Here is a 288,358-nt window from a genome sequence, read left to right as displayed (position 1 = left end):
CAGTCAAGCCTCAAAGAAATCAACCTTGAATATTCATTGGAAGAACTAATGCTCAATTAAAGTTTCAATACTTGGGCCAAAGAGCTGCCTCATTGGAAAAGACCCTGATGCTGGGAAAGACTGAAGGCAGGAAGAGAACGGGCGACAGAGGATGAGATGGTTGGATGTCATCACTGACTCGATTGACATAAGTTTGAGTAAGCTCTGGGAGTTGGTGATGGACAGAGAAGCCTGACATGCTGCAGCCCATGGGGTCACAAAGAGTTGGACATGACTGAGCAACTGAACTGAATTGAACTACTTCTTTTGCATAAAATTTATGACTCCTAGTTAGGTTATTAGTATTACTTTTTTTTTTTTTTTCATTTTTAGAGATTTCTATGTGCTGAGTCACTTCAGTCATGTAAGACTCTTTGGGACCCTATGGGCTGTAGCTCAACAAGCTCCTCTATCCATGGGATTCTTCAGGCAAATACATTGTAGTGGTTTGACAGGCCCTCTTCCAGAGGATCTTCTGGACCCAGGGATGGAACCTGCATCTCTTATGTCTCCTGCATTGGCAGGTAGATTCTTTACCATTAGCACCACCTGGTAAGGTATCTGTGATTCCCATTTAAAAAAATGGATTTTCCAAATGATACCACTCAGGCATCTGCCTACTGATATGTCTTATCCAGTGATTTCATATGGGTTGAATACAGAAGAGGAATAGCCCTGAATATAGCATTTCCTCACTTGATATGTGTGCCAGAAGTCAGCCAATTTGAACTCAAGGGATCAAAATGTGAAGATTCTCTTGCCAACTCCCCTAATGTGACCTGGGGCATTTTGAGAAGCATTTGTACATTAAGATCCAAGGCGGCTTGCATTCAACCATTTCATTTGTTTTTAAGTGACTTATCTTGAAATGGAGCTCTGAACAGAAAAAAAAAATATATATCAATGATACTCACACTCACTGCCCCTCCATTATGATGTGTGAGTCATTGACCTCATACTGCTATTTCCCTAGGCACCTCAAGTCTGTCTGTTCTTTTTTTTTTTTTTTTTCCATTGCTTTAGTCATTACAACAAGGTGTGATTTCCCCTGAAAGTTGGAAATTGCAATTCCTGCTATAACTGACACATTTGTCAGATGGATTCGGGTCTTGCACTGTCTTGATTCAGGTCAGAAAAACAATAAACTAAGCCAGTGGAATCAATATAGCAACAAATAAGCTTTGAGACTATGAAGAAGTGTCAATATTTGTTAACATGTCTCCACTCTTCAAAAATGAGTTTTATTTACATGTGACCTGTGGACACAGAATGGTACCTGCCGTTTCAGTAAACAAAGAATATTGTGACCATAAAGCCATCAGCCACAGCAGCCACCCCTTGCAATGCAGCCTGAGAGGAATACAGGATGAAGAAAAGTAGGATACTGGTCCTAAATAGTTAAGATGCATGTCAAAGGAATAAGTTCAATGAACCCAGATTGTTACATCTTCCCATGTACAGAAAAACAGTAAAATCATTAACTTAAGAGGTCTGTTTTTTGTGATTAGCAGTAATCTTTTGATGTTCAACTACATGTTTTTTTTCTGCAAGATGAAACATATATATGCATGTATACACACACACACACACACACACACACACATCTTGACTTCTCCATTACCTCTTATTTTTTTTTTAATTACAAAACTATAAAGCTTTTCTTTTTTTTTTTTTAAGTTGGAGTGTAATTGCTTTACAATGTTGTATTAGTTTCTGCCGTATACCTACATGAATCAGCTGTATGTCTACATATATCCCCTTCCTGTTGAGCCTCCCTCCCATGGCTCCCATCTTACCCCTCTAGGTCATCACAGAGCACTGAGCTGAGCTTCTTGTGCTATATAGCTTCTACTAGCTATCTATTTTTCACAGGTAAGTGCATATACGTCAGTGATATTCTCTCAATTCATTCCACTCTCTCATTCTTGTCAATGATATTCTCTCAATTCATTCCACTCTCTCATTCTTGCCCTGTGTCCATGAAACTGTTGCCTACATCTACATCTCTTTCATGTGCTGCAACTAGGTTCACCAGTACCATTTTTCTAGATTCCATATATATGCATTAATATATGATGCTTGTTTTTAACTTTTTGACTAACTTCATCCTGTATGACTGAATCTAGGTTCATCCATATCACAACAAATGACCCAATTTTTTCCCTTTTTATGACTGAGTAATATTCTATTGTATATACATATCATATTTCTTTTTTGATTCATCTGTCATCGAACATTTAAGTTGCTTCCATGTTCTGATTGTTGTAAATAATGTTGCAATAAACATTGGGGTACAAGTGTCTTTTTGAGTTATGATTTTCTCAAGGTATATGCCCAGTAGTGGGATTGCTGGGTCACTTGGTAGTTCTAGTTTTAGTTTTTTAAGGAAGCTCCATACTGTTCCCCATAGTGATTGTTTCAATTTACATTCACACCAATTAGGAAATAGGGTTCCCTTTTCTCCATACCCTCTCTAGCATTTAACGTTCGTAGATTTTTTGATGATGGCCATTCTGACCAGTGTGAGGTGATACCTTATAGATTTGATTTGCATTTCTCTAATAATGAGTGATATTGAGCATCATTTCATGTGTTTTTTGGCCATTGGTATGTCTTCTTTGGAGAAATATTGGTTTAGGTCTTCTGCCCATCTTTTGATTGAATTGCTTTTTATATTGAGCTGCATGAACATGAGCTGCTTGTATTTTTGTAGATTGATCCTTTGTCAGTTATTTCATTTGCAAATATTTTCTCCCATTATGAGAGTTATCTTTTCATCTTGTTTATGTTTTCTTTTGCAGTGCAAAAGCTTTTAAAATTAGGTCTCATTTCTTTTTTGTTTTGTTTTGTTTTTATTTTCATTACTCTTGGAGGTGGGTCACAAAAGATCTTGCTATGATTTATGTCAAAGAGTGCTCTGCCTATGAGTTTTGTAGTGTCTGGACTTACATATAGGTCTTTAATTCACTTTGAGTTTACTTTTCTGCATGGTGTTAGGAAGTGTTCTACTTTCATTCTTTAACATGCAGCTTTCCAGTTTTCCCAGCACCACTTATTGAAGAGGCTTTCTTTTCTCCATTGTATATTCTTGCATCATTTGTTAAAAATAAGGTGAGCAGAGGTGCATGGGATTATCTGTGGGCTTTCTATCCTGTTTCATTGATCTGTATTTCTGTTTTTTCTGCCAGTACCATACTGTCTCAATTAATGTAGCCCTATAGCTGTGAAAAGAAGAGAAGCGAAAAGCAAAGGAGAAAAGGAAAGTTATAAGCATCTGAATGCAGAGTTCCAAAGAAGAGCAAGAAGAGATAAGAAAGCCTTCTTCAGCGATCAATGCAAAGAAATAGAGGAAAACAATAGAATGGGAAAGACTAGAGATCTTTTCAAGAAAATTAGAGATACCAAGGGAACACTTCATGCAAAGATGGGCTCGATAAAGGACAGAAATGGTATGGACCTAACAGAAGCAGAAAGTATTAAGAAGAGGTGGCAAGAATACACAGAAGAATGGTACAAAAAAGATCTTCACGACCCAGATAATCACGATGGTGTGATCACTCACCTAGAGCCAGACATCCTGCAATGTGAAGTCAAGTGGGCCTTAGAAAGCATCACTATGAACAAAGCTATTGGAGGTGATGGAAATCCAGTTGATCTATTCCAAATCCTGAAAGATGATGCTGTGAAAGTGCTGCACTCAATATGCCAGCAAATTTGGAAAACTCAGCAGTGGCCACAGGACTGGAAAAGGTCAGTTTTCATTCCAATCCCAAAGAAAGGCAATGCCAAAGAATGCTCAAGCTATCATACAATTGCACTCATCTCACACGCTAGTAAAGTAATGCTCAAAATTCTCCAATCCAGGCTTCAGCAATACATGAACCATGAACTTCCAGATGTTCAAGCTGGATTTAGAAAAGACAGAGGAACCAGAGATCAAATTGCCAACATCCACTAGATCATCAAAAAAGCAAGAGAGTTCCAAAAAAACATCTATTTCTGCTTTATTGACTATGCCAAAGCCTTTGACTGTGTGGGTCACAATAAATGGTGGAAAATTCTTCAAGAGATGGGAATACCAGACCACCTGACCTGCCTCTTGAGAAATCTGTATGCAGGTCAGGAAGCAACAGTTAGAACTGGACATGGAACAACAGAATGGTTCCAAATAGGAAAAGAAGTACGTCAAGGCTGTATATTGTCACCCTGTTTATTTAACTTATATGCAGAGTACATCATGAGAAATGCTGGGCTGGAAGAAGCACAAGCTAGCATCAAGACTGCCGGGAAAAATATCAATAACCTCAGATATGCAGATGACACCACCCTTATGGCAGAAAGTGAAGAGGAACTAAAAAGCCTCTTAATGAAAGTGAAAGTGGAGAGTGAAAAAGTTGACTTAAAGCTCAACATTCAGAAAACCAAGATCATGGCATCAAGTCCCATCACTTCATGGGAAAAAGATGGGAAACAGTGGAAACAGTGTCAGACTTTATTTTTCTGGGCTCTAAAATCACTGCAGATGGTGATTGCAGGCATGAAATTGAAAGATGCTTACTCCTTGGAAGGAAAGTTATGACCAACCTAGATAGCATATTCAAAAGCATAGACATTACTTTGCTAACAAAGGTCCGTCTAGTCAAGGCTATGGTTTCTCCTGTGGTCATGTATGGATGTGAGAGTTGGACTGTGAAGAAAGCTGAGTGCCAAAGAATTGATGCCTTTGAACTGTGGTGTTGGAGAAGACTCTTGAGGGTCCCTTGGACGGCAAGGAGATCCAACTGGTCCATTCTGAAGGAGATCAGCCCTGGGATTTCTTTGGAAGCAATGATGCTAAAGCTGAAACTCCAGTACTTTGGCCACCTCATGCCAAAACCCTTTAATGTTTTATTGGATTCTGTTTGCTAGTATTTTGTTGAAGATTTTTGCATATTTTCATAAATGATATTGACCTGCAATTTTCCTTTTTTGTTGGGAGCCACATTAGGCATTACTGACAAAATGGAGGCACAGCCCCTAACCCCCTCTCCTCACCCCGCAGGCAAGGTCCTGGGATGAAAGAGATAGGTTTTGTGATTCTGACTTGTTCTTTCCTTTCTTCAGTTGATTTGGCTGGAAAGAATGTTAAGGTGCTTATTATTCTTGAGAGAAGCATGAGAAATCACAAAGCCTTTTGCAGTTGTGCCCAGAAAATAATCTATAAAATAACCTTTGACATTTGTTCAAGGATCTTTACAAAGAATGTCCCAGGATGAGCACGTAGGCTGAAGCTTAAAGCCATGGGAAGGATTGTTATCTGAGACCTGTTTGTGAGGGAAATATTTATGGCCAAAGAAGTTTGCTGAGTTTAGGAATAATTAAGAATAGCTAGAAGACTTTTTAGGAGATAGTGATCTTAAGATGCTAGGGGCAAACAGGATTTAGAAAGATAATAAATAAACTGAGGAATGTAGCATGAGTTACAATGTAATCACAAGTTAAGTATAGGACACATAAGAAAAAGTAGATAATAGATAGTAAAGCCGATTCTAAGAGAATCACTGAAGCAGTTACTCTGTTTGAAGGAAAACAATGATTTCTGGAGACAACAAATCTGGGAGGGGAAAACTAAAAATGTCAAACCTCTGACCTAATGCTTTTGTCAAAGTATAAAAGAGAACCTGAAACTTGAAATAAACATGTAGTTCCGTACTATGAGTCAGAGGCTACATCATCATCTGCCAACACCCCTCACCCCTTCAGGCTGATTCCCTGGCTGCCCGAGCTGGACTCTGGCACTTTTTTTTTGAAAATTTTTGTCTGCTTTTTGTATCAGACAAATCCGCTTTTTGTATCAGGCCTTGTAGATTGTGTTTTGGAAGGTTTTCTCCCAATTCAGTTTTTGGAAAGAGTTTGAGAAGGCTAAGTGTTATTTCTTCTGTGACTGTTTAAAGCATTCGCCTGTGAAGCTATCTGGCCCTGGGCTTTTTGTTGTTGGAGGTTTTCTAATCACAGTTTCAATGTCAGTGCTTATGATTGGTCTGTTCATATTTTCTGTTTCTTCCTTGTTCAGTCTTGAAAGGTTGTATCAATACTTTTCTCAGAATTTGTCCATTTCTTCCAGGTTGTGCATTTTATTGGCATATATTTGCTTGCAGTAGTGTTTTATGATCCTTTATATTCCTGTGGTATACACTGTAACTTCTGTTTTTCCATTTCTAATTTTGTTGATATGAATTCTACCCCCTTTTTTTTGTGATGAGTCATGCTAATGGTTTATCTATTTTATCTTCTCAAAGAACCAGCTTTTAGTTTTATTGATCTTTGCTATTGTTTTATTTTTGCTTTGATCTTTATGGTTTCTTTCCTTCTACTAGCTTTGGGTTTTTTTTTGTTGTTGTTGTTCTTGTTTTTCTAATTGCTTTAGGTGAAAGGTTACTTTGTTATTTGAGATCTTTCTTGTTTTTGAGGTAAGATTTTATTGCTGCTAGCTTCCCCATGAAGCTACTTATGTTAAATCCCATAGGTTTTGTGCTTTTGTTATCATCTGTTTCTAGGTATTTTTTTAATTTCCTCTTTGAGTTCTTTAGTTATCTCTTGGTTATGTAGCAGCATACTGTTTAAACTCCATGTGTTTGTTCTTTACAGTTGTTTTTCTTGTAATTGATATCTAGTCTCATGGTGTTGTTGTTGGAAAAGATGCCTGATATGATTTCAACTTTTAAAAAATTACTGAGACTTGATTTTCAACCCAAAATTGATCTCTTCTGAAGAATGTTTTATGTGTACTTGAAAAGAAAGTGTATTCTGCTACTTTTGGATGGAATGTCCTGTATGTATCAACTAATTCCATCTGTGCTAACATGTTGTTTAAGGATCATGTTTCTTTATAAATTTTCTGTCTGGATTATCTGTCCATTGGTGTAAATGGGATGTTAAATTCTCCACTATTATGGTGTTACTGTCGATTTCCCATGTTACGGTTATTAGCATTTACCTTATGTATTGTGGGCTTCCCTGGTGGCTCAGCTGGTAAAGAATCCACCTGCAATGCAGGAGACCTGGGTTCAAAACCTGAGTTGGGAAGTTCCCCTGGAGAAGGGAAAGGTTACCTATTCCAGTATTCTGGCCTGGAGAACTCCATGGACTGTATAGTGCATTGGGTTGCAAAGAGTTGGACACAACTGAGTGACTTCCACTTTCACTTTCACTTTATGTATTGAGGTGCTCCATAAAATATTTAAAATTGTTATGTCTTTTTCTTGGAATAATCCCTTGGGTATTATGTAGTGTCCTTCTTGTTTCTTGTAATATATTATTTATTATAAAGTCTACTTTGCCTGACGTGAGTATTGATACTCTGGCTTTCTTTTGATTTCCATTTGTGTGGAATAGCTCTTTTCATCCCCTCACTTTCATTCTTAAGTGTCCTTAGGTCTGATGTGAGCCTCTTGTAGATATCATATATACATATCTTGTCTTTGTATCCATTCATCCAGTCTGTGTCTTTTGATTGGACCATTTAATCCATATACATTTAAATAATTATTTATATGCATAATCCTATTACCATTTTCATAATTGTTTTAGGATTTTTTTTTTTGCACTACTGATTCCAGTTAAATTAAAAAAAGCACTTGCACTTTAAATGGATGAGGTAGGATTTCCACCTTCTTAAAAATACTACTAGAGCTACTAAAAAAATTTGCATTCACAAAATAATTGATAAAAATATTCCTCTGGATTGTACGAAAAGGTAGACAGGGACCCCCTGATAGACTTGGGTGTGATATTAATCACACATAACTTCTTTCTTTCCTGCTCCATCAGAGGCTGGGCTCTTCTTGTTTTCATTCTCTCCATTTGATGCAAGTAAATCTTCAGTCTCTTGGTTGGCCACTTCCACCTGTTTTCCCATTGCTCCCTTTTCCCCTTTTGTTTGCACTTTTCTATCTGAAGATTTATCCTTTCCTGCCACCTTCTTTGGCTTTGTTTCCATTTTGACAGGAGTAGATTTAGTTGACAACCTCCCAGCTTTCCTCTTGGGCACCTCCCCAACTCCCGATGCAGAGCTGACCTTCCTCTGGGGCACCCTGGCAGTAGAGTTGGCACGTGCTGGGAGTGTGGAGAGGAGTCTGGAAGCTGGTCTGCCTGACTATGGCTGCTCTTTCCCTTGCCTAAGCATCTGAACCCCTCATGGGACCTATTCTTGCTTCTTACTGTTTTATTCTCTTTCCTTTCTGCTATTCCGATTGAGTGACTTTTACTACCCTTGTCCCCAGATCACCAGTTTGTTTTTTTGCATTCTCTGACCTCCTGCTGGTTTCCACTAGTGTATTTTTTGTTTCAGTAAATGAACTCAAAAATTATAAATCTTTCTTTTTTGTAGTTTCTAGCCCTTTGCTGAAGGAGGCTTACAATTCACCTAGACTTTCATTGATTCTCTCATCGAATTCATCCAGTTTTCTATTGAGTCTGATTCTGATGAACACCTTTACGAGTGTTACTCTGAATTCTTTATCTGATAAATCTCTTATCTCCTCTTCATTTAGTTATTTTTCTGATATCTCCTCGTGTTTGAAAGATATTCTGTAGTTTCTTCATTTTGCCTAACTCGTTTGTTTCTACATATATCAGCTTCATTTGTCACCCCGCCTTAAAAGAATGGACTTATGTAGGAGGTGTCCTATAGGGTCCAGTGGCACAATATCCCCTGGTTAACAAAGCCAGGCATCCCAGGGGTATCCCCTCTGTGGGCTGCATGTGCCCTCCTGTGATGGGTGGACAGCAGTTGTTGCAGGTGTTCTGCAGGGTGAGGTTGGTCCCCAGGCAGACTTAGATGTGGCCACTGCAGGTGGCCTTAGTAGGTTGAGCTGGCTCCAGGTCCAAATGTCTACAGGATCTGGCTGAAACTGCTGCAGGGAGGGGGTGTTGGTGCATAGGCCTGGCCTCTTGAGTTCTCAGGGGAAAGCAGGGGCAGGGCAATATCAATATTATTTAGGCTGATGGAAACTCATATAAATGGTGCTCACCAGCACCAGGCCAACTACGTGGAAAGAAAGTAAAAACAAATGATGTCTGCCAGTACTTCCATCTGGAAAGTTCCACTGGACCCCTGCCCCTCTGTTGCAAGCCCTGAAATTACTCAATGACTCTCCTTCTTGTATGGCTCAGGTGCTTTTCAAGCTGCTCCCTATGTAATGGGCTTTGGAGTGAGTGAGTTTCTACATGAGTCTTTTAAGAGTGGAGTCTTTTGCCTTTCCCACAGCCCCTAGGCTCCCCCAGAAGTCCTGCTGGTTTTCAAAGCTAGCTCTTATGGAGGCTCAGCTTCCCAGTGCAGGTCCCCCAGTCTGATATGGGAGTTGAACCCCTGCTCCTCAGGGGGTACCTCTGCAGTTGTGATATCTCTCCTCTTTGTGGGTTGCCCCACAGGAATGTATGTGGGGGAGGGGACGGTTCTCACCAGACCAGGACTCTGTACCTCCTACTTTTCTCAGTGTGGCCTTTCCCTTATACCCTTAGTTGTATAAAATCTGTTGTGCTAGTCTTTGGGTCAGTTCTCAGAGACAGTGGTTCTATATGTGGTTGTAGTTTTGTTATGTCCCTGAGAGAAAGTGAGTGCAGGATCTTCCTACTCCACCGACTTGATCTGAAATTTGTACAAGGCACAAACCTAAGCACTTGACTGAAACTAAGTTCAACCTAAATGAGGGCTAGAAGATGACTCTGGATCCGGCTCTGCTGCCCCTTGAGCAGTCACTTGCACCATCACTCAGTTTCAGTGTCTCCAATTCCTGGATATCTAGACCTGCCCTCAAGAGATCTCAAGGGAGTAGCAGAAAGAAGTACCTTTACTCCATCAGAACCTCTCAGATGCCAGACCCAGAAAAACGAGACCAAGAGTGATTCTATCACCTTTCAAAGCCGGCCATCTTCAGATCCTGTTTTTTTTTTTTTTTTTTTTTTTTTAAAGCATTTCCTTCTCTGGTATTTCCTGCCTAGAGAAGTTCTTTTAGCATTTTTTGTAAAGCTGGTTTGGTGGTACTGAATTCTCTTAACTTTTGCTTCTCTGTAAGGTTAGTGATTTCTTCATTGAAACTAAATGAGATCCTTGCTGAGTATTCTTGGTTGTAGATTTTCCCCTTCCATTACCTTAAATATATTCTGCCTCTCCCTTGTGGCCTGCAGAGCTTCTGCTGAAAGACGAGCCCTTAACTTTGTGGGAGCTCTCTTGTATGTTATTTGTTGCTTTTCCCTTGTTGCTTTTAATATTTTTCTCTGTGTTTAATTTTTGTTAATTTGATTAATATGTGTTTTGGCATGTTTTTTTTGTGTATCCTGTATGGTACTCTCTTCACTTCCTAGACTTGGGTGACTAATATCTTCAAATATTTTCTTAGATTCTTTCTCTTCTTTTGTGACTCCTACATTTCAGATGTTGGTGTGTTAAGTGTGTCCCAGAGGTCTCTGAGTCTGTCCTCAATTCTTTGCATTCTTTTTCTCTATTCTGCTCTTCAACAGTTATTACCACCATTTTATCTTCCAGCTCACTTCTCCATTCTTCTCTCTATTAGGCTGCTATTGATTCCTTCTCTGCTGTGCTGTGCTTAGTTGCTCAGTCATACCTGACTCTTCATGACCCCATGGACTGTAGCCCACCAGGCTCCTCTGTGCATGCGGATTCTCCAGGCAAGAATATTGGAGTGGGTGGCATGCCCTCCTCTAGGGGACCTTCCCAACCCAGGGATTGAACTCAGGTCTCCCGCATTGCAGGTGGATTTTTTACCAGCTGAACTACCAAGGAAGCCCTTGATTCTTTCCAGTGTATTTTAAATTTCTGTTATTGTGTTGTTCATCACAGTTTGTTATTTAGTTCTTCTAGGTCCTTGTTAATCATTTCTTATATATTATCCATTCTATTGTCAATATTTTGAATCATTTTTACTATCATTACTCTGAATTTTTTTTTTTTCCAGATAGATTGCATGTTTCCTCTTCGTTTATTTGGTCTTGTATATTTTTACTTTTCTACTTTGTCTGCAAGATATTTTTCTGTTTTCTCATTTTGTCTATCTTACAGTGTTTATCTGATCTCTGCCCTGGTGGGTAAGGTTACTCCAGAAGCCTGTGTAGGCTTCATGGTGGGAAGGACTGATACCTGCATTCTGGGTGGTGGAACAGAGTCTTTTCCCTGTGATGGGAGGATCATTTCAGGTGGTGTGTTTTGGGATATCTCTGGGCTTAGTACTCTTTTAAGCAGCCTGTCTGCTGATGGGTAGGTTTGTGTTCCTGTCTTACTTGTTTTTTGGCATGTGACATCCAGTGGTGGGTGCTACAGCCAATTGGGTGGAGTCAGATCTTGGATTTGGATGGAGGTTTCCCTGAGATCTCTTGTTGACTAATATTCTCTGGGGCCAGGAATTCTTTGGTAGTCCAGCATCCTGGACTTTGTGCTCCCACCCCTGAGGCACAGACCTGACTTCTGTTTGGGGAACAAAGACCTTGTAAGCCACTCCTCTTGGCAAAAAAAGGGGATTTTTTTTAAAAAGTGACAAATGAACCCCCAGACAAATGGTAGAAGTAAAATCAAACAGAAACAAAAACAGAGAAACATACACCCTCACACAGAAAAGAATTAAAAATAGAACCAAAGAAAAAAACAAGAGAACAAGCAGACGAATGAAACCAAAATTGAAATCAAACAATTAGAAAAAAACTAACAAAACAAAACCAAAGCAGAGTCCCAAGTGATGAATAAAGCAATGATAACAAAAAAAAGAAGGAAAAATGTATTTTTTAAAAAAGAAAAAAACACACAGAACAACATAGAAGCAAAGAAAAGATATAGAAATTTTAGAAGAAAGCAATGAAAGGTCTACACGACTTTGGTCTGGTGATGAGTTTTAACACACAACACTAAAAGCCAATCCAGATTCAGTTCACTTAGAGTCCACATGTAATTTACAGGCACTGTGGAAAGGTTATATTAAGAGACAATGTCTTCTGTGTTGTGGATGACATTTTCCTCCTAGTGTCACATGTGTCATTAGGAAATTCAGCCCCAGTCAGCATGGACATGACCCCATGTTGTCCTGAATCCAAAACCCCAGTGAGTGCTAAGGAGTCTGAGCCCCTTTCCACAGAGATGCTGACCTGGGACTCCCAGCTAATCCTCTGGTGGTACCCTTTTATTATATCTTTAGAACAGTTTCTCAGAGCTAACTGAGTGACTATATACCAGGTTATAGTCCTCACTAATTCCCCAGATAAAACATATTTCTTAGCTTTTAGATTGTGTTTCTGTTTTTTTTTTTCTTCCAGTCAACAGACCCAAAAACAAAAATCAGCAATATACCTTTTCCCTCCACAAATCTATGTCTGATCTAATTTATGATGTGAAAGAAAACTTACCATTTGAAATTGAAAATCCACTTATGTTTCTTCTGATTTTAAAAACTACTAATAAGTAAGAAGAAGGAAGATCCTTTATGGTATGATTTCAGTGTACAGTGACAAAGCACCATTTTCCCCAAAACATCTTCCTCTATTAAACTTCTAATGCTCTAATACCTGTTAATTCATTCAGCAAAACACTTATAGTGTCTGCTATGTGCCAGGCAAGTTCTTAGAAACATGAAAAACGTCAAGGGCATCTTCTGCTGGCAAAAGGGGGTTATGAATAAGCACTTGGAAGCTGATTTGTAGGTAATAGAGGAGGAGAGTGAAAAAGGGTTATAGCCAAGAGAAGAAAAAGTTCAGAAAGGAGAAAGTGACAGATTTTCCTGATTTCTCAATTGTAATCCCAATGGCAACATTTATATGTCCCATTCACTGCTCCAATTAACTAGTTCAATTGGTGATCTTAACCAGCTGGTACCCTACTTGGCTGTAGGAGAAAATTATTCTGGAAAAAAGTAATATTTTACATTTCCATTTTCTTTACTTTTGGGGTTTTGAAATGATTGTTGAACAGGCAATTTGTTAGTTTAACTGATTTAAGGTAAATTAAATTTAATTCAGTAATTATTCACCAATGTTTTTAACATGTAACTGATTCAGCACACTTGTTTTGAACATGAGAGAGCAGGTAACTATTTTGGCATAGTTTACAAAAGTTTTTCTCCAAGTTTCATTTGTTTCTAATTTCTGACCACACATTAGGGTATATATGTTTTGTGAACCAACTTTGAATATATTCAAAGATCACTGGTTACACATTATTGGCATTAATAGCTTCCCACAGGACTGGCACTGGTTTTACCAGCAATTTTTACATGATTCCTGAGACCAGTAGTCAATGATACCAATATTTCTGGACCACACTAATAAATAAAAATACCCTGCAGTAGAAATCTCACAGCCTCAGATGGCAGACATTTGAAGATTAGAAATTTGCTTTCTAAATCTTTACTCTCTACTTGCTGCTGCTGCTGCTAAGTCGCTTCAGTCGTGTCCGACTCTGTGCGACCCCATAGATGGCAGCCCACTAGGCTCCTCTGTCCATGGGATTCTCCAGGCAAGAATACTGGAGTGGGTTGCATTTCCTTCTCCAATGCATGAAAGTGAAAAGGGAAAGTGAAGTCGCTCAGTCGTGCCCAACTCTTAGTGGCCCCATGGACTGGAGCCTACCAGGCTCCACCGTCCATGGGATTTTCCAGGCAAAAGTACTGGAGTGGGGTGCCATTGCCTTCTCCGACTCTCTACTTAAGTAGATAATAAACAAATTCTTCCCCTGGGACATAAACAATTCATTCCTTAGTAGATTTGATACCATAAAGATTCAAATAAATTTAAAAGTATAATCCGGGTATTGCCTGGCTCTCAATGGACAAAGGAGATTGGTGGGCTATAGTCCATGGGGTCTCAAAGAGTCAGACATGACTGACCGACCAAGCACAGCATAGTCAATGGTTAGGACTCTGCACTGTCATTCCCAATGGCCCAATTTCAATTCCTGATTAGGTTACTAAAAAGACCCCATAAGCCACATGACATGGTCAAAAAAAAATTATAATCACAATACAACATGTCTCTAGACTGTGAAATATTATCTTGGTTTATGAGTGGCGTACTATTAAACATTTTAAACATAAGATCACAATCATAGTGATAGTATATTTTATGTTATGATTTTTAGTGATGTTAAAGTTGTCAATTTACAATATACCACCCAAGAAAAATACTATTGGAACCAAATCAATTTTATAGATTAAGTTTTATTCACTTGAGAATTTTTAATCAACAGTCCTTGAAAATAATCCCCTGCTAAATTAATCTGTTTTGGAAAATTGTGATGTGCTGTAAGGGGAGAAATATATTTGCTGAACCTGAATGTAAAATATTCACATAGGAAACCAAAAGATTCTAGTTTTATTGAATGGAAGATTTTTGTTTAGACAAACTAAAAATTAACTTGAAATGATACTATTTATTGTACAATAAATATTAATTTATTGTACAATAAATTAAAAAGTCCAATATTAATCTATGGACCTTTTAATTAATTAAAAGGTCCAATATTAATCTACCGACCTTTTAAGAATTCTACCAACTTTTATTAGGAATACACTTTCTTCTCCAGGAGGATCCCACATTTCACCTAGTTGTCCTGTCTTCTGTGTCTACTCTGGTCTGTGACAGTTTCTCTGTCTTTCCATCTTTCATGACCTGGTCATGATTAGATTGAGATTGTGTATTTCTGTATGAACACCACAGAGGTGACATACCCTTTTCAATTCATCATAAAATATCGTATACAGCTCATGCTAATTTTGATCATTTGGTCTGACAGATTTCTACCCTGTATTAGTTACTAAGCCCCCCTCTTCTATCTAATATACATCTTGTGGGAGAGGATCTTTGAAATTATAGAGATTGTTTCTCATCATGATTTTGCCCAAAGAGTTTAACATCCATCTAAGATTTTTGCTTGCAACAGTTATTTACTGTGATATTTGCCTAATGGTGACTTAAAAAAATTTTTTTCCCCTCATTTCTTCTACATGTATTGATTGAAATTCTTCTCAAAGAAAGAGGTATTTCTTCTTTCTCTTTTAATTATTTATCCAATCACTTATTTACATAAGTATGGACAGAGGAATATTTTATTCAATGGGCTATAATCCAATAGTATCATTATTTATTTTGTTGGTCAGATTACTTTAGTTTTGGCCATTGGGAATCTCCTTCAGGCTGGCTGCTCTGTACCTATGACATACCCTCTTTGTTTATTGAACACTTCCTTCCTTTCTGGGACAACAAGATTCTCCACACTAATCTTTTATATTCACTGCCCTAGACCAAGAATCAGGAATTTCTCCATGTAGTCCTGGTTCCTTTCATTAGAGAATGGTAATTAGAAATCAAGGTCTGTAAACTAGGTGTACTCATTGTTACTGGGGTTCACTACTTCTAGGTGCTTCTTGGCTCACAGATCTATAGTCATTTGGGTATCTATCCTTCCCATACACATTAAACAAGATATGAGTTCATACTCATGTCTTTGGCTTTCATCTCCAATTCCAGTTCAACACAACAGGTTTCATTCTAGCCCTCTGCCTTTTCCTATTTGTAACTTCTTTCTCTGACAATGAGAAGTTTGTCTCTCATTATCCACAATCTTATATATACATAGTTTCAGTTTATTTTTGGACATATATTTTATTGTATAGTTTTTTAAAGTGCAATGATAACATAAGGATAGGAATGGTTTCTGTTACAATAGGATTCATATAAGGAAGCAAGATTGGGAAAAGCTCCCTTCTTGACTGCATGAATCACATAGACAGATGTCTCATGTTGTGGATAGTATTATCTCCTTTACGTGCAATGGGATAACTAAGTCCCATTTTCTAGGTTTACAGGAAAACAATATGGGGGGTTTCCTTGTTCTCCCACTCATCTACATGGTAATCCATCTACCAGTAAGACTGATGCTAAATTATTATAATAACAGTAACAACTAACAATGCCACACATGATTTCCTGTGCAAGGCACTATGCTAATTGTTCTACATGCATTTAACCTTTACAATAGTCCCCAGTAATGCAAGATTATAGTATTCTCTTTACAATTTGCTTACTAGAAAAGTGAGGCTAAGGAAGGTAATATACTCAAGATCACACAACAGAAATGGTCACACAGGTTATTTTGATTTCAGTATTAGCACTCATTCATAATTTTGTATTGCCTCATTATAGTAAAGCACATTGGTGAGAAACAGAAGTTCAGTAGCTATAGAAAGAATGCTACCAATGGCAAATTTTTCACAGACCAATCCTAGTGTTATCAATAGCTTAAGCTAGTGTTCATCATACTATTGTCTAAGGATTACTTGCATGAGAATCACTCAAGATGTTTGCAAACAATACAAATTCCTAGGAGAAAGCAAGAAATGGTGGAGGAATAGAAGAACATGAAATTAATCTCTCTCCACAAATGCACCAAGAATACATCTACAGATGGAGTGATTCACACAGAGCACCAGCTGAACTCTAGCAGAAGACCTCAGATACCAACTGGGTAAGATGAAAGAAAGAAGGGGAAAAGAAGAGGAAAGAAAGCAGGAGGGGACCTGCACTCCTAGGGGATGAAGCTAAAAGAGCAGAGAGGTTCTCAAATCCAGGGAAACCCCCTCACCCACAGGATACTAGTTGGGACAGAAGAAGGGCATCTGAGGCTGTCGAAGGAGAATTAAACAGGAGGAGAATGAAACAGGCAGGACAGAGTGAAACCTATACAGATGGTTTGCACCACAACCCTGCATGTCCCAACCTGGGACACATGTCCCTCGGTCGGCATGGAGGCTGGATGTTGGAACATGGTGATTGGAGAGTGAACCTGGGGAGAATACTGCTGCTGAAGGCAAGGAGACAGCCTGAGGGAGCTGGAGTGAGGAAATTTGCAACTGGAAATGCTTGTGGAGGAAATTAAGACTGCCATAGAAGCAACGTGCCATTAATCAGTAATGTGGAGAAGATGGAGCCTCCATTGCAGCCACTCTACAACCTTGCCCTCTCAGGAACTAAGAAAGGCCCCCTCTGGCCTTTGGGCTGGGCTTCTCATAACTACAGCCGATGGAAACAAGAAGAAAATACAGCTCTCAGAATGGGAGAAAATATTTGCAAACAAAGCAACTGACAAGGGATTAATCTCCAAAATATATATAAACAGCTCATGCAGCTCCATATCAAAAAAACAAACAGCCTAATAAAAAGTGGGTGGAAGACTTAAATAGACATTTCTCCAAAAAAAAAAAAAAAAAAAAAAAACATACAGATGACCATGAGGCACATAAAAAGATGATCAACATCACCAATTATTAGAGAAATACAAACAAAACTGCTATGAGGTATCACCTCACGGCAGTCAGAATGACCATCATTAAAAAAATCTACAAACAGGGGCACTCTCCATCCTCTTCTGATGTCTATGTCAGAAGCTGTCTCTGTCCCCCTTTCACTTTAATAAAACTCTGCTACACAAAAGCTCTTGAGTGATCAAGCCTGGTCCTTTGTCCTGAAGCTAAATCTTCTTTGGAGATCATGAATCCGACATTGTTCACCATAAGCTATCATCTTGGGGGCTCATCTGGGATCTTCAGAACAGGGTAAGGACAATCAGAGCTTTACCTCACCTGTTATTTTAGTCTACACATGTTTCTCCATATACTCTGCTAACTCTAAGATGTGTCTGTGATAGTTTTTGGTGCAAGATGTCAGATTCGTGATCTCCAAAGAAGATTTATCTTCAGAACCAGGGACCAGGCTTGATCACTCAAGAGCTTTTGTGTAGCAGAGTTTTATTAAAGTAAAGAAAAAGCTTCTGACATAGACATCAGAAGGGGGACAGAGAATGCCCCCCTAGCTAGTCTTATCAAGGCCTTATATATTTTTTCAGACCCACTCCCACAATATACATCTTAAATTAACAAGATTAGAATGAACAATAGAAAGACCTCACCAGACTCACTCCCATAATATACATTTTAAGATGACAGGATTAGTCAGAAGGTTCTTGTTAAGGAGAAACACGTCCTTGAGCAAGATAAATTGTTATATTGACTAAGACAAAGCAATGTAGAAAAAAACATTTATCCTTTTCTCCTTGAGAGCCCCAGACCCCTTTCTCCTCCTCAGGAACCCTGGACTTCTTATAAGCCTACCTAGGAGTTAACTCTCTCGTCCCCCCATTTCTTTTAAGAGAATTATGATGCCAAGGGAAAGGGGTGTCATTTTCATTCCATAAATACTTCCTGCTGTTGAGGGGCATTGCCCCTAAATTGTTGAGGCAACATATTCTCCTAACCTTCATGTTGAGGGTATATGATCCAGGGGCCCCAAATAATAGTTGGAGGACTCTGTGGACTCATAGGAGCCTGGACAATCATTTGTAACTTAAAAGCTTTCAAACAGTTAGAAACAGACCCTATTTTACAGTTATAGATGTAAGGCAAAAGGGTTATTAAACCAAGTTAAAACCTAATTAAAATTAAAAGTTACATTATGTCCATAGCTACATCAGTCCATCTTAGCATTGCTAGATGTCATCACAGAGTTGAAGAAAGTCCTTTCCTTGAAGCGGAGAAACCCACCATGGGAAGTCTTCAACTGATGAAGAAGGGAGTGCTCTGCAGACCCAGCAATTATGTCAATTATGGAATGAGGTGTAGGAATGAGCCCAGGACAAGAAGGCGTTGTCTTGAGGGTCAAACAGCTGACTGAGGACTTTTTGGAGTCAGCAGAGACAAGACCATATAGATTCTCAGGTTCATCTCAATTCCCGGCTCAAACAGTAGTTTGTTTGATTTAAAGGCTGGGTCAGGAGTTAACCTCCCAAAAATGTCTGTTGAAAAGCTAAAAGCTGAGTCACATAGTTAACTTTAAGGCTTCAGGATCTATGACAATATCTGTGCACAAAAACTATCTGTCATAGAGACAGTCCCTTCTTGTGTGTGTGTGTGTTGGGGGGGGGGATAGTTTCAGCCCTCATTAAAGCTATGAGTAGAACTGTAAACCAACTGTCCTGTGTTTCCTGAGTTAGCTTACATGGTTGTGTTTTAATAATGTCATTAGCCTTTTCAACTTTTTCTGAAGATCGGGGTCTCCAAGAACAGTGTGATGATATTCTATTCCTAGAAACTTTGACACCCTTTGAGTTATAGCAGCTTTAAGACAGAGCCATTGTCACTCTGAACTTTAGAATTTAAGATCACACTTGCATCATGAGAAGTCAGTACAGTAAAATTTCACCCACTAGTAAACTTATGAGCTTTAAGCATTAGCAAAACAATAGTAACAATGCTTACAATAGTAAGCAATGTGGCCATAACTTTTTTTCAATAGCAAACTAAACTCTTATCCTGTGGGCAAGCTCAAAGTTGGAGCCTGTAAGATAGCAGTTTGAAGGGCCTTAAAAGCTTTTTGAGTCTCTGGGGACCAAACCAGCTAGTCAGCTTGGGCCTACTGAGTCTCAGTTATAAATTTATATAAAAGCTGGGCAAGTTCCCCATAACCCAGAATCCAAAGGCAGCAACAGCCTGTAATGCCCAAGAATCCTCTCAATTGTCTTAAAGTCATATTTGGCTCATTTAGGAATTTCAGACAATAAAGTATAAGGATTAGACACTTATTATTAATATATCTTGAACATATCTAGATTTATCATTTGACTTTTTACACCCAAAACAGGAGTGTTGTATGGACTGTTACAGAGAATTAATAGCCCCTGCTCCTTTAAATTCTCAATGATGGATTTTAACCCTTCCTTAATACCTGAGGCTTTAATGGATACTGCTTTTGATGTGAAAATAGGTGAGGGTCTTTGAGCTTGATAAAGACAAGAACAGCATTTTGTGCTCAACCCACAGTTTTTCCATCAGCCCACATTTTAGGATTTATATTTTGTTCAATTAATGATAGAGAACCGGCAGGCTCCATATTCATGAAAACAGAGACCTGGACCTTGCTCAGTATATCCCTCCCCAGAAGGAGGGATGGAGACTCCAGTACGATCAGAAACTCGTGAGAAAACAGCACAGAGTCCCAGTTGCCGCCTAAAGGATGACACATGTAATAATGTTTGGTTCATCCAGACAGTCCCATTTTGGTAGTGAATCAGGAGGAAAGAGGGCTAAGGGCTTCAGTGAGCATAGAGAAAACTGCCCCAGGGTCCAAAATAAATAGACTGATTGACCCTCCCACATTTATTAACAGCCAGTGTTCCTCAGGTGTTAATTACACCTGAGGACTTACACCTGAGGACTGGAACTTGTATGGGGCCTCTGGGCACCTTCAGTCCAGATTGTCTTGAGAGTCTGACCCCTGAGGCCTACACCTTGGAGGGAAGTCTCTTCTCCAGTATGGTCCTTTGCAGACTTGGAGCCAGGTGTGCTTAGATGTCTGAGGGCAATCTTGCTTTAGATGCACCTCCTTTCCACAGTAATAACAAGTCCATCCCATTTCACCTGGGTCCCTCTGGGCATTTTTTCTCAGGCTGTTTCAAGCAGATCTAACAGCCATTCTTGGGGCTTCAGTCTTTTGCCTGGTTCTTTTTTGCTTCTTATTTTCCTCCTTATATTCTCTACCATAATATACCATCTGAGCCAGCTGTAACAGTTTTTCTAAAGACTGATTTGGCCCAAACCCCTGTTTTTGTAACTTACGGCAGATATCTGGAGGTGACTGAGTGAGAAATCTATCTTTTAAGATCATTCCTATTTCTGCACTTTCAAGATAAACATCAGTAAACTTGTGCAGAGCCTCCCATATATCTAGGAATTTACCTGGAGTTTCCTTCTCTCCTGTTCTATGCCAGCCAACTTAGCATAAAGTCTTAGCATGTGCTTGCTTAAGTCCTTCAAGAATACATCCGGCAAAGCGGCTCTGTTATTGGAACCATTTGGCTCCCAATAGGAAGGAGGACTATTCTGTGTTCCCTCTTTCCCCTTGTCTCACATTCAAGCCATTCATCTCCAAAAATAATAGCTTCCCCCAAAACTCAAGTTTTCGAGTCAGGGGTCAGTGTCTGTCCCAAGACATACAATTACATCTCACCAAGTAAGGTCATCAAGTAAAGTTGGTTCTGTAAAGTCTTCTATATACCTTTTGGATCCTTTAAATACTCTCGACCACAACTGGGACTGTTTGAAATTCTACCAAGACTGAGGCAACCCCTCCTAGAAGGGTGTCCTGATTCAACCCTGTTAAGTTGGGAGCCCCAGATAAAGGGGCCAAAGTAAGAGAACAGGAAGGAGCTGAAGGTTTCACATCCAAATCTGTACCTGTAGGACATAAGTCTGGCATGTCTCCCAGAGAGGTAAAGAACAACACATAAGGCACTTCTACCCATTTCCCTTATTTTCTACAGAACCGATCTAGTTGTAAAACAGTAATAATTGAGATCCTTCAATAGGTCAGCATTCCCCATCTTCTAAAGGATACTGTGGCCATTCAGTATCACAGAAGAAGATCAGGCATGTCTTTTTAAGCTCTGGGGATCAAACTTTTCCCAACACTTTTATTTATTTATTTTTATTTCAATTTTATTTTATTTTTTAACTTTACAATATTGTATTGCTTTTGCTATATAAAAAATACATTTTAAAGAAGTGGTTTTGAAACTGCTAGCTCCCATCTATAAGAGAGAAAAAAGCAGCATCCATAGCCGTGGCTTTTTTCCACTGTAAGTGTCCTTCCCTGCTTTAGATAGGGGTGTAGACAGACTCTCCACCAAAGCTTTCCTTCCCTGGTCGAACTTAGTCTGTCCCTGACTGATGCAGGCATCTCACTCGTCCCTCTTGGTTCTACCACCAAGGTGTAGTGGAGATGCACCAGGGGTAGACCTGATGGCATCCCAGACTGATTTAGTTCCATACCACCAAGACTTTTGTTTGATTTGCCCTTTTCCTCTGATGCCACTCGTGGTGGAGTAGAGTAACTTTTTGGAATGCCTCCCAAGCTAGTATTAGTAGGGGAAGCATCCATTTTTCATGTACCTATGCACATTCTTGAGTACAGTCCTGACTGCAGTAGAAGTGGTGAGTCATAAAGGGACAGACAACAACCAAGATGTCCCTTCTGAGTGTCACCACACTAGTATATGTGATAGCAAAAGAGGTTGTGGAGGGTTGGCCAGGGAGGAAAGAGTGATTTCTGTCCTCAAGCTACTAGGTCCAGTCCTTCCAGTTCATTTCCACAGCTTCCACCAAAGAAATGCCTAAGGAGTTTAGACAGAAGCCAACAGAGAGCTTTCTCTGGTCTGCTAAGAGCTAGTGCTACCAAAGGAAGCAGCCCATTGCATTTCCAATCTGACCCGATCCTAAAATTCCTGATCTGTGTCCTCAAAAACCTCATAGTCACCAACAGTTCTTCTATCCACATAGATAGGAGACACAGCCATGACAAAGACTCACTTTTAGGCCACTGGTCCCTGAGGCAGGCAGCCAAGAGGGTGACCTATAGCCTGAGAGACATTTCTGGAGCTAGAGTTCCACGTCACTCCAAAATGCGCTTTTAGTAGCTTTCTAGCAAGGCTAAGTGCTTCCATATATGGTGTCTAAATAAAAGTACACAATAACAGCATGGATCACAAGTCCATTGAAAGTCTATGATACTACAGATTAGGTTAGTAGTTTTATATTCCAATGCAATTATGAAATTTTCTTAGGAAGAGACTAGGAAAAGCTAACTGAGAAAGGAAAGTTCGGTCCACACAGTTTGCCCATTTCTTGTCGCTCTCCTTGCAGGAACCTTGGGTGTCTCTTGGCATTGGCAAGTTGATATAAACCCTCGAAAAGGCTCCCCCTTTGGGGCTGCCTTCAGTTATTACGAGGCACTGCAAAACCACAGAGCAGGGCTTATCACTTGCTTCATGCAGGATGTGTCATTCATTCACACAAGCACACCATAGAGTTAGTAAAGTAAAGCAGAAAATGGCAATACTGAGAAAGAAGAGAGGCTAGAGCTCTGAGTGTTCTTACCTGGTTTGTGGCCAAGGTTTCTTGACCACAAACCAGCCCCCAAGATGATAGTTTATGGTAAACAAGGTTGGATTCATGATCTCCAAAAAAGATTTAGCTTCAGGACCAGGGACCAGGCTTGATCACTCAAGAGCTTTTGTGTAGCAGAGTTTTATTAAAGTAAAGAAAAAGCTTCTGACACAGACATCAGAAAGGGGACAGAGAATGCCCCCCTAGCTAGTCTTATCAAGGCCTTATATATTTTTTTTCAGACCCACTCCCACAACATATATCTTAAATTAACAAGATTAGAATGAACAATAGAAAGATCTTACCAGACCCACTTCCATAATATATATTTTAAGATGACAGGATTAGTCAGAAGGTTCTTGTTAAGGAGAAACATGTCCTTGAGCAGGATACATTATTACATTGACTAAGACAAAGCAATGTAGAAAAGAACATTTGTCCTTTTCTCCTTGAGAGGCCCAGACACATTTCTCCTTCTCGAGGGCTTCAGACCCTTTCTTCTCTTCAGGAACCCTAGACTTCTTATCAACCTACCTGCCTCTAGAGAAATCTGGATGCAGGTCAGGAAGCAACAGTTAGAACTGGACATGGAACAACAGACTGGTTCCAAATAGGAAAAGGAGTACGTCAAGGCTGTATATGGTCACCCTTCTTATTTAACTTATATGCAGAGTACATCATGAGAAACGCTGGGCTGGAGGAAGCACAAGCTGAAATCAAGATTGCCGGGAGAAATATCAATAACCTCAGATATGCCGATGACACCACCCTTATGGAAGAAAGTGAAGAACAAAAGAGCCTCTTGATGAAACCAAGGAGAGTGAAAAAGTTGGCTTAAAACTCAACATTCAGAAAACGAAGATCATGGCATCCAGTCCCATCATTTCATGGCAAATAGATGGGAAAACAGTGGAAACAGTGGCTTACTTTACTTTTCTGGGCTCCAAAATCACTGCAGATGGTGATGTCAGCCATGAAATTAAAAGGCACTTAGTCCTTGGAAGGAAAATTATGACCAACGTAGACAGCATATTAAAAAACAGGGACATTACTTTGCCAACAAAGGTCCGTCTAGTAAAGGCTATGGTTTTTCCAGTGGTCATGTATGGATGTGAGAGTTGGACTATAAAGAAAGCTGAGTGCAGAAGAATTGATGCTTTTGAACTGTGGTGTTGAAGAAGACTCTTGAGAGTCCCTTGGACTGCCAGGAGATCCAACCAGTCCATCCTAAAAGAGACCAATCCTGGGTGTTCATTGGAAGGACTGAGGCTGAAGCTGAAACTCCAATACTTTGGCCACCTGATGAGAAGGGCTGACTTATTGGAAAAGACCCTGATGCTGGGAGGGATTTAGGACAGGAGGAGAAGGGAAAAACAGAGGATGAGATGGTTGGATGGCATCACCAACTCAATGGATGTGGGTTTGGGTGGACTCCGGGAGTTGGTGATGGACAGGGAGGCCTGGCGTGCAGCGGTTCATGTGGTCGCAAAGAGTCGGACACAACTGAGTGACTGAACTGAACTGAACCTAGGAATTGACTCTTCTTACTTGTCTGTGTGAATATAGAATGAAAGAGACATAGAGAAATTAATATGAAGCTCGTGATGAGCCTCACAATGACTGAAAACAAACCCCAAAAGGGGAGCCGTGTTGGGGGTTTATACAGACCTTCCAATGTCAAGAGGCACCCGATGTCCCTATGAGGGGAGCGGCCAGAAATGGGCAAAACATTTGGACCAAACTTTCCTTCCTTGGTCACCTTTTCCTGGTCTCTTTGACCATTTCATATCTGGGAATTCATGCGTTGGGAATTAATACTACTAATGTAATCTGTCAGATCATAGAGTTTCATTGGATTTGTGATCCATGCCATTACTGTATACTTTTATTTAGGCCCCAGCCCTGGTAGTCATGGGGAACATAGACTTGCTAGGAAGCTGTTTGGGAATGAAGTGGAACTCTAGCTCCAGCAGCGCCTCTCTCTTGGCTGTTTCCATATGGGGCCAGAGTCCCAAAAGTGAGTCCTTGTCGCACCTGTGCCTCCAAACTATATGGATGGAAGTGCTGCTAGAGAGTATGAGGTTTCCGAGAACATAGGTCAGGAATCCCAGATTGGAAGTACAGTGGACTTCTTCATTTGATAATGTAACTATTAGCAGACTAGATAAAGCTCTCCGGTTGCTTACTGGTGTGGTGATGACTCACTGATTCTACTGTGGTCAGGACTGTACCTAGGAATGTGCACAGGCACACGTAAGATGGATGCTTCCCCTAGTAGTTCTAGCTTCAGAAACATTCCAGGAAAGGTACTGTACTCCACCCCAGGTAGTATCAAAGGAAAAGGACAAATCAAACAAAAGTCTTGGTGGTAAGGAACTAGAAATCAATTTGGGATGCTGTCATGTCTACCCCTGGTGCATCTCCACACCACCTTGATGGTAGAATGAGTGGGCTGAAGGGAACCAGTAAAGCACCTGTGTTGGTAAGGAACGGACCAAGTCTCACCAGGGAAGGAAAGCTTCGTGGAAAGTGTGTCTTCACTCTCATCTAAAGCAGGGAGGGATGCCTCCAATAGAAAAAAGCCATGGCTGTAGAGGCCACTTTTTTTTTTTTTACTTTTATCTCTCGTACAGATGCTAGCTAGCAGTTTCAGACCCACTCCTTTAAAATATGTTTTAAAAAACTGGGACAAGTTTGATCCCCAGAGCTTAAAAAAGGCACTCCTGATCTTCTGTGATACTGAATGGCCACAGTAGCCTTTGGAAGACGGGGAATGCTGGACTGTTGAAGGGTCACAACTATAATACTATTTTACAGTTAGATCTGTTCTGTAGAAAACAAGAGAAATGTGTAGAAGTGACATATGTGCTGTTCTTTCTCTCTCAGTGAAACATGCCAGACTTATGTCCTAAGGGTGTAGATTTGGTTGTGAAACCTTCAGCTCCCTTCTGTCCTCTTACTTTGCACCTGTATCTGGGACTCCCAACAAAACAGGCTGAGGATAAGGGCACCCTTCCAGGAGGGGTTGCCTCAGTCTCGGTAGAAATTCAAACAGTACCAATTGTGGTCAAAACTATTTAGAGGATTCAAAAAGTACATAGAAACCTTTATGGGACTAACTTTACTTTATGAGCTTACTTGGAGAGATGTAATGTATATCTTGAGACAGATGCTGACTCCTGACTTGAGAGCTCGAGTTTTGGGGGAACCTATTACTTTTGGAGATGAATGGCTTGAAGGCAAGGGGAAAGAGGGAACACAAAATAGCCCTCCCCGCTACTGGGAAACAAGCAGTTCCTATAACAGAGTCATTTTGTTGGATGTATTTTTGAAGGTCTCAAATGAGCACATGCTGACTTTAGACTATGCTAAGTTGGCTAACATAGAACAGGAAGAGAAGGAAATTCCTAGTAAGTTCCTAGATAGACTATAGGAGGCTCTCCACAAGCTTACTGATGTTGATCCCGAAAGTACAGAAGCAGGAGTAATTTTAAAAGATGGATTTCTCACTCAGTTAGCTTCAGATATCTGCTGTAAGTGACAAAAACAGATATTTGGACTAAATTAGTCTTTAGAAAAACGGTAGCAGCTGGCTCAGACAGTATACCATGACATGGAGGAGGAGGAAAATAGGAGACAAAAAAAAGAATCAGGCAAAAGACTGAAGCCCCAACATTGGCTGTTAGATCTGCTCTTAAACAGCCTGAGGAAAGTTCCCAGAGGGACCCAGGCAAAAAGGGGTGGGCTTGCTATTACTGTGGAAAGGAGGGGCATCTCAAATGTGATTGCCCTCACGTGTCTAAGCTGCCCTTGGCTCCAAGTCCGGTCTGCAAGAGACCATACTGAAGAAGAGACTGCCCTCTGAGGTGTAGGCCCCAGGGGTTGGACTCTTAAGGCAATTGGGACTGAAGCTGCCCAGGAGTCCCCACACAAGCTCCTGTCCTAATTATACCTGAGGAGCCCCGAGTAATAATAACTGTTGACGGCCAATCAGTTGATTTCCTTTTAGACAATGGTACAACTTTCTTCCTCCCTGAAACGCCTGGCCTGCTTTCCTCCCAGTTCACTGCCATTATGGGGTTGTCTGGATGAGCCAAACACTATTACTTCAGTCATCTGTTAAGCTGCAATTGGGACCCTGTTCTGTTTTTCACGTGAGTTTCTCATCATGCCGAAGTCTCCCTCACCCTTTCTGGGGAGGGATATACTGAGCAAGGTCCAGTCCTCTGTTTTCATGAATTTGGAACCCTCTTTTTAACTGAACAAAATGTAAATTATAGAGTGTGGGTGATAGAAAAACTGTGGGTCTAGTATAAAATGCTGTTCCTGTCCTTATCACACTCAAAGACCCTCACATATTTCCACATCAAAAGCAGTGTCCAAAAAAAAAAAAAAAAAAAAAAGCAGTGTCCATTAAAGTCCAAGGTTAAGGAAGGGTTAAAACCCATCATTGAAAATTTAAAGGAACAAGGGTTATTCATTCCCTGTAACAGTCCATGCAACACACCTATTTTGGGTGTAAAATAGTCAAATGATAAATGGAGACTTGTTCAAGATATATGAATAATGAGTGCCTAAACCTTATACTTTATTGTCTGAAATTCCTGAACATGCCAAATATTTTTCAGTCATTGATTTGAAGGTTGCTTTCTGGAGTTAAACCTATTAAATCATCCTCTGCCTATGACTTTATGACAGTTAAGAGGATTTGGGGGCATTACAGGCTACTGCTGCATTTGGATTCTGGGTTATGGGGAACTTGCCTGGCCTTAATATAAACTTATGGCTGAGACTCAGCAGGCCCAAACCAACAAGCTGGTTTGATCTCCAGATACTCAGATACTTAAAAGCTTTTAAGGCTCTTCAAGGTGCTCACTTGCAGGCTCCCTCTTTGAGCTTTCCCAAAGGATAAGAGGTTAGTTTGTTACTGAAAAAAAAAAAAAAAAAAAAAAAAGGCGGGGGGGGCAGCTATGGCCACATTGCTTAAGGGTAATTGCTGCAATTGTTTTGCTAATGCCTAAATCTCTTAAGTTTACTAATGAGCAAAATCTTGCTGTACTGACCTCTCATGATGTAAGTGGGATCTTAAACTCTAAAGTTCAGAGCAACAATGCTCTGTCTTTGAAGCTGCTGTAACTCAAGGAGTGTCAAAAGCTCTAGCAATAGAATATTACTTACACTGTTGCTGGAGACCCCAATCTTCAGAAAAAGTTGAAAAGGCTAATGATATTATTAAGAGACATCTGCATAAGCTCATTCAGAGGGCTCGAACTGCCCCTAAGAAGAAGGGACTGTCTCTACGACAGACCGTTTTTGTGCATAGATACTGTCATAGATCCTGAAGCCTCAGAATTAACTATGTGACTCAGCTTTTAGCTTTTCAACAAACACTATGAAAATTCTGGGAGTTAACTCCTGACCCAGCCTCTGACTCAGAGAAGCCACTGTTTGAACCAAGAACTGAGGTTCTGATAAAAACATTGGGATCTGGGGGACAACACATTGAGCCCCTCTGGGAAGGCTCTTACTATATGGGCTTGCTGCTACTGACTCCTAAAAGTCCTGAGCCTGCCATTTGACCCTCAAGACAATGCCTTCCTGTCCTGGCTCATTCCTACACTGCATTACACAATAGACCTAATTGCTTGGTCTGCGAAGCGCTCCCCCTCCTCATCAATTGAAGGCTTCCCATGGTGAGTTTCTCCACTTCAAGGAAAGGACGTTCCTCAACTCTGCAATGACATATCTAACAGTCCTAAGATGGACTTGTATTGGCTAGGACTGGTATGGGCTCCCCTGATAGCTCAGTTGGGAAAAAATCTGCCCAAAATGCAGGAGACCCCAGGTTGATTCCTGGGTCAAAAAGATCCACTGGAGAAAGGATAGGCTACCCACTCCAGTATTCTAGGGCTTCCCTGTGGCTCAGCTGGTAAAGAAACCGACTGCAATGCTGGAACCCTGGGTTCGATCACTGGGTTGGGAAGAGCCCCTGGAGAAGGGAAAGGCTACCCACTTCAGTATTCTGGCCTAGAGAATTCAATGGACTGTATAGTTCATGGGGTCACAAAGAGTCAGACATGATTGAGCGACTTTCACATGGTGGGTTTCTCCACTTCAAGGAAAGGACTTTTCTCAACTCTGCGATGACATCTAATAATCCTAAGGTGGACTGGTATAGCATATTGTACCTTAACTATGGTCATAATGTGACTTTTAATTTTGATTATGTTTTAACTTTGTTTAATGACTGTTTTGCTGCACATAAGAAAGTAAATGGGTCTATACCTGGTGGTTTTCTACCTAATGTTTATCAATTATGGGATGAGGTCATATGGCTAACTCATGAAAAGGGTCGGCTATTATCTAATGCTCCTATGTGATGGGAACAAATAAAATCATCCCCAGAAGTTAGCTAACAACTTAATTATAATGAGTTGGAAACTAATTGGAAACAATTGGGATTTTTGCCTCAAGAAACATGCAATGTAATCATTTCCATGCTTTCCAATCCCAGTTCAGGTCCTTCTTTTGCCTGGCCAGGCACTGATTGGGACTTGATCCCTCAATCATGCTGGCTTGCTCTAAATGTAACCTACTGGGTATGTGGCTCTTACCTATGGGTGTGGTTTTCCCCTGGCTGGATAGGGCGATGCACCCTAGGTCTAACTTTTACTCATTGCTTCATATTTTCAGAACTTCCAGAGAAGCCTGATAATTTGCCACACCTGAAAACTCTTTGGACAATGTCTGTATTTCACTGGAATGACTGTCTGCCTGAAATATTCTTTCCATCTCTGGGAACTACAGATGTTATGCTATGAACTGATGCTCTGACTAACTTTACTCAATGGGCTTTACAAGATTCTCAAAAAGCTATTTAAGGCCTTAATGCTAAACAAATACAAATTAGAAAAGTAGTTTTACAAAAACAGATTTGCCTTAGGTATTCTAATGGCTGCACAAGGAGGAACTTGTGCCATTATTCATACCCAATGTTGTACATATATACCAGATATGAGCACTAATGCTATTCACTTTACTAAACACATGAACAAGATGATTCAGGCTACGGGTGCTCCTAAAGCCTCAGTCACCTCACTTTGGGAAACCTTAACTAGCTTCCCATGGTGGAAAACTATCTTAATCATAATAATTCTAACTGTTCTGTTTTTACTGTTTGCTCCCTGCATCTGTGACAGTGTAAATGGATTTGTTTCTAAGCATCTGAAAGCTTTTAAGTTACAAATGGTTGTCCAAGCTCCTACCAGTGCCATAGCCACCAACAACTGTTACTTGGGGCCCCTGGATCAAAGAACCTCAATATGAGAGTTAGAAGAATATGTTGCCTCAACAATTATGAAAAGGCAAAATGATAAGATTCTGAAAGAAATTCCCCAGGTCAGTAGGTGCCCAATATGCTACTGGAAATCAGTGGAGAAATAACTCCAGAAAGAATGAAGGGATGGAGCCAAAGCAAAAAGAATACCCATCTGTGAATGTGACTGGTGATAGAAGCAAGGTCTGATGCTGTAAAGAGGAATATTGCATAGGAACCTGGAATGTCAGTTCCATGAATCAAGGCAAATTGGAAGTGGTCAAACAAGAGATGGCAAGAGTGAATGTCGACATTCTAGGAATCAGCGAACTGAAATGGACTGGAATGGGTGAATTTAACTCAGATGACCATTATATCTACTACTGCGGGCAGGAATCCCTCAGAAGAAATGGAGTAGCCATCATGGTCAACAAAAGAGACCAAAATGCAGTACTTGGATGCAATCTCAAAAATGACAGAATGATCTTTCTTCGTTTCCAAGGCAAACCATTCAATATCAAAGGTCTATGCCCCAACCAGTAATGCTGAAGAAGCTGAAGTTGAATGGTTCTATGAAGACCTACAAGACCTTTTAGAACTAACACCCCAAAAAGATGTCCTTTTCATTATAGGGGACTGGAATGCAAAAGTAGGAAGTCAAGAAACACCTGGAGTAACAGGCAAATTGGGCCTTGGAGTATGGAATGAAGCAGGAAAAGAAAAATAGAGTTTTGCCAAGAAAATGCACTGATCATACCAAACACCCTCTTCCAACAACACAAGAGAAGACTCTATACATGGACATCACCAGATGGTCAACACCAAAATCAGATTGATTATATTCTTTGCAGCCAAAGATGGAAAGGCTCTATACAGTCAGCAAAAACAAGACCAGGAGCTGACTGTGGCTTAGACCATGAACTCCTTATTGCCAAATTCAGACTTAAAATGAAGAAAGTAGGGAAAACCACTAGACCATTCAGGTATGACCTAAATCAAATCCCTTATGATTCTACAGTGGAAGTGAGAAATAGATTTAAGGGCCTAGATCTGATAGATAGAGTGCCTGAAGAACTATGGACAGAGGTTGGTGACACTGTACAGGAGACAGGGGTCAAGACCATCCCCATGGAAAATAAATGTAAAAAAGCAAAATGGCTGTCTGGGGAGGCCTTACAAATTAGCTGTGAAAAGAAGAGAAGTGAAAAGCAAAGGAGAAAAGGAAAGATATAAACGTCTGCATGCAGAGTTCCAAGGAATAGCAAGAAGAGATAAGAAAGCCTTTCTGAGCGATCAATGTAAAGAAATAGAGGAAAACAACAGAGTGGGAAAGACTAGAGATCTTTTCAAGAAAGTCAGAGATACCAAAGGAACATTTCATGCAAAGATGAGCTCGATAAAGGACAGAAATGGTATGGACCTAAGAGAAGCAGAAGATATTAAGAAGAGATGGCAAGAATACACAGAAGAACTGTATAAAAAATATCTTTGTGACCCAGATAATCACGATGGTGTGATCACTGACCTAGAGCCAGACATCCTGGAATGTGAAGTCAAGTGGGCCTTAGAAAGCATCACTACAAACAAAGCTAGTGGAGGTGATGGAATTCCAGTTGAGCTATTCCAAATCCTGCTGCACTCAATATGCCAGCAAATTTGGAAAACTCAGCAGTGGCCACAGGACTGGAAAAGGTCAGTTTTCATTCCAATCCCAAAGAAAGGCAATGACAAAGAATGTTCAAACTACCCACAATTGCACTCATCTCACATGCTAGTAAAGTAATGCTCAAAATTCTCCAAGCCAGGCTTCAGCAATATGTGATCTGTGAACTTCCTGATGTTCAAGCTGATTTTAGAAAAAGTAGAGGGACCAGAGATCAAATTGCCATCATCCGCTGAATCAAGGAAAAGGCAAGAGAGTTTCAGAAAAAAACATCTATTTCTGCTTTATTGACTATGCCAAAGCATTTGACTGTGTGGATCACAATAAACTGGGGAAAATTCTGAAAGAGATGGGAATACCAGACCACCTGATCTGCCTCTTGAGAAATTTGTATGCAGGTCAGGAAGCAACAGTTAGAACTGGACATGGAACAACAGACTGGTTCCAAATAGGAAAAGGAGTTCGTCAAGGCTGTATATTGTCACCCTGTTTATTTAACTTATATGCAGAGTACATCATGAGAAACGCTGGGCTGGAAAAAACACAAGCTGGAATCAAGATTGCCGGGAGAAATATCAATAACCTCAGATATGCAGATGACACCACCCTTATGGCAGAAAGTGAAGAGGAACTAAAAAGCCTCTTGATGAAAGTGAAAGTGGAGAGTGAAAAAGTTGGCTTAAAGCTCCGGTCTCATCACTTCATGGGAAATAGATGGGGAAACAGTGGAAACAGTGTCAGACTTTATTTTTCTGGGCTCCAAAATCATTGCAGATGGTGACTGCAGCCATAAAATTAAAAGACGCTCACTCCTTGGAAGGAAAGTTATGACCAACCTAGATAGCATATTCAAAAGCAGAGACATTACTTAGCCAACAAAGTTTCGTCTAGTCAAGGCTATGGTTTTTCCTGTGGTCATGTATGGATGTGAGAGTTGGACTGTGAAGAAGGCTGTGAGCCAAAGAATTGATGCTTTTGAACTGTGGTGTTGGAGAAGACTCTTGAGAGTCCCTTGGACTGCAAGGACATCCAACTAGTCCATTCTGAAGGAGACCAGCCCTGGAATTTCTTTGGAAGGAATGATGCTAAAGCTGAAACTCCAGTACTTTGGCCACCTCATGCGAAGAGTTGACTCATTGGAAAAGACTCTAATGCTGGGAGGGATTGGGGCAAGAGGAGAAGGGAACGAAAGAGGATGAGATGGCTGGATGGCATCACTGACTCAATGGACGTGAGTCTGAGTGAACTCCGGGAGTTGGTGATGGACAGGGAGGCCTGGCGTGCTGTGATTCATGGTGTCACAAAGAGTCAGACACAACTGAGTGACTGATCTGATCTGATCTGATCTGCCCCTCAAAAGCAGGATGTCGTTTTGGAATGACAACGATGCCCCTTTCCCTTGGCAACATAATTCTCGTAAAAGAAAAGTGAGGGATGAGATAGTCAATTCTTAGGTAGGTTGATAAGAATTCCAGGGTCCCCATTGAGGAGAAGGGCATCTGGGGCTCTCAATAAAGAGAAAAGAACAAGCTTTTTTCCTACATTCCTTCATCTTAATCATATAAAATATTTTTTTTGTTTAAGCTCAAGGCTGATGATTACAAAACAGCAACAACCAAAAACTCATCTTAAACTCTGTACTCAGGATTCTATAACAACTATGTATCCTGCTTGAAGACATGTTTCTCCTTAAGACTCTTCTGACTAATCCTGTTATCTTAAAATATATCTTGTTGGGGGAGGGTTATGAAGGTGAAGGAATAGGATGGGGAGACCTTTTTCTCCCACAAAAATTCATCCAAAGATCATTTGAATGCTAAGCAACTTCCACAAAACAATCTGAATGCTGGCAGAAGACACCAGGCACCCAAAAAGGCAGCTAATTCTCTTCGAACGGAGGTAGGACAAAACATAAAAGACAAAAAGAGAGACAAAAGAGTTAGGGATGGAGACCCATCCTGGGGAGGAACTTGTGAAGGAGGAGAAGTTTCTGAACACCAGGAAACCCTCTCACTGGCTTGTCTGTGGGGAGTTTTGGAATCTCAATGGGTAACATAACTGGGAGTAAAAAAAAGAAAAAACAACCCACAGAATACGTGTCTAATCACAACTCCCAGCAGAGAAGTAGCCCAGACGCTTGCGTCCACCATGAGTTATCAGGGGCTGAAGAGGGAGGTGTGGGTTGCATGCTGAGGGTAAGGACTTGACCTGAAAGCCCTGCGGACAATCTGAGGGAGCTAATGTGAAATAGTAACCCAAACTGTAGGACAGCCAGAGAGAGAAAAATAAAAAAGAGAGAGAGAGGGAAATTTCCCGTGAAAAGCTCTAACTTAAGGCATACCCTGGCCAATTCACAGAACAAAGGATTGAGCGAATATCAGAGAACAGCTAGCTGGCTGCAGACTGGGCCATACCCCTGCTGAAGGGAGAGAGGCAGGTGGGCGACAGCCAGAGCTGGAAGGGGAGGGAAAATCTTGGCCCCAAAGATGGCATCCTCCACCAAATTGTGAGCAGGCTCCCAGGTGCTAACCAAGTCTTCCTGGGATCCTGGATGGTTAACATCTGCCAGAAGGGTCACAGCCTGAGATCAGCTCCCCAGAGGAGACACACGGCACACCTGAGATGGCTCTTGTGGCACGCCCAGGAAACTGAGCGGCTGGGAATGGGAAGGTGATAAGATGCACCGCACATCTGAGACAGTGAGCTCACCAAGCACCTTGTTGCCTGAGCTGCTCGGAACTGAGAAGGGCACAAAACGCAGGCCGAACTTAATCTGGGCCTTTGTGGAATACCCGAGAACCTGAACCTGAGAAACTCAGGCCTGGGAAGTGCACGCAACCCAGGGCCTGCCTTGGAGAGTTCCCCTGAAGAGCAACCTGGAGCCTGAGCAGTGTAGACCAGGAAAGCACACACCACCTTGAGCTGGGGCAAATCCAGTGTGGTCCAGACACTGCGAGCACTCCCCACACATGCCAGTGATATTTGTTTGCAGTGTTCCTCCCTCCACACAACACAACTGAACAAGTGAGCCTAAATAAGTGACCAACTTTGTCCTCTTCTCTCAGGGCAGAAATTAGACACTGAAGAGACTTACAAACAGAGGAAGCCAAAATAAACAAAGAAGAGGGAACTACTTTGGAAGTGACAAATGCAACAGATTAAAACCCTGTAGTTAGCATTGACTACATTGGAAGGGGCCAATAGACCTTGAGAAGTATAAGCTGGAACAAGGAACTATCTGGAACTGAACGGACCCCAAACTGCCCTTAACAGCTCCAGAGTAATTCCTAGATATATTTTACTATTATCATTTTTATTTTTTTATTTTAAGTTCTTTATTACTCCTTTAATTTTCATTTTTATAACCTGCTATTAACTTGCAAAAAAGACCTTATTTTTAAAGCAAATTTCATATATATATATATATATATATATATATTAATTTGGAGGATTTTGTTTTTTTTAACATTGTATTTTTGAGAGTCTAACCTTTACTCTAGATTTTTAATGTCTGCTTTTTGTATTTGTTATCAAATTTTTACCTTTAACGATCTAATCTTCAGTACCCATTTTTACTTATGAGTGTGATTACTAGATTGATTGCTATCTCCCCTTTTGACTCTCCTTTTTCTCCCCCAGGTCACCTCTATATCCTCCCTCCCCCTTCTCTTCTCTACTTAATTCTGTGAATCTCTTTGGGTGTTCCAGGCTGTGGAGAACACTTAAGGAAGTGACTATTGGCTAGATTTCTCTCTGCCCCTTTTATTCCCCCTCTTCTCCTCCTGGTTACCTCTATCTCCATCCTCCCTCTTCTCTTCTCCATGTAACTTTGTGAACCTCGCTGGGTGTCCCTCACTGTGGAGAATCTTTTTGCCATTAACCCAGATGTTTTATCATCAGTGCTGTATGGATGGACAAGTCTTGAAGCTACTGTAAGAATAATACTGAAAGCCAGAGGCTAGAGGCTTAAATCCAAAGCTTGAGAATACCAGAAAACTCCTGACACCAGGAAATTAATCGACAAGAGCTCCTCCAAAAGCCTCCATACCTATACTGAAACCAAGCTCCACCTAAAAGCCAACAAGTTTCAGAGCAAGACATAACAAACTAATTCTCCAACAACACAGGAACATAACCCTGAGCCTTAAAATACAGGCAGCCATAAGTCAAACCAAACTCATAGACACCTCAAAACTCATTACTGGAAACTCCATCACACTCCAGAGAGAAGCGATCAAGCTCCACCCAACAGAACACCAACACAAGCTTCCCTAACCAGGAAACCTTGACAAGCCACTCATCGAAACCCACCCACAGGGAGGAACATCCATAATAGAGAGGAACCACAAACTTCTAGAATACAGAAAGGCCACCCCAAACACAACAATCTAAACAAGATGAAGACAGAGAAATATTCAGCAGGTAAAGGAACATGATAAATGCCCACCAAAACAAACGCAAAAGAAGGAGATAGAGAGTCTACCTGAAAAAGAATTCAATATAATGATAGTAAAAATGATCCAAAATCTTGAAAACAAAATGGAGTTACAGATAAATATTCTGGAAACAAGGATTGAGAAGATGCAAGAAATGATTAACAAGGAACTAGAAGAAATAAAAGAGAGTCAATCAATAATGAATAATGCAATAACTGAGATCAAAAGCAATCAGGAGGGAACCCACAGTAGAATAACTGAGGCAGAAGATAGGATAAGTGAGGTGAAAGAGAATGATAAAAACAAATGAAGCAGAGGAAAAAAAGAGAAAAGAAATAAAAGAAATGAGGACAACCACAGAGACCTCTGGGACAATGTCAAACTCCCCAACATTTGAATCATAGGAGTCCCAGAAGAAGACAAAAAGAAAGACCATGAGAAAATACTTGAGGAGATAATAGTTGAAAACTTCCCAAACATGGGGAAGGAAATAGCCACCCAAGTCCAAGAAACACAGAGTTCCAAACAGGATAAACCCAAGGTGAAACCCTCCCTAGAAACATATTAATCAAATTAGCAAAGATCAAACACAAAGAGTGAATATTAAAATGAGCAAGGGAAAAGCAATAAATAACACACAAGGGGATTCACATAAAGATAACAGCTGATCTTTCAATAGAAACTCTTCAGGACAGAAGGGAATGGCAGGGCATATGTAAAGTGATGAAAGAGAAAAACCTACAACACAGATTACTGTACCCAGCAAGGAACTCATTCAAATATGAAAGAGAAACCGAAAGCTTTACAGACAAGCAAAAGTTAAGAGAATTCAGCACCCCCAAACCAGTTCTTCAACAAATACTAAAGGATCTTCTCTAGACAGGAAACACAGAAAAGGTTTATAAACTTGAACCCAAAACAAAAAAGTAAATGGCAACAGGATCATACTTATCAATAATTACCTTTAAAAAATGAGCATAAATGAAAAAAAAAAAAAATAAATGGGTTGAATGTCCCAACCAAAAGACAAAGGATGGCTGAATGGATACAAAAACAAGACCCCTATATATGTTGTCCACAAGAGACCCACCTCAAAACAAGGGACACATACAGACTAAAAGTGAAGGGCGGGAAAAAGATATTTCACACAAATGGAGACCAAAAGAAAGCAGGAGTAGCAATACTCATATAAGATAAATAGAATTTAAAATAAAGGCCATGAAGAGACAAATAAGGACACTACATAATGATCAAAGGATCAATTCAAGAAGAAGATATAACAGTTATAAATATATATGTGCCCAACATAGGAGTACCACAATATGTTATACTAAGCAAATGATAACAAGTATGAAAGGGGAAATTAACAATAATACAATAATAGTGGGAGGCTTTAATACTCCACTCATACCTATGGATAAATCAACTAAACAGAAAATTAGCAAGGAAACACAAACTTTAAATGATACAATGGACCAGTAGAACTAATTGATATCTATAGGACATTTCAGCCCAAAACAATGAATTTCACCTTTTTTCTCAAGTGCACACGAAACCTCCAGGATAGATCACATCTCGGGCCATAAATCTAGCCTTGGTAAATTTAAAAAAAAAATTGAAATCATTTCAATCACCTTTTCTGATCACAATGCAATATGTTAGATGTCAACTACAGAAAACAAACAAACAAACGATCAGAAGTTGATGTGGCTCAGATCATGAACTCCTTATTGCCAAATTCAAATTCAAATTGAAGAAAGTGGGGGAAACCACAGGACCATTCAGGTATGACCTAATTCAAATCCCTTCTGATTATACAGTGGAAGTGAGAAATTGATTTAAGGGACTAGATCTGATAGACAGAGTGCCTTATGAACTATGAACAGAGGTTTGTGAAAGTGTAGAGGAGAAATGGGGTAAGACCATCTCAAGAAAAAGATGCAAAAAATAAAAATAAAAATGGCTGTTTGAGGAGGCCTTACAAATAGCTGTGAAAAGAAGGGAAGTGAAAAGCAAAGGAAAAAAGGAAAGATATACCCATTTGAATGCAGAGTTCCAAAGAATAGCAAGGAGAGACAAGAAAACCTTCCTCAATGATCAGTGAAAAGAAATAGAGCAAAATAATAGAATGGGAATGACTACAGATCTCTTCAGGAAAATTAGACACACCAAGGGAACATTTCATGCAAAGATGGGCTCAAGAAAGGACAGAAATGGTATGGACCTAAATGAAGAAGAAGCTATTAAGAAGAAGTGGCTAGAATACACAGAAAAACTGTACAAGAGAGATCTTCAAGACCCAGATAATCACAATGGTGTGATCACTCACCTAGAGTCAGACATCCTGGAATGTGAAGTCAGGTGGGCCTTAGGAAGCATCACTACCAGCAAAGCTAGTGGAGGTGATGGAATTGTAGTTGAGCTATTTCAAATCCTAAAAGATGATGCTGTGATAGTGCTGCACTCAATATGTCAATGAATTTGGAAAACTAGGCAGTGGCCAAGGGACTCATAAAGGTCAGTTTTCATTCCAATCCCAAAGAAAGACAATACCAAAGAGTGCTCAAACTACTGCACAGTTGCACTAATTTCACAGGTTAGCAAAGTAATGCTCAAAATTTTCCAAGTCAGACTTCAGCAATACGTGAACCGTGAACCTCCAGATAGTCAAGCTCGTTTTAGAAAAGGCAGAGGAACCAAAGTTCAAATTGCCAACATCCGCTGGGTCATTGAAAAAGCAAGAGAGTTCCAGAAAAACACCTATTTCTGCTTTATTGACTATGCCAAAGCCTTTGACTGTGTGGATCACAATAAACTGTGGAAAATTCTGAAAGAGTTGGGAATACCAGATCACCTGACCTGCCTCTTGAGAAACCTGTATGCAGATCAGGAAGCAACAGTTAGAATTGGATATGTAACAACAGATTGGCTTCAAATAGGAAAATGAGTACATCAAGGCTGTATATTATCACCATGCTTATTTAATTTATATGCAGAGTACATCATGAGAGACACTGAGCTGGATGAAGCTGAAGCTGAAATCAAGATTGTGGGGAGAAATATCAATAATCTCAGATATGCAGATGATACCGTCCTTATGGCAGAAAGTGAAGAATTATAGAACCTCTTGATGAAAGTGAAAGAGGAGAGTGAAAATGTTGGCTTAAACCTCAACATCCAGATAAGTAAGATCATGGCATCCAGTCCCATCACTTCATGGCAAATAGTTGGGGAAACAGTGGCTGACTTTGCTTTTTGGGCTCCAAGATTACTGCAGGTGGTGATCGCAGCCATGAAATTAAAAGACGCTTGCTCCTTGGAAGGAAAGTTATGACCCACATAGTTCAGTTCAGTTCAGTTCAGTTCAGTTCAGTCGCTCAATCGTGTCTGACTGTGCGACCCCATGAATCGCAGCATGCCAGGCTTCCCTGTCCATCACCAACTCCTGGAGTTTCCCCAAACTCATGTCAATCAAGCCATTGATGCCATCCAGCCATCTCACTCTCTCTCATCCCCTTCTCCTCCTGCCCCCAATCCCTCCCAGGATCAGGGTCTTTTCCAGTGAGTCAACTCTTCACATGAGGGGGCCAAAGTATTGGAGCTTCAGCTTTAACATCAGTCCTTCCAATGAATAGCCAGGACTGATCTCCTTTAGGATGGACTGGTTGGATCTCCTTGCAGTCCAAGGGACTCTCTAGGTTGGTAATAACTTCCTTCCAAGGAGTAAGAGTCTTTTAATTTCATGGCTGCAGTCACCATCTGCAGTGATTTTGGAGCCCAGAAAAATAAAGTTTGACATTGTTTGCACTGTTTCCCCACCTATTTACCATGACATACATAGGCAGCATATTAAAAAGCAGAGATATTACTTTGTCAACAAAGGTCTGTCTAGTCAAGTCTATGGTTTTTTCCAGTAGTCATGTGTGGATGTGAGAATTTGGCTTTAAAGAAAGCTGAGCCCCAAATTATTGATGCTTTTGAACTGTGGTGTTGGAGAAGACTCTTGAGAGTCCCTTGGACTACAAGGAGATCCAACCTGTCCATCCTAAAGGAAATCAGTCCTGGATTTTCATTGGAAGGACTAATGTTGAAACTGAAACTCCAATACTTTGGCCACATGATGTGAAGAGAGGAGTCCTTTGAAAAGACCCTGATACTAGGAATGTTTGATGGCAGAAGCAGGAGGGGATGACAAATGATGAGATGGTTGGATGGCATCATTGACTCAATGGACATAAGTTTGAGTAAAGGATGGGAGTTAGTGATATCCAGGGAGGCCTGGTGTGCTGCAGTCCTTGGGGTAGCAAAAAGTGAGACACGATTGAATGAATGAACTGAACTGAACTGAATTGAACAGGAAAAAAAACTATTAAAGATACAAACAAATGGATGCTAAACAACATGCATCTGAATAACCAACAGTAAAAGCAGTGCTAAAGGGATGGTTCATAGCAATACAAGCATACCTCAGAAACAAGAGAAAAATAAAAAAAAACCATACCCTTACTCTACACCTAAAGCAACAAGAAAAAGAAGAAATGAACACTAGGGTTAGTAGAAGTAAATAAATCATAAAAATTAGGACAGAAATAAATGAAAAAGAAACAAAGGAGACCATAGCAAAAATCAACAAAGCCAGAAGATGGTTCTTTGAGAAGGTAAGATCATTAGCCAGACTCATCAAGAAAAAAAGGAAGAAGAATCAAATCAACAAAATTAGAAATGGAAATGGAGAGATCACAACAGACAACACAGAAACACAAAGGATCATAAGAGACTAGTATCAACAACTATATGCCAGTAAAATGGACAATTTGGAAGAAATGGACAAATTCTTAGAAAAGTATAATTTTCCAAATCTGAACCAGGAAGAAATAGAAAAATCTTAACAGACCCATCACAAGCAAGGAAATCGAAACTGTAATAAAAAGTCTTCCAACAAACAAAACTCAGGCCCAGATGGCTTCAAAGGTGAATTCTACCAAAATTTTAGAGAACAGCTAACACCTATCCAACTCAAACTCTTCCAGAAAATATCAGAGGAAGGTAAACTTCCAAACTCATTCTATCAAGCTACCATCACCCTAATACTAAAACCAAAGATGCCTAAAAAAAGAAAACTACAGTCCAGTATCACTGATGAACATAGATGCAAAAATCCTTAACAAAATTCTAGCAATCAGAATCCAGAAACACATTAAAAAGATCATACACCATGACCAAGTGGGCTTTATCTCAGGGATGCAAGGATTCTTCAATATTTGCAAATCAATCAAAGTGATACACCACATTAACAAATAGAAAGATAAGAACCATATGATTATCTCAATAGATTCAGAGAAAGCCTTTGACAAAATTCAACATCTATTTATGATAAAAATTCTCCAGAAAGCAGGCATAGGAGGAGCATATTTCAACATAATAAAAGGCATATATGATAACCCACAGCAAACATTATCCTCAATAGTGAAAAATTGAAAGCATTTCCCCCAAAGTCAGGAACAAGACAAGGGTGCCCACTCTCACCACTACTATTCAACATAGTTTTGGAAGTTTTAGCCACAGCAATCAGAGAAGAAAAAGAAATGAAAGGAATCCAGATTGGACAAAAGTAAAACTCTCACTGTTTGCAGATGACATGATCCTTTACATAGAAAACCCTAAAGACTCCACCTGAAAATTACTAGAGCCAAGCAATTAACATAGGAATATTGCAGGATATAAAATTAACACACAGAAATCCCTTGCATTCCTATACACTAACAATGAGAAAACAGAAAGAGAAATTAAGGAAACAATTCCATTCACCATTGCAACTAAAAGAACAAAATACTCAGGAATAAATCTACCTAAAAAAACAAAAGACCTGTATAAAGAAAGCTATAAAACTCTGCTGAAAGAGATCAAAGATGACACAAATAAATGGAGAAATATACAATGTTCATGGATCAGAAGAATCAATATAGTGAAAGTGAGTATACTAACCAACGTAATCTATAGATTTAATGCAATCCCTATCAAGCTACCAACAATATTTTTCAGAGAACTAGAACAAATAATTTCATAATTTGTATGGAAATACAAAAAACCTCGAATAGTCAAAGCAATCTTGAGAAAGAAAAATGGAACTTGAGGAATAAACCTGCCTGACTTCAGGCTCTGCTACAAAGCTACAGTCATCAAAACAGTATGGTACTGGCAGAAAGACAGAAATATAGATCAATGGAACAAAATAGAAAGCCCAGAGATAAATTCATGTACCTATGGACACCTTATCTTTGACAAAGGAGGCAAGAATATACAATGAAGAAAAGACAATCTCTTTAACAAGTGGTGCTGGGAAAACTGGTCAATCACTTGTAAAAGACTGAAACTAGAACACTTTCTAACATCATACACAAAAATAAACTCAAAATGGATTAAAAATCTAAATGTAAGACCAGAAACTATAAAACTCCTAGAGGTAAACATAGGCAAAACACTCTCAGACATAAATCACAGCAGGATCCTGTATGACCCACCTCCTAGAGTAATAGAAATAAAAGTAAAAGTAAGCAAATGGGACCTAATTAAACTTAAGAGCTTCTGCAAAATGATGGAAACTATAAGCAAGGTGAAAAGACAGCCTTCAGAATGGGAGAAAATGATAGCAAACTAAGCAAATGGCAAAGAATTAATCTCAAAAATATACAAGCAACTCCCGCAGCTCAATTCCTGCAAAATAAGTGACCCAATAAAACAATGGACCAAAAAACTAAACAAACATTTCTCCAAAGAAGACATACAGATGGATAACAAACACATCAAAAGATGCTCAATGTCACTCATTGTCAGACAAATGCATGTCAAAACCACAGTGAGGTACCATCTCATACCAGTCAGAATGGCTGCTATCTAAAAACAATAAATGTTGGAGAGGGTGAGGAGAAAAGGGAACCCTCTTACACTGTTGGTGGGAATGCAAGCTAGTACAGCCACTATGGATAACAGTGTGGAGATTCCTTAAAAAACTGGAAATAGAAGTGCCGTACGAGCCAGCAATCCCATTGCTGGGCATACACACCAAGGAAACCAGAATTGAAAGAGACACCTGTACCCCAATGTTCATCGCAGCACTGTTTACAATAACTAGGACATGGAAGCAACCTAGATGTCCATCAGCAGATGAATGGATAAGAAATCTGTGGTATATATACACAATAGAATATTACTCAGATATTAAAAAGAATGCATTTGTATCGGCTCTAATGAGGTGGATTCAACTGGAGCCTATTACAGAGTGAAGTAAGTCTGAAGGAAAAACACCAATACAGTATATTAATGCATATATATGAAATTTAGAAAGATGATAATGATGACCTTATATGTAAGACAGCAAAAGAGACACAGATGTAAAGAACAGACTGTGAATTGACTCAGCCACTATGTAGTACAGTATGGAGGTTCCAAAAACAGTATAAATAGAACTACCATATGACACAGCAATTCCACTTCTGGGCATGTATCTGGAGCAAACCATAATTCAAACATATATATGCATTGTAAAGCAATTATCCTTCAATTGAAATAAATACATTAAAATATATAAATTAATATCAATATATATATACATGCACCCCAATATTCTTTGCTGCAGTATTTACAATAGGCAGAGCATGGAAATAATTTAAATATTCATCAACACATGAATGGATAAAGAAAACGTTGTACACATATACAATGGATTATTGTTGTTGTAGTTTGGTTGCTAAGTCATGTCCAACTCTTTGTGACCCCATGGACTGTGGCCCACTCAGCCATAAAAAAAGAATGAAATCATGCCATTTGCAGAGATGTGGATAGACCCAGAGACTGTCATACAGAGTGAAGTAAGTCAAAAAGAGAAAAGCAAATATCACTTATATGTGGAATCTAGAAAAATGGTACAGATGAACTTATTTGCAAAGCAAAAATAGAGACACAGATATAGAGAACAAACTATGGATACCAAAGGGGGAAGTGGGGTGGGATAAATTGACAGTTTGGGATTACATATATACATTTTTTTATAAATAGATAACTAATGACAACCTATTGTAAAGCACAGGGAACTCTATTCAACGCTAGGTGGTGACCTAAATGGGAAGGAAATTTTAAAAAGTGGGGATATATGTATACCTATAACTTATTTACTTTCCAGTACAGCAGAAACTTTCACCACATTGCAAAGCAACTATACTCCAATAGAAATTAAAAAAAAAAAATCCTTAGCCACACTCCAGACCTCCCACACCAGAATGTGAGCAATGGTGCCTATAAATTAGTAGTTTACACAAGCATTCCAAGTAGTTCCTCATTTTGAGAACCACTGCTATAAACTACAGGCTACTTCAATAGCAGTTATTTTTGAGTAACACAAAACCTCAGGATTATGAAGACAGAGAGAGATCATTTAGGTAGGATTAAGATTCAAAAATTGAGATGCAGTCCTTTCTTGTTAAATCTTCATGTAGCAAATATCATAAACTCACAAACCACAAAGAGTTATATTTTCATTGCACTTTTAAACATTTTTAACATGTTACAGTTGTAACATTTTTAACCTTAAAAATTTGTTTTGCTTTTTTCCATAAGATGTTATGGAAAAACCCAAATGAACTGTTTTGGCCAACCCAATATAATCCATCCATATCATTGACTTATTTACCTTTCACCCCTCCACCACTCTTTGACTACAGGAAATCTACCAAATCATTGCTTTGGGGCAGTGACTTCCACAGAGTAGTCTACTTTTAGAGAAGCCATCCAGTAATCCTACAGTTTCAACAGAAGCAATATAATTTTCTTTGTGGCATCTCTAAATCTGATTATAACTATGACAATTAAGCCTATAGACTTGTAGCAGGCAAGGAAAGTTATCGGAGCCTCATATCAGGTTTTTCCTGTAGTCCGTTCTATGGATCCACCCAGATGCAGATTTACTGTGAAGCTAATGGAGTTGAAGCTTCAGGGGCCCTCACTTGAATAAATACTTTCCAAGACTCTGAGAGGTATGTTAGCAATATGTTCACATGCTGACATGCTTGTATAACATTTGCAAGTAAATGGCATGCATTTTTTTCCCTCACATGAGGAATGCCATGCTATATACATTTCAAGCCCCACAAAACTAGATCCATTCTGGGTCTATGGTATCACAAGCATATTCTAGTTCCCATTAATTAGAACCCTATGGACTGAGTTCCAAATAGATACAGATTTTTTTAACCATATTTTGCTTAGAGTGAATAATGTTACTTACCTGAAATGTCTCTCTAATTTGTAACTCTGAGGTCTGTTAGAATTCACAGGAAAGAGAGTATCTTCTTTTTTCATTTAATGAGTTGTTTTCTTCACTTGACTGCTTTGAAGGCAACTGTGGGTTATTTTCTGCCCTTTGGAATTACAGGGAGAACTGTTTCATGCAAATAACTCTCTATTTCACCATTTGACCTATTTCTAAAGTCCTTACCTACCAGGGTCATTACCTTAGCCCAAGCTCCGTTTTCTCTTCTGTCCAATTTATCAGTGTTTAATCAAGATCTGCACTGAAATGAACACATTTAGTGGCCTTCATACAGGGTTAAATTTAGCACAGTAACACATGCCAGTATTCCAATGTCATCTTGAAGCAATGCCAACATTATTTACCTCCTAGTTCTGTGAGCAGTGCCTCTAGACAATTTTTAGATGCAAAAAAAACTTGCTTCAATACTCAACATCTACAATGATGAACAGAATAGTGGTTGAATATATGGCCCAAAGTAAAATTATTCATAATGAACAGAAGTTTCAGCTTTCATTCTGCCAAGGCTTCAGAAATACCTGCTTCAGTAACAAAACAAAACAAAACAAAACAAAAAAACACAACCCACTTTTTGAATATTCACTGAGTGCATGATATTGTACTAAGTGCTCCCATGATTTGATACTGTTTAAGGGGAAAAAATGGGCCTCCTATTCTTTGGGTAGCCCTAATCAAGAGTTTGACCTTCATACGCTACTCTTAGGTCAGAAGAGAGAACAGGATAAAATCATAACTGAAAATTTTTCTTTAAAAGTTGGCTCAACCAAAATAAAGAACAAGGGTGTTGGATTATTATTCATTGTATATATAAAATAAGAATCCATGGGTCCATGCTGATATAAAGATTATTTTATAAGTAAACAAATGGGAGAGAAGAGAAAGCTCATATCTGCTACTAGGATTTCAGCTAGTAAATGTAAAAAAAAAATGAGAGAAATAGAAAATCACTACTTGACAAACACTACAATAATAACATAGTCTCAAAGCATTCCCCTACAGGAAAATTATTAATTGTTGAAAGAAAAAAATAATAAATTTAGAGTGGATGCCCTCAACCAAATGATTAAAGTTAATAACATCACTGGTAATGGGACAAATGGATATATGATTCCTGATATGACCCACCAAGTATCATGCATTACTTCTGTGGTATTTCTACCAAAATACATAATCTGATCACAAACCTAATTTGAGGAACATTCTACAAAAAAAAAAAAAAATGCCAATATTTGTTTAATGGTTTCAAGGATCAAAGACAGACTAAAACTTTGTTCCTGCTTAAAATAGATTTAGGAGACATGAAAACTGTAAATGTAACATGTGATCTTCGATTAAATGCTGGATCACAAAAAGCACATTCATGGGACCATTGGTGAAATTTAAATAAAGTCTGTAGATTAGATACTGCCATTGGATCATTGTTAATTTCCTGATTTTCATAGTTGTATTATGGTTATGTATGATGAATTTGATGAAGGGTATTTGGGAATTCTTTGTACAACTTCCACAACTACTTTTTTGAGTCTGAAGTTATTGTACAATTCAAAGTTAAGATAAAATTTAAGTTGGTTCACATTTCTGAGCACAACAGATACTTATTATTTTTTTTATTAATTTGCAATCACATTTCAGAGAGACAAAATGCATCTTAATATTGGCTTGGAAAGATTTACTATATCATGGATTGAACAATTCCCATGTGATAGATACAGGGAAATGTGGAAGACACTGAAATGAGTAAGACCTAGTCCCAGGTCTCAGTGTGAGGAAAAAAAGATATACTCAATCAAGATGAAGACCTGTGATTACTGCTGTATGAGAAAGCTAGATTATGTGTCTAGGCACTGAGAAGGAGAGTTTATTTCTTGTTTTAGAGTATCAGGGAAAATGCAATTGTAAAAATAATCTTTGGGATAGGCTTCAAAGAAGAGCATGATTTCAACAGGCAAAATTTGGGGATATTGTGGTGAAATATATATATGGCTAATAGAATTGCATGAATACATTTCAGAGGTAGAAATAAAATGCAAAGAAAATTCAATGCGCCCAACACAACACATTTGTGCATTTTGCCTTGGTCCACCTTAATGGGATATTATTTGATTACTCATGAAAACTGCAGGCTCATACCCACAAAACACTAGATTTGGAAGCTACTTTAGGTGCTTTCTTATCCAGCTACCTCATTTTAGTGCTGGAGAAAAGGAAGAGTCTGTTTCTTCTCAGGCTTCATGCAGTAACAGCAGTAGAACTAAGAATTAGAGCTCCTATTTTCAAATTCAGTACTCTATCTACTTTAACATTGTGAAACTTCTAAGTAAGTACTGTGATATCAGTCAGACACATTACTATTCAGATACAGGAATATTCACACAGGCTTCTCCAAATTCCTATCACCCCTAGAATCTAGTCACACTGCAATTCTATCCTCTTTTTCCTATGCCTCTCCTACTTTCCTTACAAGGTTTTATACTGAACATTGGGCAGAGAGGCTCACTTTCATGGTACTCTGTGACAGCCAACTATTAAGTAACTTTGATAGGGCTGAAGTTCCATTCTCATGAAAGGTCACTCATGTGTTCATTCCTTTTGGCTATAGTTGATTGATGAATCATTCCTTAATCTGAAACAAAACAATCAACAGAAAGCCAAGTTATTCTGTCATTTTTATTTCTTCAGGTAAAGCCTTCATAACCATCCTACACATCCTTCCCTCAGACTCATGTGCTTTTCTTTTTTGAAGAGATGACATGAATTCTAAAAATGCATTTACTAAAACAATAATACTTTCAGAAAGCAAGAAGCGAAGCCAGAGCACCAGAGAGGAAGAGTGAGGGGATTAGGTCAGAGGCGGCTGGGAATTAGTACTTTCTACTCTTTATGCATGAAATTGTCTGTGTCTGCTCTGAAGACTCATCTGACAGTTTGTTCCTCACTGTAAAAACTTTCCTGTTATCCTCACTCTCTTATTTACATGGGTGTAGGTAAGATTTAAGCACATAGCATGGACGATTGCAAGAAGGTGGCAATGGAAATTTAGAGATCTTCTCACCTCACTGCTCACTAAGCCTGAAGGGTCATAGGGAGGCCTAGAGACCCCTTTGGAATTCTAAGCAGTTTGCTGGTAAATTTTAAGATTTAGATTTTAGTAGAACCAGCATCAGTTATGCATAAAGGTTAAGGTTAAATCCATTTAAGTTTGATTGCAAGTAGCCAAGCTGATCATGAATAACAATCAAAAAAGCTAACAAAGATAATGGTGATCGAAGCAGAGTTTGTGGCTGCTCAGCAGAAGAAACATTAAGGTTTCCATTGTTAATGGGTTATTAAAGAAGAAGGAAAAAGCAGCTATCTCTGTAACTCTTTGTTATGATCAGAATCATAGCCAGAGCATCAGGAAGTCCTGACTTCTAGCCTGATGTGCATGTATCCCTCAAATTAGTATGTCCAAGTAGGTAAGATGAGGACAGATGTAGCGAAGGAAGTCAAGACTAAAGTCGTATATTACCATTCTTGTTTTGGGGATATCTCTAAACTTTCCATGCCCTCTATATCAGTTCTTTCCCACTGATAGAAATGCTTGTGGAAAAAAATATATTCATTTCCAATTTTCTCTTCCTACTTACCACCACTCAGTTCATTCCCCTCCACTCATCAACATTTGCCTGTCCTCTGTTCCATTTTCTCAGAATCCTGCTCAAGGAAAAACTAGTTGTGATAGTTGAGACTGATGATTCTGTAATATGTTCCCCATTTCAGGTAATATTTATATTCTAACAAGGGTGTTTAATCCTTTATTGAAAGAAGTGACAAGCTAAGGAAAAGGTGACACTTTGGAGATGGGATGCCTCTTACTGCTCTTCATATCATTGCATGGAGATGGCCATCTATTTCAGTCTATAGGTAGCCTATTCAGTATAGTAGAGAGAGCCATCTGGATAGTGCTAATGGCAGGACCCTACAGCCAGTTTCCCATTCTATATTCCATGGATATAGCCTTAATGAGTTAATAATGCAGAGTAAAAACATATTGAGCTGAGTTTTTAACATGTGGCTAGATTCAGTGAGGAAAAGAGTTACTACTTTGAGTTTTTCTTGAATTGTTCCTGCCTTCCCCATACATATATCTCTTTGCAATCTCCCCTAGAACTGCTAGAATAATTTCCAATCCAATATTAATTATTTCATCTTTTCAAACCCACCCATTCTTGTTACTGCTCTTTAGTTGACTTTGTTGATGGGCACCATCCAAAAAATATATGAGAACAGCCATGAGGTATGGGACATTTTATCTCATATAGCTGCTTTGTAGTTGGTTCTAGCCATTTTATGTCAATAAAAGTATTTATAATTCAGATGCTATCATAAAAATAAGATTTTTTGCTTTATATATTGGCTACAAATCAATTTTTGAGATGGCAAATCAGAAACTGGAAGCTACTTTAAACAAATTAAACAGCACCATAGTCAGTGTTACCCATTTCTTTCCACTGTTCCTGTTATAGGTACAAAGTAACAGAGTTGGGCTTCTCAGGCCTGGGGATGCTAATTGTCTCCAGGAGAAACATGACATTTTCTAAAAGGAAATTATGGTTAATACTTAACTGAAATAAATAAATATAATCCAGACAAACATTGTTTTTTAGAAAGCAGGTGGGGTCATGAGTGTAGTAAAATCAAACAGATGACAAGGTGTCCTTACTTTCCCCCAAATCAGAAATAAATGTAAGAGTGTCTATGTGAAGCATGCATGTGGTGAGAAAGCAGAGAACAAAGTACTTGCAACTAAGCATTTCAATACACCAGATTCAAGGAAAAGCTCTACTAATAATAGGTGTCTTTCCCCTGAAGGTCAGAACCTGAACCGGAGTTCTTTTACAACAGGAAATCCCCAAAACACAAAAGCTGTTTTGACTCAAGGAGGTATATTTTCTGGTTGACAACATGATTACAAATAGCCACTGTGCAGCTATGTGTGTTAAGGGAGGATCAAAGAATGAAAGATCCTTTTTTCTCCTATAGGGAGATGACAGGTGACTAAGAATCCAAAGGCTTCTATGCTATATAGAACATGGATTTAAATTAAATGTTATAAGAGAGAGGTTTCCTGGGGCTTCCCTGGTGGTTCAGACCATAAAGAATTCACCTGAAATGTGAGAGACCTGGGTTAGATCCCTGGGTTGGGAAGATCCCTTGAAGGAGACCATGGCAACCCACTCCAGTATTCTTGCCTGGAGAATCCCCACAGACAGAGGAGCCTGGCGAGCTACAGTCCATGGAGTTGCAAAGAGTCAGATGTGACTGAGCAACTAAGCAAAACACAAGAGGCAGGAAGGAACAAGCATCTCAGAGTTGTGTGGTAGGGAAAAGGCAAATGCTAACATTTTCAGCATGTTCACTAACAAAACTGTAAAGTTCCTTTGCAAGGCAACTTAAGTTACCAGGAAAAAAGGCCTCTACTATTGTTTAGTTATCAGTTCTTAAGCAATTTTTGTCTTCTTTTGGGCTCCAATTTCTTTAATTTTTAAATAATTTTTATATTTTCTCTTTTTATTTTTCAGATTTAGTAAAAAGGTAAAATGTAAATATGGGCTTGCTTAACTTGGTGGTGAGCATATCATTTGGCATGTGGGATCTTAGTTCTCCAACCAGGGATAAAACCCACACCCCCCTATTTTGGGAATGCAGCATCTTAACCACTGGACTGCCAGAGAAGCCCTATGGGGTTGATTAATTTTTATTTTATCAAAAAAGATATTTAAAAAACCCAGTCCTGGCATAAGTCCTTTAGAAGGAGGTTGCCTCAGGCCAAAAAACAGGGCAGGAATGCAATCCCACCCATCAACAGAAAATTGGATTAAAGATTTACTGAGCATGGTCCCCGAAGACTCTTGAGAGTCCCTTGGACTGCAAGGAGATTCAACCAGTCCATTCTAAAGGAAATCAGCCCTGAATATTCATTGGAAGGATTGCTGCTGCGGCTGAAACTCCAGTACTTTGGCCACATGATGCGTAGAACTGACTCACTGAAAAAGACCCTGATGCTGGGAAAGACTGAAGGCAGGAGGAGAAGGGGACAACAGAGGATGAGATGGTAGGATGGCATCACTGACTCAGTGGACATGAGTTTGAGTAAACTCTAGGAGTTGGTGTTGGACAGGGAAGCCTGGTGTGCTGCAGTCCATGGGGTCTCAAAGAGTTGGACATGAACTGAACTGAACTAAGCATGGTTCCACCCATCAGAGCAAGACCCAGATTCCCACACAGCAAGTCCCTCCCATCAAGAAGCTTCCATAAACCTCTTATCCTTATCCATCAGAGGGCAGACAGAATGGAAATCACAGTTACAGAAAACTTACCAAATTGATAATGGATCACAGCCTTGTCTAACTCAATGAAACTATGAGCCATGCCCTGTAGGGGCACTCAAGACAGATGGGTCACAGTGGAGAGTTCTGACAAAATGTGGTCCACTGGAGAAGGAATGGCAAACCACTTCAGCATTCTTGCCTTGAGAACCCCATGAACAGTATGAAAAGGCAAAAAGATAGGACACAGAAAGATGAACTCCCCACATCAGTAGGTGCCCAATATTCTACTGGAGATTAGTGGAGAAATAACTCCAGAAAGAATGAAGAGATAGAGCCAAAGTGAAAACAATGCCCAGTTGTGGATGTGACTGGTGATAAAGTAAAGTCCAATGTTGTAAAGAGCATTATTGCATAGGAACCTGGAATGTTCTATGTCCGTCAATCAAGGTAAATTGGAAGTGGTCAAACAGGAGATGGTAAGAGTGAACATAGACATTTTAGGAATCAGTGAACTAAAATGTATTGGAATGGGCGAATTTAATTCAGATAACCACTGTATCTACTGTGGGCAGGAATCACTTAGAAGAAATGGAATAGCCCTCATAGTTAACAAGAGAGTCCAAAGTGCAGTACTTGGGTGCAGTCTCAAAAATGACAGAATGATCTCTGTTCATTTCCAAGGCAAGCCATTCAATATCACAGTAGTCCGAGACTAGGCCTACCCACTAATGCCAAAGAAGCTGAAGTTGAGCAATTCTATGATGACCTACAAGACCTTCTAGACCTAACACACACACACACACACACACACACACACACACACACAAATGTCCTTTTCCTCACAGGGCAATGGAATGCAAAAGTTTAAATTCAAAAGATATCTGGAGTAACCGACAAGTTTGGCCTTGGAATACAAAATAAAGCAGGACAAAGGCTAACAGAATGAACAGAGAAAAGGCTTACAGGCTAACAGTGAAAAACCATAGCTTTGACTAGACGGACCTTTGTCGGCAAAATAATGTCTCTGCTTTTGAATATGCTATCTAGGTTGGTAATAGCTTTTCTTTCAAGGAGCAAGCGTCTTTTAATTTTGTGGCTTCAGGCACCATCTGCATTGATTTTGGAGACCAAGAAAATAAAGTCTGTCACTGTTTCCTTTGTTTCACCATATATTTGCCATGAAGTGATGGGACCAGATGCCAACATCTTAGTTTTTTGAATATTGAGTTTTAAGCCAGCTTTTTCATTCTCCTCTTTCACTTTCATCAAGAGGCTTTTTCTGCCATAAGGGTGGTGTCATCTGCGTATCTGAGGCTATTGATATTTCTTCTGGCAATCTTGATTCCAACTTGTGTTTCGCCCAGCCCGGCATTTTTCATGATGTACTCTGCATATAAGTTAAATAAGTAGGGTGACACTATGGAGCTTTGATGTCCTCCTTTCCCAATTTGGAACCAGTCTGTTGTGCTAAGTCTGGTTCTAACTGTTGCTTCTTGGCATGTATACAGATATCCAGGAGGCAAGTCAGGTGATCTGATATTCCCATCACTTGAAGAATTTTCCACAGTTTGTTGTGATCTATACAGTCACTACGAACAAAGCTAGTGGAGGTGATGGAATTCAGTTGAGCTATTCCAAATCCTGAAAGATGATGCTGTGAAAGTGCTGCAATCAATATGCCAGCAAATTTGGAAAACTCAGCAGTGGCCACAGGACTGGAAAAGTCAGTTTTCATTCCAATCCCAAAGGAAGGCAATGCCAAAGAATGCTCAAACTATCGCACAATTGCACTCATCTCACATGCTAGTAAAGTAGTGCTCAAAATTCTCCAAGCCAGGCTTCAGCAATATGTGAACCGTGAACTTTCTGATGTTCAAGCTGGTTTTAGAAAAGGCAGAGGAACCAGAGATCAAATTGCCAACATCCACTGGATCATGGAAAAAGCAAGAGAGTTCCAGAAAAGCATCTATTTCTGCTTTATTGACTATGCCAAAGCCTTTGACTGTGTGGATCACAATAAACTGTGGGAAATTCTGAAAGAGATGGGAATACCAGACCACCTGACCTGCCTCTTGAGAAATTTGTATGCAGGTCAGGAAGCAACAGTTAGAACTGAACATGGAACAGCAGACTGGTTCCAAATAGCAAAAAGAGTACGTCAAGGCTGTATATTGTCACCCTGTTTATTTAATTTCTATGCAGAGTACATCATGAGAAACGCTGGATGGGAGAAACACAAGTTGGAATCAAGATTGCCTGGAGAAATATCAATAACCTCAGATATGCAGATGACACCACCCTTATGGCAGAAAGTGAAGAGGAACTCAAAAGCCTCTTGATGAAAGTAAAAGTGGAGAGTGAAAAAGTTGGCTTAAAGCTCAACATTCAGAAAAGGAAGATCATGGCATCCAGTCCCACCACTTCATGGGAAATAGATGGGGAAACAGTGGAAACAGTGTCAGACTTTATTTTTCTGGGCTCCAAAATCACTACAGATGGTGATTGCAACCATGAAATTAAGACGCTTACTCCTTGGAAGGAAAGTTATGACCAACCTAGATAGCATATTCAAAAGCAGAGACATTACTTTGCCAACAAAGGTTTGTCTAGTCAAGGCTATGGTTTTTCCTGTGGTCATGTATGGATGTGAGGGTTGGACTGTGAAGAAGGCTGAGCACCGGAATTGATGCTTTTGAACTGTGGTGTTGGAGAAGACTCTTGAGAGTCCCTTGGACTGCAAGGAGATCCAACCAGTCCATTCTGAAGGAGATCCGCCCTGGGATTTGTTTGGAAGGAATGATGCTAAAGCTGAAACTCCAGTACTTTGGCCACCTGATGCAAAGAGTTGACTCATTGGAAAAGACTCTGATGCTGGGAAGGATTGGGGGCAGGAGGAGAAGGGGACGACAGAGGATGAGATGGCTGGATGGCATCACTGACTCGATGGATGTGAGTCTGAGTGAACTCCAGGAGTTGGTGATGAACAGGGAGGCCTGGCGTGCTGTGATTCATGGGGTCGCAAAGAGTCGGACACGACCGAGCAACTGATCTGATCTGATCTGATACAGTCAAAGGCTTTAACATAATCAATAAAGCAGAAATAGATATTTTTCTGGAATTCTCTTGCTTTTTCTTTTCTTTTTTTTTTTTTTTAATTTTATTTTATTTTTAAACTTTACATAACTGTATTAGTTTTGCCAAATATCAAAATGAATCCTCCACAGGTATACATGTGTTCCCCATCCTGAACCCTCCTCCCTCCTCCCTCCCCATTCCATCCCTCTGGGTCGTCCCAGTGCACCAGCCCCAAGCATCCAGTATCGTGCATCGAACCTGGACTGGCAACTCATTTCATACATGATGGAATTCTCTTGCTTTTTCTATGATCCAATGGATGCTGGCTATTTGATTTCTGGTTCCTCTGCTTTTTCTAAATCCAACTTGAACATCTTGAATTTCACAGTTCATGTACTGTTTAAACCTGGCTTGGAGAATTTTGATCATTAATTTGCTAGCATGTGAGATAAGTGCAATTTTTCAGTACTTTGAACATTATTTGGCAGAGTACATCATAGGGGACTGAAATGCAAAAGTGGGAAGTCAAGAAGTACCTAGAGTAACAGGCAAGTTTGGCCTTGGAATACAAAATGAAGCAGCACAGAGAACATGATGGTGGAGGAATAGGTGGATGTGGAGTACATCTCTCTTTATGGATACATCAGGAATACACCTTCAGACGCAGAAGTGCATGCAGAACACCAGTTGAAAGCAGACAGGAGGACCTGACCAGTGTAAAAGAATATGCTGCTGCTACTGCTAAGTCGCTTCAGTCGTGTCCGACTCTGTGCGACCCCATAGACGGCAGCCCACCAGGCTCCTCCGTTCCTGGGATTCTCCAGGCAAGAACACTCAAGTGGGTTGCCTTTTCCTTCTCCAATGCATGAAAGTGAGAAGTGAAAGTGAAGTCGCTCAGTCGTGTCCGACTCTTAGCGACTCCATGGACTGCAGCCTACCAGGCTCCTGTGTCCATGGAATTTTCCAAGCATGAGTACTGGAGTCGGGTGCCATCGCCTTCTCAGAACCATGTAAAACTCGGTAAGACAAAGGAACTGGAGGCGGGGGAGACAGGAGTATTTGTAGGACTGGACCTACCCTTGTTGGGTGGGGGAACTGGAGCAGGGGTCCAATCCCCACAGCGGAGCAATTGTCTGAGTCAGAGGAGAAATATTTAAGGCTGAGAGTGAAACAGCTGATCTGTGGCAGCCTGAATGGAATGAGAATCAAACAGTCCTTGCCACAGCCATACATATGCTGGGCAGGAACACGAGTCTCCTGGAAGGGGCAGTGGCTGGGAGCTGGAGTTTAGGGACTGTGGAGCAATCCTGTTGCAAGGGCTGCTGTTGACTGAGGGGATGTGAAGTAGGATATTGTAGTGTGAAATGCCTGTGGAGGAAAGCCAGGCAGCCTCGGAGGAAAGCCAGGCAGCCTCGGAGGAAAGCCAGTACTGCTGAGTCACGTGTAGGAGTTGGAGCCATCACCACAGTCTCTCCCTCTCCACACACCAGCATTGACAGCTCAGCAATGGCCCATCAAACACCTGACGCATTGAACTACAGAGTAGGACCACACCCAGGGTGTCCTTTTAAGTGCCCTATGTGCCAATCTACAGAGTAGGACCCCAGTCACAGGAGGCCTCTCTATGTATTTGACATGCCAAACAACAGAAGGACCCCAGGCAAGGGATTCCTCTAAGTGCCTGAATGGGCAGAGCTATGGAGAAAGACTGGCCAAAGAGGCTTTCTGATGGCCAGCTACAAGAGGCTTGAAAACAGACTCTGATAGGGCCATAACTCCTGCCACAGAAGCAGTTTGTGTCCCTAAACACTTGGCGCCCCCAGGGTCCCTGCAAGCCAAACAGCTGCACAACCTTCACACTCAACTCTTACTGGGTCAGAGCTGCCACAGCCAAAAAAAGAAATCTTGTGTTTATGCGTGCAGGGTCACTTCGGTTCTGTCCAACACTTTGTGACCCTGTAGACTGTGGCCTGCCAGACTTCTCTGTCAGAGAGGGGGTTCTCCAGGCAGGAATACTGGAGCTTATTGGGCAATACTGGTTGCCATGCACTATATTTCCTGCTGCCCTAGCTGCCACCCACCCTGAGTACCTGGTGCTGCCAGAACCCCTGCAACCCAAGCAGTTGCACCCCTTCCACACCTGGCCCTCACAGGGGCAAACCCAAGCCCTCCAGAACAGTCTCAAGAGCTAAACCCCAGTGGATGACCTACATGTAGGGGGGGAAATAAAACCACAATTGAAACCCAGGGGCAGTGTGGCTAAGGAAGAAGACCCCAAACCCTCCCACCAGCTGCACAAGCTTCAGATTAAATTCACATGATCAACTAAGCAGATTCTGTGTCTATGGAATATATGAAAGGCCATTGGAAGCTTCCACAAAAGATAATGCACTAGCTTTGATAGCTGTGGACACTGGAGGCAAGAACACACAGGAGCAGGAACAGATTAGAATCTGAGCAGCCCCCACAGCAGGTCCAGAGATCAGTACAGTGTTGGAGGCCATCCTAGGGAGGTAAGGTGAACTATGATTCCCAGAGTGGGAAAAGACTCTGACAGCAGTAACTCAAGAAAAACCTTTATTATTATTTTTTGACCTGTTCTGTAGATACTTGTGGATATTTTTTCCTTTTCCCCCTCTGTTGTAGTTGTCGATTTTATTGGAACTAAGAAATCCAATTAAGCTTTTGAGCTTTTCTTTTCTCTTTTTTTTCTCACTCACACTTTTTATTATTGTCATAAACCTCTGCCTCTATGCTGGGCTTTTGCAGTTCCAGGGAGTTTTCCTCTTTCTTTTTCTTTTCTTTTTTTAATTTTTAACTTTTTAAAGCTATTATGATTTTTTCTAAATTTATTCCCTTGTTTGCTTTTCCTACTGTTATTTCCCCTTGCAGTTAACCTTTAACATATATAAATCTTCTTTATCTACCTATATTTAACTTGGCACATCTATTCTTTCTTTCTTTTCTTTCTTTCCTTTCCTCCCAACATACTTGTTAGTTTTGTTTTCATTGCTTTATTCCTCACTTGGCACCTTGCTTTAGTTTTATTTTCCAGTTTGTGCTTAAGTTAGTTTTTTTCTTAACTGATAAATATAATTTTTCATTTCCCTTGTTTGCTAGATCAGTGTACTGTGCTTTATTTTTGTTTAAATGTTTTCATTTTGCTCATGGGTGTATATGTATATGTTTTTATTCCATTATTTTAATTATTATTTGCCTGATTTTGTAACTGCCATTTGTCTGGGGTTCATCTTTGGTTTCTTGTATGTTTTTTTTTTTTTAAGTTTCTTTTATTTATTTATTTATTATTATTATCATTTTTAATTACTTTACAATATTGTATTGGTTTTGCCATACATCAACATGCATTTGTTTTACTTTCCCTTACTGCCATAACAAACTACTTCTGGAATCTTTGTTCCTGACCAGAGATCAGCCTGAGCTTTTGGAGTGGGAGAACTGACTCCAAGACCCTGGACTGCCAAAGAACTAACCCTAGGGAGTATCAAATAGTGAGAACTCACACAAAGGAAACCACTTGGATACAAGACCTGGCTTCACACAACCACCAGTAGCACCCTGTGCAGGACGCCTCATCTAAACAACAAACAAAACAAAAATACAAACCTAATCATCAGCAGACAGGAGTACCACCTCATTCATCCTTGCCCATCAGAGGAAAAACAAACAAAAAAGCAAAAACTCAGCACAAATCAGACCCTATACAAAGTTCACACAAACCATTGGACTGATGTTAGGATGGCAGAAACCAAAAAGAAGAAAGAATTCAACCTTCTTCAAGGAAAGAATTCAACTTTACATGAAGCATGGGAAAAGGAGACCTCAAACACAATAACTTAAAAAAAAAGAAAAAAGAAAAGGCAGAGAAATACTACACAAATGAAGGAACAAACTAGAAACAAAGAAGTCCAAATAAATGAAGAGGAAATAGGAAAGTTACCTGAAAAAGTATTCAGAATAATGATAGTAAAGATGATGAAAAACCTTCTAAACAAAATGAAGAAAATGAAAATATCAATTAACAAAAACCTAGACTATTTAAAGAATAAGCATACAGAGACAAACAACACAATTACTGAAATTAAAAATACTCTAGAAGTAATCAATAGCAGAATATATGAAGCAGAAGAACAAATCAGTGAGCTGGAAGATAAAATGATAGAAATAACGTATGCAAAGCAGAATAAAGTAAAAAGAATGAAAAGAGCTGAGGACAGCCTCAGAGACTTCTGGGACCATATCAAATGCACCAACATTCAAATTATAGGGGTCCCAGAAGAAGAATGGAGAAGGAAATGGCAATCCAATCCAGTACTCTTGCCTGGAAAATCCCATGGGCGGAGGAGCCTGGTAGGCTGAAGTCCATGGGGTCGCTATGAGTCGGACATGACTGAGCAACTTCACTTTCACTTTTCACTTTCATCATTGGAGAAGGAAAAGGTAACCCACTCCAGTGTTCTTGCCTGGAGAATCCCATGGATGGAGGAGCCTGGTGGGCTGCCATCTATGGGGTCGCACAGAGTCAGACAAAACTGAAGCGACTTAGCAGCAGCAGCAGAAGAAGAAGAATAGAAAAAGAAAGGGTATGAGAAAACTTTTGAAGATATTATAGTTGAAAATTTCCCCAACATGGGAAAAGAAATAGCCAGTCAAGTTCAAGAGGCACAAAGAGTCCCATACAGGATAAACCCAAGAGGAAACATGCCAAGACACATACTAATCAAACTAACAAAGACTAAACACAAAGAATATTAAAAGCAGCAAGGGAGAAGCAACAAGTAACATACAAGGGAAACCCCATAGCTTAACAGCTGATCTTTTAGCAAAAAACTCTGCAGGCCATAAGGGAATGGCATGATATATTTAAAGTACTGAAAGGGAAAAAAAAAATCTATAACCAAGATTATTGTACCCAGCAAGAATCTCTTTCAAAATTAATGGAGAAATAAAAAGCTTTCAGACAAGCAACAGTTAAGAGAATTCAGTACCACCAAACCAGCTTTACAATAAATGTTAAACAGACTTATATACTCAAGAAATACAAGAGAAGGAAAAAGATCTACAAAATCAATCCCAAACAATTAGAAAATGGCAATAGGAACATATATATCAATAATTACTTTAAATGTAAATGGATTAAATGCTCCAACCAAAAGACACAAACTGGCTGAATGGATACAAAAACAAGACCCATATATATGCTGTTTACAAGAAACCCACTTCACACCAATGGACAGATCATCAAAACAGAAAATTAATAAGGAAACAAGTCTTCAGTGATACATTAGATGAGATGGATCTCATTGATGTCTTCAGGACATTCCATCCAAACACAGAAGAATACAATTTCTTCTCAAATGTACAGGAACATTCTCCATGATAGACCACATCTTAGGTCGCTAATCAAATTTAAGAAAATTGAAATCATATCAATCATCTTCTCTGACTACAATGCTATGAGACTAGATATCAAATACAAAAAAAAACAGTAATAAAAACATACACATGGAGATTAAACAAAAATTAAAAAAAATTCTAGAAACAAATGACAATGAAAACATGACAACTCAAAACCCATGGGATGCAACAAAAGCAGTTCTAAGAGGGAAAAAGAAGAAGGAAAAAACCCCAAAATTAGTAGAAGGGAAGTAATCATAAAAATCCAAGTAGAAATAAATGAAGAAGAGATGAAAGAAACAATAGTAAAGATTAATAAAACTAAAAGCTGGTTCTTTGAGAAGATAAACAAAATTGACAAACCCTTAGCCAGACTTATCAAGAAAAACAGAAAGAGTCAAATTAAGAAGTTTAGAAATGAAAAAGGACAGGTTACAACAGACAATGCAGAAATACAAAGGATTATAAGAGACTATTATGAACAAATATATGGCAATAAAATATATAACCTGGAAGAAATGGACAGATTCTTAGAAAAGTTCAATCTTCCAAGACTGAACCAGGAAGAAAAATAAATTATGAACAACCCAATTACAATCACTGAAATTGAAGCTGTGATCAAAAATCTCCCAAAAAACAGAGCCCAGGATCAGATGGCTTCACAGGAGAATTCTATCAAACATTTAGAGAAAAGCTAATGCCTATCCTTCTAAAACTCTTTCAAAAAATTGCAGAGGAAGGAACACTTCCAAACCTGTTCTACAAAGCCACCATCACCCTGATACCAAAACCAGACAAAGACAACACAAAAAATGAAGACTACTGGCCAATATCACTGATGAATAGGAAAAAAAAAATCCTCAAGAAAATTTTAGCAAACAAAATTCAGCAGCACATTAAAAAGCTCATATACCATGATCAAGTTGGGTTTATTCCAGGGATGCAAGGATTCTTCAATATATGGAAACAATCAATGTGATATACCATATTAACTTGAAAAATAAAAACCATATGATCATTTCAATAGATGCAGAAAAAGCCTTTAACAAAATTCCGCACCTATTTATGATTAAAACTATTCAAAAAATGGGCATAGAAGGAATGAACCTCAACATAGTAAAGGCTATGTATAATAAGCCTACAGCAAACATTATTCACAATGGTGAAAAACAGAAAGCATCCCCCCTAAGATCAGGAACAAGACAAGGGTGTCCACTATCACCACTATTATTCAACATAGTTCTGGCAGTCCTAGCTACAGTAATCAAAGAAAAAAAGAAACAAAGGAATCCAGATCAGAAAAGAAGTAAAGCTCTCAGTGTTTGCAGATGACATGATACTGTACATAGAAAGCCCTAAAGATAGTATCAGAAAATTACTAGGGCTGGTGAGTGAATTTAGCAAAGTTGTAAGATAAAAAAATCAGTACATAGAAATCACTTGCATTTCTATATACTAACAATGAAAAATCAGAAAGAGCAATTAAGTAATCAATCCCATTTACCATTGCAACAAAAATAATTAAAAATCTAGGAACAAACTTACCTAAGGAGTCAAAAGAACTGTGAACAGAAAATTATGAGACACTAATGAAAGAAATCAAAGATGACATAAACAGATGGAGAGATAATTCATGTTCCTGGGAGGAAGAATCAATATTGTGAAAATGACTATGCTACCAAATGTAATCTAAAGATTTAATGTAATCCCTATCAAATTACCAATAGTATTTTTCACAGAACTAGAACAAAAAAAAATTCACAATTCATATGGAAACACAAAAGACCCTGAATAGCCAAAGTAGTGTTGAGAGAAAAATGGAGCTGGAGGAATCAATCTTCCTGGCTTCAGGTTATACTACAAAGCTACAGTCATCAAGACAGTATGCTGCTGGCACAGAAACAGAAATGTAGACCAATGGAACAAGATAGAAAGCCCAGAAATAAATCCATGCACCTATGGGTACCTATTTTTGACAAAGGAGGCAAGAATATACAATGGGGCAAAGACAGCCTCTTCAATAAATGGTGCTGGGAAAACTGAACAGCTACATGTAAAAGAATGAAATTAGAGCACTTTCTAACACCACACACAAACATAAACTCAAAATGTATTAAAGACCTAAATGTAAGACCAGAAACTATAAAACTCTTAGAAGAAAACATAGGCAGAACACTCAATAAATAAATTGGAGCAAGATCCTCTATGACTCACCTCGTAGAGTAATGGAAATAAAACCAAAAGTAAACAAGTGTGACCTGATTAAACTTAAAAGGTTTTGCACAGCAAAGGAAACTATAAGCAAGGTGAAAAGACAGCACTCAGAATAGGAGAAAACAATAGCAAATGAAACAACTGACAAAGGATTACTTTCCAAAATATACAAGCAATTCATACAACTCAATACCATAAAAACAAAGTCAATCAAAGAGTGGGAAAAAGAGCTAGACAGACTTTTCTCCAAAGAAGACATACAGATGGCTAACAAACATGAAAAGATGCTCAAGATCGCTCATTATTCAGTTCAGTTCAGTTCAGTCAATCAGTCGTGTCTGACTCTTTGTGACCCCATGAATCTCAGCACGCCATGCCTCCCTGTCCATCACCAACTCCCGGAGTTCACTCAACTCATGTCCATCCAGTCGGTGATGCCATCCAGCCATCTCATCCTCTGTCGTCCCCTTCTCCTCCTGCCCCCAATGCCTCCCAGCATCAGGGTCTTTTCCAATGAGTCAACTCTTGGCATGAGGTGGCCAAAGTATCGGAGTTTCAGCTTCAGCATCAGTACTTCCAATGAACACCCAGGACTAATCTCCTTTAGAATGGACTGGTTGGATCTCCTTGCAATCCAAGGGACTCTCAAGAGTCTTCTCCAACACCACAGTTCAAAAGCATCAATTCTTCAGTGCTCAGCTTTCTTCACAGTCCAACTCTCACATCCATACATGACTACTGGAAAAACCATAGCCTTGACTAGACGGACCTTTGTTGGCAAAGTAATGTCTCTGCTTTTCAATATGCTATCTAGATTGGTCATAACTTTCCTTCCAAGGAGTAAGCGTCTTTTAATTTCATGGCTGTAATCACCATCTGCAGTGATTTTGAAGCCCCCCAAAATGAAGTCTTCCACTGTTTCCCCATCTATTTCCCATAAGGTAATGGGACCAGATGCCATGATCTTAGTTTTCTGAATGTTGAGCTTTAAGCCAACTTTTTCACTCTCCTCTTTCATTTTCATCAAGAGGCTTTTTAGTTCGTCTTCACTTTCTGCCATAAGGGTGGTGTCATCTGCATATCTCAAAAGTGAATTTGCTTAGTCGTGTCCAACTCTTTGTGACCCCATGGACTATAATCTATGAGGCTTCTCTGACCATGGAATTTTCCAGGCAAGAATACTGGAGTGGGTTGCTATTTCCTTCTCCAGGGGGTCTTCCCAACCCAAGGATCGAACTCAGGTCTCCTGTATTGCAGGCAGATGGTTTACCATCTGAGCCACCAGGGAAGGCTATTGATATTTCTCCTGGCAATCTTGATTCCAGCTTGTGCTTCTTCCAGCCCAGTGTTTCTTGTGATGTACTCTGCATATAAGTTAAATAAACAGGGTGACAATATACAGCCTTGATTTACTCCTTTTCCTATTTGGAACCAGTCTGTTGTTCCATGTCCAGTTCTAACTATTGTTTCCTGACCTGCATATAGGTTTCTCAAGAGGCAGGTCAGGTGGTCTAGTATTCCCATCTCTTTCAGAATTTTCCACAGTTTATTGTGATCCACAGAGTCAAAGGCTTTGGCATAGTCAATAAAGCAGAAATAGATGTTTTTCTGGAGAGAAATGCAATTCAAAACTACAATCAGATATCACATCACTCTGGTCAGAATGGGTCTCATCAAAAAATCTATACACAATGAATCCTGAAAAGGGTGTGGTGAAAAGGGAACACTCTTGCACTGTTGGTTGGAATGTAAATTGATACATGCACTATGAGAGACAGTATGGAGATTCCTTAAAAAACTTGGAATGAAACCACCATATGAACCAGCAATTTTAGACATATATCCTGAGAAAACCAAAATTGAAAGGGACACATGTATCTTATTGCAGCACTATTTATAATAGCTAGAACATGGAAGCAACCAAGATGCTCACACACAGATGAATGGATAAAGAAGTGTGGTACATATACACAATGCAATATTACTCAACCATAAAAAAGAATGCATTTTAGTCAGTTCTAATGAGGTGGATGAACCTAGAACCTATTATACAGAGTGAAGTGAGTCAGAATGAGAAAGATAAATACCTTATTCTAACACATATATACAGAATCTGGAAAAGTGGTACTGAAGAATTATTTACAGGGCAACATTGGAGAAACAGACATAGCGAATATATTTATGGACATGGGGAGAGGGGAGGAGATGGTGAGATGTATGGAAAGAGTAACATGGAAACTTACATTACCATATGTAAAATAGATAGCCATCAGGAATTTGCTGTAAGGCTCAGGAAACTCAAACAGGGACTATATACCACCCTAGAGGGGTGGGATGGGGAGGGAGATGGGAGGGAGTTTCAGAAGAGAGGGGATATTATGTATACCTATGGCTGATTCATTCCTTCCAAAGAGTCGGACACGACTGAGTGACTGACCTGATCTGATCTGATCTGATGGCTGATTCATGTTGAGGTTTTACAGAAAGCAGCAAAATTCTGTAAAGAAATTATCCTTCAATAAAAAAATTAATTAATTAAAAAAAATTAAGCATCACAAAGGCTAACAGACTTCTTCCAAGTTCATTTACTGGTTATAGCAAGCACCCTCTTTCAACAAGGGATGACTCTACGCATGGACATCACCAGATGGTCAATACCAAAATCAGATTGATTGTATTCTTAGCATCAGAAGATGTAAAAATGATATACAGTCAGTAAAAACAACACCATGAGCTGACTGTGGTTCACATTATGAACTCCTTATTGAGGTTCGTGACATTGTACAGGAGACAGGAATCAAGACCATCTCCATGGAAAAGAAATGCAAAAAAGCAAAATGGCTGTCTGAAGAGGTCTTACAAATAGCTGTGAAAGGAAGAGAAGTGAAAAGCAAAGGAGAAAAGGAAAGATATAAACATCTGAATGCAGAGTTACAAAGAATAGCAGAAAGAGATAAGAAAGCCTTCTTCAGCGATCAATGCAAAGAAATAAAGGAAAACAACAGAATGGGAAAGACTAGGGATCTCTTCAAGAAAATCAGAGATACCAAAGGAACATTGCATGCAAATATGGGCTCGATAAAGGACAGAAATGGTATGGACTTAACAGAAGCAGAAGATATTAAGAAGAGATGGCAAGATTACACAGAAGAACGGTACAAAAAAAGATCTTCACGATCCAGATAATTACGATGGTGTGATCACTGACCTAGAGCCAGACATCCTGGAATGTGAAGTCAAGTGGGCCTTAGAAAGCATCACTATGAACAAAGCTATTGGAGGTGATGGAATTCCAGTTGAGCTATTCCAAATCCTGAAAGATGATGCTGTGAAAGTGCTGCAATCAATATGCCAGCAAATTTGGAAAACTCAGCAGTGGCCACAGGACTGGAAAAGGTCAGTTTTCATTCCAATCCCAAAGAATGCTCAAACTACCGCACAATTGCACTCATCTCACATGTTAAGTAAAGTAATGCTCAAAATTCTCCAAGCCAGGCTTCAGCAATATGTGAACCGTGAACTTTCTGATGTTCAAGCTGGTTTTAGAAAAGGTAGACGAATCAGTTCAAATTGCCAACATCCGCTGGATCATGCAAAAAGAGTTCCAGAAAAGCATCTATTTCTGCTTTATTGACTATGCCAAAGCCTTTGGCTGTGTGGATCACAATAAACTGTGGAAAATTCTGAAAGAGATGGGAATACCAGACCACCTGATCTGCCTCTTGAGAAATTTGTATGCAGGTCAGGAAGCAACAGTTAGAACTGGACATGGAACAACAGACTGGTTCCAAATAGTAAAAGGAGTTCATCAAGGCTGTATATTGTCACCCTGTTTATTTAACTTATATGCAGAGTACATCATGAGAAACACTGGACTGGAAGAAACACAAGCTGGAATCAAGATTGCCAGGAGAAAGATCAATAATCTCAGGTGTGCAGATGACACCACCCTTATGGCAGAGAGTTAAGAGGAAGTAAAAAGCCTCTTGATGAAGGTGAAAGTGGAGAGTGAAAAAGTTGGCTTAAAGCTCAACATTCAGAAAACGAAGATCATGGCATCCAGTCCCATCACTTCATGGGAAATAGATGGGGAAACAGTGGAAACAGTGGAAGACTTTATTTTTCTGGGCTCCAAAATCACTACAGATGGTGAATGCAGCCATGAAATTAAAAGACGCTTACTCCTTGGAAGGAAAGTTATGACCAACCTAGATAGCATATTCAAAAGCAGAGACATTATTTTGCCAACAAAGGTTTGTCTAGTCAAGGCTATGGTTTTTCCTGTGGTCATGTATGGATGTGAGAGTTGGACTGTGAAGAAGGCTGAGTGTGGAAGAATTGATGCTTTTGAACTGTGGTGTTGGAGAAGACTCTTGAGAGTCCCTTGGACTGCAAGGAGATCCAACCAGTCCATTCTGAAGGAGATCCGCCCTGGGATTTGTTTGGAAGGAATGATGCTAAAGCTGAAACTCCAGTACTTTGGCCACCTGATGCGAAGAGTTGACTCATTGGAAAAGACTCTGATGCTGGGAGGGATTGGGAGCAGGAGGAGAAGGGGACGACAGAGGATGAGATGGCTGGATGGCATCACTGACTCGATGGACGTGAGTCTGAGTGAACTCCCGGAGTTGGTGATGGACAGGGAGGCCTGACGTGCTGCGATCCATGGGGTCGCAGAGAGTCGGACACGACTCAGCGACTGATCTGATCTGATCTGATTGTCAAATTCAGACTTAAGTTGAAGAAAGTAGGGAAAAGCACTAAACCATTTAGGTATGGTTTAAATCAAATCCCTAAATCAAATCCCTTATGATTATACAGTGGAAGTGATCCAAGGGATTAGATCTGATCGATAGAGTCCCTTTAAAACTATGAATTGAGGTTTTTGCATCATTTTACAGGAGGAAGTGACCAAAACCATATCCAAGAAAAAGATACGCAAAAAGGTAAAATGGTTGTCTGAGGAGGCCTTACAAATAGCTGAGAAAAGAAGAGAAGTGAAAGGAGAAGAACGAAAGGAAAGATATATCCATCTGAATGCAGAGTTTCAAAGAATAGCAAGTAGAGACAAGAAAGCCTAAGTGATCAGTGCAAAGAAATAAAGAAGAATAAAATGTGAAAGACTAGAGATCTCTTTAAGATAATTAGAGATACTCCAGGGAACATATTATGCAAAGATGGGCACAATAAAGGACAGAAACAATATGGACCTAACAGAAGCAGAAGATATTAAGAAGAGGTGGCAACAATACACAAAAGAACTATACAAAAAAGATCTTAATGACCTAGACAATCATGATGGTGTGATCAGTCACCTAGAGCCAGACATCCTGGAGTGCAAAGTGGGCCTTAGGAAGCATCACTATGAACAAAACTAGCATATGTAATGGAATTCCAGCTGAGCTACTTCAAATCTTAGAAGATGATGCTGTGAAACTGCTGCACTCAATATGCAAGCAAATTTGGAAAACTTAGCAATAGCCACAGGACTGGAAAGGTCAGTTTTCATTCCAATCCCAAAGAAAGGCAATGCCATATATATATATATGAAAGAAATATTAGCCATAAAAACATGAAACATTGCCATTTGAATTGACCTAGAGTTTATTATACTTAGTGAAGTAAATCAGAAAAATACAAATGTTATATGATACCACTTATATGCAGAATCTAAAAAGTAAAACAAATGAATCTGTATACAGAAGTTAAACAAACTCACAGGTATAGAAAACAAACATTACTACCAAAGAGAAAAAGGATAGGTGGATTGGTAGATTAGTGGTATGGGATTTACAGATACAAACTACTAAACATAAAATAGATAAGTACAAGTATTTACTGTGTGTCACAAGTAACTATATTCAATATTTTATAATAACCTATAATGGAAAATTATCTGAAAAAATAACTGAATTATTTTGTGTGTATCTGAAGCTATTAAAATATTGTAAATCAACCATATTTCAGTAAAAAATTGTTCACATCTTTGCATAAATTTCTAAGACACTGTATTTAAATATTCAAAACATGACTTAATTGTAATATTTTGGCTTAGTCACATGATATGTGTAAAACTATTTTAATTCTGTATATTACTGCAATCTAAGAAGGAGATGTAGCTCATTCAAATTTCTTGTATTCTTCCACTAAGAGTTATGTGGTCTCACTGTAAATGTCATTATATTGGTCCCCTGTATCTAGGAACACAGGAGGCTTATTTTATTCAGGAAGTTCTCAAGAGTCTCAATGGTCTATATCATAGCAATTCACCTGAGTTCCCTCTATCTTTTTCCTTAAGGTAATGGGATATAGAAGATTACATTACAGCCCTAGGATTCTATCACTGTGTGCCCTCTCTAATCCTTGTATATGATTCAACCACATAGGGACAACACCCTTGTCAAATAATCCTTATCTGAAAATAAGGTGTCAAATTATTATAAATTATTTAAATCGTACAGTCAAATAAGTGGTGGTTCCTCCAAAGTAATAACTCGGAGAGCTATATATTTATTCTAATGATGCCACCTTTGCTCTAAACAATGCAATAATTTCTCTTTTGGAGCTTCCAGAAAAGCCAATTTATGAAACCACATGAGGAAATCAGTCTTACCACTTTATAGTCATGACTCATGTAATATGCCAGACATAAATGGCAGAACTAGTTCTCTCAGTGGGAACTCATCTGAGATTATGTCCTCACATTATAAATGAGGGAAAATTCAGACCGAGTTTAAATGCCCAACTATTTCCTAAAGCTTTTATTTGCCTCAAAGGCAAATGCTTCCCCCTCTGAACTGCCAGAAGGCTTCATTGATACCTTTCCTAGGTTACTGAGGTCATATTATTTTTGGTTATAGTTAATTCTACCCCTTTCCCTCTTTTAATTAAGCTCCTTAGGAACATGTATTATTCAGCATTATACCTCCCTCACAAAGTAGGATGTCAACAAATATTTCTTGAATGAATAAATGAATGAAAGACCCAAAGAGAATCTTTTTTTTTTTACATTGAATAAAAAAGCTTTCTGGGCCTTATCATATCTAATCCACAAGGATGTGAAGACCAAATCAGAAAAACTGAAAAAAACACTTTGAAATACCTAAACACTAAAAAAAATATAAAGTATTGTTATTAATTCATTTTTTATTAAAATGAAGCCATTCAAGATTTAAACATATATTTATTGGCACTGTAGTGAAATAAAGCTGAATCTGATAACTTATCTGCTGTTAAGGAGTTTCCAACATTCTTTGCACTTTATTACTCCCTAAATGATATATTGATTATATTTTATCTCTTTCACTAGAATGAAAGCTTACAAAAGATAGAGATGTCTGTTATGTTCAATGCTATATCCCCAGGAAATGTTTGTTGAATTAATGATTGGCTATACCTAGGAGAAAAAGCACTACTTAAATTGGTATTCAACAAATATTTACTGAGTTCCTACTATGAGCAAGACATTAGAGGATGTAAAGGTGAAAAGAAAATGACCAGAGTGTGAACCAAAAGTTAATAGAGTTATAAACAAGTTTCTGCATGACTCTACAAGATTTCATGGAGTTGACATTTGATCTGGATCTTGAAATATGGGCAGAACTTGGGCTACTGCAGATGAGGTGAAAATATTTTAAACAAAAGTAGTGTTGTGAGCAAAGCATCAGTTCAGTTCAGTGAAGTTCAGTTGCTCAGTCGTGTCCGACTCTTTGTGACCCCATGAAGTGCAGCACGCCAGGCCTCCCTGTCCATCACCAACTCATGGAGTTCACTCAGACTCACGTCCATTGAGTCAGTGATGCCATCCAGCCATCTCATCCTCTGTCGTCCCCTTCTCCTCCTGCCCCCAATCCCTCCCAGCATCAGAGTCTTTTCCAATGAGTCAACTCTTCGCATCAGGTGGCCAAAGTACTGGAGTTTCAGCTTTAGCATCATTCCTTCCAAGCAAATCCCAGGGCTGATCTTCTTCAGAATGGACTGGTTGCATCTCCTTGCAGTCCAAGGGACTCTCAAGAGTCTTCTCCAACACCACAGTTCAAAAGCATCAATTCTTCGGCGCTCAGCCTTCTTCACAGTCCAACTCTCACATCCATACATGACCACAGGAAAAACCATAGCCTTGACTAGACGGACCTTTGTTGGCAAAGTAATGTCTCTGCTCTTGAATATGCTATCTAGGTTGATCATAACTTTTCTTCCAAGAAGTAAGCATCTTTTAATTTCATGGCTGCAGTCACCATCTGCAGTGATTTTGGAGACCCCCGAAATAAAGTCTGACACTGCTTCCACTGTTTCCCCATCTATTTCCCATGAAGTGAGCAAAGCATAAAAGGTAGGAAAGCTTATGTACACTTGGAAAGTCCAGATAGTTGAATATAACTGGAGCTTAGGATACAGAAAAAGAGAAAATGGTTGAGTCCATACTGGGGAGAACTTCGAATAGCAGAATAATTCAGCCAAACAGTATTTGTCTGAAGAAAGAGGAGTTTTGTACAACATTGTGGGGAAGCAAGGAGTTAGACTCGAGGACATAGAAGTTCAGTCTGAACCCATTATTTCCTGACCTTTTAATGCTGTTGCCATTGGTATTTTAGTTTAAAATTCAATTATAACAACAGGTAGGGTCCCAGAATTTGGTTTTATTCAAAGATCTTTTCTGATCCTGTAGAAAAGAATTTTGACATGCTTGGAGAATCTTTGTTTTTTGTTTTTGCTTTTCTTTTTTACCAGCAATGGAAAATCTCAGTTAAAACAGTTCAGTTTAGTTGCTCAGTAGTGTCTGACTCTTTGAGACCCCATGGACTGCAGCATGCCAGGCCTCCCTGTCCATCACCAACTCCCGGAGTTCACTCAGACTCATGTCCATTGAGTCGGTGATGCCATCTAACCATCTCATCCTCTATCGTCCCCTTCTCCTCCTGTCTTCAATCTTTCCCAACATTAGGGTCTTTTCAAATGAGTCAGCTCTTTGCATCAGGTGGCCAAAATATTGGAGTTTCAGCTTCAACATCAGTCCTGCCAATGAACACCCAGGACTGATTTCCTTTAGTATCCTAAAGGATACTAAAGACTGGTTGGATCTCCTTGCAGTCCAAGGGACTCTCAAGAGTCTTCTCCAACACCACTGTTCAAAAACATTAGTTTTTCTGTGCTCAGCTTTCTTTATAAAACAGGGAACAACGGAAATAAGACATTTCCTTTTGTTGTGTGACCTTCAAATCTTTGATCAGATATTCATATTTTATCATGTTTATGAAAGTGAAAGTGAAGTCGCTCAGTAGTGTCCGACTCTTCACGACTGCATGGACTGCAGCCGACCAGGGTCCTCCATCCATGGGATTTTCCAGGCAAGAGTACTGGAGTGGGTTGCCATTGCCTTCTCCAAGAGAAGAGCTAATGTCTATAATTCTGAAACTCTTAAATATGGCAGAGGAAGGAATACTTCCAAACTCATTCTACAAGGCAATCATCACCATGATACTAAAACCAGACAAAGACAACACGAAAAAGAAAATTACCGGCCAATATCACTGATGAACATAGATGCAAAAATCTTCAACAAAATTCTAGCAAAAATAATTTAACACATTAAAAAGATCATACACCATGTTAAAGCCAGGTTTAACCCAGGAATGCAAGGATTCATCAATATACACAAATCAATCAATGTGATACACCATATTAACAAATTGAAAGATAAAAACCATATGATAATCTCAACAGATGCAGAAAAAGCCTTTGACAAAATTCAGCACCCATTTATGATAAAAACTCTTCAAAAAATGGACATAGAGGGAACCTACCTCAACATAGTAAAGGCCATATATGATAAACCCACAGCAAACATTATTGTCAATGGTGAAAAACTGAAAGCATTCTCTCTAAGATCAGGAACAAGTCAAGTGTGCCAACTCTCACCACTATCATTCAACATAGTTTGGAAGTCCAGGCTACAGCAATTGGAGAAAAATAAATAAATAAATAAAAAGAATCCAGATGAGAAAAGAATAAGTAAAACTCTCACTCTTTGCAGTGATACTATACATAGAAAACCCTAAAGATACTATCAGAAAATTATTAGAGCTAATCAATGATTTTTTAAAAGTTGCAGGATATAAAATCAATACACAAAAATAAACTAAGAATGGATTAAAGATCTAAATGTAAGACCAGAAACTATAAAACTCCTAGAGGAAAACATAGGCAAAACACTCTCTGACATAAATCACAGCAAGATCCTCTATGACCCAGCTCCCAGAGTAATGGAAATAAGAGCAAAAATAAACAAATGGGACCTAATTAACCTACGAAGCTTTGGCAAAATGATGGAAACTATAAGTAAGGTGAAAAGACAGCCTTCAGAATGGAAGAGAATAATAGCAAACGAAGCAACTGACAAAGAATTAACCTCAAAAATATACAAGTAGCATATGCAACTCAATACCAGAAAAACAAACGACCAATCAAACAATAGGCCAAAGAACTAAACAGATATTTCTCCAAAGACATACAGATGGCTAAAAAACACATGAATAGATGGTTGACATCACTCATTATCAGAGAAATGCAAATCAAAAGCACAATGAGGCATCATCTCATGCCATTCAGAATGGCTGCTATCCAAAAGTCTGCAAAAAATAAGTGCTGGAGAGGGTGTGGAGAAAAGGGAACTGCCTTACATGGTTGGTAGGAATGCAAACTGGTACAGCCACTATGGAGAACATTGTGGAGATCCTTGGAAAACTGGAAATAGAAGTGCTATACGACCCAGCAATCCCACTGCTGGGCATACACACAGAAGAAACCAGAATTGAAAGAGACACGTGTACCCCAATATTCATCACAGCACTGTTTACAGTAGCTAGGACATGGAAGCAACCTAGATGTCCATCAGCAGATGGATGGATAAGAAAGCTGTGGTACATATACACAGTGGAATATTACTCAGCTATTAAAAAATGCATTTGCATCATTTCTAATGAGGTGGATGAAACTGGAGCCTATTATACAGAGTGAAGTAATTCAGAAAGAAAAACACCAATACAGTATGTTAACGCACATACATGGAACTTAGAAAGATGGTAATGACGACCATATATGTGAGACAACAAAATAGACACAGATATAAAGAACAGACTTTTGGAATCTGTGGAAGAAGGCAAGGGTGGGATGACTTGAGAGAATGGCATTGAAACATGTATATTACATGTTTCTATTTCATATGTGAAATAGATGGTCAGTCCAAATTCAATGCATGAATCAGGGCACTCAAAGCCAGTGCACTGGGACAACCCAAGGGGATGAGATGGAAAGGAAGGTGGGAGGGGGTTTGGGATGTGGGACACATGTACACCCATAGCTGATTCATGTCAATGTATGGCAAAAGCCACCACAATATTGTAAAGCAATTAGCCTCCAATAAAAATAAATAAATTAATTTTAAAAATCAATACACAGAAATCAATTGCATTCCTATATATTAACACTGAAAAATCAGAGAGGGATATTAAGGAATCAATCCCATTCACCACTGAAACAAAAATAATAAAACATTTATAAATAAACTTATCAAAGGAAACAGAAGAACTGTAGAGATAAAACTAAGACAGTAATGAAAGAAATCAAAGATGGCATAAACAGATGGAGAGATATTCCATGTTCCTGGGTGGGAAGAATCAATATTATGAAAATGACTGTACTACCAAATGCAACCTATAGATTCAGTGTGATCCCTATCAAATTACCAATGGCATTTTTCACAAAACTAGAACAAAAAATTTCACAGTTCATATGGAAACACAAAAGACCCCGAATAGCCAAAGCAATCTTGAGAAAGGAGAATGGAATTGGAGGAATCAACCTTCCTGACTTCAGACTATACTACAAAGCTAGAGTGATCAAGATAGAATGGTACTGGCACAAAAACAGAAATATAGACCAATAGAACAAGATAGAAAGCCCAGAGACAAACCTACACACCTTTGGGTATCTTATTTTTGACAAAGGAGACAAGAATATACAATGGGACAAAGATAGCCTCTTCAGTAAGTGGTGCTGGGAAAACTGTACAGCTACATGTAAAAGAATAAAATTAGAACATTTCTTAACACTATATGCTGTGTGTGCTTAGTCACTCAGTCGTGTCTGACTGTTTGTGACCTCATGGACTGTAGCCTGCCAGGTTTCTCTGTCCAGAGGGATTCTCCAGGCAAGAATATTGAAGTGCGTAGCCATTTCCTTCTCCAGGGCATCTTCCCAACCCATGGATCTAACCCAGGTCTCCCGCATTGCAGGTGGATTCTTTACCATCTGAGCCACCAGGGAAGCCCTCCTAACACCATACACAAAGGTAAATTCAAAATTGATTAAAGACCTAAATGTAAGACCAGAAACTATAAGACTCTTACAGAAAAACATAGGCAGAACACTCAATGACATAAATCAAGGCAAGATCTTCTATGACCCACCTCTTAGAATAATGGAAATAAAAATGGAAATAAACAAGTGGGACCTAATTAAACGTAAAGCTTTTGCACAGCAAAGGAAACTATAAACAAGGTGAAAACACAACTCTCAGAATGGGAGAAAACAGTAGCAAATGAAACAACTGACAAAGGATTAATTTCCAAAATATACAAGCAGCTCATACAACTCAAAATCATAAAAACAAACAACCCAATCAAAAAGTGGAAAAAAGAGATAAACAGATATTTATCCAAAGAAGACATACAGATGGTTAACAAACACATGAAGAGATGTTCAACGTCACTCATTATTAGAGAAATGCAAATCAAAACTACAATGAGATATCACCTCATGCTGGTCAGAATGGGCATCATCAAAAAGTCTGCCAACAATAAATGCTGGAAAGGGTGTGAAGAAAAGGGAACCCTCTTGCAATGTTTTTGGGAATGTACATTGATACAATCACAATGGAAGACAATATGGAGATTCCTTTGAAAAACTAGGAATAAAACCACTATACGACCTAGAAATCCCACTCCTAGTCTTATCCCCTGAGCAAATAAATTGTTGAAAAAGACACATGTAATCCCAATGTTCATTGTAGCACTATTTAAAGTAGCTAGAACATGGAAGCAACCTAGACGTCCATCAACAGATTAATGGATAAAGAAGCTCTGGCACATATATACCATGGAATATTACTCAGCCACAAAAAGGAAAGCATTTAAGTCAGTTTTAATGAGGTGGTCTAGAGCTTATCTTACAGAGTGAAGTAAGTAAAAAAGAGAAAAATAAATATCATATACTAACACATATATATGGAATCTAGAAAGATGGTACTGATGAAATTAGTTTCAGGGCAGCAATGGAGACACAGACATAGAGAACAGACTTATGCACACTTGGCAGGGGGAGGAGGGAAAGGGTGGGATGCATGGAGGGAGTTACATAGAAACTTACATTACTATATGTAAAACAAATAGTCAATGAGACTTTGCTGTATGACTCAGGGAACCCAAACCTGGGCTCTGTAACAGTTTAGAGGGGTGGGATGGGAAGAAAGGTTCAAGAGGGATGTGACATATTTATATCTATGTTTGATGCATGTTGATATTTTGCAGAAACCAACACAATTCTGTAAAGCATTTATCCTTAAATTAAAAATAACTTTAAAAAGAATAAAATCCATATGTGAATTGAAATAACTCACAGGTGGGTTCCTTTTTTGTTATTGTTCACATTATCATGATTATTATCAGCAATTATACTGTTATTTTTAATTTAAAAAAGGCTTCCAGCCCTTAAGATAAAATGTGAGAATGTTGGTTTTCTAAATATTGTGTGTTGTGATTCCATTTTGTTTCTGGTAAGTGAAAGAAATAACAAAAACCACCAGTACTACTGACTGTGGGAATAGGGAACCTCAAATAACCATTTAGCATGTGTAATTGCTTTGTACAAAGTGTTTAAGACAGTGAACACAAGACTGCTGGGTTCTATACTGGATCCTGAGTTCTTATGTAACTCTTAGACTTTGGACAACTTACTACTCTCATAAAAAAATAAGTTCAATGATATTCAATCTTTACTTAGCTGCTACTGTTAAGCTTTGGAGTGCTATGGAGACTCAACAATATCCAAACTCCACCACAACAATCGCCAGACCCTTTTCCCACCTTGAGTTCACTGAAGGAAAAATCATATGAGAAACAATAGTAAATGAGAAAGTGAAGTATGTTTGTATTATTTACTGGGTTTGTAAAAACCTAGTGCTAAGATTAGTGTAAAACTGATTAGAAAACAAGTTTAAACTGGAAACTTAACAGGTGTCTTTTTCCTGAGCCCAAATCAGTCAGATCAGCCACCAACTGGCTGCATAGTATAATATACTGAAACGATGTGCCTGAGAGGAGGTCAGCAGGTATCAGTGGACCATGCCTCTTGACACTCTTAGAGTCAAGAAAGAGGTGGTAAAAAAAATCTCCAAAGAGAGAGAGACAGAGACACCAACATTAATGATATTTTCACATAGAGTTATCCCACCTACCAGCAACAGGTGACCCAATTATTTTCCTAGAATTTGATTCATTAGTTAGTGCCACTCTAATTTGTGGATTGTTATGTGTGTGTATGTGTGTTGCCTTAGATAGACTTTTAATGTGACCTCAGAGGCCTTCCTCTTCCTTAGAACCCTAAATCTATTGTCATTAAGATGTGGTTTTAGGGTCTGCACTGGGCACCAGTTCTGTTCTAACACTGAATCATTTCTAATTTTCTGCAAACTTCAGACAGATATTGATTCATGAACAACTGACTCGGTCTATGATGAAGGAACTAAAAGATTCAAGGCTATAAGACCTCAATGTAAGAAAATAACTTAAAGTGTAGGCTTTTATATCTGCAAAGAACAAGACTGATACAGATCAATGAAATCCTTAAAGTTATGAAGATTATTAATGAGTAACAGCAAATCACAGAAAAATGAAACTATGTATGCTGCTAAGTCACTTTGGTCATGTCCAACTCTGTGTGACCCCATAGACGGCAGCCCACCAGGCTCCCCTGTCCCTGGGATTCTCCAGGCAAGGACACTGGAGTGGGTTTTATAGTCACTACTTAAAGCTTTAATATAAAGTTTTTCCAAGTGTGTAAGTACAGAAGTGTGTAAGATTGTGAAATCACGCGGGTAAATCACAAGGTTAAGAAAAAGTAAAAAAGCAATAAAACCTCAAAGCATAGTCCATGTCCTAAGTTTCTAGAACCTCTGGATATGAGGATTAAGAAATTGTATTTTAAACTCCCTCTCCAATGATTCATATATAGTTTTAAGTTTGAGAACCATTGTCTTAAAGAGGTAGTTTAGAATCAGTAAGATAAGGTACTATTCTATAATCTAGTATGATGAAAAACACAGTGATCTGGGTAGGAGAGACCTAGGATCTAATCCTGGCTTTGCCTTTTATCATCTGTGAGATCTTGGGTAAGTGATGTCATCTCTATGAGCCCAATTTTCCTTCTTTTTACAATGAGGGATTTGATCAAGAGAAACTTTAAGGTCTTTAAAGTCAGGCTTCCCTGGTAGCTCAGATGGTAAAGCATCTGCTGCAATGCAGGAGACCTGGGTTCGATCCCTGGGTCTGGAAGATCTCCTGGAGAAGGAACTGGCAACACACTCCAGTATTCTTGCCTGGAAAATCCAATGGATGGAGGAGCCTGGCAGGCTACAGTCAATGGGGTTGCAAAGAGTTGGACACAACTGAGTGACTAACAACACAACTTTAAGGTCTTCAGGCCTAACATTGTATGAATGTACACAGAGGACAATAAATTAATTACACCTGCTTCAGGAGGTCATAGAACCTAGAAACCAACACAATTCCTGGCAATAATATGGATTCAATATTAATTATGTGAATGAAGACAGAAAATATAAAAATGTTCAAGCTGGAATTGAATAAGTTCTCAAGAGACAGATATGTAATAAACTATGCCTTAAGGAAAGTTAGGAAAATATTTGGGAGCTATCTTTAAACCTATGAAGACAAATCACATTTTTTCCCCCACATAATCTTTTGGTGGCCATGAGGGATGAATTCTTGGCTGGATACAATCAACTCAAACCTACCCTTTTACGCAAAGCTTCTTTTGACAACTGCCCCTTATTTGAAAGTGAAAGTGAAAGTTGTTCAGTCATGTCTGACTCTTTGCTACCCCATGGACTATAGAGTCCATGGAATTCTCCAGGCCAGAATACTGGAGTGGGTAGCCTATCTCGTCTCCAGTGGATCTTCCCCACCCAGGAATCGAACCGGGGTCTTGTCTTGTATTGCAGGCAGATTCAACTAAGTTATCAGGGAGTTCCCTTCCTTATTTAGGTCCCCTCCAAACAACTCCTCACAAATCCCTGAGTAACTACACCATAATATTTAACACTCAATTTTATGTTGTCTTTTAACTGTTTAAGCCTAATTTTTAAAAATATGATAAGCTCCTGGAAATCAGTGAAAATACTGCTTTCCATATGCCCACTCCCAAGCTTATTACAGTGTTGAATATATAGGCAATCAGTGAGTATTAATAAATGTTGATATTTTTTCTGTATTGCTTTGTAAGTTGCAAAATGCTTTTAAAACTAGTTCATAATTCTCAAAGCCACTGTGAGAGGCAATCAGGGCAGGTATTATTCCCATTTTATTTGAGGCTTAAAGAATTTACAACTTCAAGAGCGACTGTTCAAGATGGCAGAGTAAGACATGGAGATTATCTTCTTCCCCACAAATACACAAAAAATACATCTGCATGTGCAACAGCTCTTGCAGAACACCTACTGAACGTTGGCAGAAGACCTCAGACTTCCAAAAATGTATGTTAATCTCTACATAATGGGGTAGGACAAAATATATAGGAAAAAAAGGACAGAGGAATTGAGAAGAGACCTGTGCCTCTGGAGGGAGCTGTGAAGGAGGAAAAGTTTCAACATACGTGGAAACACCCTCAAGGGCAGGGACAGGGAGAACTTCAAAACTTCAAAGTGGAGCAGAGCAACAGGTGAATGAAAGGCAAAACAGAGAGAATTCACTACAGATATCAGTAACAACCAGCACTTCCCAGCCTGAGATGCATGTTTACACACCAACTGTGGCAAGTAAGGGCTGGGTACTGAGGCTCAAGCTTCAGAGGTCAGAAGCCAGGGAGAGGACTAGGGTTGCTGCCATGAAGATACTCTTAAGGGACTAGTTTGACACAGCTGATGGAGTCCAGAGAAAAGTTTGGGCCAGTCAGAGAGGCAAGAGATCATTGCTGAGGGGACCCTCTAACTCTGGCTTGCTTGCAGATGGCAGATAGCAGACCTTAGCAAGTGCTAGAGGCAAGACAGGCCACAGCTGCAGTCTGTGATTCCAAAGGTGGGCAGGTTGGCTGCTGCCAAAGCCTGCAAGAGTGCCATAGGCAGGAGACAAGACGCTGCTATGGTCCTGACTTCAGAGGTCACAGATACCACCAAGCTGTGAGCAAGGAAACGTGACTGCTCATACTTTTCCTGGGAGCTGATGCAGTTTAGCACTGCTGAGAGATACATGACTCTGGGCCCGTTCCCCTGGAAGAGCACACTTGCTTCAGCCTGTAGCAACTTCCCCCAGGCTTCCTCCACTGCAGGCACTCTTCACACATTCCAATTATGTTTGCCATATCCCTCCCGCTTTCCTGCCCATCTGAACAAGTGAGCACTAATAAGCTGCTGCTTTCTCTCCTTTTTAATGGTTGGGTAACAGATGCCACCAGAAGGCAGTCTACAGAGGTGAGGCCAAAACCAAAGATGAGTACCAGGGGTTGTGTGACCAAGGAAGAGGAAGGGAATTCTCTCATGCAGCCACAGGAGCAGCAGATTAAATCCCCACAAGTAGCTTTAGGCTGTGGACTTTGGGGGCAATTGTGGATTTTGGAAGTAAGCATAATATAAACTGGGCTTCCCTCGTAGCTCGGGTGGTAAAGAATCCACCTACAATGCAGAAGACTGGGGTTCGATCTTTGGGTCAGGAAAATCCCCTGGAGAAGGAAATGGCTATCCACTCCAGTATTCTTGCCTAGGAAATCCCATGGACAGAGGAGCATGGTGGGCTACAGTTCATGGGGTCACAAAGAGTCTGACACGACTGAGTAACTACCACTATCACTATAATACAAGCTTGAGTAAGGCCATGTCTGAGTCTAGATTGACACCACAGTGGCGACAGCAGGTGCAGAGACCATCCTAGAAATATTGGAGGACTTCCTGAGTAGGCAGATTGGCTGCAGCTCACTGTGTGGTGAGGAAGCTAAGTGAGTGAAGCTGCTCAGTCATGTCTGACTCTTTGTGAACCCGTGGACTGTAGCCCGCCAGGCTTCTCCGTCCATGGGATTCTCCAGGCAAGAATGCTGGAGTGGGTTTCAACCACTCTATCTATATATTTTTGTCTTTTTATCTTTTTCATACTGTTCTTTTAAAATATTCTTTTATTTTTAAACTTACTTTTCTTTGTTTTAATGCTTTTATTTAAAAATTATTTTATTTTTTCCTATTTCTACAGTACTTTTTGTTGTATTGCATTTCCCTCCATGGTTTTGGTTTAGTATTTTTGCTAGTATAGTTTATAATATTCATTCCATTTATGGGTTTGATTACTGGGTTGATTGCTCTCTTTTTTTTGGTTCATTTTTATTATTTTTTCTCTTTTTCCCTCTTCTTTCCTTTTTGTGACTGAGATTCTTAGGGTATTCTTGTCTGTTTAGTGCTGCTTTTACCATTTGTCTTGGGATTTGGTCTATCCATTTTTTGTTTGTATGCTTGTTTAATTTTTTTTTCTTTCTTTCTCTTTTTCTTCTGTGCTGTGTGGCTTGTAGAGTCTTGGTGCTCCAGCAAACACTAATCAGAGAGAGAGCTCTCCCAAAGGCCTTCATCTCAACAAGACCTGGCCCCATCCAACAGCCAGCAAACTCCAGTGCCAGATGCCTCACACCAATTAACAAAATAGGAACATGACTCTACCCATTAGCAGACAGGTGACTCAAAGTCATACTTGTAGGAGACAGGAAGAATAAGAGAAAAGAAGGCCCCAGCAAGGGCCACAAGAGAAATTTATAATTATTGATAAACTGGATGCTATAAGGCATGAGACTCTTGGAACAAGTCCAGAGGGAACATTTCATAATCTTGAAAACAAGATATGATCCTGGGGTCTGAAAACCGACCCTAGACTGTTTCTCAACTGGCGTCTCAGAGTCACATGTTTTACGTATCTGGTGGAAAATCTATAGATAAGAATATTAGTCTTAGTTACTGATTTGTTATTGATTACTGTTTCCTAATTACTCAATGGTTAATGATCATTTTGTTCTTTGGCCCTGAAGGCCACATGAGTTATAGTTTAACTCCCAGCATATTCTTTCATTCACGGCTGAAAGTATAATAAAGCTGGCTTGGAGTTAGTTTTGGCACCTTCACCTTGGAGTGGTGTTGGTCCCCTGATCCTTGCTTTACTCTGAATTCTTGTGTCTCGTTTCTCATTCTCTCACCGTATCGTACTTTTGGAAACCCTGCTTGTCGAGCTGGTCTCGACAATACTAAGTTCACAGATATGCCAAAACATGCCTTTGGATGCAACACTGAGAGACAAGATCCAGCTCCACCCAACAGAACACAGACACAAATCCACCCCACCAGGAAACCTTTACAAGCCACTGATCCAAATCCACCCACTGGGGGCAGACTTCACAACTTCAGACGAACTATGATCTTCAGCCTGCACAAAGGAGACCCTAAACACAGTAAATTAAACAAAATGAATAAGAAGAGAAGCATACAACAGATAAAGAAGCCTAGTAAAAACACACCAGAACAAACAAATGTAGAGGGGATAAGCAGTTTACCTGGAAAAAAAAAAAAAAATTCAGAGTAATGACAGTAAAGATGATCCAAAATAATACAGGTACAGATAAACAGAAAGGAGGCAGAGACTGAGAAGATAAAAGAAGTGTTTAACAAGGACCTAGAAGAAATAAAAAATAGACATTCAGCAATGAACAACATAATAACTGAAATAAAAAATACAATAGAGGGAACCAGTAGCAGAATAACTGAGGCAAACGAATGGAAGATAGAATGGTGCAAATAACTGAAGCAGAGTAGAATAAAGAAAAAGCAAGAAAAAAATGAGGACAGCCTCAGAGACCTCTGGGTCACTAAGCATACCAATATTTGAATTTTAGGGGTCACAGAAGAAAAAGAGAAAAAGAAAAGGTATGAGAAAATATTTGAGAAGATTATAGTAAAAAATATCGCTAACATGGGAAAGGAAATATCCATCGAAATCCGGGAATCCCATATTCCCATACATAATAAACCAAAAGAGAAACATGACAAGACACATACTAATTGAACCAACAAAAAATAAACACAAAGAACACGTATGAAAAGAAGCAAGGAAAAAGCAACAAATAGCATGCAAGGGGATCCCTATAAGTTTAACAGTTGATCTTTCAGCTGAAACTCCATAGGCCAAGAAGGAATGGTAGGATATACTTAAAGTGATGAAAGGAAAAAAAAAACCTACAATCAAGATTACTCTACCAAACAAAGATCTCATTTAGATTCAGTGGAGAAATCAAAAGCTTTATACATAAGCAAAAGGTAAGAGAATTAAGCACCATCAAACCAGCTTTAATCTCACTTCCCTGCTGGCTCAGACAGTAAAGCATCTGCCTATAATGCGGGAGACCCGGGTTCAATCCTTGGGTTGGGAAGATCTCCTGGAGAAGGAAATGGCAACCCACTTCAGTATTCTTGCCTGGAAAATCCCATAGATGGAAGAGCGTGGTAGGCTACAGTCCATGGGGTCACAAAGAGTCTGACACGACTGAGCGACTTCACTTCACTTCATTTCACTTCTAACCAGCTTTAAAACAAATCTCAAAGAAACTTCTCTAGATAAGAATTACAAGAGAAAGAAAAGACCTATCAAAAAATCCCCCAAAATAATAAAGTAAAAGGTAAGGTGATCAGACATATCAATAATTACCTAAAATGTAAATGGTTTAAATGCTCCAACAAAAGACAGACTGGTTGAATGGATACAAAATCAAGATCCTAATATACACTATCTGAGCTTCCCTGGTGGCTCTGTGGTACAGAATTCACTTGCCAATGCAGGAAATGTGGGTTCGAGTTCTAGATTAGGAAAATCACCTGGAGAAGGAAATAGCAACCCATGCCAGTACTCTTGCCTGGGATATCCCATGGACAGAAAGCCTGGCAGGTTATAGTCCATGGGGTCACAAGGAGTCAGACATGACTTAGTGAATGAAAACAACAGCAACAAGCTATCCTATCTACAAGATACACACATGAATCCTAAGGAAAGATACAGACTAAAAGTGAGGAGCTGGGAAGAGATGTTCTATGTAAGTGGAAATCCAAAAAAAGCGGGAATAGCAATACTAATATCAGATAAAATAAACTAAAAAAAAAAAAAAAAAAGACTATTAAAAGAGATAAGAAAGCCTTCCTCAGTGATCAATGTAAAGAAATAGAGGAATACAATAGAATGGGAAAGACTAAGAGATCTCTTAAAGAAAATTAGAGATACCAAGGGAACATTCCATGCAAAGATGGGCTCAATAAAGGACCGAAACAGTATAAATCTAACAGAAGCAGAAGATATTAAGAAGAGGTGGCAAGAATACACAGAAGAACTGTACAAAAAAGATCTTCATGACCCAGATAATCACGATGGTGTGATCACTCACCTAGAGCCAGACAACCTGGAATGTGAAGTCAAGTGGGCCTTAGAAAGCATCACTACAAACAAAGCTAGCAGAGGTGATGGAATTCCAGTTGAGCTATTTCAAATTCTAAAATATGCTGCTGCTAAAGTGCTGCACTCAATATGTCAGCAAATATGGAAAACTCAGCATTAGTCACAGGACTGGAAAAGGTCAGTTTTCATTCCAATCCCAAAGAAAGGCAATGTCAAAGACTGCTCAAACTACTGCACAGTTGCACTCATCTCACACGCTAGTGAAGTAGTGCTTAAAATTCTCCAAGCCAGGCTTCAGCAATATGTGAACCGTGAACTTCCTGATGCTCAAACTGGTTTTAGAAAAGGCAGAGGAACCAGAGACCAAATTGCCAACATCCGCTGGATCATGGAAAAAGCAAGAGAGTTCCCGAAAAACATCTATTTCTGCTTTACTGACTATGCCAAAGCCTTTGACTGTGTGGATCACAATAAACTGTGGAAAGTTTTTCAAGAGATGGGAATACCAGACCACCTGACCTGCCTCCTTAGAAACCTATATGCAGGTCAGGAAGCAATAGTTAGAACTGGACACGAAACAGACTGGTTCCAAATAGGAAAAGGAGTATGTCAAGGCTGTATATTGTCACCCTGTTTTTTTTTAACTTATACGCAGAGTACATCATGAGAAACGCTGGGTTGGAAGAAGCACAAGCTGGAATCAAGATTGCTGGGAAAAATATCAATAACCTCAGATATGCAGATGACACCATCCTTATGGCAGAAAGTGAAGAAGAACTAAAGAGCCTCTTGATGAAATTGAAAGAGGAGAGTGAAAAAGTTGACTTAAAGCTCAACACTCATAAAATAAGATCATGGCATCCAGTCCCATAACTTCATGGGAAATAGATGGGGAAACAGTGGAAACAGCAGTTGACTTTATATTGGGGGGCTCCAAAATCAATGCAAACGGTGATTGCAACCATGAAATTAAAAGACTCTTACTCCTCGGCAGGAAAGTTGTTACCAACTTAGATAGCATATTAAAAAGCAGAGACATTACTTTGTCAACAAAGGTCCATCTAGTCAAGGCTATGGTTTTTCCAGTAGTCACGTATGGATGTGAGAGTTGGACTATAAAGAAAGCTGAGTGCAGAAGAATTGATGCTTTTGAACTGTGGTGTTGGAGAAGACTCTGGAGAGTCCCTTGGACTACAAGGAGATCAAACCAGTCCATCCTAAAATCAGTCCTGGGTGTTCATTGGAAGTGAGAGAGTCAATTCCTAGGTACATTGATAAGAAGTCCCGGGGTCCCCAAGGAGATAGGGGTCTGGAATTCTCAAGGAGGAGGAAAGGACAAACGTTTTTTCCCTCTATATTCTTTAGTCTTAGTCACATAAACTGTTTTTATCTTTAAACCTGGAACCAATGATTACACAAGTAACAACTCAGTTTGAACTCTGTACTAAGGATTTGTCTCCTTCCTTAGGGCCTTCTGGCTAATCCCGTTATCTTAAAATGTGTATTGTAGGAGTGCATCTATTAAGATCGTTGTAACCTCAGGACATTCTTCTGATTCATTGTAATAATTAATTGGAGAGTATATAATTCCATTGCTAACATTTCTACTCCCTTCTGATGTCTGCAGCTTTCTCTATCCCTTTTATACTTTAATAAAACTCTATTACACAAAAGTTCTGAGTGATCAAGCCTTGTCTCTGGCCCCAGATTGAATTCTTCTCCTCTGGAGGCCAAGAATCCTGGCATCTTTTGTAGTTCAGCAACAACCTTTCAGAAGGACTGACACTGAAGCTGAAATTCCAATACTTTGGCCACCTCATGCGAAGAACCAACTCATTTGAAAAGACCCTGATGCTGGGAATCATTGAGGGCAGGAGGAGAAGGGGACAACAGAAGATGAAATGGTTGGATGGCATCACCGACTCAATAGACATGAGTTTGGGTGAACTCCAAGAGTTGTTGATGGACAGGGAGACCTGGCGTGCTGCAATTCATGGGGTCACAAAGAGCCGGACACAACTGAGCGACTGAAATGAACTGATTAAAAGAGATAGGAAAGAGACTACACAATGATCAAGGAATCAATCTGAAAAGAAGATATAATAATTGTAAATATATTTGCACCCACATAAGTTCAGTTCAGTTCAGTTGCTCAGTCATGTCCAACTCTGCAACTTCATGGACTGCAGCATGACAGGCTTATCTCTCCATCACCAATTCCTGGAGCTTGCTCAAACTCATGTCAATGGAGACAGTAATGCAATCCAACCATCTCATCCTGTTGTCCCCTTCTCTTCCTGCCTTCAATCTTTCCCAGCATCAGGTTTTTTTCCAAGGAGTCAGTTCTTTGCATCAGGTGACCAAAGTATTGGAGTTTCAGCTTCAGCATCTGTCCTTTCAATGAATATTCAGGACTTTTTTCTTTTGGATTGACTGGATTGACATCCTTGAAGTCCACGGGACTCTCAAGTGTCTTCTCCAACATCACAATTCAAAAGCATGAATGCTTTAGCACTCAGCTTTCTGTATGGTTCAACTCTCACATCCATACATGACTGCTGGAAAAACTGTGGCTTTCACTAAACAGAACTTTGTTTGCAAAGTAATGTCTCTCTTCTTTTTAAAATGCTGCCTAGGTTGGTCATAACCTTTCTTCTGAGGAGCAAGTGTATTTTAATTTCATGGCAGCAGTCACAATATGCAGTGATTTTGGAGCCCAAGAAAATAAAGTCTGTCAATTTTTCCATTGTTTTCCCATGTATTTGCATGAAGTGATTGGACTGGAAGGCATGATCTTTTTTTTCTTTTTTAATATTGTGTTTTAAGCCAGCTTTTTCACTCTCTTCTTTCACTTTCATCAAGAGGCTCTTTAGTTCCTCTTTGCTTTATGCTGTAAGGGTGGTGTCATCTGCCTATCTGAGGTTATTGATATTTCTCCCTGCTATCTTGATTCCAGCTTGTCCTTCTTCCAGCCCAGCGTTTCTCATGATGTATTCTGCATATAAGTTAAATAAGCAGGGTGACAATATACAGCCTTGGCATACTCGTTTCCCAATTTTGAACCAGTCCATCATTCCATGTCAGTTTCTAACTCTTGCTTCTTGACCTGCATACAGATTTCTCAGGAGGCAGATAAGGCGGTCTGATATTCTGATCTCTTTAATAATTTTCCACAATTCATTGTGATCCACATAGTCAAAGGCTTTCATGTTGTCAATGAAGCAAAAGTAGGTTATTTCCTGGAATTCTCTTGCTTTTTATATTATCCAACAGATGTTGGCAATTTGATCTCTGGTTCCTCTGACTTTTCTATATCCAGCTTGAACGTCAGAAAATCTCGATTCATGTGCTGTTGAAGCCTAGCTTGGAGAATTTTGAGCATTACTTTGCTGGCATGTGAGATGAGTGCAGTTGTACAGTAGTTTGAACATTCTTCGGCATTGTCTAACATTGGGATTAGAATGAAAACTGACCTTTTCCAGTCCTGTGGCCACTGCTGTGTTTTCCAAATTTGCTGGCATATTGAGTTCAGCACTTTAGCAGCTGCATCTTTTAGGATCTGAAATAGCTCAACTGGAATTTCATCACCTCCACTAGCTTTGTTTGTAGCAATGCTTCTTAAGGCCCACTTGACTTCACACTCCAGGATGTCTGACTCTAGGTGAGTGATCACATCATCATGGTTATCTGGGTCATGAATATCTTTTTTTGTATAGTTCTTCTGTGTATTCTTGCCACCTCTTGTTTGTATCTTCTGCTTCTGTTAGATTTATACTGTTTCTGTCTTTTATTGTGCCCATCTTTGCATGAAATGCTCCCTTGGTATCTCTAGTTTTCTTGGAGTGTGCTGTAGTCTTTCCCATTCCATTGTTTTCCTTTATTTCTTTGCACTGATCACTTAGAAAGACTTTCTTGTCTCTCCTTGCTTTTATTTATCCCAACATAGGAGCACCTCAATACATAAGGTAAATGCTAACAATTATAATAGAGGAAATCAACAGTAACACAATAATAGTGGGGGATTGTAACACCCCACTCACATCAATGGACACATCATCCAGACAGAAAACTTATAATGAAACACAAGTCTTAAATAACTCAGCAGATCAGAAGTACTTAATTGATATTTACAGGACATTTCATCCAAAAGCAATAGAATTAACTTTTTCTCAAATCCACATGGCACATTCTCCAAGATAGATCACATGCTGGGTCACAAATCAAGCCTTAGTAAACCTGCGAAAATTGATATTGTATGAAGCGCGTTTTTATTACCACAATGCTGTAAAATCAGATATCAATCACAGGAAGAAAAAAAATGTAAAAAAACACAAGTAGTTGAAGGCAAAACAATTTGATTCTAAATAACCAAGAGGTCATGAAGAAATCAAAGAAATAATATTAATAAAATGATACCCAGAAAAATTACAATGAAAACATGACAACTTAAAGCCTATGGGATGCAGTAAAAACAGTACTAAGAGGGAAGTTTTTAACAACACAAGTCTACCCCCAAGAAATAGGAAAACAGCAAATAAACAACCTAATCTTATACCAGTTTTCATTCCAATCCCAAAGAAAGGCAATGCCAAAGAACACTCAAACTACCGCACAATAGTACTCATCTCACACTCTAGTAAAGTAATGCTCAAAATTCTCCAAGCCAGGCTTCAGCAATAGGTGAACCGTGAACTTCCTGATGTTCAAGCTGGTTTTAGAAAAGGCAGAGGAACGAGAGATCAAATTTCCAACATCTGTTGGATCATCAAAAAAGCAAGAGAGTTCCAGAAAAACATCTACTTCTGCTTTATTGACTATGCCAAATCCTTTGACTGTGTGGATCACAATAATCTATGGAAAGTTCTTCAAGGGATGACAATACCAGACCACCTGACCTGCCTCTTGAGAAATCTATATGCATGTCAGAAAGCAACAGTTAGAACTGGACATGAAACAACAGACTGGTTCCAAATAGGAGAAGGAGTACGTCAAGGCTGTTTATTGTCACCCTGCGTTTTTAATTTATATGCAGAGTACATCATGAGAAAAGCTGGGCTGGAAGAAGCACAAGCTGAAATCAAGATTGCCAGGAGAAATATCAATAACCTCAGATATGCAGATGACACCACCCTCATGGCAGAAAGTGAAGGGGAACTAAAAAGCCTCTTGATGAAAGTGATAGAGGAGAGTGAAAAAGTTGACTCAAAGCTCAACATTCAGAAAACTAAGATCATGGCATCTGGTCCCATCACTTCATGCCAAATAGATTGGGAAACATTGGAAATAGTGTAAGACTTTATTTTGGGGGGCTCCAAAATTACTTCAGATTGTGATTGTAGCCATGAAATTAAAAGACGCTTACTCCTTGGAAGGAAAGTTATGACCAACCTAGATAGCATATTCAAAAGCAGAGACATTACTTTGCGAAAAAAAGTCCATCTAGTCAAGGCTATGGTTTGTCCAGTGGTCATGTATGAATGTGAGAGTTGGACTGTGAAGAAAGCTGAGCACCAAAGAATTGATGCTTTTGAACTCTGGTGTTGGAGAAGACTCTTGAGAGTCCCTTGGTCTGCAAGGAGAACCAACCAGTCCATCCTAAAGGAGATCAGTCCTGGGTGTTCATTGGAAGGACTGATGCTGAAGCTTTAGCTCTAATACTTTGGCCACCTGATGCGAAGAGTTGACTCATTGGATAAGTCTCTGATGTTTGGAGGGATTGGGGGCAGGAGGAGAAGGGGATGACAAAGGATGAGATGGCTGGATGGCCTCACTGACACGATGGATATGAGTTTGAGTGAACTCCGGGAGTTGGTAATGGACATGGAGGCCTGGCGTGCTGCGACTCATGGGGTCACAAAGAGTCGGACACGACTGAGTGAGTGACCTGAAGTGAACCTTATATCTAAGGCAAGAGAACAAAAACTACCAAAATTAGAGAAAGAGATGAAATCATAAATATCAGAGCAGAAATACAGAAAAAAGAAATAACAGAAACAATGTTTTTGTTATTTGTCACCCGGTCATGTCGAACTCTTTGCAATTCCATGAACTGCAGCACTCCAGACCTCCCTCTCCCTCCCCATCTCCTATAGTTTGTGTAGGCTCATTGCATCGGTGATGTTAGCCAACCATCTCATCCTCTGTCGTCCCCTTCTCCTCCTGCCCCCAATCCCTCCCAGCATCAGAGTCTTTTCCAATGAGTCAGATGTTTGCATAAGGTGGCCAATGTATTGGAATTTCAGCTTCAACATCAGTCCCTCCAATGAACACCCAGGACTGATCTCCTTTAGGATGGACTGGTTGGATCTCCTTGCAGTCCAAGGGACTCTCAAGAGTCTTCTCCAACACCACAGTTCAAAAGCATCAATTCTTCAGCACTCAGCTTTCTTTATAGTCCAACTCATATCCATACATGACCACTGGAAAAACCATAGCCTTGACTAGACAGACCTTTGTTGGCAAAGTAATGTCCCTGCTTTTTAATTTTCTGTCTAAGTTAGTCATAACTTTCTTTCCAGGGAGTAAGCATCTTTTAATTTCATGGCTGCAATTACCATCTGCAGTGATTTTGGAGCCCAGAAAAATAAAGTCAGCCAGTATTTCCACTGTTTTCCCATATATTTGCCATGAAGAGAGGGACTGGATGCCATGATCTTCGTTTTCTGAATGTTGAGCTTTAGGCCAACTTTTTCACTCTCTTCTTTCACTTGAGACCACAATTACCCTGACACCAAAACCAGACAAAGACATCACACACACACAAAATTACAGGCCAATATCACTGATGTGATATTGATAGATTTAAAAATCCTTAGCAAAATTCTAGCACACAGAATTCAATAACACATTAAAAGATCATACAGCATGAACAAGTGGGGTTTATCCCAGGGATGCCAGGATTCTTCAATATATGCAAGCAATCAATGTGATACATCATATTAACAAATTGAAAAATAAAAACCATATGAATATCTCAATAGATGCAGAGAAAGCTTCAACAAAATTCAACAGCAATTTATGATAGAAAACTCTCCAGAAAAGTAGTATAGAAAGAACCTACCTCACCATAATATAGCTATATCTAGCAAGCCCACAGAAAACATTATTCTCAATGGTGAAAAACTGAAAGTATTTCTTCCAAGATCAGCAACAATACAAGGGTTCACACAATTATTCAATATACGTTTGGAAGTCATAACCACAGCAAAGAAATAAACGGAAACCAGATTGGAAAAGAAGTAAAACTCTCACTGTTTGCAGATGACATGAAACTATATATAGAAAGCCCTAAAGATGCCACCATAAAATCACTAGAATTAATCATTCAATTTAGTAAAGTCACAGAATATAAAATTAATACACAGAACTTCCTTACCTTCTTATACACTAACCGTGAAAACTCAGAAAAAGTAATTGAAAAAATCTCATTCACCATTGCAACAAAAAGAATAAAATACCTATTATAAACTTACCCAAAGAGTCAAAGACCTGTATATACAGAAAACTATAAGACATAGATGAAAGAAATCACAGATGACACAAACAGATGGAGAGATATATCATGTTATTGGATTGGAGGAATCAATATTGCAAAAATTCAATGCAATCTCTATCAAACTACCAATGGCATTTTTACAGAACTAGAACAAAAAGATTCACAATTTTTATGGGTAATCAAGGAACCCTAAATAGCCAAAGCAATCTTAAGAAGGAAAAACAGCTGCTGGAATCAACCTTCCTGACTTTAGATTATACTACAAAGCTGTAGTCATGAAGACAGTTTGATACTGTCACAAAACCAGAAATACAGACCAATGGAACAAGACAGAAAGCCCAGAAAGAAACACATGTACCCATGGATATGTTATCTTTGACAAAGGAGGCAGGAATCACAAATGACATAAACTATAAAACTCTTAGAGGACAACATAGGCAGTATACTCTTGGACATAAATCACAGAAAGTTCCTCTTTGATCCACCTCCTAGAGCAATGGAAATAAAAACAAAAACAAACAAGTGGGACCTAATTTACCTTAAAAGCTTTGTACAGCAAATGAAACAATAAATAAGATTAAAAAACAACCATCAGAATGGGAAACAATAATTGCAAGTGAAGCAACTGACAAAGGATTAATCTCCAAAATATATAAGCAACTCATACAGCTCAATATCAGAAAAACAAATACTCCAATCAAAAAAAAGACAGAAGGCCTAAATAGATATTTCTCCAAAGAAGACATACTGATGGCCAATAAGCACATGAAAAGATGCTCACTATTGCTCATTATTAGAGAAATGCAAATCAAAACTACAATGAGATATCACCTCACACCAATTGGAATGGCCATTATGAGGGGAAAAAAAAAAACACACACACACCCACAAAAAAACAAAAAAACAAAACTACAAACAATAAATACTGGAGAGGATGTGGAGAAAAGGGAACCCTCTTGCACTGTTGGTGGGAATGTAAATTCCCTTTTGTATAAACTGACTCATCTGAATGGAGATCAAACCTGTGACCTGTGTCTCAGAACTCTGAGCTATCTGATTTAAGCTAACAAGAGTAAGTACTTGATTATGATAGTCTTCATATTTGTATACATCGTATTATGTGATAAAATAGATATATAAATATTGATTATTTCACAAAAAGATCCAGAATTGGTAGCATTTTCCAAATTTCCCAAACTGGTTGAAACAGAACAATATAATAAAAAGAAACAGTCTTATTCTTTAGAGAATAATTGGAATTACAATCTAACTGACTTCAAAAAAAATTATTTCTCCAAGTACATAATGGTGTATGCAATATGAGACCTTTCATGCCTAAAATGATCTTATTTTTCAAGTTTAGAATCAGATCAGATCAGTCACTCAGTCGTGTCCGACTCTTTGTGACCCCATGAATCGCAGCACGCCAGGCCTCCCTGTCCATCACCAGCTCCTGGAGTTCACTGAGACTCATGTCCATTGAGTCAGTGATGCCATTCAGCCATCTCATCCTCTGTCGTCCCCTTCTCCTCCTACCCCCAATCCCTCCCAGCATCAGAGTCTTTTCCAATGAGTCAACTCTTCGCATCAGGTGGCCAAAGTACTGGAGTTTCAGCTTTAGCATCATTCCTTCCAAAGAAATCCCAGGGCTGATCTCCTTCAGAATGGACTGGTTGGATCCCCTTGCAGTCCAAGGGACTCTCTACAGTCTTCTCCAACACCACAGTTCAAAAGCATCAATTTTTTGGTGCTCAGCCTTCTTCACAGTCCAACTGTCACATCCATACATGACCACAGGAAAAACCATAGCCTTGACTAGACGAACCTCTGTTGGCAAAGTAATGTCTCTGCTTTTGAATATGCTATCTAGGTTGGTCATAACTTTCCTTCCAAGGAGTAAGCGTCTTTTAATTTCATGGCTGCAGTCACATTCTGCAGTCATTTTGGAGCCCAGAAAAATAAAGTCTGACACTCTTTCCACTGTTTCCCCATCTATTTCCCATGAAGTGATGGGACCGGATGCCATGATCTTCGTTTTCTGAATATTGAGCTTTAAGCCACCTTTTTCACTCTCCACTTTCACTTTCATCAAGAGGCTTTTGAGTTCCTCTTCACTTTCCGCCATAAGGGTGGTCTCATCTGCATATCTGAGGTTACTGATATTTCTCCCGGCAATCTTGATTCCAATTTGTGTTTCTTCCAGTCCAGCGTTTCTCATGATGTACTCAGCATATAAGTTAAATAAACAGGGTGACAATATACAGCCTTGACGAACTCCTTTTCCTATTTGGAACCAGTCTGTTGTTTCATGTCCAGTTCTAACTGTTGCTTCCTGACCTGCATACAAATTTCTGAAGAGGCAGATCAGGTTTAGAATAGATTACTAGTATAGATGATAAAAACATTAATTTGGTAGAAGTATTAAGGAGAAGTACCTTGTAACTTGCATCCAAAATATAGCTACTTTATTATCGTGAAAGTAAAGAAATAGTATCATTTGTTATAAATCTATGGTAAAAAAAAGTATATAATATTTATGTAAAGCAGACACTTGTTAATTCTCTAGAATAAATGCATTTTCAGTAGTAGCTGGTTTGCTTTTTCTTGTATCAATTAAAAAGCAGAAAATCCCCTGGTCACCTGGGAAAATGCTTTCAATAAATTGTTAAGAAAAAAAGCAGGACTTGTAACTGTACAATTAGTATAATTCCTGTATTGCTGGATGTATGTAATATGCAGAATAAATGACTGGAATTAGATATACTAATATGTTAACAATGCTTATTATTAAGGGGTGGAATTGCATGTGTTCTTTCTTAAAAATTAATTTATTTTAATTGGAGGATAATTACTTTACAATATTGTGATAGTTTTTGCCATGCTTTTCTTTTATCTGTATTTTATAAAATGTCTACAATGAACATGTATTATCTTTATAGTATGATATAAACAAGAAACACAAAAAAATTGTCTCAAAATGTTTGAAAACATCATTCAATTTTATAGACATACTCAACCATTGACTTGTTTTTTAAATATATTTGTAATGATTCCCATTCATTTTTATAAAATCAAAGGATTTCACCACCTTAAGCCAATGTTTTTTGCAGATATGAGAAAGACTTAGGTCATTTGAAGAGCCTTCAAGGATTCTTGAAAGTGTATCAACTGGGAAAGAAAACTGCTGATGTGCTATTTGAAGCTCATCCCTTGCCCTCCCCCATTTAACAACATGAAAAGTTTTAACTGGCATAAGACTTTAACCAAAAATGTATGGGTGTATTTCATCCAAATTAAAAGCATATTCAACCAGTGTCAAAGAGAGCTAGAAGTTCAATGAAACATTGCCACTTGAATGTTGTAAAAATAGCATTCTTTGTTTAAACTGTGGTTATTTACTTGCTGGCTTTACCATTTGAATATACTATCATGGACAAATTTATTGTCTATTAATGAATATTCATTCTATTCCACTGGTGTTGGAGTAATTCTCTGTTATGTGAAGTCAATTAAGGATGATACACATGTCAGCTAGGTAATCATCCAAATTTCCATTTGAGCACTCCATGTTCTCCTTTCTCTGCCTCCAAATACCTTATTATTCTCTTCATTTTTTAGTCTTTTTATCAGAACTTTATCTTGGGGAGGAAAAATTTATCTGTAGAAAAATAAACATTGAAAGAAAGAGATGTTTCTATTAGCTGGAAATCATTTATTGCCTCTATAAAAGTTTAAATAAAAACTCTACAAAAAGTTCACATTACTGTCTGATATGGTTTTAACATGATAGTATGTTTCAGAGGTAGTGCCAGTAAAGTGGGACACAAGATTCTAAAAGAAATTAGCAAGTTAATACAACATAAAATTTCAGTATCAAACAATATATACTCAGTACACTTTAATGGAACAATCCAAATATGTTTCCATGAAAATATCATTTTATTCTCTTTTATCCTTCCACAAATATGTTCTTATTAAAGGTTTGTTTGGGGCAATGGTATGTTGACTGTAGGCTCACAAGTTATTAGCCTCCTGCATTTTAACATCACAGAGCATAGCTTGGTGAAGAGCATGATACAGTGCTGTCTGCCAAGGATAATACCAGCTTCAAAGATAAACCTTTTTATTTGTCATTTAGACATAATGGTACTAAAAGCTCCCTTAAAAAGCTAATCTATCAGAATTTGGCATTTTGGGGATGGGAATGAAAATTTAATATTTGTAAGAAGAAAAAAAAAGCAATATTCCTTGTATACTATCACTGCAATATGGAGGAAGGAAGGAGTTTTCAGAATTCTTCTTAAATATGATCATAAGCTATCAGGCCAAGATGAAGAAACTCTTCCTTGGAAATGGGCTAATTACTTTGTCTTCCTTAAAAAGGTGCAACCAAGTCAGTCTTAGAGCCTAGAATTATTTTAAATATACCACTTATGTTTTCTCATACAAACTTACATACTGCTGACTGTGAAAGTGCCTTAAAATAAATTTTACCGTCTGGAGAAATTACCTATTGGACATCTTTTGAGGTCTTTGTAATATACAGAGCACAGGATGTGACTGGACTGTGGCCTTTTCTTCCTCAACAATAACATTTCTATCACAAGATTTCAATGGTAGTACAAAAGTCATGCTGTTGATAACTGATCTTACAACAAAATATTCCTAAATTCCATGAAAAGGCCAATTTTCTTATAATGTTTTCCTTGCATGTGCTAATTTTCCTAATCTCCAGGGTAACTGCAGTTCTCATTTTCTTGGGACTAATTTTAGCTTTGTTGAAATGAGAAAGGTTACTTTTGGTTCTTTTTTAAAAATACACACTTTGAAAAGTGCTCTTAGCTACACATTTCCTGTTTAGAAACTAATTGGCTATCCTAAGCCAGGGTTTCCCTGGTGGTTCATTGGTAAAGAACCAACCTTCTAATGCTGGAGACATGGGTTTGAAAAGATCTCCTGGGTCAGAAAGATCCACTGGAGAAAGAAATGGCAACCCACTTCAGTATTATTGTCTGGGAATTCCCATGGACAGAGGAGCCTGCTGGGCTATAGTCCATGGGGTCGCAAAAGAGTTGGACACGACTTACCAACTAAATAACAACAATCCTAATCCAACTGCAGACATCAAAGGGTAGTGAACAGAAAAAAAGAAAGTTGTCTTCTTTTTTTTTTTTTCTCCATTTTTTGCCTCTGCCTTTGTGAGAGATAGTATAGCTTCAGACAGGTTGTTCTTCATTATGGTTTCAAAGCCCTAAAGAAAGAAACACTAGTTGTTTTTGCCTCCCAGTCATGAAGATGTTCACAAAGCAGTCCATAAACATACTTTTCTGCTCTGAATTGTCTCAAAACATTCCAATCTATACATGTGAAAATACATTTCCTCATAATAGATTTTAATATTTAACATTGGAATGTTTTTCAAAATCTATGGTATATAATTTCATCCTGCCAATGTTGTTTTTCTGGATACAATCTTTTTCCTTTGGTTCCTGCTACAGAAAATGCTGAAGCACAAATGTCAATACAAAAGGATTCCTAAGTGTACTGTTATGATTTATGCTGTTTCTTTTTTAATGTAACTTTAAACAGGGACAAGTGAATCATCTACACTTCCTCTCAAAGTTGTAGACTAGGATTCCTTCCAGGAATCATATCTAGCAAAAATCTTTAAATCTATTAAAATTGAAACTTCCATAATTTTTATTTATATTCCTGAAAAAGTGAAAATAAACAATTTATTCTGAAGTTTATGGCTTGCTGAGGAGTAGAAATCCAGTGTCCCTATTGTAAGAGTTCAATGAATATTTTTTGATTTATTGACTAGTTGCTGAGGTGTGACAAGTTTAATCCATAGCATTAAAAGACGTATAAGAGAATCACCTCTTTTTACTTTGTGGCAAGAACTAAATAATAAGGGGTTTAAAATGAAGCAGGAAAAAATCAGTCTAAAGATAACCTCAACAACTAGTAAAAAGTCCTAAGAGAGACTTGAAGGCCTTGAATTTGTTCATGTTACCTTAAGAAATGTTTTCTAAGTTTGCTGTATATAGTAGGGACTTTTTATCTCATAGGGGAATTAGTGTGACTGATAAATTTAAACTTAGTATCCCAGGTTCCGTTACTCAGCCCTCTTTTCTCTGAATGGAATTTGACTTGTCAACAAGGTGTACTATACATTGTTTAAAAAGAACTATATGGCTCTCAGCTAAAAGGGAGCATACCTAACAACTGAAATATTTTTGCTAACAAAGAACCATAATAGTAGAGTAGCAGAAATACTAAATCAGACAAATAGCTGACAAAGTGAAAGATTATCAATGAACCTTATTTATTTGTGTGTGGTGGAGGGGCATTTCAAGGTCAAAGACATCCATGACTGCCTTTCTGTATTCATAAGTTGGCATCTGTGAATTCCAAGATCAAAGTTGGCTTTACTTACAAATTATGAAATATCTGACATAGAAACTTGATGGTCAAAAGCGCCATCTAGCTACTTTATTAATCTTTTAAGTATAAGTGAAAGTGAAAGTGAAGTCGCTCAGTCCTGTCTGACTCTTTGCGACCCCATGGACTGTAGCCTATTAGGCTCCTCCGTCCATGGGATTTTCCAGGCAAGAGTGCTGGAGTGGATTGCCATTTCCTTCTCCAGGGGATCGTCCAGACCCAGGAAGCTCTTTTAAGTATAGATAGCAATTTAACCATATGATACAGTTCCACACTGCCAGCTCACAAATATGTGATATTGTGTGCACAGGGAGAAACTGGCATTTTCCCTTCTATAGGTCTTGGTAATGTGATCTGGCACCCTGGAAGGGAAGGTCTGCAAAAAATTGTGTTGTGCCCTCTGGTACCCACTAATAGAACAACTGGGTAGAATGCCCATTTTAGGAGTGTACTCATAGAATAGTATTCAGGAAATTCAGAGAACTGTGATTTACAACCAAAGTGGTATAATTATTTTGGGTAGTATCCTTGGGCTGATAACTCTGTACAAGGCTCATATGGAAATGAGCTAAATTTGGTGGCAAAGCTCAGTGACTAGATTAAAAAAAAGAAAACTCAGTGGCTTAACTTGACTTCCTGTTTCATAAAATCTAAGAACTGAAAAAATATTATGATGATGGTGATAAACTTATAATACTTGTGTAACATTTCATCTAAGTTAGTTATACAAATTTAGTAGTAGAATGTGAATCTTATCAATATTTGTCACTTGCAGCAATAAAGAGTTCCCATTAAGATAAATCTTTTACAACATTTTTTCTATACATTTAACAATTTATTTGACTTCATGTTGGTTAAATTACTTTTCCATAATGCTCTTCCTCCTCCCCCCAAATATTTGGGTTAATAATGGAAGAATGTCAATATTTTGCAATTGTGTACTAGCAAGCACTTCAATTTTCAATCATTAACTTAAGTCGAAATTTCACAGAAGTTTAAAAATGAGCCCCAAGATTTATCTAGGTTAAAACGTTTTTAATGTTTTGTTTTCAATTTTCAGCCTACTTTCCTGAGTAAAAGTGTATGTGGATGACAGGAAAAGGAGAGAGGAAGAAAGATGTAATGGTTACAAAAAGAAGACTAGTCAAGCTTCAGTAACTTGATAAGCTATGTTGAAATATCTTTTTGTGTCTCTGGTCAAAGCTATTACTAAAACTAAGATTCATCTATAAAACAAACAAACAAAAAAGACCCCTCAGAAATTAGGCGTTATGCATTTCCTAGCTAAACTGCTGAAAATTAAATACATTTTCCTCCAGAGTTCCATCAGTTTGGAAAAAAACTCTCAAACAATGCTTTTAAATTTTACAAACTTTTTTTTGTACCATCTGTACCATTTTGCACCACAGCCATTATATCTGGTTCATCCTTCACAGAATACATTGCTTCAACAATATATTTTTCCAACTGAAGAATTTTGGGGCAGCACGATGCAACTATCTTGAAATGCATACCTGTTGGGTAGCCAAAAGGCTGTATCATATATCCCTCCCCCACCCCAATCACAAACTGTCTGAGGCATTTTTCTCTGATAAAGAAGACACACTGAATGAGGTATCATCAGGCTCCGGCGAGGCATGATTGAAATCCATCTCTTCTAATTCAGGAGGTAAATCTGACAGCAATGCCTAAGTCAGAAAAATCAATTGTTTTGAATTAGTATTTGGATATATCTTTCCAACTTTATAGTTGTGGTCCTTTCACATTGATTTATTCTTACAGATTTAAAGAAAGGAGCATTTCTCTCTCAGAACTTTATACAACATCTTTTCTAAGAGAAAAACTCATCATATACTATTAAGGAAGTAATAAAATATTAGATCTTGAGAGTGTGGATTATGTAGAGTGCAACCTACAAACAGGGAGTAAGGAGAGAAATGAGCAACTACTCTGAACCAAATGCTCTGAAGTGTCTGAGATAAGTGATTTTCATACCAGTTTTGATTGTTCAGTGATCACTGCTAGAGGACTTTAAAATTATATATAACTTATTAAAATACCCCTGCCCGGTTATACTGTCCATCACACTAAAACACAGCTCACAAGACTGTTTTGAACTTCAGTGGGAGAAATAATTAAGCAATTAGGGGAAAAGTTCAGCTATTCTATTTTAGATAAAATTTTAGCATTTTAAAAGTCCAAGTGATTTTTTTTTTCTTTCCTTAGGCTATGGTCAAGCATTCACAAAGGCTCTGCTGAACCAGTGAATTTGGCTGTGTAATGATGTTTCTAGAGGACTGCTCATCTCTCTTTTGGAGTAATTAGGATAAGGGAAGAGCCATGAACTAAGTTTTGTCATGGTGTAATTGTTCCATCTGGAGTTGCAGAACATGCATTCATACTAGAGAAATAAATAATCAAGTTTTATCTGGCTGGCAGTGCTGATGTGCATTTGACCATCAGAAATGGCAAACTAAATGAATGACTTGCTGCTCCCAATACTAAAAATAATGTAATGTATTTTGACAATTTTTAGACAACATTAGTTGTAGTGTTAGCTTTGGGTGCAATAGTAAAAAAAAAGACCCAGTGCAGGTTTGCTTCTACCCAAATAATGAACAGAAAGACAGGGCATGTTAGAGAACACGTTAAATCCACTGTTGAAATAAGACAGTACTCTCCTATTCTCTTTATTAAAAGAAGTGACAGTTGTAAATCCTATAGTTTTTTGTTTTAGAGAAAAGAGGTAAGATTAGAACTTTCTGTCAGGCTGCAAAAGGAAAGGCTAACTCCTGTCTGTACAAAAATTTATTTATTTTCTGCTATTAAATGGTTCATGAACTTCTTGGTGAAATTGAGAGTACTGTTTACAAAGCAGTCACCTAAAGGTGCTACATGCTTTCTAAGGTTTCTAGGTTGCAGTAATAGAGCACAGAACCATTTTCTTCTAGGTCAGTTGTTTACCACTAACCCAGTATAGTTCAACAAAGCCTTTGCTGACAATGGTTGATCATAGTTTATGAGAAATACATCACTGGATTTATTTCACTTTGCAAGTGCAAAGAAGCCATATTAAAGAGGGCAAAGTGTTCCAATGAACAAAGCCTAGCATACTGGAGAGTCATATAGGTGAGTAGACTTAACGACATTCAAATTGTAGCGGGGAGACCTTCAAATCAAAGAACACTACTATGTATTTCTTTGTCATTGCATTTAATGTAGTTGCCTGACAAAATCAGTACAGTATGAAATAGGAAAACTTTAATATCTGGGGCAGAACGAGGCACTACTAATGCATGGGGTCCATTTAAAAATATTCCTTTTCGATATCTTTCTGGATTGCAACACTGGCACCCTGAACAAATCTTCAGATTTTGTCAGTTGCTAGAACTGTCTTTTTCATAGACTAAAGTGAACACAATGAACTTGCTTCACTCCTGGTTCTCTACCAGTCAGAGTGTGACCTACTGCCATTCTTCCCAAGAGATTATAACATTTCCAAATAGAATATAATCACATAGTGAATTATCAAGGGAAAAAAGATCATAACTAATGACTTAGTACAGTGCTGACAACATTATTTTTATTTAAAAATCTCTATTGGTTTGGATAATCTAATATTCAGTCAGACATTATCATATATTTTCAAATCCTGGACTGTTTCATGGGGGCAAAATACTCTGTGGACCACTCATCTCACTCAACTTACCCAAATCAAGATTAACAGAAAAACAGATTTTTAAAATGAGAAACCAATGACACAATGATTCTCTTTTATTAGGCAGAATAAAAATCAAGTCCTTCCAGAAATAAACCTTTAAGCATTTCATAGAGTAAAGATCAGTAATTTAAGAGCTGACTTGGGTAACTTTTGTGTTGGTATCTTCTATATTTTTAGACTGTATTTGGAGATCCATTATACTCAATCTCAAGTACAAAAATCAGTATTTTGTATTTGGATGCTGATTATACAGGCTATGATTTTCAGTACAGTTTTTGTATAACTATCTCTTCCCCCTCCCCCAGCCAATGTTTTGTCCATATCTTAGTTCATCAGCCTTTTTTCAGAGGAAAAGTAGAAGAAAAAGGCAAAAGTAAAATGTACAATAGGTACTTTTCTTATTTTTTTTTGTAGTTCTGGGGGAAGGATAAAGCCAGGTTAGAATAAAAAAATAAAATGCAGCTTGTGTGCTATTGCTAGATATAAAAAGTCATAGACAACTGTGAATAAGCTGACCACACAACTCTGAAATACAAGCCATGCATGACTTTTAGGACTAGGACCACACTCCAAATTACTCCCATATTGAACCTAATTCTACTTTTCCTTTCTTTAATATTAATGTAATTAAAAATTACAGTTCTTTGGGGACCAAATTCAAGACTATCATTTTATTCATTTAAAATCTGTACTTTAGATTCCTAAAAAACAAATACATTTTCAATATGCCATGGAATATGCTTAGCTCACATAATAAACCAAAATGCTTAAATAAAACTGGCAAATATGACTGGTAACTACCATCTTGGGATGTCTGTGTGTGTACAGAATGGGGAGAGCACAATTCATGAAACTGGACACATAATGTACATGCTAGATTAAGCCTCATGAGTAAATTATAGCTTAAATTTTGTGGTTCAGTACTTTGATGAAATATATAAAGACATTTTCCTTATGAAAAGCAGGAGAATTCTGGGATGCTAAGACTAATCTTTTTCCTTGGAGATGACTGGAATAGGCTACATACGTCTTGCTTGGATATAAGGAATAAATGCTTGTACTCTAGCTGAATAGAAACCACTGAGACTGCTTCCTAATTAAGGCTTACCTGTGTAATATACTACTTACATTGAATTTCTCTGATAATCAGGAATCAACATGGTAGTCCACAACTCAGAGGCATATTTGGTATCATTTAGTATTAAATATAACATATTTAGTATTAAATATAACATTTAACATAATTCTATATTCTTTTTTTTTTTTTTAGGCTACCTGGTGGCTCAGATGGTTAAGAATGTGCCTGCAATGCAGAAGACCCGAGCTTGATCCCTGGGTTGGGAAAACCTCCTAAAGTAGGAAATGGCACCCCATTCCAATATTCTTGCCTGGGAAATCCCAAGGAGAGAGGAGCCTGGCAAGCTACAGTTTACAGGGTTGCAAAGAGTCAGACATGACTGAGTGACACTAACATATTCCTTTTTAGTAAGATTAATAAATTATTACACAAATTTTAACAGAAAAAGTGAGGCAGAAAATGTAATCTGGGAAGAATTTGCCAAAAAAAAAAATCCACAGTGACAAACAGAAGACATTTCATTTCATCTTTGGGGTAGTGGAATCAAACACTATAGTTAAATTGGGAAAAGTAAATGCTGCACTGTGGTTACAAAGAATTTCACAAAGCAATTTCAATTTTTTTAGTGATGTGCAACATATCATGAAATAGAAGGTATTCAAACACCTGTGAACTTTAGTAGGGGCTGGAAGGTAACTGAAATCCAGAAGAGAGGCAAATGCCTCACTTCTTTCATTCATAGGAAGTCCTAAAATATGTGCCTCTCCAGTTAGTGTAACCCCATCTTTACAACTGTTTTGAGAATTTCTTTAAAATTAATTAAATGAAATAATATGTACAAGATAGAGAATAGAGTCAATAATTATATTTTAAAAATGTAAAATGTTTTCCCTACTTGATACTGGCTTGGAATTAACAAAGTATGTTAATCATTTTGATTTTCCACTAAAGCAGCACACAAAATCTGAGTATTTATTCCCAAGAAAGCTATATTAACAAGTCAGGAGGTAACAAATCCTTCCTTGATGACAAGCAGGAATGAGGTATAAAAATGAAAAGAATATGAAGAACCCAAGTGTGACTTGCCACTTTTCAACATTATATGTTATAATTTACTATTCTCTTCTGTTGCTTACCTGTTGTTGTTCCTTATTGTCAGCTTTTATAGCTAGTATCAAGCTTCTTACAAATGTCTGAAGTTTAAAATTTTTTTGCTTCTGAATCTCTAACTCATTTTCAATGAATCTGACTTCTTCATTCTGAAGGAGAAAGCATCAAATAATAAATTACTCTGTGCAAACCTAGGACTACACATGTTTGATGCACAATAAAACTTTTAAAAAGCAATCAAATTATAGAGACAATAAAAAGATAAAAGTTTAGCATAAAGGATTCTAGAACACAGAAGTAAATTATCCTATTACTCAAAGGCTGCCTTTTAAGCAAATCACCAACAGAAAATAATCTGCAAGGTCAAAAATCCAATCAAATAAATTCCGGTAAGAGAAAAATCAAGAAGCAGTTCCCTTCTTGGAAAGACTCATCCTACATTAAACCTAATCAGCATTCAGATTAGGATTAAGAATAGATAGAGCCCAATTTACCTCAAGTAAAGAGCAATAGCAGATGCAGTAATGCTGGATGTATCATTCACAAAGTCAAACATTGAGAAGTAAAAAGGTTATTATTCTGTAACAAAGAGGGACTGAAATTTTTCATAAGACTATCAAATAGTTTGCTGAGCCCCCCACCCTTTTGTAAGAGTCTGTTATTCAGAAAATATCTCCAAATGTATAATGATTTGAAACTCAGTCTCTCTTCACTATTTTTCCTAGTTGTGTAGGAAAAGAAAAATAAACTAGGTTTGGGAGGATTTTAGTGCCAGACCTATTGATAATTGTGTAAACTAGGGCAGGACAATTAACCTGTGATTGTATATACTCATCAATAAAATGGATATAATACTAGTAATCATTGGCAATTCTAGATTGAGGGTTATAAGGGTCAAATAAGATAATGGCCATGAAATTGCTCTATATAGATTTACTATTTAAGCTACAGAAGTTAAGAACCTGTGATATTGGTGAAAGTGTGGACATATAGATCAATGGACATAATAGAGAGTTCAGAAATATATATTATATATTGCATTATATGTGTATATATATGTACACACACATGCAAATTTGGTTGTCTTTTGATTAAGATGCTGAGGTAATTCAATGCACAAAGAATAATCTTTCAACATTTCAAAAAAGAGTGGTTGAAAACTTGTAAATCCATACCCCCTTCAAAAAAGATTATCAAACCTTAACTCACATAATATACAAAATATAATGAGAAGTGGATAACAGACCTAAACATAAAACCAAAAACTATAAAACTTCTAGAGGAAAACTGAGGGAAAACTCTCTATGTCCTTGGGTTAGGCAAAAAATTTTCAATAAGACACAAAAATCATGAATTCATTAAAAAAAGAGAAATCCCACATCATTGCTTTTCAAAAGATACTATTAAGAAAATGAAAATACAAGCTATATATTAGGAGGAAAAATTTGTAAATCACAAATATGATAAAGGACTTGTATTCAGGATGCATAAAGAGCTCTTATAGAACAAATATAAGACCACCAACTGAATAAAAATCAGGTGAAATATTTGAACATACAATTTATCAAAGAAGATATGAGAGTGACCAATAAACACTTGAAAATGTTTCATATTGTTTGTCATAAAGGAAATGCAAATTAAAACCACAAAGAGATGCTACCACCAACATACTGTTATTGTTGATGTTCAATCACTCAGTCTTGTCTGACTCATTGTGACTCCATGGACTGCAGCATGCCAGGCTTCCCTGACCTTCATCATCTCCTGGAATTTGTTCAAAATCATGTCCTTTGAGTCAGGGATGCTATCCAACTATCTCATCCTCTGTCATCCCCTTTTCCTCCTGCCTTCAATCTTTCTGATCATGATCTCCCAGCATCAGGCCAAAGTATTGGAGCTTCAGCTTCAGCATCAGTCCTTCCAATGAATATTCAGGATTGATTTCCTTTAGGATTGACTGGTTTGATATCCTTGCTCTCCAAGGGACTCTCAAGAGTCTTCTCCAGCATCACAGTTCAACAGCATGAATTCTTCAGCATTCTTCTTTATGGTACAAATCTCACATCCATCCATGACTACTGAAAAAACTAAAGCTTTGACTAAACGGACCTTCATTGGCAAAGTGATGCCTCTGCTTTTTAATACCCTGTCTAGGATTGTTATAGCTTTTCTTCTAATGAGCAAGCATCTTTTATTTTCACGGCTTTAGTCACCATTTTAAGTAATTTTTGAGCTCAAGAAAATAAAGTCTGTCTCTGTTTCTCTTGTTTCCCAATCTATTTGCCATGAAGTGATGGGACCGGGTGCCATAATCTTAGTTTTTTGAATGTTGAGTTTTAAGCCAGCTTTTTCAGTCTCCTCTTTCAGCTTCATCAAGAGACTCTTTAGTTCCTCTTTGCTTTCTGCCTTTAGGGTGGTGTCATTTGCACATGCTATCTGCACTATTTCTCTTGGCAATCTTGATTCCAGTTGTGCTTCATTCAGCCCTGTATTTTGCATGATATAGTCTACATATAAGTTAAATAAGCAGAGTGATAATTACATCCTTGACATACTCCTTTCCTAATTTTGAACCAGTCCATTGTTCCATGTTCTGTTATATAAACTATTGCTTCTTTACATGCATACAGGTTTCTCAGGAGGCAGGTAAGGTGGTCTGGTATTCCCACCAACATACTACAATAGATTATGCTAAAGAGGCTGACAATAGCAAGTGCTGATGAGAAGAATGTGGAGCAATTAAAAGTCTCATATTTTGTTGGTGGGAGGGTAAAGCCATACAGCCACTTTGGGAAATGTCTTGCAGTTTCTTATAAAATTAAATATAGCCTTTCTTACCATTTGACTCAGCAATCCTACTCTTAAGTATTTACCCAAGGGATGTGAAAATGCATGTCTACAAAAAGACATACATGAATATTCATAGCGGCTTTATTTATAATAGCCCCAAACTAGATGTAACACAAATGTTCATCATCAGATGAATAATATATTGTGGTCATGCTTACACAGTTGTGTCCAATGTCAAAACTAAATGTATGAAAAGATGAATTTTATTATATGTAAATTATTATATCAAAAACATTATTAAAAATTATTAGCCAGCTAATAATTGAAAATAAGCTATGAGCATCCTCTGCAACTGGAGAATCTGTCTCAAAGAGAATAGCAGGAACTTTAACATCATTTGCTCAAAAAGCTGCAGAAAATATATTAAAAATTGTTAATTCCATGGGCATTCCTTTTACAATTGAGAGGATACAGTTGTATTAACCACATTCAATCTATGGACATGCTTACTGCATCAGTTATATCAATACAATTTAGAACTTATTTACCCTAATAAAACGGCTTCCTTTTCAGATCATTTAATATCAAGTGAATGATCTGCAAATGCTTCAAGCTAAATTCTTTATTTAAAGGCATTCTACAGTAATCTAAACTATAGGTAAGCATTATAATAAAATTTCACTTGTTCCTGCCATAATACATTTGACTAATTCTAAACATTTTATTTTATTAGTATTTATTGTCAGAACAACAGTATTAGCAAAGTACTGGTCAGGAAGTCTTTTTGAATACAGGAGATATCTATCTTCATTATCCCAGTGTCTCCTTTGAAAGCATAAGTCTATCTGAGCTACACTCACTGTTCACTAGAAACATTTAAAAAACAATTCACATTTGGAGAAGTCAGGAAGCGTCTTTTGTTATGCATACCTCTAATTTCTCCTCGAACTATTCCTCTTCCTTAGTATTTATGTAATGTTTTAAAACATAAATAGCTTTAAGATAATTTAATATTACAGACATTTTCTTCTTGGTGCTGTGATTTGCAAGCCTATTAAACACTTCCTATATTACAGGAAGTGATTTGTGTGGCCTTTTAAGATTTGCCTAAGTTAATGGTTTGAGAGGAAGTAGTAAGATAAACATCAGTCACTGATTTCACAAAATAAGACCTAGCTAATTTTTCTTATTAAAATCGTCCCTGTATTTCCATTAAGTATTGTCAATTATTCTCCAAGATGACTGTAGGAAGCACTCAAGGTTTCATATGGACCAGCACTTTGATCTTTCTTTGACAAAGGAGGCAAAAATATACAATGGAGAAAAGACAATCTCTTTAACAAGTGGTGTTGGGAAAACTAGACAATCACCCATAAAAAATGAAACTAGAACACTTTCTAACACCATATATAAAAATAAACGCAAAAAGGATTAAAGATCTAAATGTAAGATCAGAAACTATAAAACTCTTAGAGGAAAACATAGGCAGAACACTCTGACATAAATCGCAGCAAGATCCTCTATGATCCACCTTCCAGAATAATGGAAATAAAAACAAAAATAAACAAATGGGGCCTCAGTTCAGTTCAGTTCAGTCGCTCAGTCATGTCCGACTCTTTGCGACCCCATGAATCACAGCACGCCAGGCCTCCCTGTCCATCACCAACTCCCGGAGTTCACCCAAACTCATGTCCATTGAATCGATGATGCCACCCAGCCATCTCATCCTCTGTTGTTCCCTTCTCCTCCTGGCCCCAATCCCTCCCAGCATCAGAGTCTTTTCCAATGAGTCCACACTTCGCATGAGGTGGCCAAAGTACTGGAGTTTCAGCTGTAGCATCATTCCCTCCAAAGAAATCCCAGGGCTGGTCTCCTTCAGAATGGACTGGTTGGATCTCCTTGCAGTCCAAGGGACTCTCAAGAGTCTTCTCCAATACCACAGTTCCAAAGCATCAGTTGTTCAATGCTCAGCTTTCTTCACAGTCCTAATTAAACTTAAAAGCTTTTGCACCACTAAGGAAACTATAAGTAAGGTGAAAAGGCAGCCTTAAGAATGGGAGAAAATAATAGCAAATGAAGCAACTGACAAACAACTAATCTCAAAAATATACAAGCAACTCCTACAGCTCAATTCCAGAAAAATAAATGACCCAATCCAAAAATGGGCCAAAGAACTAAGTAGACATTTCTCCAAAGAAGACATACAGATGGCTAACAAACACATGAAAAGATGCTCAACATCACTCATTATCAGAGAAATGCAAATCAAAACCACTATGAGGTGCCATTTCACGCCAGTCAGAATGGCTGCGATCCAAAAGTCTACAAGCAATAAATTCTGGAGAGGGTGTGGAGAAAAGGGAACCCTCTTACACTGTTGGTGGGAATGCAAACTAGTACAGTCACTATGGAGAACAGGGTGGAGATTTCTTAAAAAACTGGAAATAGAACTGCCTTATGATCCAGCAATCCCACTGCTGTGCATACACATCGAGGAAACCAGAATTGAAAGAGACATGTGTACCCCAATGTTCATCGCAGCACTGTTTATAATAGCCAGGACATGGAAGCAACCTAGATGTCCATCAGCAGATGAATGGATAAGAAAGCAGTGGTATGTATACACAATGGAGTATTACTCAGCCATTAAAAAGAATGCTTTTGAATCAGTTCTAATGAGGTGGATGAAACTGGAGCCTATTATACAGAGAAGTAAGCCAAAAAGAAAAACACCAATACAGTATACTAACGCATATATATGGAATTTAAAAAGATGGTAAAAATAACCGTGTATACGAGACAGCAAAAGAGACACTGATGTATAGAACAGTCTTTTGGACTCTGTGGGAGATGGTGGGATGATTTGGGAGAATGACATTGAAACATGTATATCATATACGAAAAGAGTCACCAGTCCAGGTTCAACGCATGACACTGGATGCTTGGGGCTGGTGCACTGGGACGACCAGAGGGATGGTACGGAGAGGGAAGAGGGTTCAGGATGGGGAACACCTGTGGCAGATTCATGTTGATGTATGGCAAAACCAATACAATATTTTAAAGTTAAAAAATAAAATAAAATAAATTTAAAAAAAGAAAAAAAAAAGAATGGAAGAAAATAATAGCAAATGAAACAACTGACAAAGAATTAATCTAAAAAATATACAAGCAGCTCAATACCAGAAAAATAAACGACCCAATCAAAAAATGGGCCAAAGAACTAAACAGACATTTCACCAAAAAAGACATACAGATGGCTAACAAACACATGAAAAGATTCTCAACATCACTTATTATCAGAGAAATGCAAATCAAAACCACAATGAGAGGAGTGCAAAGATGGAGGAGGAATAGGATGGGGAGGCCACTTCCTCCCAAGAAAATTCATCAAAAGATCATTTGAACACTGAACAAATTCCACAAAGCAACTTCTGAAAGCTGGTGGAGGACATCAGGAACCCAGAAAGACAGCCCATTGTCTTCAAAAGGAGGTAAGACAAAATATAAGAGATAAAAAGAGAGACAAAAGAGTTAGGGATGGAGACCTTACCCAGGGAGGGAGTCTTAAAAGAGGAGAAGTTTCCAAACACCAGGAAACCCTCTCATGGGCAGGTCTGTGGGGAGTTTCAGAATCTCAGAGGGCAACATAACCGGGAGGAAAAAATAAATAAATAAAATCCACAGATTATGTGCCTAACCACAACTCCCAGTGAAGTAGCCCAGACACTCACATCCCCCACCAGCAAGTGGGGGCTGAACAGGGAGGTGTGGGCTGAATTGCTTAGGGTAAGGACCAGGCCTGAATGCCCTGAGGAAAGTCTGAGGGAGCTAATGTTGAGATAGCAACCCAAAATGTGGGATAGCCAGAGATGGAAAAAAAAAAGAAAGAATTTTCCCACAAAATGCTCTAACCTAAGTCACTGCTGGGCCCACTCACAGAACAAAGGATTGAGTGAATACCAGAGGAAAGCTAGCCAGCAGCGGACTGGCAGTGGACCAGCTCATCCCCCACCAGAGGCAAAGAGGCAGGCAGGTGAAGGTCAGAGCCAGAAGGCGAGGGGCAACCTTGACCCCAGAGGTGGCATCCTCTACCAAACTGTGAGCAGGCTCCCAGTTGCTAACCAAGTCTTCCTGGGATCCTTGATGCTTGACATCTGCCAGGAGGGTCGCAGCCAGAGATCAGCTCCCCAGAGGAGACACACAGCACACCTGAGATGGCGCTCCCGCTGCACATACAGGAAACTGAGCAGCTGGGATAGGGGAGGTGATAAGATTCACCGCTAAGCTGAGGAGTGTGCTCTTGCCAAGCACCTGGTCGCCTGAGCTGTTCGGACCTGGGAAGGGCACAAAAAGCAGGCCCAACCGAGTCTGTGCCCTTGTGGAGTACCGAGAACCTGAACCTGGGTGGCTTAAACCTGGGAAGTGCACACAACCCAGGGCCCACTTTAGGCAGTTCCCCTGCAGAGCAACCTGGAGCCTGAGCAGTATAGACCTGGAAAGCACACAGGTCATGAGCGGGGACAAACCCAGTGTGGCCCAGACACTGCAAGCACTCCCCACATATACCAGTGATATTTTTTTGCAGTGTTCCTCCCTCCCTGCAGCACAATTGAACAAGTGAGCCTAAATAAATGACCACTTTCGTTACCTTGTGTCAGGGTGGAAATTAGACACTGAAGAGGCGTGCAAACAGGGGAAGCCAAAATAAACAATGAAGAAGGAACTGTTTTGGAAGTGACAGGTACAACAGATTAAAACCCTGTAGTTAGCACTGACTACATTGGAAGGGGCCTATAGACCTTGAGAAGAAGTATAAGCTGGAACAAGGAACTATCTGAAACTGAACTGACCCCACACTGCCCTCAACAGCTCCAGAGAAATTCCTAGATATATTTTACTATTATCATTTTTAAATTTTTTTATTTTTAAGTTCTTTATTACACCTTTAATTTTCATTTTTATAATCTACTATTACCTTGCAAAAAAAGACCCTATTTTTAAAGCTAATTTCATATGTATATTTTTTATAATTTTTGTGAATTTTTTTTAATTTTTTTTTGAGAGTTTAAACTCTACTCTAGATTTTTAATATTTGCTTTTTGATATTTGTTATCAATTTTGTACCTTTAGGAAACCAATCTTCAATACTCATTTTTACATAGGAGTGTGATTACTGGCTTTATTTCTCTCTCCCCTTTTGATTCTCCTTTTTCTCCCCCAGGTAACCTCTATCTCCTCTGTCCCCCTTCTCTTCTCTACTTAATTCTGTGAATCTCTTTGGGTGTTCCAGGCTGTGGAGAACACTTAAGTAACTGCTCACTGGCTAAATTGGTCTTTCTCCTTTTGACTCCCCCTCCTCTCCTCCTGGTCACCTCTGTCTCCTTCCTCCCTCTTCTCTTCTCTTTGGAACTCCGTGAACCTCTCAGAGTGTTCCAGACTCCGGAGAGCAAATAGGGAATTGATTACTGGCTAGATTGCTCTCTCCCCTTTTGATTCCCCCTCTTCTCCTCCTGGTCACCTCTATCTCCCTCCTTCCACTTCTCTTCTCCATGTAACTCTTTGAACCTCTCTAGGTGTCACTTACTGTGGAGAATCGTTTCACCATTAACCTATATATTCTATCACTGGTGCTCTATGGATGGAGAAGTCTTGAGGCTACTGTAAGAACAAGACTGAAAGCAAGAGGCAGGAGAATTAAGCCCAAAACTTGAGAACATCAGAAAATGCCTGACTCCAGGGAACATTAATCAACAAGAGCTCATCCAAAAGTTTCCATACCTACACTGAAACCAAGCTCTACCCAAGAGCAAACAAATTTCAGAGCAAGACATGCCAAGCTAATTCTCCAACAACTCAGGAACATAATCCTGAGCCTTAAAACACAGGTGGCCAAAAGTCTCACCAAACCCATAGACACTTCAAAACTCACTACTGGACACTCCATTGCACTACAGAGAGAAGAGATCCAGCTCCACCCATCAGAACACTGACACAAGCTTCCCTAACCAGGAAACCTTGAAAACCACTCGTCCAACCCCATCAACAGGGAAGAACCTCTACAATAAAGAGGAATCACAAACTTCCAGGCTATAGAAAAGGGACACACAACACAGCAATCTAAACAAAATGAAAGGCAGAGACATATTCAGCAGGTAAAGGAACATGATAAATGTCCACCAAACCAAACAAAACAGCAGGAGATAGTCTATCTGAAAGAAAATTCAGAATAATGATAGTAAAAATGATCCAAAATCTTGAAAACAAAATGGAGTTACAGATAAATAATCTGGAGACAAAGATAGAGAAGATGCAAGAAAAAATTAACAAGGACCTGGAAGAAATATAAAAGAGTCAACCAATAATGAATAATTGTCAGGAGCTGCGTTAGGCATTACTGACAAAATGGAGGCACGGCCCCAACTCCCTCTCCTCATCTTGCAGGCATGGTCCCGGGATGAAGGAGTTAGGCCTTGTGATTCTGACTTATTCTTTCCTTTCTTCGGTTGAGTTGGCTCGAAAGAATGTTAAGGTGCTTTAGAGAAACATGAGAAAACACAAAGCCTTTTGCAGTTGTGCCCAGAAAATAATTTGTTCAAGGATCTTTACAAAGAATGTCCCAGGATGAGCATGTAGGCCGAAGCTTGAGGCCATGGGAAGGATTATTATCTGAGATCTGTTTGTGAAGGGAATGTTTATGGCAAAAGAAGTTTGCTGAGTTTAGGGTTAATTAAGAATAGCTAGAAGCCTTTTTAGGAGATAATGATCTTAAGATGCTAGGGGCAAACAGGATTTAGAAAGATAAGAAAGAAACTGAGGAATGTAGCATGAGTTACAATGTAATCACAAGTTAAGTACAGTAAATCAGGGTGGGGGAAACTAAAAACCTCTGACCTAATGCTTTTGTCAAAGTATAAAAGATAACCTGAAGCTTGAAATAAACATGTAGTCCCGTACTTCGAGTCAGAGGCTACATCAAGATGTAGTTCCATACTATGAGTCAGAGACTACATCATTGTCCTCTGATGTAGTACCGTACTATGAGTCAGAGGCTACATCATTGTCTGCCAACACTGTCCTTCTCTTCAGGTTGAATCCCTGGTTGCTGGAGCTGGACTCTGGCACATAATACAAAAACTGAGATCAAAAGTACTCGGGAGGGAACCAACAGTAGAGTAACAGAGGGAGAAGATAGGATAAGTGAGGTGGAAGATAGAATGGTGGAAATAAATGAAGCAGAGGGAAAAAAAAGAGAAAAAGAATTAAAAGAAATGAGGACAACCTCAGAGACCTCTGGAACAATGTTAAACGCCCCAACATTCAAATCATAGGAGTCCCAGAAGAAGAGACAAAAGGAAAGGCCATGAGAAAATACTTGAGGAGATAATAGTTGAAAACTTCCCTAAAATGGGGAAGGAAATATCCACCCAAGTCCAAGAAACCCAGAGAGCCACAAACAGGAAAATCTAAGGCAAAACACCCCAAGTTACATATTAATCAAATGAATGAAGATCAAACACAAAGAACAAATATTAAAAGCAGCAAGGGAAAAACAACAAATCACACTCAAGGGGATTCCCATATAGATAACAGCTGATCTTTCAATAGAAACTCTTCAAGGCAGAAGGGACTGGCAGGACATACTTAAAGTGTTGAAAGAGAAAAACCTACAAGCCAGATTAATGAACTCAGCAATGATCTCATTCAAATATGAAGCAGAAATCAAAAGCTTTACAGACAAGCAAAACCTGAGAGAATTCAGCACTCCCAAACTAGCTCTTCAACAAATGCTAAAGGATATTCTCTAGACAGGAAGCACAGAAAGTGTGCATAAACTTGAACCCAAAACAACAAAGTAAATGGCAACGGGATCATACTTATCAATAATTACCTTAAATGTAAGTGGGTTGAATGCCCCAACCAAAAGACAAAGACCGGTTGAATGGATACAGAAACAAGACCCCTATATATGTTGTCTACAAGAGACCCACCTCAAAACAAGGGACACATACAGACTGAAAGTGAAGGGCTGGAAAAATATATTTTACACAAATGGAGACCAAAGAAAGCAGGAGTAGCAATACTCATATCAGATATAATAGACTTTGAAATAAAGCCTGTGAAAAGAGACAAAGGACACTACATCATGATCAAAGGATCAATCCACAAAGAAGATATAACAGTTATAAATATATATGCACCCAACATAGGAGCACCACAATATGTAAGGCAAATGCTAACAAATATGAAAGGAAAAACTAACAGTAACACAATAATAATGGGAGAATTTAATACCCTACTCAAACCCATGGATAGATGAACCAAACAGAAAATTAGCAAGGAAACACAAACTTTAAATGATACAATGGACCAGATAGACCTAATTGATATCTATGGGATTTTTCACCCCAAAATAATGAATTTCACCTTTTTCTCAAGTCTACACGGAACCTTCTCCAGGATAGACCACATCCTGGGACATAAATCTACCCTTGGTAAATTAAAAAAATTGAAATCAGCTCAAGCATCTTTTCTGATCACAAAGCAGTGAGATTAGATGTCAACCACAGGGAAAAAAAAAAAACTATTAAAAATACAAACATATGGAAGCTAAAAAACATACATCTGAATAATCAACAAATCACAGAAGAAATAAAAAACAAATCAAAATATGCATAAAAATGAATGAAAATTAACACAGAACAACTTTCGGGATTCAGTAAAAGCAGTGCTAAGGGGAAGGTTCATAGCAATACAAGCCTACCTCAAGAAACAGGAGAGAAATCAAATAAATAACCTAACTGTACACCTAAAGCAACTAGAAAAAGAAGAATGAAGAACCCCAGGTTTAGTAGAAGGAAAGAAATCATAAATATTAGGGCAGAGATAAATATAAAAGAAACAAAGGAGACCATAGCAAAAATCAACAAAGCTAAAAGCTGGTTCTTTGAGAAGATAAATAAAATAGACAAACTGTTAGCCAGACTCATCAAGAAACAAAGGGAGAAGAATGTAATCAACAAAATTAGAAATGAAAATGGAGAGATCACAAAGACAACATAGAAATACAAAGGATCATAAGAGACTACTATCAGCAACTATATGCCACTAAAATGGACAACTTTGATGAAGTGGACAAATTCTTAGAAAGGATAACTTTCTAAAACTGAACCAGGAAGGAAAAGAAAATCTTAAGAGACCCATCACAAGCACAGAAATTGAAACTGTAATCAGAAATCTTCCAAAAAACAAAAGCCTAAGACCAGATTGCTTTACAGCTGAATTCTATCAAAAACTTAATTAAGAGCTAAAACCTATCCTACTCAAACTCTTCCAGAAAATTGCAGAGGAAGCTAAACTTCCAAACTCATTCTATGAGGTGACCATCACCCTAATACCAAAACCGGACAAAGATGCCACACAAAAAAGAAAACTACAGGCCAATATCACTGATGAACATAGATGCAAAAATTCTCAACAAAATTCTAGCAAACAGAATCCAACAACATATTAAGAAGATCATACATCATGACCAAGTGGGCTTTTTCCCAGGGATGCAAGGATTATTAAATATCACAAATCAATCAATGTGATACACTATATTAACAAATTAAATTATAAAAACCATATGATTATCTCATTAGATGCAGAGAAAGCCTTTGACAAAAATCAACATTCATTTATGATAAAAATCCCTTCAGATAGCAGACATAGAAAGAACATACCTCAATATAATAAAAGTCATATATGATAAACCCACAGCAAACATTATCCTCAATAGTGAAAAACTGAAAGTGTTTCCTGTAAGTCTGGAACAAGACAAGGATATCCACTCTCAGCACTACTATTCAACATAGTTTTGGAAATTTTAGCCACAGCCATCAGAGAAGAAAAAGAAGTAAATGGAATCCAGACTGCAAAAGAAATAAAACTCTGTTTGCAGTTGACATGATCCTCTACATAGAAAACCCTAAAGACTCCACCAGAAAATTACTAGAGCTAATCAATGAATATAGTAAAGTTTCAGGATATAAAATTAACACTCAAAAAACCATTGCATTCCTATACACTAACAATGAGAATACAGAAAGAGAAATTAAGGAAACAATTTCATTCAGCATTGCAACGAAAAGAATAAAATACTTAGGAATAAATCTAAAGAAATAAAAGTCTTGTATATATAAAACTATAAGAGTAATATTCCATGTTCATGGATTGGAAGAATCAATATAGTGAAAATGAGTATACCACCCAAAGCAATTTATTGATTCAATGCAATCCCTATCAAGCTACCAACAGTATGCAGATGACACCACCCTTATGGCAGAAAGTGAAGAGGAACTAAAAAGCCTCTTGATGAAAGTGAAAGTGGAGAGTGAAAAAGTTGGCTTAAAACTCAACATTCAGAAAACGAAGATCATGGCATCTGGTCTCATCACTTAATGGGAAATAGATGGGGAAACAGTGGAAACAGTGTCAGACTTTATTTGTTTGGGCTCCAAAATCACTGCAGATGGTGACTGCAGCCATGAAATTAAAAGATGCTTACTCCTTGGAAGGAAAGTTATGACCAACCTAGATAGCATATTCAAAAGCAGAGACATTACTTTGCCAACAAAGGTCCATCTAGTCAAGGCTATGGTTTTTTCTGTGGTCATGTATGGATGTGAGAGTTGGACTGTGAAGAAAGCTGAGCACTGCAGAATTGATGCTTTTGAACTGTAGTGTTGGAGAAGACTCTTGAGAGTCCCTTGGACTGCAAGGAGATCCAACCAGTCCATTCTAAAGAAGATCAGCCCTGGGATTTCTTTGGAAGGAATGATGCTAAAGCTGAAACTCCAGTACTTTGGCCACCTCATGCGAAGAGTTGACTCACTGGAAAAGACTCTGATGCTGGGAGGGATTGGGGGCAGGAGGAGAAGGGGACGACAGAGGATGAGATGGCTGGATGGCATCACTGACTCGATGGACGTGAGTCTGGGTGAACTCCATGAGTTGGTGATGGACAGGGAGGCCTGGCGTGCTGCGATTCATGGGGTCGCAAAGAGTCAGACACGACTGAGTGACTGAACTGAACTGAGAACAAATAATTTCACAATTTATATGGAAATATAAAAAACCTTGAATAGCAAAAGCAATCTTGAGAAAGAAGAGTGGAACTGGAGAATCAACCTGCAAGACTTCAGGCTGTACTGCAAAGCTACCGTCATCAAGACAGTATGGTACTGGCACAAAGACAGAAATATAGATCAATGGAACGAAATAGATAGCCCAGAGATAAATCCACACACCTATGGACACCTTATCTTTGACAAAGGAGGCAATAATATGCAATGGAGAAAAGACAATCTCTCCAACAAGTGGTGCTAGGAAAACTGGTCAACCACTTGTAAAAAATGAAACTAGAACACTTTTAACACCATACACAAAGATAAACTGAAAATGCATTAAAGATCTAAATGTAAGACCAGATCTAAACTACAAAACTCCTAGAGGTAAACATAGGCAAAACACCCTTTTACGTAAATCATAGCAGGATCCTCTATGAGCAACCTCCCAGAGTAATGGAAATGAAAGCAAAAATAAATAAATGGGACCTAATTAAACTTAAAAGTTTTTGCAAAAAGAAGGAAACTATAAGCAAGGTGAAAAGACAGCCTTCAGAATGGGAGAAAATATTATCAAATGAAGCAACTGACAAAGAATTAATCTCAAAAATATACATGCAGCTCCTGCAGCTCAATTCCAGAAAAATAAGAGACCCAATCAAAAAATTAGACCCAAAAGAACTACACAGTAGACCCAAAGAACTACACAAACATTTCTCCAGAGAAGACATACAGATGGCTAACAAACACACAAAAAGATGCTCAACATCACTCATTGTCAGATAAATGCAAATCAAAACCACAGTAAGGTACCATCTCACTCCAGTCAGAATGGCTGATATCAAAAATCTATAAACAATAAATTCTGGAGAGGTTGTGGAGAAAAAGGAACGCTCTTACACTGTTGATGGAAATGCAAACTAGTACAGCCACTATGGAGAACACTGTAGAGATTCCTTAAAAAACTGGAAATAGAAGTGCCATATGAACCATCAATCCCACTGCTGGACATACACACGGAGGAAACCAGAATTGAAAGAGACACGTGTACCCCAATGTTCATCGCAGCACTGTTTATAATAGACAGGACATGTAAGCAACCTAGATGTCCATCGGCAGATGAATGGATAAGAAAGCAGTGGTACATATACACAATGGAATATTACTCAGCTATTAAAAAGAATGCTTTTGAATCAGTTCTAATAAGGTGGATGAAACTGGAGCCTATTATACAGAGCGAAGTAAGTCAGAAAGAAAAATGGCAAAACAGTATACTAATGCATGTATATGGAATTTAGAAAGATGGTAATGATGACCCTATATGCAAGACAGCAAAAGAGACACAGATGTAAAGAACAGACTTTTGGACTCTGTGGGAGAAGGTGAGAGTGGGATGATTTGAGAGATTAGCATTGAAACATGTATATTATCATGTGAAATAGATCGCCAGTCCAGGTTCAATGCATGAGATAGGGTGCTCAGGGCTGGTGCACTGGGATGATCCTGAGTGAAGGGATGGGGAGGGAGGTGGGAGGGGTGTTCAGGATGGGGGACACATGAATACCCATGGCTGATTCATGTGAATGTATGGCAAAACCCACCACAATATTGTAAAGTAATTAGCCTACAATTAAATAAAAATTATATAAATAAACATTATAAAAACAGGAAAAAAAATACACGATGAGGTACCATCTCATTGAGAATGGCTATCATCACAAAGTCTACAAACAATAGATGCTGGAGAGGAAGGAGAAAAGGGAACCCTCTTACAATGTTGTTTGGAATGCAAACTAGTACAGCCACTATGGAGAACATTGTGGAGATTCCTTTAAAAAAAACTGGAAATAGAACTGCCATATGACCCAGCAATCCCACTGCTGGGCATACACACCAAGGAAACCAGAATTGGAAGAGACACATGTATCCCAATGTTCATTGCAGCACTGTTTAAAATAGCTAGGACATGGAAGCAACCTAGATGTCTATTGGCAGATGAATGGATAAGAAAGATGTGGTATGTATACACAATGGAATATTACTCAGCTATTAAAAAGAATGCTTTTGAATCAGTTCTAATGAGGCGGATGAAACTGGAGCCTATTATACAGAGTGAAGTAAGCCAGAAAGAGAAACACCAATACAGTATATAAACTCATATATAAGGAATTTAGAAAGATGTATTGATGACCCTATGTGAAAGACAGCAAAAAGACAAAGATGTAAAACACAGACTTTTGGACTTTGTGGGAGATGGTGAAGGTGGGACAGTATGAGAGTATAGCATTGAAACACGTGTATTACCAAATGCAAGATAGATGACCAGTGCAAGTTTGATGCATGAAGCAGGGCACTCAAAGCTGGTGCCCTTGTGCAAACCAGAGGGCTGGTGTGGGGTGGGAGGTGGGAGGAGGGTTCAGGATGGTGGGACACATGTACACCCATGACTGATTCATGTAGATGTATGGCAAAAAAACACCATGATATTGTCAAGTGATTAGCCTCCAATTAAAATAAATAAATTAATATTTTTAAAATGGCAGCTAAACCTGCGGTATTATGACATAGCTAATCATGCCTGAGAAACAGTTCATTCACTTGTCTCACAAGCATTTCAGATTAGTTAGAACTCCTAGTAATATGGATTCCTGGCAAATATCTAAATCAGAAGCTCCACTATGCCAATAATGAATATTGATGGTTGTATAGTAGTAATTTCCAAATGCAAAAATAAAACACTTGCATATTAAATGAACACTTGAGCAATAATGTTAAATATATTTCCAAAGAAAACTAATTTATTTTAGGAACTTGTTACTGGATCCTTATGACTTAGGCACTAGATCAGGTAACGTATACATGAATAAGATATGTATCTGACTTCAAGAAACTTATGGTGAATATATTCAAGAAATCAACAAAATGATTCTGAACCCTAAAGAAAGGAGGCTAGCATGTGTAAACAAAGAGAATAAAATGACGTTCTTTGAAGGAAGATCAAATTTCCAAACTTGTAAGGGTGTCTTAAATCACGTACTGAAATCAGCAAAGAGAACTGCTATATGAGGTTTCTCTTATAGTTATTTAGAATTAAAGTGACAAAATTCACTGATGAAGTGAACTGAAATATCTTGAATAATGATTATAGAGAGACATATTTTCTATATAGGTGCTAATTTTTAAGAGTTAAATAAAAGTTTGTATAGAATGATGATGTGTTTTAAAAGATATCTTAATAAGGGAGCAAAAAACCCCTTGTTTCTACAGCATTCACCAAAATGGAAAACACTGAATCTTTAAATGTCCTTTAGAATTCAATGAAAATGATAACTGATATTTCTGGACTGGATACTCTGGCTTGCTGATATCTTTAGCTTCAAACCTTTCAAGTGAGCTGGTACCCCAGCGGGAAAAGGTCCTGGAAAAAACCCTCTGAGTTCTGGGACCAGTCCTATCTGACCTGCTTGAGAGTACTGAGTAGAGTACACTTAATAGCTGTGCAACCTAGTCCTCTAATCTGTAGTTTCCATAGCCTGTGCCAAGTGATGGTTTGCAAAGCCATTTAAACCCTGAACTGGACATTTATAAATGTTATATGACCATGAAGGAGAGATAAGAATGATCTCTTGTACTTCAAAACCAACAACCTTATAATTATATTTGTTAAAATATAGTTTAAATACAGGATTATATTGTGTTTTTGGATCACTTAGAAAATAAATTTCAAAAAATCATTTCCTTCTGTGTTTACAATGTTCAATATTTTGAAGTCTGACATGTCATAAACAGTTGAAAAACAGAATCTGTTGAATTACATAGCTTTCAATTATAGTAAAACTGAAAAGGTTAATGACAGCTGCTGTCTTTCTGATTAAATGTTATCTTTTGTTAACATTTTAAGATTACTATTCTCTATGAAAAAAATGACTCTGGTCAAAATTTCAGAAGATCCCAAAGTTACCTAGTAAGATAGGACATGGATTAACAAAGGGACAACAATTAAACATCTATGAAAAACATATTGACATCTAGACTGATGGCTTACATCAAAAATTTTTAAAAAACAAAATTATGCATGGCATGCTGTCAAAGTAAGTCTTTCATTTTAATAACAAGTGACATTAAGAAAAGGTCATCTGTATTCATATTCATTCAGTATTTGCCATGGGGATTGTTTTTAAACTTCTTCTAAAACAGGTATATTATTATATTAAAAAAATCTTCAGAAATTGAAATTCAAGATAAAATTAGCAAGGAACACTAGAAAAAATATTCCCTTTATAATCATTTTAAAATGAACATGGGCTTTAAAAAAAGTATTGTCATAAATTTCACATTAACCACCACTATGCCTCATCTTGCAATGCAGCATCAGTACTTACTGCTGCTCAGCAAATTGTTCTTGAAGCCATAACCACTAAACTGACCAGCATTAATTAAAATACCCAGCACCATAATGGATATCCAGGTGCCTGAGAGAGTCAATGCAGAGCCCCAGGATGCTTAATTTACCGAATGGAAAATGGAAGTGAAAAAAGCTGGTACATAGATACTGTAAAAGTCTACCTCCTTTAATCAGTCAGTTCAGTTCAGTCGCTCAGTCATGTCTGAATCTTTCCAACCCCATGGACTGCAGCATGCCAGGCTTCCTGTCCATCACCAACCTCGTTTAATACCTTCTCTTAAAAAATTAAGGATCTGAAATTACTTTTACCTTATAATCCAAGAAAGAATTCACTTGCTCTACTTCAGAATTACTTATCATGTCACTTTCTTCATCATCAATAATTTCTATTTTCTGTAACACAAGTAGAGAAGTTTTCATAAATATATATCTTATTATCCCCATTGCACTCAATAATGTATAGAGCATATCATTCAATGTTCAGTTTTAACAATGGGGTTTTCTAGTCTAGTTTATCAAGAGTAAATTCTAACTGACTGGCTCCTCAGCTTTACACCTAGTATGTGTCTGAGCCACCTCCTTTAGTAATAGAAAATTATTGTAATATAATTTAAAATAGAAAAAACAGTTTCATAATATCCTTAAAAAAATAAGCAATCAAACTTTGATTAAATAGTGCCCTTCAGGAACAGGGAATTTGTTTTCTGTAAAGGTAGTCTAAAAATTTAATCGCCTGGCAGAACTTTCTTCTTTACACTTTCATATTTCTCTTTGCAACTTGTAATGCAAAATATCAACATATGACATGCATTGCAAAGTCAAATGTGTTTTTTTTTAATATCCACTTATTCACAGCACTCCATTAGTGAGATAATTGAAAGCAGACATTTATAATGTAATGGTGATGAGTATGGTGATTTGTTTCCTTCACTGGATAGTAAGTGAGAAGAGAGAAAGCAAGAACAAGAGAAACGCTAAACTGCCCTTCAGTTCAGTTGCTCAGTCATGTCCAACTATTTGCAACCCCGTGGACTGAAGCACACCAGGCTTCCCTGTCCATTACCAACTCCTGGAGCTTGCTCAAATTCATGTCCATCAAGTCAGTGATGCCATCCAAACATCTCCTCCTCTGTTGTACCCTTCTCATCCTGCCTTCAATCTTTCCCAGCATCAGGGTCTTTTCCAATGAGTCAATTCTTTTCATTAGGTGGCCAAAATATTGGAGAATCATCTTTAGCATCAGCCCTTCCAAAGAATATTCAGGATGGACTGATTTCCTTCAGAATTGACTGGTAAGACCTCCTTGCAGTCTAAAGGACTCTCAAGAGTCTTCTCCGACACCACAGTTCAAAGGCATCAATCCTTTGGCATTTAGCTTTCTTTATAGTCCAACTGTCACATCCATACATGACTACTGGAAAAACTATAGCTTTGACTAGACAGACCTTTGTCAGTAAAGTAATGTCTCTGATTTTTAATATACTATCTAATTTGGTCATAGCTTTTCTTCCAAGAAGTAAGTGTCTTTTAATTTCATGGCTACAGTCACCATGTGCAGTGATTTTGGAGCCCAAGAAAATAAAGTCTCTCACTGTTTCCATTATTTCCCCATCTATTTGCCATGAAGTGATGGGACCAGAAGCCAAGACCTGAGTTTTTTGAGCTTTAAGACAACTTTTTCACTCTCCACTTTCACTTTCATCAAGAAGTTCTTCTTCACTTTCTGCCATAAGAGTAGTGTTATCTGCATATCTGAGGTTATTTATATTTCTCCCAGCAATCTTGATTCCACCTTGTGCTTCATCCAGCCCAGCATTTCATATGATGTACTCTGCATATAAGCTAAATAAGCAGGGTGACAATATACAGCCTTCAAGTACTTCTTTCCCAAATTGGAACCAGTTTGTTGTTCCATCTCCCTTTCTAACTGTTGCTTCTTGACCTGCATACAGATTCCTCAGGAGGTGGGTCAGGTTGCCTAATATTCCCATCACTTGAAGAATTTTCCACAGTTTATTGTGATCCACACAGTCAAAGGCTTTGGCATAGTCAATAAAGCAGATATTTTTCTGGAACTCTCTTGCTTTTTCAATGATCCAACGGATGTTGGCAATTTGATCTCTGGTTCCTCTGCCTTTTCAAAAACCAGCTTGAATTCTGGAAGTTCATGGTTCACATACTATTGAAGCCAGGCTTGGAGAATTTTGAATATTACTTTGCTAGCATGTGAAATGAGTGCAATTGTGTGGTAGTTTGAACAATCTTCAGCATTGTCTTTCTTTAGGACTGGAATGAAAACTGACATTTTCCAGCCCTGTGACAACTGTTAAGTATTCCAAATTTGCTGGCATATTGAGTGCAGCACTTTCACAGCATCATCTTTTAGGATTTGAAATAGCTCAACTGGAATTCCATCATCTCCATTAGCTTTGTTCATAGTGATGCTTAAGGCCCACTTGACTTTGCATTCCAGGATGTCTGGCTCTTTGGTGAGTGATCACACCATTGTGGTTATCTGGGTCATGAACATTTTTTTTTTTTCTTTCTATAGTTCTTCTGTGTATTCTCGCCACCTCTTCTTAATATCTTCTGCTTCTGTTGAAGAAGAAGTGAAGAAAGAAGTCGCTCAGTCGTGTTTGACTCTTTGCGACCCCATGGACTGTAGCCTACGAGGTTCCCTGTCCATGAGATTTTTCAGGCAAGAGTACTGGAGTGGGTTGCCATTAGGTTCATACAATTTCTGTCCTTTATTGTGCCCATCTTTACATGAAATAGTCCCTTGGGTATCTGTAATTTTCTTGGAAAAATCTCTAGTCTTTCCCATTCTATTGTTTTCCCCTATTTCTTTGCATTGATCACTGAGAAAGGCTTTCTTATCTCTCCTTGTTATTCTTCAGAACTCTGCATTCACATGGATATCGTTCCTTTACTCCTTTTCCTTTAGCGTCTCTTCTTTTCTCAGCTATTTGTAAGTCTTCCTAGACAACCATTTTGCCTTTTTTACATTTCTTTTTCTTGGGGATTGTCTTGATCCCTACCTCCTGTACATTGTCATGAACCTCTGTCCATAGTGGACATTGAACTGTGGATGGAGGTTCGTGACGTTGTACAGGAGGCAGGGATCAAGTCCACCCCCAAGAAAAAGAAACTGCCCTTAGCTTCAGAACTGATGTACAGCATAGTTTATATAGTATCTTGCAAACAGTAGGTACTAATTAAATATTTGTCAAAAGAATGAACATAACAGCTTAACATCAATGGAAAGAATGGCCGATAAGCTCCAACCATAAAATCTCTAATCATAGAATTCTTTTTAAAGGAAACCAAAACCCAAAGACAAAATCTGCTTCAAATTTTTCTTTTGCATATGAATAATGCAGTTAAAAAAAAAAAAAACACTTTAAACATTTAAACCCTGCCAACCCAAAAGAAAATTTAAAAAGAGAAAAGCTAAGCTAGAGTTAGTCACTAGGCAGTCTTTTAAGAACAATCACATTAATAGCAACATGTCACAGGCAGAATTTGAAATAAAATTTCCTAGCCAGAAATTGATATGGTGATTAAAAATCACAAACGAACTTGGAATGATTATATTTGATATATTGCCTTTGGGGATATGATACCATAACAGGGTTTGTTACCAGCAGGCTTCTGAGTTAGAAAGACAGCTACAAAGGAATTGCTTTGTACTGCTGCCTGGAGATGAATCTAATGTTTTGTTTTCTATTATAATAACTAAAAACTTGGGGCTTACTCATGTTGGCTCTCACCATAACACCGATTTGATATCTTTTTTTTGATGTTGTTGTTTAGGTTTTTCTATTTGGATAGGTTTTGGGCAAAAAGAGCTAAGTAATCAAGGGAGAAGGCTTGAGGGGCCACTGTATAGATTTGTGCATATAAACAGGTCTTGTATGTCTTTGTGATTTGCCGTCCATAATTGAGGACACTCAAAGCTATAGGCAGAGGAAATCAACCTTTGAAAATTTGAAGTTTTGTCTCTGAAAATCAATTTTTTTTTTGATAAATTAGATGCTTAAGTGACTGTGAGTCATCCCATGCCAGGACTTCATTCATTGTTTTCAAATGTCTGCCACAAGGGAGATTCAATGCTGAGAAATTCAGACAGAAAATGAGCATATCTTTAGGGGAAAAAAGTTTCCAATTTATAAATAACTGGATATAATTTGTAATAGTATTACTCAAATCTAGAGCAAAGGAGATTATTAAATAGTGGAATTAAGAATATTGACACAATTAATAATTGTGGAAAACAATTATTACTAGCTATCTAATGAAAACACAACTTTGCCACAAAATAAAAGCTTATTTTCCTATATCCCCATTCAATATATTTAGGTCAACCATCAACTTAAATCAGGACTGAAATCAGTAAAATACAATCCTAAACTACACTCTGTATATGGAAAACACTGTTATATATTATTTATATATAACAAAAAAGAACAAAACTGTATTTGATGTACTCAAGTTTTATTAAAGTGATGTGACAGAACTATAATGTTAGATAAATAATGTTCGTAGTGGAAGCCAGGGTAAATTTTGAAGTTGCAGCCATTTTGTAACAGAAAAATCCATTATATGGACCAATTGTAAAGATTACAATGAAGCAAAAAACACTGATTTGAAAACAAAAACAACAGCACAATGACATTTTCCTTTATGTCTGACTTTGGGTTAATAACATCTTGATTTCTGAATTACTTGATTGAGTCAGAATATAAACAGATAATGCTAAAACAGCTACTTTGAGAGCATCTCTATATACCAATAATGTTTACATTTTTACAAAACCTAGTTTAATCCACATGTAGGCTGTGTCTGTTTGCTATTCAGTTTTTTAATACTACCTTTCCTCTATTACTACAATTTTTAAGATGACTAGCTGAGTCCAATTTAACTAAAAAGAAGAAAGATTTCCAAACACAGTGGAGACATGTATGGTCTGAACAGAGAACACAAGAATCAGGAATCCATGGATACAAGTTCCAGACCTAATAATGACTTCTTTCATGGTCTCATGCTAAACTTTTAAAGTTCTGCCATCTGTCAAATGAGAAGAAATTGGCTATTTGCTGAATATGTTGAAGCAAAATAACTTGTTATGCTTAAAATGTCACATATATAGTAGGCATTAGATTTTCATATTTGCAAAGCTATTACATAAAAAGAGGTACAGATTATATCACTTTGAATTTCATTTATTAAACCCTATAAGATATATTGTTGCATTGGTAACAGATCTGTTTTGATTTGTAAAGCAAGACTTATTTCTGACAATGCTGATATTGTCACCAACCGGAAATAAATCCTTGCAATCCATCATGTAATGAGGAAAGAATCCCAAAGTGTACGTACCACATTATCTGCAGATACTGCATGGTGGTTCTCTTCCTTATGAGCCCTTGCCTCATTTGGAACAACTTCATTTGATTCCTCTATAGAAACAAAGAAGGCCATGATTTCATTTTTCATTCCTTAAATCTTTATTGAAAACTTTCTTTCAAAATTACTTTAATAATTTCTCTATTGTAAAAAGACACAAAAGGCAATTCTACTTCTAACAGTGTATTCTAAGAAAATAAGTGTGGATGGGTTCAAATTTAAGGATGATCATCACTGTGATGTTTATAATTGAAAAATCTGAAGTGTTTATATGGTTAACAATAGAGGCTTGGATAAATCATGTGGGGCTTATCCTTACAATAAATGCTATAAAAGAACTAAAAAATGAAGTAGAAGAATAGTTGATAATAAAGAAAATATTCATACCTATTGGAAAGAGAAAAACTGAAGGTGACAAAATCTACTATGTAGGTACACTGTGATTTTAATTTTGTTTAAGAGGAAAAGCATATATTTTCATGGAAAAAAAAATACTGACACTATTTACACCAAGGCATTGCCATTATTATTTCTGAATGGAATTACAGACAATTTTATTGCTCTTCATTTTATCTAATTTACTTGCTTTGATAATTCTTATTTTCTTCCATTTGTTTATTTATATTTAAATATTTTTACAATAAACATGTAGTGCTCATTTTAACAAGAAAAAAGTGATAAAATAATGTTCAAATACATGATATAAAACTATAAAAATAGTACATTTTCAAGTTTGTAAAAAGGAATGTGTATACGAGTGTACACAGACACACATAAACAATCCTGTATATATGCAAAGAGAAAGCACTGGCATAAATACTTTCTCACCCCCATTTCAAGAATGGATATCACTAAGAGGTATGATTTTTTTTCTAAATTTTTCATTGTGTGTTCCAAAATTTTCTATAATGAATGTGTATTCCTTTTATTATCAAAATTTAGTACCCCCATACTGTATGGCCAAGATGAGCTAACCTCCTCTCATGGACATACCAAAATTACAACTACCCTTGAGAACAATATGAGGACAAGCAGAAAAGATCAACTGCTGGAAATATAATGAAGGGATCACAAGAAGAAGGGTCAGAGGGGTGAAGACACAGTATAGTGAAGACCTATACCCTTGGGGAAGACAACCCACAAACAGGAGGACAACTATAATTGCAGAGATTCTCTCCCAAGGAGAGAGGGATCTGAGCCCCACATCAGGCTCTCCAGTCTAGGAGTCTTGCACTGGGAAGATGAGCCCTCAGAATGTTTGACTTTGAAGGGCAGCAGGGCTTACATTCAAGAGTCAGAGGGCAGTGGGGAAAAGACTCCATTCATAAAGGGCACACAAAATCTCACCCTCCAAGATCCAGGGAAGAAGCAGTAATTTGAAAAGAGCTTGGGTTCTGATTTTGAAAATCCTCCTGGAGGCAGGCGGCAAATGAAACTCACCTTGGAAACATAGAAGCTAGCAGTAGCCATTAGGGGGAGTTCATTCCACCATAAGTATACTGGTGCTGGTAAGCACAATTTTGGAATCCCCCACCCCCAGTTCTGAGATGCCCCAGGCCAAACAGCTAGCCAGGTGGGGACACAGTCTCACCAACCAGCAGACTGATTGCTTTAGGAGCGGTTAAACTCCTTGTTGCTCCAGGACCTGGCCACATCTACCAGAATGCCCAGGACCTGGCCCAGATCAACAGTGCACTTGCACTAACCCTGGGACTCCTAGGGCCCTGAAGCCAGAGACTGTGGGACCCAACTCTGTTCACCAGTGAATGGCACTTTTGCCACTTTTATTCAACATAGTATTGGAAGTCCTAACCACAGCAATCAGATAACAAAAAGAAATAAAAGATATCCAAATTTGAAAGGAACAAGGAAAATTGCTACTATTTAAAGATGTTATGGCACTGTACATAGAAAATACTAAAGTGAAAGTGAAGTCACTCAGTCATGTCTGACTCTTTGTGACCCCATGGACTGCAGTACACCAGGCTCCTCCGTCCATGGGATTTTCCAGGCAAGAGTATTGGAGTGGGCTGTCCTTTCCTTCTCCGGGGGAGCTTCCCAACCCAGGGATTGAATCTGGGTCTCCTGCATTGCAGACAGATGCTTTACCATCTGAGCCACCTAACGTGAACGTGAAGTCACTCAGTCGTGCCCAACTCTCTGTGACCCCATGGACTGTAGCCTACCATGCTCCTCTGTCCATGGGATTTTCCAGGCAATAGTACTGGAGTGGATTGCCATTTCCTTCTCCAAGGGATCTTCCCAACCCAGGGATCGAACCCGGGTCTCCTGCATCATAGACAGATGCTTTACCGTCTGAGCCACCAGGGAAGTCCAAGAAGACACCATCAAAAAGTACTAGAACTCATCAATGAATTTGGTAAAGTTTCAGGACAGAAAATTAATATGCAGAGATCTGTTGTGTTTCTATACACTAATAGTGGATTAGCAGAAAGAGAACTTATGAAAACAATCCCATTCACAATCACATCAAGAAGCATAAATTACCAGGGAATACATCTAACTAAGGAAGTAAAAGATTTGTGCTCAAAAATTATAAGATACTGAAGAAAGAAATTGAAGATGACAAAACAGATGGAAAGAAATTCTGTGTTCATGGGTTGGAAGAATTAGTATTGTTAAAAGAACTATACTCTGCAAGGTAATCTAGAGATTCAACATGTTCCCTAACAAAATACCAACGACATTTTTTAAAGAACTAGAAATATGTCTAAAATTAGTGTGGAAACACAAACAACCCTGAATAGGTGAAACAATTTTAATAGAACAACAAAAAAAGAGATATCATGCTCCCTGATTTCATACTATACTACAAAGTTACAGTATTCAACAGTAAGTTTCTATCACAAACATAGATGCATAGATCAACAGAACCAAGTTGAGAACCAGAAATGAACCCACACTTATATGAGCAATTAATTTATGACAAGGGAGGCAAGAATATACAATGGAGAAAGTACAGCTTCTCCAGTAAATACTATTGAAAAAACTTGACAGCTAATTCAAAAAGAATCAAAATAGACTATTTTCTCACAGCATATACAAAAACTCAACACAAATTAAAGATGTACCTGTAATATCTGAAATCATAAAACTTCTACTAGAAAACATAGGTAATTTGCTCTTTGACATCAGTTTCAGCAATATTTTTTGGATATATATCCTCAATCAAGGAAAATACAAATAAAAATAAACAAATGAGACTACATCAAAATAAATGTTTTCACACGAGGAAACTCAATAAAATGAAAAGGTCACCTACTGAAATGGGACAAATTATTTGCAAAGGATGTATCTGATAAGGAATTAAGATCCAAAATATACAAATATCTCATAGAACTTGATATAAAAAATACAAACAACCCAATGAAAAATTGACATTTTTCAGTGAGTAGACATTTTTCCAAAGAAAATATATGGATGACCAACAGGAAAATATGGTCAATATCATTAATCGTCAGGGAAATGCAAATCAAAACAGCAGTGAGATATCACTTCACATCTGTCAGAATGTCTGTTATCAAAAAGACAAGAAATAACAACTGTCGGCCAGGATGTGGAGAAAAGGGCACCCTCCTGCACTGTTGGTGGGAATGTACATTTGGTGCTGGCAGAAACTATGAATAACAGCATGAAGACTCCTCAAAAATTAAAAAATAAAACTACCATGTAATCTTGTTGCTGTTGTTCAGTTGCTCAGTCATGTCCAACTTCTTTGGACTGCAGCATGCCAGGCCTTCCTGTCCTTCACCATCTCACAAAGCTTGCTCAAACTCATGTACATTGAGTCAGTGGTGCCATCCAACCATCTCATCCTCTATCATTTCCTTCTCTTCCTGCCTTCAATCTTTTCCAGCATCAGGGTCTTTTCTAACGAGTCAGCTCTTTGCATCAGGTGGCCAAAATTTTGGAACTTCAGCATCAGTCCTTCCAATAGATATTCAGGGTTGATTTCCTTTAGGACTGACTGGTTTGATCTCTGTGCAGTCCAAGGGACTCTCAAGAGTCTTCTTCAGCACCACAATTCAAAAGCATCAATTCTTCAGTACCCAGCCTTCTTCATGGTTCAACTCTCACATCTGTACATGACTACTGGAAAAGCTTTGACTATAGGAACCTTTGTCAGCAAAGTGATGTAACATGGCTGTGTGTTATAAATGAAAATTGTTAGGAGAGTAAATCCTAAGAGCTCCCATTGCAAGGAAAATTTGTTTTCTATTTCTTTAACACTTTTTTTCTATTTGAGGTGAGGAGCTTTTACAAAAACTTTTGTGGTTATCATTTGATGATGTATGCATTCAAACCATTATGTTGTACACCTTAAACTTATACTGTGTTGTATGTCAATTATATCTCAACAAAACTGGAAAAGGAAGTTAGCAAACTGTAAATTTGAATGAGTAGTCAATGTCTGACTGTCACATTAAATAACAATAAGACAGCAATGATTTTTTTTAAAAAAACTCAATAGTTAAAAATGAGAAAATAAAAAAAAAAGAAAATCAATTTAGAAAAATCAGTCTACTAAAAGCTTCATGCTGAGTTGGAGAAGTGGCTAATTCACAGCATAGTGTGCCTACAAGATAATTCTTTGTCTTAGATTTCCTCTACCTCTACCTCTTAGAAAAACAGCTGAGTAATGTTTCTCTCTTTTATTTCTGAACACCATATCATGAACATTATATGGATAAATTAGTGGAAGTTCTCAGCTCCTTGGTAATGAGCAATTTAATTCACCATAGAAAGCAGAACAAAATAGTTATCAGTTCTAAGATTTTTTGAGTCTATCCCTTCCCATGGAAAGAGATATGAGTCCCTGTACAAACATGGAGGATGACTAGGAGGTAATCACTGCTCGTCCAGGAACTCACATATGAGTGCATTGAGAACTAAAGATATTCAGGGAAAATTTACCAGAGTTTTAATACAAAGTCTACTATAAACTCATTTTTTTTTTTTCTAGAAAAGAGTGGTTTCTAGGCTTCCAGTTCAAGATGGCAGAGTAGAAGGACATGTGCTCATCTCCCTCCTGCAAGAGTGCAAGAGCACCAAAATTCCAACTAGTTGTTAAACAATCATCTACAGGAGGACACTGGAACCCCCCCCCCCCAAAAAAAAAGATACTTCAAGTCCAAAGACAAAGAAAAAGCCACAACAAGACAGTAGGAGGGGCACAGTTACACTAAAACCAAATCCCATACCCACCTGGTAGGTGACTCACAAACTGGAAAACAATAATACCAAAGAATGTCTCTCAATGTTGTAAAGATTCTGAGCCTCACGTCAGGCTTCCCAGCCTGGAGATCCAGCAAAGGGACTAGGAATCCCCAGGTAATATGACTTTGAAGGCCATCAGTGTTTGATTACAGACCTTCCACAGGACTGAGGGAAAAAAAGACTCCACTCTTGGAAGGCATAAACAAAATCTTGTGCTCACAAAAACCAGGGGAAAGGAGCAGTGACTCCACAGGAGACTGAACCAGACTTACCTGCCAGTGTTGGATGATCTCCTCTGGAGTGTGGGTAGGCAGTGGCTAGTTGCAGAGACAGGGGCACTGGAAGCAATAGTCCTGGAAGGTGCCTCTTGTTGTAAGTTCTCTTGGAGGTTGCCAATAGCCCTACCATAGAGCCCGTAGACCCCAGAGCTGAGTCTTTTCAGGCCAATCAACCAACAGGGAGGTAGAACAACCCCACTCATCAGCAGGTAATTAGATTAAAATTTTGTTCCACCAGAGTCTTATTCCACCAGAGCAAGACCCAGTTTTCCCAGTCCCTCCCATCAGGAACCTTACACCAGCCTGTTAGTCTTATCCACCAGAGGGCAGACAAAAGAAGCAGGAAGAACCACAGTGGCTAGAATGAAAGTCACGTTACAGAAAGTTAATGAGAATGAGAAAGTATAGAGTTATGTCCCAGTTGAAGGGCCAAAGTAAAATCCCAGAAAAACAGCTAAATGAAGTGGAGATGGGCAACTTTCCAGAAAAAGAATTCAAAATAAAGATAGTGAAGATGATCAAGATTCTTGGAAACAGAATGGAGAAGATGAAAGAAATGTTTATCAAAGGAGAACTAAAGAAAAAACAAACAGAGATGAAAAATACACTAGAAGGAATCAATAGCAGAATCACTCAGAAAGAAGAATGGATAAATGACCTGGAGGACAAAAAGGTGGAAATCACTGCTGCAGAACAAAATATAGAAAAAAGAATGAAAAACCAAATGAAGACAGCCTAAGAGACCTGTGGAACAACTTTTAACACACCAACATTTGCATTACAGGTGTCCCAGAAGGAGAAGAGAGAGAGAAAGGACCCAAAATATTTGAAGAGATGATAAAATAGTTGAAAACTTCCTTGACATCGGAGAAGAAATAGTCAACCAAGTCAAGGAAGCACAGAGTTTATCCCAGTCAGAATAAACCCAAGAAGGAACACACCAAGACACATAGTAATCAAAATTACAAAAATTAAACATAAAATATTAAAAGCACCAAGGGAAAAATGACAGATAACATACAAGGGAACTCCCATAAAGTTATCAGCTGATTTCTCAATAGAAACTCTACAAGCCAGAAGGGAATGGTGCAATATAAAGTGATGAAAAGGACAAACCTACAACCAATAATACTTTACCCAGCAAGACTCCCATTCAGATTTGATGGAGAAATCAAAAGCTTTCCATATAAGCACAAGTTAAGGAAATTCAGCACCACCAAGCAAGTTTTAACAAATGCTAAAGGAAATTCTCTAGGCAGGAAACACAAGATAAAGAAAAGACCTACACAAAATAAATCCAAACAATTAAGAAAATGCTAATAAGATCATGCTGCTGCTGCTAAGTCACTTCAGTCGTGTCCGACTCTGTGCGACCCCATAGATGGCAGTCCACCGGGCTCCGCCATTTCTGGAATTCTCCAGGCAAGAACACTGGAGTGGGTTGCCATTTCCTTCTCCAATAAGATCATACATATCAATAATTACCTTAAATATAAACAGATTAAATGCACCAATCACAAGACAGTTTGGCTGGGCAGATGAAAACATGTGCATGTATGCACTTCCACTTACCACATCACTTTACTTAACCCCCCAAATTGTATGTAATTATTTTATATTGTTAGGTTAATCATGTTTCCATTATGGCTTGCAATTATAATTATCTTTTATTTTTTGTCTGGCTATTGATTGTGAAAACTGTTGAACATCTTTTCCTATTGTGATTATGCAATTATTATTTGCTTAATACCTTGTATCATGATTGGTCAACAGAAAATAAAGGAATTCTAAGTCTACCATTTAATAGAAAGATCTAAATCACTTTTTAAAATACAGATGCATATCAGAAATATCTTGGAATTTTTTGAGAAATACAAATGCCCAGGTATTTTTCCAAGCTCCAGATGTATTTCTAATGATCAGCCATGTTTAAAAACAACTGGACTATATGATGATCTTTTACTTTTATCTAGTTTGTTTCACTTTTTCTATTGCATATTCAGTGCTCCCATTTCATTTAGTCTATGTTTCCAACTTCTCTACCTCTCTTTTTGTTGTGTTCTTTCTCAAGTCTTTATCATGTGTAGTACAAAAGCTTTGGTATACATCTGTATATAAATAACATGTATAATATAATATATATTAGAAAAATTTTGAATTTTTTCATAGCTAAAAAATTTATGACATTTTAATTCAACTTGTTTGACTTAGCATGAATAGGATGCTAGATTTCTAATTTATATTCACTCAAAACTTTGATATAAATTAATTCCATGAAAAATATATGGCATCTAGTATTGTTGCTAAAAGTCTATAAAATTTATTAACTTAGTAATTTTTTTTAAAAACCTTCTAAACCAAGTCTGAGAATATAAAGCAATACTATATTGTGAAAAACAACAGCAACAACAACAACAACAGGAAATTAATATGTGATACAGTTTTATTATTAACTAAAGTACAGATTTTGTTCAAATTTCACACACAAAAAGAGTGGTTCCTAGATAAATGAAACCTTATTCATTATTTTGACATTTCAAATCACTGCACTTCAAGTCCTATGTAATCAGCAAGTAAATTAAATACATGAAGTGAAAATTGTCATCAGATTTAGCTGCAGAGTTGGTATTAGTATTTGTGCCCTCAGAATAGGAATTATATTGCTCATCAACTGATTATTACTGGATTCATTCCTTAGAGATTTGCCTTACATTTCTGTGCTCACTTGCTCATAACTTGGTACATGGTTCTGCTTTACTAGCAACATATTCACTCATTATTTCATTATTTTGTAAGATACATATAAAACTGTTTTTAGGATTTATAAAATAAAAAGGTATGGAATTATATAGCTGAATAAGGTACATTTTCTTTTGCTTACTGATAGCTTACATATTCGGAGAAGGCAATGGCAACCAACTCCAGTACTCTTGCCTGCAAAATCCCATGGACGGAGGAGCCTGGTAGGCTGCGGTCCATGGGGTTGCTAAGAGTTGGACAAGACTGAGCGACTTCACTTTCACTTTTCACTTTCCTGCATTAGAGAAAGAAATGGCAACCCACTCCAGTACTCTTGCCAGGAGAATCCCAGGGTCGGCGGAGCCTGGTGGGCTGCCATCTATGGGATCGCACAGTCGGACACGACTGAAGTGATTTAGCAGTAGCAGCAGCTTACATATTAGTAAAAATTTGAAAGCTAAACACTGCAATGTATCTGGTTATTATTCAAAAAAAGCAGCTCTCTTAATTGGAAAATAAATAAGTAGAATTAATAAGAAGTGAAAACTCTAGAGGGCACTCTATGTGGTAGCCACATGCTCACACTAAGTAATTGTATGTAGAATTATCTTTCATGTGCACACCCACATACAAAATAGATACAGCTGAAAGAGGCCATTTATAAAAGTTAACGTTATAGATGTTAATTGTTCCTATACTTTAGACAGCTTGCCTCTCAGGATAGTATAAACTTTTTAGATTTCCTCAACCATAAAATATATTTGGTAGACATAAAACTTGAAATTAAGAAACTGAGTCATCTATTGCTTTTACTAAAGTTTGCAGTTGGGTGGGTGGGGAGGGGTGAGGGTCTTCCAAGGTGGCACAATGGTAAAAAATCCGCCTGCCAAAGCAGGAGATGATGCAAGAGATGTGGATTCAATCCCTGTGTTGGGAAGATCCTCTGGAGTAGGAAATGGCAACCTGCTCCTGTATTCTTGCCTGGAAAATTCCATGGACAGAGGATCCTGGTTAGCTACAGTCCATGAGATCACAAAGAGTCTGACATGATTGAGCAACTGAGCACAAACATAAGGGTAGGTGAATCCTGTTAATTTTTTCTTTATCAATCCCAACCACATTTCCTTTCACTTTATCTCCATACATGGAAAGACAAAGGAAATGGAAGAGGCAAAGGTGGGAAGTAGAAGGTGGAAATTAGAGGTAAGTCAGAAGCTCTGTATCAGGGAAGTGCCTACTTTCCTAGAAGCAAAATATGGACTTGAAACTCCTAAAAGATCACTAGCACTGTTTCATGACTTTGGCTAACCCTGCTTTTTACTGTGTTCTAAAAAATAACCCTTATATTTGCTTGCAGTTTTTTTCCTAGAATATTTTAAAGTGATTTTGATTGTTTTTTGAAATAAAAAAATGTAAGCCTGATTTAAAGACATTTTTTTCTTCTAAGACATTTAGAAGACTCTAAGTCTATTGACTCAAAAGCTGTGTTATAAAGGACTCTGAGTTTCAAGTTGTTAGTTTTTTGAAATATTATAGTATGTCAAGTTACTGTGCTTATCCTGTCTCTATATCTCTAAGACATAATTAATGAAGACTCAAAGCAAGCATATATTTGACTACATTTTCATAACTGGAAACAAATATGGTTAGCATATTTTAAAGTTATTATATTAGTCTAGGCTGGATAATACAATTTACTTAATTGTCACAAGAGAAGCACACAGTTAAATCAAACACATTAGTATTCTCCATCAGCAAAATGAAGACAATAACAGGAAATAACCAGTAGGAAATCTTACAGAAAAAGACCCTTCTCAGTATTTGAAAATTCTTTCATGCTTTTATTTTGCAATTTCTGATGAGAATGAAAAAATTATCATGAAGCAGTGAAAAATAAGCCACCAAGAGGAATTCTAGGCAATTTCACTTCCCATCAAGTGTTTTTTGATTCATGCATTAAATTCTCTCTCCATTTTCTCATTAAGTCTTGCTTATTATGCCAACTGTCTTTAGAACATGCTATTAAATGACAAAGGATGCCCATGTAGTAGCAGTGGTCTATTAGCAATCTTAAAATTAACTCACTTTTCTTTCCAATTAACTATTTTTTTTAAATTCCCTTTTAGATGGGTAAGTTGGAGTTGGGGAATGAAACCCCCCTTAGGGGCTTTTGTAGTTTCCTTTTATCAGAATATTTCCACATAGCATTCCCACCCACAGAGAGAAACACACAAATCTCTACTGCTCCTCTATCCCTCAAATAGCTGCCAGACATTATTCTCTAAGGATCTATTTAGAATCACTGAAAACTTTCAAGTATTCTCAGGTACATGCAATTTGTAAAGGCTAAAAGAAGTTAAAAATGGCTTCATGAACCAACTGAATTAGAATTAAGGGGTTTATAAATGATACAGTAGCTTCTTCTCTATTTTCCTTGCATCACAGTTTAGCTATACACTAAATTATGTGTTAATATCTTCATCAATATAAAATGCTGAGAGAGAGAGAGACAGAATGAACCTGAAAACTCACAAAACTTTCCAAAAACACTTGATATTAAAATACATGATCATCTCAACATTAACAGCTTTTATATCCCTTTCATTACTCAACCTACTGAATCTGCTTGCCTGCCCTCGCTATGTAACTGCTTTTTCTAAGAACCCTTGAACACCAAATTCAATGGTTTCTCATTCTTTTTTAATTTTAATTTTTAAATTTTATTGAGGTATAATGTGTACACAGAAGCTGCATATAATTAATGTATACAATTTAATGAGTTTGAATATGTATATATTTTTGTTATTATCACCAAAATCCAGGTAATAAACATATCTATCACCTCCAAAAATTTCTTTGTGTCCCTTTTTTTGTGTTACAGTTAACATGATTTACCCTCTTAATTTTTTAAGTATACCATCACTTATTATATAATTACAATACTAACTAAAGGCACTGAGTTGTTCAGCAGTTCTCTGGAAATTACTCTTCTTGTGTAACTGTAACTTTATATCCATTGAACAAAAACTCCCCATATCTCTCTCCCTCCATTTCTTATTACCACAGTTCTACCGTTCAATTATATACCTTTGACTATTTTAGATGTCTTATCTGAGAGGAACACTATGCGACCCGCTTCGGGTGGCTGGACTCACCAGCCTGGGAAATAGTGCCAAGTAGCCAGAGGTGAGGAAAGGAGGGTGTGGGGAAATTGACAAGATGGTGCTAGTCAGGCTTTCTTCCCCCACGCTCTCATGCCATCTCACTCCATGTTCTATAAACAATGGCTATGCATGTTTATGTAACAGCTGAAATCACTTATAGCACAGCACATGCATGTCACAAGGTACCCGCTTGGCCACAGGCTACTTTTGATCTGTAAGTATATATAAGCTTCGCCTGAAAAGCTCTGGCTACTGCTGTGTTGAGGCTACATTGGGGCAGCATCATGGTTACATTATGTAAGGTTATGTCATGACTATGTTATGGCTATGTTATGGTTATGTTATGGCTGCTGCATCAGCCAGGAGAGAGGCTGTATTATGGCCACTATGCCAGCCAGGGGAGAATAAAACTGCCTGCAGTTCCCATAGCTCCTCACGTCTTCTTTCAATCTCTTAGCTCAAGCCTTGCCTACTCTGAATCCAGCAAACAATGTGGGCCAGCAAGACAACTAGTATTACAAACAGGATCAGCAAGACAATTGGCATAGTTGGCAGGATACCCAGCAGGTAGAAAAGCCTGAGACTCCACTGGAAGGAGGAAGTCAGTGGCCACCATATAACATGTGGTACCATGTGGCCACGATTCTCTCATGTGGGCTCCAGTGCAGCAGACTCTCATGTGGGCTCCAGTGCAGCAGAAAGTGAAGCATGAGCAGCCTAGGGCCCAGGGGGGACATCCTCAAGGGGCCCCCCAGTGTAACTGAGTTCACAACATATTGACCATATACTCAGGTGGAGTTGGTTGACAGGTACTCAACTTCAGCAAAAGCAAGGAGAACCCTTGGCAGCATGGCTCTTGCTACTTTGGGACTCAAGGGTGGACAGTATCATACATTTTGGGTATGAAATAGAATGGATGGCATCTATAACCACTCACCCCTCATTGAGACAAAGGTTGCAGAACCCTAGGTGACTCATGCAAGGGGCACCGAACCAAAGGCACACCCTCATGGAATGGATTAACACTGCCATTTGCACCATGTGGTCAAACGTAGCAGAGCTCCTGGATACTGTGAGTAGATGGCATACCTATGCCGAGTTGACCAAAGTGGTGAGAGACCTGGGCATGAAGCAGTCAATATTTAACTCAAATACCCGAGGCCCAGATGATGAGCATCTTACTGGCAGCTTGAGACGCCAGTTTGAACAATACCTTGTCCACCAGTTTTGGATCCTTGACCGCTATTCTTGCAACCTATGTGGGGTTCCCCATCTATGTGCCTAGATTGGGAGAAATAGAATGACAATGACAGGCAAATGGAATTATAAGTGTGAAGACCTTGAAGGGGGCCAGAGTTGGTAAAGGCCCCATCTGTGTGATGAGAATGCAAATGTGGGCTGTTTTGCTGCCAGTGGGAGTTGACAGATATAAAATGGATAGATAGCCTAATGCTTTGCTTCTAGAGATATGGAGGTAACTGAGATGGGAGCAGTAGTTTATCAAGTTTGGGAAGCACCCACAGCAAAAGATCCTGATGGTTCAGTGAAAAGATTACACAGCACCCAAGGATGTTCCTTTAGATGATGATCTTTTCCACTTTGAATAGGGCTCAGATCAAGGTGCTCTCCTGAAGAGCCCAAGAAGGAACCAGAGGCACCATGTAGAACTTGCAATTCACTGGTCACCAGCTAATGTACAGAGGGTAATGGCCCTGGTTGGCACTGGTGCTGAATGAAACCTTGTTTATTGCAAGCCAGAAGCTGTGTCCTTACCTTTGGAAATTGGATGGCTCCTTATGTGGAGTTATATGGTAAAGGTTGTGTCCTATGATGTGCTACTAACCTCTGATTCTCTTGCAGATGTGGAACAATATAAAAGCATTTGGAATCATGTGGGTGGGCTGTGAACGTTGCAAAGATCCCCTCCTTGAAGGAGTGGGCATGAAGCTTATGGGAAGTTTTTCAAGTCCTTAACTAGAAACCTCGAAGGGTTGATGTTGCCCCTGTGGAGGCTCTTCTGCATTGTACTGTTGCACCTATACAACTGCAAGTGACAACAACAGACATTCTGTCAAAGGTTGGATACAGAATCCAAGATAGTATCCTGTTGCCAGATCTAACCAAGATTTCACAAGGATAGATGGTGGACTGGATTTGGCCATGGAAGATAAAGGCACACCACATGCAGTGGGTAGCCATGAGGGCAAAGATTGCAATCAAGTTGTACCCTGGGTTACAGGCACGTGTTTCCCTCATGTGCGAGTTACCTGGCTGGGACTGCAGGGAGCCACCTTGGTGCTGAAGGTGCATTTGTATGCTCCCTGTGGCATACTATTGAGAGAGTAACAGGCAGGAAGGCCAGGGGTCTCCAAACGGAGGAAATAGGCTGCAAGTGTCAGACATTTTTTATCTCTCTCTTAAACAACAGGAGGAAAGAAACTAGCGTTATATGTTTCCCCTTCTCTATACAAATTTAAAAGGAGGTTTCTCTTAAAATTCTGTGTTGCCATAATGATACCTGGTTCGACCTGAACTTAACTTTTCTCAAACCTTGAGCTAACCAATGCATTTTTCTTATGAAATGTTTGTCTTAAGCTATGTTAATGTGCTATGTATTTACCCCAGACTCTGTTTTCAGGTTGATTCCTCCTAAAGGCTCAGAACCAACTTGACAAACCGGTATGTTATACTCATACATTGTTCTCCTAATATATGTTATTGAACCTATATATTTGTATGGAAATCTGCCTTTCTTCAAGGTTCATATCAATCAATTTATGCCCCAGGATGACTCACCTGGTGCCAAGGTTATCTCAGTGCATCTTGTGGGTGAGGGGCCTGGTGCCATTCTCTGAGTTTTGAGACATTTCCTTTCTTTAATTAGCAGACTGCTAGTAGCTATATAACATCCAGCTAAAGACTAGCAGTTAACTCCAAAATTCTTGCACAGTTGGGAAAGTTCTATAAAGCAGCTTGCTTTGAAGAGTGGCCTGGCGGGGGTGGGGGGGTGTCAAGCTGAATTCCATCATTAGCCCACTAGTAACATTATGTGAAATTGTCTTAAAAAAACAACAAATGAGTCCATTTTTAAACACCTGCCTCCTTAAAAAAAAAAAAAAATACAGGGCATTGTAGTATGGTAGTTGAGAGAAAGAATTGTGGTGATCAGCATCAACAAAATGCCATCGGTAAACTCATAAGGAATTTAAACCTGACTTAAGCTGATCACCATTGGAGAAGGAAATGGCAACCCACTCCAGTATTCTTGCCTGGAGAATCCCATGGACAGAGGAACCTTGAGGGGTTCAGTCCATGGGGCCGCAAGAGTCGGACAAGACTGAATGACTTTGACTTGACTGAAAGACTAGAAGCGGGGCGCTCTTTCTGCCCCCTTCTGATGTTTATGTCAGAAGCTTCCTCTATCTCTTTTATACTTTAATAAAACTTTATTACACAAAAACTCTGAGCGATCAAGCCTTGTCTCTGGCTCCGGTTTGAATTCTTCTCTTCCAGAGGCCAAGAATCCCGGTGTCTTTTGTGGTTCAGCAACAACCTTTCACTATGAGTTCTCCTGTTATGCTTCATATAGAACCACTGGATATGAGCAGTCAGGTAAACAATGTGTGGTATACAGAGCCAGGTAAACCCCAGGTACCAGGAACTGGCAAGACACAAGCTTGCATGTGTTCTATTAGACGGAATGGAATTGCCTATGCTGGTGCATTTGACCTCTTTGTCTTTCCACCTGCAAGTGTGTCATGACTGATATGATTGTAGATTGGGCACACACCTGCAAGACAGTACAAAATATGTTGGCATGTTGGGTCTGCACTGAGCTCCCTGTTGGAGCTCCACAGGACTCCCCTTAAGCATTCAGCCTATGACTATGGCTAATTGGACCTGGAAACACAGCACTTTCTGGCGAGGGCAGAAGATGGCTGAGTGGAATGAGACAAAGCATGTGATCATACAAGATGTGCAGAAATGATGGAGCATGCCTTGCCCCCAAGGAGAACATGTATTATGGGATGGGGTTTCCAGGTTTCTGGCTGTGAGTGCTGAATTATGGGATATTGAACCTCTTTGTGTGGAAAAAAGGGATGGTACTGAGCTGGCAGGATGGACACTCCCATCTCTTTTTGCTAATGTTAGCATTGACCAGGGCTATAGAGAGGCTAATAGTGTAACCCCTGTCCCTCATGGCATCTTATGGGTATGTGAGTCATATGGGTGGCCATACTTACATGGGAATTGGACCTGACAGTACACTTGGGGCCCACCCCACCTTCCGGCCTTGATATATGTATCTCTCCCACACTGACCTGCCAATCTGGACACAGTCCATGCATGGTGCCAAGTAAAAAAGACCCTCTGGTGATACTGTTTTTGGGCGCTGTTTTTGCTCCAAGGAGTAGCTAAGATTATTGAGGCACAAGTTACTGCCCTTGCTTTGCATACTGTCCATGCTTTGAATTATATACACACCAAGCCTTAACCCCAAAATCGCATTTAAAATCAAATCCTATACCCACCAGAGACACTTGAAGGGTTCAGACAAAACCTTGTGTGCACCAGGACCCAGAGACCCCACAGAGATTGAACCAGACCTGCCTTTGGGTGTTTGAGTGTCTCCTGCAGAGGTATAGGTCAACAGTGGCTTGCTGCAGGGGCAGGGGCTTTGGGTACAGCAGACCTGTGTCACACAGCCTGTGACATAAGCCCTCTTGGAGGAAGTCTCCATTAACCCCACCATAGAGTCACCGAGCAGACAACCTACAAACTGCAGAACAATTATACCAAAGAAACTCTTGCACTGTAAAGAAAGTTCTAGGAATAGCAACAGATTTCCCAACCTGGGGATCTGGCAATGGGACTGAGAACCCCCAAGCAATCTGACTTCGGAGGCCAGTGAGATTCGATTATAGAACTTACACAGGACTGAAGAAACAGACTCCTGGAGGGCACAAGCAAAATCTTGTGTGCACCAGGACCCGGGAGAAAGGAACAGTGACCCCGCAAAAGACTGGCCCAGACTTGTCTGTGAGTGTCCAGGAGTCACCATCAGAGGTGTGGATCTGCAGTGGCCTGCTGCAGGGACTGGGACACTGAGTGCAAAGATGCATGCATGGGACCATTTGAAGGAGGTTGCCATTATCTTCATTACCTCCACCATAGTTTGGTCTCAGGTCAAACAACAAGGAGGGAACACGGCCCAGCCCATCAACAGAAAATTAGACTACAGATTTACTGAGCATGGCCCCACCCATCAGAACAAGATCCAGTTTCCCCCAGTCAGTCTCTCCAATTAGAAAGCTTCCATAAGCCTCTTATTTTTATCCATCAGAGGACAGGCAGAATGAAAACCACAATCACAGAAAACTAATCAAACTAATCACATGGACCACAGCCTTGTCTAACTCAATGAAACTATGAGCCATCCTGTGTAAGGCCACCCATGATGGACAGGTAATGGTGGAGAGTTCTGACAAAACATCGTCCACTGGAGGAGGGAATGGCAAACCACTTCAGTATTCTTGCCTTGAGAACCCCACGAACAGTATGAAAAGGCAAAAAAATAGGACACTGAAAGATGAACTCTCCAGGTCAGTAGGTCCCCAATATGCTACTGGAGAAGAGTGGAGAAATTACCCCGGAAAGAATGAAGAGATGGAGTCAAAGCAAAAAACATTGCCCAGTTGTGGATGTGACTAGTGATGGAAGTAAAGTTTTATGCTGTTAAGAACAATATTGCATAGGAACCTGGAATACTAGGTCAATGAATTAAGGAAAATTGGAAGTGGTCAAACTGAAGATGGCAAAAGTGAACACTGACATTTCAGGAATCAGTGAACTAAAATGGACTGGAATGAGCGAATTTAATTTAGATGACTATTACATCAACTACTGTGGGCAAGAGTCCCTTAGAAGAAATGGAGTAGCCCTCATAGTCAACAAAAGTCTGAAATGCAGTACTTTGGTGCAGTTTCAAAAATGACAGAATGATCTCTGTTCATTTCCAAGGCAAATCATTCAATATCATGGTAATGCAAGTCTATGCCCCAATCAATAATGCTGAAGAAGCGGAAGTTGAGTGGTTCTATGAAGACTTACACCTTCTAGAACTAACACCCAAAAAAGATGTCCTTTTCATCATGGGCTGGAATGCAAAAGTAGGAAGTCAAGAGATACCTGGAGTAACAGGCAAATTTGGCCTTGGAGTACAATATGAACAGGGCAAAGGCTAAACAGAGTTTTGCCAAGAGAACACACAAGTCATAGCAAAAACCCTCTTCCAACAGACATCACCAGATGGTCAATACCAACACAAGATTGATTATACTCTTTGCACCCAAAGATTGAGAAGTTCTATATAGTCTGAAAAACAAGACTAGGAGCTGACTATGGCTCAGATCATGAACTTCTTATTGCCAAATTCAGGCTTAAAATAAAGAAAGTAAGGAAATACACTAGACCATTCAGGTATGACCTAAGTCAAATCCCTTACGATTATATAGTGGAAGTAAGAAATAGATTCAAGGGATTAGATTTGAGAGACAGAGTGCCTGAAGAATTATGGATGGAGGTTCAGGACATTGTACAGAAGGCAGGGATCAAGACCATTCCCAAGGAAAAGAAATGCAAAAAGGCAAAATGGCTGTCTGAGAAGGCCTTACAAATAGCTGAGAAAAGAAGCAAAAGGCAAAGGAAAAAAGGAAAGATTCACTCATTTGAAAGCAGAGTTCCAAAGAATACAAGGAGAGATAAGAAAGCCTTCCTCAGTGATCAATGCAAAGAAACAGAGGAAACCAATAGAATGGGAAAGACTAGAGATCTCTTCAAGAAAATTAGAGATACCAAGGGAACTTTTCTTGCAAAGATGGGTAAAATTAAGGACAGAAATGGTGTGAACCTAACTGAAGCAGAAGATATTAAGAAAAGGTGGCGAGAATACACAAAAGAAGTATACAAAAAAGATCTTCATGATCCAGATAACTACAATAGTGTGAGGACTCACTTAAAGCCAGACATCCTGGAATGTAAAGTCAAGTGGGCCTTAGGAAGCATCACTACGATCAAAGCTAGTGGAGATGATGGAACTCCAGTTGAGCTATTTCAAATCCTGAAAGATGATGCTGTTAAAGTGCTGCACTCACGATGCCAGCAAGTTTGGAAAACTCAGCAGGGGCCACAGGACTGGAAAAGTCAGTTTTTATTCCAATTCCAAAGAAAGGCAATGCCAAAGAATGCTCTAACTAGTCACACAATTGCACTCATCTCACACACTATTAAAGTAATGCTTAAAATTCTCCAAGCCAGGCTTCAGCAGTACATGAACCATGAACTTCCAGATGTTCAAGCTGGTTTTAGAAAAGGCAGAGGAACCAGAGATCAAACTGCCAACATCTGTTGGATCATCAAAGAAACCACAGAGTTAAAAAACAAACAAACAAACAAACAAAAAAACATCTATTTCTGCTTTATTGACTATGCCAAAGCCTTTGACAGTGTGGATCACAATAAACTGTGGAAAATTCTGAAAGAGATGGGAATACCATACCACCTGACCTACCTCTTGAGAAACCTGTATGCAGGTCAGGAAGCAACAGTTAGAGGGACATGAGTTTGAGCAAACTCCAGGAGTTGGATGGATAGGAGATGGACAGGGAAGCCTGGTGTGCTGCAGTCCATGGGGTGGCAAACAACTGAACTGAACTGAAGCCTTAACCCCATTAGATGAAGTAATGCATCCCACAGGGAAAACAGTTTTGCAGAATCAAATAGTCTTTGATTTGTTGACTGCCACACAAGGTGGCACGTGTGTATTACTGATTACAGAATGTTTTGTGTATATACTAGATAATCATAAAATGTTACAGTAGCATTACAGCACATGACACAAGAAATTCATGAAGTGCAATGCCTTATGGAGACCCACTACAGGAGTACTGAGCCGGCCTGTGCAGTACATGGCATTGGGTTTTACTCTGTATTGTGTGTTTAGGTTTCAGCCTAGCAGTTTGTTTTTGCAGTCTGTTCTGTTGTTGTGGGATGTGGGTTCAAGTGGTGGCATTGTGTGCTAGGAGGATGTCGCAGAGGGCAAACCCTGCATAATCTGTGGGACAAGGGATCCTGAAGGGGTGGAGTGTGGGGAAATTAACAAGATTGTGCCAGTTAGGCCCTCTTGTATCACACTTTCATGCCCTCTCTCCCCATGTTCTGTAAACAATGACTTTGCACAGCTATGTATCAGCTGAGATCACTTATAGCACTGCACATGCATGTCATGAGGTACTTGCTTGGCCACTGGCTACTTTTGTTCTATAAGTATATATAAGCTTCACCTGAAAAGCCCTGGATGCTGCTACACTGGGGCTATATTGGAATGACATCACAGTTACATTATGTGAGGTTATGTTATGACTACGTTATGGCTGTTTAATCAGCCAGGAGAGAGGCTATATTATGCCTGCCATGCCACCCAGGAGAGAATAATCTTGTCTTCAGTCCCTACAACTCCTTGCATCTTCTTCCAATCTCTTAGCTCAAGCCTTGCCCACCCTGGGTCCAGCAAACAGTGTGTACAGCATGAACAGCAAGGTAGTTGGTGTCATAAACAAGATGAGCAAGAGAGAGTCAGAGCTCAGCCTGGCAGTGGGCCATGCAGGTGGCAGAATGGCCCTGGGGCAGCCAGCTGCAGCAGTGAAGCCGGGAGCCCTCCACTCACGGGCATCCTCCCACATCAGCTCCAGCCTTCCCTTGACTCCCTTCCCAGTGACTCCAGGAGGGCCTTTACCTGGGCTGGTGGGCAGCACATTCACTGACACCCGGTAGCAGCAGGTGAAGGATTATGTGCTCAATGAGGACAAACAGTGGGACAACAGCGAACCTAGGCATGTGTCCTCTGGCCACCTGGGGCATCTGAAGGGCATGTGCCTGCTTGTCATGGCTGAGAACGAGGTAAACAGGTGGGGAGAAGTTGGCAAACACCATTAGAAGCTTTCAAAATGCATCAGTGGTGCATAAGCTTCACAGAGTTTGAAATGTCACTCAAGGTTCAAAGACTGAGTTGTTTGATGATAAGCTTACCCTAGACTCACTCTCTTGGCATTTCCACTTCCCTGGTGGCATATCATGAATTTCCCTTACAGAAAAAAATTCACATCAGTTGCTCCAAACTGGAGAACAATAATAACAAAGGAGTTCACATATTGTTGCAAACATTCTTGGCCCCACATCAGATTTCCCAACCTTGGGATCTCACAAATGGACTTGGAATCCCAAGGGAATCTAACTTTGAAGGACAGTGGGATTTTATTACAGAACTTCCACAGGACTGAAGGAAAGAGACTCTTGGAGGGCACAAACAAAATCCAGTGTGCACCAGAACACAGGGCAAAGGAGCAGTGACCCCAAAAGAGACTGAACCAGACCTGCCTGTGAGTGTTTGAGGATCTTCTGCAGAGGTGTGGGATGGCAGTGGCTTGCCATGGGGACAGGGACACTGGCAGCAGCAGTCCTGTAGGCTGTAGCCCTACCATAGAGCCTGCAGACTCCAGGACTGAGTCGCCTCAGGCCAAACAACTAACACAGACCCATGCATCAGCAGACAACTGGATTAAAGATTTACTGAGGACAGCTCTGTCCACTAGAGCAAGGCCCAGTTTTCCTCAAAGCCAGTCCCTCCCACCAGGAAGTAAGAACTATAATCTCACAGCCTCCAGAATGAAAATCACAATCATAGAAAGCTAACCAAAATAATCAAATGGATCACAGCCTAGTGCAACTCAATAAAATGAGCCACGCTGTGCAGGGCAACACAAGACAGATGGGTCATGGTGGAGAGTTCTAACAAAATGTGGTCCACTGAGAAGGCAATGACAATTCACTTCAGTATTCTTGCCTCGAGTACCCTATGAACAGCATGAAAAGCAAAAAGAGGTGACACTGAAAGATGAGCCCGCCGGGTCTGTAGGTATACAATATGCAACTGGGGAAGAGTGGAGAAACAATTCCAGAAAGAATGAAGAGGGTGGGCCAAAGCAGAAACGTGGCTCAGCTGTGGGTGTGTCTGGTAGTGAAAATAAATTTTGCTGCTGTTAAGAACAATATTACATAGGAACCTGGAATATTAGGTCCATGAATCAAGGTAAATTGGACATGGACAAGCAGGAGTTGGCAAGAGTGAACATCAACATTTTAGGAATAAGTGAACTAAAACGGATAGGATTGAGTGAATTTAATTCAGATGAGCATTACCTCTACTACTGTGGGCAAGAATCCCTTAGAAGAAATGGAGTAGCCCTCATAATCAATAAAAGAGTCTGAAATGCAGTACTTGGGTGCAGTCTCAAAAACGACAGAATGATCTCTTCATTTCCAACACAAACCATAAAATATCACAGTAATCCAAGGTTATGTCTCAACCACTAACGCCAAAGAAGTTGAATTGACTCTATGAAGACCTAAAGATCTTCTAGAACAGCACCAAAGAAACATGTCCTTTTTAATCATAGGGTACTGGAAGGCAAAAGTAGGAAGTCAAGAGATACTTGGAATAACAGGCAAGTTTGGCTTTGGAGTTCAGAATGAAGCAGGGCAAAGGCTAACAGAGTTTTGACAAGAGAAGGCACTGGTCATAACAAACATACTCTTCTACCAACACAACAGACAATTCTGCAGATGGACATCATCAGATGGTCAATAAGAAAATCAGATTGATTACATTCTTTGCAGCTGAAAATGGAGAAGCTCTATACAATTAGTAGAAAACAAGACTGTGAGCTGACTGTTGTTTAGATTATTAGCTCCTTATTAAAAAATTCAGGCTGAAAATGAAGAAAGTAGGGAAAACCACTAAACCATTCAGGTATGACTTACATCAAATCCCTATGACTATACAGTGGAAGTGACAGATTCAAGGGATTAAATCTGACAGAGTGCCTGAAGAACTATGGATGGAGGTTCATAACATTGTACAAGAGGCATTGACCAAAATCACTCCTAGAAAGGGAAATGCAAGAAGGCAAAGTGGTTGTCTGAGGAGGCCTTACAAGTATGTGAGAAAAGAAGAGAAGTGAAAGGCAAAGGATAAGGGAAAGATATACCCAACTGAATGCAGAGTTTCAGAGAATAGCAAGAAGAGATAAGAAAGCCTTCTTAATTGAACAATGAAAAGGAATGGAGGAAAATATTAGAATTGAAAAGACTAGTGATCTCTTCAAGAAAATGAGAGATACCAAGGGAACATTTATGCAAAGATGGGCACAATAAAGGACAGAAATGGTATGGACCTAATAGAAGCAGAATATATTAAGAACAGGTGACAAGAATACACAGAATAACTATACAAAAAAATGTCTTAATGACACAGATAACCATGAGGGTATAACCACACCTAGAGTCAAACATCCTGGAGTGTGAAGTCAAATAGGCCTTAAGAAGCAGCACTATGAACTAAACTAATGGCAGTGATGGTATTCCAGCTGAGCTATTTCAAACCCTAAACATGATGCTGTGAAAGTGCTGCACTCAACATGCTAAATTTGGAAAATAAAGCAGTGGCCACAGGAATGGGAAAGGTCAGTTTTCATTCCAATCCCAAACAAAGGCAACGACAAAGAATGTTCACATTACATTAGTATTGCACTCATTACATATGCTAGCAGGATTTTGACAAAAATCCTTCAAGTTAGATTTCAGTAGTATATGAACTGAGAATGTCCAGATGTTCAAGCTAAACTTCGAAAAGCAGAGCAACCAGAGATCAAATTGCCAACATCCGTTGGATCATAGAAAATGCAAGAGAATTAATTCCAGCAAAAAACATACACTTCTGCTTCATTGACTACGTGAAAGCCTTTGACTGTGTGTGGATCACAACAAACTGTGGAAAATTCTTAAAGAGATGTAAATACTAGACCACTTTATCTGCCTCCTGAGAAGCCTGTATGCAGGACAAGAAACAACAATTAGAAGCAGACATGGAAAAAGAGACTGATTCAAAATTCGGAAAGGAGTACATCAAGGTTCTATATTGTCAACTTGTATTTTTTTTTAAACTTATATGCAGATTACATCATGTGAAATGCTGGGTTGGATGACTCACAGGGTACAATCAAGATTTCTGGGAGAAATATCAATAACCTCAGATATGCAGATGATATCACCCTAATGGCAAAACTCAAAGAAGAACTAAGGAGCCTCTTGATAAGGGTGAAAAAGGAGAGTGAAAGAGCTGGCTTGAAACTCAAATTAAAAAATCTAAGATCATGGCATCCGATCCCATCTTTTCATGGCAAATAGATGGGTAAAAAGTGGAAACAGTGACAGATTTTAATTTCTTGAAGTCCAAAATCACTGAAGACCATGACTGCAGCCATGAAATTAAAAGACATTTGCTCCTTGGAAAAAAACTATGACAAACTTAGACAGCATATTAAAAAGCAGAGACATCACTTTGCCCAGAAAGGTGAAAGTGAAAGTCACTCAGTCGTGTCCAACTCTTTGCAGCCCCATGGACTATACAGTCCATGGAATTCTCCAGGCTAGAATAGTGAAGTGGGTAGCCTTTCCCTTCTCCAGGGGATCTTCCCAAACCAGGGATCAAACCTAGGTTTCTACATTGCAAGCGGATTCTTTACCAGCTGAGCCACAAGAGAAATCCAAGAATACTGGAGTGGGTAGCCTATCTCTTCTCCAGTGGCTCTTCTTTACCCAGGAATTGAAGTGGGGTCTCCAGCATTGCAGGCCGCTTCTTTAACAACTGAGTTATGAGGGAAGCCTGTACAAAGGTCCGTACAGTCAAAGCTATACCAAGAAATGTCCATACAGTTAAAGCTATGGTTTTTTCAGTAGTCATATGAGTTGTGAGTTGGGCCATAAAGAAAGCAGAGCAGCGAAGAATTGATGCTTTTGAACTGTGGTGCTGGAGAAGACTCTTGAGAGTCCCTTGAACTGCAAACGAGATCAAACCAGTCAATTCTAGAGGAAAGCAACCTTGAATATTAATTGGAAGGACTGATGCTCAAGCTGAAGCTCCAATAGGTTGGCCACATGGTGTGAAGAGCCCATTCACTGGAAAAAAGACCCTGCTGCTTAGAAACATTGAGGACATGAGGAGAAAGGAATGACAGAGGATAAGATGGTTGGATGGCATCACTGACTCAATGTATATGAGTTTGTGAAAGCTCTGGGGGACAGTGAAGGACAGGGAAGCCTGGCATGCTACAGTCCATGGGGTCACAAGAAGTCAGACATGACTTAGTGACTGAACAACAATATAAGAGGAATTTTTTACTCACTTCTAAGAGACGGTTGAGATAAACACACCTCTTCTTTCTGAAATATTTTTTGTCCTTGGTTTTAACAATAAAGTACTATTCTGATTCTCTTATATCTGAAAGTTCTTTCAATGGTTCTCCTTTCTCCTTCAGAAATCTGGGTATTTTTCAACACACTGTCCTTGTCCATCTTCTTCCTTGTTTTTTATTTTATCACCTATTTCTATGGCTAGACTTTTTTTTGTCCTCGATGTGGGTGACTCCAATATTTTTTCTCATATTTTACCCCTTCTTCTGATCTCCAGGACCATATTATCCAAGACTCTGCTGGACAGCCCAACATGGATGTCCTGCATCATCTAAAACTCAGCACATGCAAAACTGCATTCATCTTTCTACATTATCCATTTAGTGTATTACCAACACAAATCTTAAAGGAGTTTGGGGAGGGCGATTGGGTAAAGTATGAACTAATTTTACCTAGAAGAAACAGTGTGCTACAAGAGCTAAGAATGAAAGCCTGGTAGATCTTCAGGTATTTTATAAAACTATAATTATAAACAATCATATCAATGTAACACAACAGGAAAACCAGAATTTAATTACCTCTGTATGTATATATACATGAATGTGTATTATCTATTATCTTTTTAAAAATTAATTCATTTTTTTAATGAAGGACAATTGCTTAACAGAATTTTGTTGTTTTCTGTCAAACCTCAACATGAATCAGTCATAGGTATATATATATATCCCCTTCCTTTTGAATGTCCTTTCCATCTTCCTCCCATCCTATCCCTCTAGGTTGATACAGAGCCCCTGTTTGAGTTTTCTGAACCATACAGCAAATTTCCATTGGCTATATATTTTACTTACGGTAATGTTACTCTTTCCAAACATCTCACCCTCTTCTCCCCTCTCCCCATGTCCATAAGTCTATTCTCTATGCCTGTTTCCACAAAGCTGCTCTGTAAATTAACTTTTCACTACCATTTTTCTAGATTCTGTATACATGCATTATAATATGATATTTACCTTTCTCTTTCTGACTTACTTCACTCTGTATAATAGGTTCTAGGTTCACCCACCTCATTAGAACCGACTCAAATGTGTTCCTTTTTATGGCTGAGTAATATTCCATTGTGTATATGTACCACAACTTCTTTATCCATTCATCTGTAGATGAACATCTAAGTTGCTCCCATATTCTAGCTACTGTAAATAGTGCTGCAGTGAACAATGGGATACATGTGTCCTTTTTCAATTTTTGTTTCCTCAGGATACATTCAGAAAACGAAGATAGTGGCATCTGGTCCCATCACTTCATGGGAAATAGATGGGGAAACAGTGGAAACAGTGTCAGACTTCATTTTTTGGGGCTCCAAAATCACTGCAGATGGTGACTGCAGCCATGAAATTAAAAGATGCTTACTCCTTGGAAGGAAAGTTATGACCAACCTTGATAGCATATTCAAAAGCAGAGACATTACTTTGCCAACAAAGGTTTGTCTAGTCAAGGCTACGGTTTTTCCTGTGGTCATGTATGGATGTGAGAGTTGGACTCTGAAGAAAGCTGAGTGCCGAAGAATTGATGCTTTTGAACTGTGGTGTTGGAGAAGACTCTTGAGAGTCCCTTGGACTGCAAGGTGATCCAACCAGTCCATTCTGAAGGAGATCAGCCCTGGGATTTCTTTGGAAGGAATGATGCTAAAGCTGAAACTCCAGTACTTTGGCCACCTCATGCGAAGAGTTGACTCATTGGAAAAGACTCTGATGCTGAGAGGGATTGGGGGCAGGAGGAGAAGGGGACGACAGAGGATGAGATGGCTGGATGGCATCACTGACTAGACGGACGTGAGTCTCAGTGAACTCCGTGAGTTGGTGATGGATAGGGAGGCCTGGCGTGTTGCAATTCATGAGGTTGCAAAGAGTTGGACACGACTGAGCAACTGAACTGAACTGAGATAAAAATGCAACTGATTTATGTGTATTGCTTTTGTATATATATAAAGAGCAATATATATAATATATTGCTCTTTCAACTTTGCTGAGTTCACTGATCAGCTCTAGTAATTTTCTGATACTGTCTTTAGGGTTTTCTACATACAGTGTCATGTCATCTGCCAACAGTGAAAGGTTTACTTCTTTTCCAATCTGGATTCCTTTATTTCTTTTTCTTCTCTGATTGTTGTAGCCAGAACTTCTAGAACTCCGTTGAATAATAGTGATGATAGTTGACACTCTTGTCTTGTTCCTGATCTTAGGGGGGATGCTTTCAGTTTTTCACCACTGAGATAATATTTGCTATGGGCTTATCATATATGGCCTTTACTGTGTTGAGGTAGCTTCCTTCTATGAACATTTTTTTAAGAGTTTTAATCATAAATGAATGCTGAATTTTGTCAAAGACTTTTTCTGCATCTATTGAGATTATCTGATGGTTTTTACCTTTCAATTTATTAATATGGTTCATCATATTTACCAATTCCTGTATATTGAAGAATCATTTCATCCCTGGAATAAACCCAACTTGATTATGGTGTATGAGCTTTTTGATGTGTTGCTGAATTCTGTTTGCTAAAATTTTCTTGAGGATTTTTTTCATCTATGGTCATCAGTGATACTGGCCTGTAGTTTACGTTTTTCGTGTTGTCTTTGTCTGGTTTTGGTATCAGGATGATGGTGGCCTCATAGAATGAGTTTGGAAGTTTTCTTTCCTCTGCAAGTTTTTGAAAGAGTTTTAGAACGGTAGGCACGAGCTCTTCTCTAAATGTTTGATAGAATTCTCCTGTGAAGCAATCTGATCCTGGGCTTTCATTTTTTTGGGAGATTTTTGATCACAGCTTCAATTTCAGTGCTTGTAATTGTGTTGTTCATAATTTCTCTTTCTTCCTGGTTCAGTCATGGAAGATTGAAATTTTCTAAGAATCTGTCCATTCCTTCCAGGTTATCCATTTTATTGCCATGCAGTTGTTCATAATAGTCTCTTATAATCCTTTGTGTTTCTGCATTGTCTGCTGTAACCTCTCCTTTTTCATTTCTGATTTCATTGATTTGATTCTTCTCTTTTTTCTTGATGAGTCTGGCTAAGGGTTTGTCAATTTTGTTTATCTTCTCAAAGAGCCAGCTTTTAATTTTATTAATCTTTACTACTGTTTCTTTCATTTCTTTTTCATTTATTTCTGCTCAGATCCTTATGATTTCTTTCCTTCTAATAATTTTGGAGATTTTTTGTTCTTTTTCCAGTGGTTTTAGGTGTAAAGTTATGTTGTCTATTTGATGTTTTTCTCATTACTTAAGGTAGGATTGTACTGCTATAAACTTCCCCATTAGAACTGCTTTTCCTGTATACCATAGGTTTTGAGTTGTCATGTTTTCATTGTCATTTGTTTCTAGAACATTTTTTATTTCCCTTTTAATTTCTTCAGTTACCTGTTGGTTATTTGGAAATATATTGTTTAATCTCCATGTGTTTGTTTCTTACTGTTTGTTTCTTGTAAATGACATTTAGTCTCATAGCCTTGTGGTCAGAGAAGATGCTTGATATGATTTCAATTTTCTTAAATTTACTGAGGTTTGATTTGTGACCGAGGATGTGGTCTATCCTGGAGATTGTTCCATGTGCACTTGAGAAGAAGGTGTATTCTTCTGCATTTGGATGGAATGTCCTGAAGATATCCATGAGATACATCTCATCTAATGTACAATTTAAGACTTGTGTTCCCTTATTCATTTCCTGTTTTGATGATCTGTCCATGGGTGTGAATGGGTGTTAAAGTCTCCTAATATTATTTTGTTACTGTCAACTTTTCCTTTTATTTCTGTTAGTGTTTGTCTTATGTATTGAGGTGCTTCTGTGTTGGGTGCATATATATTTACAATTGTTATGTCTTTCTCTTGGATTGATCCCTGGATAATTATGTAGTGTCCTTCCTCATCTCTTGTAATATTCTTTATTTTAAGGTCTATTTTGGCTGCCTGCAAAGATGGCGGAGTAATAGGACGGGGAGATCACTCTCTTCCCCACAAATTCATCAAAAGAACATTTAAACGCTGAGTAAATTCCACAAAACAACTTCTGAATGGGAGCAGACGACATCAGGCACCCAGAAAAGCAGCCCATTGTCTTTGAAAGGAGATGGAGAAGTCTTGAGACTACTGAAAAAATAAGACTGAAAACCAGAAGCCGGAGGCTTAAGTCCAAATCCTGAGAACACCAGAGAACTCCTGACTCCAGGGAACATTAATCAACAAGGGCTCATAAAACGCCTTCATACCTACACTGAAACCAAGCACAACCCAAGGGCCAACAAGTTCCAGAGCAAGACATACCACGCAAATTCTCCAGCAACACAGGAACACAGCCCCGACCTTCGATATACATGCTGCCCAAAGTTACTCCAAAGCCATTGACATCTCATAACTCACTACTGGACAGTTCATTGCACTCCAGAGAGGAAATCCAGCTCCACCCACCAGAGCACCGACATAAGCTTCCCTAACCAGGAAACCTTGACAAGCCACCCTTACAACCCCACCCACAGTGAGGAAACTCCACAATAAGGAGAACTCCACAAACTGCCAGAATACAGAAAGGGTACCCCAAACTCAGCAATATAAACAAGATGAAGAGACAGAGGAATACCCAGCAGGTAAAGGAACAGGATAAATGCCCACCAAACCAAACAAAAGAGGAAGAGATAGGGAATTACCTCATAAAGAATTCTGAATAATGATAGTGAAAATGATCCAAAATCTTGAAATCAAAATGGAATCACAGATAAACAGCCTGGAGACAAGGATTGAGAAGATGCAAGAAAGGTTTAACAAGGACCTAGAAGAAATAAAAAAAGAGGCAATATATAATGAATAATGCAATAAATGAGATCAAAAACACTCTGGAGGCAACAAATAGTAGAATAACAGAGGCAGAAGATAGGATTAGTGAAGTAGAAGATAGAATGGTAGAAATAAATGAATCAGAGAGGAAAAAAGAAAAACGAATTAAAAGAAATGAGGAAAATCTCAGAGAACTCCAGGACAATATTAAATGCCCCAACATTCGAATCATAGGAGTCCCAGAAGAAGACAGAAAGACCATGAGAAAATACTTGAGGAGATAATCGTTGAAAACTTCCCTAAAATGGGGAAAGAAATAATCACCCAAGTCCAAGAAACCCAGAGAGTCCCAAACAGGATAAACCCAAGGCGAAACACCCCAAGACACATATTAATCAAATTAACAAAGATCAAACACAAAGAACAAATATTAAAAGCAGCAAGGGAAAAACAACAAATAACACACAAGTGGATTCCCATTAAGGATAACAGCTGATTTTTCAATAGAAACTCTTCAGGCCAGGAGGGAATGGCAAGACATATTTAAAATGATGAAGAAAATAACCTACAGCCCAGATTACTGTACCCAGCAAGGATCTCATTCAAATATGAAGGAGAAAGCAAAAGCTTTACAGACAACAAAAGCTTAGAGAATTCAGCACCCCCAAACCAGCTCTGAAACAAATGCTAAAGGATCTTCTCTAGACAGGAAACACAAAAAGGGTGTATAAACTCAAAACCGAAACAAAAAAGTAAATGGCAACAGGATCATACTTATCAATAATTACCTTAAATGTAAATGGGTTGAATGCCCCAACCAAAAGACAAAGACTGGCTGAATGGATTAAAAAATAAGACCCTTATATATGTTGTCTACAAGAGATCCACCTCAAAAGAGAGGGCACGTACAGACTGAAAGTGAAGGGCTGGAAAAAGATATTCCACGCAAATAGAGACCAAAAGAAACCAGGAGTAGCAATACTCATATCAGATAAAATAGACTTTAAAACAAAGGCTGTGAAAAGAGACAAAGAAGGATACTACATAATGATCAAAGGATCAATCCAAGAAGATATAACAATTATAAATATATATGCACCCAACTGATGGCGGAGATGGTAAAGCATCTGCTTACAATGCAGGAGACCCAGGTTCGATCCCTGGGTCTGGAAGATCCCCTGGAGAAGGAAATGGCAACCCACTCCAGTACTCTTGCCTGAAAAATCCCATGGATGGAGGAGCATGGTAGGCTATAGTCCATGGGGTCACAAAGAGTCAGACATGACTGAGCAACTTCACATGCACCCAACATAGGAGCACCACAATATGTAAGACAAATGCTAACAAGTATGAAAGGGGAAATTAAGAATAACACAATAATAGTGAGAGACATTAATACCCCACTCACACCTATGGATAGATCAATGAAACAGAAAATTAACAAGGAAACACAAACTTTAAATGATACAATAGACCAGTTAGACCTAATTGATATCTGTAGGACATTTCACCCCCAAACAATGAATTTCACTTTTTTCTCAAGCGCACATGGAACCTTCTCCAGGACAGATCACATCCTGGGCCATAAATCTAGCCTTGGTAAATTTTAAAAAAAAATTGAAATCATTCCAAGCATCTTTTCTGACCACTATGCAGTAAGATTAGATCTCAATTACAAGAGAAAAACTATTAAAAATTCTAACATATGGAGGCTGAACAACATGCTGCTGAATAACCAACAAATCACAGAAGAAATCAAAAAATAAATCAAAATGTGCATATAAATGAATGAAAATGAAACCACAACAACCCAAAACCTGTGGGACACTGTAAAAACAGTGCTAAGGGGAAAGTTCATAGCAATACAGGCATACCTCAAGAAACAAGAAAAAAGTCAAATAAATAACCTAACTCTACACCTAAAGGAACTAGAAAAGGAAGAAATGAAGAACCCCAGGGTTAGCAGAAGGAAAGAAATCTTAAAAATTAGGGCAGAAATAAATGCAAAAGAAACAAAAGAGACCATAGAAAAAATCCACGAAGCCAAAAGCTGGTTCTTTGAAAAGATAAATAAAATTGACAAACCATTAGCCAGACTCATCAAGAAACAAAAGGAGAAAAATTAAATCAATAAAATTATAAATGAAAATGGAGAGATCACAACAGACAACACAGAAATACAGAGGATCATAAGAGACTACTATCAGCAATTATATGCCAATAAAATGGACAACTTGGAAGAAATGGACAAATTCTTACAAAAGTGCAACTTTCCAAAAGTGAACCAGGAAGAAATAGAAAATCTTAACAGACACATCACAAGCACGGAAATTGAAACTGTAATCAGAAATCTTCCAGCAAACAAAACCCCAGGTCCAGACGGCTTCAAAGCTGAATTCTACCAAAAAATTTAGAGAAGAGCTAACACCTATCCTACTCAAACTCTTCCAGAAAACTGCAGAGGAAGGTGAACTTCCAAACTCATTCTATGAGGCCATCATCACCCTAATAGCAAAACCTGACAAAGATGCCACGAAAAAAGAAAACTGGAGGCCAATATCACTGATGAACATAGATGAAAAAAATCCCTAACAAAATTCTAGCAATCAGAATCCAACAACACATTGAAATGATCATACACCACGACCAAGTGGGCTTTATCCCAGGGATACAAGGATTCTTCAATATCCACAAATCAATCAATGTAATACACCACATTAACAAATTGAAAAATAAAAGCCATATGATTATCTCAATAGATGCAAATAAAGCCTTTGACAAAATTCAACATCCATTTATGATAAAAACTCTCCAGAAAGCAGGAATAGAAGGAACATACCTCAACACAATAAAAGGTATATATGACAAACCCACAGCAAACATTATCCTCAATGGTGAAAAATTGAAAGCATTTCCCCTAAAGTCAGGAACAAGACAAGGGTGCCCACTTTCACCATTCAGTTCAGTTCAGTTCAGTTCAGTCCCTCAGTTGTGTCCGACTCTTTGGGACCCCATGAATCGCAGCATGCCAAGCCTCCATGTCCATCACCAACTCCCGGAGTTCACTCAGACTCAAGTCCATCGAGTGAGTGATGCCATCCAGCCATCTCATCCTCTGTCATCCCATTCTCTTCCTGGCCCCAATCCCTCTCAGCATCAGAGTCTTCCAATGAGTCAACACTTCGCATGAGGTGGCCAAAGTACTGGAGTTTCAACTTTAGCATCATTTATTCCAAAGACATTCCAGGGCTGATCTCCTTCAGAATGATCTGGTTGGATCTCCTTGCAGTCCAAGGGATTCTCAAGAGTCTTCTCCAACACCGCAATTCAAAAGCATCAACTCTTCAGCGCTCAGCTTTCTTCACAGTCCAAGTCTCACATCCATACATGACCACTGGAGAAACCATAGCCTAGACTAGATGGACCTTTGTTGGCAATGTCTCTGCTTTTGAATATGCTATCTAGGTTGGTCATAACTTTTCTTCGAAGGTGTAAACATCTTTTAATTTCATGGCTGCAGTCACCACCTGCAGTGACTTTGGAGCCCCCCCCAAAATAAATCTGACACTGTTTCCACTGTTTCCCCATCTATTTCCCATAAAGTGATGTGACCAAATGCCATGATCTTCGTGTTCTGAATGTTGAGCTTTAAGCCAACATTTTCACTCTCCACTTTCACTTTCATCAAGAGGCTTTTGAGTTCCTCTTACCTTTCTGCCATAAGGGTGGTGTCATCTGCATATCTGAGGTTATTGAGATTTCTCCCGGCAATCTTGATTCCAGCTTGTGCTTCTTGCAGCCCAGCGTTTCTAATGATGTACTCTGCATAGAAGTTAAATAAGCAGGGTGACAATATACAGCCTTGACGAACTCCTTTTCCTATTTGTAACCAGTCTGTTGTTCCATGTCCAGTTCTAACTGTTGCTTCCTGACCTGCATACAGGTTTCTCAAGAGGCAGATCAGGTGGTCTGGTATTCCCATCTCTTTCAGAATCTTCCACAGTTGATTTTGATCCACACAGTCAAAGGCTTTGGCATAGTCAATAAAGCAGAAATAGATGTTTTTCTGGAACTCTCTTGCTTTTTCAATGATCCAGTGGATGTTGTCAGTTTGATCTCTTGTTCCTCTGCCTTTTCTAAAACCAGCTTGAACATCTGGAACTTCACGGTTCACGTATTGCTGAAGCCTGGCTTGGAGAATTTTGAGCATTATTTACTAGCATGTGAGATGAGCGCAATTGTGCCGTAGTTTGACCATTCTTTGGCATTGCCTTTCTTTGGGATTGGAATGAAAACTGACCTTTTCCAGTCCTGTGGCCAATGCAGTTTTCCAAATTTGCTGGCATATTGAGTGCGGCGCTTTCACAGCATCATCTTTCAGGATTTGAAGTAGCTCAACTGGAATTCCATGACCTCCACTAGCTTTGTTCATAGTGATGCTTTCTAAGGCCCACTTGACTTCACATTGCAGGATGTCTGGCTTTAGGTCAGTGATCACACCATCGTGATTATCTTGGTCATGAAGATCTTTTTTGTACAGTTCTTCGGTGTATTCCTGCCACCTCTTCTTAATATCTTCTGCTTCTGTTAGGTCCTTACCATTTCTGTCCTTTATCAAGCCTATCTTTGCATGAAATGTTCCCTTGGTATCTCTAATTTTCTTGAAGAGATCTCTAGTCTTTCCCATTCTGTTGTTTTCCTCTATTTCTTTGATTGATCACTGAAGAAGGCTTTCTTATCTGTTCTTGCTATTCTTTGGAACTCTGCATTCAGATGCTTATATCTTTTGTTTTCTCCTTTGCTTTTCACTTCTCTTCTTTTCACAGCTATTTGTAAGGCCTACTCAGACAGCCATTTTGCTTTTTTGCATTTCTTATCCATGGGGAATGTCTTGATCCCTGTCTCCTGTTCAATGTTATGGCCCTCTGTCCATAATTCTTCAGGCACTCTGTCCATTAGACCCAGTCCCTTAAATCTATTTCTCACTTCCACTGTAGAATCATAAGGGATTTGATTTAGGTCATACCTGAATGGTCTAGAGGTTTTCCCTACTACTTTCTTTAATTTAAGTGTGAATTTGGCAATAAGGAGTTCATGATGGAGAAGCTCTTTACATTCAACAAAAACAAGACCAAGAGCTGACTGTGGCTCAGATCATGAACTCCTTATTGCTAAATTCAGACTTTCACCATTACTATTCAACATAGTTTTGGAAGTTTTGGCCACAGCAATCAGAGTAGAAAAATAAATTAAAGGAATCCAAATTGGAAAAGAAGAAAAACTCTCACTGTTTGCAGATGACATGATTCTCTACACAGAAAACCCTAAAGACCCCACCAAAAAATTACTAGAGCTAATCAATTAATATAGTAAAGTTGCAGAATACAAATTCAACACACAGAAATCTCTTGCATTCCTATACACTAATAATGAGAAAATAGAAACTGGAATTAAAGAAACAATTCCATCCACCATTGCAATGAAAAGAATACAATACTTAAGAATATATCTACCTAGAGAAACTAAAGACCTATACATCAGATCAGATCAGATCACATCAGTGGCTCAGTCATGTCCGACTCTTAGCGACCCCATGAATCGCAGCACGCCAGGCCTCCCTGTCCATCAACAACTCCCGGAGTTCACTGAGACTCACATCCATCGAGTCAGTGATGCCATCCAGCCATCTCATCCTCTGTTGTCCCCTTCTCCTCCTGCCCCCAATCCCTCCCAGCATCAGAATCTTTTCCAATGAGTCAACTCTTCGCATGAGGTGGCCAAAGTACTGGAGTTTCAGCTTTAGCATCAGTCCTTCCAAAGAGATCCCAGGGCTGATCTCCTTCAGAATGGACTGGTTGGATCTCCTTGCAGTCCAAGGGACTCTCAAGAGTCTTCTCCAACACCACAGTTCAAAAGCATCAATTCTTTGGCGCTCAGCCTTCTTCACAGTCCAACTCTCACATCCATACATAACCACAGGAAAAACCATAGCCTTGACTAGACAAACCTTTGTTGGCAAAGTAATGTCTCTGCTTTTGAATATGCTATCTAGGTTGGTCATAACTTTCCTTCCAAGGAGTAAACGTCTTTTAATTTCATGGCTGTAGTCACCATCTGCAATGATTTTGGAGCCCAGAAAAATGAAGTCTGACACTGTTTCCACTGTTTCCCCATCTATTTCCCATGAAGTGATGGGACCGGATGCCATGATCTTCGTTTTCTGAATGTTGAGTTTTAAGCCAACTTTTTCACTCTCCACTTTCACTTTCATCAAGAGGCTTTTGAGTTCCTCTTCACTTTCTGCCATAAGGGTGGTGTCATCTGCATATCTGAGGTTCTTGAGATTTCTCCTGGCAATCTTGATTCCAGCTTGTGTTTCTTCCAGTCCAGCGTTTCTCATGATGTACTCTGCATATAAGTTAAATAAACAGGGTGACAATATACAGCCTTGACGAACTCCTTTTCCTATTTGTAACCAGTCTGTTGTTTCATGTCCAGTTCTAACTGTTGCTTCCTGACCTGCATACAGGTTTCTCAAGAGGCAGGTCAGGCGGTCTGGTATTCACATCTCTTGAAGAATATTCCACAGTTTATTATGATCCACACAGTCAAAGGCTTTGGCATAGTCAATAAAGCAGAAATAGATGCTTTTCTGGAACTCTGTTGCTTTTTCCATGATCCAGCAGATGTTGGCAATTTGATCTCTGGTTCCTCTGCCTTTTCTAAAACCAACTTGAACATCAGGAAGTTCACGCTTCACATATTGCTGAAGCCTGGCTTGGAGAATTTTGAGCATTACTTTACTAGGGAGTGAGATGAGTGCAATTGTGCAGTAGTTTGAGCATTCTTTGGCATTGCCTTTCTTTGGTATTGGAATGAATGTGACTTTTTCCAGTCCTGTGGCCACTGCTGAGTTTTCCAAATTTGTTGGCATATTGATTGCAGCACTTTCACAGCATCATCTTTCAGGATTTGGTATAGCTCAACTGGAATTCCATCAACTCCACTAGCTTTGTTCATAGTGATGCTTTCTAAGGCCTACTTGACCTATACATAGAAAACTACAAAACACTGGTGAAAGGAATCAAGGAGGACACTAATAGATGGAGAAATATACCACATTCATGGATCATAAGAATCAATATAGTGAAAATGAATATACTACCCAAAGCAATCTATAGATTCAAAGCAATTCCTATCAAGCTACCAACGGTATTTTCACAGAGCTAGAGCAAATAATTTCACAATTTGTATGGAAATGCAAAAATCCTCGACTAGCCAAAGCAATCTTGAGAAAGAAGAATGGAACTGGAGGAATCAACCTGCCTGACTTAAGATTCTACTACAAAGCCACAGTCATCAAGATAGTATGGTACTGGCAGGAAGACAGAAGTATAGATCAGTGGAAAAAAGTAGAAAGCCCAGAGATAAATCCACACACCTATGGACACCTTATCTTTGACAAAGGAAGCAAGAATATATAATGGAGAAAAGACAATCTTTTTAACAAGTGGTGTTGGGGAAACTGGTCAACCACTTGTAAAAGAATGAAACTAGAACATTTTCTAACACTATACTGCTACTGCTACTGCTAAGTTGCTTCAGTCATGTCCGACTCTGTGCGACCCCATAGACAGAAGCCCACCAGGCTCCCCCATCCCTGGGATTCTCCAGGCAAGAACACTGGAATGGGTTGCCATTTCCTTCTCCAATGCATGAAAGTGAAAAGTGAAAGGGAAGTCACTCAGTCGTGTCCAACTCTTAGCGACCCGATGGACTACAGCCTACCAGGCTCCTCCATCCATGGGATTTTCCAGGCAAGAGTAATGGAGTGGGTGCCAGTGCCTTCTCCAGTCACAAAAATAAACTCAAAATGGATTAAAGATCTAAACATAAGACCAGAAACTATAAAACTCCTAGAGGAGAGTATAGGCAAAACAGTCTCAGACATACATCACAGCAGGATCCTCTATGAACTACCTCCCAGAATATTGGAAATTAAAGCAAAAACAAAACAAAACAAAACAAAAAAACAAATGGGACCTAATTAAAAATAAAAGCCTCTGCACAACAAAGGAAATAAGCAAGGTGAAAAGACAGCCTTCAGAATGGGAGAAAATAATAGCAAAAGAAGCAACTGACAAACAACTAATCTCAAAAATATACAAGCAACTCCTACAGCTCAATTCCAGAGAAAACGACCCAATCAAAAAATGGGACAAAGAGCTAAACAGACATTTCTCCAAAGAAGACATACAGATGGCTAATAAACACATGAAAAGATGCTCAACATCACTCATTATCAGAGAAATGCAAATGAAAACCACAATGAGGTACCATTTCACTCCAGTCAGAATGGCTGCGATCCAAAAGTCTACAAGCCATAAATGCTGGAGAGGGTGTGGAGAAAAGGGAACCCTCTTACACTGTTGGTGCGAATGCAAACTAGTACAGCCACTATGGAGAACAGGGTGGAGATTCCTTAAAAAACTGGAAATAGAACTGCCTTATCACCCAGCAATCCCACTGCTGGGCATACACACTGAGGAAACCAGAATTGAAAGAGACACGTGTAACCCAATGTTCATCGTAGCACTGTTTATAGTAGCCAGGACATGGAAGCAACCTAGATGTCGATCAGCAGATGAATGGATAGAAAAGCAATGGTACATATACACAATGGAGTATTACTCAGCCATTAAAAAGAATACATTTGAATCAGTTCTAATGAGGTGGATGAAACTGGAGCCTATTATACAGAGTGAAGTAAGCCAGAAAGAAAAACACCAATACAGTATACTAACGCATATATATGGAATTTAGAAAGATGGTAATGATAACCCTGTATGTGAGACAGCAAAAGAGACACAGATGTATAGAACAGACTTTTGTACTCTGTGGGACAGGGAGAAGGTGGGATGATTTGGGAGAATGGCATTGAAACATGTATAATATCATATAAGAAACAAATCGCCAGTCCAGGTTTGATTCAGGATTCAGGATGCTCGGGGCTGGTGCACTGGGATGACCCAGAGGAATGGTATGGGGAGGGAGGTGGGAGGGGGATCATGATGGGGAACATGTGTACACCCGTGGTGAATTCATGTGGATGTATGTCAAAACCAATACAATATTGTAAAGTAATAAGAAATAAAAAAGAAAAGAAAAAAAAAAAAAAGAAAAAAAATAAGGTCTATTTTGTCTTATATGAGAATTGCTACTCGAGCTTTCTTTTGCTTCCCATTTGCATAGAATATATTTTTCCATCCTCTCACTTTCTGTTTATATGTGTCTTAAGATCTAAAGTGGGTTTCCTTGTAGACAGCACATATATGTTTCTTGTTTTTATATACTAGCCAGTCTGTGTCTTTCAACTGGAGCATTTAAACCATTTACATTTAAAGTAATTCTTGATATATATGTTCCTATTGCCATTTTCTTAATTGTCTGGGGTTGATTTTGTAGATCTTTTTTCTTCTCTTCTATTTCTTGACTACATAAGTCCCTTTAACATTTGTTGTAAAGCTGGTTTGGTGGTACTGAATTCTCTTAACTTTTTCTTGTCAGAAAAGCTTTTTTATTTCTCCATCAGTATTGAATTAGACACTTGCTGGTACAATAATCTTGGTTGGAGATGTTCCCCTTTCAGTATTTTAAATATATCCTGCCATTCCCTTCTGGCCTGTGGAGTTTCTGTTGAAAGATCAGCTCTTAAATGTATGGGATTTCCCTTGTATGTTACTTGTTGCTTTTCCCTTACTGCTCTTAATATTCTTTGTTTGTGTTTAGTCTTTATTAGTTTGATTAATATGTGCCTTGGCGTGTTTCTCCTTGGGTTTATCCTGTATGGGACTCTTTGTGCCTCTTGGACTTGATTGGCTATTTCCTTTTCCATGTTGGGGAAATTTTCTACTATAATCTTTTCAAAAATTTTCTCATACCCTTTCTTTTTTCTTCTTCTTCTTCTGAGACCCCTATAATTCAAATGTTGGTGTGTTTGCTATTGTCCCAGAGTTCTCTGAGACTATCCTGAGTTCTTTTCATTCTTTTACTTTATTCTGCTCTTCAGTAGTTATTTCCACAATTTTATCTTCCACCTCACTGATTTGTTCTTCTGTTTCAGATATTCTGCTATTGATTCCTTTTAGAGTATTTTTAATTTTGATAATTATGTTGTTTGTTTCTGCATGTTTATTGTTTAATTCTTCTAGGTTTTTGTTAATTGATTCTTGCATTTTCTTCATTTTGTTTTCAAAGTTTTTGATCATCTTTACTATCATTATTCTGAATTCTTTTTCAGGTAATTTTCCTATTTCCTCTTCATTTATTATTAGAGCTTCCCTGGTGGCTCAGATGGTAAAGCGTCTGCCTGCAATGTGGGAGATCCAGGTTAGATCCCTGGGTTGGGAAGATCTCCTGGAGAAATAAGTGGCAACCCACTCCACTATTCTTGCCTGGAGAATCCCACGGATGGAGGAGTCTGGTAGGCTACAGTCCATGGGGTCCGCAAAGAGTCGGACATGACTGATTGACTTCACTTTCACTTTTTCTCTTCATTTATTTTGACTTCTGTGTTCCTAGCTTGTTTCTTAATTTGTGTAGTGTTTCTCTGAATTTTCTTTCTTTCTTTCTTTCTTTTTTAACTTATTGTGTTTGAGGTCTCCTTTTCCCAGGCTGCAAGGTTGAATTCTTTCTTCCTTTTGGTTTCTGCCCTCCTAAGGTTGGCCCAGTGGTCTGTGTATGCTTCTTATAGAGTAAGATTTTTGCTGAGTTTTTGTTTGTTTGTTTGTTTTTCCTCTGATGGGCAAGGCCGAGTGAGGTGGTAATCTTGTCTGCTGATTATTGGGTTTGTATTTTTGTTTTGTTTGTTGTTTAGATGAGGTGTCCAGCACAGAGTACTACTGGTGGTTGGATGATGCTGAGTCTTTTACTCAAGTGGTTTCCTTTGTGTGGATTCTCACTCTTTGATACTCCCTAGGGTTAGTTCTCTTGTAGTTTAGGGTCTTGGAGTCAGTGCTTCCACTCCAAAGGCTCAGGGCTTGATCTCTTTATTAAATGATATTCTTCTCACCTGTTATATCTTACTCTTCATTGTTAATTTCTCTTTCTTCAGTATCCTGTTTCCTGAGGGAACAGATAGCAGGATATAGTCCAAAAATGGTCAGAAACACTGTCTTCAATAAGGTAGGACTGGGTGCTGACAGAAGGAGACATTAGAAAATCTGTGTCTGAGCCGGGTCTCAGGATATCTGCTTCTCAGTTCTCATAGTCCCATCCTCTCTTCAATCTTCATATTTATTTGGTATAAATTGTACATTAAAATTATCTCTGCAATACTCCAATGATTGCTGTCAGACCATCAGGCTGTGAGGAAGTGTAACACCTGCTCAATTTGGAGACATGGGTCTTGGAGACATGGCTATCTAAGAAGCACTGTACTAGTTAGAAGAGAAATTCTTTTTCTGGAACTCTTTTGCTAGTCACTTGATTATTCAACTTTGGAATTTCCTTCAAATGGTAGGATAGAGATAGGGCACCTATCCAGCACACAGGTAAATGCATCAGTCTGCACACATAACATCTGCTTCCTTTTGACATTTATATCCTCCAAGTGGCAGGTGGCCTAAACAAGATGACTGTTGAGCTGTTTTCCTGTCATCTTTGCTTTTCAAAGCTACACAGACTCACTGGAAACATGCTGGACAATTCAACAAATATTGTAGGGGCATTTGGGTAATCATTTGGAAAATAAAATTAGGTACTTTCTTCACACATCTTAAAGCAAAACAATTTCTAGGTGGGATAAATATCAAGTAAAAATTAATCCATAAGGAAACAAGAAGGATATATGGGGTATGTTTACATAATTGTAGTACAGGAAGGATTTTTTTAATCATGACGCCAAGGTCACAAACCATATAGGAAAAAAAGCTGGTATATCTGACAACAGAAAAATTACAAGCAAAAGTTGTGACTGTTGAAACTCCATAAACAAACTTAGAAGGTAAAAATAAATTAGAAAATATAGTGTTACTATCCTGTTCAATAGAATTTAAAAAAATCCAATGCAAAATTCTCTCTATCATAGATGCAAAAAGAAAACCCACTATATATTATATAATTCCACTTATATGATATGCCCAGAAAATACAAATTTATATAGTCAGAAATCAGATCAGTTTTTACCTAGGTTTTGAGGTGGGAGTGGATATTGACTGAAAATGGTCTCAAGAATTTTTTGAACTGATGAAAACATTATATAATTGGATTTTAGTTTTTTGAAGTGGTAAAAATATTCCACAATTGGATTTTAGTGATTATTCTAAAATTCAATTTTAGAAATGGCAATGATTGTACAACTGCATATAATTAACTAAAAATCATGGAGAAGGAAATGGCAACCCACTCCAGAATTCTTGCCTGGAGAATCCCATGGAGAGAGGAGCCTGGTGGGCTACAGTCCATGGGGTCACAAAGAGTTGGACATGACTGAGACTAAATCAAACCATTGAATTCTACTTTCGAAATGGATGAATTTTATTCTATGTAAATTAAACCTTAATAAAAGTGTTCATAAAGGTGTCAGAAGAGGACTGTTTCTGTATTTGAAATCAAACAAACAATTCTTCTTATGGACAAATGATATAATTACATATTATTATTTGAATTCTTATTTAGGGAAACACTAAGAAGCATTAACCAACCAGTCCATTCTAAAGGAGATCAGTCCTGGGTGTTCACTGGAAGGACTGATACTAAATCTGAAACTCAAATACTTTGGCCACTCCATGCGAAGAGTTGACTCATTGGAAAAGATCCTGATGCTGGGAGGGATTGGGGGCAGGAGGAGAAGGGGACGACAGAGGATGAGATGGCTGGATGGGATCACTGACTCGATGGACATGAGTTTGAGTAAACTCCGGGAGTTGGTGATGGACAGGGAGGCCTGGCGTGCTGTGATTCATGGGGTTGCAAAGAGTCAGACACGACTGAGTGACTGAATTGAACTGAACTGAAGAAGTATTATAAAGATGATCTAGCCTAACTCCCTTATTTTGTGGATAAGAAAACTAAGGCCTGATGATTTAAATAGTTTGCCTGAAGTCACATAATCAGCTAGTAGAAGATCAAAGACTTGCACCCAGGTTGCCCAGCTACTAGCCTGTTGTTTATCACATTATGCCATACTGTTTTTCGTTACAATGTTCTAACTTAAACTGACTAAAATTCCAAAAATTAAAATAATCATGTACTATAATCTATGGATTGTTGTAATAGCAAATATTTTCTAAGCATGGGAGATCATTATTGTGGTAGATCAGTTTTACTTTTTGTGATGATGATGTGGGAGACTGCTTAGGTGGAAGCATTAAAAATCAAAAATATGAATGTTGGTGACAAAAGGGTTAGAGCCATTATGAAAAACAGTATGAAAGTTCCTTAAAAAATTAATAATGATTTTCTTATTTAAATTTTTAATTTAAATCCAACAATCCCTCTTCTGGGTATATATCCAAAAGAAATGAAATTAGTACCTCAAAGAGGTATCTGCATTTACATGTTTATTGCAGTATTAGTCACAGTAGCCAAGGTATGGAAGCAAGCAAGTGTCCATAGACAGATGAATGGATAAAGAAACTGTGGTATATATATACAATGGAATATTATCCAGTCTTTTAAAAATCCTGCCATTTGCAAGTGCTTGGATGAACCTAAAGGGCATTATACTAACTTAAATAAGCCAAATACAGGAAGAAAAATACTGCATGATCTCACTTATATGTGGAATCAAAAAAATCAAATATACAGAAGCAGAGTAGAATGGTAGGTACCAGGGTGAGGACATGGGGGAAATGGGGAAATTTTGGTCAAAGGGTGGAAACTTTCAATTACCTAGGATAAGTCTAGGTTACTAATATAGAGCATGATGACAAAAATTAACAATATAGTTGACCTTTGAACAACATGAGGGTTAGCGTCATGGAAGCCCCATCACAGTTAAAAATCCAAGTATAACTTTTGACTTTTCCAAAACTAAGCTACTAATAGCTTACTGTTGACTTACCAATAGCATAAACAATTGGCTAACACATATTTTGTATGGGTTATATATATTACATATATTTTATATATTCATGACATACCTTTTTCTTTTTTGATATTTCTAGGCCACATGGTTTTGCTGCAGGTTTTTCCAAATTGTTGCAAATCTCCAAAACTTTTTCCAAAGTATTATTGAAAGTGAACCAGTGCGGTTCAAACCCATGTTGTTTAAGGATCAACTGTATGGCCTATATTGTATGCTGGAAATTTGCTTTGGGAGTAGATTTCAGGTGCTCTCATTGTGAAGAGATGGATACGTTAATTAGCTTGACCATAGTAATCATTTCATTATGTATATTTATATCTAAACCTGTACACTTTAAATATATATGAATATTATTTTAAAATATAATGAAAATAAATAAAATATGTCTATTTAACCAAATGTTTTGATGACTTTAGATTTGAAGCACAATAAACTGAAAAGCAAGTAAAAATGCATCAAATACACAAAAGATATCATTAGGAGGTGCAGCATATAAAATACCTTGAGAACTTCCTTCAGACAAACAGATGGATACTTCATCATTTCTGTCATTATCCTCTCCTACTTCAGGACCAGCTTCCTCTCCTGGTGTGAGTGTAGACAAAGAACCATATTCGGGCTGCTCAGAAAAATCAGCAGGGCCTCCTCTTGGAGGTGGAACTTCAATCCCCATTAAACGATATTTCCTTCTTCGATTCCCAATCCATGTCTTTATAAGAGAAATACAAGAGGAAGTTTTGTAAAAATAGAAACCTTAGTAGTTCTACCATTAAAATAATGAATGGATGCTACATAAAATATGATTGTAAAGAATAAACAGGTACTGAGAAAAGTGCAGTTTTATTATTACTCAATAAACTGAAATATAAATGTTTCTATTTAAATTTTTTTTAAATTATCTTAATAATCAGACTTTCAAGCAACATGCAGCCCATTGCAGAATACTTTTTTGCTTTTGTTTTCTTTCTGGAGAAAATAACCCACCAAATATTTCAAAAGAAACATGAATTGATTCTTTCCCAAAAGTGACCAGGCATGCAGCTCTAAATATATTTCATATCCTAATTCCAATCTTGATCTTCCTAGGTGAAAATGTGCTTTCTACTAACTTTTTTTGGCTCCACGATGATTACCTGGGTATTTTAAGTATTATAACATTCCATTTTATTAGGTTTAGAACAAATTTTTAAAACTTGTTATATTAAAATAAGTTTGGAGTTATAGGAAGTTACAAAAATTGGTCTTCATTCAATTTTCTTCAATTTACATTTTACATAATTATAATACCATAACAGAAAATGGAAATTGATATTGTACAATATGTATTGACAATTTTATTTTCCTTTATCATACCATTCTTCTCCTCCTTTCTGCTATCTTCAACTCCTGACAACCATCAATGTATTTTCCACATCTATAATTGCGTCATCTTGAGAATGCTATATAAATAAAGTAATACAGCACGTGACTGCAAAAAAATTCAAAAAATTGGTTTTTCTCGTTCAACATAATTTCATGGAGATTTATTCAATTTACATGTAGTTATAGTCCGTTCCTTTTTATTGCTGAGAAGTCTTCCATGATACAGCTTCTTTCCTGTTCTTTGCAGTGTTTATTTAACCCTTCACTTGTTGGAGGACACTTGATTCCATTTTTTAGCTATTATATACAACCATAAAGCTCCTATGAACAGTTTTGTACAGGTTTTTGTGCTAAAGTAAGTTTTCATTTCTCTAGTATAAATGCCAAATAATGAAATTTCTAGGTCAAATGGTTATTATATGTTTAATTTTTAAAAGGAACTGCCAAATTGTTTCCATAAAAGTTGTACCATTTTACATTCTTACCAGCAATGATTGAGAGATTCAATTTCTTGGTGTTCTTGCTAGGACTTGGTATTATAAGTATTTTTTTTTTTTTTTTAGCTGTTCTCACTTGTGCATATAGTAATGATCAAGTTCTTAATTTGGTTTTCCCAATGGCTAGTAGTATTGATAGTGTTTTCACATACTTTTTGCCATCCACCTATCAGTGAACTGTCTCTTCATGTCTTTTGCCCATTTTGTGATAAAGTTGGTCTTTTAGTACTGAGTTTTGAGAGTACTTTATATATTCTAGATATGATTTTTTGTCAGACATGTGATTTTGCAAAATTTTCTTCCATTTTGTAGCAGATATGAGTTCTTTGCCAAATATGGGGCTTGCAAATATTTTCTCCTTGTCTGTAACTTGTATTTTCATCATCTTGGTCTTTTGTAGCACAAAAGTTTTTTTTTTTTTTTTTTTTTAATTTTGATAAACTTGAAGCTATCACTTTTATTCTTTTATGGATTGTGCTTTTAGTACCATTCCTAATAATTCTTCACCAAGCTGTATTAATATTTAATTTTTTTATAGTTTTATTTTTCACATTTAAATTCCTGGTCCATTATGAATTCATTCTTGTTTAAGGTGTTAGGCCTAGGTCTAAGGTAATTTACATTTTCCAATAGAAATGCAGTTGTTCCAGAACATTTCTTGAAAAGACTTCCTCCACTGAACTGCTTTTGCATCATCTTTGTCAAACTTAGCTAAGCTGGCCATGGTTGTGCAGGAATATTTCTGGATTCTCTATTCTGTTCCAATGATCTATACATCTATCATCCCGCTAATACAGTCTTGATTAGTGTACTTATATAATAAGTCTTGAAATTAGGTAAATGAATTTCTTCCACTTATTATTTTTTTCCAGAACTGTTTTGGCTATACTAGCATATTTCCTTTCCATATGAATTTTAGAGATATCTTGTCTACATCAACAAAAAATCTTGCTGGAATTTTATAGGGATTATGTTAAAACTGAATAACAATTTGAGAAGACTTGACATTTTTACTATGTTGGGTCTTCCAGTATGTGCACACAGAATGTCTCTCCATTTACTTAGAATTACTTTTATTCTTTTCATCAGTGTTTTGTAGTTTTCAGCATTTAAGTCTTATACATGTTTTGTTGGAGTTACATGTATTTGATTTTTTGAGTGATTGCAAAGCATGTATCTTAAATTTCAGTTTGATTGTGTTTGTTTTTAACTATACAGACATGCAATTGATTTTTATATGATGATCTTGTATCCAGAGACTTTGGTGAATTCAGTTATTAGGTGTAGGAGTGTTTTATTTCTTTAGGACTTTCTAAACAGACAATCTTGTATCTTTTATTTACTTTTCTTGATTTATTGTACTGGTTAGAACTTCCATTACTTCATAAAGGTGGCCAGAGTGAACATCTTGTTTCTGGTGTCAGGGGAAAGCTTCTATTTTTCACCATTAAAATATGATGTTAACAGTAGGTTTTGAGTGCTTGTAGATTTATTTTGGGGAGAGATTTTTTAATGATGAATTCAATTTTCTTAATAGTAATAGGGCAACCTAAATCTCCATCAATAGATGAATGGATAAAGAAATGTGGTATATATACATATATACAATGTAATATTACTCAGCGATAAAAAAGAATGAAATAATGCCTGGATCTGGAGATTACCATACTGAGTGAAGTAAATTAGACAAAGACAAATGTCATATGATATCACTTAAATGTGGAATCTAAAAAAATTACACAGATTAACTTATTCACAAAATAGAAATAGACTCATGGACACAGAAAACAAACTTATTACCCAACGGAATAGTGGGATGGGAGGGAGAGATAAATTTATGAGTTTAGGATTAACATGCACACACTACTATATATAAAATAAATAACCAAAAAGGACCCACTATATAGCACAGGGAATTATAGTAAGTATCTTGCAATAACGTATAATGGAAAAGAATCTGAAAAAAAATGTATGTGTGTGTGTATATATATATATACATACATATATATACATTATATATATATGTGTGTATATATATATATATATGTGTGTGTGTGTGTGTGTGTGTGTGTGATGGCCTCCCTAGTGGTACAGATAGTAAAGAAGCCTCATGCCATGCGGGAGACTTGGGTTTGATCCCTGGTTCGGGAAGATCCCCTGGAGAAGGGAGTGACGATCCATCCAGTATTTTTACCTAGTGAATCCCATGGACAGAGGAGCCTGGTGGGCTACAGTCCATGGTTGCAAAGAGTCGGACATGACTGAGCAACTAATATACACACAATACACACAAACACATACATACATATATAAAACCATATCAGTTTTCTGTACATCTGAAACTAATACAACATGGTAAATAAACTATAATTCAATTAAAAATGGTTAACAATCAATAATTGAATAGGGCTTCCATGATGGCTCAGTGGTAAAGAACCTGCCTGCCAATGCAGGAGATGCAGGTTCGATCCCTGGATCAGGAAGCTCCCCTAGAAAAGGAAATGGTAACCCACTACAGTATTCTTGTCTGAGAAATCCCACGGAAAGAAGAGCCTGGTGGTTGCAAAGAGTTGGACATGACTTAGTGACTAAACAACTAAGAAAATTATGTAGAAAATTATGTCTACCTCAACATTTTTTGAAAGCAGCAGTTTAAAACCAATTTTATACTCAAGTTTCTCATGTAATTTTCAAAAAGCTCATAACCTTTATAGTTTTGTTATGATATCCTATGAAGAATAATTGTCATGCCAATCTACAAAGTAAAAGAATTCTTAAAACCTGTGTATTTTCTTTGAGTGTAGAAAGTCACTCAATAGCATTTCATAATTTCAGGTCTAAATTTGATTATAGTACCCTTTCTTTGTGTAGCAAGTAGAATTTCTTCTATATCACAAGGTTCACATATATACAAAATAACCTTAGATGTAAGGCTCTACATTATTTATCAAATGTAAATAAAAATTATGAATAAAGTTAACTTTTACTTGGTAAGATTTTGTAAAACAAAATGCAAGTCAAAACAGAACTATTCAGTCAATCTAAGAAGATTAATTATTTATATATTTGGGTGTGCATTTTCTCTTCATATTCTAGGGACTGTAGTACCTTTGAAATATTTAGCATTCCATGTTAAATGTGAAACCTGAAACACATGGATTGCTTTGTAGGCTACCAAGTGAAAACTACCTGGTAGAAAAAAAAATCATGAATATTAATTTTGCTAGCTTTGGTAACTTCTCCCATGGAAAAAGCACTAGTTTAAAGAGTATGTAAGACAAATGCTAACAAGTATGAAAGGAGAAATTAACCATAACACAATAATAGTGGGAGACTTTAATACCCCACTCACACCTATGGATAGATCAACTAAACAGAAAATTAACAAGGAAACACAAACTTTAAATGATACAATAGACCAGTTAGACCTAATTGATATCTATAGGACATTTCATCCCAAAACAATGAATTTCACCTTCTTCTCAAGTGCACATGGAACCTTCTCCAGGATAGATCACATCCTGGGCCATAAAGCTAGCCTTGGTAAATTCAAAAAAATAGAAATCATTCCAAGCATCTTTTCTGACCACAATGCAGTAAGACTAGATTTCAATTACAGGAGAAAAACTATTTAAAAATCCAACATATGGAGGCTGAACAACACGCTGCTGAATAAACAACAAATCACAGAAGAAATCAAAAAAGAAATCAAAATTTGCATAGAAACGAATGAAAATGAAAACACAACAACCCAAAACCTGTGGGACACGGTAAAAGCAGTCCTAAGGGGAAAGTTCATAGCAATACAGGCACACCTCAAGAAACAAGAAAAAAGTCAAATAAATAACCTAACTCTACACCTAAAGCAACTAGAAAAGGAAGAAATGAAGAACCCCAGGGTTAGTAGAAGGAAAGAAATCTTAAAAATTAGAGCAGAAATAAATGCAAAAGAAACAAAAGAGATAATAGCAAAAATCAACAAAACCAAAAGCTGGTTCTTTGAAAGGATAAATAAAATCGACAAACCATTAGCCAGACTCATCAAGAAACAAAGGGAGAAAAATTAAATTAATAAAATTAGAAATGAAAATGGAGAGATCACAACAGACAACACAGAAATACAAAGGATCATAAAAGACTACTATCAACAATTATATGCCAATAAAATGGACAACGAGGAAGAAATGGACAAATTCTTAGAAAAGTACAACTTTCCAAAACTCGACCAGGAAGAAATAGAAAATCTTAACAGACCCATCACAAGCACGGAAATTGAAACTGTAATCAAAAATCTTCCAGCAAACAAAAGCCCAGGTCCAGACGGCTTCACAGCTGAATTCTACCAAAAATTTAGAGAAGAGCTAACACCTATCCTGCTCAAACTCTTCCAGAAAATTGCAGAGGATGGTAAACTTCCAAACTCATTCTATGAGGCCACCATCACCCTAATACCAAAACCTGACAAAGATCCCACAAAAAAAGAAAACTACAGGCCAATATCACTGATGAACATAGATGCAAAACTCCTTAACAAAATTCTAGCAATCAGAATCCAACAACACATTAAAAAGATCATACACCAAGACCAAGTGGGCTTTATCCCAGGGATGCAAGGATTCTTCAATATCCGCAAATCAATCAATGTAATACACCACATTAACAAATTGAAAAATAAAAACCATATGATTATCTCAGTAGATGCAGAGAAAGCCTTTGACAACATTCAACATCCATTTATGATAAAAACTCTCCAGAAAGCAGGAATAGAAGGAACATACCTCAACATAATAAAAGCTATATATGACAAACCCACAGCAAACATTATCCTCAACGGTGAAAAATTGAAAGCATTTCCTCTAAAGTCAGGAACAAGACAAGGGTGCCCACTCTCACCACTACTATTCAACATAGTTTTGGAAGCTTTGGCCACAGCAATCAGAGCAGAAAAAGAAAGAAATGGAATCCAAATTGGAAAAGAAGAAGTAAAGCTCTCACTGTTTGCAGATGACATGATCCTCTACATAGAAAACACTAAAGACTCCACCAGAAAATTAGTAGAACTAATCAATGACTATAGTAAAGTTGCAGGATATAAAATCAACACACAGAAATCCCTTGCATTCCTATACACTAATAATGAGAAAACAGAAAGAGGAATTAAGGAAACAATTCCATTCACCATTGCAACGGAAAGAATAAAATACTTAGGAATATATCTACCTAAAGAAACTAAAGACCTATATATAGAAAACTATAAAACACTGGTGAAAGAAATCAAAGAGGACACTAACAGATGGAGAAATATACTATGTTCATGGATTGGAAGAATCAATATAGTGAAAATGAGTATACTACCCAAAGCAATCTATAGATTCAATGCAATCCCTATCAAGCTACCAACAGCATTCTTCAGAGAGCTAGAAAAAATAATTTCACAATTTGTATGGAAATACAAAAAACCTCGAATAGCCAAAGCGATCTTGAGAAAGAAGAATGGAACTGGAGGAATTAACCTACCTGACTTCAGGCTCTATTACAAAGCCACAGTTATCAAGACAGTATGGTACTGGCACAAAGACAGAAATATAGACCAATGGAACAAAATAGAAAGCCCAGAGATAAATCCACGCACAAATGGACACCTTATCTTTCACAAAGGAGGCAAGAATATACAATGGATTAAAGACAATCTCTTTAACAAGTGGTGCTGGGAACTCGGGTTAACCACTTGTAAAAGAATGAAACTAGAACACTTTCTAACACCATACACAAAAATAAACTCAAAATGGATTAAAGATCTCAACGTAAGACCAGAAACTATAAAACTCCTAGAGGAGAACATAGGCAAAACACTCTCTGACATACATCACAGCAGGATCCTCTATGACCCACCTCCCAGAATATTGGAAATAAAAGCAAAAATAAACAAATGGGACCTAATTAACCTTAAAAGCTTCTGCACATCAAAGGAAACTATTAGCAAGGTGAAAAGACAGCCTTCAGAATGGGAGAAGATAATAGCAAATGAAGCAACTGACAAACAACTAATCTCAAGAATATATAAGCAACTCCTACAGCTCAACTCCAGAAACATAAATGACCCAATCAAAAAATGGGCCAAAGAACTAAACAGACATTTCTTCAAAGAAGACATACAGATGGCTAACAAACACATGAAAAGATGCTCAACATCACTCATTATCAGAGAAATGCAAATCAAAACCACTATGAGGTACCATTTCACACCAGTCAGAATGGCTGCGATCCAAAAGTCTACAAGTAATAAATGCTGGAGAGGGTGTGGAGAAAAGGGAACCCTCTTACACTGTTGGTGGGAATGCAAACTAGTACAGCCACTATGGAGAACAGGGTGGAGATTCCTTAAAAAACTGGAAATAGACCTGCCTTATGATCCAGCAATCCCACTGCTGGGCATACACACTGAGGAAACCAGAAGGGAAAGAGACACATGTACCCCAATGTTCATCGCAGCACTGTTTATAATAGCCAGGACATGGAAGCAACCTAGATGTCCATCAGCAGATGAATGGATAAGAAAGATGTGGTACATATACACAATGGAGTATTACTCAGCCATTAAAAAGAATACATTTGAATCAGTTCTAATGAGGTGGATGAAACTGGAGCCTATTATACAGAGTGAAGTAAGCCAGAAAGAAAAACACCAATACAGTATACTAACGCATATATATGGAATTTAGAAAGATGGTAACAATAACCCTGTGTACGAGACAGCAAAAGAGACACTGATGTATAGAACAGTCTTATGGACTCTGTGAGAGAGGGAGAGGGTGGGAAGATTTGGGAGAATGGCATTGAAACATGTAAAATATCATGTATGAAACGAGTTGCCAGTCCAGGTTCGATGCACGATACTGGATGCTTGGGGCTGGTGCACTGGGACGACTCAGAGGGATGGAATGGGGAGGGAGGAGGGAGGAGGATTCAGGATGGGGAACACATGTATACCTGTGGTGGATTCATTTTGATATTTGGCAAAACTAATACAGTTATGTAAAGTTTAAAAATAAAATAAAATTAAAAAAAAAATAAAGAGTATATTTCTGTTTCAATTTTCCTTCACGTGATCTCAATGAGAATAAGCTATTGGACTTCAGGAAAAGTAAAGAATTTCAACTTCTTACTAAAGCTCCATTAAACTGTCATGTATTTTCTCTATTTTCTCTCTTTGAATACTGATGCTTATCAAATTTTAAATGCAGAAGCTTCTTTTTCACAATAATCTTAGCCATAGATGCTTGGAAAAATGATGATGTGGGCAGAAGACCAATACAATTTTCTTAGGATATTTTTTGTTTCCTTTAGGTCATGAAGATTTGGGAAAAGAGGAAAAGAAAACAGAAACCAGTTTTGATTTGTTTTCAACTTTTTTTTTCAACCATCTTGGGAGAAATGAGTAATTATGGAATGCATAGAGATAAAGGTAAAATAATATTTCATGTGAACACCAGGATTATATGAGAATTTATTACATACTAGGACTCAAATAGTTCCTTTCTGGATATTTCTTAAAACTGGAAGGCACTGAGAAAATAATTTGGTGTACAAATATAATGTTAATGGTTTTATTACACTTTCAATGAATCGTAGAAGATAGAAGTAATCTTAAAAGCCAACTAGTCTAACTTTCCATTTAATGTAAAAGTTCCTTCTTTAGCAATGTAGGTGAATGGCTAGTCTTTGCATGAAAATTTCAGGAATATGAAGCATACTACTTTGCAAGATTTTCCCAGTCCATTTTTTTTTCCAAAATGTTCTTCCTTAGACTGTATCTATTGTCCTATTAATCTAAGACTTGGTTCCATTTTTTTCACTCTGGAACCACCTTATCTGAAATAGTCTTTTCTGCATTTCAACTATCAATTATGTAAAGAAGATTTATTCCTTTTGGGGGAGGGGCATGCCATGTGCCTTGCAGGATCTCAGTTCCCCAAGCAGAGATTGAACCTGGGCCATATCAACGAAATCACCAAATTCTAACCACTAGGACATCGAGGAATTTGAGTATTTATTTCTTTGTTTCATAGGGTTTTGAAATATAGAGTTTTTCAACCATTTTATGTGACTCAAGGTTAAGTTATTTTATCATTCTAGGCCTCAAATTCCTTATCTGAAGAATCTATAAATTGATATAACTGGTTTCCAAATCTATAGTCTCCTGGATAATATTTACCCCTCCACAGTTGCTCATAAGTTTATATAATAACTATATCTTTTCATTCAGAACTTCCCCTGTATTAACAGGACAAATATAATGACTATTAAAAATGAGAACTCTCAGGCCCTATAAGCTTCTAAGTACATTTCTATTAAAAATAGAAAAATAATATTCCAAAATGCTGTTAGTTTAAATGCATTTCATTATATACTGTTTTCTGTGTACTATGCAGAGAGGGCATACCTTTCTGTTAAATATGCATTTTTCCACGGAAACCCTATATTTGACCCAACAATTCATCTCTGGATACATATCAAAAAAATAAAATTAAATTAAAAACATACAAAAAACCTCGAATAGCCAAAGCAATCCTGAGAAAGAAGAATGGAACTGGAAGAATCAACCTACCTGACTTCAGGCTCTACTACAAAGCCACAGTCATCAAGACAGTATGGCACTGGCACAAAGATAGAAATATAGATCAATGGAACAAAATAGAAAGCCCAGAGATAAATCCACGCACCTATGGACCCCTTAACTTTGATAGAGGAAGCAAGAATATACAATGGAGAAAATACAGTCTCTTTAACAAGTGGTGCTGGGAAAACTGGTTAACCATTTGTAAAAGAATGAAACTAGAACACTTTCTAACACCATACACAAAAATAAACTCAAAATGGATTAAAGATCTCAACGTAAGACCAGAAACTATAAAACTCCTAGAGGAGAACATAGGCAAAGCACTCTCTGACATACATCACAGCAGGATCCTCTATGACCCACCTCCCAGAATATTGGAAATAAAAGCAAAAATAAACAAATGGGACCTAATTAAAATTAAAAGCTTCTGCACAACAAAGGAAACTATAAGCAAGGTGAAAAGACAGCCTTCAGAATGGGAGAAAATAATAGCAAATGAGGCAACTGACAAACAACTAATCTCAAAAATATACAAGCAACTCCTACAGCTCAATTCCAGAAAAAAAAAAATGACCCAATCAAAAAATGGGCCAAAGAACTAAGTAGACATTTCTCCAAAGAAGACATACAGATGGCTAACAAACACATGAAAAGATGCTCAACATCACTCATTATCAGAAAAATGCAAATCCAGACCACAATGAGGTATCATTTCACGCCAGTCAGATTGGCTGTGATCCAAAAGTCTACAAGCAGTAAACGCTGGAGAGGGTGTGGAGAAAAGGGAACCCTCTTACACTGTTGGTGGGAATGCAAACTAGTACAGCCACTATGGAGAACAGGGTGAAGATTCCTTAAAAAACTGGAAATAGAACTGCCTTATGACCCAGCAATCCCACTGCTGGGCATACACACCGAGGAAACCAGAATTGAGAGACACGTGTACCCCAATGTTCATCACAGCACTGTTTATAATAGCCAGGACATGGAAGCAACCTAGATGTCCATCAGCAGATGAATGGATAAGAAAGCAGTGGTACATATACACAATGGAGTATTATTCAGCCATTAAAAAGAATACATTTGAATCAGTTCTAATGAGGTGGATGAAACTGGAGCCTATTATACACAGTGAAGTAAGCCAGAAAGAAAAACTAACACATATATATGGAATTTATAAAGATGGTAACAATAACCCTGTATGCTACTGCTAAGTTGCTTCAGTCATGTCTGACTCTGTGCAACCCTATAGACAGCAGCCCACCAGGCTCCGCAGTCCCTGAGATTCTTCAGGCCAGAACACTGGAGTGGGTTGCCATTTCCCTTCCAATGCATGAAAGTGAAAAGTGAGAGTTAAGTCACTCAGTCATATCTGACTCTTCATGACCCCATGGACTGTAGCCCACCAGGCTCCTCTGTCCATGGGATTTTCCAGGCAAGAGTACTGGAGTGGGGTGCCATTGCCTTCTCTGATAACCCTGTATATGATACAGCAAAAGAGACACTGATGTATAGAACAGTCTTTTGGACTCTGTGGGAGAGGGACAGGGTGGGATGATTTGGGAGAATGACATTGAAACATATATAATATCATATGAAACGAGTTGCCATTCCAGGTTCGATGCACGACACTGGATGCTTGGGGCTGGTGCACTGGGACTACCCAGAGGGATGGTACGGGGAGGGAGGAGGGAGAAGGGTTCAGGATGGGGAACACGTGTATACCTGTGGCGGATTCATGTTGATAAATAGCAAAATGAATACAATATTTTATTTTATTTTTTTTTGCTGTTTAACCTGAAAATTTTTTTTATTTTATTTTACTTTTTAAACTTTACATAATTGTATTAGTTTTGCCAAATATCAAAATGAATCCGCCACAGGTATACATGTGTTCCCCATCCTGAACCCTCTGAATACAATATTTTAAAGTTAAAAAATAAAATAAAAAATAAAGTACATGCACTCCAATGTTCATAGCAGCATTCTTTACAATTGCCAAGATATGGAAGCAACCTGTGTCCATCAGCAGATGAATGGATAAAAAAGTTGTGGCATGTGTACACAAACACACACAGTAGACTACTACTCAGCCATATAAAAAGAACAAAGATCTTTCCATTTGTAGCAACATGGATTTGTAGGGCTTTATGTTAAGTGGAGTAAGTCAGACCAAGAACGACAAATATGCATGATATCACTTATGTGGAACCTAAGAATACAACAAATTAGTGAATATTACATAAAAGAAGCAGTCTCACATATATAAAGAACAAACTAGTGAGTACCAGTGGAGGGGAGGGTAAGGGCAATATAGAGATGGGGCAGTGGGAAGTACAAATTATTGGGTGTAAAATAGACTATAAGGATGTATTGTACATGAGGAATATAGCCAATGTTTTGTAATAACTGTCAATGAAGTATAACCCTTAAAATTGTATAAAAAATTCATTCTTTCATTCCACAAAGATTATTGAACATCAAGGATGTATAAACACTGTGTTAGAGCCAGAGATACAGTAGTAAACAAGTAGGCCTCATATATGCCCATTGTTGGACTTAGATGTACAATTTGGTAGATGTATAGACAATAAATAAATAGACAAGAAAAATACAAATCACAAAATTTGACCAAGTATTATGGAGGGAAAGAATCAACTAGAATATTTTGCCACAGAGTGTAGTAAAGTGAAATCCTTTCCAAAGTCATATGTCATAAGAATTATTAGGGGAAAGGAAACATTCAGATCCTAGGACCCTTCCCTGCAAGCATGATCTGGGATGGGGTGATCAGCATTTTTAAGAAGTATGCAAAGTAATTCTTATGGTAAAACATACGCTAGTGAAATGGTAATGTTGGATTGGTAATAAGGAAATCTGGCATCTAATAAACCAATTGGCTGTGTGTCCGTCAACAAGACATACCCCTATCTAACCACACTTTTCTTATATAAAATAAGAGCATGAAATTGAATCTCAAGATGCCCACCAGCTTTAATTCAACGTCCATGGTATGTGGTATACTATATATGGTATATAGTCAACCATTGGCAATTTGTTTTATATATACATTAGTGGCAGAGGGTCATATATTTAATGAAAAAAAAAGGTAAAAACAGTATAAGTGAAAAGCAGTCTTCTATTTAAAGACGTCAAATCTAGTCATAATCTTTGGAAAATAAATATAATCAAAAATTTAAAAACATACATCTATTTTCCATGAAATTTACTTGCCTTTCAAAATGCATTTAAAACATTGAAACGTACTGTTAATGCAAATACTTGACACACAAGAGTTCGTTTTGACATCTGTCCACTATAACCCTAACATAGACAGAAAGGCAAGGCATTAAACTAAATTTCAGAGAGAGAGGGCAGGGAACTAAATTTATGAAAGACATATGGTGCTTTACACTTATTATCCACATATATTATTACTATCTCAAAACAACCCCTAATTATATCATGTCCATTTACTGTGAACTGAAGCACAGAGACATTAAAAATTTGATCATGTTAATTTACAAATTCCTAAGGGGAGCTGTGTTTTTCCCATGGCATCTAGAAGAGTTTGAGAATATAATAAGTGTTTGGTTTACCTTTGGTGAGTGAGTAAGTCAGTAAATAATCGACACTAACCTGGGAAACATTCCAAATTAAAGAAATATATACACATAGTAACATTCATTGAAGTTAAAAGGAAAGTACGCCAAGTTTGCTTCCAAGAATTTTTAGAATTATAAGCTATTACAAGAAAACATGAATCCAAAATTTCCACATTATTCCACAAGTAATGGTTGACTAGACATCCTGAGGCAAAGTTTATTTTGGTGATAAATAATTTGAAGGTCTATTAGACTTAAAAACATCTACATAGTTTCTCCCAATATCTCAGGAATATATTTATCTAGCAAACATTTTCTTGTCTGCAGTTTATCTACCTAATAATAAAAAAAGAGATCTCTTAAAACACATCATCTTTTCAAAGTTTCTTTCTTCCATTAGCATGCTGCATTTTTAAAAATCCCTAAAAATAAAAGGATAGTAAGCAGTTCACTGTCTTTCCTATAATAGAAGTTTTTTTAATTAATTTATTTTTTAATTGAAGGATAATTGCTTTACAGAATTTTGTAATTTTCTGTCAAACATCAACATGAATCAGCCATAGCTGTACATATGTCCCCTCCCTCTTGATATAAGTTTTAACTAGCCACAGACAAGAAGAAAATTGTAATACTTCTTCCTTTTCCTGTATGTTAGAGTTTTCTATAGGGATAAAGGTTTCTGCACAGTCAATGGCTTTGGCCATTTTTAACATCAATTATGCCTAAAACTATTTTATATCAAATAAAATCCTAGCTAGGAATCCTGTGGTTATCCTTCATTTCAGGAGAGTATGTTTTCAGTAATATTCTGTCTCTGTGTCTCCTCTCCTGGAGTATGGGGTCTCAAGGAACTAGTCTGACAATCCAAGGAATCTGAAAGGTGCTGTCATGGTTTATGGAGTTTATTAGTATCAGTGACAGATTGAATAAGAACAAAAATAAAAAGAAAACTCAGTGGAAATTTGGAAGATAAATTTGAAGATATCTTATTGAAAGTATAACAAAACAGTGAACAGATTGAAAATGGAAATCTCAGGGTAACCGTTGTCTTCCAGGTGCAGAGTAATCAATTCAAGTTGGAGCATATCAGAAGATTCCAGGAAAATTTTTTTAAGATGATAAAATTGTTGCACTACCAAATGTGTATGAATATACTGAAAGGAGACATGTACAAGTGGGAAAGGGTATCAGGATAAATTAGTAGTCAGTACCTAGAAAATTAAGCAAGCAAATATACAAAAACCAAAAAATAAGTAAATATTAGATTTCAAGGAAACAAAATAATACTATTCAGAAAAGGACAAAAAATATATTATACTACATAAGATAAATGGTAAAGCATTTACATAGTCATAATAATGTTAACACTGAATATCAAACTAACCAAAATTATGAAATAATTATACTGTGAGAGTAAGAAGTGAAGAAATATGGATTTAGGTGAAAAGGATCAATGACGAGATCTTGAAAGAGTTAGAATATCTTGCATTTCATAGTAAAATATCAATCAGCAATGCCTAACACTGAAAAAATCAAGAAGCAGTGATATAAACAGAAGAAACTGCTAGGTGTTCTCCAATATACTTATCCCTCATCCAATATAATAGAAAGTTTAGCTGGGCACATGGATCTCCATAATATAACTACATTTGCTGTTTTCCTTGCAGTTAGATATGACTGAGCGACTTCACTTTCACTTTTCACTTTCATGCATTGGAGAAGGAAATAGCAACCCACTCCAGTGTTCTTGCCTGGAGAATCCCAGGGACGGCTGAGCTTGGGGGGCTGCCATCTATGGGGTCACACAGAGTCGGACACGACTGAAGTGACTTAGCAGCAGCAGCAGCAGCAGCAGATATGACCATGTGACTCATCTTTAGCCAATGGGATTTAAGTGAACATGTCTTGTAGCAGTTTCTGGGAATCCCTTTTAAAAGATAGCTGGTACACACTTTTGTCCCTTCTTTCTCCTCATCTCTGTCATGCTACCTGGACCATAAATGTCATGATTTTGGACCCTGAGGACAAGAGCTACATCATAGGGATGGCAGAATGGAAGATGAAAGGCATCAGAATCTCTGAGGACTTCACAGGGCAGAACTGCCATGCCAGCTCTAGATTTGTACATGGACTTGAAATATATTGTTTAAAATATTATTTTAATAATAGTTTTAAAATAAATGTCTATTTATTTTGAGTCTTTTTGCTATTCACAGCAAAACCTAATTCTAATTAACATAGAATTATTCACAGATAGAGGTAAATACCAAAGGAATCATCTAAAGGGTGGAAATAATTGATTCTGGCTGCCACAAAATGGTAGGAGGGGAGAAGTAAAGCATGTTGGTTTTGTAGCAAGTTCTACAGAACTTAACTCCTTGAACTATGTGTGTATATAATTTTGATTAAAAACAACAATGACAACAAAAACACATTCTCTGTATTTCCATAATTGTGGCATTCGCTTAGGCACCACATACCATGGTCTCACTCCAATTCCTCTTCAGGTACCTATATTCTTTTGTTGTCTCTTTTGCTAGACTTCAGGCTCCTTAGAAATAGGATGTGTCTGTGTTGGAGAAGACTCTTGAGAGTCCCTTGGACTGCAAGGAGATCCAACCAGTCCATCCTAAAGGAAATCAATCCTGAATATTCATTGGAAGGACTGATGTTGAAGCTGAAACTCCAATACTTTGGCCACCTGATGAGAAGAGCTGACTCATTTGAGAAGACCCTGATGTTGGGAGGGACTGGTGGCAGGAGGAGAAGGGGATGACAGAGTATGAGATGGTTGGATGGCATCACTGACTCGATGGATGTGAGTCTGGGTGAACTCCGGGAGTTGGTGATGGACAGGGAGGCCTGGCGTGCTGCGATTCATGGGGTTGCAGAGTCGGACATGACTGAGTGACTGAACTGAACTGAACTGAACTGTATTTCTATTTCCCAGTTCGTATGTATAACACATAGCATTCTCCGTCTATGAAATCTCAAAGAGTCGGACACAACTTAATGATTAAACAGCAGCAGCATGCTCAGTAAATACAGGATTTAGTTTGACTTCTCATCTGAACCCTAAAAAAATAAAAAGCAAAGGTCTGGTCATGACAGTATTTATTTTGAGAATATTATTTAGTTTTAGAAATATGCTCTGATTTTCCCCTATATTTCTCCCTCTTTATTCATGTATATATGTATGAGGAAATATTTTCTCCTCTGGAAGAGTTCTGTATTTTGTTTTTTCTTCTTTAATAGTAGTTACCTCTTGATTTTCTGCAATGATCCTTCTGTGTGAGCTGAAGACTACGTTTACTTGCTCACAAGAGCCATCTGTTAGCATCTCTTCTGAAATCTGCATTAAATGAGCCATGGAATCAGCCATGGCAGGAATCTTTATATCATAGAAATCAACAAATGATACAAATCAGAGTTATTTTCCTTAAAAAAATGTTGTTAAATACTTACCAGCACAGTACTGTCATTACCTAAATCTTACACAAATATTAATATCTTTCAAATGGAATGTAAGCTACAGTTTCCATGACTGATCACTATAATTTTCAATCTATCATTCATTATATAGTATGTGAAATGCACAGTAGTGTCCCACTCTCTGAGTGAGTGTCTGAAACCAGGGATAGTATTTAACTCTATATATACTATGTTTTTTCTATACACACACCTGTGATGAAGTTTAATTTATAAATTAGGTGCAGTAGGAGAAAATCTGAATTGCCAGCATCATTATTCTTAAGCTTTGGAGCAATTATTAAGTAAAATAAGGGTTACTTGAACACAAGCACCATGATACCATGACAGTTAATCTGATAACCAAGAGGACTACTAAGTGATTAATGTGTGGGTAGAATATACAGCATGAATACACCAGAGAAAGGGAAGATTCACATCCTAGGTGGGATGGAGCAGGACAGCACAAGCTCTATCATCCAGCTCCAAACAGAACACAATGTAAAACTTATGAATTGACATAAGAATTAGTAGTTTTATTTAACTTGAACAGATGTAATATTGAAACTGATAAACTACTTTTGCTTCAAATTTAAATCGTTTTTTCTTGAAACAGATTAATCAATGTTGTCAATGTAGATTAAACACTAAAAAAAATACCTTTTAATTTTTTTACTTGATGCACTTATTGGAAACATTTTAAGTATGTCTGGAACACCTTGGTTATGTAAATCTACAGTCAGACAGTAACCATAGGGGGATTGGTTCCAGGACCATCAGGGATATGAAAATCCATGGATAGTCAAGTCCCATAGTTGGCCTTCCATAGCCAGAGATTCTGCATCTCCATGTAAAAGTTTTTGAGTGGACATAGTTTTCATTTCTTCTGAGTATTACCTAAGAATGGAATTTCTGTCATATATCTCTGTGTAAACAGTTTTGAGGACCATTTTCCAAAGTGGCTAAGACATTTTACATTTTCACCAGAGGTGTATAATGGTTCAAATTTCTCCACATCCTGGTATATACTTGTTATTATTTGTTTTTTTTTTATTATTATTATAGCCATCATAGTGGGTGTTAAGAGGTATCTATCTCATTGTGGTTTTGATTTCCATAATGACAACTGATGTTGAGCATGTTTTTATGTATTTATTGGTCATTTGTAAATCTTTGGATAAATGTCTGTTCTAATCCATTGCCCATTTTAATTGCATTATTTGCCTTTTTATTATTGAGATGTAAGAGTTCTTTACATATTTTGGATATGATTCCTTATCAGATATATGATCTACACATATTTCCTCCCATTCTGTGGTTTTTTCACTTTATTGGTAGCATTGTTTAAAGCACCTCATACAATTTGCAATTAATTTTTATTGGAGTATAGTTGATTTATAATGTTCTGATAGTTTAAAATGTACAGTAAATTGAATAAATTTTATGTATATCAATTCTTTTTCAGATTCTTTTCCCATATAGGTTATTATAGAATATTGAGTAAGGTTCCCTGTGCTATACAGTAGGTCCTTGTTAGTTATCTATTTTATATATAGCAGTGTGTATATGCTAATTCCAATTTCCTAATTTATAACTTCCTCTCCATTTTCCCTTGGCAACCATAAGTTTGATTTCAAAATCTGTGAGTCTGTTTCTATTTTGTATATAAGTTCATTTGTATTATTTTTATTAGATTCCACATATAAGTAATATCATATAATATTTATCTTTGGTATGATAATCTCTAGGTCCATCCATGTTGCTGCAAATAACATTATTTCATTCTCTTTTTATGACTGAATGATATTTCGTTGTATGTATGTACTACATCTTCTTTATCCATTTCTCTGCCAATGGACACTTTAGGTTGCTTCCATGTCTTGGTTATTGTAAACAGTGATTCAAAGAACATTGCAGTGCATGTATCTTTTTGAATTATAGTCCTCCTCACATATACGTCCAGGAGCAGGGTCTCTGGGTCATATGGTAGTTCTATATTTAGTTTTTAAGGAACTTCCATACTCTTCTCCATAATGGTGGTACTAATTTGCATTCCCACCAACAGTGTAGGATCCCTGGATTGGGAACCATAACCTTTGCAGCTTTTGTATGTAGATTTTTTGATGATGGCCATTGTAATTGGTGTGAGGCATTTTTCAAAGAACTAGAACAAAACATTTTAGAATTTGTATAGAAACACAAAAGAACCCAAATAGCCAAAGTAATCTTGAAAAAGAAAAACGGAGCTGAAAGAATCAGGCTGCCTGGCTTCAAACTACACTACAAAGCTACAATAATCAAATCAGTATGGTAATAGTACAAAAACAGTACAAAATAGTACAAAATCAATGGAACAGGATAGAAAGTCCAGAGATAAACCCACACACCTATGGTCACCTAATCTATGAGAAAGGAGGCAAGAATATACAGTGGAGGAAACATAGTCTTTTCAATAAGTGGTGCTGGGAAAACTGGGCAGCTGCATGTCAAGGAATGAAATTAGAACACTGATGTAAGACTTGGACTATAAAGAAAGCTGAGCACCAAAGAATTGATGTTTTTGAACTGCGGTGTTGGAGAAGACTCTTAAGAGTCCCTTGGACTGCAAGGAGATCAAACCATCCTAAAGGAAATCAATCCTGAATATTCATTGGAAAGTCTGATGCTAAAGCTGAACCTCCAATACTTTGGCCACCTGATGCGAAGAACTGACTCACTGGAAAAGACCCTCATGCTGGGAAAGATTGAAGGCGGGAAGAGAAGTGGATGACAGAGGATAAGATGGTTGGATGGCATCACCAACTCAATGGACATGAGTTTGAGGAAACTCCAAGAGTTGGTGATGGACAGGGAGGCCTGACGTGCTGCAGTCCATGGGGATGCAAAGAGTCGGACACGACCAAGCAACAGAACTGAACTGAACGGAAATAATACCATATGGGCTTCCCTGGTGACTCAGCTGGTAAAGAATCTGCCTGCTATGTGGGAGACCTAGGTTTGATCCCTGGATTGGGAAGATCTCCTGTAGAAGGGAAAGGCCTGGAGAATTCCATGGACTGTATGGGGTTGCAAAGAGTCAGAAACCACACAAAAAAATAAATTCAATGGATTAAAGACCTAAATTTAAGGATGGATACTCTAAAACTCTTGGAAGAAAACATAAGCAGAACATCCTGACATAAATCACAGCAAGCTCTTTTTCAGTCTACCTCCTAGAGTAATGAAAATAAAAACCAAAATAAACAAATGGCACCTAATTAAACTTAAATGTTTTTGCACAACAAAGGAAACTATAAACAACATGAAAAGACAATCCTCAGAATGGGAGAAAATATTTTCAAACAAAGCACCTGACAAAGGATTCATCTCCAAAATGTACAAACCTCTCACGCATCTCAATATCCAAAAAAAAAAAAAGACCCAATCAAAAAATGGACAGATGTTCTATGTAGCTATTTCTCCAATGAAGACATACATGTAGCCAAAAAAGCACATGAAAAGATGTTCAACATTACAAATTATTAGAGAAACACAAATGATGAAATTTTTAAGGCTTTCATTTATGACACTCATCAACTACAACATGAAAATTATTGAAAATCCCTTACCCGAACTATTTCACAGTCAACACTTAATTCAGTTGCAACTGCTTCAATTTTTTCTCGACAAACAGAGCCAAGGCTGGTCATGCCATTGTCCCAGTACTTCTTAAGAGTGGCTAAGTCTTGGTCACTGAACTGAGTGCGATCTTGTAGCTGTAAAGAACATTTTTAAAAATTAGAATAATCAATAATCAAATATTAAAGGGCATCATCAGAGCAAGATGTGCTAGGTTACTTTCAATGCATAAATTGATTTCATAATTCTTATTCTGTGTTTCCCCATTCTGAAGTGGACATTTTCATGGTATTTATTTCTATGCGATGAACATGTGCTAGAATAAAATAGGTAAAAAAAGTTAACTGATAGAAATTAAGCAATGCTGATTTTAAATGGTTGTAATCACACAAATAATACAGGTAATTGTAGAAGATACAAATGCATTTTTAAAAGAAGATAATTTAAATCACTAACCATCCTGGAAATTACATTTGTTAATTATAATTATATTCTCTCAAACTTTTCTCTATAATGCATATATTCATACTCACACTGCATATATTAAAAATCACATGTCACAGTGTTGTCTTCTGATAAATTGATCTAGATTTACTATAGATAAGCTCCAATTAGTTATAATTAATTAAAATATTAAATAAGAAAAATGCAAGAAGATAATGTTCTTTTAATATCATAAAAAAAAGAACAATCACATTTATGTCTTCAGAAAGTTTCAGAATAAGCCTGTCTTTTTAATTCTTAGCTTTTTAAAAACCAAGTAACTATGGACTTTATATATTGTTTTAATTCAATGAATCCTAGGGGCATCCCCAAGAAATAAGTTAGAAGCATGATAGAATAATGACTTTTATTTGTGAATAAGAAGACATGAAAAGAAAGGACAAAGGACTTTCTTTCAACAGAGCACAGAGATATCATGGTAGTTAGAAATAGACATATATATCTGATTTTTTCTAGTAGTTTTATCCCTATGATGTCTCCAATTATTTCAAGGGGTGGTTAAAAAATCTATAAATTAACTTTAATTAAAAATATATATCCTGTAAAATCTTGTATGAGTATATGTATGTTTGTGATGAAAGAGTGAGAGTGATGAGAAAGTCGGAGAAAGCCTGTGAGAGTGAAGGAGTAGAGAATTAAAGTGGCAAATCATGGCATGAGGTATAAGGTTCTGTTGCTGCCTTCTGCCTAAGAATAAATGATCTGGTCCCGCACAGAGGTTAGACTTCAAAGCCTTCCTAGACATAAATAGTTTTGAACGTTTCTTCCTTAACTGAAATTTAAAATGAGGCTGTACACTGGGACGACCCAGAGGGATGGTACGGGGAAGGAGGAGGGAGGAGGGTTCAGGATGGGGAACACGTGTATACCTGTGGCGGATTCATGTTGATATATGGCAAAACCAATACAATATTGTAATGTTAAAAAATAAAAAAAAAATAAATACATAAAATGGAACTCTCTTCTAAATTCATTTCAGGTAACAATGAAAGGTAGTATATAAAACATGTAAACCATACTTAAAAAGAGTTATCATAGCTAATGAAAGTGAAGTTGCTTAGTCGTGTCCAACTGTCTGCGACTGCATGGACTCTCTGTCCATGGGATTTTCCAGGCAAAAGTACTGCAGTGGGTTGCCATTTCCTTCTCCAGGGTATCTTTCCCACCCAGGGATTGAACCCAGGTCTCCCACATTCCGGGCACGCTTTACCGTCTAAGCCACCAGGGAAACCCATTATCATAGCTAATACTGATATAATAATAAACAACAGGTGCAAATTTGTTTTAAAGCTACAATTTTTGAAAACAAAATTTAGCTATCAGGATGAAAAAGCAATATATGAATTCTCAGTTTACTATCAAGAAAATGAAGTTAAACTGAATGGCATTGAAACATGTAAAATATCATGTATGAAATGAGTTGCCAGTCCAGGTTCGATGCACGATACTGGATGCTTGGGGCTGGTGCACTGGGACGACCCAGAGGGATGGAATGGGGAGGGAGGAGGGAGGAGGGTTCAGGATGGGGAACATATGTAAACCTGTGGCGGATTCATTTTGATATTTGGCAAATCTAATACAGTTATGTAAAGTTTAAAAATAAAATAAAATTAAAAAAAAAAAAAAGGAAAAAAAAAAAACTGTATGGTTAACATATGTCTCTCAGTAAGACATATAATACTGCTTTTCTTTGTGTGTTAATGAATTTCAATATCGGCTAGATCTCTTCTCCCCGCTATAGTTAAAAACAAACAAACAAACCCTGATTAGTAACATCTATTACAAGTACTAGTACTAAATTACATGTTTACAATAAAAGAATCAAAGTATGTCATCCAAGTTTTTTTTTAAAATCAAGTAAAATAATGATCAAGTTATTTATAACATAAAAATTTTATGTGCCTTTCCTATATCAGAGTTTGGCAAGATGGCAGAGTAGGACGGTGCTCATCTTCTCCTGCAAGAACACCAAAATCACAACTAGCTGCTGAACAACCATTGACAGGAAGCTGTTGGGACCCACCAAAAAAAAAAAAAAAATACCCCACATCCAAGGACAAAGGAGAAGCAGCCACAACACTCTTGGAGGGGCACAGTCATGTTTAAAATCAAACTTCATACTTGCCAGAGACTCTTGGAGGGCATAAACAAAACCCTGTGGGCACTAGGACCCAGGGAAAGGAGCAGTGATCCCCCACAAGAGAGAATCAGATCTGTCTGTGAGTGTTTGAAGTCCTCCTATGGAGGCATGGGTCAGCAGTGGCCTGCTGCAGGGACAGGGGCACTGGTAACAGCAGTCCTGGGAGCCATAGTATGAGGTATAAGTTCTCTTGAAGGAGGTCACCATTAACCCCACAACAGAGCCTCTGGGTGGGTGATCCACAAACTGGAGAACAATAATACAAAAGAAGTTCTTGCACTGTTGCAAAAGTTTTAGGCTCCACAACAGACTTCTCAACCATGGGATCTGGCAAATCGACTGAGAATCCTCAGGGAATCTGACTTTGGAGGTGAGCGGGATTTGATTACAGAAGTTCCACAGGACTGGGGGAAATAGAGACTCTTGGAGGGCACAAAAAACAAGACTCAGAGATCAAATTGCCAACATCCATTGGTTCATAGAAAATGGGAGGGTAAGTTTCAAGGGAATTACAGAAAACATCTGTTTCATTGACTATGCCAAAGCCTTTCACTCTGTGGATCACAATAAACTGTGGAAAGTTCTGAAAGAGATGGGAATACCAGACCACCTTACCTGCCTCCTGAGAAAGCTTTATGCAGGTCAAGAAGCAAAAGTTACAACTGGACCTGGAACAACAGACTGGTTCCAAATTGGGAAAGGAGTACATCAAGGCTGTACATTGTCACACTGCTTACTTAACTTCTATGCAGAGTACATCATGTGAAATGCTGGGCTGGATGAAGCACAAGCTGGAATCAAGATTGCTGAGAGATATATCAATAACCTCAGATATAAGATGACAGCACCCTAATGATAGAAAATGAAGAGTAACTAAGGAGCCTCTTGATGAAGGTGAAAAAAAGAGAGGAATGCTGCTGCTGCTAAGTCACTTCAGTCGTGTCCGACTCTGTGCAACCCCAGAGATGGAAGCCCACCAGGCTCCCCCGTCCTTGGGATTCCCCAGGCAAGAACACTGGAGTGGGTTGCCATTTACTTCTCCAATGCATGAAAGTGAAAAGTAACTAAGGAGCCTCTTGATGAAGGTGAAAAAAAGAGAGTGAATAAGCTGGCTTAAAACTCAACATTCAAAAAAACTCAGATCAGGGCATCTGGTCCCACCATTTCATGGCAATAAATGGGGAAACAATGGAAACAGTGACAGATTTTATTTTCTTGGGTTCTCAAATCACTGAATATGGTGACTGAAGCCATGAAATTAACAGACACTTTCTCCTTGGAAGAATAGCTATGACCAACCTAGATAGCATATTAAAAAGCAAAGACATCACTTTTCCGACAAAGGTCCATATAGTCATGTGAGGGTTAGACAATAAAGAAGGATGAGTACTGAAGAATTCATACTTTTGAACTGTGGTACTGGAGAAGACTCTTGAGAGTCCCTTGGACTGCAAGGAGATCCAACCAGTCAATCCAGTCTTAAAGGAAATCAGTCCTGAATATTCATTGGAAGGACTGATGCTGAGGCTAAAGCCCCAATACTTTCACCACCTGATGCAAAGTGCTGACTCACTGGAAAAGACTCTGATGCTGGGAAAGATTGAGGGCAGGAGGAGAAGGGGACGACAGAAAATGAGATGGTTGGGTGGCATCATCGACACAATAGACATGAATTTGAGAAAACTCAGGGAAAAAGTAAAGGACAGGGAAGCCTGGTGTGCTGCCTTCTGTGTAGGTCACAAAGAGTCAGATGAAATTAAGCAACTGAACAACTCCTTTATTGTTTGTACAATAGTTGTGGGGTTGAAAATTTCAAAACCAGAGAGCAAAATTAATGGGAGCATTGTTCTAGGTAGATTCAAATAATTCATCATAACAGCCAGCATAAATATTCCCATATTTTTCCATTGTACCAAATTCTCCACTGCAAGCTAGCTTACATTATTGTCGAAATGGAAAGAATAATCAACAGAACAGTGAATACACTCAGCAAGTTAAGTTGTAATTCATTTAGGGGACATCCAAAGCCGATTCATCCCTTAAATTGAACTAAATAAAACTTGATTTGATTTGTTAGAAATGTGCTAGGATCTTAGCATCAGCAATACTGAAGGTGACCTATTATGACAACGCCCGTTAAGTAGAAGCTTATGGGGGAAAGGGAAATTATTTTTAAAGCTCCTAAGAGCATATTCTAACTAAGATAATAAGTAAGGTAATAAAAATCAACTAGCATTAAAACTGAATACTCATTTAAAGAAGAAAAAAATGTGTATACTTAAGGTGAATACTTCCCTGAGGAAACCTGAAGATGAAATCAGTTTTGTCTCTCTGAAGAGTTGTGAGCCATGCTCAGTCACTCAGTCACATCCGACTCTGAGGCCCTGGAGTATGTTGCCATTCTCTTATCCAGGGAATCTTCCTGACTCAGGGATTGACCCTGGGTCTTCTGAATTGCAGGTGTATTCTTTATTGTCTGAGCCACCAGGGAAGTCTCTTTGTCTCTCTATTGGACTTAAGCCACTTTCACTTTACAAGACATCCCTCAGCTTAAACTGCTGATTTAAGTGATGGAGACATATTAGTCAATTATCTTGTTGATTTTTGTGAGGAGTAACATTCCAGTAACCCTGGAAACCTAGGTTAAAGCTGAGGTTTGGCCTATGTGACCAGGTAATTATTTTGATTTCACTTGGATTATATTGTAAAACAATAGAAAAAAAAATCTTCTGACTTCTTCACCAATTTTAAGAACATTTCAAGGAATTTACTTCTTTGATTTTTCTTTTTAAATAAAACTGAGTGACAAAACTCTGATATTGGGGAGCATAGTTTCTTGTTTTAAGTATGTGTCTTATTAGAGTTAAATGTAGAAATGAATTATATATGTGTACTCAGAAGCAATCCTTTTGAAACAAGAACTATTACAAATGTTAAACTCAACTAACAGTTCCTTACTCCCTCAGTTTTCCATATGATGTGCATTATTCTGTCATATCCCAACCAGCAGTCCAAAGAGTAATGTATGCTGCTGAGATTTCAAACTAGCTTTGTGAAAGCTTATTCATTTTCCCTCTAGATAATGCTAGATAATGGGCTACTTAATAGGAGGTATCATGCATTTTTGCTTTTATTCTCATTGTAAAAATGAAAGTAATTATGTACTTGTTTAACAAATTCAAACAGAAGGATATAAAATGGGCTACAATCTCTCTTCCTTTCTTAGGTACAAACTCCAATCCTGACACTGTCAGTAGCTTCCTGAGTAAGTTTCCAGGGTAAAAATGTATATACACTTAGAAAAAACAAACCAATGATACTATAAACTTAACTTCTTTCACTTATTATATTTAGAAGATCTTTCCATATCATCATTATATCATGTGTATATCATCAGGATACCATCGATACACTTCAATCATTTTAACTGTTACACTGTATTCCATCACATGGACACTATACAATTTACTTATGCAATTGTTATTTAATATTATCTAATTATGTTATATGGGCTACTTTATATCTTAAAAGATGATGCTGTTAAAGTGCTGCACTCAATATGCCAGCAAACTTGGAAAACTCAGACGAGGCAACAGGACTGGCAAAGGTCACTTTTCATTTCAACCCTAAGAAAGCAATGTCACAGAGTGTTCAAACTACAGCACAATTATACTCATCTCACATGCTAGCAAAATAATAGTCAAAATTCTCCAAGCCAGGCTTCAACAGTACATGAACCGTCAACTTCTGGATGCTCAAGTTGGATTTAGAAAACGCAGAAGAACCAAGATCAAATTGCCAACATCGGTTGGGTCATAGAAAAAGCAAGACAGTTTCAGAAAAACATCTACTTTTGCTTCACTGATGGTGCCAAAGCCTTTGACTGTGTGGATCACAGCAAACTGTCGAAAATTCCTAAAGAGATAGGAATACCAGACCACCTTTCCTGTCTCCTGAGAAATCTGCATGCAGGTCAAGAAACAGCAGTTAGAACCAGACTTGGAACAACAGACTGGTTCCAAATTGGGAAAGGAGTACATCAAGGCTCTATATTGTCACCCTTCATATTTAACTTATGTGCAGAGTACATCATATGAAACGCTGGGCTGGATGAAGCACAAGCTGGAATCAAGATTGCCAAGAGAAATATCAATGACCTCAGATAGGCAGATGATACCACCCTTATGGCGGAAAGCAAAGAGGAACTAAAGAGCCTCCTGCTGAAAGTTGAAAGAGGAGAGTGAAAATGATGGCTTAAAACTCAGCATTCAAAAAACTAACATCATGGCATCTGGTCCCATCATTTCATGGCAAATAGATGGAGAAACAATGGAAACAGTGACAGATTTTATTTTCTTGGACTCCAAAATCACTGCAGATGGTGATTGCAGCCATGAAATTGAAAGACGTTTGTTCTTTGGAAAAAAAGCTATGACCAAACTAGACAGCATATTAAAAAGCAGAGACATTACTTTGCCAACAAAGGTCCATCTAGTCAAAGTTATGGTTTTTCCAGTCATCATGTATGGAGGTGAGAGTTGGACTATAAAGAAAGCTGAGCACCAAAGAAGTGATGCTTTTGAACTGTGCTGTTGGAGAAGACTCTTGAGAGTCCTCGGACTGCAGGGAGATCAGACCAGTCAATCGTAAAGGAAATCAGTCCTGAATATTCATTGAAACCTGAATATTCATTGATGCCTGAAGCTGAGTGACTGAACAGAACTGAAGTGAATTATGTTATCTAATTTAGCTATCTAAGGATAGACATTAGGTGATTTTCAGGTTATTGTTATTAAAATCAATGCTGAAATGGACATTCTGGTACATATCTTGCTTAATATTTGCAGTTATGTATAACGGGAAATTCCAAGCTATGTGTTTCCAGTTCTTCAAGTTGACAAGGAAAGGATTCCCAACACCAGACAGATGAAACCACCATGTATATGTGAGTCACATATACTCACAGCCTGTAAGAGGAGAACACTGTACGCCATACAGGAACATATGAGAATACTGAAAACAGAATGAACAAGCAAGGGCAGTGGTGTAACCCTGAAGCGTGGTGAAACCTCTCTTTCCCATAAGAGTATATGATCGACTTGTTTGAATCATTTTGTCGGCTAGCAGGGAACTGAAGCTTGCCATCCAGGGATAAATAGACATTGTGTCTTGTCCCTGTGCTAAGGAGAGTTGTTTGAATATGGTATTTCATCTGCAGAAACAGGATGGGAAGGAGAACTTGGGGTTGGGCCATAATTCAAGACCCTCTTGGCTTTTCCCAGTTGTCAATACACAAATAATGTGGTAACTTAATTTTAGATTTTACAGGACAAAATGGAATTGGTTGCCCAAAGAGTATGTGCATTTAAAATATTTTGTAAATATAGACAAATTGCCCTTGGATAAGGGCTGAAATATATGACAGTCCCTATTTTCCTGTATCTTTATCAATGCTAGGGATTATCCAACTTTATAATTATTGCTAGTTTAGTGAAAGATTGTATCTTGCTGTTTTGATTTGTATTTCTTTAAATAAGACCAAGGGTTTTTGTATGCTTAACGGCCTTATGAATTTATTTTTCTGAAAAATGCTTATCTAAAGTATGATGCATTTTTTACTTATTATTTTTTAAATTTGTATACTCTTAGTGACAAGAACTGTGCTAAACATATGTTAGATATCTTTTTTTTTTTGTAAATAAGGGTATTTTTAATCATATGGAATATGTTTCCTATCATTAGTAATACACTGTGTGAAGTCACATCAGTCATCTAAGGTGACTCTTTGTGACCCTATGGACAAAACTCCTCTGTTCATGGGATTCTCCAGGCAAGAATACTGGAGTGGGTCGCCATTTCCTTCTACAGGGGATCTTGCTGATCCAGGGATTGAACCTATGTCTCCTGCATTGCAGGCATATTCTTTACCATCTGAGTCACCAGGGAAGCCCCATAGTTCTTATAATTGGCTATATTTTTCCAATATTAATTTAGCAATTAATAAAATTAGGGAAAAGTTAGTTAAAAATAAATCAAAGTAGGAAGTCCACATCAAAGAGTACAAATGAACATATCTATAAAACAGAAATATAGTTGCAGATGTAGAAAACAAACTTATGGTTATCTAGGGGTAAGGAAGGGGAGGGATAAAATGGAAGATTGAGATTGTCATATACACACTACTATGGGCTTCAGTGGTAAAGAATCAGCCTGCCAATGCAGGAGATGCAGGTTTGATCCCTGTGTCACGAAGAACCACTGGAGAAGAAAATGGCAACCCCTTCCAGTATTCTTGCTTGGAGAATACCATGATCAGAGGAGCCTGGCAACTCCATGGGTTTGCAAAAGGTTGGACACAACTTAGTGATTAAACAAAACACAACTATATATGAAATAGATAACAAATAAATACCTAGTGTATAGCACAGGAAATTTGACTCACTACTCTGTAAAGGCCTATATGAGGTAAAATCTAAAAATGAATGACTGTATATATATATATATATATATATATATATATATATATATACACACACACACACACACACAAACTAATTCACTTTGTTGTACACCTGAAACTAACACGTTGGAAATCAACTATACTCCAAGGGACTAGATCTGATAGACAGAGTGTCTGATGAACTATGGATGGGGGTTCATGACATTGTACAGGAGACAGTGATCAAGACCATCCCCAAAAAAAGAAATGCAAAAAAGCAAAATGGCTGTCTGAAGAGGCCTTACAAATAGTTGTGCAAAGAAGAGAAGCAAAAAGCAAAGGAGAAAATGAAAGATATATCCATTTGAATGCAGAGTTCCAAAGAATAGCAAGGAGAGAGAAAAAAGCCTTCCTCAGTGATCAATGCAAAGAAATAGAGGAAAACAAAAAATGGAAAAGACTAAGGATCTCTTCAAGAAAATTAGAGTACCAAGGGAAGATTTCATGCAAAGATGGGCTCAATAAAGGACAGAAATGGTATGGACCTAACAGAAGCAAAAGATATTAATAAGAGGTGGCAAGAATACACAGAAGAACTATACAAAAAAAGATCTTCATGACCCAGATAATCACGATGGTGTGATCACTTGCCTAGAGCCAGACATCCTGGAATGTGAAGTCAAGTGGACCTTAGGAAGCATCACTACGAACAAAGCTAGTGGAGGTGATGGAATTCGAGTTGAGCTATTCCAAATCTTAAAAGATGCTGCTGTTAAAGTGCTACACTCACTATGCCAGCAAGTTTGGAAAACTCAGCAGTGGCCACAGGACTGGAAAAGGTCAGTTTTCATTCCAATTCCAAAGAAAGGCAATGCCAAAGAATGTTCAAACTACCACACAATTGCACTCATCTCACACACTAGTAAAGTAATGCTCAAAATTCTCCAAGCCAGGCTTCAACAATATGTGAACCATGAACTTCCAGATGTTCAAGCTGGTTTTAGAAAAGGCAGAAGAACCAGAGATCAAATTTCCAGCATCCGTTGGATCATCGAAAAAGCAAGAGATTTCCTGAAAAAACATCTATTTCTGCTTTATTGACTATGCCGAAGCCTTTGACTGTGTGTATCACCACAAACTGGAAAGTTCTGAAAGAGATGGGAATACCAGACCACCTGACCTGCCTCTTGAGAAATCTGTATGCAGATCAAGAAGCAGCAGTTAGAACTGGACATGGAACAATAGACTGGCTCCAAATTGGGAAAGGAGTATTTCAAGGCTGTATATTGTCACCCTGCTTATTTAACTTATATGCAGAGTACATCATGAGAAATGCTGGGCTGGATGAAACACAAGCTAGATTCAAGATTGCTGGGAGAAATATCAATAACCTCAGGTATGCAGATGACACCACCCTTATGGCAGAAAGCGAAGAAGAACTAAAGAGCCTCTTGATAAAAGTGAAAGAGGAGAGCGAAAAAGTTGGCTTCAAATTCAACATTTAGAAAACTAAGATCATGGCATCTGGTCCCATTACTTCATGGCAGATAGATGGGGAAACAGTGGCAGGTTTTATTATTTTTGGGCTCCAAAATGACTGCAGATGGTGACTGTAGCCATGGAATTAAAAGATGCTTACTCCTTGGAAGAAAAGTTATGACCAACCTAGATAGCATATTCAAAAGCAGAGACATTACTTTTCCAACAAATGTCCATCTAGTCCAGGTTATTGTTTTTCCAGTGGGCATGTGTGGATGTGAGAGTTGGACTGTGAAGAAAGCTGAACGCTGAAGAATTGATGCTTTTGAACTGTGGTGTTGGAGAATACTCTTGAGAGTCCCTTGGACTGCAAGGAGGTCCAACCAGTCCATCCTAAAGGAGATCAGTCCTGGGTGTTCATTGGAAGGACTGATGCTGAAGCTGAAACTCCAATATTTTGGCCACCTGATGCGAAGAAGTGACTCATCTGAAGAGACCCTGATGCTGGGAAAGATTTAAGGTGGGAGGAGAAGGGCGCGACAGGGGATGAGATGATTGGATGGCATCACCAACTCAATGGACATGAGTTTGGGTAAACTCCTGTAGTTGATGATAGACAGGGAGGCCTGGAATGCTGCAGTCCATGGGGTCACAAAGTGTCGGACATGACTGGGTGACTGAAATGAACTGAATGTAATTTGAGAGGATTCTCTTATTTTTTAAATTTAGTTTTAATTGGAGGATAATTGCTTTACAGTGTTGTGTTGATTTCTCCCATACATCAGCATGAATCAGCCAAAGGCCCCCTCCCTGTTAACCTCCCTTCCACTTCCCACTGCATCCCTTCCCTCTAGATTGTCACACAGTACCAATTTGAGCTCCCTGAATCATATATCAAATTCCCACTGGCTATCTATTTTACATATGATAATGTATATATTTCTATTAGGTATAAATTTAGACAAGTTAGACATAATCTAGGCCTGGCTCAAAAGATGCAAGCCGATCTCTAAACTCCATCCCAGATACACTCAGCAGAGCTCACAGATATGCTACAACATAACTACAAAGACTTTTCAACTCCTGCACATGTGCCTTAGGCACACAATTGATACAAAATGACCACAGGGGTTTATCCAAGTAACCTTAGACAGCCAGGAGCCCATTAAGGGCTGGTGACTATTCTACACCTAATTATAACAAATGGAATTATGGGAAGACATCTGGAAAAGCATAAACAATGCAGACTGCTGTTATACAACTTATAATTGTCAATCAGCCTTGAGCATATGCCCATTTGTATTCACTTTCATTGACTGGTGGTGGGTACAAGCCTTACTTTGAACCAGGTGTAACCAAAAGGAGGAAACTGAAAATATAAAAGCAGGAAGCCAAGGAGGACTTGACAGGAAGGATGAGGAAGACTCCTTTGGGAGTGTCAGACTAATAAAAGACCTGTCTGCTTGAGCTGAACTGAGCTGTAACTTGTCTGTTGTCCTAAAACTTTGGGTCCATTGCTCCAAATTTTTGTTGCAATGAGACAAGAACTGAGGAAGAGAAATAAACCGACCTGACATTTCCATGCTACCCTCATTGATACAATAGAATAAGCTTGTAGACATCTCAGAATGTTCAGATCCAATAAAATAGCAAGTAAAATACAGGATCACAGCATTAGACACAAAGTGGGTAAGCATAGTAGCAAATCAGGTAGTTCAACAGTGAGAAAAACTTACATAATTTTTCTTTATGTATTTTTCATAATTTTAATCCAATAAGAGAAAGTGCTATTTATTTTTCCATGTTAAGTACATTCCTGGCATCAAATATAGATACCAAGTTATGCACATCCATACTTAATATGCAAATTAAGACATACCTAATGAAAGTAATTTTGTATAACTTTAAGTGAGAAGAAAAAGTCGTGGTAAACCTTCCACTAGATGGGAAATTTTGTCAGTCAACAATATTGGCTGCCTACTGGGTGATACATAAGTATACAGCTATACTGTTTATAAGTTTACATTTGTTGTCACTAAAACTCATGTGTGGTTGAGAAAAAGTGAAGTTGCTCAGTCGTGTGTGACTCTTTGCAATTCCATGGAATGTAGCCTACCAGGCTCCTCCATCCATGGAATTTTCCAGGTAAGAATACTGGAATGGGTTGCAATTTCCTTCTCTAGGGGATCTTCTCGACCCAGGAATAGAACCCAGGTCTCTTTCATTGCAGGCAGATGCTTTAACCTCTGTGACACCAGGGAAGCCCATGTGTGGTTGAGGATTCTCTAATATAAAGCAGACTTCTGTGATTTCAATTCTTCTTTTCTTTAATTTCAATGCATTGTATAGATTCTTTTTTGTTCTTACATTCTTTCTATTTCTCTCTTGTTTTTTAACTGATCCTGCCATGACTTCATCTATTTCTCTCTTGTTTTTAACTGATCCTGCCATGACTTCATCTCTAGCAGCATCTCTACTCTGCCTTTACCACAGCAGAAACCAGCTACTTAAAGCAATGTTTGTATCTCATCACTCCCTCTTGCAGAATAGTCTATTGGTTATCAGTTAAATTGTTGATCCTTGATTTAAAACCTCTTTTTCGATGCACGATACTGGATGCTTGGGGCTGGTGCACTGGGACGACCCAGAGGGATGGTATGGGGAGGGAGGAGGGAGGAGGGTTCAGGATGGGGAACACATGTATACCTGTGGCGGATTCATTTTGATATTTGGCAAAACTAATACAATTATGTAAAGTTTAAAAATAAAATAAAATTAAAAAAAAATAAACCTCTTTATTTGTTTCCTTGGCTTCTGTAACAAAGCACCACAAACTGAGTGGCTTAAAACAAAAGAGTATATATTCTCTTAACATTGCATTCTCTATTTAAAAAATCCTTATCTTACTGAACTAATGTATAATATAGACCTAAAAATGAGAATAATTGTTGTAAAATGTAACTAGGCTCCAAAAGGTTTATCAGAAGGTAGGACTTTTAAGTCAGTGTTCTTACCTGAGAATGGGAAAGATTTTGCAATGAGTATAAAACAAATACAATCATAAAATTAGACATTTGATTTGCATCATGTGAGAAATAAGACAGCTTAATTTAATAAAATATCTATAGATCAGGAAATTATCCTGTCACTCATACTACTATCCTAAAATCCTCAGGTTAAAAAAAAAAAGTTCATAATTATTTTTATAACTGTATTTAAAATACTTATTCCCTTAAATGACGGCATTAATATAGTTAATATCATTAAGTTGAAAAAACTTAGAGCTACTTCCCTTGCATTAAAGTATGCCATACGAAAATAACTTATTCATAAAGGCTGACGTTTTGAAACAGATTAACACCAAACCAAACAAATCCATTAACATTTTCTAAAGAATAAGAACCAGTTTAGGGGAAAACCATGCCTTACCTGCCAGGATGCCCCTAACCTACTCAAGTGTGAAGGAATGAAGAACAGAGCTATTTTGAAGAGTAGCACAATAGATTAAAAATCCAAGTTCATTTGACTGGTGTACCTTTTATTGAAAACATTGTTTTTTAAAATTTATTTATTTATGTTTTACATGGAGTTGACATCAACTGATATCATGTTAAATTATATATAATCATTTAAAAAACTGAAGTATGGTTAATATGTAGTGGCATGCTAATTTCAGGTGTACAGCCAAGTAATTCAGTTATATATACATATATGCATTCCTTTTCAGATTCTTTTCCATTATAGGTTACTACTGCTGCTGCTGCTGCTAAGTTGCTTCAGTCGTGTCCGACTCTGTGTGAGCCCAGAGATGGCAGCCCACCAGGCTCTGCCGACCTTGGGATTTTCCAGGGAAGAACACTGGAGTGGGTTGCCATTTCCTTCTCCAATGCATGAAAGTGAAAAGTGAAAGTGAAGTCGCTCAGCCGTGTCTGACTCTAGCGATCCCATGGACTGCAGCCTACCAGGCTCCTCCGTCCATGGGATTTTCCAAGCAAAAGTACTGGAGTGGGGTGCCATTGCCTTCTCTATTATAAGTTACTATAATATATCAATTATAGTTCCCTGTGCTATACAGTAAGTCACTGCTATTAATCTATTTTTATTATTTTAACTTTTATTTTATATTGGAATATAGTTCATTTACAATGGTGTGTTAGTTTCAAGCATACAGCCAAGTGATTCAATTCTCTTGAGAGTCCCTTGGACAGCAAGGAGGTCCAACCAGTCCATTCTAAAGGAAATCAGTCCTGAATATTCATTGGAAGGACTGATACTGAAACTCCAATACTTTGGCCACCTGATGCAAAGAACTGACTCACTGGAAAAGATCCTGATCCTGGGAAAGATTGAAGGCAGGAGGAGAAGGGGGTGACAGAGGATGAGATGGTTGGATGGCATCACCAACTCTATAGACATGAGTTTGAGTAAACTCCAGGAGTTGGTGATGGACAGGGAAGTCTGGCATGCTGCCAGTCCATGGGGTTGCAAAGAGTCAGACATGACTAAGAGACTAAACTGATATTTAGGTTATTACAGAGAATCAAGTAGAGTTCCCTGTGCTGTACAGTAGATCCTTGTTAGTTGTCTCTTTTATATATAGTAGTGCATATGTGTTAATCCTAAACTCCTAATTTATTTCTCTCCCTGTCTTCTTCCCCCACCCTCAACATCCACTTTTGTAACTATGTGTTTGGAAAACCTTGCTTTTATATGGGCTTCAATCCATGTTTAGAAACACTGAAATCTAGTAGGAAATGCAAATAAACAAAAATATTTACTTTCTGAATCTTGAAACTTTGAATGTGATAGCTAAATAACATGTACATTAAAAATCCAAATTACAAAGTGCATTTGAATCGCTTAGAAAGCTTATCATAAAAAAGCAAAAAGTAATTCTTAAAATAGTTTTGATAACTAAATTGTGACCATTCTGAAAATATGAACAATTATATGCATTTTAAGGTGGTATGTATAAAATAGAAAGCTTATTTTTCAATTCTGGCCTTTCCTACTCTATCTGTAGAATGATGTCATCATCAATACAGGAAGAAAATCTTTTGGGAACAGAGATTTACACTAACAAATGTTTAGAATTAACAGGAATGTTTACAGATAACTGAAATTGAGTTAGCCAAAGGGAGAAGAGACTGTTCTTAGGTAATTTTATAATATCACACATGAATTTTGAAACATGATTTCATACCTGATAACAAACCACAGAGAAATCTGCACACAATCCAAATCTAAAAACAGCTTCCAAAAGAATGTACATTAGTTTATTGCATTCTGTACGTAAAACTGAAACAACAATAGCAACAACAACTCTTTTCAAGTCTCCTATGCATTCATGCGTGCTCAGTCACTTAGTCGTGTCGGACTCTTTGCAACCCTATGGACTGTATCCACCAGGCCCCTCTGCCCGTGGAATTTTCCTGGCAATAATACTAGAGTAGGTTGCCATTTCCTACTCCAGGGGGTTTTCCTGACACAGAGATTGAAAATGCATTTCTTGCACCTCCTGAATTGGTAGGTGGATTCTTTACCACTGAGCCACTTGGGAAGCTCCAAGTCTACTATAATATTACATTAATGTATATCACATGCAGTTTCACTGTTAACTTTAGGAATAAGTAGTAAAAATATTGAAAGTTATCAAGACCATAAGGCTGACTACATTTACCTGTTACTGTTGGTATTTTGTTAATTTTACATGGCGTAGCTAGAAGCAACAACAATCTCAATGTCTATTCACACATGCATCTAGTTCTAAAGCATACAGTTCTATGGACTTTGATAAGTGCAATGACAAATTTCATTTTTTCTACTAAATTGTTGTGATTTATGTTAACTAAACTTATTGTTGATATAATTTCATGCTATGAATATATCAAATCATTATGTTATATATACTGTCAATTATGTACATATTATACTTGGATAAATGCAATGTTATAAAGCTGAAAACCATGAGCCTTGTTGTGCACAGCCACCCAAGATGGATGGATCATGGTGGAGAGTTCTGACAAAACATGGTCCACTGGAGAATGGAATGGCAAACCACTTCAACATTCTTGCCTTGAGAACCCTATAAACAGTATGAAAAAGCAAAAAGATATGACACTGAAAGATGAACTCCTCCAGTTGGTAGGTGCCAAATATGCTTCTGAAGAAGAGCAAAAAAATAGCTCCAGAAGGAATGAGGATGCTCAGGCAAAGCAGAAACAACAACCAGTTGTGGATGTGACTGGTGGTGAAAGTAAAGTCCAATGCTGTAAAGAACAGTACTGCATAAGAACCAGGAATATTAGGTCCATGAATCAAGGTAAATTGGACATGGGCAAGCAGGAGTTGGCAAGAGTGAGCACAACATTTTAGGAATCAGTGAACCTAAATGGACTGCAATGGATGATTTTAAATCAAATGACCATTATATCTACTACTGTGAGCAAGAATCCCTTAGAAGAAATGGAATAGCCCTCATAATCAACAAGAGTCTGAAATGCAGTATTTGGATACAGTCTCAAAAATGACAAGATGGTCTCTACTGGTTTCCAGGGCAAACCATTCAATATCACAGTAATCCAAGTCTATGCCCCAACTAGTAATGCTGAAGAAGCTGAAGTTGAATGATTCTATGAATACATACAAGACCTTCTAGAACTAATGCCAAAAAACATGTGCTTTTCATCATAGGGGGCTAGAATGCAAAAGTAGGAAGTCAAGAGATACCTGGAGCAAGAGGCAAGTTTGGCCTTGGAGTACAAAATGAAGCGGGCCAAAAGCTAACAGAGTTTTGCGAAGAGAATATACTAGTCATAGCAAACACCCTCTTCCAACAACAGAAGAGACAACTCTACTCATTGACATCACCAGATTGTCAATACCAAAGTCAGATTGATTACATTCTCTGAAGTCAAATATGGAGAAGATCTATAGGGTCAGCAAAAAATAAATAAATAAATAAAAGACTTGGAGCTGACTGTGGCTCACATCATGAACTCTTTATTGCAAAATTCAGACTTAAATTGAAGAAAGTAGGGAAAACCACTAGGCCATCAAGGTATGACCTAAATCAAATCCATTATGATTATACAGTAGAAGTAACAAATATATTCAAGGGATTAGATCTGATAGACAAAGTGCCTGAAAAACTACAGATGGAGGTTTGTGACATAGTATGGGAGGCAGTGATCTAAATCATCCACAAGCAAAAGAAATGCACAAAGGCAAAATGGCTGTCTGAAGAGGCATTACAAATAGTTGAGAAAAGAAGAGACACGAAATGCAAAGGAGAAAAGGAAAGGTATACCCATATGAATGCAGAGTTCCAAAAAAGTAAGGAGATATAAGAAAGCCTTCCTAAGTGAACAATGCAAACAAATAGAGAAAAACAATGGAATGGGAAAGACTAGAGATCTCTTCAAGAAAATTAGAAATACCAAGGGAACATTTCATGCAAAGATGGGCTCACTAAAGGACAGAAATAGTATGGACCTAACAGAAGCAGAAGATGTTAAGAAGAGGTGGCAACAATACTCAGAAGAACTATAAGAAAAAGTTCTTCATGACCCAGATAACCATGACAGTGTGATCACTCACCTAGAGCCAGACATCCTGGAGTGTGAAGTCAAGTGGGCCTTAGGAAGCATCACAAGAACAAAGCTAGTGGAGGTGTTGGAATTCTAGCTGAACTATTTCAAATCCTAAAAGATGACACTGTTATATTGTTGCACTAAATGTCAGCAAATATGGAAAACCCAGCAGTGGCTACAGGACTGGAAAAGGTCAGTTTTCATTCCAATCCCCAAAAAAGGCAATGCCAAAGAATGTGCAAACTACCACACAATTGAATTCATTTCACATGCTATCAAATAATGCTCAAAATTCTCCAAGCCAAGCTTCAACATTATGTGAACCGAGAACTTCCATATGTTCAAGCTGGATTTAAGAAAGGCAGAGGAATTAGAGATGAAGTTGCCAACATCCACTGGATCATAGAAAAAGCAAGAGAATTCCAGAGAAAATATCTATTTCTCCTTCATTGACTATGCTAAAGTCTTTGACTGTGTGGATCACAACAAACTATGGAAAATTCTTAAAGAGATGGGAATACCAGACCATCTTACACACCTCCTGAGATATCTGTAAACAGGTCAAGAAACAACATTTAGAACAGGACATTGAACAATGGACTCATTCCAAATTGGGAAAGGAGTACGTCAAAGCTGCATATTGTCACCCTGCTTATTTAACTTATATGTAGAATACCTCATGTGAAATCCTGGCCTGCATGAAGCACAAGCTGGAATCAAAGATTTCTGGGAGAAATATCAATAACCTCATCTATGAAGATGAAACCACCCTTATGGCATAAAACGAAAAGGAACTAAAGAGCCTCTTGATGAAAGTAAAAGAGGAGAGTGAAAAAGCTGGCTTATAAAAAAAAAAAAAAAAAAAAAAAAACTCAACATTCAAAAAACAAACATCATGGTACCTCGTTCCATCATTTCACAGCAAATAGATGGGGACACAATTGAAACAGTTTCAGATTTTATATTCTTGGTTTCCAAAATCACTGCGGATGGTGATTGCAGCCATGAAATCAAAAGACGCTTGCTCCTTGGAACAAACACTGTGACAAATCTAGACATCAAATAAAAAGCAGAGACATTATTTTCCTGAAAATAGTCCGTATAGTCAAAGCTATGGTTTTTCTGGTAGTCATATATAGATGTGAGAGTTGGACCATAAAGAAGGCTGAGCACCGAAGAATTGATGCTTTTGAACTGTGGTGTTGGAGAAGACTTTCAAGAGTCCCTTGGACTGCAAGGAGATCAAGCTGTCAAACCTAAAGGAAGTCAGTCCTGAATATTCATTAGAAGGATTGATGCTGAAGCTGAAGCTCCAATACTTTGGCCACCTAATGTGAATATCTGACTCATTAGAAAAGCCCCTGATGCTGGAAAGATTGAAGGCTGGAGAAGGGCATGACAGAGGACGAGATGGTTGGATGACATCACTGACTCAATGGACATGAGTTTGAGCAAGCTTCAGGAGATGGTCAAGGACAGGGAAGCATGGTGTGCTGCAGTCCATGGGGTTGCAACGAGTCGGACACGGCTGACTGACTGAACAACAACAAAAGCTGAAAAGAATAAAACAAATGATAAATGCCATCAAGGCAATAATATCCAGTTTTACTCTGTCCTATGCTAAATAATCTTTTGCAGGAAAATTTTAAAATGTTAATTCTTGGACTTCCCTAGTGATCCACTGGTTAAGAATCTTCCTGCCAATGCAGGGGACATGTGTTTGATCCCTGATACAGGAAGATCCCACATGCCACAGTGCAACTAAGTCCATGTGCTGCAACTGCTGAGACCTGTGCTGAAAGGCCCATGCACAATAACTAGAGATTAGCCCTTACTTGCTGCAGCTAGAGAGAGCCTGCATGCAGCAACAATGACCCAACATAGCAAGAAAGAAAAAAAGTTAATTCCTATTTCCAATGTTGTAGTTAAGTAACCTTTGCTTTGCTGCACTTGTTATGGTATAAATATTTTTTATCATATTCCAAAAATTTGTTTAGCTTTTAACTAGAACCTACTAGAAGGCAGAGACTGAAAGAATTTTTTCTTTGTATAACACTTAGCATAGATTTAAGAGCAGAATTTTTTGGGGGTAGGCATGTGACTCATAGAACCGCAGAGAAAGTAGATCACTAGCAATTCCCCAGTCCAGGCTGGACAATTTCAAAATTATCCAAGATAAATATGTATAAGTACTCATGTATGGTTATCCAGAGTATAAAAGAAGGAAGGAGGATCTATTCAAGTAACCAGAAGGTTTTAAAGTGTGAAAACGTTTGCAACCCACTGTAATTAAATTATAAGTAAAATAACCGGCTTAATTATTTTTCATATAAAAATTCTTTTGCATAGGAAAATAGCTTAGAGAGTTATAAATTTTAGATAACTTTAGCATGTTTAACAATAAAGTATTCAAATGAAGACTTGTCTCATAACAAGACTAAAATCTATAATGTGGAGGTGTTACTGATTAAAGCAGGTAAATGTAGAAATTGAGAACTACTCTTCAGTCAATTTAACTTGAAAGGCTAAAATATTGTGCAATGCATTGAAGGAATTATGGGTATCTATACAGCCTTCTGAGGAATGGAAAATGGAATTATACAGTGTAAAGCCTTTTCAAACTGGCTGTTTCTCTTAGCAATATATGTTTAAGATTAATCAATGTCTTTTCATGACTTCATAGCTCATTCCCTATTACCATTGAATAGTATTCCAATTGTATTCAGTATGACAATTTGTTGATTCATTTGCTTATTGAAGGACATCTTTGTAGCTTCAAGTTTTTTATGATTATGAATAAAGCTTATGTGAACATTTTCATGCAAGATTTGGGTAGAAATAAAATTTCAAATTAGTTAGGAGTATGACCAAGAGTGTGACTGCTGGATCATGTATTCCAAAGTGGTTGTACTATTTTATATTCCCATCACCAATAAATGAAATTTCCTGTCTCTCCTCATCAAAAAATGCTATCTTAGCATTTTGGATTTAGCCATTTTAGTGGGTCTATAACGTTTTGACTTAGAATATATACAATCAAAAAATCACATGGATATACATGGCTGATTCATGTTGATGTATGGGAAACCCATCACAATAATGTAAAGTAATTACTTTCAAATTAAAAAAATAAATTAATTCTAAATTAATAAATTAATAATTAAATAAATGAATTCTTTTAAATCACATGGAATTTTCATACTAAAGACACTGGTACTTTGCAAAGTCATCTTTGTGTGAATTTTTCCCCAAATAATTTTTAAAACTATAATTTTATATTTGAACTTAAATTTGTGCTTATGCTAAAATTTATGCTTGCTTAGAAAATATTCTAAAAAGTCTGGAACTATTCACTCCAGTATGATTTTGGGAAACATCACAGTAACTAATTCATTTTATCAATCACACTAGAATAAAGTATTTGCTACCTGCATACAGAAAATCTTAGACTCTGGTCAAACTTTCCAGTAGCTTTGAAACAACAAGCAATTGTAATATAAATGAGTAAGTTAACAAGCACCATTATAAAAAATAAGGGTTAAATAGAATGTTTTTTATGCTTTATGTAACATTAAAAAATGGTAAGGGTACTTGGATGAAGGTGGTCTGGTCAAAAGGTACAAACTTCCAGATGTAAGATAAATAAGCATTTATAAGTAATGTACAACATGATGACTATGGTTAACACCACCATATAGTATATTTGAAAATTGTTAGGAGAGTAACAATTCTCTCTCGTGTCCACCTCTTTGTGGCCCCATGGACTATACAGTCCATGGAATTCTCCAGGCCAGAATACTGGAGTGGGTAGCCTTTCCCTTCTCCAGGCAATCTTCTCAACCCAGAGATCAAACCCAGGTCTCCTGCATTGCAGGCAGATTCTTTACCAGCTGAGCCACAAGGAAAGCCCAGTACTAATACTTACACACCAAATACTAAACCAGAAAAATAAAGGATAGTACATTGATTTAGGATAGAGGAAAGACAAAAAGGAAAAGACACTGTGGATTTTTAGAGTGTTTCTGAAAAAAACTGAACTGGAAATCTCATTTTAAAAAATTCCTAATTCTTATTTTTTGGTTAACCCTTTACAAAGAAAGTCTATCTTAATTGACATGTAACTTCTAATCATCTAACTCTTGATCAAAAAGAATAGATTAATCTAGATAGCTTCTTAGACCAAAAAATGTATCTGAATTTTAAAAATATTTTTATTTACCTATTTTTAAAAGCAGATGCTTTCATTTTATACCTTTTTAGATTTAGAGCATTGATGGTAATTACATGGCATTGTATAGGCCAACTGGAGAATTCACATTCCATGGTGGATGAAATCCTATGAGTAATTGATTAACAGATCTGTAGTAAACTGTGAAAATAGTATAGATTTTTGCAGCAGAATTTTTGGAGCAGAGAAATCTTAATTTTTTTTTTAATTTTTATTTTATATTGCAGTATAGCCGATTAGCAATGTTGTGATAGTTTCAGGTGAATGGAGAAGGGACTCGGCCATACAGACATGTATTCAGTTCAGTTCAGTTCAGTTCAATCGCTCAGTCGTGTGTGACTCTTTACGACTCCATGGACTGCAGCACACCAGGCTTCGCTGTCTGTCATGAACTCCTGGAGTTTGCTCAAACTTATGTCCATCAAGTTGGTGATGCCATCCAGCCATCTCATCCTCTGTCATCCCATTCTCCTCCTGCCTTCAATCTTTCCCAGTATCAGGACTTTTTCAATGAGTCAGTTCTTTACATCAGGTGGCCAAAGTATTGGAGCTTCAAATTCAGCATCAGTCCTTCCAGTGAATGTTCAGGACTGGTTTCCTTAAAGATTGACTGCTTTGATCTCCTTGCAGTCCATGGAAATTTCAAGAGTCTTCTCCAACACCACAGTTCAAAAGCATAAATTCTTTGGCACTCAGCATTCTTTATAGTCCAACTCTCACATCCATAACATGACTACCGGAAAATCCATAGCTTTCACTAGATGGACCTTTGTCAGCAAAGTAATGTCTCTGCTTTTTAATATGCTGTCTAGGTTGGTCATAGTTTTTCTTCCATGGAGCAAGTGTCTTTTAATTTTATGGCTGCAGTCACCATCTGTAGTGATTTTTGGAGCCCAAGAAAATAAATTTTGTCACTGTTTCCAGTGGTTCTCCATCTATTTGCAAACATGGAGTGATGGGACTGGATGCCATGATCTTAGTTTTTTGAATGCTGAGTTTTTTTTTAATTCTTATTTTAATTGGAGGCTCATTACATTATAATATTGTAGTGGTTTTTGCCATACGTTGACATGAATCAGCCATGGGTATACATCTGTTCCCCATCCTGAACCCTCCTCTCACCTCCCTCCACATCCCATCCCTCTGGGTCATCCCAGTGCACCAGCACTGAGCACCCTGTCTCATGCATTAAACCTGGACTGGCGATCTGTTTCACATATGAAAATATACATGTTTCAATGCTATTCTCTCAAATCATTCCACCCTTGCCTTTTCTCACAGAGTCCATAAGACTGTTCTATACATCTGAGTCTCTTTTGCTATCTTGCATATAGGGTCATCATTACCATCTTCCTAAATTCCATATATATGTTAGTATACTGTATTGGTGTTCTTCTTTCTGGCTTACTTCACTCTGTATAATAGGCTCCAGATTCATCCACCTCATTAGAACTGATTCAAATGTATTCTCTTTAGTGGTTGAGTGATATTCCATTGTGTATATGTACCACAGCTTTCTTATCCATTCATCTGCCGATGGACATCTAGGTTGCTTCCATGTCCTGGCTGTTATAAACAGTGCTGCGATGAACATTGGTGTACACATGTCTCTTTCAATTCTGGTATCCTCGGTGTGTATGCCCAGCAGTGGGATTGATGGGTCATATGGCAGTTCTATTTCCAGTTTTTTAAGGAATCTCCACACTGTTCTCCATAGTGGTTGTACTAGTTTGCTGAATGCTGAATTTTAAGCCAACTTTTTCACTCTCCTCTTTCACTTTCATCAAGAGGCTCTTTAGTTCCTCTTAACTTTCTGCCATAAGAGTGGTGTCATCTGTGTATCTGAAGTTACAGGTGTATTCCTTTTCTTCCAAACTCCTCTCTCATCCAGGCTGCCACATAACATTGAGCCAAGTTCCTGGTGCTATACAGTACGAGCTTATTGGTTATTCATTTTAAATATAGTAAAGTGCACATGTCCATCCCAAACTACCTAACTCTCCCTTCCCCACACTCCTGCTCCCTGCATTCATTTTCTAAGTCTGTGAGTTTGTTTCTGTTTTGTAAGTAAGTTCATTTGTATCATTTATGTTTAGATTTTGCATTTAAAGGATGTCATATGATATTTCTATTTCTCTCTCTGACTTACTTCACTCAGTATGACAAGGTCCATCCTTGTTGCTCAAAGGAGATACATATATTGTGTGTGTGTGTGTGTGTGTGTGTGTGTGTTTGAAATACTTCTTAAATTTATTTTTAATTGGAAGATAGTTGCTTTACAATATTGTGCTGGCTTCTGCCATAAAACAACATGAAACAGCCACAAGTATACATAAGTCCCCTCCCTCCTGAACCTCCCTCAACCCCCACCCCATCTCAACCTTCCAGGTTGTCACAGAGCACTGAGTTGAGCTCCCTGTGCTATATAGCAACTTCCCACTAGTTATCCATTTTACACATGGCGATATATATATATATATATATATATATATATATATATATCAGTGATATATTCTCAATTTGTCCCTCCCTCTCCTTCCTTCTGCTGTGTCCATAGTCTGTTCTCTGTCTGCCCTACAAATTGGATTAGCAATACCATTTTTCTAGATTCCATATATATGCATTAATATACAAAATTTGTTTTTCTCTCTCTGACTTACTTCACTCTGTGTAACAGGTTTTAGATTCATCTACCTCACTACTACTGACTCAAATGTGTTCATTTTTGTGGCTGAGCAATATTCCATTGCATATATGTACCACATCTTTATCCATTCATCTATTGATGGACATCTAGGTTGCTTCCATGTCCTGGCTATTGTAAATACTGCCGCTATGAACACTGGGGTGTGTGTGTGTGTTTCAATTATGATTTTCTCAAGGTATATGTCCAGTAGTGGGATTGCTGGGTCATATGTTAGCTTTATTTCTAGTTTTGTAAGGAATTTCCATAATGTTCTCCCTAGTAGTTGCAGCAATTTACATTCACAGCAGTGCAAGAGAGTTCCCTTTTCTTCACACCCTCTCTAGCATTTATTTTTTGTAGTGGCCATTCTGACCAGTGTGAGGTGTTATCTCATAGTAATTTTGATTTGCATTTCTTTAATAATAAGGGATGTTGAGCATCTTTCTGTGTATTTGCTGGCCATCTGTACTGTGTTTTGTGTTTTTTTTTTTTTTTTTTTTTTTGAGAAATGTCTGTTTTGGGCTTCCTCCCACTTTTTGATTGGGTTGTTTGTTTTTCTGGCATTACGAACCTTTGTATCATTAACATATACATATCTCATATTACATACAGTTTCTACTATTTTCCGAATACCACAAGTTTGTCACATCTGTAGTATATTTAAGCAGTGGTATGACTCAACAAATTTAGAAACAATCAGCAGAGTTTCTGAAATCTCATCAAATTTATTATTGTCCAGTAATTGACTGATCAATTTTAAGTCAAAACAGCAATCTAAGGTCCTCAGATGGAGAATACTGTAATATAATACATTATCAATTCATTTCAATATACTTACAAGTAAAGCCTCAGAACTTTATTAAGTATTATAGGTGATGAAAGAAAAGCTTGCTGAGAAGATTGGATAAACAAACATAAACTGAAGGCTAAATGGCATTAAAGACTGAAATGTGTGATGCAAAAAGTAAGCATTATGAAATTTCAGATGAAAGAGAGCTATGTAGGTGGTCACTGGGGAGGACTGTGAGTTGAGGTTTGAGGCACGAGTAAGATTTTATTGGGAAAGATGAGAGGAAGTGGAAATAGTAAAAGTGCAGGTGAGGATACCAGAGAATATAATAGATTTGCTCAAGTGACAAAAGGAGGCAACAACCTCCACTGAAAAATACACTTAAACAGTCAGGGTGGAACCAGAAAATAGTGAGTTCTAATGCTAGAATAAATTTTATTAGATTCCATAAGCAATGAGGAGGCACAGTGGCTGCATCAACATAAGATGGATATGAAAGAAACTATATAAATGCTAAACAGAATTACAGAAACCAAACTGGGGAAACTTTTATTTCAAATATCACAAGAAAAAGGAACATAACTATGAATTCCAAATGAAAGACTGAGATATAATTATTAAACAATGGACAAATAACTCATATATATGTAATGCACTATATTTTTTAAACCCCTAGTTTTCATAACTCTAGAGAAACTCCACAGTAGTGTTCCTGAGATTGCAAAAATAAAAAAAACCTTTTGAGTAGTGGAACAGTCAAGTATCAACATGCACACTGTAGTAAATATTCTTTCACTGCAGTTAGGCCTATTTACTACTACAGGCTGCCCCTTTCATCCCTAAACTGTTGCTATTTTTTTTCTCCATAGTACTTAATATCTTCTGAAATATAATTCATTTGCTTATTTTATTTGTTTATTATATATGTCTCTTGACTACAAAGTGAGCTCCACAAAGGAAGGGATCTTTTACTGTGTGGTTCCTATTATATGCCAAATATTCCATCAATGCCTGGAACATAGTGAGAACTTCAAATTAAAATATTTGCTAAATGAATAATTGAAAGCATGCATGAACATGGGAATTATGTTAAAATAAATTATAGTTTATTATATTATCTATTTAAAGAAACAAATTATGAAGTTATTTAAAATAGGTGAAAAGGATAAAGCAAGGGGTATTATGTAAATGTTTTTGTGTTTAACTACCATTATCTTTCAAGTTCCATGAGTAATTATTTTGATTTGAGTAAGAATTTGAAAGATGTGAGAATCTGAGGTGTGTGAAGTTAAATAAGCAGGGTGACTACATATAAGGTGGTCTGGTATTTCCATTTTTTAAGAATTTTCCATAGTTTGTTGTGATCCATACAGTTAAAGGCTTTAGCATAGTCAATGAAGCAGAAGTGGATGTTTTTCTGGAATTCTCTTGCTTTTTCTAAGATCCAAAGGATGTTGGCCTACACCTGTAAACAAAGCCTGATATCACCCAGCTGCCAACAGCATCCAGGGTAGTGCACCTCACCAAAACAATAAGTAAGACCAAAACACAAAGATGATCATCAGCAGACAGGATTCCACAGACATTGCAAAATATACCACCTCACACAGCCCTACCCATCAGAGGAAAAAGAAAAAAAACCTCACCTCCTCCCACTAGAACACAGGTACAAGGCACCCTTAATAAGAAGTCAACACAAACCACTGAACCAACATTTCCCACTGAAGGTAAAAACCAAAAGGAAAAAGCAATACAACCCTGAAGCCTGGGTAAAGGAGACCTCAAACAGAATAAGTTAGGGGGAAAAAATGAAAAGACAGAGAAATACAGCACAAATGAAGAAACAAGGTAGAAACTCACAAGACGACATAAACAAAGAAGGACTAGGTAAACTACCTAAAAAAGCATTCAGAATAATAATAGTAAAGATGTTCCAGAGCATCAAAAATAGAATGGACATAATGCAAGAAGCAATTAACACAATTAATACAATCAACAAAGACATAGAGAAAACAAAGAATAAACATATAGAGATGAATAACACAATTATGGATATTAAAAATACTCTACAAGGAACCAAAACTAGAATAACTGAAGCAGAAGAACAGGTAAGTGAGCTGGAAGAGAGAATGTTTGAAATAACTGCTCAAGAGCAGAATAAAAGAAAAAGAATGAAAAGAACTGAGGATAGACCCAGAGACCTCTGGGACAATATTAAACACACCAATATTCAAGCTAGAAGAATCCCAGAAGAAGAAGAGAAAAAGAAAAGCACTGAGAAAATTTTTGAAGAGATTATAGTTGAAAATTTGCCTAACATGGGAACAGAAATAACCAATCAAGTCCAAGAAAGGCAAAGAGGCCAATACAGGGTAAACCCAAGGAGAAACACGTTGAGAAACATATACTAATCAAGTTAACAGAAGTAAAGGAAAAGAAAGAATATTAAAAGAAGCAAGGGAAAAGCAATAAGTAACATAGAAGGGAAAACCCATAAGATTAACAGCTGATCTTTCAGCAGAAACTCTGCAGGCCAGAAGGGAATGGCAGGATATATTTAAAGTACTGAAAGAAAAAAGCTACAACCAAGATTACTCTACCCAGCAAGGATCTCATTCATATTGATGGAGAAATCAAAAGCTTTACAGACAAGCAAAACTTAAGAGAATTTAACACCACTAAAACAGCTTACAACAAATATTAAAGGAACTTATATAGAGAGTAAACACAAGTGAAAGGAAAGACCTACAAAAACAAAGACAAAACAATTAAGAAGATGCCAATAGGAACATATATTTCAATAATTACTTTAAATGTAAATGGGTTAAACACTCCATCCAAATGATACAGACTGGCTGAATGGATACAAAAACAAGACACATATATATGCTGTCTACAAGAGACCCACTTCAGAACTAGAGACACATATAGACTGAAAGTAAAAGGATGGAATAACATATTCCATGCAAATGGAAATCAAAAGAAATCTGGAGTGGCAATTCTCATTTTAGACAAAATAAACTTTAAAATAACGTATAAGAGATAAAGAAGGACACTATGTAATGATCAGAGTATAAATCCAAGAAAAAAACATAACAATTGTAAATATCTATGCACCCAACATAGGTCCACCTCAATACATAAGACAAACACTAATAGACATAAAAAGGAGTAAATGACAGTAAGGGGCTTTAACACTCAACTTGCACCAATTGACAGATCATCAAAACACAAAATCAATAAGGAAACACAAATTTTAAATTAAACATTAGACCAAATGGACCTAGTTGATATCTTCAGGACTTTCCATAAAAATAGAGAAGAATAAACTTTTTCCTCAAATGCACATGGAACATTCTTCAGGATAGACCACTTCTTGGATCACATATCACTTCAGTAAATCTCAAAATTGAAATCATATTAAGCATCTTCTCTGACCACAACGATATGAGACTAGATATCAATTAAAGAAAAAAAAAAAACACAAGCACATGGACATTAAACAATAAATTTATAAGTAACAAAGAAGTTCCTGAAGAAATAAGAAAGGAAATCAAAAGATGCCCAGAAAAAAATGGCAATGAAAACCTGACGACCCAAAACCTATGGGATTTAGCAAAAGCAGTTCTAAGAGGGAAGTTTATAGCAATACAATCCTACCTGAGTTTAAAAAAAAAAAAAAGAGAAAGAAAGAAAAAACACATCAAATAGACAACCTAATTATACACTTAAAATAGCTGGATAAAGAACAACAACAATAAAACCAACCTTAATAGAAGGAAATAAATCATAAAGATCAGAGCAGAAAGAATGAAAGAAATAATAGTGAATATTAATAAAACTAAAAGCTGGCCCTTTGAGAAGATAGACAAAATTGACAAACCATTAGCCATCAAGAAAAAAAGAGAGAAAAATCGAATCAATCAAGAAAATCAGGAATGAAAAAGGAGAGGTTACAACAGACAATGCAGAAATACAAAGGATCATAACAGACTAGTACAAGCAACTATATGCTCATAAAATGGACAACATAGAGAAAATTTAGATTCTTAGAAAAGTTGAACCTTCCAGACTGAACCAGAAAGAAATAGAAATTATGAACAAGTCAATTACAAGTACTGAAATCAAAATTGTGATTAAAAAAAAAAAAATCTGAAGAAACAAAAGCCCAGGACCAAATGGCTTCACAGGTGAATTCTATCAAAAATTTAGAGAAGACAGGTCAGAGTTTATTTTTTGGGGCTCCAAAATCACTGCAGATGGTGATTGCAGCCATGAAATTAAAAGACGCTTACTCCTTGGAAGGAAAGTTATGACCAACCTAGATAGCATATTCAAAAGCAGAGACATTACTTTGCCAACAAAGGTCCATGTAGTCAAGGCTGTGGTTTTTCCAGTGGTCATGTATGGATGTGAAAGTTGGACTGTAAAGAAAGCTGAGTGCCAAAGAATTGATGCTTTTGCACTGTGGTGTTGGAGAAGGCTCTTGAGAGTCCCTTGGACTGCAAGGAGATCCAACCAGTCCATTCTAAAGGAGATCAGTCCTGCATGTTCTTTGGAAGGACTGATGCTAAAGCTGAAACTCCAATACTTTGGCCACCTCATGCGAAGAGTTGACTCATTAGAAAAGACCCTGATGCTGCGAAGGATTGGGGGTAGGAGGAGAAGGGAACAACAGAGGATGAGATGGCTGGATGGCAACATTGATTCAATGGACATGAGTTTGGGTGAACTCCGGGAGTTGGTGATGGACAGGGAGGCCTGGTGTGCTATGGTTCATGTGGTCGCAAAGAGTCGGACATGACTGAGTGCCTGAACTGAACTGAACGCCTACCCTTCTGAAACTCTTTCAAAAATTGCAGTGGAAAGAATACTTCCAAACTAGTTCTACAAGGACACAATAACTCTGATACCAAAACCATACAAATATATCACAAAAAAGAAAACTACAGGCCAATATCGCTGATGAACATAGATGCAGAAATTCTCAACAAAATTCTAGGAAACAGAAATCAACAACACATTAAAAAGATCGTACAACATGATCAAGTCAGCTTTATCCCAGGGATGCATGGATTCTTCAACATATGTCAATCAATTAATGTGATACACCATATTAACAAATTAAAAGATAAAAGCCATATAATTTCAATAGATGTGGAGAAAGGTTGCAACAAAATTCAGCACCCATTTATCATAAAAACTATTCAAAAAAATGGGCAGAGAAGGAACTTATGTCAACATAATAAAGAACATATACAACAAACTACAGAAAACATTATTCTCAATGGTGAGAAACTGAAAGCATTCCCTCTCAGGAATAAGACAAGAATGCCCACTCTCACCACTATCATTCAACATAATTTTGGAAGGCTTAGCTATGGCAATCAAAGAAAAAGACATAAAAGGAGTCCAGATTGGAAAGGAAGAAGTAAAACTCTCACTATTTGCAGATGATATAGTATTGTACATAGAAAATCCTAAAGATACTATCAGAAAATTACTAGAACTAATCAATGAATTTAGTAAAGTCACAGGATAAAGAAATTAATCCACAGAAATCACTTGCATTCCTAATGAAAATAATAACAATGAAAATTCAGAAAGAGAATTTAAGTAATCAATTCCATTTACCACTGCAGCAAAAATAATAAAATATCTAGGAATAAACCTAACTAAGGAGACAAAAGAGCTCTATACAGAAAACTATAAGACACTGATGAAAGAAATCAAAGATGACATAAACAGTGGCAAGGAAATTCCATGTTTCAGGGTTGAAAGAATCAATATTGTGAAAATTAGTGTACTACCAAACACAATTTACAGGTTCAATGCAATCCCTATCAAATTTCCAATGGCATTTTTTTCATAGAACTAGAACAAAAAAAAATGTCACAATCCATATGGAAACATGAAAGACCCCAAATTGTCAAAGCAATCTTGAGAAAGAAGAATGGAGCTGGAGGAATCAACTTACCTGATTTTAGACAAAACTACAAAGCTACAGTCATCAATAAAGTATGTTACTGACACAAAGACAGAAGTATAGACCAATGGAACAAGATAGAAAGCCAAAGATAACCCCACACATCTATGGGTACCTTGTATTTTACAAAGGAGGCAAGAATACAATGGGAAAAAGATAGTCTCTTCAGTAAGTGGTGCTGGAAGAACCGGACAACTATCTGTAAAAGAATGATATTAGAACAGTTCTTAGTACCATACACAAAGATAAACTCAAAATGGATTAAAGACCTAGATATAAGACCAGAAACTATAAAACTCTTAGAAAAAAAGGTAGGCAGAACACTATATGGCATAAATCATAGCAAGATCCATTATGACCCACCTCCTAAAATAACAGAAATAAAAACAATCAAAAATAAGAAGTGAGATCTAATTAAACGTAAAAGTCTTTGAACAGCAAATGAATCTATAAACAAGGTAAAAAGACAAACCTCAGAATGGGAGAAAATAATAGCAAATGGATTAACTGACAAAGAATTATTTCCAAGATATACAAGCAGTTCAAATAACTCAATACCAGAAAAACAAACAACACAATAAAAAAATGGGCAAAAGAACCAAACAGACATTTCTCCAGAGAAGACATGCAGATGGCTCATACACACATGAAGAGATGCTCAACATCTCTCATTATTAGAGAAATGAAAATTAAAATTACAATGCGATATCATCTCATGCTGGTCAGAATGGTCATTATTTTTAAAATCCATAAACAACAAGTGCTGGGCAGTGTGTGCAGAAATGAGAACCCTCTTGCACTGCTGGTGGGATGTAAGTTGATACAGCCACTATGGAAGACAGTATGGAGATTCCATTAAAAACTAGGAATAAAACCACCATCAGTTCAGTTCAGTTCAGTCACTCAATCGTGTCCGACTCTTTGTAATCCCATGAATTGCAGCATGCCAGGCCTTCCTGTCCATCACCAACTCCCGGAGTTCACTCAAACTCACATTCATCGAGTCGGTGATGCCATTCAGCCATCTCATCCTCTGTCGTCCTCTTCTTGTCCTGTCCCCAATCCCTCCCAGCATCAGAGTCTTTTCCATGAGTCAACTCTTCCCATGAGGTGGCCAAAGTACTGGGGTTTCAGCTTTAGCATCATTCCTTCCAAAGAACATCCAGGACCAATCTTCTTTAGAATGGACTGGTTGGATCTCCTTGGAGCCCAAGGGACTCTCAAGAGTTTTCTCCAACACCACAGTGCAAAAGCATCAATTCTTTGGTGCTCAGCTTTCTTCACAGTCCAACTCTCACATCCACACATGACCACTGGAAAAACCATAGCCTTGACTAGACGGACCTTTGTTGGCAAATAATGTCTATGCTTTTGAATATTCTATCTAGGTTGGCCATAATTTCCCTTCCAAGGAGTAAGCATCTTTTAATTTCATGGCTGCCATCACCATCTGCAGTGATTTTGGAGCCCCCCCAAAAAAGTCTGACACCATTTCCACTGTTTCCCCATCTATTTCCCATGAAGTGAGGGGACCAGATGCCATGATCTTTGTTTTTTGAATGTTGAGCTTTAAGCCAAATTTTTCACTCTCCTCTTTCACTTTCATCAAGAGGCTTTTTAATTCCTCTTCTCTTTCTGCCATAAGGGTGGTGTCATCTGCATATCTGAGGTTATTGATATTTTTCCCGGCAATCTTGATTTCAGCTTGTGTTTCTTTCATTTCAGCGTTTCTCATGATGTACTCTGCATATAAGTTAAATAAACAGGGTGACAATATACAGCCTTGACGTACTCCTTTTCCTATTTGGAACCAGTCTGTTGTTCCATGTCCAGTTCTAACTGTTGCTTCCTGACCTGCATACAGGTTTCTCAAGAGGCAGGTCAGGCGGTCTGGTATTCCCATCTCTTTCAGAATTTTCCACAGTTTATTGACAGTTAAAGGCGTTGGCATAGTCAATAAAGCAGAAATAGATGTTTTTCTGGAACTCTTTTGCTTTTTCAAGGATCCAGCAGATGTTGGCAATTTGATCTCTGGTTCCTCTGCCTTTTCTAAAACCATCTTGAATGTCATGAAGTTCACGGTTCACATATTGCTGAAGCCTGGCTTGGAGAATTTTGAGCATTACTTTACTAGTGTGTGAGATGAGTGCAATTGTGTGGTAGTTTGAACATTCTTTGGCATTGCCTTTCTTTGGGATTGGAATGAAAACTGACCTTTTCCAGTCCTGTGGCCACTGCTGAGTTTTCCAAATTTGCTGGCATATTGAGTGCATCACTTTCACAGCATCATCTTTCAGGATTTGGAATAGCTCAACTGGAATTCTAATACCTCCACTAGCTTTGTTTGTAGTGATGCTTTCTAAGGCCCACTTGACTTCACATTGCAAGATGTCTGGCTCTAGGTCAGTGATCACACCATCATGATTATCTGGGTCGTGAAGATCTTTTTTGTACACTTCTTCTGTGTATTCTTGTCATCTCTTCTTAATATCTTCTGTTTCTGTTAGGTCCATACCATTTCTGTCCTTTATCGAGCCCATCTTTGCATGAAATGTTCCTTTGATATCTCTGATCTTACAAAGTCATAAAAAGGAGTACATTTGAGTCACTTCTAATGATGTGGATGAACCCAGAGCCTATTAATGAGGGCAAAGAAAGCCAAAGAGGGAAAAACAAATATCATATATTAATCCATATATATGGAATCTAGAAAGATGATACTGAAGAACCTATTCACAGAGCAGCAATGGAGACCCAGACATACAGAACAGACTATGGACAAGGGTGTGGGAGAAGAGGAGATGGTGAAATGAATGGAGAGAGTAGCATGGAAGCATAAACACTAATATATGTAAATAGATAGCCAACGGAAATTTGCTGTATGACTCAGGAAACTCAAACTGGGGCTTTGTAATAGCCTAGAGGGGTGGGAAAGGGCTGGACATGGAAGGGAGATTCACCTATGGTTAATTTACATTGATGTATTATTACAGAAATCAAACCAATATTGTAAAGCAATTATTAATCAATTAAAAACAAATATATAGAAAATATAGGGGAAATGAGAAGGGCATGTGAAAAAAATTAACTTTTTCATTAATTATATTAGCATTGATAGTTATTGACATCATTACTTATAATAATATTATTATTCTGCTGCTGCTAAGTCGCTTCAGTTGTGTCCGAATCTGTGCGACCCCATAGACGGCAGCCCAGCAGGCTCCCCCATCCCTGCAATTCTCCAGGAAAGAACACTGGAGTGGGTTACCATTTCCTTCTCCAATTTTGATGCTACTGTGTGCTTAATGTATGATAAAGTAAATGGGATATCCTTACAGTCCATGTGTCCTAGAAAATCAGTATTTGCTTTGTAGAAGGAAGCGTATATATAAGGATGTAACATGCAAGAAGTAAAAAAGCCCCTCTAGTCCTGAATTTTAATTAGTATCATAATTTTATGATGTTTTTAAAAATAAATTTCATGTATAAAATTTAAAAATAAGTTTCATGGAATTAATTTTCATAATATGGTTCAATTTTTGCTAGACAATGGAGTCTGATCAGTGTACCCCAACCACTAGAATCAGGACAGTGTTTAACAACCTTGGCTCATCATAAGAATAACTGGGCCATTTATTAATACTACTTCCAGGTCTTCCTCTAGAGCGTCTGATTAGGAATATACTGGGTAGTATCCAGACATTTATTTTTAACAAGCCATCACCCCCAACATACGAGCTCCAATGATTCTTATGATCAGGCAAGGCTGAGAAACACATATGACTGGATGGGTCTTCATATTACTGACTGCTTTCTCCTGGTTTTACCTTCATTGCAGGGGCTGAAGAGAATAGAGTTACCATTAGAACCCATTTGCAATGACTTACTTAAAAGGTTGTATTTCCATATATTTCGAAAATTGACTGAAAGAGATAATTAACCACATTCATCCTTCCACTTTCCTTTTAGCTCAGACTTTGTTTTGTTCCAGGCATGTTGAGACTCCAAAGAAAGAAAACTAAAAAGGTGTTCTTACTCAAAAACAAAACAAGAAACAAAAAGCTGAGGATTTCTGCTTAAAATAAACAGTAGATTTCCCCCTTTCCTGATGCTACTATGAGGCAAAATACTAAAGATAGTGGGACTACAAGTCGAAAAAGACTTGAGTTCTAATCCAAATTCAAACTTCTACTAGATATATTCATAGTCTTTTCAAGCAACTTGAAAAGAGCCCCTGGGTGGGCTAGAACCACCAACCTTTTGGTTAACAGCCGAAGGTGCTAACAGATTGGGCCACAGAGACAGCAGTCAAATAACATCCTGAATTTATTTTCATCTATAAAGTCTAAATAGAAATGCCTGTCCTATCTGCATCTGTGAATTGTGGGGAGGATCAGAACGAGATCATCAAAGTAAAATGCTTTTAAACCAACAATCCCCAATCTTTTAGGCACCAGGAACCTGTGTCATAGAAGACAACTTTTCCACAGTTTGGGAATGAAGGGGAGTGGTTTCAGTTTTGTCTGCTGCTCACCTCCTGTTATGCAGTCTGGTTTCTAAGAGGCCATGAACCAGTGGTCTGTGGCCCAGGGGATGGAGACCCCTGCTTAAAACTCTAAAATATGGTACATGTGTGTGTTAGTCACTCAGTCGAGTCTGACTCTTTGTGATCCCTTGGACTATAGCCCACCAGGCTACTCTGTCTAAAGAATTCTCCAGGCAAGAATACTGAAGTGGGTTGCTATGGGAATCTTCCCAAACAAGGGATTGAATCTGGGTCTCCTGCATTGCAGGCAGATTATTTATCATCTCAGCCATCAAGGAAGCCCTATACTATACATATGCTAGTATTATTTTTACTATTGAAGAGCCACAACCTAATATGAGTAGTATTAACATGCATAGTTTGTTATAATAAGAACAATCAGAACAGTTTGTAGTTTTCAAAAGTCAAAGAGACAGTACTGAGATTTCAAAAAGTCACTAACAACTCCATAATTTATATAGACCAACTTTCATTCCACATGTACTCCACATATACTCATACAGTTTGGTTTTACAAAAAAACTAAAGCAAACGAAAATTGCTCGTTTCTTCTGTATTGGTAATTAAGCTACATTTTCTCAGTTCCAAACACACTGTTCTATACAATGTTTTTGATGAAACTCTGCAAACCACATTTCTGCTTTACTAAATGTCTTTGAACAGATGAAATTGACTGTCTCAATGGATATGAATTTCAGCAAACTTCAGGAGATAGTGAAGGACAGGGAAGCCTCGTGTACTGCAGTCATGGAGTCACAAAGAGTTGGACATGACAGTGACTGAACAACAACAAAATGTCTTTGAATGAGATTCTGCCAATAGAGAACAGTACAAGGAGACTAGATGACTGAAGAAGGAAGATGATCCTTTCTGTTTTGCTTTCTATTCCTATCAGTATCACCCAAAGAACAACTTTCCATCCTGGCATTGGCTGTTAGTAATAGTAGCAGTCGGTTCCTCTTTTTGTGCAGTATCAGAATCAACCTCATTATAACACAAAAGGTACCACTACTAGCTGGCAGTGTACCAAACTCAGAAATCAGTCCCATATCAGCAAACCTTTTCTGTAATTTTATAGTTTCTGAAAATAGAAACTACTCTTTGTTTTCCTAGCCCAAGGGGTGATAGCTACTTCCTGAATTAACACTCTTGTTGCTTCAAAGTTTCATTTTTGCTTTTTTAAATCCTCTAAAACCTGTCTAAACAGTTTATACAATTAAATTCTTTTGGTAAGCTTTCTGTTTACCTTCTTGGACACTTATTGATAGAAACCATCCGTTTAACAATCAGGTTCACTAAGACTTTTCAAGAAGGTGTACATGGACAATAACTGTAATATGAATAGAACATCAAGCACAGTGTGCATAATGTCAAGATGTATACTAGTAAGATAGAAAAAACCATGTCATTCAAAATTGAACTGATGTTCAGCTAGACTACAACATTATATGCTAGATTGACACTCAGGGTTGGACCATTTTGTTCTCTTGTTGAACACACTGTTTAATTTCACAGACTACAATCTAAAACAAGATTACTCAGAGGCCATGGTCATTTCAGTTGCTCAGTCATGTCTGAATCTTTGCTACCCCATAGACTGCAGCACACCAGGCTTCCATGTCCATCACCAACTCCCGGAGTTTACTCATGTTATTGAGTCAGTGATGCCATCCAAACATCTCATCTTCTATTGTCCCCTTCTCCTCCTGCCTTCAATCTTTACCAGCATCAGAGTCTCTTCAAATGAGTCAGTTCTTTGCATTAGGAGCTTCAGCTTCAGCATCAGTCCTTCCAATGAATATTCAGAACTGATTTCCTTTATGATGGACTGGTTGGACCTCCTTGCAGTCCAAGGGACTCTCAAAAATCTTCTCCAACACCACAGTTCAAAAGCATCAACTTTTAAGCACTCAGCTTTCTTTATAATCTAACACTCACATCCATACATGACTACTGGAAAAACCATAGCTTTGACTAGATGGACCTTTGTTGGCAAAGTAATGTCTCTGCTTTTTAATATGCTGTCTAGTTTGGTCGTAACTGTTCTCCCAAGGAGAAAGTGTCTTTTAATTTCATGGCTGCAGTCACCATCTGTAGTGATTTTGGAGCCCAAAAAGATAAAGTCCTCCAATGGTTCCACTGTTTCCTCATCTATTTGCCATGAAATGATGGGACTAGATACCATGATCTTAGTTTTCTGAATGTTGTGTTTGAAGCCACGTTTTTCACTCTCCTCTTTCACTTTCAGCAAGAGGCTCTTTAGTTCATCTTCACTTTCTCCCATTAGGGTGGTGTCATCTGAGTATCTGATGTTATTGATATTTTTCCCAGCAATTTTGATTCCAACTTGTGCTTCATCCAGCCCAGCGTTTCTCATGATGTATTCTGCATATAAGTTAAATAAGCAGGGTGACAATATGCAGCCTTGACATACTCCTTTTCCTATTTGGAACCAGTCTGTTGTTCCATGTCCAGTTGTAGCTGTTACTTCCTGACCTGCATACAGATTTCTCAAGAGGCAGGTCAGGTTATCTGGTATTCCCATCTCTTTCAGAACTTTCCAGTTTTTGGTGATCTACACAGTCAAAGGCTTTGGCATAGTCAATAAAGCAGAAGTAGATGTTTTTCTGGAACTCTCGTCCTTTTTCAATGATCCAATGGAAGTTGGCAATTTGATCTCTGGTTCCTCTGCCTTTTGTAAATCCAGCTTGAACATCTGGAAGTTCACAGTTCATGTACTGTTGAAGCCTCCCTTGGAGAATTTTGAGCATTGCTTTACTAGTGTGTGAGATGAGTGCAATTGTGCAGTAGTTTGAGCATTCTTTGGCATTGTCTTTCCTTGGGATTGGAATGGAAACTGACCTTTTCCAGTCATGTGGCCACTGCTGAGTTTTCCAAATTTGCTGGCATAGTGAGTACAGCACTTTTACAGCATCATCTTTTAGGATTTGAAATAGCTCAACTGGAATTTCATCACCCCCACTAGCTTTGTTTGTGGTGATATTTCCTAAGGCCCACTTGACTTCTCATTCCAAGATTTCTGGCTCTAGGTGAGTGATAAAACCATAGTGGTTATCTGGGTCATGAAGATCTTTTTTGTATAGGTCTTCTGTGTATTCTTGCCACCTCTTATTAATATCTTCTGCTTCTGTTAGATCCATACCATTTCTGTCCTTTTTGAAGTGACAGAGTCAAAGCAAAAACAACACCCAATTATGGATGTGACTGGTGATAGAAGTAAAGTCTGATCTTCTAAAGAGCAATAATGCATAGGAGCCTGGAATGTTAGGTCCATGAATCAAGGTAAATTGGAAGTGGTCAAACAGGTGATGGCAAGAGTGAACGTTAACATTTTAGGAATCAGGGAACTAAAATGGACTGGAATGGGTGAATTTAACTCAGATGACCATTATATTTACTACTGTGGACAAGAATCCCTTAGAAGAAATGGAGTAGCCATCATAGTCAACGGAGACCATGATAACAGGAAATAAAACAAGGCTACTTCATAATTTTGTCTAGACAGACAAAACCAAGGCTGCAAGGCCACATTCTAAATACCCTATCATTGAATTGCCCCTCCTGGGGCTTTCCAGGTGGCAACAGTGGTAAAGAACTTGCTTGCCATTGCAGGAGATGTAAAAGACACAGGCTCGATCCCTGGGTTAAAGAACTTGCTTGCCATTGCAGGAGATGTAAGAAACACAGGCTAGATCCCTGAGTTGAGAAGATCACCTGGAGAGGAAAACGCAGCCCACTCCAGTGTTCTTGCCTGGAAAACCCCATGGGGAGAGGAGGCTGGCAGGTAATAGTCCATAGGGTCACAAAGAATCAAACACGACTGAAGAGACTTAGCACTCTCAAAACATCCAATTTAGAGCAAATGCTCTCAAAACATCCAATTTAGAGCAAATGCTCACTTCATTATATCCTCCCCTAAATTACCCAGCCAAAGTCCAAATCATCCAGTTAGGTATTTCTACCATCCTCTTACTGAGATAAATCATGGTTCTCTATGCTATGTATTCTTCTTTGCTGCAACAAGTAATAAACATAGCTTATTTCACTACTGATTTATTCTTATGATTTGACTGAGGGACACTGACAGTGGTAAATTTTCCTTGGAAGTAAGCCAAAGAATTTTCAGATGATGGTTATATTTCATTGTGTGGATAAAGTGTGCTTCCAGGAGAAGCTAGAAAGTGATCAACATGGGTGTTTGTCACAGTGGCATTTTATATTTATGTAATTATTTCATGAATACCTCTCTTCCTATTAAATCTAGATCATCAGTTCCATGCTGCTGCTGCTGCTAAGTCGCTTCAGTCATGTCCGACTCTGTGCGACCCCATAGATGGCAGCCCACCAGGCTCCCCCGTCCCTGGAATTCTCCAGGCAAGAACACTGGAGTGGGTTGTCATTTCCTTCTCCAATGCATGAAAGGGAAAAGTGAAAGTGAAGTCGCTCAGTCGTGTCTGACTCTTCGCGACCCCATGGTCTGCAGCCTACCAGGCTCCTCCGTCCATGGGATTTTCCAGGCAAGAGTACTGGAGTGGGGTGTCATTGCCTTCTCCACATCAGTTCCATAAGAGCAGTGAAAATATCTGGCTTTTCTCATCATTGTATCCCTAAGGTCAAACACAATATCTGGCACATTGTAGACTTCTGGAGTACAATAGAAATAGAATATGAGATAAATATATAGGCTTCCATTAAAAGAGTGAAAAACTCCTGGTAAAATTAATTTTAATTACATACCTTACCTCAGTATATTCAAAATTTTATAATTTAAACATGCAATTAGCATAAAATTTAGACATTTATATATTCTTTTTACAAAATCTTTGAAATCACCTATTTTATACTTGTAGCATATGTCAGCTTGAATGCTAAATTTTCATCATACAAAATTGACCTATACATAAGTTTCACAAGATTTACAATTGAAAAAGTAGATTCAAATACCCGTTTTCCAGTAACTGAATTTTTAGCCTTTTAAGTTTTGCTGAGGCATAACTAATGAAAACTAAATTAAACATGTTTAAATTGTACAATTTGATGTTCTCCTTTGTGTATATGTCAAGAAACAATCTTGTGTGAACATACCCATCATACCCTTAAGTATTTCCTAATGCTCTCTTTCAATCAATGTGCCCTACCTTTTGTCCGCTTACATGACCATGCAACCACTGACTTGCTTCCTGTCATTAGTTTGCATTTTCAATAATTTTATATAGATGGAAGCATACAGTATGTATTCTTTTTTTTAAATCTGGTTTCTTTGACTCAAGCTGATTATTTTAAGATTCAATCATGTGATGTGCATGTCAATAGTTCACTTTTTAATTGTTGATTACTATTCCCCTATATGAACAAAAATTTTTTATCCATTCACCTGTTAATGAACATTTAGCTTGTTTCTACTTTTAGGCTATTATAAATGCAGCTGCTATAAACATTCATGTAAAAGTTTTTATAAGGATAAGTGCTATCACACCTCTTGGGCAAAGACTTATCAGAATAGTTGGATAATAGGGCAGGTGTATGTTTAGCTTTTAAAAAAACTGCCAAAATGTTTTCAAAAGTTGCTGTACTATTTTACAGTCCCACAATCAATGTATGATTGTTCCTTTATCTCCATATCTTTGCCAATAATTCTTTTTCTAGAGAGTGTGAAATACCTCATTTTGGTTTTAATATGCATTTCCTGAATGATGCATAATTTTGAGCAGCTGTTCACATATTTATTGAATGTTCATGTATCAGTTTTGTTGAAATATCAGGCTCATATCTTTTGTTCATTTGTAATCAGATCATTTGTCCTTATAAGTGTTTTGTATATGCTGGATAAAAGTCCATTAATGGATAAGTGATTTGCAAATATTTCCTTCTAGGCTGTTGCTCATCTTTTCATTTTCTTCATGGTATCTTTCAAAGTGTTAAGGTTTTGAATTTTGTTGAGACCCAATTTATTCATTTTTCAATTTTATGGATTGCACTGTTGACTTAGTATCTAAGAAATCTTTACCTAACTCTTAGTCTCAAATATTTTCTCTTATTTTTTTCATAAAATGTTATTGGTATAGCTCTTCCATTTAGGTCTCTAATCTATTTTGAAGTATTTTTTTTGTGTGTATATCCAACTGTCCAAGCACCATTCATTAAACAGACATCTTTCCCTTCCACAATGAATTGTCTTAACATTTTTTATAAAATCAGTTCCCTATAAATATAACAACTATTTCTGCACTCTCAATTCTTTTCCATTATTTCAAAGCTATTTACCATGCAATAACTTGAGATATTTTTCTAAAAGTCTACTCACATTGTTGTTGTTGTTGTTGTTTTAAACTGCTGAAATCTTTTAATACTTTCCCTTCTAAGGAAAAGTTACATCAAAATCTCCTGCCTGTTAGATTTATAGGTGCTACACAGAGCAACTGAATGAGATTCTTTAGGAAAACACAATTTTAATGAAATTATGTTAGATTAGTATAATAAGAATCATAACAGTTGTAGCAGAAAGCCAGAGAACAATATTGTTAAAATATTAGTTACTCACCACTTCTAAATACTGAAATACACAAATATATGGTAATGTAATTTATTTAACTTTGATTGAGATGTTTATATGAATCATGATTCAATTCTATGATAAAATTAACTGGTCTTATTAGATGTATAAAATTATGATATTTTATGAAATATCTTTAATTTTTTAAAACTGAAAACACTGCTTAAAGTTTATACAATGTGGTTAATTACTGTCTTTTATTTAAGGTTACCTTTTTATTTTATATAAATATTATGATCTCAAAATATGTCCTTTGAGATTAGGATTAATTAACTAATTGAAGCTCAGTATTGCCAACTTTTCAAATATCATGACAATTTTCTCAATGGCATTCCTACTAATGAGATGGGGGAAACCCATTTGCTGCTTTAAATGAAAGATTACTTACTGCTCTTTTTCTAGAACACCCTGTAATCCAAGGCACAGTAAGGTTTCCTGAAATCTGTGGAAACAACAAATGGAGTCTCAGTAAGGTATGCATTGATACTATTTGGAATGCTGATCAATACCAAAGAATTCACACAAGATGTCAAGATAGGTCTGCATTCAGAGCATATCCCCTATGTGGACAAATGCTGTTACCTTATTGAAAGCAAGAGCTTTAAAAGGCCTTCCTTCATGGCAAAATTCAAAAAGTAGTGTAGTTCCTCTGAAAATTCAAGAAAATTTTGAGGACGTTTTTTAGGCCTGGAAATATGGTTTGGAAATCTATGGACAATAAAATTATTATAATAAAACTTCATTGCTCTGTGGTATAAATGAGTTACAATCATCAAATAATTATCTACAGTCATTGTACTATATTTTGCCTTTCTACATTTATTCATCTTACATAACTGCAAGGCCCTTTTTAAGTAGAAACTACTAAGGTGAATAGCTAGTAAAACCATATTACATCAGCATTGCCACATAAGGAGATAGATGCTACTCTCATAGGATTCTGGGGAGTGATTCCAGAGACCAAAGTGTTTCTGAGAGCAATGACGCTGGTTAGCCTATACTTAACCACACCTTTTCCTAAGACATACAAGGATTGGGGAGTACTCAAAACTCTCCACTTGCACTCTACTTCCCTCCCAAACATATGGCTCTCAAGAGACTGACAAATCAGCCTTTCTAAGTGGTAGTGGTGAAGGAATGTGATATTCAATAAAACATTTTTTGTTTTTGATAAATTATATTCAGCAATGGTCAATGAATCTGTATTATGCTTATTTATAAGAAGTGATGCTCAAAAGTCAAGGTAAATTGTAAAGTGATATTACTGAAATTCCAGGTAAATGATTACTGTCCCTGACTATCAGACTTGCCATTTTGACTTTAAAATACATCAATATGCTAAGAACCAGTTAAAAATTATATAAACTCCAAATAATACTTGTAAGGAAAACTTTTACTCAAGTTAAAAATCCCATTAAAGTATAATAGCAATTAACTCAAATGTTTGAGGGCATGAGAAAGTTTGAATAATTGATTTTTAATGGTTAATTGAGAATTAAAAATTTCTACAGAAAAATACTTCAAAAGTTACATCTTCCTATCCTATTACTAATACTTGGTGTAAGATACAATGTTTGCAAAGTAAATTGATTGCTAGACTCAATGAAGGGGGTAAATCTGCTAAAATAGTCATATAATATACTCTTGAAAAAAATAGAGATATCCAACTGGATATATGTATATCTAATTTTACCTATAACTGAGGATATTTTAAAACTCATTATGTTAAGTTGCTGGAGAAAATATGTTAAACCAAATGAGTTACACCTCCCTCATAAACTAGTAACCACTCAAAAGGGAGGAAAGTTATTGATAAACCTAGACAGCATATTAAAAAGCAGAGACATTACTTTGTCAACAAAGGTCCATCTAATCAAGGCTATGGTTTTTCCTGCGGTCATGTATGGATGTGAGAGTTGGACTGTGAAGAAGGCTGAGTGCCAAAGAATCGATGCTTTTGTACTATGGTGTTGGAGAAGACTGTTGAGAGTCCCTTGGACTACAAGGAGATCCAACCAGTCCACTCTAAAGGAGATCAGTCCTGGGTGTTCATTGGAAGGACTGATGTTGAAGCTGAAACTCCAATATTTTGGCCATCTGATGTGAAGAGCTGACTCATTTGAAAAGACCCTGATGTTGGGAAAGATTGAAGGCCGGAGGAAAAGGGGATGACAGAGGATGAGATGGTGGGATGGCATCACTGACTCAATGGACATGATTTTGGGTGAACTCCGGAAGTTGGTGATGGACAGGGAGGCCTGGTGTGATGCAGTTCATGGAGTCACAAAGAGTCGGACATGACTGAGCAACTGAACTGAACTGAACTCAAAAATTAATGTGAAACAAATGATATATATAATAAACAAGGTAATTGAATTTCTTGAAATATGGACCTTATTATACATTTAAGAATACAAAATGTAGATTCACTAGAGGGCAGACAGAAGAAGTAAGAACTACAGTCTCACAGCCTCCATAATGAAAATCACAATCACACAAAGTTAATCAGAATGAGAAGGCAGATGATTATATACCAGATGAAGGAACAAGATAAAATACAAGAAAAACAACTAAAGGAACTGGAAATTGGCAACCTTCCAGAAAAAGAGTTCAGAATGATGAGAGTGAAGATGATCCAGGATCTTGGAAAAATAACAGAGGAGATTCAAGAAATGGTTACCAAGACCTAGACGACCTAAAGAACAAACACACAGAAACAAATAATACACTGGAATGAATCCATAAAAGGCAGAAGAACAGATAAGTTACTTGGAAGACAGAACGGTGGAAATCACTGCTGCAAAATAGAATATAGAAGAAAAGAATGAAAATAAATGGAAACAGACTAAGAGACCTCTGGAACCACATTAAGCACACCAGCATTTGCATTTTAGGGATTCCAGAAGGAGAAAAGAGAAAGGACAAAGAAAATATTTCATGAGATAATAGCTGAAAATTTCCCTAACATGGGAAAGGATAAAATCAACCAAGTCCAGGAATTGCAGAGTCCCAGGCAGGATAAACCAAAGGAGGAACACACCAGGACATATAGTAATCAAACTGACAAAAATTAAAGACAAAGATAAAATATTAAAAGTAACAAGGGAAAAACAACAAATAATATACAAGGGACCTGCCATAAGGTTATCAGGTAATTTCTGAACAGAAACTCTATAAACCATAAGGGAATGTCATGATATATTTAAAATTTATGAAAGGGAAAAGCCTACAATCATAGCTCTTTATGATTCCATTTGTATGGAGTTCTGTAATAGGCAAAACTAATCTGTTGTGAAGAAAATCAGAACAGAGGTTTCCTCTGGAGAGATGGGGAGGGGTTGCCTGGGAAGAGGCATAACAGAATGGTTGGAATAATAGTCATTTTCTGTATCTTGTTGGCGGTTTGGGTTACATGGGTGTATACATTTGTCAAAACTCATCAAATAGCATCTTTAGGATTTATGGATTTTATGCTATGTGAATTTTACCTCTAGAAAAAAAAATAGCTTTAAACAAATGCTAAACTCTTTTAAATATGTAATAACTCTGGTTTATGATGCTTATACTGAAATATTTAGGGGGTAATGTACTCAGGAATGCATCTTACACTGAAATGTATCCAAGAATTGATTGATAAATAGAAGGATTGACAGGTAGATAGACGAAGTGATGTAACACATTAATCTTAGAATCTAAATGGTGAATTTTCTTGGTAAAATTATTCCAACTTTTCTATATATCTGACATTTTTCATAATAAAATGTTGGGAATAAAAAGCCTCATGATAATGGTAAAAAAAAAAAAATACTCTACCCAGCAAGACTCACATTCAAATATGGTGGAGAAATCAAAAGCTTTCCAGACAAGCAAAAGTTAAGAGAATTCAGCACCAGCAAATCAGTTATACAACAAATACCAAAGGAACCTGTTTAGGCAGGAAACACAAGAGAAGGCAAAAACCTACAAAAAATAAACCGAAAGCAATTAAGAAAATGGTAACATGCATTCACAATTTGTATGGAAATACAAAAAACCTCAAATAGCCAAAGCAATCTTGAGAAAGAAGAATGGAACTGGAGGAATCAACTTGCCTGACTTCAGGCTATACTACAAAGCCACAGTCATCAAGACAGTATGGTACTGGCACAAAGACAGAAATATAGATCAATGAAACAAAATAGAAAGCCCAGAGATAAATCCATGCACCTATGGACACCTTTTCTTTGACAAAGGAAGCAAGAATATACAATGGAGAAAAGACAATCTCTTTAACAAGTGGTGCTGGGAAAAATGGTGAACCACTTGTAAAAGAATGCGGAGAGTAGTGTGGATGAATATCACTAATATATGTAAATGGACAGCCAATGGGAATTTCCTGTATGACTCAGGAAACTCAAACAGGGGCTCTGTAATAACCTAGAGCAGTGGAGATGGGCGGGAGGTGTGAGGGAGATTCAAGAAGGAGGGGACATATGTTCACCTATGGTTAATTTATGTTGATGTATGACAGAAATCAAGCCAATATTGTAAGCCAATCATCAATCAATTTAAAATAAATAAATATATATTTAAAAAATAAAAATAAATAAAAAATAAAAAAAAGAATGAAACTAGAATACTTTCTAACACCATGAACAAAAATAAACTCAAAATGGATTAAAGATCTAAACATAAGACCAGAAACTATAAAACTCCTAGAGGAAAACATAGGCAAAACACTCACTGACATAAATCACAGCAGGATCCTCTATGACTCATTTCCCAGAGTAATGGAAATAGAAGCAAAAATAAACAAGTGGGACCTAATTAAACTTAAAAGCTTTTGCCCAACGAAGGAAACTATAAGCAAGGTGAAAAGACAGCCTTCAGAATGGGAGAAAATAATAGCAAAGGAAGCAACTGACAAGGAATTAATCTCAAAAATATACAAGCAACTCCTACAGCTCAATTCCAGAAAAGTAAACGACCCAATCAAAAAATGAGCCAATGAACTAAACAGACATTTCTCCAAAGAAGATATACAGATGGCTAAGAAACACATGAAGAGATGCTCAACATCGCTCATTATCAGAGAAATGCAAATCAAAACCACAATGAGGTACCATCTCATGCCGGTCAGACTGCCTGTTATTCAAAGTCTACAAACAATAAATGCTGGAGAGGGTGTGGAGAAAAGAGTACTCTCTTACACTGTTGGTGGGAATGCAAACTAGTACAGCCACTATGCAGAACAGTGTGGAGATTCCTTAAAAAACTGGAAATAGAACTGCCATACGACCCAGCAATCCCACTGCTGGGCATACACCAGGAAACCAGAATTGAAATAGACACGTGTACCCCAATGTTCATCACAGCACTGTTTATAATAGCCAAGACATGGAAGCAACCTAGATGTCCATTGACAGACAAATGGATAAGAAAGCTGTGGTACATATACACAATGCAATATTATTCAACCATTAAAAAGAATACATTTGAATCATTACTAATAAGGTGGATGAATCTGGAGCCTATTATACAGACTGAAGTGAGTCAAAAAGAAAAACACCAATACAGTATAATATTGCATATATATGGAATTTAGAAAAATGGTAATGACCTATATGTGAGACAGCAAAAGAGACATAGATGTATAGAACAGTCTTTTGGACTCTGTGGGAGAAGGCGAGGGTGGGATGATTTGAAAGAGTAGCACTGAAACAGGTATATTATCATATACGAAACAGATCACCAGTTCAGATTCGATGCATGAGACAGGGTGCTCAGGGCTGGTGAACTGGGATGACCCAGAGGGATGGGGGTCAAAGGAGTGTTCAGGATGGGGAACAGATGTACACCCATTGGTGTTTCATGTCAATGTATGGCAGAAACCACTACAATATTATAAAATAATTAGCCTTCAATTAAAATAAATAAATTAAAAACAAAAAGAAATAAACCACAAGGAAAAAACTATAAGAAACAGAAACATGTGGAGGCTAAACAACATGCTCTTACTACTAAACAACCAATGCATCACTGAAGAAATCAAAGAGGAAAGCAGTAAATACCTAGAGACAAAGGAAAACAAAAGCACAATGGTCCAAAACCTATGGGATACAGCAAAAGCAGTTCTAAGAAGGAAGTTTATAGCAGTATAGTCTTACCTCAAGAAACAAGAAAAATATCAAGTAGAAAACCTAACCTTACACCTAAAACAACTAGAGAAAGAAGAACAAAGAAAACCTAAAGTTATTAAAAGGAAAGAAATGACAAAGATCAGAGTAGAAATAATTGAAATAGAGACAAAGAAAACAATTGGAAAGATCAATGGAACCAAAAGTCAGTTCTTTTAAAAGTTAAACAAAATTGATAAACCTTTAGCTAGACTCTTCAAGAAAATAAATAATAAAGGAGAGGACTCAAGTCAGTAAAAGTAGAAATGGAAAATAATCTACAAATGAATCCACAGAAATACAGAGGATCAACTGAGACTGCTATGAGCAACTGAATGCCAAGAAATTGGACACTCTGGAAGAAACAGACAAATGTTTAAAAAGGTACAGTCTCCCAAGACCGAACCAGGAAGAAATCCATTAACTACCCTCTACTCTTATTTCATATTAATTCTTCAGTTCCTTATATTTCTGCTAGAACTCAGGAATGGCCAAGCATAGTAGCTAATTTGTAGGTTTTTTAAGAATCATAGTAATGTATAAATGTTTCTCTCAAATTTGGAAAGATTTCTTTGGTGCATTAGTGATGACAAGGTTTCTCCCTCATAAAAAGTTATAAAATACAGTATTTCAGATGAGTCAGGTAATATACTTCTCATTTAAGTGATATTGAAGTTCCAAAAACAGTTGTCAACACTCTGGCTTTGAAAATTGTAAAATGAATCCACAAGAAGACAAGACTGATTTAACAAACATATTAGAACTTACATGTCCAAATGAGTACTGTGTGTTTCAAAGTAAAAAACTTAGGAAGTTATAAAGTCATTACAATGATGCCACATTATTGAAAGCACCTTGGGATTTTTTTTTTTTTTTAGTTGTTAGTTCATGACTCATCCAGATATTCTGTCTCAGTCATATTCCTTTTGTTTAACTAAAAATATAACAGCTCAGATTGAGCATCCATATTATTCACTAAATGTGGTTCAGAATGAATTCTGTTTTCCAAAATCAAGTTTTCCCTAAAACGATGAAGGTTTGTCACCACTGAAAGCACTGAAAAGAATCCCACAGGACCTTAAAGCAATTGTAAAAGAACTTCAAAAACTTTTGACAAGTTGAACATTATTGAAATTGACATAAGTAAATATAACTTTCCAAGGTAACTAATTTGAATTCTGTTCAAATATTTATCAAGCATCTCTGTACTAGGTGCTGTTATAGGTGCTACAAGAAACAAAAAGATGGGTAAAACATAATTTCCTGGAGGGAAGAATTATGATATTAGAGGGAAAGATGAGACATGTGCATGAATGACTGTAATACAAAGAAAACTATGATAATGACACAAAGGAGGTACAATAAATGAAGTGCAGTAGGAGTTCAAGATGTGGCAAAATTGTGTCACTTGTGGATTTATATCTCAGCTGAATGTTAAAAGATGAACAAAATTTTGATAGAAATAAAAAAGCATTCCATGGGGGAAAGAATGGCATGAACACTGCCATTATAAAAGGATAGGGTTAGTTTGGCTATGATCATTTCAGGTATATCTAGAAAGGGAGTTAAGGTCACTTTGTGGAGTGTATGAATGCCAAGGTACATGTGTATCTAATTCTGTAGAAAATAAGGAGTCACTGAAAGTTTTTAAGCAGATGAATTATATGTTCAGAATTGTAGTTTTATACATAAGGTGATTAATGTGATTAAATGCATGTAATTAAGTATACTGAATTAAGTATGGAAACTTTTACAATAATTTAGGCAAGAGATAACCCAGGCTTGGAGCAAGGTTAGAAGAGGTGGGAATTGAGAAGAGAAATATAAAACATATTTCTAAAAAGATCATGTGCATGGGATACAAGAAAACTAAACAATCTGGTGATTACTGAAACAGTCTTTTAATGGTCATCATAAAACTTTCTCCACAAATGGCTGCCTGCTCAAACTAATGGAGAGTTGGAGAGTCACAGCTTTGAATGTGAATGTAAGAAAGTGCTTAATGTTGGAAATCTGCTTCTCTTGGCTAAGAGTGGATACACTAAAGTATATAACAAACTTATTTGGATGTAAAATGGAGTCACATCATATAGATAGTTAAGATTTGTGAATCCAACTATAAAACACTTATCTTTCTTTGAGCTATTTAGATCCTAAAAGATGATGCTGTTAAAGTTCTGCCCTCAATGAGTTAACAAATTAGGAAAACTTAGCAGAGGCCACAGGACTGGAAAAAGTCAGTTTTCATTCCAATTTCAAAGAAAGGTAATGCCAAAGAATGTTCAAACTACCATACGATTGCACTCAGTTTGCATGACAGTAAGATTATGCTCAAAATCCTTTAAGCTAGGCTTCAGCATAGAAGCTAAAGAAAGCTGGGTGCCAAAGAAATGATGCTTTCAAATTGTGGTGCTGGAGAAGACCCTTGAGAGTCCTTTGGACAGCAAGGAGATCAAACCAGTCAATCTTAATGGAAGAACTGATGCTGAAGCTGAAGCTTTAGTACTTTGGCCATCTGATCTGAAGAGCCAGCTCATTGGAAAAGATCCTGATGCTGAGAAAGATTGAGGGCAAGAGAAGAAGGGGATGACAAAGGATGAAATGGTTGGACAGCATCACCACCAACTCAATGGACATAAGTTTGAGCAAACTTTGGGAGATGGTGAAAGACAGGGAAGCCGGGTGTGCTGCAGACCATGAGGTTTCAAAGAGTCAGATATGACTTAGCAACTGGAACAACAAACTTTCTCATACTTAAAATAGATACCATATATCAGAATATTAGTTATAAATTATATGTATACATTAATATGCATAGTTATATGTTCACAAGAAAGCATCCACATAGTTACTTTTATGGGTGACTTAAGGAATTTTTTAAAGAATTTTCATTATATTTAATTATATACCATTTAGACCTTACAGTTGCCTCTGCTGGTGGCTCAGCTGGTAAAGAATCCAGAATTCATTGGTGTAACAAAGCTCCTATCTGAAATATACTATATTTTAGATAAGCCAGAAAATTAAGTATTTAACATGTGCTTATACAGAATTTAATTATCTGAAACATTCAGATAATAACCATACCTCTCAGTAAATTTCAGCACTAAGCAATTCACAAATTAATGTTTTAGTTTTCCATCAGTTGCTTTGGTATCAGTTGAGCATTAAAGCCTGTCAAGCATTCTGCTATAATCAGCAGGGCTTCCTAGACTTTTTTCAATTGTGAGATATAGAGCATAGAGGACACTGCTGGGCATGCAACATGCAATCAATAAATATATACTAATTGATTGATCAAATTAACTTGTTCCTTTATTGTTCACTAGCTTCACTTGCCAAAATGCAACAAAGGCCAAGAGTGGAAATATAGGGTAGGCATTTGAGAGGAAGGGAATAAGTTGCTTCTGGTTGACAATAATGTGTCCTGGAAGAAAGAAGAAAAGAAATAAAATATTTCTCTCTTTTCTCTCTACCAAGTGTAGAAAAGGAAGTAAGTAATCTTTACATTTGAAATTTTAATTATAACTTTTGGCCAAGCAACTAACATGTTTTTTAAGCATATGGGTTTTTTCTCTATTAAGTCATATGAAATTAGTGTTTAGAGAAGTTTACTAGCCTGACAAATTCTTGCAGTTGACAATCAAAATGCTATTTTTTTTTTTTAGTACGCAATTTTAGTACTTAAAAGTTCACAAACTACAAGAGAGTAAGATCAGGGAAACTTGAATTGCAAGACACTTCACCGGAATTATAAAAGTACTCACAGATGACATAACAAATCTGGTTTTATCATATTGATTTTAGAGATATTGCCTGTTAAAAATAATGGAGAGATATAGTAAAAAATATAAATTAATATGTGTTTTAATGCCAAGGAACTGGGGAATATAGAAATACATATCTCTATCCCTTGAAATTATGTCTTCTAAAATATTTTAGAATTTTATCTTAATGTTTCTTATGTAAAAAAAAATTGAGAAAATATAAGCATTCTTTACTAACTTTAGAAAATAAATTGTCAGATTTATATTTAAGTTCTCTCTATATATATACAACTGAAATTAAAAGTTTTATTACATGTATATTCAGAGATAAATTTCTTTTTAAAAAACAGCAAAAGTTTTATAGCTTTTATCAAACTACAATATTCTCTGCTTTGGACTAGCATTCTTAACATGAATCATGGTTTCCTGTCTTTGCTTTGTACATGGGTCCTTGCTGAACCAAAAGATAGGTACTTAAAAGACATCAAACACCATGGTAGTTTATTGCTGATAGTAGTTTATGTACTGATACATTTACTATGTAATTTAAAAGAAAAACAGCAAAGACAACAAGATGGATTAAGCAGATTCCCTTACCATGGAAACATTAAATTAACAGATAGAAATTGAAAAGAACAACACCATGGTAGCAATCAAACAACATTCTAACCTGACTTTGGCCTGCTTGTGAGTTTCAGCTCTTTAGCTCCTAAGTTGGAGTTCACACAGCCAAGAGTGGCATAGCTCAGATCTCAGGCTAGGGAAAGTGGCAGGAAGCAGCAGGCAAGACTCAAAAAAATAGCAATCAAACAAATAAAAAATCAAGAAAAAGCCACATAAAGAATCTGCCTGCAATTCAGAAGACACAGGAGACATGAGTTCAATCCCTGGGTTGGGAAGATCGCCTGGAGGAGGAAATGGCAGCTCACTCCAGTATTTTTGCCAGGAAAATCTCATGGACAGGGAACCCTGGTGAGCTACAGCCCATCGTGTTGCAAAGAGTCAAATACGACCGAGTATTTGCAGGAGCACACAAAAAAGTAGGAAATTTCATGGCATTTAAAAAACGTTGTACTCTCTTCCTTGTGTGGCATGACATGGATCACCGAAAGTGTTATTTGGTCACCAGTCCCCTTATGTGAACCAGAGAGAGCAGAATAAAGTGAACTTACAACATTCTAACCTGACTTTGGCCTGCTTGTGAGTTTCCTCTCTTTAGCTCCTAAGTTGGAGTTCACACAGTGAAGAGTGGCATAGCTCAGATCTCAGGCTAGGGAAAGTGGCAGGAAGCAGCAGGCAAGACTCAAAAAAATAGCAAGGAAGAGATTATTGATGCATACACTAGGCCTTCCAAGGGTCTAAGAGAAACAAAAATGAGATTCTTTGGAAAATAAAAATATTTAAATGTAGCCATGTACAAAGGGAAATCGGCAGAAAACATGCACACAGGACCAGAGGAGACACATGCCCAAGAAAAGCCTACAGAGACCTTAAGCCTTTACTCCAGTCTAATTAGTGAAAGTCTTCAGATGTGAAGACAGATGGCAAAGACTTGGGGAGGTGATTATTTGCTCAAGTGCCCAATTTAAAAAGTCACAAAATATGCAAAGAAATAGGAATACATCAGTCATTTAAAAGAATAAAATAAATGTCCAGAAAAATGTCCCTGAAGAAACGTGAACATTGGAATTACTAGGCAAAAACTTTAAAATAATTATCTTAAATATATTCAACAAACTAAAGAAAAAAATACAAAGAGATGAAATCAATCAGAGTGACAATATATGTACAAAACGAGGATATCAACAAAGAGACAGAAATTACAAAAGGAACCAAACAGAAATTTTGAAGCTGAAAATACTATAAATGAACTGAAAAATTCATTGAAAGTTTTCAAAAGAAGATAAAAGAGAAGATCACTGAACTTGAAAAGAGGTCATTTGATTTTACAAAGATTTAGGAACAAAAAAGGTAAAAGAATTCTTGAAAAGGTGAACAAGACCTGTGAGACTAATGGAACATTAACAAGCAGACAATATATACATTATAAAAGTCTTGGAAGGAAAAGATACAGACAATGAGTCAGAGAAATTATCTGAATCAAACTTTTCAAATTTGAGAAAAGTCATTGTTATACAAATCCAAGAACTTAAAAAAAAAACAAACAAACAAACAAAAACTCCAAGTAGGATAAATGTAAAGAATTCCACACAGAGACACATAATCAAACTGTCAAAAGATAAGGACAAGGAAAGATTATTGGAAACAGTGAAAGTGACTCATCACACAAAGGGGTTCTTAATAAGATTATCAGAAGATTTCATAGCAGAAAGTTTGTAGGTAAGAAGGAAGTTGGATAATATGTTTAAAGTGATAAAAAAAAATTACCAACTGACAATTATATATCTAGGAAACTGTCCTTCAATAATGGAGAAATTAAAACATTTCCGGATAAATATGAACTGAGTCAATTTATTACCACTAAATTTGCTCTGCAAGAAATGCTAAAGGAAGTCCTTCAAGTTGAGATGAAAAAACACTAGACATTAAATTGAAGCCATATGAAATTATAACTTTCTCCAGTAAAGGAAAACACATGGACAAATATAAAAACCAGTATTACTGTAATTCCATTTTTCATTTTTCTAAATGAATTTATAGATGAAGGAGTAAAATAAATATAAACCCACATTAATTGGTACTCGATATATACTCAATATATAAAAATGTAATTTGTGATGTCATTAAAGTGGTATGACAGAGATGTAATGGATTAAAATCTTTGTATGCAACTGAAGTTAAATTACTATCAATTTAAAATAGATTGCTATAATTTTAAGACATTATATATGTAACCCCCATGGTACACACAAGGAAAATATGTATAGAAAATATATATATATATAAAAGGGAATCAGGAAGGAACTAAAAAGAATTACTATTAAAAAGACAGTTAAACAAAAAAGAAGGTAGTAATTGATGAAATAAAGGACAAAAATATATAAGGCTTTTAGAAAGTAAGTAACACAAGGGACACTAGTAAGTCTTTCACTCTCAGTAATTACATGCAAATGGATTGATTTCCAAAATTATTGATAAAAGACAGGTTAAAAGAATGGATAAAAAGCAGGATTCAACTATAAGCTGTCTACAACAGACTCACTATAGATCTAAGGAACCTTATCTTACTCCATATACAATACAAGCTTAAATGGGGCAAAGGCCTAAACATAAAAGTTAAAATTATTAACATTTTAGAAGAAAATATGGCAGAATAACTTCATGATAATGAATTTAGCAATGATTTCTTAGATATGACACCAAAAAGATAAGAACAAAACAAAAACTAGATACGTTTAACTAGATTAAAATTAAAAACTTTGTTCATCAAAAAGATAATATCAGTAGAACAAAAAGGCAATCTGTGTAATGACAGAAAATAATTGTAAGTCATATATTTGATAAGAGATTAATATTGCAATTTATAAAGAACCCTTACAATCTAAACAATACACAAGCAATCTGATTAAAAATGGCTAAGGAAGATCAAACTAAAGGAAAGGAGGGAGTAGGAAGGGAATGAAAAGTATTAGAGGAGAAAAATACAATAGAGAATGGAAGAAAAACAATAGAAAAATCAATGAAAACAAATTTTTTTCAAGAGCAATACATTAAAAAAAATTAGGTAGATTGACTATAGTGTGTTTACTGATGACTGACAAAGAGATATGCCCATATCTTAACAACTGAAATCTGTGATTGTGACTTTATTTGGAATAAGGACCTTTGAAGATGTAATTAAGTTAAGGATCTTGAGATGTGATCATACCAGAATATCTAGGTGGACTCTAAATCCAAGGACTAGTATCCTTACAAAAGAAAGAAGAGAAGGCATGAAAGGAAGTCAGAGGAAGATGGAGGCATAGATTGGGGTTATGAAGTGACAAGTCAAAGAATACCTGGAGCCACAAGAAATTGAAAAAAACAAAGAAGTGTTCACTCCTTGAGCCATCAGAGGACAACCCTGAGGATACACTGACTACAGAACTGTAAGAGAATACATTTCTACTGTTTTAAGTCACTCAATTTGTGGTCATATTTTATAGAAACCCTAAGAAATTAATATACTAATGAAAGGGAAAGGAATGAGAACACATTACTAAAAGTAATAATGAAAGAAGGCACTCTCTACCAAACTTACAAACATTTAAAACATGAAAAGGGAATACTATGCAAAACCTTATACCAGCAAATATATAACTTGATCAAAATAGATATTTAGAAAGATCTAAAATCCCAAAAGTGATCCAAGAAGAAATAAAAAATCTGAATGGGCTTAAACAAGTAAAAAAATTAATAACACCAGAATTTCCAACAAAAAGTTCCAGCCAAGATAGCTTCACTGGTGAATTCTAATAAACATTTAGAGAATTAATAAAAATTATTTACAAAATAATCCAAAAAAGTAGGATAGAACACTTCACAACTCATTCTATCAGGGCAGTTTTACACTGATATCAAACCAAAGTATTATAATAAAAAAAGCTATATGATGATATCTCTTATGAATATATCCCCAGAAATCTTCAACAAAATAGTATAAAACCAAATCCAGCAACATGTAAAAGGGATTTACACCATGTTTAAGTGAGACTTATCACAGGAATGCAAGGGTAATTGAACATCTAAAAATCAGTTAACATACACACCATATTGCTAGCATAATGGGGAAAAACCACATGTTAATCTCAATGGGTACAGAAAAAAATATTTTTTAAAGATTATTCACAATGACCCAGTGTAGCTTATTCCAAGAGTTTATGGTTGGTTCAACATATAAAAGCTACTCAGGAGTGATGTCACTAAGATGGGACATAGGTCTTTCTTACTTGGCCCCTCAACACACAAGAACAAATAACAACTCTTACTGGACAAGACACCACAGAGAAGTTTAAAACACCATTATGGGGTTAAAGCAGCCCCCTGCATCACAGAGACCAATAGAGACCACATTAGAATGGTAAGAGCAGTGGCCACATGCTAACCACATTGCCCCTCCCCTAGGCTGACACAGCACTACACCAAGATGTTTCCTCTGATGCTCCAGTTCATCCAGTGAAAAGAGAGTGCTCAAAGTAGACATCCAGCACCCCCTGTATTGTGGGTCACTTCTTGGGATTCCCCACTCTTGTATATCTCACAAGAATTATGGGTAAGTTTGTAGGGTTTGACCACTATGAATCTGATTGTGATACAGAAAGGAGAGGAGGCTAGCAACAACCAAACCAAGTTCAGACCTAGAGCGCCCAAGAAGTGGTCCCAACCAGTGGTTTTGGTCATGTACAGAGCCAAGTCAGTGGCACAGTCTGACCAGGGGATTTGACGGGATGAAGGTTTGCCTGATTTGGGTCCTCAAAAGAACAGCATTCCAGTCCTGGATCCTGGTCTTCCCTTACTCAGACAGGAAAACTGAGTCATAGTCCAATCCACTGCTGAGAGTGGCTCCCAGCCCCACCTGACCAGAAAGGCTGGTAAGAAGAAGTGAAAGCTGACCAGTTCAGTCAGCAAACTATATAACTTGGACAAAATAGATATCTAGAAAGATCTAAAATCTCAAAAGTGATCCAAGAAGAAATAAAAAATCTGAATGGGCTTAAACAAGGAAAATAATAATAACACCAGAATCTCCAACAAAGTGTTGTCAGCTGACTGAACAACACTTGAGCAGACAGAACTGATGACCCACAGAGAAAACCTAGAGGCACTTTTCAGCCAGAAAGCTTTGGGAGCAGGGTCAGCTGATTCAAGATTACAAATAAATATCCTTGCCCAGCTTGGAGTCAGTTTACTTATTCTGCTCAGGCAGAGGAGCTTATTCTAGTTCCACCCATTGCTGAGTGTAGCTGCAGGTCCCACAAGACAAGACACCCTGATCCAGAATACCTGAGAAGCTTCTTGGGGCTGGTCCTCCTGTTTTGCCCAGGCAGGGGAGCTAGTTAACAAGGCTATTCACTGCTGAGTGTACCTCCCTGCCTTGCTCAACAAAAAAGGCTGACCAATACTCCCAGAGAGTCCATCAATGCTCAAGTAGAGTCCAGCAAGCAGAATTGATCATCCACATAGCAAAGCCAATGGTCCCACTTATTCAGGGAACTTGGCAGAGTGGTTTGCCTTGAGTCAAGACCAAAAACAAAGAGCTCTACCAGTTTTGAAGCTGCTTCTCCAGCTGCTCCAGGTAGGGCAACTAACTCACACTCCTGTTCATGGCTGAATATAGCTCTCAAACTGCACAGTTGAGGAACTTAACCAGAACACACAGGAAGCTGCACAACCAATTCAACAGCCCTGTGTACAGTGGCACTCAAAAAGATAGCACAACCCATGACTTCCTCCATCTGCAGAGCAAAACCATAGGCCTCATCTAACCAGAGAATTCAGTGCACACTCTAACATGATTCTGGTCCCCAGAGAATGAACTGTATAGGTCCTTGGTGTTGTCCTGCTGCACCACCAAGGCAGGGAATAAAATTCATAGCCTCACCAATTCCTGAGTATATAACCTAGACCTGAATATCTAGAAAACCTGTCTAGAGGATCCAGACAACTACAGAGCTATTATATCCTACAGCTTTGCTAGAGTAGTAAACCAAGCCAGTAGTACTATCCAACCATTCTCATGCATTCTTTGCATCCCGCCCAAAAAAAGAGCTCAGTCAGTGACCTCACCTCAAAATAGACTCTGATACCAGGACCCACCTGCCCAAGGACATAACCAACAGACATGTTCAGAAACGCAACCTGAGCTGATTGGTGAAGAACTGTCTTGGCCAGAGACAACCTGTAAAGTCTGAAAGAGAAAACTTCATCAAATGAGCAGATACAAAAGTAAAGAACTAAGGATCATAAAATATCAGGCAAACATGATATCACCAGAGAGAACTAATAATACTCCATTGACCCTAAAGAAATGGAAATTGTTAGCTTATACAAAGAATTCAAAATAAAATTTTTAGAGAAGTTTAATGAACTACAAAAATAGACATACAAATGAAATTAGGAAAATAATACAAGAACAAAATGAGTAACAGATTAAAAACCATAAGAAAACTACAACAATAAATCCTAGATATGCAAAATACAATGAAGAATTCAATACAGAGCTTCAAAAGAAGACTTGGTTGCACAAAAAGATTCAGCGACCTAGAAGACCGGATATTTGGAAATATCAGTCAGAGGAGAAAAAAAGAATTAAAAAGAGAAAAGAATTAACAAGAATGAAGAAACCCAATAAATTTATAGGACACAATAAAAATATCTATATTTTGGAAATTCCAGAAAGAGAAGAGAGAGAATGTGGAAGAAAGTGTATTTAAAGTAGTAATGGATGAAAACTTCCCAAAAATGGAGAAAGAAATGGACATCCAGATCCATGAAACATAAAGAATCCCAAATAAGTTGAAAATGAATAAGGCTACACTAAGATATATTATAACTACACTTGCACTCCATTAATTGCACTTCATTTATTGTGTTTTGCAGGTATTGTGTTTGTTACAAATAGAATGTTTGTGGCAACCTTGCATCAAATAAATTTATCAGCATTATTTGTCCAACATTTGCTCACTTCATGTTTCTGTGTCACATTTGGTAATTCGTGCAATATTTTAAACTTTTTCATATTATTGTATTTTTATGGTAATCTGTGATCTTTGATGTTACTATTGGAATTGTTTTGGGGTACCATAAGCCATGTCCATATAAGATGGCAAACAATAAATTTGAGTGCTTTGATTGCTCCACCAACCAGCCATTTCGTCATTTCTCTGCCTCTCCTCAGGCCTGCCTAGTACCTGAGGCACAACAATATAGAAAGTAGGCCAAGTGATAAGCCTACAGTGTCCTCTACATGTTCAAATATAAGGAACAGTTACTGTGGTAAAATTTATTGCTGTCTTATTTTAAGAAACTGCCACAGCACCACCCAACAGTCAGCCACCAGCATCCTAATCACTCAGCAGCCAAGAACATTGAAGCAAGACCTTTAACCAGAAAGATTATAACTTGCTGAAGGCTCAGAAAATAGTTAGCATTTTTAGTAGTAAAGCAATTTTAAATTAAGCTATATACATTGTATTTTAGACATAATGCTATTGCACATTGAACAGATTACAGTATAGTATAAACATAACTTTTGTATGCATTGGGAAACCAAAAATTTAATGTGTTTCACCTTATTGCTATCACTTTTTTAAGGTGGCCTGTAACCGAACCCAAAATAGCTGTGATGTATGCCTGTAAATAGTCAAAAGTCTAAGACATTCCAGTTTAGGATGGCAGAGTAGAAGAATGTGCATTCATCTCCTATGAAAGCACAAAAACCACAACTAGCTGTTGAGTAACCATAAACAGGAGGATGCTGGTACCCACCAAAAGAGACACCCCATACCAAAGACATGAAGAGCTGCAATGGGATGGTAGTGGGGGCAAAATACAATAAAATCAAATCCCATACCTGCCAGGTGGGTGACCAACAATCTGGAGAACAATAATACCAAAGAATTTCTCCCACTGTTGTGAAGGTTTTAAGCCCCACATCAGGTTTCCCATCATGGAGATCTGTCAAACGGACTGGGAATCCCCAGGGGATCTGACTTGGAAGATGAGCAGAATTTGATTATAGGACTTCCACAGGATGGGGGGAAACATAGATTCCATTCTTGAAAGACACAAATAAAATCTTGTGCATGCCAAGACCCAGTGGAGAGGAACAGTGATTCCATAGAAGACTGAACCAGACCCACCTGATAGTGTTGGAGGGTTTCCTGTGGGTCAGGAGTAGTTCACTGTGGGGATAAGGATAATGGCAGCAGCAGTCCTGGAAGGGGGCCTTTGGTGTAGGTCCTCTTGCAGGTCACCATTAACCCTACCATGCTGCTGCTGCTGCTGCTAAGTCTCTTCAGTTGTGTCCGACTCTGTGTGACCCCATAGATGGCAGCCCACTAGGCTCCTCTGTCCCTGGGATTCTCCAGGCAAGAATACTGGAGTGGGTTGCCATTTCCTTAACCAATGCATGAAAGTGAAAAGTGAAAGGGAAGTCCCTCAGTCGTGCTCCACTCTTAGCAACCCCATGGACTGCAGCCTACCAGGCTCCTCCACCCATGGGATTTTCCAGGCAAGAGTACGGGAGTAGGGTGCCATTGCCTTCTCCAACCATAGGGCCCACTGTTAGACCCCAAGGCTGGGTTGTCTCAGTCAAAACAACTAACAGGAAGGAAGCACAACACCACTAACCAGTAGATAATTGGATTAAAGTTTTACTGAGTACAGCCTTGCCCACAAGAACAAGACTCAGTTTTTCCCACCACCAATGCTTCCCATCATAAAGCTTATTCAAGCCTCTTAGCCTCATCCATCAGAGGACAGACAAAAGAAGCAAGAAAAACCACAATCTGACAGTGACTAGAATGAAAACCACATTACAAAAAGGTAACAAGGGTGAAAAAGCAGAGGGTTTTGTCCCAGATGAAGTGACAAAATAAAACCCCAGAAAAACAACCAAATGAAGAAGAGATAGGCAACTTTCCAGAAAAATAATTCAGAATAATGATAGCAAAGGTGATCCAGGATCTCAGAAAAAGAATGGAGGCAAAGACTGAGAAGATGCAAGAAATGCTTACCAAAGACCTAGAAGAACTAAAGAACAAACAAACAAAGATAAATAAAACACTGGAAGGAGTCAATAGCAGAATAACTCAGAAAGAAGAATGGATAAATCACCTGGAGGACAGAATGGTGGAAATCACTGCTGCAGAACAGAATATAGAAAAACAGAATGGAAAAAAAAAAAAGGAAACAGCCTAAAAGACCTCTGGAACAACATTAAGCATACCAATATTTGCATTATGGGGATCACAGAAAGAGAAGAGAGAGAGAAAAGACCAGAGAAAATACCTGAAAAATAGCTGTAAACTTCCCTAACATGGGAAAAGAAATAGTCAACCAAGTCCAGGAAACATAAAGAGTCCCAGGCAGGATGAGCCCAAGGAGGAACACACTGAGACACATACTAATCAAAATTTTAAAATTAAAGACAGATAAAATATTAAAAGCACCAAGGTAAAAACAACAAATAAACTACAAGGGAAATCCCATAAGTTTATCAGCTGATTTTTCAACAGAAACTCTACAAGCCAGAAGGGAAAGGCATGATATATTTAAATTGGTGAAAGAGAAAAACCAACAACCAAGAATATTCTAGCCAGAAAGATTCTCATTGAGACTTGATAGAGAAATCAAAAGCTTTCCAAACAAGCAAAAGTTAAGAGAACTCAGCACCACCAAACCAACATTACAACAAATACTAAAGAAACTTCCCTAGGAAGGAAACACAAGAGAAGGAAAAGACATACACAATATAAATCAATCAATTCCAAGATAATTCTGATATGCATCTGGATTTTTTTAAAGTTATTGGAGTTTTTCTATTAAATGGTAGCTTTAGTGATATAGATTCTATTATTTTCTGTGGACCAATGCTATACAATGGTATAAAATGGTATTAAGCAAAAATGGTATTAAGCAAATAATAGTTACATAATCACAATAGTAAAAGGTGTTTATCAGTTTTCACAATCAATAGCCAGACATAAAAAAAATAAAAGATAATTACAACTGCAAGCCATAATAAAAGCATAATTAACCTAACAATATAAAATTATTACATACAATTTTGGGGGTTAAGTAGAGTGATGTGGTAAGTGGAAGTGAATACATGCACAAGTTCTCATCCACCTAGCCAGTCTATAACATTTGATTGGTGCATTTAATCTATTTATATATACACACAGACTATAAATATATATATAGCATTTTTAAATAGCATATATATACATAAGCATATATATTTTTTAGTACATGTATGTATGTGTGTGTATATATATATACACATATATATACATATACATATATATACACACATATATATATACACATATATATATGTATATATATATATATATATACACACATATATATACACACATACATGCACACAGAAGTTTTTCTACTACATTTGATAAAGGACTGAGAAAGAATAACAACAACAAAGAGACAGATATTGGAAAACATAAACTAAATGAGCACTGGATATGAGATAGAAAAAGTGAAACTAGATAAAAATAAAAGATGATCATATAATCCATTTTTTAAAACATGGCTGCTCATTAGAAACAAATCTGGAGTTTTGGGGAAAAAAGCAATCCATGGTGGCTCAGTGGTTAAGAATCTGCCTTCAAATACAGGAGACCCGGGTTTGATCCCTGGGTGGGGAAGATCCCTTGGAGAAGGAAGTGGCAACCCCTCTAGTATTCTTGCCTGGGAGATCCCATGGAGAGGGGAGCCTGGTGGGAGCTGGTGGAGTAAGATATGACTGAGTGGCTAAACAACAACAATGTATAATATAATATATATATTTTTTTAATTTATGAATTTTTGCCTAGTCAAAAAATTATATTTTGGTTCCACTTGTTTAGCTTAGTATGAATAGAATACTAGATTTATGATTTATATTCGCTCAAAACTTTGATATAATTCAATGTATTTCAGCATCTAGTATTATGACTAAAAGTCTAGAAAATTTATTACCTTGGTGACTTAAAAAAATTTTTAATGAGGCTTGAAACTTCTAGAGAATATAAAGAAATACTATGTTATAAAAAAACAGGGAGTTAACAATATTACAGTATTAAAAATGAAAGCACAGATTTTATTTCAAATTTCACAAAATTTTAGCTAATGTCCATTAATATTTTCATACCTCATTGAAGACGTCAAGTTGTATTTAAATACATTGAGCAGCTTCAGCTGCAGGCAACAAAATCTGACAAATTATCTTTTCATTCTTATTCTATTACAAATATTTTGTAATTTTCCTTGTTATGACTTTCTAGATACTCTCATCATTTAATATGGACATTTAATTTCCAAATACATGAGATTTTGTTTAATGTATCTTTAATATTAATTTCTCATGTTGATACTAATTTTTCATTTAAATGCTTTCTTCTCTGCAATCACCCCCTGTGCTTTCTCCAGTCTAACTTTATTGAGGCTTTCAATGGCAAAGTCAAAGATCTCTCTCAGTAAATGTCACACTATACTTGAAAATATGTAGGCTATTTTCAAATATATCTTGATATTGATTTCTAACATAGTTCCACAGTGATAAGTAAATAGATTCTGTATAATTTCTACAACTTCAGACCATGAAAATTTTGCACCTTGTTTTATGTCCCTGGATATATTCCAATGTCTCCTATCTTATAGTCTACTGGAACTTGAATAGAATTTAATGCAGATGATGACTAAAACCATCAAATCAAAAGGCACTTGCTCCTTGGAAGAAAAGCTATGACCAACCTTCACAGCATATTAAAAAGCAGAGACATTACTTTGCTGACAAAGGTCCACATAGTCAAAGCTATGGTTTTTCCAGTAGTCATGTATGGATGGGAGAGTTGGTCTATAAAGAAAGTTGAGTGTCGAAGAATTGATGCTTTTGAATTGTGGTGTTGGAGAAGACTCTTGAGAGTCCCTTGGACTGCAAGGAGATCAAATGACTCAATCCTGAATATTTGTTGGAAGAACGGATCCTGAAGCTGAAACTCCAATACTTTGGCCACCTGATGAGAAGAACTGACTCATTTGAAAAGACCCTGAATCTGGGAAAGATTGAGGGCAGGAGGAGAAGGGGACAACAGAGGATGAGATGGTTGGATGGCATCACCAACTCGATGGACATGAGTTTGAGCAAGCTCTGGGAGTTGGTGATGGGCAGGGAGTCCTGGCATGCTGCAGTCCATGAAGTCACAAAGAGTTAGACACGACTGAGCAACTGAACTGAATAGTAAATCCTTACTTATCAATAACGAATTTAAATGCAAATTGATTAAATTTCCAGTCAAATGAACCAGAATGGCTGAAAGGATGAAAGAACAAGGTCCACTGAAAACTAGTGAGAGCCTCATTTTAACCTAATATACACATAGACTTAGAATGAAGGGATGGAAAAAAAAAAAAAATTTCAAGCAAGCGGCAACCTAAAAAAAGCAGAGTTAGCTATACTTATAATAGAAAATATAGTCTTCAAAATGAAATTGGTAAAAGGGACAATGGAAGTCATTATATAATGACAAAGGCATGAGTCCATCAAGAAGCAATAATGATTATAAACATGTATGCACCCAACATTGGAATACATAAATACATTTATTATATATATATATGTATATATATAATATTATATATATATATCATACTGAAATTCATAAAATATATAAAGCAAACACTAACACAAGTGAAAGAAGAGATAAACAACAATACAAGAATAGTTGGACTTTAATACCTCACTTTTAGAAAGGGATAGATCATTCAGGCAGAATATCAATAAAGAAGCAAAGCATTTAACTGATACTGTAGGAAAAAAATGGCTGTAACAGATATATACAGTGTATTCTATTTGACAACAGAAGTAAGACAGAGGATTCATAGTCAACTAATATTTTACAAGGGAGCCAAAAATACTCAAAGGAGAAAAGATAGTTTATTAAATGGTGCTGAAAAAATTAGATTTCATATGCAAAAAGATGATGAATCTAACACTGACAAAAATTAACTGAAAATGGTCTTAAGTGTAAAACCAGAAGCCATAAGAGCCCTTCAAGAAATAGGAAAAAAACTGACATAGATCATGGCAATAATTTTTTTATATATGATAACTAAACCATAAGAAACAGAATCAAAAATAAACAAGTGAGACTACATCAAACTAAAATATTTCCGCATAGCAAAAGAATGATCCAAAAATGATAAACTATGGAATAGGAAAAACATTTGCAAACAATGTAGCTGATAAGAGCTTTCATCCAAAACATATAAAGAACACATGCAACTTAATAGCCAAAAACTAAATAACTCGATTAAAAAAGTGTCTTAACTCTTTGTGACCCCATGGACTGTAGCCCACTAGACTCCTCTGCTCATGAGATTTTTCAGGCAAGAATACTGGAGTGGGTTGCCATCTTCCTCCTCCAGGACATCTTCCCAAACCAGGGATCGAACCTGTATCTCCTGTGTCTCTTGCATTGCAGGCAGATTCTTTCCCACTGAGCCATCGAGGAAGCCCCCCGCCACCCCCAAATGGGCAAAGGGCCTGAACAGACATTTCTCCAAAGAAAGTATACAAAAGGAAACTGAGCCATCGAAGAAGCCCCACCCCCCCGCCACCCACAAAATGAGTAAAGGACCTGAATAGACTTTTCTCCAAGAAGATATACAAAAGGCCAACAGATACATTAAAAATTGCTCACCATCACTAGTCATTCAGTTCAGTTCATTTCAGTCACTCAGTCGTGTCTGACTCTTTGTGATCCCATGAACCCCAGCACACCAGGCCTCCCTGTCCATCACCAACTCCCAGAGTTTACCCAAACTCATGTCCATTGAATCGGTGATGACATCTAACCATCTCATCCTCTGTTGTCCCCTTCTCCTACTTCCTTCAATCTTTCCCAACATCAGGGTCTTTTCAAATGAGTCAGCTCTTCGCATCAAGTGGCCAAAATTAGGGAAGTGCAAATTAAAAACACAATGAGAGATCACCACAAGCCTATTAGAATGGCCATTATCAAAAAGACAAGAGCAGCCATGAAATTAAAAGATGCTTACTCCTTGGAAGACAAGCTATGACCAACCTAGATAGCATATTGAAAAGCAGAGACATTACTTTGCCAACAAAGGTCTGTCTAGTCAAGGCTATGGTTTTTCCAGTGGTCATGTATGGATGTGAGAGTTGGACTGTGAAGAAGGCTGAGTGCTGAAGAATAGATGCTTTTGAACTGTGGTGTTGGAGAAGACTCTTGAGAGTCCCTTGGACTGCAAGCAGATCCAACCAGTCCATTCTAAAGGAGATCAGCCCTGGGATCTCTTTGGAAGGAATGATGCTAAAGCTGAAACTCCAGTACTTTGGCCACCTCATGCGAAGAGTTGACTCATTGGAAAAGGCTCTGATGCTGGGAGGGATTGGGGGCAGGAGGAGAAGGGAACAACAGAGGATGAGATGGCTGGATGGCATCATTGATTCAATGGACATGAGTTTGGGTGAACTCCAGGAGTTGGTGATGGACAGGGAGGCCTGACGTGCTGTGATTCATGGGATCACAAAGAGCTGGACAGGACTGAGTGACTGAACTGAACTGAATCAAATGCTGAAGTGGACATGAGAAAAAGGGAATCCTTGTACAGTGCTTTGTTGTTCAGTCACTAAGTCGTGTCTGACTCTTTGTGATCCTATGGATTACAGCACCCCCAGGCTCCTCTGTTCCTTACTATCTCCTGGAGTTTATTCAAACTTATGTGCATTGAGTCAATGATGCCATCCAGCCATCTCATCCTCTGTCACCTCCTTCTCTTCATAACCTCAGTCTTTCCCAGCATCAAGGTCTTTTCCAATAAGTCAGCTCTTCACATCAGGTGGGCAAATTATTGGAGCCTCTGGCGAGGTTATAAGTTAGTACAACCTGTATGGAAAATGGTAGAGTTTCCTCAAAAAGTTAAAAGTAGAACTACCATATGATCCAGCAATTCCACTTATAGGTATACATCCAAAAGAAATGAAAATACTAAAATGAAAAAAATCTGTACTCCATGTCATAGCAGTAGTATTTACAGTATGAAAATAACCTAATTGTCCATTGGTGGAGGAATGGACAAAGTAGTTGTGGCATATATGTGCAATGGAATATTATTCAGTCATTAAAAAACAAGGAAGTCATACAATTTGTGACACCATGGATGGACTTTGAAAGCATTATGCTAAGTAAAATAAGTTAGAGAATAAAATACTGTACAATATCACTTATATGTGGAATCTTAATAAATAACAAAAATCATTGAAAAAGAGATCAGACTTGTGGTTACCAAAGTTGGATATAGAGGGCATGAGAATTGGAGGAAAGTGGTCAAAATTGTACAAACTTCCCATTATAATGTAAATAAATATTAGGAATATAATGTACAATGTCATGATGATAACTAACATTGATGTATGATATAGAAGTAAGTTCTTAAAAGTTAATCCTAAGAGTTGTCATCAAAAGGAAAGTTTAAAAATTATATCTATATGAGAATATGGATGTTAGCTGAGCCCATTATGATAATCACTTCACAATATATGTTAATGAAACCTTCATGTTGTAAGCCTTATACAGTAATGTATGTCCATTAAAAAATTAAATAATTAAACTTGCTTCATTTCAAATTTTAAAAAGTTTTTATCATGAGTGGGTGTTGACTTTTGTTAAAAGTCTTTTTTCTGTGTCTATTGAGATGGTCACATGATCATTTTTCCATTTTATTAATGTGCTTTAATATATTAAAATGTCAATTAACATCATTATGTTGATGTTAAATATGTTGAATATGTTGAACATAGGATTTGTTGAAAATGTTGAACAAGGATATGTTGAAGCATCCTTGCATCTCAGGGATAATTCCCACTTGATCATGGTGAATAATACTTTAAAAATACTGCTGAATTCAGTTTTCAAGTATTTTATTGATGATTCTTGTATTTATATTCATCAGGGATATTGGCCTGCACTTTTCTACCAGTATCCTTTTCTGGTGTTAGTTTCAGGATAACACTGGCTTCTTATTTTATAAGTTTGGGAAACATCTCTACTCTGATTTTTTGAAAGAATTTGAGATATATTGGAGTTAATGCTCCTTTTAATGTGAGGTAAAATTCACTGGAGAAGCAAAATGTTCCTGGGATTTTATTCACTAAGAAATTAGTGACTACTAATTCAATCATTTTATTAGTAATTGGTCTTTTCACATTTCAAATTTTTCTTTATTCAGTCTTGGAAAATTGCATGTTAGTAAGAATTTTTCTTTTTCTTCTAGGTTGTCCAATTTGCTTGTGTATAGTTGTTCATAGTGGCCTCTGATGATCCTTTGTATTTCTGTGGTATCAGTAGTAATGTTTCCGTTTTCATTTATAATTTTGTTGACTTGGATCCTCTCTCTTTCATCCTTGTATAGTCTAGCTAAAGTTCTTTTTTTTTTTTTTCAAATTTGTTTGCATCTTCGAAGAAGAATCTCTTAATTATTTTAATCTTTCCTATGTTTTCATTTTCTTATTTCTGATCTTATCTTCAATATTGCCTTCCAAAACTTTTGGCTCAGTTTGTTTTTCTTTTTCTAGTCCTTTGAGGCACAGAGTTAGATTATTTTACTTGCAGTCTTTCTTGCTTCTTAATATATAGGCATTTATTGCTATAAAATTACCTCTTAGAATTGCTTTTGCTGACTCCCACAAGTGCTAGTATATTGTGTTTTCATTTTAGTTTGTCTTGAGAAACTTTTTCCCTTTTAATTACTTCTCTGATTTTTTGGCTGTTTCGGAGAGTGTTAATTTCACTTTGCTCTTAAATTTTTCAGCTTTCCTCATTTATTTCTATTTTCATGCCACTGTGGTCAGAGAAGATACTTGATATATTTAAATCTTCTTGAATGTGCTAAGACTTGTTTTGTGTTCTAACATGCAGTCTATCCTAGAAAATGTTTTATGTGTGCTTGAGAAGAGTATGTATTCTGCTGTTATTAGAATGTTCTATATATGTCTGCTATGTTTATTTGGTATAGCATTGTTTATGCACACTGTTTTCTTATTGTTTCTTTCTCTGAATGCTATCTCCATTGTTGAGAGTGGATTACAAAGTCCCTATTATTTTATTACTGTTTATCTCTTTGTTAGCTCTGTTAGTTTTGCTTTATATATTTAGATGCTCTAACATTGGCTACATACATATTTACAACTGTTATATCTTCTTAATGAATTGCCCCCATTTTCATTATAAGAACTTTTCTATCTCCTTTTACCATTTTCATTTTAAAGTCTCTTTTCTTTTCTGATATTGTTACCCATGCTTTCTTTTGGTTACCATTTGCCTGAAATGTCTTTCTCCATTCCTTTGCTGTCAATCTATGTGGGTCTTTAAGGCTAAAGTGAGTCTCTTATAGGCAGCATATCATTGGATCTTGCTCTGTCATTCATTCATTCAACCATACTGTGTCTTTTATTTGAATAATTTATCCTATTTATTAATAAGTAAGTACTTAATATTGTCATTTTCAAGGCTGTTTTATGAATATTTTGTAGATCCATTGTTCCTTTTTTTTTTAACCTACTCTCCTCTTTTGAGATCAGCATTCTTTGAATTCTTTATCATGTTCATTTATGTAACTGCTACAGGATTTTCCCTTCTGTTGAACATGAAGTTTACATAAAATATCTTAAATATATAATGCCTTATTTTAAATTGATCAACTTAACTTCAATAGGATTCCTTAATTTTAGTTTTAATTATTTTTCCATTTACAGTGGTTATGTTTATTTTGGCTAAGTTTTTAACTTATAAGTGAGTGAAGTTGCTCAGTCATGTCCAACTCTTTGTGGCCCTGTGGACAGTAGCCTGCGCCAGGCTCCTCCGTCCATGGGATTTTCTAGGCAAGAGTACTGGAGTGGGTTGCCATTTCCTTCTCCAGGGAATCTTCCCGACCCAGGGATCAAACCCAGGTCTCCCTCAGTGTAGACAGATGATTTACCGTCTGAGCCACCAGGGAAGTCCTTTTAACTTATAAGCTAGTTATAAATATATTAAGCACTGCCAGTACTATATTGCAGACTATAATTATGACTATTTAACATTACTAGTTACCTTTCCATTAGTATGTTCTTAATACTATCTTTTGACTTGAACTCAATTTAGCATTTCCTGTAAGGCAGGTGTAACTGTGAGGAACTCTATTGTATTTGGCTTGTTTTTATCTCTCTTTTGTTTCAGATGGGCAGCTTTTCTGGGTATAGAATTTTTGGTTGATATTTTCTTTCAATATTTTGAATATGTCATTCTATTGTCTCCAAGCCTGAAAATTTTGTGTTGAAAGATCCACCAATTGTTGTATAGGTGTTCTTTTCTATGTAATTACTCTCTTTCTTTGGCACTCTAAAATTTGATCTTTGTCTTTGACTTTCATGAATTTAATCATAGTGTCTTTCACTGAGGCTCTATTCAGGTTCAAACTATTTCTTAGGTCACATGTATCCGGATATCCTTTTCTCTCCTCGGATTCAGGAAAAATTTTACCATTATTGTTTTAAATATACGTTCTCTCCTTTCTCTTACCTTCTGGAATTCTCATAATGTGAATAGTTTGCTTTTCATCATGTCCCATAATTCCCATCAGCTTTCCTCACTCGTTTTCATTCTTTTTTCTTTTTGCCACTCTGAGTGTAATTTCCATTGTTCTGTCTTTCAGGTCATTGAATGTTTCTTATGTATATTCAAACCTATTTTTTTTAACCCATACTGAATTTTTCAGTTATTGTATTTTTCAACTCTAAGATTTCTATTTTTTTATATGGTTATTTCCTCTTTGAACTATTTTGTTTATACATGGTTTCCTTTATTTCATTAAATTATTTCTCTGTGGTTTCACATAGTTCACAAAACTTCCTTAACATGGCCACTTAATTTTTTCTGAAAGTTCAGAGGTCTTTATTTCTTTAAGGTCAGTTGGATGGATGGATGGATGGCATCACTGACTCGATGGACAAGAATTTGAGCAAGCTCTAGGAGCTGGTGATGGACACAGAAGCCTGGCATGCTGCAGTTCATGGGGTCTGAAAGAGTCAGACACAATGGAGTAACTGAACTGCACTGAACTGGAGCTAAATTATTTTCCTTTTGGTGATGTCACATCTACCTGATTTTTAGTGATCCTTGATTCCTTAAGTTGGCACCTGTCCATTTTAATAAGTGGTCTCCTCCCTCAAACTTTAAAGGTTCTCTTTGGTAGAGATAGTTCTTCACCCATCAACTCAGGCTGGATTTTTGGGCATATCTGTGGTAATGTCCTTGGGCAAGTGGGACTTTTATCAGGGTCTATTTTGGGGCAAGGTCACTATCCAAGAACTCTGAAGACAGGGATGAGGGTGTATGCCACTCGCTCAGAATAGTTGGATAGAACTGCTGGCTTAGTATCTTGCTTATGTGAGGCTACAGAATGTACTCTTCAGTTGTTTGCTTTCTTTGTTCAGGCTAACTAGGTATTTAGGACTGGGAACTATACTCAAGTGTAGGCATGGCTATGAATTTGATTACCTGCCTTGTCAGGCCAGCAGAATAGGCTCTATGACTTTCATATCACTTTGTTTGTGGACCCAAATCAGGCAAGATTATGTTCTGAATTCTGTGGCCATACAGGCTCCAGATTTTGTTTTGCAGATGGACTAAGTCATGGCTATGCTCTCTTTTTAAGTTCTACTGTAAGCATGGTTGTTGGATGGGTTATATAGCTTCTCATATGCTCTGATTAGGTTCCCTCTTCAGTTGGAATGAAGGTTATACTCAGAAATGGGTTTGACTACAAATTATCTTCCCTGTCTATACTAAGCAAAAGAACCATCTCCAATGTCAGAAAGACTCTTTGTTTGTTGTCTTAACCCAAGCCAACCCACACCGAAAGTTCCCCTACTGAACAGGACCACTGATGTTCTAAAAACTATTGGCTCTGCTTCCCACCTCTTAGCTCAAGTGCTGTTGGGCCCCCAGAGCTTCCAGGAGTTGTTACCAGTTCTTTCAGATAGGGCCAGGAGACACTTTCCACAGTAGGTTGGTCAGCAAAGCTCCTCTGTGAGAATTCAAATTAGACAGATCTGTACCCCATCATGGTCAGAATGCAGCCTTAACTTGGTTCTACAGATGAACAAAACTGCTGGTTGGAATTACTATATAGCAAATACACTATCATATTTGCAAACATGAATGCAGTTTGTCAGAGAAGGCAATGGCAACCCACTCCAGTACTCTTGCCTGGAAAATCCCATGGATGGAGGAGCCTGGTAGGCTGCAGTCCATGGGGTCACTAAGAGTCAGACACAAATGAGAGACTTCACTTTCACTTTTCACTTTCATGCATTGGAGGAGGAAATGGCAACCCACTCCAGTGTTCTTGCCTGGAGAATCCCAGGGACGGCGGGGCCTGGTGGGCTGCTGTCTCTGGGGTCACACAGAGTTGGACACGACTGAAGCGACTTAGCAGCAGCAGCAGCAGCAGCATGTGCTGGTTGTTGCAAGCCCCTCCCCCTTTCTTCATCATAATCAGATTTGTAGTGGTCAAGCCTCACATATTCTCATGAGAATGCCCATGTTGCAGATTAGGTGTGCCTGCAAAGTGCTCCAAAATGCTGGGGGTGGGTTTGTTGTCCCTCAGTTGTCTCCTAGTTCTGTCTTCCCACAGCAGGAACAAAGGCCCAGTGGAGACCTGTACACATGGTGCTGTGCTGGCCTTGGTGAGAGACAATGCAGTCAACATGTAGCTACTTCTCTTACCCTTCTAATGCAGTCTGTCTTATTCTCTGTGGTGCAAGAGGATGCTTCAGTCTCATTCCTATGTTCTACTATTCACTCAGTAGTATCTTATTCTTGAGTTGTTAGTTGTTAATACTTGTTAATATTTTCATTGTGAGGGGAAATGAAATTAAGAACAACTTATAGGGGCTTCCCTCATAGCTCAGTTGTTAAAGAATTTGCCTGCAATGCAGGAGACCCTAGTTCGATTCCTGGGTTGGGAAGATCCCCTGGAGAAGGGAAAGGCTACCCACTCCAATATCCTGGCCTGGAGAATTCCATAAACAATATAGTCCATGGGATCACAAAGAGTCAGACATGACTGAGCAACTTTCACTTTCACTTTCATGTTGCCATATAGGTGACATCAGAATCTCCATGATAAAAAAATAAATTTATATTAAAAAAAAAACTCTTAACAGATATAGAAGGAACATTTCTCAACATAAAACCATGTATGAAAAGCTCACAGCTAACACATTCAATGGTGAAAGGTGGAAGCCTCACTTTTAAGATCAGGAATAAGACAAAGGTGCCAACTCATCATTCCTGTTCAAGCTAGTATTGGAAGTCCTAGCCAGAGCAATAAGGCAAGAAAAATCAATAAAAAACATAATTGGAAAGTAAGACATATAGTTGGATCTATTTTCATATGCCAAAATTTTATATATAGAATCCCAAAGAGTCCACCAAAAAACTGTTTGAGCTAATCCATGAATTCAGTAAAGTAGCATGACACTACCACACAAAAATCAGTAACATTTCTACATACTAAAAACTGAATTATCCAAAAAAGAAATAAAGAAAATAATCCCATATATGATTGCATCAAAATAATAAAATACTTAGGAATATATTAAATTGGGAGGTGAAAAGTGTCTACTCTGTGAACTATAGGACATTAATGAAAGAAATATAACAAGACACAAATAAGCAAAATGGTATCTTGCGTTCATGGATTGGAAAAATTAATATTGTTAAAAAGTCAGTACTACCTAAAGATATCTATAGATTCAATGCAATACCTATCAAGATTTCAATGGTTTTTTTGTTTTTTTTTTGGTAGAAGTATAAAATAATCCTAAAATTTTTGTAGAAGCACAAAAGACTCCAAATATCCAAAACAATTCTGAGAAAGAGAAGGGCAGGTGGTATTACATTCCCTGAATTCAAGCTATATTAAAAAGCTATAGTAATCACTATAGAAAACAGTACGGAGGAGCCTTAAACAATTAAAAATAGAACTGTCATATGATCCAGTAATTCTACTTCTGGGTATTTTGCTGAGGAAAACAAAGCATTTTTTCAAAAATATATGCATCCTTATGTTCACTGCAGTGCCATTTGCAATAGCCAAGGTATGGAAGCTACCTAAGTGTTCATCAATAGGTGACTGGATAAAGAAAAATCTGATACACACAGACAATTACTCAGTCATTAAAAATGAAATTTTGCCATTTGTGACATGGATAGACCTAGACAATATTATGCTATGTGAAATAAGTCAGAGAAAAACAAATATATGATTTCACTTATATGTGGAATCTAAAAAACAAAACAAATGAACAAACATAACAAAACAGAAACAGAGTCATAGAGACAAAGAACAAACAGGTGGTTGATGTGGGGAGGGGCATATGAGGGAAATAGGTGAGAGAAATTAAGAGGCACAGCTTCCAGTTGTAAAACAAATGAGTCATGTGGAAGAAATGTTCAGTGTGGGGAAATGTAGTCAATAATAATGTAATATCTTTGCATGGTGACATGCTAATTAGACTTATCATGGTAGTCATTTTGTAATGTATAGAAATATAGAAACACTATGTTATATACCAGAAACTCACATGGTGTTATAGGTCAATTATGAGCAAACAAGCTCATAAAAAGATCAGATCTGTGGTTACCAGATGCAGGGAGAGGAGAAGGAAAAATGGATAAAGGTGGTCAGATGTGCAAACTTCTAATTATAAGATAAGCAAGAACTAGGGATATAATATACAACATAATTAATATTATTAACACTGTTGTATGCTATATATGAAAGTCATTAAGAGAGTAAATCTTAAGAATTCCCATCACGAGGAAAAACACTTTATTCTTTTATAAAAATCTATGTATATATAATATAATGGTAATCATTTCATGACATATGTAAGTCAAAACTTTAAGTTGTGCACCTTAAAACTTATATAGTTCTGTATGTCAATTATATCTATATAAAACTGGAAGGGAAATAGCTACAGTAGTCAAAACAGTATGGCAGTGGCATAAAATACAGACACATAGCTCAATGGAGCAGAATCAAGAGCTCAGAAATGAACTAATCCATATAAGTTCAAATAATATTTAACTATAAAACCAGGGTTACTCAATGAAGAAAAAACAATCTCTCTAATAAATGTTGCTGGGAAAACTGGATATTCACATGCAAAAGAATGAAACTAAACCCCTATTTTACATTACCCACAAAATTAAGTCAAAATGAATTGAAGACTAGCAACTGTAAGACTCCTAGAAGAAAATAGGAAAAAAAAATCTCCTCAATATGGATCTTGGCAATGAGTTTTTGTATATGACACCTAAAGCACAAAATAAAAAATAAACAAGAAGAACTACATTAATTAAAAAGCTTCTGCACAGCAAAAAGAAATGGCTGACAAAATATAAGGACAACCTATGGAATTAGAAAAAACATTTTCAAAACATGTGTTTGGTTAAGGGTCAATATCCAAAATAGGCTTTAAAAACTCATCAACTTAATAGCAAAAAAACAATAATCCAGTTAAAAATGGGCAAAGGACCTCAACAGACATTTTCCAAAGAAGACAGATGAATAGTCAGCAGGTATATGAAATGTGCTCAGCATCACTAATCATAAGGTAAATGCAAATTAATATTACCATGAGATTTCACCTCGATTGTTATAATGCCTATCATCAAAGAAGACAAGAGATAAAAAATGCTGTCAAAGATGTGGGTAAAAGGGAACACTTGCACACTGTTGGTGGGATTATAAATTGGTACTGGCATTACACAAAACAGTATGAAGGATCCTCAATAATTTGAAAATAAAACTGCCATATAATCAATCAATTTCACTTTTGGGACTATATCTAATGGAGACAAGGACGTACTGTACAACACTTGAAACTTTGCTCAATTATTTGTGGCAGCCTTGATGGGAGGGGAGTTTAGGGGGCATGGAAACATGTATATGTATGGCTGAATCTCTTTGCTGTTCATCTGAAACTATCACAACATGGTTAATCAGCTATACCCCAATACAAAATAAAAAGTTTTTTTTTTTTTTTTAAGAAAAGAGATATGCACCCTGATATTCATAGCAACATTATTTAAAATAGTCAAGACATGGAAACAACCTAAGTGCCAATCAACAGATTAATGGATAAAGAAACTATAAAATATATGCTGCTGCTGCTGAGTCACTTTAGTCATGTCCGACTCTGTGCGACCCCATAGACGGCAGCCCACCAGGCTCCTCCATCCCTGGGATTTTCCAGGCAAGAGTACAGGAGTGGGGTGCCATTGCCTTCTCTGATAAAATATACAGAGAATGGACTATTATTCAGCCACAAATGGTGAAATTCAGCCATTCACAATAACACGAGTGAACCTCTAGGGCCTTATGCTACATGAAATAAATAGAAGAAAGACAACTGATAAATGATCTCACTTATATGTGGAATATAAAACAGATTTTAAAAAACCCAGCCTCATAGGAAAGGATATCTGATTTGTGCTTACCAGAGGCAGGGAACTGGGGAGTGGGAATTGGATGAAGGTGATGAAAGGTACAAATTTCTACTTGTAAGATAACAAAGTGCTAGGAATGTAATGTGCAGCATCATGACTATAGTTAACACTGCTGTTGCCTTGAATATTTGAAAATTGTTAAGAGAGTAGTTTCCATGATTTCTTATCACAAGGAAAGAAAGATTTTTTTCTTTTTAAAAAAAATACACATTAGATAATGGATATTAACTAAGCGTATTGCTTAGTAATAAATACTGAATTGGTTAGTAATCATTTCATGTGAATAAAATCATTATGCTGAACACCTTAAATTTGCACAGTACTGTATGTTAATTATATCTTAGTAAAACTGAGAAAAGATATACAAAATAAATATCAAAAAGAAAATGAAAAGAAAAAAATGCAATATGCCATGTTAACAAAATAAATAGAAAAATGCACGTGAACATATCTTATTAGATACAGAAATAGCATTTGACAAAAGTCCAAACCATATTCATGATAAAAGTACTCAACAAACCAGGAATAAAAGGGGACTTTTATTCTTTATCATCCTGATAAAGACCATCTACAAAATCCCCACAGATAACATTGTATTGGTTAGACAATGATTGTTTTCCATTTAAGATCAAGACGATAAAGATGTCTTACTGCTTCTATTCAGCATTATATTGAAGGTTCTAGCAACTAGCTAATAAAAAGAAATAAAATGCAGTAAGGTTTTACACAAGTAAAACTATCTATGTTAATAGATGGCATGATTTTATATAAATAAAACTTTAAGAAATACACTAGTATTTAACTAATAGATTAGTTCAGTACTTTTTCAGGATACAATACCAATGTACAAAATTCAATCTTCAAATCCAACAATTAAATTAAGAAATTCCATTTAAAATAACATTAAAAGTTATATATTTATATATAAATTTAAAACGATAAGGGCAAGACTTGACTGAAAAGTACAAGACACTGTTAAAAGAAATTAAAGAAGATCTAACAAGTATAAAGGCATACCATGTTCACAGATCAGAAGACACATTATTATTATTACAAGAATATTCCCCAAATTTATCCACAGGTCAGCATGATGACTATCAAAATTCCATTTGTTTTTTCATAAAGTGATAAGCTAATCTTAAAATTCATGTGCAAATTTAAGGGACCTAGAATAGCTAAAGTAATTTAGATAAAGTAGAAGACATTGGGAGGACTCACATGTCCCAATTTCAAAACTTCCTACAAAGGTATAGTAATTCAAATAGTGTTGTATCAGCATAAGAAGAAATATATATATATATATATATATATATATATATATACACACACACACACACACACACACACATACATACATAGTCTCAAAACAATAGAACTGAGAGTCCAGAAATAAAGCCTTCCATATAATCAATTGATTTCAAGAAGGATGACAAGACCATTCAATGGGGAAAGTATAATCTTTTCAATAAATAGTGATGGGACAGTTGGATATTCATATGCTATATAATCAAGAAAAACTTCTACCTCGTAATATACACAAAAACAAACTCAAAACAAATGAACCATCTATATGTGAGAGATACAAGTATAAAATTCTTAGAAGAAAATATATGAGTCCGTGTTTGTTACTTCAGCTTAGGTAATAGCTTCTTAGATACAATACCAAAAGCACAAGAAACAACAGAAAAAAAAAAAAAAACAGATAAAATGGACTTGATCAAAATTAAAAACATTTGTGTTTAAAGATAATGTATAAAGTGGGAGAAAATATTTGTAAGTCATGTATCTGATAAGGATTAGTATAGAGAATATGAACTGAACACTTACAACTCAAAGAACAAACGAACACTTACAAAATTGCTAAATTCTCTGAATAGGCATTCTTCCAAATAAGATATTTGAATGACCAATAAGCACATGAAAAGAGAATTAAAATTGTTAGCTGTTATAAAAATGCAGATGAAGACTTCCATTACAGTGGCTATAATCAAAATCACTGATGTGACAAGTGTTTGTCAGGATGTGGAGAAATTGGAATCCTTTTACACTGATGGTTGGATTGTAAAGTGATACAACCACTTCAGAAAAAAAAAAAATTGGTATTTCCTCAAAACTTTAAGCATAGAATTACAATATGAACTAGAAATGTACTCCAGGATATATAGCCAAGAAATATGAAAAAATATTTCCACACAGAAATTTGTATATAAATGCTCATAGCAGCACTATTCATAACAGATAATGTGGAAACAACCCAAATGTTCATCAACTATTGAATGGATAAACAATCAATGCTATATATACACAATGGAATATCATGCTGTTGCTGCTAAGTCACTTCTGTCGTGTCCGACTCTGTGCGACCCCACAGATGGCAGCCCACCAGGCTCCCCCTGTCCCTGGGATTTTTCAGGCAAGAACACTGGAGTGGGTTGCCATTTCCTTCTCCAATGCATGAAAGTGAAAAGTGAAAGTGAAGTCGCTCAGCCATGTCCGACTCTTAGTGACCCCATGGACTGCAGCCTACCAGGCTCCTCCATCCATGGGATTTTCCAGGCAAGAGTACTGGAATGGGGTGCCATTGCCTTCTCCAGGGAATATCATAGAGCAATGTAAAAGAATGAATTATTGATACATACTATAAAATGGACCTTGAAAACATTATGCTACCTGAAAGAAGCCAGTTACAAAACTCCATCATATTGCATTATTCCATTTATAATAATATTTAGAATAGGTACATCCATAGAAAGAGAAAGATTGATGATTATCTAGTGCTGGGATGGGAGATTTGGTGTGCTAATGAGTATGTAGTTTATTTTTGAAGTAATGAAATGTTCTAAAATTAGATTGATACTGCTTGAACACATCTGTTAATATATTAAAAACTATTTAATTGTACTCTTTTGATGTGTGACCACTGTACTATGTGAACTATATCTCAATAAAGTCATTTAAAATTCTCCATGCTAACTACAAGGGCTTCCTTAGTGGCTCAGTCAATAAAGAATCTGCCTGCAATCCAGGAGACATGAATTCGATTCCTGAGTCGGGAAGATCACCAGAAGAAGGAAATGGCAACCCATTCCAATATTCTTGCTTGGAAAACCCCTGGACAGAGAAGCCTGATGGGCTACAGTCCATGAGGTTGCAAAAGAGTCAGACACAACTTAGCAACTAAATACGCTAACTACATCTATTCAACACAGATTACTATTACTTTTTAAAAGTTGAATATTGCCTGAAAGTTATTTTAGCGAAGTCATTCAATCTTACTGGCACTCCCTTTCCTCAGGTCAAAATACCATTTGTATTGGTTTAGAAATGATGTTTAAAGGTTTTACAGCCATTAAATTTCCATGTTTATTTTTAAAATGCACTTAAATCTATAAACACTGAATAAATTTGGAGGATACTATCAAAGTACTTCTACTGTTAGGGATACATTGTACTTATTTAGTACCTTTTAAAGAAAGTTCAAAATGCTATAACTCTATTAACTTCTAAGTTCCTATGATGTCCGTGAGAGTTGAGAAGACAGTTAATTATTAAGTAACAATAATAATTGCAACAAACCTGAATTTATAAAATTTGTCTTCCAATATCTTCACATAGGTTATCATCAATTATTAATCTGTTATCAACATAACACAATAAAAATAGGTGTACTGGCACGAACATAATATGGAAAATAAATGGCAGCTTGGAGCCCAATACCGTTGCAATCTAGCCCCAAAGGAATAGGGTCAGCCTGAAATAGAACTGGGCTAGAGTATCCTGGTATAACTACCTCCTGACAGTTTCTGTATCATCACTTCAACCCTTAATGTGGTATTCCACAGTGACTCTGAAGCAGAGCCAATTTTAATTTCCTAGCTTCCTCATGTATTCCTCAATTTGTATTTAGCCACCTATATAGCCTGGAACGGGAGAAGGCAATGGCACCCCACTCCAGTACTGTTACCTGGAAAATCTCATGGATGGAGGAGCCTGGTAGGCTGCATTCCATGGGGTCCTAAGAGTCAGACACGACTGAGTGACTTCACTTTCACTTTCCACTTTCATGCATTGGAGAAGGAAATGGCAACCCACTCCAGTGTTCTTGCCTGGAGAATCCAATGGACGGAGAAGCCTGGTAGGCTGCAGTCCATGGGGTCGCACAGAGTCGGACACGACTGAAGCGACTTGGCAGCAGCATAGCCTTGAACTAGACTATACTCCAGGAATAGAACCTCAGCTTGAAGATACTTGGCACAACAGAGAAAAGAGACAGATATCTCTGTCATATAGTCCCAAGGTCAGAAACTTAGAAAATTGCTTTCTTGCTTATACTTTCATAGCTAGAAAGATGACAAGATGGTCATAGGTTTTATCTTTCTAAGTCCTGATCTACTAATAATACAGGTAGGTAATAGAACATCATCAAAATCTTGGAGGATAACTACCGGGGCTGAATGTTTGTGTCCCAACTGAATTCACATGTTGAATTCTAATCCCCAAGGTGCTGGCATTTCAAAGTGGGGCATTTGGGAGATGATTAGGTCATGAGAATGGAGCCCTCAAGAATGGGACTTGTTTCCTTACAATAGAGACCCCAGAGAGCTCCCTTGGCACTTCTAACACGTGAGAAGTCACTGAAAAGATAGTCATCTATGAATTAGGAAGCAGGCACTCACCAGACACTAAGTCAGCCAGCACCTTGATCTGGGGCTTCCCAGACTTCAGAACTATGAGAAATAAATGTGTGTTGGGTTTTAAATCACCATGTCTATGATATTTTTGTACTAGGAACCCAAATGGACTGCCATTAATCTTCATGGACTACACTTCCCCAGGCTGCCTAGGTTTCCTAAGATATCCATTAATTAAAATAAAGGTGGGACATAAAACTAATGTGTCAGTTATACTTCAATTTTGCAAATGCTGTCTACCATACTGTCTCAGGTCAAGTCGGAGGAGGTCTGTTATAATAGAAATAGAAATATATGGGCTTTTAATACATAAATAATGGTGAAGTTGAGAGCTGATCTCCAGTCTTCTTTCAGTTATTTATTTCTCAACCACCCTGTGATAACTGTGGGCTGTGCAATATTCTACTTGAAATGGAATGTAAAGACCTGGACTAGCAGAGGTTCATTAACTTTCCAACCATGATGTAACAAGTATAAGAAAGTTTATTTGCCAGGAATGTACAAGGAGCCTTGCACAGATTGTCATTTCATGTACAGCATTCCTGTGAAACAGGTATTCTTAAATGCATTGTACAAATGAAGAAACTGTTACACAGAGAGTTTGTCTGAGGGCACACAAGTAGAAAGTAGCAGAGCCTAGATTTGAATCCAGGTCTGTCTGGTTCTAAATCCATGTCCTAATTTATGTCAGATTGTCTTTCTTTAAAGAGACTACTTTTCAAAAAAAATGTAGCTAAGTTTTATTCCATTTAAAAGTTTCTTTCATATAAAATAAACTTAATTTCTTTAAACTTTCAGTAAGGAAAAAAGATAAAAACTATAAAAATGTAAAACCACAGGAGCAATCAGTTTAAGAAAAACTAAAAATTAAACTCTGCACTCTCAAGCCTCCAAATATTCTATATTGTTAAGCTGTATGGTAAAGTAGAAAAAAGAAACCCCACATGATGCATTTCTGAGTTGGAATCTTGGTTCTGTCATGTATTGGCTGTATGATTCTAGACATGATATTAAAATATGGATAAAATGTTTATATGATCAAACTGCCATGAAGATTAAATGAGATGAAGTATATAAATTTACTGATGGTGCCTAGTACATTCAAGGTCCTCAACAAATCATAAATGTTATTGTTATGATTGTTAGGAGCAACACTGAGGGGATAAAGAAATCCAAAAGAGTTAGGTGAATGAAAGGGGGCATTGTGGAGGATCCTACAGATATGGTTCAATGTTACTTTAATCATGCCTTAGGAAAGAACAAACAGAAAAATGAAAAGATCCTTAATAAGAAGTGTCTACTAATGATGATGGAGCACTCTTCTGTTAGAGGTAGGTGCCAGAGGGATACTTCCTATGCTCTTTTATTGCTTTTCATTTTGTAGCAAGTAGCTATAAGATAAAAGGAGTCAAGAGAAGTTGGTTCCTTATATTGGTTGAGAATAGCCTGGAAGCATTTTAAATACAGATACAAAATACTATGTTTGAAAACTAAAGGGTCTAGCTAGTAGCAAGAAAAAATAGCAAACATTCCTGTCCTGCTATTCAAGTTTTCTGAAGCAGATTTTTCAGAGATGATCTATGGCCTTAAGAGATATTGAGGTAGGTTTATACCTCACTGTTGAGATTATTTGAAGCATATATAAACAACTGAATATGGGAACAAGTAAAGAAATAACACTTATTTTTGCACAGGTCTAAAATTGCTTTCTCACTCTGAACTTATCTCTTCCTTATAAAACAGCACAGTATTGTAAAGTAATTATCCTCCAATTAAAAATAAATAAATTTAAAACAATAAAAAGTAAATGTTTAAAAAAAAACAGTTTGGCTACTGCTGCACTTAATGTTTTAATAAAGCATTTACTCAAAAAGAAAAAAAAAAGAAAAACATGTTGGCTGAGTTATCACAGGCTCTGACTTCTCAACTATTGTCACCTAGCACAATGATTGATTTGCCTGGCTATATGTACCCAGGGAAGGCACCATTCATCTAGTGACATCTTCCCAAACTGCAAGTAAAAACCATAACAAGAATTATCTATGTTCAAGAGGATGCATCTAGCCAATTTAGTCCTATTTTAGTGATGAGAAATGTCATGCTTCCCATAAGGCTGTTATTGCCTGGACCAAATCATTTTAAATGTCAGGAGAAGATTGCTCTTATAAAAATTACTAACTTCCATGAAAAAAAGGACTCACCATTTTTAAACATGACAAAGAAAGCATAAAATTCTTTAAAGAGTTGACCCCAAACTGCCATTTACAAGAAAAAATAATTCAAATTACTTCAAAATATGAGTTAAGTGACCCAGGTCTCAAGTCTAATTGATTACCAAAACAATTTTTATACCAACAAATTTTTACAAAACCTTTATAAAACAAACTTACACATTACCTGGTAATTGTTTTGGTTTTGTGATAACCTCAATTGGTTTGATGATGCGAAATGTGAAGAAAAATTACTTCGTGATGGATTTGTATTACTGTACATTGCAGTAGATGCTGTATGTAATGAGGTCCGTGGTGTCAAATGGTTTTCTCTGTTTTGATACAGTACATTATCTGACAAGTCTCTAATATTCACCATTTGTGAATTTGGCATATTTCTTCCTTGTCCAGGCAAAGTTGTACTTTGGTTCTCAGCTCGAAGGGAACTGCCACTTTCATAAAATCTTGAGTAGCTTGGTATCTGTGCTCCCATCAATGCCAATTCTTCCTCTCTGGCATACTCATCATCAGCATCTCCAGTCTCCATTGCAATGGACAAACAAGTTCCTTCTGTCGAATTAGGAGGCTTCTGTGGGGGATTTCCTCCCAGAATTCTCTGTGGGTAATCACTAACTGCCAGTGAAAATACTTCACGGATTTCCAAATTTTGTGTTCTGCAGTAAGGGTCTCTAACAGATGGTTTTTGCCCACATAAGTTATGTGATGAAAGACCTGTGTGTTCAGGCTTATATGATCTTTGAATTCCAACTGGTTCAATTTTGCAAGATCGGTGGCACACAGATGGCTTTTGAGGTACTGTCATCTCAGAGGCTTGCATTGAAGAGCTTCCATAGTTTTTCTTTCTGTGATTGTATACAGAATTTCCAGCATTTAGCACACTTGTCTGTCTTGACAAAATAATTGTTTTTTCACCTAAGAGTAAAGAGGCATTTTTACAGTGTGCTACTTGTCTTTGAACAGGAATGTGCAACTGAAACTCAGTATCATTTTTACTGGCTGTTTTCTGAATAGGGATTTTATGTGCTTCTGTAATTTGTGTATTTGAATGCTTGGTTGTCTCTTGTCTACTTGATGAACTAGCTGGACTGTATATACCAGTTATGATGACATCATTATTGGGCGATATCCAAGAAGACTGTTGACTTGAGGGTGAAGCAATATTAACCACATTTCTGACTGTAACATCTGGAGCCGCCAAAGAAGTACCAGAAACAGTTCCTGTTGTTGTTGCTCCTGATTCAGAATTCTTACTACTCATTTTTCTTCTCTTATTGCCAACCCACGTCTGGAAGAATAAAAATATATGTGTATATATATATATATATATATATTATGGAAAAGTTCTTAATAAAAAACCAAGAAAATCAATTTCTATGTGATAGCTTATATTCTCATTTGTCATAAAATCAAGGCCTATACAAATTTAAAAGAAAAAAATATACAGTAAAAGAAAAAGTAAAATATAAGGTCGGAGACCATCAGGAACCAGCACGTAATAAATATCTAGAAACTTTGATGTGAATTGTTTGTGAAAGTTGCTCTGTTGTGTCCAACTCTTTGCAATCCCATGGACTATACAGTCCATGGAATTCTCCAGGCCAGAATACTGGAGTGGGTAGCCTTTGTCTTCTCCAGGGAATCTTCCCAACCTAGGGATTGAGCCCAAGTGTCCTGCATTGCAAGTGGCTTCTTCACCAGCTGAGCCATAAGGGAAGCCCAAGAATACTGGAGTGGGCAGTCTATCCCGTCTCCAGTGGATCTTCCCAACCCAGGAATCGAACCAGGGTTTCCTGTACTGCAGGCAGATTCTTTACCAACTGAGCTTTCAGGGAAGCCCCAGAAGCTTTGATTGAATAGTATTTTTTTTTTCTTCTCCTCAAAATCCAGCCAATTAATCTGTAGCAAGAACTTCTGTTCTATGAATATATCATAACTTGGTTAATTTAATATTGCTAAGAATTTAGATTACTTTTAGAAATATTCACTATTATAAGACATATTGAAATACAACATTGTACATGCATCATTGTTCTATTGGTCCATTAGAATGCCATCTTAGAAGGAAAATTGCTTGACTTTTTGACCTTTTCAAATTACCCTCCAATTTATAAAAGTACTGGTTTCCCCACACCTCAACAACACTTTGCATTATACTTTTGTAGTATCTATTAGCCCAGGAGTTAAGAAAAGGTATATAATTGCTGTTTAGATTTTAGTTTCTATGGTTACTTTCATTGAATTGCTTACATGTTACCTACACCAGTTAAAAAAAAACCTAATTTTTGTATTGGGGTGTTTGTCGTTTTTAATTGATTTATAAGAGCAATTTTCTACTAGAGTTGGCAGCACTTTGTCACAAGTTGCAAAAACTTTTCCAGTTTGTCATTAATTTATGGTAGCTATTTTCTTCTTTATGCTTTTATCTACTTACTGAATTTTATACATTGAATATATATTACTTTTGTTTTCTTTTAGCCTTTCTTTTTTCTGTCTTTTTTTTGGCCACCTTATTTATTTTTCAATTGAAGGATAATTGCTTTACACAATTTTGTTGTTTTCTGTCAAATGTCAACAAGAATCAGCCATGGGTATAAACAAAAAAATCAGTAAAAATAATACCAGTGGTTGGCATTTAAGATTTGATTACAAAATATGTACTTTTATATAAGTATTATAACAATCTTAGTATTATTACAGTGAATCATTATTCCTCTTAAAATGTACAATAAATATTACACTCCATAAAACAATCAGCAAAATTTATAATTATTTTTAAATGCATATCATCTTATAAACTACTAAAACCCATTAATCTATTTAAGAACTTCAAAAAATAAATAAGTGAAAACATTAAATGACCTAGTCTTGCATAAACATGGTACTAGGTGTATTTGGTTAATTTAATGGGATGTACTTTTGAAGACTGCACAAGTCATCCAATTTTCAATGTATATTTGTATTGTATACAACATCAGATATTGTAAAACTATAAATAAAAGCTAACACTGAATTCCATTATGTGTTCATACATATAAGCTACTTTGCTAGGCATAATTTTTCTAATTTTATAAATGAAGAAACTGAGATTCAGAAATGTTAAGTAGCTTGTAGAAGGATCTCCTGACCAGTTATCGGCAGAGCAAGGAATCAAAATCAATTTAATTTTGACCTCAATGAACATTATTCTTTCACTATGGTGAGAAATTCCTGAAATGGAGTTGGCCATTTCTGTGGGTCATTTTAATTTTATAATTAGTGCTTATCTAATAAAATGTTCCAGAAACAGAGGTGCTCACTCCATTTTGCTTCACATGAGGCTGTGGGAATTTAAAACTCACTCTTATGTAGTTTACTAAAGAGTAGAAGTGAGGATTACAAGCAGAGAGACAAATGAATATAAATGTCACAAGAGAAGGAGGTAAGGGGAAAAAATACAAGCTTTTAAAGTATATACTCAAGAGTAATATTTAAAAATAAATGTTTATGAATAAGAATAATTTCAATTTATGGTTCAAAAAGGTGAATATTACAAATACTCAAAATAAGTCACTGTGTTATGACTTTTCAAGTAAGAAGAATATGCACAGGAAGCATGATGCTTTGTAATTTTAAAATTTAAAAATTTCCAATTGGAAAGCATAGTGAATTGATAAAATTCGAACTCAAGATCAACTACATCTGCAGGGCAGCTCTGGGCAAGATTTCTAAGAAAACAAACAACCTATCATTTTCCCATCATAGTATCTATCTTAACACAAGAATTTTAAGAGTGATATTATTACATTGCAAATGTATGGCTTACTTTAATAGTTTTATAGTTCACATATGTAATTACTTAAATAGTTTACTAGATATTTATATCATATACCCATGAAAAGCAAAATGCAATAGAGTATCAAATGAATATGAAACTCAGGTATCTAACAATCTCACTTGTTCAGAATGCAGCCAATATAGATGTCACAAGATCCATGTACTTTACTGAAAGGAAAATCCTTGATCTTAAAACACTTAATCTTATTTTACACATAATTTTTACCAAACCTGGTATCCTAATCTATAGCAAATTAGAAATAACAAAACAAGAGGGGCATTGGTAATTGTGATTGCTGTTGGAAGCACCTTGATAGCACTAAAACTAATAATTTTCATTAAATATTACTCACTAAAAAGAAGAAAGGAAAATCATAAGAGAACTGATGTGAGAAATCGTTAAATGTCTGGGGTTCTTCAGTAAAGGAGAAAATCACCTTGTATACCTTACCATGTTATAAGTATTATTATTTTATAGCACAGTATAGTAATTGATTTCCACAGTAAAACTGAGTCAAAAAGTAAAGATTCAGTTATCTTCAATAGTCTCTATTCAAATAAAGTAGGAAAGTATATAGTTAAGAAATACTTTATATTAAAACGTCAAAAATAAAGCAATTTCATTGCCTAAGGGTTCCCAATAACTGAATTAAATTTTACTAAGTCATTCAGCTACAGGATCCAAAATTGACCAATGCATATAGAGTATAAATGATTCTCATTCCAAAAGTTTCATTGGTGAGAGGGAAAAAAATGGGTCAATCAAAATTGATATGATGAGCATTTGGGATTTGGAACTAATAAAATGATACTACATAGAAAAAAAGAAAGATAATGAACTTGGGTAACCTATCCTTGGTGTCCATAAAATTATTTTTCAGTCAACTTTTTAGAAATTCAATGTCTCCAAACTTTTCCTTTTTCTATACTTCCTTCTTTGTTTTCCTGTTCTTTTACCCCCACAATATATATCTATATATAGATATATAGATATGCTGTGCTTAGTCACTCAGTAATGTCTGACTCTTTGCAACCCCCATGAACTGTAGCCCACCAGGTTCCTCTGTCCATGGGATTCTCCAGGCAAGAATACTGGTGTTCATTTGCCATCCCCTCCTCCAGGGGATCTTCCCAACCCAGGGATCAAACCCAGGTCTCCCGCACTGCAGGCAGATTCTTTACCATCTGAGCTACCAGGGAAGCCCAAGAATACTGGAGTGGGTAGCCTATCCCTTCTTCAGGAAATCTTCCCAAGCCAGGGATTGAACTGGGGTTTCCTGCATTGCAGGTGAATTATTTACCAGCTTAGCTACCAGGAAAGCATATATATATACATACACATATATATGTATATATGTGTGTGTGTGTGTGTATATATATATATATATATATATATATATATATATATATATGTAGACTAGGTGTTTTAACCTTTTAAGTTCTTTACACATTGGGATCAAGATCTTAGTACAGTGAGATTTCAGTTCTTTTGAGAAAAAGCACAATAAGTACTCTATTAAAATAATAAGGGAAGATCTCTTTCAAGTAGAATATGTAGACCTAGCAAAATATCAGAGGCAGGGGAGGTTGTGGAATAGTGAGTCTATAAACAATTCACTTCTCCTCTGGCTAAAAAGCCACCAAAATTGTGCTGAAATTTAGATTAGGAAGACGGAATTTCTGTAGAATTTACGCTTGCCTAGAACAGAGAGAATGAATCCATTTTACACCATTCCATATAATTTATGTAATATTTTACTTGCAAACTTGCATTCTATAAAGTTCCTTTCTTTCATTTCCATTATTTATTTAGATTTCACACCGTTTGGAACATAAATATAAGCCTTTGTATTTTAACACTCTCAATATTCAAGTACAGTCAAATAAGTCATTAGTAGGAAGACTGCAATAGAAATTTGGAAATATGAAAAGTCACAGTCCACAAAGTAGCTGCCTAAGACTTTTCACTTTAAAATAATGGTAAAAAAAAAAAAAAAAAGAGAGAGATAAGAAAATAAAGAAGTTGCTGCAGGAAAAAAAAAAAACAAAACTAGTTTTTACTTATAAAATAGAAATCTCATCAACTTGAAATATTACACATTTAAAAATTTTCCTAAGTCAATTAGTTTTTTCCCTCAAATTTACCAAAGGGACTACAAATAGGTAATTTAGAGCTATCAGTAAGAGACATTTGTAGTTCTTACACAAATCTGAGTATGATCTCAGCACAGATATCCTGGATATCCACCCCCGCCCCCACTAGAATTGGTGGCATAATCCCCTATATGAAGGTAAATGTATCCTTCAGTCAAAATAATAGATTTTCCAAAGAATTCTTATCAAGATATTTTATCTTTGGGGGTCTTTGAATGTTACTTCAACAGAAAAATAAACTTAGAGTCCTTTCTGTTACCAAATTAGCCTAATGAATGACAAAGTTGGGGAAGTTGCTAAACTTTGAATCCCTAAATTTTCAAACCAGCAGGATTTATAGCATTTTCAGACAATCATAAAAGGACCTATATTCTCACTATGAAATCTGTGACTAGTTCTGTTACATTTATCTCTTGCATCCTCTCTGTCACCTTCTCACTGCCTTTGCCAAATGTGTAGCAGCTCTAATTTTTAATAGCTGAATAACTATGATTATAAAAAAAAGGAAATTTTTTTTTCCCTAGGGATTTTCTGTCCCTTATCTTGTAACCCATTAAAATACATATATTACTTAGAAGGAGATGTGGCATTTATAAAAGGCTAGGTTTTCCTAAAAAGACATAAATACTAAAGTCATAAGTGCCCGATGAAAAAATTTAAACACATCAAGAAAACATGCGAAGTCCCTTGGTAAATGCATGTTTTACTGATATCAATTTGAAGGGTTATATCTATATTATTCTAGGTATAAACAAAGCATGAGATCAACAACTAATCTTAAAGGTACCTATTAGTTCAAAGGACTGGAATTTTTTTAAAGATATATTTAAAATGAAAAATTTTAGTGCTTTCAAGCTAGTAGAAAAAAAAACATACTAAATAATTGTCTTTATTAAAACTAGTAATTTTATACAAGGGAAATTAAGCTGTTTATAAAGTTAGTGACTTCATACCCTGATAGTTTTTCTCATATTAAGCAATTATTCCTTGCAATAAAAAGTATTAAATTCAAGAGTTTAAGACCTGAATACTTACCCTGACTACACTGAAGTCCAGCTTAGTCTCCTGTGCACACTGTAATATGAGCTGAAAGCAATTTTTACTTTGATTTGTCATTCCATTTTCATAATAACGTTGTAAAATCCTTTGTTGCTCTACAGTAAATACAGAACGTAGATTCATCTAAAAATAAAAGAAGATACTCTGAAAATTGGAATAAAAAATGGGTATGTGTAGAATTTGCATGTTTTTGTTTTTTAAAATAACTTTAGTGCTTTCAAGCTGTTATATTTTTTTAAGTGAAATTTTTTCAGTAATGGGCAATAATTTGTGTGCCAAAGGGAGACAGGTTCTCACTGAACATCATGCATAATGTGACCACTTACTGAACTTGTTCAGAAAAAAATATCAACTTTAAAGACAAAAATAAGAAAGCCCTTATTTGGATAGTGTCAGTGCATAAGGAAAAAAAAAGTTCTTTCACCAAAATAAATATTTATGGCTAGTAAAGCCAGAGATGTTCAATTATCGACAGGGAAACTCACTGTTCTTTGTCAAGCAAAGCATCTGGCATATGTCTTACAGATAGAAGCTGTGCTCTGGAACAAAAAGGTGCTTTTATTATATTTTTTTTTCTTTTTTCTGGGATAAAGGGGTTCATTTTATACAGAAGTCAAAATCTCTCTTTAAAGCTTAAAAGTAACCAGGAAGGTTCAGTGACTGTGAAAATGTGTTTGCTTTAGGCAATACTAAACAAAATAATTATTTTTAACAGCTGCAGTATGTAAACCCAAATTAAAAATCATGTACATTTTCCTAAAAATAAACCATGTACTTGTAACTGACTCATAATTAGGCAAGAGAAATTTTTTTTAAAAAACACAGTACTCTTCCTGTTAATAGGCAAGATGTTTCATATTAAGGGAACAACTCTGTGAATCTCACAAATAAGAGGCAAGCCAAGCTCTTCATAAAGGAGATGAATTCCAGTAGTATATTTTACAAAGATGAACACATAATTAGATAAAGGAAATTTCAGGTTTCTTTTAAAAGTTGTCACATCAAAACTGTTGTTCCTAAAAGCTGAAAGAAAACCTTCTTTCCAAGGAATGAATCCTTTTAAAATTAGGAAAACAGCAGCAACAAAAACAAACCAAACAGAAATCATTCTAATATGCTGGGTATGCAAACAACTAAGTACACTGATGTGGAAAATAACTTCCCTTTTAAAAAAATGTTGAACAATAAAGAAGTTTCATAAAGAAATTAAAGATAGTCATATAGATATCCAGTGCAATCTGTACATACGGCTTTTTTTTTCTTGACCATACAAATGTCTTCCTGTATAATGTTAAGAGATTTGATGAGAGAAATTCACATGTAGAAGAGGGTAGGAACATTCAGAAACAAATTACAAAGAGAATGCCAATGTGGAAATGTAAACCTCTTATCTGAAAACTGACCAAATTTTCAAGAATGTTTGGGCCAGAGTGTATGGACAATATTCATCAAAGCAATATTACTATCATGTATGCCAGTTTTCAGAGCAATTTCGGGTTCCTTTTCCTAAATGGTTCAGCTACAATCAGGAGATGAAGTTCAGATACCTGAAATACCTCATCTGGTGTGGATTAAGAAGTAAGGTACTTTGGAATGAGATTTGGGAAAATATAGAACAAAGTTACATATATTATAGTTCAACTATATGTTACAATTGATTTTTTAATTACATAAATTAAGACTTTTAGTTGGAGTTTCAATATCAAACTCTCAAAAATTAATAGAATGAATAGACAAAAAAGTAGAAAAATACAGTAGACTGGAAAAGCACTGTGAAACGATTCAACATAGTTAAGGTTTATATAATTTTCAAACAACAGCAGGATACAAATTCTATTCAAGTTCCCATAGAGTATAAGCCAGGAGACACTGGACCATATCCAGGGACATAAAACAAGGTGAAAAATTTCATGGTCTAAAGGTATTGAAATCATAGAGTCTGTTCTCTTATCACTGTGAAATTATGTTAGAAATCAATATCAAAAGATATTAACAAATGACCCTCATATTTTCAAGTGCAATGTGACATTTACCAAGAGAAATCTTTGATTTAGCCATTGAAAGCCTCAATAAAGTTAAAAGACTGAAAAAACACAGAGGGTGATTGCAGAGAAGAAAGCATTTAAATGAGAAACTAATATCAAAATGAGAAAGTAATATCAAAGATACTTTAAAAATCCCATGAATTTGGAGATTAAATGTCTGCTTTTAAATGCTGGGTGTATCTAAGAAGTCATAACAAAGAAAATTAGAAAATATCCAACAGTACAAAAATGGAAAGAAAAATATTTTTTAATTTATTTTTTTAAATTAATTAATTTATTTTAATTTGAGGCTAATTACTAAACCACTACAATATTGTAGTGGTTTTCACCATACATTGACAGGAATCAGCCATAGGTGTACATGTGTTCCCCATTCTGAAACCCCCTCCCACCTCCCTCCTCATCCCACTCCTCAGGGTCATCCCAGTGCACCAGCCTTGAGCATCTTGTCTCATACATTGAACCTGGACTGGCGATCTATTTCACAGATGATGATATACATGTTTCAATGCTATTCTTTCAAATCATCCCATCCTTGCCTTCTCCCACAGAGTCCAAAAGTCTGTTCTTTACATCTGTGTCTCTTTTGCTGTCTCATATATAGAGTCATCATTACCATCTTTCTAAATTCCATATATATGCGTTAATATGTATTGGTGTTTTTCTTTCTGACTTAATCTCAAAAATATACAAGTGAAGCTCAATTCCAGAAAGAAAACATTTATCAAAATTTTTTCCATACAGCTGAAACTGTTCAGTGTGACTAAATGCAATGAGGAATCTTGAATAATTCGAAAACAAATAATGGATACTAGCATAAAGTTTTGTGAAATTTGAACAATATCTCTAGTTAATAATACTGTTTAACATGTAAATTTTGTTTTATTTACAACATAGTATTTCTTTATATTCTAAGATTTGTATTAGATGTTTCAAACATCATTCAAATATTTTTTAAATTACTAAAATAATAAGCTTTCTAGATTTTAGCAGTAATAACAGATGCCAGAATAAATGGAAATATATCAAAGTTTTGAGTGAATGTAAATTAGAAATCTAGCATTCTATTCATATTTTAGTCAAGAAGTGAAACCAAAATGTTATATATTTTTTTCATTTAAGCTTTTGTACACACACATAGTGTGTATAATATTATGTATTTTAGAAATGTTATGAATTTTTTTCTCAAAAAGTTCATTCTTTACCTGCTCAACTAAATATACCCTATAATCAAGATAACTTATTATCTCCTGCTGCCCTCATTATCTTGGCCTATAAAGAGGCAAGTTATTGAATGCATGAAGTTCTTAATCATCTGTACAAACATCAGGAAGAGTTGAAAAATTTTTCATTTTAAAAGTTGT

At 37.3% G+C, this 288,358-nt stretch overlaps 2 protein-coding genes and 1 non-coding gene across 3 annotated transcripts; all 3 read right to left on the bottom strand.

Annotated features, from left to right (window-relative positions):
* Nucleotides 1-7,810: 7,810 nt before the first annotated feature.
* On the bottom strand, nucleotides 7,811-9,950 carry LOC129640070 (non-histone chromosomal protein HMG-14-like). The gene is made up of 2 exons (XM_055565324.1): nucleotides 9,934-9,950; nucleotides 7,811-8,111 (listed from the first exon to the last, which is right to left on the bottom strand). Exons 1-2 carry the CDS (start codon nucleotides 9,948-9,950, stop codon nucleotides 7,811-7,813), a joined length of 318 nt encoding a protein of 105 aa, XP_055421299.1.
* Nucleotides 9,951-99,399: 89,449 nt separating this feature from the next.
* Nucleotides 99,400-279,181, bottom strand: HDX (highly divergent homeobox). Its single transcript, XM_055563295.1, has 8 exons — nucleotides 278,090-279,181; nucleotides 236,221-236,274; nucleotides 192,860-193,006; nucleotides 172,201-172,408; nucleotides 128,046-128,125; nucleotides 122,976-123,059; nucleotides 104,393-104,515; nucleotides 99,400-100,145 (listed from the first exon to the last, which is right to left on the bottom strand). The coding sequence occupies exons 1-8, from the start codon at nucleotides 279,179-279,181 to the stop codon at nucleotides 100,020-100,022; spliced, it is 1,914 nt and encodes a 637-aa protein (XP_055419270.1). The 3' UTR covers nucleotides 99,400-100,019.
* On the bottom strand, nucleotides 130,332-130,403 carry TRNAH-AUG (transfer RNA histidin (anticodon AUG)). The gene has a single exon. It is a non-coding gene; the product is annotated as a tRNA-His (tRNA).
* Nucleotides 279,182-288,358: the final 9,177 nt, after the last annotated feature.

This window comes from Bubalus kerabau, chromosome X (assembly GCF_029407905.1).
Source record: "Bubalus kerabau isolate K-KA32 ecotype Philippines breed swamp buffalo chromosome X, PCC_UOA_SB_1v2, whole genome shotgun sequence".
Taxonomy (NCBI): domain Eukaryota; kingdom Metazoa; phylum Chordata; class Mammalia; order Artiodactyla; family Bovidae; genus Bubalus; species Bubalus kerabau.
Note: the sequence above shows the minus strand (reverse complement) of the source record. Positions and strands in the feature narration are given on the sequence as shown.

Bases quoted from the DNA above. Each gene is read 5' to 3' on its own strand.
- HDX (XM_055563295.1), bottom strand. From the start codon at position 279,181: ATGAGTAGTAAGAATTCTGAATCAGGAGCAACAACAACAGGAACTGTT. The intron at 236,275-278,089 runs GTAATGTGTAAG...TTGTTTCCACAG, and splicing joins AAAACCAAAACAATTACCAG to ATTTCAGGAAACCTTACTGT. The intron at 128,126-172,200 runs GTATTTTATATG...TTGTTTCTATAG, and splicing joins GTCTGAAGGAAGTTCTCAAG to AGGAATCAAATGAAGTTGTT.